Here is a 267,853-nt window from a genome sequence, read left to right on the forward strand (position 1 = left end):
AAAGACAAATTAAAAGAGCTGGTATAGCTTTGTTCCGTCAAAAACAATGGCCAACGAAGTTACAAGTATATGTATCTTGTCTTAAGGAAGTGTAAATCCTTCTTTGTACAATTTCACTCAGATTCAAACGAAAAAAATATCTAAAACTGATAACAGCAAAAGAGAGGCAAAAGATACCAGAGGAATAGTCAAACTCATTAATCGAAAATAAAAGGATAAACTTATGGCTAAAAATGAAAAACATAAACAGACAAATAATAGCACACAAGAAACAACATAGAATACTGAAGACTTGGCAACACGAACTCCACTAAACACTTGGGTTGATCTACGGTGCTCCGGAAGGTTAAGCAGATACTGCTCCCCATGTGACACCCGTCATATTGCTCAAGTTATTACAAACACGGTAAATAGTCTAATAGAGTAGGTCACATTCGTGAAAAGGGAGGTGGATTGTAGTTACGACATGAAAAACATATCCGATATCATCTGTGAAAAGTTATCAAAATAGTTGTATCGCCAAACATGTACAAAGTTGAAGAGCATTGAGGACCTATGAAACGGTCAAGCAACTTGTGATGGCGTCCGTAAAATTTTATAAGGGACGATTTCAACTTCACCATTTGGAACTCTTGGTTTTATACCTTCAAAATTCCTTGTAAGCAGCAACCCTCTATCAAGGTTATCATTATAGGAAAAACAAGCGCGGGAATATCGTATCAATTTGAAGATATATACTCCGTATGCAGGCGCTGCTGGAATGTTGCTACACAGATATGGAATGTTCACAATTGCATGAATTGGGAAGCCGACATCATCGTTTGTCGTACAGTTTCGTTTTCAACCGACCCTCACTGTCAATTTCAAGATGTAGTTCAAGATATGAGGCAGACTACATAAGGTATACGAATAAGGAGGTGGGGTAACATTGCCAATGAGACAACTATCCACAATAGTCCATGTGACGTGAATGCAAGAAAATGTAAACTTTAGCCATGTGTAAAACCCATACTATAAAACGCCCAGACATAGCAACGTGTAAAATAATTCAATCAAGAAAAACAAAACGGTCCCATTGTTGCAGAATCAATAAACGACTAACAAAAATGACATACACAAAACAACTACAACCACAATTAAATTGAAATACTGGCTCCTGCTTTTGAGCATTTATACAATGTGGCGGTATTTCACATGTTCGTGTCGAACTACTAGGTAAGTTGAGACAAATCTTTCATTTTCGTGAAATAAAACTCGAATAATTCCACTCTATTGCTCTAATATGTGGTAAAAGTGAAAAAAAAAACAAATGTCCGTTAACACTGTTGTTATATACGCATATAAGGTTACGGGAAGGACACATTTTTCTCGTGACTAAAATAGTATTTTCATTCCCATTGGATTCCAATGATACAATAATGTTTTTATTGGAAAGAATTCCTGAGTTTCTTTTGTCGAATCGTTTTTTCTGTTATGTGATATTACGTAGGACGCTTCACAAAAAAGACCGAATGCACGCATGCTTAGATGTCGAGAATATCAATGTAAAACAACACAAAGAGAAAACTGACGGCCTTATTTATATACAAAGATTGAACGAAAAACAAATATGTAACGCATAAACAAAAGCTTTCTACCTCAAGAACAGATTACCTTAGCTTTTACTGTATTTGGCAAAACTGTTAGGAATTTTGGTCCTCAATGCTTTTCAACTTCGTACTTTATTTGGCCTTTTTAACTTTTTGGATTCGAGCGTCACTGATGAGTCTTTTGTAGATAAAACACGCGTCTGGCGTAAATACAAAATGTAATCCTGGTATCTATGATGAGTTTATTGACGTTATTTTATGCATTGTATAAATTACGTTTCAGGTCATACAGAACTTAACGTAAAAACGCGTAAAATGGTTGAAAGAAATATAATTTTAATCAATATAAGTACCAATTTAGTATAGGATATCGGATTTGTATCCAGGCCGAGAGTCTTCTTGAAGGTCTTCAATTCAATTGTGATTTTTTTTGCTGCGCTTACATTTAAATCTCCTATAAGTAATAGTTTATTTTTTTTCGAAAAGGAGGACATACTCTTCTAGAGCTACAAATCATATCATATTGGCTTAGTGAAATAGTTGGGATATACACCGCACACACAAAAAACATCTTAGGAGAACCCAAAGAATAATCAATCGGTTAAGCCAAATGCATTTTTGGGGAATAGTTGGGTTTTTTTTAGTGTGCAATTCCCTTCAAAATTGTGAATGAAGATACCACTGCTATAGCGTTTTGCTTTTCTCTTCTTTTTTTCCTGGATTTGGAGATTTTATACTAAGGAATTTTTAATTCTGCAGTGTCGCCTTTCCATGTAGAATATTTAAATCATTATTTAATAAATCGACAATATTTTGTTATCAATCCCGAGACCACGAACATTCAACGATTATACAATTCCTTGGTATAATAATATAGCTGAAGTGATACCAAATATATAGTCTTGTATGTTTTTCAATTTTCAATTTTAGTTGTGTTTCGAAGTTTGATGTGACTTTCATTTTCATTTAACTAGTACAGATTTCGATTATGTGCCAGCTGTATACTGCCTACATGTGTAGACTTATGGATATGAGTTGAAGACCCATTGGTAGCCTTCACCTGTGTTCTGCTCTTTGACTGGTTTGTTGATTTTTCATACATTCCACATTTTCATTCTCAATAGTATGCTTATTAAGAAATCTTACTTTATTTAAAAGAGGAATTAAAACAATTCCGAGGAAACCAAATTGTCAACTGTATAGAAAAAGACGACGACAGGTCGATCAAATAAAAACCCCTCTTTTTACCTTTGTGGTTGGTTTCAACTTGGAGTAGTAGGACTGTACACAAATGGGCAATGGTTTTGGATGTATTTAAGACTGAATCATCGAATTCAATCTTCTAGACAAATAATGTGGTTCTAAAATTTTACATTTTAAAGTATTCAACAGAATCCAAATGTACGTCGTCGTGTTTAAAATAATGACACTTATGTTTTAAAACTATGTTGGAACGGTTTTTAAATCAAATTTAAACATTTGATAAATTATTGATGACAAAACATAAGTTACTTTTTATTCACATTTCTTTGAGGTAATTTTTCCTAATGCAACTTCCCATAACTTTATACATAAATAAATTGGAGGTATATACTGTTATTGTTGTCTGATTTTTTAGTGCCATACATCAACCATTTCGGAAATTTTTGTTATCTATTTGTTTTACTAAATTTTTATTTATGGCTCATTTTAAATAAATAAATATTATCTTTAAAACAGTGTAAAGTAAACGAAAGTTCAACCAAACGGTTTATGATGATAAATACTTGAAACTATATATATCACCTTTTGTTTCCGGTTATCGTCAATTCCGTATGCAAAGAGAGACAACTCCGCCGCACTATTCAATGAATGACCAGAATGGTGTACAGTGAGGATATTTAAAAAAAAAGTGGAAACACATACATATTCTACAAAAAGAAGAAATCTAAGTGTGTTGGTAATCAAAATTCAAAAAGAGTAAGATTGTTTTTGTTCTAAATGTTTGTTTGAATCGATTCTGATTTTGATTTTCATATAAAGAAAATTACGAACTAGATAATTTTATATCTTAGTGTAATAATACAATTTCTTGGTAACTTATATAGCTGAAATAAAATCAACGGTACCAAGTTTGTTGCACCAGATGCGCATTTCGACAATACATTTCTTTTCAGTGATGCTCGTGGCCAAAATATTTGAAATCAAAAGCTTATATAAAAGATGAAGAGCTATAATCCAAAAGGTCCAAAAAGTATAGCCAAATTCGTGAAAGGAATCAGAGCTTTGCATGAGGGAGATACATTCCTTAATTTATAATAATTTCTAGTATTTTGTAACAGCAAATTTTAATAACACAAAAAATCCGTATTTTCATGCCAGTACCGAAGTACTGGCTACTGAGCTGGTGATACCCTCGGGGACTAATAGTCCACAAGCAGAGGCATCGACCCAGTGGTAGTAATAAAATCAACGGTACCAAGTTTGTTGCACCAGATGCGCATTTCGACAATACATGTCTCTTCAGTGATGCTCGTGGCCACAATATTTGAAATCCAAAGCTTATATAAAAGATGAAGAGCTATAATCCAAAAGGTCCAAAAAGTACAGCCAAATTCGTGAAAGGAATCAGAGCTTTGCATGAGGGAGATACATTCCTTAATTTATAATAATTTCTAATATTTTGTAACAGCAAATTTTAATAACACAAAAAATCCGTATTTTCATGCCATTACCGAAGTACTGGCTACTGGGCTGGTGATACCCTCGGGGACTTATAGTCCACCAGCAGAGGCATCGACCCAGTGGTAGTAATAAAATCAACGGTACCAAGTTTGTTGCACCAGATGCGCATTTCGACAATACATGTCTCTTCAGTGATGCTCGTGGCCAAAATATTTGAAATCCAAAGCTTATATAAAAGATGAAGAGCTATAATCCAAAGGTCCAAAAAGTATAGCCAAATTCGTGAAAGGAATCAGAGCTTTGCATAAGGGAGATACATTCCTTAATTTATAATAATTTCTAATATTTTGTAACAGCAAATTTTAATAACACAAAAAATCCGTATTTTCATGCTAGTACCGAAGTACTGGCTACTGGGCTGGTGATACCCTCGGGGACTAATAATCCACCAGCAGAGGCATCGACCCAGTGGTAGTAATAAAATCAACGGTACCAAGTTTGTTGCACCAGATGCGCATTTCGACAATACATGTCTCTTCAGTGATGCTCGTGGCCACAATATTTGAAATCCAAAGCTTATATAAAAGATGAAGAGCTATAATCCAAAAGGTCCAAAAAGTATAGCCAAATTCGTGAAAGGAATCAGAGCTTTGCATGAGGGAGATGCATTCCTTAATTTATAATAATTTCTAATATTTTGTAACAGCAAATTTTAATAACACAAAAAGTCCGTATTTTCATGCCAGTACCAAAGTACTGGCTACTGGGCTGGTGATACCCTCGGGGACTAATAGTCCACAAGCAGAGGCATCGACCCAGTGGTAGTAATAAAATCAACGGTACCAAGTTTGTTGCACCAGATGCGCATTTCGACAATACATGTCTCTTCAGTGATGCTCGTGGCCATAATATTTGAAATCCAAAGCTTATATAAAAGATGAAGAGCTATAATCCAAAAGTTCCAAAAAGTATAGCCAAATTCGTGAAAGGAATCAGAGCTTTGCATGAGGGAGATACATTCCTTAATTTATGATAATTTCTAATATTTTGTAACAGCAAATTTTAATAACACAAAAAATCCGTATTTTCATGCCAGTACCGAAGTACTGGCTACTGAGCTGGTGATACCCTCGGGGACTAATAGTCCACCAGCAAAGGCATCGACCCAGTGGTAGTAATAAAATCAACGGTACCAAGTTTGTTGCACCAGATGCGCATTTCGACAATACATGTCTCTTCAGTGATGCTCGTGGCCAAAATATTTGAAATCAAAAGCTTATATAAAAGATGAAGAGCTATAATCCAAAAGGTCCAAAAAGTATAGCCAAATCCGTGAAAGGAATCAGAGCTTTGCATGAGGGAGATACATTCCTTAATTTATAATAATTTCTATCATTTTGTAACAATAAATTTTAATAACACAAAAAATAAAACATCAACAAACAACAATCATGGACTACAGTGAAATAGTTATTACAATATAAGCTTTTGTACTGAAATTGCCGCGTCTCAGCAAAGAAAACTTAAAATATCTCCAATACGTTGCAACTGCTTTGATATAAAAAAAAACAAAAACAAAAACAAAAACAAAAATAACGCTTAAACCAGAGACAAACATTGTTCATTCTATACATGTTTCTTCCCTAAATCCTTCCTGCTTTTCATGGCAGCGTTTTGTGGTAAAATGTCAGCGGACCGTATCATTTAAGAAAATGTGATGATATTTTATATAATTACAATGTGCCCTACCGCAGACCCCTTTTATTCTTTTGTATACATTGACATGGTTAATATAAACAATTATCATGGGACCTTTAAACTTCGTGGTGGCTTTAATGGCCGTTTACACCATTTTATTCTTTTAGAATTGAATCGGTAAGATGGTTTTACTTACAGTATATTAAACTTTACAAAATACTTGTGAAACAGTTAACAAAATGTGTTATTGCATATTTGAATTTCTATAAAAGTCTTCCACCGAGACATAGCTCTGAATTGGACAAGTTACTTCGTGTTAAATAAACTTACTTGTTTGTAACCAATTTAACTTTAAGAATCTATAATTACCTATTGAGATTGATTGATTGAGCATTGTACCTTCATAAACGTCATGTGGCAGTTATTACTACCACAGGCATAGATAACTTAAAACCTTCCGGATCTTTGGGATCTCGAAGTTCAACAACAAAAGGTGATAAAACAAAAATAAATCTAAACTTTCCTCTTTTTGCTAAAAAAAAAAAGGGAACATTAACATGAGTTTGCCTATCTACCTCATTTGAAAGTTGGACGAAGAATGCCTCCGAGCCTCCTGGTTTAAGTTAAAGGATCTTACCATCTACATTATATGGTTCTTTTTTCTTATTATTTTTTATTAGTAATATTCAGAAATGTCATACAATTCATGGTTCTGTTATATTGAATGGTTGACTGTAGCCAGTTGCAACGAATTCAACTCAAAATTATCAAAACAAAGTTGATTGTTTTCAGTCGAAAATAATAGATTCCTATTTTTTTTAACTGCTTAATTTATCAAACAAAAATCTCAAAAAGTATTTTTTGTATAGTTCTTTATCTTTTCATTTCGAAATATAACTTGACTTTGATCCTACTCCACAAGGTAAGAAAAAATCTAACCAGTTGAATGGTATGGTTTGATGAAACACATTGCAGTTCGATCAAAATTTGAATAAAGCAGCACAATCAGTAAAATAAGTACTGACTGGTTTTTGTACCCTTACAGAGTATTGTATTAAATGGTTGTAAACTACTTTGTTGGTTTAACATACTTGGGACATTTTCTCTGATATTTAAATTCTTAATTAATTTCAGTAATACATGGCACATGGCTACACCTGTAAGTGCTCCATGTGACGTTTGTGCTGGACAGTCCATATCAGAACAAGCTGTCAAATGGTGTCCCGAATGTGAAGAAGCCTATTGTTCGGAATGTTTAAAACATCATGGAATTGCAAAGGCAACGAAAGATCATCAAGTCATAGCTGTAGAAAATTATTTGAAATTACCGCCTTTTGTACTAGAAACCAAGCATCATTGTTCAAAACATGGATCACGTTTCCAAAATTACTGTCGAAGTCGACGAGATTCCTTGTTGCAAACGATGTGTCGACATAGATCATAAGAAATGTAACGATTTGCCACCACTTGGTGACATCATTCAGGATGCAAAATCATCAGTCGCGTTCGCTGATATTAAGGAACGTCTTCATAGCCTAAAGAAATTCTTTTCTGAAGTCATTTTAGAAAAAGAAGAAAATTTAAATGAACTGAAAGTTGAACGTCAGACGATAGAGAAACAAATCAGAAAGATGCGAAAAGATATCAATCAGCATCTTGATAACTTAGAAGGGCAAATTATGAACAAGCTTTCAAACCAAGAGGATAGTCAAAAAATATCAAAATATTATCAACGCAGTTAAAAGAACAATACACTCGAATAGAGAGCCTTCTTGAAACCACTATATCAATTAAGCTGAATGCATCGAATTTGCAGACTTTCTTAAGCACGAAAGAAGTGGACAGAGAGTTATATGAGAAAGAAAAAGAAGTTGAATTTTTGTGCGAAGGTGACAGTTTGAATAGACTTAGTATATCATTTGTAAAGAACGAAAAGCTGGGAAAATTCATTGAAGACTTTAGAACTTTTTGAGAAATATCAAGTACCTATAAACAGACGAAAATCATTTCTGAGAAATAAAAATTAAACAAGCACAAACAGTTAACGGTCCATCCAAACATGTCGAAAATATGCAACTGTTACTTGAAAAGAAGGTAGTGGTTCCTAGACCAAGTAAAAGTATATTTGGTTTAGTAACGGGATGCGTAGTATTCCGAAACAAACATTTCCTATTTTCCTATTGTGATACCTTGTATAGTAACAATAGTTTGCTTGACGAGAATGGCAGCAAAATATTTTATTTGAAACCTGACAGAATTGGAATTTCACCTTGTGATATTGCTGTTATCAATGAGACAACAGTAGCGATAACAACACCAAAGTCTTCCAAATCGATTGTTATATTCAATATTAAAATAAGAATGGTTCCAAAAGTGATAGACGCTCAATACGGTTGCTTTGGTATATCACTTTTCGAAAGTTCTCTGATCTACAGTTGTGGAGAAGGAGGTATCGAAATGAGATCATTCGACACAGGAAATGTTTATCCTTTGAAATTTGGCAGTTTTACTTCCAATAAGTATGTCACTGTATTCAAGAATATAATTAATAGTATAGATATCTCGAGTGACACGGAAACCTGTTATGATATGGAAGGAAAAGTTCATTGGAAATGGCAAAATTGTGACGAAATTAAGAAAATGCGCGGAGTTGCCGTTGATAATAACTGAAATGTTTATGTTGCAGGTGTCAACTCGGGTCACGTTGCGATTATTTCACCCGACGGCAAAGAATTTAAATCTTTTCAACCGGAAGGTATCAAAATGCCAAGAACATTGTTTTATGAAAAAAAGGACGAATAAACTGCTGATATGCGAACAGAATGGAGATGCAGGGATGTATTCCGTCTGCTAGAGTAACATCTATGCATTTATTTCTTCATTTTAATGAACATCATTTTTTAATGTTACTATGTATCATTGTGTGAATCTAAATCTAATAAATATTTGTCGCTTGCAACATGTTTCGTTTAAAACAAAAAACAGACAAGACAAGTACCAAAGTAGCTATGTTACAATAAAAACAAACGTAAAAGACAATGGGACACTGCAATCTTAATCTTTAAAAAAATCATTCCTGGCAAGTGAGCAACTCATCACATACATTACCGTATAGCGGGTTATTTTTGCGGGTGTAAATTTCGCGATTGTCAATGAATAAGGTAAACGAAATATTTTAGCGTTTATTTTTTTGGCGGAATCTAAATTTTTATCGATACTTTTCCATGTGTACTTTTGGCGTAATTAATTTTGGCGATTTTGTTCTTTCCGCGAAAATAACCCGGTTAACGGTATACAAACTTGTAAAGTGCATTGAATAATGAAAACTGAAAATGCTGGCACTACTTTATATGCATTTTAAACCCCATCTTATTTCCAATGAATTTCGGAGGGGGAGATGGTTAATCATATACTGCTCCTTTATTAAAGGAAGTATTTGTATCAGCAGTGCTACACTGAAACGAGAAATTCAATACTGAAATAATTGTTTCATGGTATCCTAATTTAAAGTCAACAATAATGGGTATTTCAGCGGGAGCAAAAATTCAAACCTCATGCAAACCTCTTGTCGTATTTCTCCCCAGATGTAGAATTTTATTTGGAAATTATGTATTATTTTAGATCATTGATTGGTTAACGGACCGTGTCCTGAACACACGATAGTTATTTGATCAAATCATGACAGGGAATTTAGAGAGAACGTCAATCAATTCGACACAAACCCGAAAACGAAAATGAACAAAAGACATTTCTAGGTTAACACATGTACAATCTCTATATTAAATACACAGTTATTCACTACACAAATCTCCGCGTTTTGATAATGCAAGATATATAGATAAACAATGGCCTGTAATCGTAGTCTATGCATGTATCCTGACAGATATTGTATTTTGTATACCGTTGTATGTCTTTACGCTTTTTTTTCTTCTTTTGCCATGCCTTTTTCGCTTTTTTTTTCGACTTCGAGTTTGTCCTTTGGTATTTTGGCCTCTCCTAATTATGGTGTTTGGTAGAAAACTGTAAAGTAAACGGCAATCAGTTAGACACAAACCCGAAAATGAAAATGACCAACAGACATTTGTCAACAAATAACCAGTCTCTATATTAAATAAACACAAGACTACATATTTTGAATCTCCAAAAAATCTTATATATAAAAAAACGATGACATGATCGTGACATATGCATTTATCTATTATGTAAACACATTCATATATATAATTATATTCGTATAAATTTTAATTGTTATTTTGCCAATAATTCACAGGCCAATTTTACATAATTATATTTATTTGTAATAAATAATTGTATTATCTTAATTTTTAAAACAACAAGTGGGGCAGACTAATATGTTGATATTTTAAATTAAATGGTTTGTACTTGCATAATCATAGCTGCTCCTACATGAGTAAACCTTCATTGTATTGATGATCTAAAAATACATTTCGTATGACAGTAATTTCAAATGTAGATTGATGCAAATTCTATCAATTTTAGAATTATCTAGCATAAACAAATATTTACAAATGGTTATAAGCAAATATATGAAAGTCTACAATTTGATGGTTCAAGATCCTTTTGTAGTTGTCATACCTGTAAAAAAAAAAGTAGCCACACTTCGAGAGAAAAAAAAACAGTGCTTTAGATATTGTTGTTTTATTAATCTAACGAATCGAGTTAACTGAATGTAATAGTTTTTTCTGATTAAGTAATATATTTTTATTTTATTTTTTGGCCTAATTAACAAGTGGCAGCATCCTTTTTCAGAAGTATGGTATTTCTCGAAAAAAACGTGTCATTACAGGATTCCAAAAATTGATTGACAATTGCATGCTGAAAGTTGATACATGTATAATTCAGTGTCTGTATGGCTTTCCGAAAGTTGAACTTAAGATAAAATAATTAGACAGGTGTTTTGTTTGAAAAGAAATTGTTGAAAACAAAGGAATTGTCTGACATCTTCCGAATAGTTAACCTTCCATTTCTATGTAGCAACGTTTACCAGGTTCACTCCACCATTTTCTACATTTGATTTTGACCATAACAAGTCAGGACTATGACAGTTGTTGTTCATTCGTTTGATGTGATTTTGATTTGATTTTGCCATTTGATTATGGACTTTAAGTTTTGAATTTTCCTCGGAGTTCAGTATTTTTGTGATTTTACTTTTTAGCAATCAGTGGCGGAATACATTTGTATTTTGTTGGTGGCATTACGGATTCGAAGATGAATTAACGTATCACCTTGTTTATTAACAAGCGAAAAAAAGCTGTCGTTTTAGAGGATTCGATACTTTTTCGCAAAAATAGTTTTACGAGTAAGTCATGAAGATTTCAGTATAAATTAAGATACATTTTTATCGTCAGACTTTTTGTGAATAGAGTCGCTGTATGATTGTATTTTTTAGTATTTGATGTTGGCTTTTAATTGACTTCCTTAAACACAAATTGTCAAAAATCTATGAGGGCTGAATATATAAAGTTTATTTTGCATATAGAAATTTTGAGGTTTCCCATATTTCCTCTATTTTGTCGCCTCTAAGATGGTTAATTGGTGAATGCTTTGTTTTATTAATTATTATTTTACCACAAACGTACAGGTGTTAACGTAACGTACATGTACGTAGATTTTATGAAGTCTAAGTGTTTCGTGGTTTATGACTGGATCAGGCTTATCATTCGATTGCCTTATAATCAGGCTCCTTACCTCCTGATTTCCAATGTTACATTTGTAATGCTTCTATACATATAAATTTGCTTATTCTAAATTAATGACTAATCTGCTTGAGTACTACGTGTCCACATGAAGGGCCCCATTTATCATAGTTAAATTAGTTTGTTGATATAAACCCTGGCCATTGGACCCTGCTAACTTCGTCGTAGTTATTGAATTTAGACACCCACAACTTTAAGTAAACCGGTCAGATTTTATAAACACTCATATATATTATGTATTCAATGCGATAGTGAACAAAGGAAAGCAATACAAATTCGTGGAAATTAAACAGATTTTACACAGCTATTTCCCTGACGTAAAAACTTATGTTCACAATAACAGTTTTTTGTTTGTCACCTTTTAGTTTTGATTAATTATGATATGTTCAATGTAGATGTTTGAGTGTATCATTGGAAATATCTTTCGTTGATCCAACCAGCATCTTTTAAAATTAGATATTGAGGAATGATCATGATGATATCGTGATAGATATATATGTTAAAAAAAATATTTTTAAGCATGGATACTGCTATTTATTGTATAGAAAGTTATTTGTTTACTTAATTCAAAAGATATTGCCATAACAAGTTCACGCTGTCAGAAGAAAACAACAAAACTTTATATTTACAATCTTCGTAAAGAGGAACAAAATTAGTCTCAAACTTCAAGGCGAATTGAGTTTAAATAAATTCAGATTGAAATATTATATAGACAGTAAACATGTCTTCTTATTTTCTTCCAAAAATGATTAAAAAATTTACAAATTGTGTATAGTTCGTCTTTTTAAGTACCGTATTAACTGCAATTCACAACAGTAAAAGACTACCGGTGTTACTTACCTGAGATGTTTTCCCTGCATGGTATTTGGAAAACCTTAAAGATGGCAACATCTTCTAATACTCTATGTGATGTATGTGCTGGACAGTCCATATCAAAACAAGCTATCAAATGGTGTCCTGAATGCGAAGAAGCCTATTGTTTAGAATGCACAAAACACCATTATATAGCCAAGGCAACAAAAGATCATCAAGTCATATTTGTAGAAAATTATTTGAAATTACCGCCTTTTGTACTAGAAACCAAACATCACTGTACAAAACATGGATCACGTTTCCAAAATTACTGTCGTAGTCATGAAACGCCTTGTGGCAAACGATGCATCGACACTAATCATAAGAAATGTTTCGATTTGCCACCTCTTGCTGATGTCATACAGGACGCAAAAACATCAGTCGCGTTCGCTGATATTGAGTAACGTCTGCATGGTCTAAAGAAATTCTTTTCTGAAGTCATTAAAGAAAAAAAAGAAAATTTAAATGATCTTGAACTTCAACGTGAGAAAATAGAGAAACAAATTCTGAAAATGCGGAAAGGTATCAATTAGCATTTTGATAACTTAGAGAGAGCAATAATGCACAAACTATCCAAACAAAAGAACCACAATCAAAGAAATATCGAGATAACATCAAAGTAGATGAAGATGCAGTCCTCTCGAATAGACAACCTACTTGAAAACATGGAACCAATAAAGCAATATGCTTCGAGTTTGCAGACCTTCTTGAGCATAAAGGAAATAGATAGGGAAATTTATGAAACTGAGAAGGAAGTTGAAGTCTTATGCGAAGATGGCAGTTTTAATAGATACGGCATATCAGTTATTAAAAACGAAAAGCTGGGAAATTTTGTTATAGACTTAAAGTCTTTTGGTCAAATAGCAAGTACCTATGAACAGCCGACAATCATCAGAAATCAGGATTATAATTTAGTACGCCAGACGCGCGTTTCGTCTACATAAGACTCATCAGTGACGCTCATATCAAAATGTTTATAAAGCCAAACAAGTACAAAGTTGAAGAGCATTGAGGATCCAAAATTCCAAAACGTTGTGCCAAATACGGCTCAGGTAATCTATGCCTGGGGTAAGAAAATCCTTAGTTTTCAAAAATTCAAAGTTTTGTAGACAGGAAATTTATAAAATTGATCACATTATTGATATTCATGTCAACACCGAAGTGTTGACTACTGGGCTGGTGATACCCTCGGGGACGAAACGTCCACCAGCAGTGGTGTAAATAGTTATGAAAGGTACCAGGATTATGATTTAGTACGTCAGACGCGCGTTTCGTCTACATAAGACTCATCAGTGACGCTCATATCAAAATATTTATAAAGCCAAACAAGTACAAAGTTGAAGAGCATTGAGGATCCAAACTTCCAAAAAGTTGTGCCAAATACGACTAAGGTAATCTATGCCTAAGGTAAGAAAATCCTTAGTTTTCGAAAAATTCAAAGTTTTGTTGACAGGAAATTTATAAAAATGACCACATTATTGATATTCATGTCAACACCGAAGTGTTAACTACTGGGCTGAAAATTGTTCATCAGAAATCAAAAGTAAAACAAGCATAAATAATTGCTGTACCAGGCAAATTTGTATTAAAACATCAATCTTGTACTCGAAAAGAAGATAGTGGTCCCTAGAGCAGTTAAACGTCATTTTGGTTTACCAGTAGTTAGTGCGTGTGTTGTATTACAAAAAAAACTTTTTATTTTCCATTATGAACTACATAACTAGTAGCAATAACTATTTACTTTTGCTTGACGAGAATGGCAGCGAACTAATTGTTTTGAAACGTGCCCAAATTGGAATTTCACCTGGTGACATTGCTGTAAGCAATGATACAACGGTAGCAATATTACCTGCAAATCCTTCCAAATCAATATCAATCTTCAATATTGAAACCAGAACAATTTCCCAATTAATAAAAACTAATCACCGACACATTAGTGGGATAGCATGTTTCGAAAATACTCTGATATACTGCTGTGGAAAAGAAGGTTTGGAAATGAGATCATTGGATACAGGAAATGTTTGTCCTTAGAAATTTGGTAATCATGCTTTAGAAGAGCATGTCACTCTATTCAAGAATAAAATTTATAGTACCGATTGCTCGAGTGACACAGTAACATGTTACGACATGGAAGGTGAAGTTCATTGGAGATGGCAAAATTATGACGAAATTAAGAAAATGCGCAGAGTTGCCGTTGATAACAACTCAAATGTTGCAGGTGTCAACTCAGGTCGCATTTCACACGACGGCAAAGTATTCAAATCTTTTAAACCGGAAGGTATAGACAAGCCAAGAGAAATTTATTATGACAAAAAGATGAATAAACTCCTGATTTGCGATGACTGTGGAGATGCAGGGTTATATTCTGTCTACTAAGATCTTATACAAGTTACGGCTTATTTTGTAAGAAAGTTTTCGTCTAGTTTAGTAATGATATCAATCAAACTTAATAAAGAGGTGACTCAGACTGATTCGCATACTCAAAATGTAACATAATTAAGACATCCTTGCCCGGATTTATATTTACTAGCTTTTTTATATTTGCTTTTTACAAGTTTTGGATTTTCAAATAAAGTGGCCTCGAGCATCACTTAAGACTTGAGACATTCGCTCATTGTCGAAATGCGCATCTGATGCAGAGTTCCATTAATATTACTGAAAATTGACAGTAACAAATGGTATACCAAGCAACTGTACTACAATGAAAACCAAAATGTTCAGAGAGAAAACAATAGGATAATAGTAATGTAATTTCAATTCAAAAAGGAAAGAAAACAATTATATCTGTACACAACTATATTAACAAATTAGGTATCAAAATGGACGTACAGATATAAGCTAATGAGATATGAACCCAGAGACACAACACTCTTAAATGTTATCTAACATGATTTTTAACATGTATGTCTAATATTCCCCGTTGATAAATTAAAAAATTATAAATCAATTAAGACTTCCAATTCCCTCATTCAAAGTTGACATTCGATACATTTGCTTTTTCTTTGAATGTTTTTGGTCATTTATATTGCTCCTTTATTTTCAAGATATTTAAAAATGCCTGATTTTCAAATGCTTTGGTAAGAGCTTTCCTTGAGAATGTAAATCAAAAAAGCATTTCGAACTTAGCGATTTGTAACATTTCTTTTTCTAAGAAAAACATATGCAGTCATCACACAGTTTCACTATTCAAATTGTAAACTTAAGTAAGCATATGAACATTTGACTTGTGTTATGTTGTCTGCGGGAGGGTAAAATTAAGTGTCGTGATGAAACAAAGACTCAAGCACATAAAAGGAAGGCAACATTCATTAAATTTGATACGAAAATACTGCAGTACATTTGTAGAAACAAAGAAGAAAACAATCAGAAATCATATGTCAAAGAGAAACCCACAACTCTATGATTAAACAAGAATAAACTCTGTCAAAAAACTAACAATTCTGAAAGATGAACTCTACAAGATACAAGATTGAATTATACTTGGGGACTCCTGAAGTAAAGCAGTTCCTGCAGTAATAATAACAGCCGTTGTGTTGGTCATACATGTAAGATATAGTAATGAGTCGCATTCGGAGATGGCATTAATGCGATATAGAAGACGGATGGTAGGCTGCTGAAATCTTTGACACAAACATTCCTTTAAGGTCAACCCAATTATGGTGATGTCCACAAAATTGTGGCCAAATTACTTTAAACTTTATATAAATAACCCTACATTCATTGGCTTCTTTGTAAGCAGCTATCTTCTATCAATAGATTCATGATAGGAAATACTAGTCCTAATATATCTACGGGGGTCTCTTTTTCCGACGTAGTCGGTATAGTTTCGGTTTGTGCCCTTTGAACTTAAGGACGCTTAACTATGGCAACAGAATACGCATGCTTGAAAATCCTTTCTGTGATTGGACAAAATGCTGTCATGTTGGGTGATTTGGTTGTGTTATATCGTGATGGAAAGCAAGTGAAAAACTATAAATATTTGAACTAGATCTTACAAAGATTTATATTTTTATTAAAATAATTGTTTCTCCAATAGCTCTTTGCATCCGTGACAGCTGTTTATTCGGGACAATTATATAATATTTAATGTAAACTTTGTTGTACGAACTTACATGACAATTTGGTAAAAAAAAATTACCCATTGATATCAATAAGTCTTTTTTATTTTTCAATCTGGAGTTAGTACAAACGCTATAGTTGATACGGTGTATTTGATTATTAAAAGTCAAACTTCGCCAGATATCCTCACAGACAAGCCTTATAATGCCAAAGGACAAACTTCAATTCTAAAAGTGTAAATTGATGACTTGGATTAAAGGTTGTCAAATTGACACAGATACGACATCTTATATGTATGTGTGTGTAGGGTACTATTGAAAAGGCTTTCAAACACCAACTTAAGCTACCGGTTAACCGGTTAATCGGTCGAACGATTGTCCAAGTAACCGTGTAGGCAAAACTGTACGATTTGACAACACTAGTAAAAATGTATACGTCAATGGTTCAAATATGTACAAACTCGTTTCAGTCGGGCTTTTGTACCATCATTTGTAGGTTGGGCATCCCCCTGCTCGAAATAGCGTTTTAATAGGGACATTTTTCAATATACAGGTGCTACAGAAATATGCCTACTTAAACAAATGAAAGCAACATATTGTATACAATATCTTTCATCAACATGTTTTCATTTTAAACAAAGAAATTACAAAATTATTTATTTATTTATTTATAGATGCCATAATAAATCCATTCCATTGCTCTTATTGGTGGTAAAAGTGTACAAAATATATGTCCGTCAGCATTATTGTTTTCCGTTATATACGCATGTGACGTGACATGAAGTACACGATTTTGCTTCGTGACTAAAATATTCTTTTCATTCCAACTGGATTCTGTTGGTATGATAATATCTTCATGGAAGAGAATTCCTGGATTTCTTTTGTCGAACCTTTTTCTAATTTTCTCTGCTGATCTGTTATATGCTATCACGTAGGACGCCTGGGAGAGAGAAAAAACATGAATTGATATAAGAAGGTGTGGTATGAGTGCCAATGAGACAACTCTCCATCCAAGTCACAATTTATAAAAGTAAACCATTATAGAACAAAGTACGTTCTTCAAAACAGAGCCTTGACCCACATCGAACAGCAAGTTTTTTAAATACTTCAGTGTCTACTTCAGTAAACTGAACTAGTTTATGTGAAAGATTTGAACTGATTTAGTCATTAAAGACGCTCAAATTCAAGCTTAAATATTCAAAATCTATCAAAAATGCCATAATATATCAAGTTTAGACGGAAACCGTCTAAAAATTAACTCAAATACTAAAAATTGTGAAGATTTCAGTAATTTATTATGACATATTAATGCTACATGTATGAAAAAAGGTCTTACTGAACCTACTCCTTTGCGTGTTTGAAAGTGATTTGCTTTTTGAACATCACCTGAGATTAGCATGTCTCCAGAAAGCAGCTTATTTCTTAAGCAATGGAATATTTTGAGGTTTTTGTTCCTTTAAAATATCATTTGTTTTTTTACTTAATTTGGAAAATTGTATGCATGAATTCAGAGCTGCATTCACACATACATGTATATATGGTGTCGGGCTTTATGTACAAAGCTATGCCACACCGTTTTGGAGTTCCTATTTTCATTTCCGTATACATGAAATTGTCGACCTGTTCGTGTCGCGTTCATGACTAACTACAGATACTATTATCATTGAATACCTTCCAAGGTACTCACTGATAGAACTTCATATAAGTTTTTCTTCGACTTAAATGTGAGGTTTGAATGTACCCTAAATGAGTTGGTATCTCTATATTCCTATCTCTTTCTGTGAGTTTTGAATGTACCCTAAATGAGTTGGTATCTCTATATTCCTATCTCTTTCATCTGATTTAAACATTTATAATTGTTCCTCGTAAATTGCATGGAGTGTTTGGTGGACATGTGGGATTTGAGGGATAGGGGTTTTGGTAACTTTTAATACATGCACGTATCTATGTGCAATCTAAAACGAAAATTGCCAGTTTTCACTTATGCCACGTGTGGAGCAAGATCTGCTTACCCTTCCGGAGAACCTGAGATTCCCCTAGGTTTTGTTAGGGTTCGTGTTGCTTCGTCTTTAGGTTTATGTGTTGTGCTGTGTGTGCTGTTAGTTGTCTGATTGTGTATTTCTTTTATAACCATGGTGTTGTCAGTTTATTTTCGATTTATGAGTTTGAATGTCCCTTTGGTATCTCTCGTCCTTCTTTCATGGGTACGTTGGAACAAAGACATATCATCATTATACATACTTACATAATTCAAGTCCTTGCATGTACGTTCTGGAGAATTGTCGGTTTGCGTTATTCCTAGCTTTTTCAAAATTGCATCTCTTCGGAACATCCTTGCATGTATCTGTAAAGGTATCTCATCAGAATCTATCTTTTCGACTGGCGTGTCCAGTTGTGAAAAAAGATATATCGTTACTTTTGAAATAGATTCGTTAAAGAGAGCCGGGTTAAATGCTGACTGATATGTGAAATAACTCTCTATCTGAAATAAATTTATAAAAATATCAAGAACTTTATAGGTTAAACAACAACATTTTAAATGGATCATGCATCCCTAGTAGGATATTGTTCATTCTACGAGAGCTATATATAACTTTCTCCGTGCAACAACATATATGTAATTGCATTGCAAAACAATATAAAAAAGAACAAAACACGAAAACAAACATGACAACATTTCAAGCGATATTGCACTGCATGCATGTTACATGCATACCGGCAAATATTGTATGTCAAGATTTAGTAACACTATCGGATCTTGCTGATTGTTGAAGGCCGTGTGGTGATCTGTAGTTATCAATTTCTATGTCATTTGATCTCTGATGAAGTGCTGTCTTATTGGCAATCATACCACATTTTTATTTATACAGGGAAAATGCCAATTCCCATCGTTGACCAGACTTATGTTGTACTGTTACATCACTGTCTCAGGTAGGAGGGAGGGTTGGGATCCTGCTAACATGTTTAATTTAGCCACATTCTATATATTTGTGCTTATCTTATATATGTTATACATATTATTGTAATACCTTCTCTGTAACTATGTTTTTGGTTAATGAGAGTAAATATCGTTCATTCATTCATCCCACTTGAAGTCCGGAGCCTGTATTTCAGTGATTGTCGTTTGTTTATGTGTTACATATTTGTTATTCGTTCATGTTTTGTAAATAGATTAAGCAGTTAGTTATCGCGTTTGAAATGTTTTACATTTTAATTTTGGGCCCATTTATAGCTGACTATGAGCTATGGGCTTTGCTCATTGTCACGGTTGAAGGTCGTACGGTGACCTATAGTTGTTAATTTTTCTGTCATTTAGTCTCTTGTGGAGAGTTGTCTCATTGGCAATACTACCACATCTTCTTTTTTATATTTGAATATCAAGTGAATGTATCTGCTGGTCTAAAAATTGTAGTACAAAAGAGTATCCTTGTTATTTTAACTTCAATCGTAGAAACATTTGAGAAAATGAAACACTCATAAAATACTTACATTAATCCGAGTTGAATCTGGACCAACAAGATCTGATAACCACATCTGTGATTGTTTAACCCAGTGAGACTTGTATTCTTTTGGGTCTATGGTTACCTGATGGGCTTTTAGTAACGGCTGAAATATACCATTTGGAATCTATTTAAGAATACCGTTTTCACTAATTCTACAGTGTGCATTAATACCTGTTCTTGACCGTTTGATAACATTTTATATAAAAAAAAACACACTGAAACGAATGTTCGTCAATTTCATCCAGAAGATTGTACTCGGCCTTTTCTATTGAATCATTACAGAAAAACATTCAACCACTCAACTCATTAGAAATATTTATCGACGCTCTATTGTTAGATTTTATCATCTATCTGCACCGAGTTGATAGATATCGGAATCAACTTGATGGCATGGTAGAGTTTTCATATATAATCACCGAGACAATATTGGTTACCGTATATATGTAACATAATGAACCAATCCAGTTTGTTTTCTACTTACCAATCCAGTTTGTTTTCTACTTACCAATCCAGTTTGTTTTCTACTTACCGAGTGAGTTGACGGTCTTACGAGTTTGAATAACCCTTTAGTATGTTTCGTCTCTCTTTTTGTATGTACTTTTCATTGATAGCATTTTCATTTTTTTATGATATGTTAAGCGAATTATGTCGTCCATCCTAGAGCTCCTCTTTTTCATCTACCAATACATATCAATTGCATTAGAATGACTGTGTAAATTACGATTCTTGAGATTTCTGTTTGTAGCCAGAATGACTTGTGTTTTATACCATATACCGGTATCAAGTTTGAGCGTTGTTTTATGAAAAAAAATGCATTCCGAAAACATTGATGATAATAAATTTTTAAATCATACCTCCAAAATTTTGCTTGTTTCAACAAAGTAATCATTCAATGAGTCTAGAACAACTCTACCATTCTCCCCTCCACAGTAGAGAAGGAATGTAGAAATTGGTTGCAGAATGTCTTGGAGTTGATTTTCATATTCTGTGTCTAATGTAATGTCCTGTAGAAGTAGATGGATAGGAAGTTGACCATTACTGAATATTCCATGATTTACACCATCTAAAACTACCATTGGATAACGGTATTTTAGACTCGGTTCAGCTTTTATTTCTTGTAGATACTTTCTGTGGGAAAAACAAATTTGACAAAACGACGATTATTATAATAGAGTAAACGGTACTGAAAGTTATTTTCAACTTTCCAAATTGCGAAAAATATGTTTTCCTATTTTCTTTTTTCTTTTTAAAATTAAATTCATTTGATATTTTTTTATCACTTTCAAATTGAGATGTGTAATCACAAAATTAATAGCGTGATAATAAAATTGAAAACAACATGTTTAATAATTTCATGCATCCGAAGCGATTTTCTGGATTTACCTCAATCAAAGACTCCGTCCAAAATATTTGAAAGCCGCATATTTATAAGTACCAATACAGATGAATAATAACAAATAAATAAAAAAAAATACGCGCAAAAAACACAAAAACAGTAAATGGCGTCCAATCGTGCTGATTGTCGCAGTCACAAACACCCGATTTGTCTTATAGAACTTAAAGCATTTCATGCGCGAAAACGAACTATTTATTAGGGTAACCTAAATATTTGGGATATTTAATTTCTGATTAATGTATTTCTCTTCCGCCGGTACTCTATTATATTATCATAAATATAAAGGAAAATTATTATGTAAATTCTATGGAATGTCTTTCGAAAAACAAAATAGAAAAGAAACACGTTTTTAATTAAATATTATGTAATTTTTTACACATACCACGTACGAATACAACATGAAATTTAACAAGAACACGCTTTCGAAAGCGATAAAATATTTTTGATATATTAGTTATGTATGATTTATCTATTTCCCCTTCGTTTCATCTCCAAGGAACTAACATCAGAGCTCAAAGACATGAAGACGACTTAAAAAGCATTTTAAAAATCTTGTGACTGTGCTTGCATACTTTGTTTTCCCAAAATGTTATAAATCATGTCGTATGATGTTTTTCTTACAAACATCGCGCTTAAAAATGCCGTTGGAAATAATATATTAAGTGTGCAATGTTGAATTAATCGCTCTCACAAAAAAGATTACAAGATATTGTATGTGATATTATTGGGTACTATATTCATGGTTCCAAAAACTCTTGTAAAACAATATATCAGAGGACAGTATCTCATTCATTCTTTGGATTGAATACGCGATAGACCAAAAATACATAAGAATATAGTAGTGCTTACCTTTAATCAGGTAAGGAATGGCATAGGTATTTTTCAACGTATTGTATTATCTATTATCGAAGTTTGAAATTCCCAACCTGAGATCACCCCCAAATTTTGGTGGGGTTCTTGTTGCTAAGTCTTTAGTTTTCTATGTTGTGTCATGTGTACTATTATTTGTCTGTTTGTCTTCTTCATATTAAGCCATGGCATTGTCAGTTTATTTTCGATCTATGAGTTTGATTGTCCCTCTGGTATCTTTCGCCCCTCTTTTGAAACAGATTTTGTAACTGTGTTAACGGAAAAAAATCCTGAGACCTACTTTAGCCACTTCAATTATCCTTTTACAGTTGGGTTATATTGGGTTTCTTGATTTACTCACTTGTAAACATTGGCTTGTGTTGTTATTTTTGTTAATCCGTCTAAATTCCCAATAACAGTCATCGTAGGTACATTCAGCTGCATAAATTTCTGGTCTGACATAACGTGGGTCCCAAGTAGTATAATTCCACTTACAACATCTGGGTATTCTGACACAAACTGCTGAATTAACGATCCTAAAGTGAGAGAAAAACAAGGTGTTGCAGTATGAAAACAGATAAAAACTTTAACGTGATTGAAACATAAGTTGACTGCACGAAGCAACATCTGATGGACGAAATATTAAAACCAGATCTACAACCAAAACTTGAATTGTCATTTACGACCACTAGAAGTGGCTAAAATATAGCTTTTGCGATCCGGGGGAAAAATATAAGTAAAATATATACACAAGGTATAAATGAACTTAAGCAAAGACCCATGAAAATGACATCTGATAAACAAATTTAATAATACTTTTAGATATTTGGATGATATTTTGGCTCTCAATAATGACGACTTCAGTATGTATATTAATGAAATTTATCCTGTTGAACTTACTTTAAATAAAGCTAATACTAACAATGACCACTGCCCTTTTCTCGATCTTGATATCTATATCACTAATGGAAAGCTGAATACTAAAATTTATGATAAAAGGGATGATTTTTCATTTCCTATCGTTAATTATCCGTTTTTAGATGGTGACGTTCCCTTGTCACCATCTTACGGTGTTTATATATCTCAACTTGTACGATTCGCTCGTGTATGTAACAATGTTTTAGATTTTAACGAGAGAATTTTATGTATTACTGAAAATTATTACACCAGGGTTTTCGATATCACAAACTAGTCAAAACATTTACTAAATTTTATCATCGGTATAAAGACATCATTCGTAAATATAGCTCAACATGCAGACTTCTAATACGTTCAGGTATTTCACATCCAATTTTTTATGGAAATATTCTTTATAAAACACAAAGGTGTCAGTATTCACCTCAGAAACTTACAAAACCTTTGAATAGACTTATTATAATAATAATACTTTATTCAGAAGCAATACAGCTTATAGAATATACAATTTTACAATATTTTGTATCAGTGAAATATAAATACAATAATTATACACAATACATGTATGGCGGAGAATGAAAATAAATTCATATGATAAATAATTAATACAACTACATATTACGAATTTTTTCAATATTAAACAAAAGTTTACCTAAATTATTAAGTTCTTTCACATTGTGAACTGATAACAACTGTATAAGTTTAAAAGTGGATGGATATTGCCAATAATATTTCTTAATGTATAGTTTTCTTACATCGCTATATCTATTACATTCTAGAACAACATGGTATTCATCTTCTACAATATTGTTATTGCACATAGTACATAATCTATTTTCTCTATCTACATTGTAATATCTGCCTGTTTCTATGTTGAGGCTATGGGCGGATATACGATATTTACATATAAAAGGTTTATATATTTGATTAACAGGTCTATCTAAATAAAATTGCAGTATATCTGTGTCATATATATATCTATAAAGTATACATTTTGATGAATTATTAAAAAAAGCATTAGCATCAGCAATAAAGGTATCTTTCATTCTTTGTTTTAACTCATGTATGAATATATTAAGAAGGGATATAATTACGATACTGTTGTCAAGTCATTAAAGATTGCATATTTTGGCGTTAATATTGAGTCACTGATAAGGTCTTTACATCGGAACTAAACACATTTATTCTAAAAACAGTTGTTGGCATGACACGGGTTATGTTCTTCTCATATATGTTATGATGGTATGATACTAAACCCCTAACGGGAAGGATTGTGCCTGATGTTCATATGATGAAATCATAATCTTTCAGTCAGTTTAATTGAAGTCTGGAGCTGGCATGTCAGTTAACTGCTAGTAGTCTGTTGTTATTTATGTATTATTGTCATTTTGTTTATTTTCTTTGGTTACATCTTCTGACATCAGACTCGAACTTCTCTTGAACTGAATTTTAATGTGCGTATTGTTATGCGTTTACTTTTCTACATTGGTTAGAGGTATAGGGGGAGGGTTGAGATCTCACAAACATGTTTAACCCCGCCGCATTTTTGCGCCTGTCCCAAGTCAGGAGCCTCTAGCCTTTGTTAGTCTTGTATTATTTTAATTTTAGTTTCTTGTGTACAATTTGGAAATAAGTATGGCGTTCATTATCACTGGACTAGTATATATTTGTTTAGGGGCCAGCTGAAGGACGCCTCCGGGTGCGGGAATTTCTCGCTACATTGAAGACCTGTTGGTGACCCTCTGCTGTTGTTTTTTATTTGGTCGGGTTGTTGTCTCTTTGACAAATTCCCCATTTCCATTCTCAATTATATCAAATACAAGCGTTGCTATGTTGATTTGTTTGAGCTTTTGATTTTGTCATTTGAAGAGGGACTGTCCGTTTTGAATTTTCCTCGGAGTTCAGTATCTTCGAAATGCTAGCAATTAATGACGTTTTGTTGGTTTAGTGATGTCATGACGAATTCAATTTCCTAATTGGGATTCTGTGATTGACCCTTGAATGCTGTTAGTTACATTACATAAGGATTTTGCCAAATACTCTTAAATTGCGAATTCAGTTATCAAAATGGTATATCGGTTATAATTTTTAACATACCAGACTGTCCATGTCCACCAAGAACTATTTGTAATTTTCCACTGGTCTTTTTTAAACGATACACCTCTGTGTTGATACTATCGACCAGGCGTAAAACGTCTGTAACCTCATAATGTGTTCCCCTTTTGTTTTCAATTATACCTATCCATAATTGTGATGGACAGAATGCCTGAAGAGCGGTGCCTACAAAGATATAACAAAAAGTATTGACCACAGATGCATGTTCGAACATCAAGTACAAATACCAAAACCACAGTAAAGGAGCTACCATTATATATCTATATACATGTATATATATGGTAGGATTTTGTTCTGCTTTTATTTAGTTATAATCTATGTCCTGCCTGTTTTCACTCTATTCTGCCTTCATTATTTAATAGTTTATCCTGACTTTTATTTTACATAAATTGTCTTCCTACCTTTTTTGCGAAGTATTTCATTCAGCCTACTTAATCCTAGCTTGAACCAATGTTTGTTATACCCCTGCTCCAAACAAGAAGAGTTGTGCTGTTTTTTCGCTGTTTGCCCAAATCACACATTTCTAGCGAAATTTGCCTAAGCATCTACCAATTATTTCTTCTTAATACTAATTAGTATAAGCTTAAGCTATTTCAGGTGACATTATGGTATTTGGGTTCTTCACTTGCATGTGATATTATTAGTAACATTGTGCTAGTGACCTAATATGATATACTAGTATAAGGAGCTAGTAAATTTTATATCGGACAAGAGCTCCTATGATATTATACTGGATTGTTTTAACATATTGTCACCAAATGGCTGCCATCTGAAATAATTTTGATGCTTTCAGTGGCAATAGGATAACGTTAATACTGATAAAATTAATAATGGAAATGGGGAATGTGCCAAAGAGACAACAACCCGACCATAGAAAAAAAACAACAGCAGAAGGTCACCAACAGGTCTTCAATGTAGCGAGAAATTCCCGCACCCGGAGGCGTCCTTCAACTGGCCCCTAAACAAATATATATATATACTAGTTCAGTGATAATGAACGCCATACTAAATGGTATTTAAACAGTATATAACAATGTGTTGTCATCTACATATATATATAACTACCATTGTACAAATTAATCAAATGTACAGATATAAATTAAATATACTCAAGACATATATATATATGAACCCAAAGAATATTTGTTCACAGGATATATGATTTCATATATACACCTTGTCCTGGTAACCAATCAAATTTCAGGATTAGCTTGGATATTTCATTCCAGTGTAATATCCATCATTTTTGCATTTCCTATTTGTCGCATTCTTTACATTGATGCATGAAAAAATAAACCGTTGGGTTTCCTGTTTAAATGGTTTCACACTAGTATTTGTTGTGGCCCTTTATAACTGGCTGTTCGGTGTGAGCCAAGGCTCCATGTTAAAGGCCGTACTTTGACCACTATAATGGTTTACTTTTATAAATTGCGACTTGTGAAATAGATGGAGAGTTGTCTCATTGGCACTCAAACCACAACTTCTAATAAATAATTTGCCCATTATTTTCTTCCAAAAATGTCTGTACCAAGTCAATGATAATACATTTTTTTTTCAATCCTTCCGTTGGTTGATTACGTTTGATTTTTCCAGCTTTTCTCCCTATATAAATTTGGTTATACCCTGGAGTTTGGTATTTATGGTATACTTTATTTTTTTTCTCCAATGGCAGATATTTGATCGGACTATTCATATTACGATTTGCTTATGATGGTTCCTTATCCCATAAGTTTTTTGTTTGTTTTGGTAATGTTATAATACCAGGAAGGGTTAGGCAATCTATAAAAATATAATATTTCTTTCATTATCAAATTTTATTACCAAATTAATGACACGCAATAACGTAATTAAACCCTTTAAACTACGTTTAGTTTTTCGGTATTCTGGCATTTGGAGTGTACTGCTTGTCAAGTTGTTTTTGTTGTTTAACAATGACCGCCATGTCTGCTGTTTGTTTGATTTTAGTTGTTCTAGTAATGGATTGCTATGGTCATAAGGCGGATTCTGCATCGTATACTCTAAAAATTGGTATGTATATATGTTATCGTGTTCTACACCCAGATATAGATAGGATTAAAAAATAGCTCAAGTTAATTTCGATATTAAAATGTTGACTCTGTGGCCGTTTTGCATTGGTTTTCCAGATGTGTTGATTCACGCGCCACTGACGAGTCTAATGCAACCGAAAATTATGCATTGGATACCAAATTTCAAGCGGTTTAATAGTTCAGTGATTTTTTTGGTTATAATTCAAAACAAACAACAGCAACAAAACATTTGCATTATAAACTTAATTATCTAATTATTTAAATGGAGCCGAGCGTAGAAAATTAATTGAAAATGAACGAATAACTTAACTAATACATAAGTCATTTTTTTATAAATTGTATAAGCGCGATAAAGATCATGAAGAGGGGCGAAAGATACCGAAGGGATGTTCAATTTCACCAAGTCGATACAAACTAACTATGCCATGGCAAGAATAAAAAAAATCACGAACCCCATCAAAAACCAGAGTGATCTAAAGTGCTTCGGAAGGATTGATCCTGCTTCACTTGTGACACCCGTTCTGTGTCTCATGCAAGTAAGTTCGCGGGGATAAGACTCATTTGGTAGGCCACATTCGGGGAAAGAGGACGGGATTGTGGTTACAGCAACTGTAACATATCCGTTATTTTCTGTGAAACAGATATTCAATAACGATCATTCAACCAATTTATGCATAATTGCGTCTGTAAATTTTCGAGCGAATTATTTCAACTTCAGCACTTAGCTTCCTTGTTTTAAGATACCATACCAAATTTTAGAATTGATTGATTGATAAAATTGATATCCATTATTTAGTTACCATGTTATTTCAATACTATATTCAGTTTCTTGTTTGATCTTTCATGTGTTTTTCGTTAAACAGAAAACGCCAGTTTTGAAAATCTTCATAGCATGTTCATGAAAATCAATGGAACAGAAAAAGGTAAAACTATCTACTTTATAATACTGAAGATATGTGTACTTGAAAATTTTATTATATTATACAACTTTTTAGATAGGGATAGGTACACATGCTTTATTCACAATTAAACCGTATGCGGCTGTGTTTTTCAATTTAATCTGTAAGTGCACATTACATCAAACTTTCAAAATTCAATAGAATACTTGTCTTCTTTCTGTAAATTTACATATGGATATATGATTCCATCGTCGGGGTTCGAAATCATTATGTTGGGATATCGAGACAACACCGCCTGCACTGTGTCCAGTGCTCTAGAACGGCAACCCAGACTGAATATATATATACAGGCATACCATGATACATGGACACATAATCCAATTGAATAATTTCATAATAATTTCCTACCTCCCTGAAACATAATTTTCCTAATGTCCGTTATTTTTAAACCTATGTCGTGTTTTTTTTATTCATTCATTACACAACTATGAATATGATGAAAACAAATAATTTCAAATCTTTTCTTATTTGACTTTCCAATCTTTTTTTTCTTTTTTACAGGTTTGAGAAAACATAACAAAGTATTTTCAGCCTTTGCAGCTTCTTTAACTGCGTCAAAGATTTTTGGAACTGGTGAAGTCGTAAAGTTTAACAAAGTTTGGACGAACGTCAATAATGATTATGATCCGAATACTGGAGTATACACAGCTCCAGAACCAGGGGTGTACCAATTCTCATGTTCCGTTATGGCACAAAACAATAAACAACTTCGAGTTTACCTGTGGAAAAATAACGAAAGGACAGTCGCTATTCATGCTGGTTATGCGAGTTATAATATGGGAACTCTAAATATGATATTAGATCTTGTGAAAGGTGACAAAGTATACATTAAACAACAAGTTGAGAGACAGACATATATCTACAGTGAACCTACAAGCAACTTCAACATGTTTTCTGGATATCTAATTCGTTGAATAGTATAAGAATAAAGGTTTAACAAAATTAAACAATATTTTCATTATTTTCTTTTAAAATTGTCAATTGGACAGATACTAATGGTTATAAGCGCTTAAATTGCAACATTTCGGAGGCATCATAGACTTCTTTATATTTTCAAAAGTGTTAATCTAGACGTTGCGATTGATTTATTACCAGTAGAACAATAAATATTCTGTATTATAAAACTGATTTTATGTTTTCATGACAAAAATCATGGTAATTGACTCCAAGGAACTATTGATTTTCATTTTCTACATTATGCAGTATGGTTTTTTTTTCTTCTCATTGCGGAAAGCCTTACGGTGACCTGTAATTACTTATATATATATATTTGTCATTTGGCCTAACCATTGGTGCATATGAACGGCGTTCTATGAATAAAAATAGTTGTGTTTTGAATAAAAAAAGTTGTGTTCAATGTAAAAGAGCATATATCCTAAATAGCTCACTCACGCCAAATAATAAACATTATAAGCTTTCTTATGATTTTCGGATATTTTACATTTAACTAAAAGGAAAACGGAGCCGCGTATTTTGGACGTTTAGTAAGCAATTATTAATCAATCGCACTTGAATAAGATATAAACTTTCAACTGTATTTTTAAACCCGACGTAAAAAGAAAGAAAAATAACATTGTAAACTATCTATATTGTTTTGTTTCATTACACTTTAATTTTATAAATTAGAAATATAAATCATATTTACCTAGGGGTTTGTAAGCTTCAGCTGGAACATCTTCCTCGGGAAATAAAATGAAAAGGACGGCGTCAGCTCCATGTTTCTTTGCTGTCAGAATTCTATGGCTGACGGCAAGAGGCAGAATTGTTCCAAACACTAAGAGTATGAATTGCATTTTTTATTTATTATATATAATATCACATTTTACTAATGCATTGTTTGCTGAAGAAATATATACGCTAATCTATTCCTTGTGTTATAGTTTACTTTAGCGCATGGTATGAAATATGCCAACGATTCTGTGTTGATTTACGAATAAATAGTAAATAATAGTGATGAATAATACTATTATATCTCAAATAACAATATCGTAGAATGAAGGATTATGAAATAATATTCCACTTGCTGTGTTTTTCCTCAATGAATCATGGTTGAATTGGGCTATCTGTAAACTTCACAAAATATCACAGCGGCCGTCGATTTCGAATGTGAACATGGTGAAATAAAACCGCCTTTTCAATCAGAAAATAATCCAAAGATGCATTACTCTTTTTAATTTGTATTTCATGTAAAAGAAATTAAAAAACACCTCACAAATTATCATTAGTATCGAATCAATGCGAAAAATATAAATAAAGAATTCTTAATCTCCCATGTTTTCATACAAGTACTCCGTTCCTGTATCAAAGATAATCTGAGCCCAATAGTCTCGTAAACGTCCGAGGGTTACCGAGGGCAAAGCATAATATCTACATCGTTATTTACCCTTAGAGTTGCATAACCAAACATTATGAGAAAAATATAGTATCATTGTCTGAAAGTAATGGTTATACTTTTAATCAGATGATAGTCTAAGTATACGAGAGGGAAATGTCAATTGTGATAAGGGCCATTAACTAATATTACACAGAATTATATCTGACATATCAGAAGTTGAAAACGTATATATATATCATAAAATAATTCAAATATACTATTATTAAAACTACAAACGAGACGCCCTTTCACTTGAGTGTCTTCCTCTAGGGTGTTCGGTTTAAACTTTGACAAATATCAATTAGAAGTGTCCATTTCCGTTAAAAGTTCATGATTTAAGATAAATATCTTTGTGTCTTCCAATGAAACGGATGTATAATTGAATACCCTTAACCACATGAACCGTGAATTTGTATGGGAAATGATAATAATAGGTGACAAAAGTCTCGATTGAAATTACTGTCTAAAAATTTTAATTTTGATACTTTCGCTACTCCAATGTGTCCGGTTCCATAATTTACAGACTCTCTTGCATTTTCAATTTCTAGATTATATCAATTAATCGTTTTACCCCTATAAACCAATCTGACTCTATATATATACTGCGAAGATATATAATTATATGATGTAATTTTCATTTAATAATAAAGAAAGACATCAAAACCTCGAGGGTATCTTCTTCATGTAAGCGTACTGATATTGTCAACCAAATTACTACTGTTGATAGAAAATACAATTTACGCGTCATTTAATGATGTCACGGTGGGTATGGTTGTCCTGCGAGAGAACGTACTGTGCTGGTGATTTGGTCCTGACGGGTGCTGGTGATCAATGAAAAAATGTAAACAAAGACGAAAATAATGATTTTTGACGTTTTCACTCATAAAAAATGGAAGAAAACGGTTGAGATTTTTCAATTTCGTTTCTTATGGGTTCATATGTAAACCATTAAAAAGTTGACCCTCTAAACTTTTTCAGTAAGCGTAACAAAGAAATGCTCATTTTCAGAAAATCTCAAACTGAAAAAATAAAACAAAAATGCTCATAGAGTCCGCTTTCTATACCGCAATCCACGCGACAAAACTATTTTGTGAAAAAACATTGCAATTTATTAACATTTAGCATTTTCTCAATTTATTCATGTCCTGATACTGTGCTGGTGGGTCCTGTCATTGTGCTGGTGGGTCCTGATACGGTGCTGGTGATTTTGGATAAGAAGTTGGTCATATTTGAAACAAATGTTACAAAATCAATAAAATTGGGCAGATATTTGTTGTCAATAGGATCTATGACTCCTATTTTAGCTCTTGTGCATCCATTTGGCTGTTTAATATGTGTTTTGAAATGATCGTAACTTGTATTAAATAATTACATAAAAGGGCAACATCTTTCGTCCAATATCAGATAACAATATATAGTATCTAAAATAAGAATAGTTTTATTAAGATATTTTAAATGCCCCTTACATTGATGCTTCAACAATGATCAAAGCCAATGCCGCACAGACATGTTTGTTAGCGCTCCGCATACCCCTCCCCACTTCCACCCAACCAACCCTCCTCATTTCCTCCTTCATTGTTACAGTGGTGTACCAACACAACAATTTATTACATAAAATAATAACACAAAGACACACATTATTGAATAACGAATGCTTGCAGGTACTGAAAGCTAGTTCAAAGCCGCATTTTCAACTAATAGATAAACCATGTTCTCATATACAAAAATCCCAATCGTGTAGATTAAAAAAGTCTCAAAACTTAAGTTCACATTTTAATGTTTGATGAAGCAGAACTTTAAAAGTGTGCAGTGAATCTTGTTCTCACAACAGTTATTGTCATAATTATGTTTACATAAGACTCATAAAGGAATTAAGAAGGTACCAAGCAATATTTTACAGTTCAATTTAATGATCATGAATGGAAGGAAATGGTACGTAAGTTTACATAGGACAAAAAGAAATTGATAGTATTTTTTGGCGAAAGACTTAAACGCTTCCTTGCATTATATAGTACAGCTCTTCTATAAAAGCATGCAAAAAAAAACTTTGATTGACTTGCTTGCTATGTTTGCTTGGATGTTTTCAAACAATAGGTAGGCGGAGTTTCAATACATACTGGGATTTGATTGGACAAATACAAACTGACAGGAATTGAAGTTAATGTTTATTTTCCCAATAAATTGTAGTATATAGTAAACAGACTACTTACCTGTCGTTTACAAACATCCAAACAATCATAGCAAGCAATTTAATCAAGGGTTTGCTTTGCATATATTTATAGAAGAGCTGTAAATTCTAAAAAAAAAGAAATTTTGTTGTCGTAGATGGTTAAATCCTCAACAAAATCACAATATCTTTGTTGGAACGAATAAAGGTTTTAAATCAAATTTTCGTGGACTTTTTAGCTTCCACCCTGACGAGACATGTTAGCTGTTCGTATGCTGTTGCACCTGACGCACGGAAACTTTCACATTTCCATCTTCTTTTCTGAAATATTTTACCCAGCTCATACTTGACAGGACTGTTATCCTAGTAAAAGGTGTAACCAATGAATTGAACACAAGTTAAAAATTCCATAATACTATATAATTCATTTTATGTGTCAATTTGTTCGAAAAAAGTCGAAAAGAAGAGAGTTTTTTTAATGCCATGATTATCTGCCGCTTTCTAGATCTATGCTTAGTATTTATTCCAGATGACATGGACTCCTCACCCTGGTGACCCTGCTGCCTTTCATAACTTTATCCGTATACATATATTAATAGATAAACAAAAGGCTGCAACTGGTATTTGATTCGTTGTAACGAGAATATTTGTGGTGAATGGAAACTGTGAGGGTCAAAATCTTAAATTGCTTATAAATGTTGCTGGACCCAGTTTCGTTATCTGATCTGAATTTTCTGAAATGTGCAAGGTGATAGACATTTTGATTTTTTTTACTCGGTAAGTTTTGCCCTAATTGCTTGAACATTTGCAATATTAAAGCCGATTTCAATGAGTGTGTAGACAAAGGGAATATCTTAGGTTATCTTGCTTGCTGAACAGAAAAGTCATTGTAAGGTTATGTAAACTACCCTACTTTAAGAGTATTTTTTTACGTTGATTGTTTAAGTCCTGAAAACGGATAGATAGAAACAAAAATGTTTGATTTATCTGGCTTTGATTCAGTTTTTTTAAATATAAATTAAGTCTACATTTTAATATAATAATACTAAGAATTCACAATATAAAAAAATGCAGAAAAAAAATGGAGATGTGAAATATCTTAATAAGGAGTCATTACTACAGAGATGGTGTGTTTGACACACAAAACTTAAAAGCTTAGTGATATTACCAATATTAAAATAAAAATGTATTTTAGTTTGATAGTTTTTCCATTTACTCATTTTCAATCATAATTAAGGCACATTTGATTTTTTATTCATAAAAATATTTAAATATAGAAAAGTAGGACACATTGTTCACTTCCTCCCCTGTAATTCTTTATCAAGAATATTTATTTATTTTGGAATTTTGAAATGAAAACGCTAAGAAATCTTAGTTTTGTTAATGTTCTCTAGGTTATCTCGTCTTCATTCTCTGACATATTCTCTGACATATTCTAGTCTGCCCTTTCATAAAATAGTGATTTATTTTAGTGTTCTATCGAACTTTCGAAAAAAATACCTGATAACCGTTCAGACAAAAAAAAATATTTTGAAAAAATCTTACAGATACAGCAAGTGATTCTTAATAGCTGTAAGATACATTTTTCTTTTAAAATACAACTTTTAAATCTTACGGGAAACTATTCCAAGCTTAACACTTTCACTGTAACCTCTCTCTAACTTATCCCCCATCCCCCCCAAAAAAAACCAAACAAACAAACCCGCAATACTATTGTCATTCTTATAGTCAGCACTCAACTTTTCACAAACAAATGTGTTTTAAGCTGCTAAAGACATATGATTCAAACGCTCAGAAAGTCCTTTCTTATATATTTTTGCTCTCCATTTTTATACAAAACCTTTTACATTTTTATTTTATGGGTTATTGTTGAAGGTCGTACAATGACGAATGGTTGTTAACACATACTTTCTTTGGTTTCTTATGGAAATTTGTCCATTGACAACAAACATACAACATCATCTACTTTATATAAGTATTGTATAAATTACAACGTATTTTGGCGATCTTGCAAAATGATCGTAATCCCGAAAATCGTAAACATATTTTCTTATCTTAAAAGGGGGCAAGAAGGGTTCCATTAACAGGCCAATAAATAAAATCACAGTTAATTATAAAAAGAATAAAACATAGGTGTTTTTTCTCTCATAATAACAGTAAACAGATTCATAACAATGTCAATTTCAAGAAAGCAGACAACAGTTAATTACTAGTAGTCAATAACAGTACAGCATCAATGATCTTGACTGAATATTTGCCACTTTTAACTAAAATATAAAGGCACAGAACCAGGACATAGGAGCACAGAACCAGGACCGTTTTTCTTATCACCAGCACATCGTCAGGACAAGTCCGTTTAACGAACTTGCACGACTTTTGCAATTTTATATTGTTGTAATATACTTTGCATGGTACTTATGACGCATCAGAGAAAAATTAAGCAACAAAACAGTCGTTTTATTGCCGTTCTGATACAATGTAAACAAACCCACCAGCACAGAATCAGGACCCACCAGCACCCGTCAGGACCAAATCACCAGCACAGTACGTTCTCTCGCAGGACAACCATACCCACCGTGGATGTGTTTATTAGAATATATAAAGACGGAAAGATAGATAGAACGATAGGTGAAGAAAAAGGGTTAGTACTTCATGTTACTCTGACAGCTCAAGAGCATGCATAATTGTATCATAAGCATTGTACGTCAGTTTTTACGATGTATGTTTAAAAAGGATGCAATCTTAGTATCTCATAATAAAGCCATAAGCGTCTAAACATATACTTTTGAGTGGAGGCTTTTTCAACCCTTTTTTTATACAATCAAGAAGTTGCACTGGTTTAAATGTATGAATTCATGACACTTTAAGTCCTACAAAGTTTCATATTGCCATGGCGCCTATGAATGAAGTGCAATGTGACACAAGTTGGTTTTCTACATGAGGAAATACCTGAATGTACCAAGTCAGGATTATGACAAATAATTTCCATTCGTTTGAAGTGTTTGAGCTTTGGATTTTGACCATTTGATACGTAACTTTCCGTTTCCAGTTACTTTTTCCTTCTAAAAAGGTGAATACGCCTGGCCATTGTCGTGTATTGGTGAAATTTGCTAAGCGTAAATAATTTTTAACAAGAAATCTTTTTACTAATAAAACGTTTTGAACTGCAAAAGTTCTGTCGGATTCTAGCTCCATCCACTTGTTCTGGAACCTAATTAAAATATATCAATTGTTTTAACTCTAACTACTTCTTCACGTCCAGAAACTTCAATATTTGATGAAGAACTGTAGGAAAAGGTATTTTAAATGACAGTAATTTTGCAATGGATGAAATCAATATAATAAATCAATCTAACTGTAGCCTGACAACTTTGACCCAGTCTAACGGAGCTACGGAAAACCCTAGAGGATATCACAAAGACAGCACTCATGAGCACCCAAGAAGGTAAAAGAAAGAGAGGAAAAACCAAAACTGACATGGAGGAAAACTGCTAAGGCAGAGGCTAGTAAACATCAATAAACATGGGGAACACTACAGAAAAATGCCAACAACCGACAAAAGGGGAAAATCTTTGTTACTGCCCAACACGTCTATTGCGTTTAAGGGCAGTAGGTAAGTAAGTAACAATAGAAACTCATTTTTTCATCAGAAAAATTAGATACGGGTATTGCGATACCACAGTTTCAGCTTGTCAGATCGATCTTATTTTATTCTTATAGGTAGTGATGTGAGAGACATGCTTCCTTTTTAATTAGATAATTGCATAGAAACCCAGATAAATTTTACGAATGTAGCACTTATTTTTCGTTTTATTATTCCAAAGACAAAAGAAGTGATTATATTTTCCCATTTTAAATTTCCGTTTGCATGTTGCCATATTTCAGTAGACGTACATGCAAGTGTGCCATCACTATTTTAAGGAGACGCAGATGGCCTTGGTCACTTTTTCATTCTTTCGAATTGAGTGAATTGAATTATTACCAAAAACAATAAAACAAATAATTCTCCCAACACAGTTTATAGTTTTATGTGTTATATCTGTGTATTACATGTATTATATGTGTATTTAAAAGTGTTTTTTAATTTGAGTAATAAACATCCATGAACTTAAGTTGATCATTTCAGGCTAATGTTCGGGTAATGATTAATTTAACTCGAATTTCAAATAAGCACTATAGTTTTATTATTATTCAAAAAAAGAATTATACACAAATAAACATCTTACATGTACATACACTAGCACTATAATGTTTATGAAAACAAAAGTTTAGAATAGGTAGTTCTGTTCACTAAACATTGCAAACTCTGTGAAACTGGTTGGCTGGGGACGAAACCTTTTCCTTGACTGATCTCTCTGTTCTTGAACCAGCTGTACATGTGGTGCATATTCCGGGAATTTTTCGAGGAAATAGTTCGGTACTTGACGCTTTCTATTATTTGCTCTGCTCCTCTTGTTGGCAAACCACGACTTGACCTGAGGTACTGTAATTCCTGTTGTTATGGCTAAAATTTCTTTTTCTTCCTCTGACGGGTATGGATTGGCGATATGTAGCTGGTACCATGCGTTCAATGCTTCTCTGGACTTACCGCAAAGTTGACTGTTCGTGTTGCCATTGTCTGTGTCTTTCCTCTTTCCGGTTAGCTTATGTTTGATGGGGTGTGTGTTTCCGGTGATGGACAGTGTATTAAAACAACGAACTCGTTTGTTTGCCATCCATTTCTTCACCTGTTTGGCAGATAGGTTTGTTATGTTTAGAAGTTCTTCTACTTCGTCATCGTTAGGGTAGGGGTACGTCACATGAGCGTCATACCATTCTGTCAGTATCTGTGTATCTTCTGGTTTAATCTGGCGAGGCCTTGACAAACATTTATCAGTTTTTGGTTTCTTTTGTTGTTGATCAGTTGTGAGGTGACTTTCTTCTTCAAGTTTCCGCTTTAGTGATAGTCCCCTTGGTGAATTAGTTCTCTGGTCAGTATTTGGTGATGATGCCTGCTTGCATTGCATGTAATCCTGTCGAGGTAAATCGAATGATCCCATTACATTTGAAATATGTACTGAAGTAGTTGCACCAAACTGCTGAAACAAGTCTGCACTTTCAGGGAGAACATCGGCAGCTTCCATGGCCAAACTGAGAACGTCTATGTCCTGAATCGGTGAACTCGTATCATTTGCTGAGAAACTGGTAGATGCTGATTCATCTGAAAAATTCAAGTTTATAGCTCTTTTTGCAGTTTGTTGGATTTGCTTTGGTTTAGTTTCTAGTAACAAGAGTTCGTCTAGATTACGATTTGTGTCTTCTATCAGCTGAAATCGGCAGTGGTCAAATCTGTCATGAATGAAATGAGAATTTTCTTTTGATGAGCTGACTTCTATATATCTGGCTACTTCCATTGTGCTCACCTCTTTGGAATATCTACATTCAATATCTCGAGCTTTTGTCACAACTTGACAGTTCTGTTGAGATCTGAATTGCAGGAATCTCTTCTGAAGATTTAGATGAGCAGTGTGTATATTTGAACTTCGACAAACAGTACTGGTCTTGGTATCCCACTTGACGTTCATTAAGTTTGTTGGTACCTGCATATGTAGGCATTATTCTGCTAACAATTTGGACAAGTCTTCAAACATTGGGTTTCGTTGCAAGTTCTGTAAATAATTTTCTTTATTATTATACAGAGGTTTCAGTTGCTGTTCACCAGTTATTAGTCGTCTGCGAGTCTGTTTGTTGTTGATGTTGTTTCCAGGTTGGGCAAAGTGATAATCTGGTTTCCTGTTGAAGATGGATATCCCTGTTACCGGTGACATGCTATTGGATTTGTTTTCAGATAACAACAGTAGAGACGGTGACAGAAACTGGAGAAAGTCTGGTGTGGCATTCTCTAATTGGTCGTGGTTACGATCATCTCCAAACTGGAACACGTGGTTCTTGTATGGGGTCTCCATATCAATGTTTCGTACTGTATATATATTTTGAGTTTTCTTTTTTTGATTGTATATTTCTATATTTTCAATGCTGAGATTATGATTATTAATGTAACCTTTAACACTATATATAGATTTTTATTCTTGTTGTTTTGTAAAATGACGCGAGTCTCATTCTCAAAATGACTGAGTATGTATACATGTAAGCAAGGTATACAATTATATATGTTATGATAGCAGAGTACATTGAGTTACACAAACTTAACACTTATAGTTACTGTTACTAACATCACATTAATCAAGTCCTATTGCAAGGTAACTTCAATTGTCTAAGTATTACGTAATGACTTGATAAACGGTGATTTTAAGTAATTACATTAAGTTGTCTTTAATTTATGTGTGCATGGAGTGATTCACTCTCGGCAAACATTAAGTGTGTAGATTACCAAAGTATTCATATTTCTCCTTGTTTGCATAAATTTAGAAGAAAATGTCATAATATATATACTTTTTACTTGTCATTTGTTCAAATTACCTTCCTGGAATGCCTACTTTTGAAAAGTATCGAATGTCAGCAGAATAACTTGAATAAATCATGTTTTAATGGGTAGGGATGTTCAGAACACAATTTATTAAGAAGTTAAAAAGTAATCAGTATAATCAATTCAGTATCATTAGACCTAAGAAAATAACTTTTTTCAATTAAATAAAAAATTAATTGATATGGAATGGATTAAAAGGAATATAGAATATAAAAAACTTAAAAGAAAAAAGAAACAATTAAATTTTGAGATATGCTTTGGTATTTTGATTCTTTATAATCGTCCCTTGCACTTAATTGCAACATGATCCCAAATTGATTCAATATTCAAGACTTTATATACGAATCTTGCTATCATTATACAAATCCTTGATTCAATTAATTGGGGGGGGGGGGGAAATATTTATCAAATTCACATCATATTGTTATAAGAAATATCAAAATTTGAATCCAATATGTTCAAACGTTTTCAGTATATGGACTTTTTTAATGACGCCAACACGGAATTTTTTTCATGGTTAGCGAATCCGACTTGTGGTTTACTTCTAAGACTTCCGGTTTGAGTTGTAAACAAAAGAAAGAATACAATATGTAAACACTTTGGTCGAAAAGTAAGCAAACGCATCATCATACTATTTTGTAAATCAGCGAAATGAATATATATACGATTTATGATTCACAATTTCGTTTTGTTCGAGCTGGCAGTTAGCCAATGATCTAAATTAACTGAGTATCCCTGTACCAGTCCACTACCAGTACTGGTGGTACCAGGGAAAGGAACCTCTTTCTAGCTTTAGTTATCATCTAAATAACTGGCTGTTTTACAGCCAATAAGGCTTTAACACACAATAATGACTTATCAGTTTGAACAAAACATAAACTAAAACCATGTTAATTACATTTGTAACTGAAGGGTCGGGTGGCCTTGCTACAAGTTGCGTCACAGTCCCCTTATGTTGATTAAACATGTCAGACATGTCTGTCTTGTTTACGTTTTGTCAAAGGTTTGTTTCACTGGGACTGAGTTCTGGTAAATAAGACCAAACACAGATTTTCAGATACTTTATCAAAACAAAATGTATACATGCATGATGCAGCCATAACATACAATGTAATTTAGGTAAATAAAATCATTTGATTAGTATTTTCATTTCACCAGTATATATGTCTATTCTTTTCACAAGTACATCTAATATATATAATTACATGTAGTTGGTATAATTCCTACATAAGAATGGCAAAGACTTGTACAAGAAGGGCAGAAGATACCAGAGGGACAATCAAACTCATACATCGAAAATAAACTGACAAAGCCATGGCTAAAAAAGAAAAAGACAAACAGACAAATAATAGTACAAACTATCCAGTAACATCTAAAAAATTGTCACAATATAATTTCATTTCAATATTCAATTCATTATTCCGCTCCTGCACTGTAATATTGTTCATTTTGCCTCATCCAATATTCTTGTTAAGCAATTTTCAGCATTTCCGTTAGAAGGTGATATCCATACATGTATGTTACTTTTTTATGCAGCAAATGTTGTACTGATCCCAACAGTATACATGTACATGTAGATCTTACTTTGCTGAACATTATTGCTGTTTACAGATTATCTCTATCTATAGTATTCTTCAAAATAATAACCAAAAAAGGTGTATATATATATACACATTTAATACCTTAAAAAAAGTTCTTAATTGAATTCTTAAATAAAATAATTGTATTATATATTATGATACATGTATCAAGGTTGTCATTTAGGAGAGTCCATGAGTCCTTGACTCATCCAAATCTTTCTGGACTCACCATTTTCAAAACTGGTTAGTCCAAAGATACATCAAGATTGAAATATTTTGTATAAACTAAATTTAATACACATATCATTTTATAGCAAAAGTTGAAAAGTATATTTGAATTCAATGTCATTTCATTGCTTTATTAGGTCATGTAGACTTAATTGAAATAAATTAATATTATTATATTATAAATTTATAAATTATAAATTATATTGCAATAAAATATCTTCTTTTAACTGTTGGACGCACTGACTATGGCCAACAATGATGTGTCCCTGGACTCTCCTTCAAAAATCCTAAGTGAGAACTAGGATGTATGATTTTACATTATTCAAAAGATATAAGAAGATGTGGTATAAGTGCCAATGAGACAACTCTCCATCCAAGTCTCAATTTTTAAAAGTAAACCATTACAGGTCAATTAGAACGGTCTTCAACGCGGAGCATTTGCTCACACCAAACAGCAAGCTATAAAGGGCCCCAAAAATGACAAGTGTATATTAAAAGCATGCATATTAATTAAAATGGCAATTTAAAAATGTAAATGTTTACAAGCCAAATTTTTTGTTTGTTTTTGAAATTGATCCCAGTAAAGTTAAAAATAATTTTGATTTTTCCTTGTTTATTTTTAGATCAAAGATGATCACATATCAGAAGGTGTACACAGATCATGTACACTCCAGTACATTGATGAGCCAGTTTACACAGCTCTGGAGAAATCGTTTAATGTGTGATGCAGATATTGTTACAGGAAATACTGTTATTAAGGTATCAGGAAATAAAAAGCAAAATGTCTGCCCCGTCAACTATTTTTGTTGTATGGAAAGATTGTAAGGTGTATATGTTTGTCTGGCAGGTATCATCTGACCTTGACCTCATTTTCTTGGATCATGTTGAGTTCATTTTATACTTACAGTACTGGTAAAGATTTATGTTTAGGACTATCACCATAAAATCAATAGTTAGTAAAGAAGGCAAGACATTTCAGCGTGTGCACTCTTGTTACATATTAAAGGCACTCCAGAGTACCATTTGGTTCATTTTTTAACAAATTTTGATTTTTATCTTTTTATGCCCCACCTACGATAGTAGAGGGGCATTATTTTTTCTGGTCTGTGCCTCCGTTCGTTTGTCTTACCGTCTGTGCGTCCGTTGGCTTCAGGTTAAAGTTTTTGGTCGAGGTAGTTTTTGATGAAGCTGAAGTCCAATCAACTTGAAACTTGATACACATGTTCCCCATGATATGATCTTTCTAATTTTAATGCCAAATTATAGTTTTGACCCCAATTTCATGGTTCACTGAACATAGAAAATGATAGTGCAAAGTTCAGGTTAAAGTTTTTGGTCAAGGTAGTTTTTGATGAAGTTAAAGTTACATCAACTTGAAACTTAGTACACATGTTCCCTATGATATGATCTTTCTAATTTTAATTCCAAATTAAAGTTTTGACCCCAATTTCATGGTCCACTGAACATAGAAAATGATAGTGCGAGTGGGGCATCCGTGTACTATGGACACATTCTTGTTCACTATCTTTTAATTGGCACCTCCTATTTGTGTGGTTTTTTTTGTTTTGTTTTGTTTTTTTTAAATCCTTTTTGGTTGAAAATGGTTGATTTAATAAGTAACTAAAAAACCAAGCACCAATATGAAAATTTAGACAAATTATGTCTCATGATACTTAACTTAATCATGTTTATTAGACATAAGAAGATGGGGTATGAGTACCAATGAGACAACTCTTTTAGCATATTTTCATTTTTTTGTTTGTTCATAATTTATGATTAAATTTTGAAAACTTTGCAGGCTCACAGATTGGTTCTTGTAGCATCATGTGCTATATTACAGTCACATGACAACGTAGCAACAGGAACTGTTCTAGAGGTCACATTACCTAGCGACATTCCACAAAAGGCAGTTTATATGTTTCTCGAATTCTTATACCAGGGTCACATGATATTATCGGAAGAGAATGTTGAGGCCATTGAGAAAATTGCCAGACTGTTACATGCGGGAGATGTTTTAAAGTGTTGTTATGATTTTGCCAAAACAATAAAGTCAGAAACTAACAGACAACAAGAAAAATTTAGTTTTCATGAATTAGTGAGTGTAAATCATATTAGATCAACAAGTTTTATTAAATCAGTATCCATAGATACAACTCAAGAAGACATCAGAGATGATCAGCATTCAGGTCAAAGGTCATCAAAAATGGAAACTGCATCGTCTCAACACTCTGAACATTCATCCCAAGGTAAAACTGCATCATCTGTCTCTTTTTCATCTTCGCCGTCTGCTGTCCAAAAACACAGATTAAATTTAAGTGATCATCAAACATCAAGTTCTTTGAGAACAAAAACAAATTCATCAACTTTGCCAGATTTCTCTGACAGCAGAGACAATTCTTCCTCACATCATGCACATGGCATTATTGATTTGTCTGACGACTCTCGTCTCAATTCACAGTCTGTTTCTTCTAACCAATCACAAGTGTCTTCTCATCGTAGAAACAGTGATCAGACAAGATCATACTCAAATGAACAACACATAGGGTCTAATGTTAGTTCAAAGAGACGACATAGTGATCAGAGCAGACCAAATTCAACAGAAACAACTCCGTCTGCTAATAATCAAATGGTGACTTGGGCTAGATCACATGATCAGTATTGTCGATCTTTGTCGGAGGAAAGTCTTAACCAAAACAACCTACCGAATGTTTCGATGGGAAGCTACCCAGCCCCGTTTGGTTTTGCCATGCCAGTTATTCCTTCAACCTTATGGAGTGATAAAGCCATGGTGCAGCATTTTGCGTCTCAACAAAATATCAGAAGTTCGTCCAGTAATAGCATTACTTCATCAACTAGTTCTAAAGCTAGTACCAATCATCAAGGAACCAGAGTTAGTGATTTTCCTGATCTTCCTATATGTATAGAACAAGATGATTCAGATGACAATAGGTATGAACAAAACATAAAATAGAAAAACAATGGGTATTGGGTCTCCATCCACGACACAAAATCACTACACTTACTGGTACATAAAAAGCAAAACAACTCACAAAAAGCAAAGGATATGGGTTATCCATTCATGACAGGAAATCAGTATATAAAAAGCATAAAAACGCACAAAAATCAAAGGATATGGGTTATCCATCCATTACAGGAAATCAGTATATAAAAAGCATAAAAACTCACAAAAAGCAAAGGACCAGTGCTTTTAATGCTGTTCTTCATCTCAAAGTCACAGTGAGACCTTCAAAGTTTGTTCTAAATGGGTTTAATCAGGGATATTGTGTATAACCACTTGAGAGATTTAACTTTTGAAAAATACAACATTTGGCAAGCAGTTTTAATATTGAAAATTAAACTTAAAAAATTATACAGTCTGCGCAATGCAATAGAAAAAAATCTTTATTTATCTGATATTTGTTTAGATTTTGTTTTGTTTGCTAGAAAACTAGATGATTTTTGCCCTAATGTTGTTCACAACAAATGACATAATTTAAATGTAGTTAAAAAGGCATAATAAAATATTTATATCTGTATTGCATTACAGTCTGACTCTGTCACAGTACTAGTGTATCAAAGCATATGATATATTTTTAGAAAAAAAATCAAATCATGCCAAAAACATGATCCTGTGAAAAGAAAGAATTCAAGATTAAAATATTAGAAATAGAAATAGAAAATACCGGTCATTGAAGCGGCACCATTGAATCTGTATCATATAGAGTACTGTAAATTCAGAAATTATTATTGGGATTTTAATTTTTTACGATATTCAGAAAAATCCTGTTTGATTCATATAAAAAAAAATAGAAAAGCGAGTTTTATTTATTGTGATTATAACCCCGTCCCATTTTTCCAATAATAAAAACATCACAATAATTTCTGAATTTAGAGAATATGGGATATGAAAGGGAAAATGTGGGTTATTGTTAATTTTTAAAAATATCCAAATGCATTTTAATTTATTTTTAAATTATGTCACATTTATATTTATAGGTTGGTTCTAGATGTGAGTGAAATAGATTTGTCGATGATTAAGACAGAAAGTATAGAAGAACCATTGGACCTACATGTAAAAGGGGCCTTTCAGCTAGAGGAAATTAACAGTATGTTTTAACTTTTATGATATAATGCAGGTGGCAATTAAGTCCCAAAATTGAAAAAAGGCAGACAACTCAATGACAATTTTTTTTTATTAATAATTCCTGCCAATTTTATGAAAGCTCCATGAGGTTTTTTATAAGCAAAAGAGGACCAAGTACATATAAATATGTACCAATGAAGATTCTTATCACATACATTCAATTATTTCAAAAAGATTTGTGAAGAAGGAACACCAAAGTTCATTCCAGTTTTGTTTAGTCTTTCTGTGTAGTATAAATGCAACATTGTTTTTGATTTACAGACTTGAGCCAATTTACCCCATTTGTATAAGGAATTTATACATTAGAGATCAGTGGCGTAGCTTGCATGTATGCTCAGATGCTCAAGCATCCACATCATTTTGATAAAAAAAAAAAAAAACAATTTAAAAAAAATGTGTTCGTAGGAGTTAAACTCGTATGTATCCAAATGTAACAAGGATGGAGATATGAGTATAATGTCCAGTCATTTATAAAGCAGTATGCACGGTCTTTTATGTATGATCAATTAGTTTATTTAAACAAGATGTATCAATCGCAGAAAAGTGTTCCGACTTTTGACTTTTTTCGTGAAAAGTCTATGTCGTCAGCTACGGCAAGCCCAGACAGAGGATGATGACAGGCAGACCCGCGGAGATGTCTCATCTGAAATTGGGCCAAGCGGAGAGATGGCTTCTACATCTGACGTAGCAACATTACTAACAACTAAACCACCATTTATATCCTGGTATCGTTTCCTCTGACATGAAAGAAGACGTGATAAAAAAGTGAATTTGAAATAGAGTGTGATCATTCATGGGCTTATATATACCCGTTTCCATCTAGATACAAATAATGATTTTTAAATTAAAAAAAAGAGCCAATGCCCCCCATTTTGCAATTTTTTTTATCTATCCAAGAAGCAAGATCAATAACTAAAAATAATATCTAAAGAGAAATAAAAGCTTCACAGCAATGCAATGGGATTTCCATTATAATTTTTATTTCAAAGGGGCATAACCGGTTAAAAATATATTTGATCAGGACTTATTTTTGATAGTGTAAAAGACATTGCTGATGATTTAAGTTTTTTAATAAAAATCTGGCAAGAATTATACACTTATACACATGAGAGTGCCAACAAGACCGAACAGACGGACGGACGGACGCCCAATATTTCCATGTCCCCTGCAACGCGTTAAGCGAAAGAATAATCACTTCGGTTCCTATATTTTACATCAAATATTTTACCAGGTTTATGAATTGAATGATGGTAATTTTGAGAAAACAATAAAATTATGTTGGAAATATATGAATGGGTGGGTATTTTGAAATTACATAAAAAATCTAACAAGTGTTGGATTCTGGGGGATTACATGTGCAAATAGGAAATGTCCGAAAAAATATTTAATTTTCTGCATAAAAAGATCTCTAAAAATTTTACGCCTCGCTACGCTCGGCGACAGTTTGGCATCCACATCATTTCAACCCTGGCTACGCCACTGGAGATGTTGAAATCATCAATATTTTACACTTCACAAATCTTTTTGAAACAAAATGAAACTCTTGAAATTACATTTGCTTTGAAACAAAAGCTCTGATAAATTGCGAAACATATTTTTACTTACTGTGGATTCATTTATTTTCGTGGATATCAATTTTCGTGGAATAAGGAAAATACACATGTTCCTGAATATTTGATTTTGTGGTTTTAATGAAGTCTGCTTACAAGCCTATAAACATTTTGTTATTTGTTGAACATTTAATTTCGTGGTTCACCTGTACCCATGAAATACACGAAAATTGGTATCCAACGAATAATAATGAATCCATAGTACTCTGGTTTTTTTCATATGATTCAAACAAGAAAAAAAGTTATCAAGTTTCTTATCCCACTTTATTCAAGATACATTCCAAGATCTAGATTGAAATAATTTTAAAAGTAAAACAAGTTCAACTTTCTCATCTATTTTAATCAAGCTAATGGGAGACAACTCTGTAGTCTTTTTGTTTATTTAAAATCATAAATATGCATTGCTAATTTTGTGAACAATTACAATAAATACAAACAAATGTATGTTTAATATTTAAGAAAAGTTTAGTATGCATGCCCCAAATCTGTATCTGAACAGAGTAAAGGTTTATTTAATAATAAAAGTTATGAATTCAAAGTTCTCAAACTGTTCAGTTCAAATTGAAGTTTTTCTTCATGCAGACTATTTTCTTCATTAATTACACAATTTTTCACAGATTAATTCTTATTCTAATTTATACTTATCAGGAAGGCCTATGGTATCTGAGTCTAGTATGGTTAAACCAGATGTCAGCAGCAAACCAGTTCAGGATAAGCCTTCAGAGAACCAAGCAAGACAATACCCTGGTACCATCCCATACAGTGCAGCCTACCAACCGACTGTTAATAATGATTATTCAAAACAGTGGTCTGCACAGCTGCAGTCAGCTGTTGTGAAAAAGAGACCAATGAGCATGTCATCAAATGTCAGAAAAATCATCCAAGACCTTAATTTAAATAGGCGAGCGCTGGCAAGTCCTGCTTCACTTAATTCTCTTGCTGTTGGAAATCACAAACCTATAAGAATGCCCGGAAAGAATAACTATAAAGTCTGTTCCTTGTGCTATAGAAACAAAATCAGAACCAAATCTGGGTATTATGTATACAGTTATTATAAATGTTCTGTTTGTGATGTGCCGCTGTGTATCGGTAGAAGGAAATGTTTCTTAGAATATCATAAAGAGGCAGAAGTAAATAAAGAAAAAGACTAAAATCATTACAAATCTTTATAAAAATGTTTGAATTCTTATACTAAAAGATGATTTCTTGTTAATTTGTCATCAGTTCATTTGTAAACCTCATATCATCAAATCTAAATAATTTTTGACATTGAGGCAGCTATTTAATTTTTTCTCTCTCAAATATTTGGTAAAGTTGTTATTGTTGTATCATTACTACTTACTGATGCAGTACTTTCTTGTCATTTGAGAATTTCTAAGTGGTACGAACTTAATAAAGTCATTGAAATGATTTTTAATATTTCATAATTTTTAATTTCTACATAATAAAAATAAACCAGCAGCTCGTTATGGTCACAAGTGATGATTAAAGAGAACCAACTGCAATTTCATGTTTTAAAAGTTTTTTAAATTTCACAATTTCTTCCTAATCAAAACAAATTCAGCAGCTTAATCATAGTAAGGAACAAATACAATCCATTTGATTAAAGGGAAACAACTGTAAATTAATTAATCTGATAGGGGAAATGCATTTGTTATTGCAATTACTGAGTGATTTTTAAATGAATTTGTTCTTAGAAATTTATTTGTGTGTTCTGTACCAAAATGTTTCTTTTGATTTTATTTTGCTTTAATGTACTTTTTAGAATCTTGTGCAGTTGGAATGGTACACATATTTTGTCAGAGGATATTTGTGTTCAGAATTATATTATATACAGAATAAAATATACATGTAGATCATAGATGAATGATACATATGAGCAAAGTGTTTTTGGTTGTGATATTTCAGGACACATTTAACAATCATATTAGTCATGTTTTTGTCTTTTGTATTGTTTTAGTTCATTATTGGTTTGAAATAAAAATTAGGCATCAAGATTTGATAGTTTTAATTGTACTCAATGTGCAAGACTGCATGAGAAAATAAAATGTCATATTTAGGGTTATATTCACAAATATTTTCTACTTAGGTAACCTTAATTAAAATCAAAACGAAAGAAAACAAAATTTTTAGGGGTAAAGTGGAAGGGGTTATGTTCTATATTTAAACATGTTATGAGTTCTATAAATAAACTAATAAACTGCTTTTTGGTTGCTTAAACTATACATTTGGAAGTTAATGCAAATTATGCAATGTTCAAACTGAAGTGAAAAATATAACAAGATAAATTGTAAAATTTCCTTTAGTTTTGAAAATTATTAATGTGCACCAGCAAAATGGAAAGAAATTTATATAAGTTGCAATAACTTGTTTCCCTATCCACTATAAATAAATGTGTTTAAACTAAAACTACACTTAGGTCCTTCCTTTTGACCTTTAGATCTTAATTCTAGTCACAAATATATTTTATCCACATAGTTTAAAGAGTAATCTATGTTTTAAAATGGGCATTTTTTACCAACATCACATCTTATTACTTTGTAAAGGTCACAAATCTCATTCATTCATTTTAATTCCAAGAACTTAAAAACTTCTCAATTACCTTTTAAAATTACACTAAAGTGCTATTATATAATATGCACTGAATGTGTACCTTAATGTGGGTCTCATTGGGGTCTAAGCATGACGCGGGATTGCTGATTTTTTGTAAGCGTGACACGTGAAAGTCAAATTATTGTGTCGTGAAAACGGGAAATGAGGTCCAGCGGGACCCATGAAATGACAAAATAATGAGAATTTCTTACGTACATAGTGTAAGCGGGATACGGGAATCTGACAAAACAGTAAGCAGGATCCAGGATCAGAACCCCCAATGTTTTCATAACATAATAAACCATATGTACAAAAATGTAATATACAATCAGTGATCATTTTTTTCAGCTTTATCATCAATTCAATAGCTATTACCAGTAGGAAAAATTGTTTATGATAAATGGTCAGAAAATTTTGTAGTAGATTATTTGAGGCATGGAATGTCAAAGAGAGTCTGTGACTCTTTTTACAAAAAAAATCTTATGATTAGATTGATCTTGAAACGTTTGTAATTTTTTTTTTATAAAATTTTAATCTCTGTTCGAAAGTTCTACATTTGTATATATGTACAATATTTTGTACAGATATCACAGTGTACAAGCGGACAGTGACACAAAACGGAAGTTGCTGATCTGTCCGACGGCGATCGGCTCGTTGTTTTTCAAAAAAATATAGAATATCAACACAAAGTGTCCCATAATGGATTGTTCAGCAGCTCAAGGTAAGTGAATAACTACAATGATGTATTTTTGACCATTTAAAGCTTATTTTATGCTTTTAGCATCAACCGTCTTTTTAAAATAACTCCTGATCATGAAGAGGGGTCAAAATTTTGCGATTTTTCGAGTCATAAATCTTAACAAAACTCCGAAAATTCAAACATTTTCAAGATTTTTAATCGATACATAGTTGAATAATCATATTCCGCATACACACACAAAAGTTTGGTTCATTTTTTTTTATTATATTGTCACAATTGAATCTTTTCTATTCAAAGTGTACTGTCCGCCTCGTTGCCACCGTATGTTTTCATACTGTCCGATTCGTTGGTCATATTCATGATCGATATCTTAAGCAAAAGTAAGATTGAAACATGCAATTTATCCACATTTAAACTTTATTCAACACAGATACTGTCTATGATTATATATGGAAAATATTTATAGATTATATATTCAGCTTGGATCTCGTGTCAATTAAAGGGGGACATTGGTCACTCTTCCAGAACCTTTACTCATGTCTGCTGCTCGTATTCATCGTTTGCGGACCTTGTTGTTAGATTCTAACTAGGGTTCCCAACCCCGGACCCCCGACCGCCTGGATCCGCAACTGCCTAAGCGATTACAAATACATGTATTAAGTAACGTGAATGTATTCATATTAATTTATTTAATCGATGATTTGTACATATAAGAATTGAATAATAACTCATACAGAATAAATGCAAGTTATGATAAAAAATTTAACAAGAAAGGCTTCACCGCATACTTCATGTTAAATGTGTGTATATAAGTATTCTTACCTCTACTAAGGCAATAGGAAAACAAACTCATGGACCATTCAAGTACACCGTAACTTTTCAATTGATTCTTTTTGACTTGAATTCCAAGCCATGAGATTTGTTTGATTATTGGTGAAATAAGACGCAAACTGGGTGTAAGAAACTATTGTTTTGATTTTCTGTGTCAAACGTTTATAAATATAAAAAAGAAGATTTGGTGTAATTGCCAATGAGACAACTCTAAACAAGAGAACAAATTAAATGACACAGAAATGAACAACTATAGGTCACCGTACGGCCTTCAACAATGAGCAAAGCCCATACCGCATAGTCAGCTATAAAAGGCCTAGAAATAACTTTTGTTGCATGGTTGTATTTTTCATGAAAAGTTATTACCCCTATTTATGTTTTTGAGTGATAAAAATAACAATGTTCCACATGAATGTATGAATAAATATACCATAAAAATCACCTACGTGCCCCATTTTCCTAAAACAAACTAGAGAAACGTATATTAAATTTTCATGTGCATGCATTAACAATGCTTTTTATATGTAATAATCAGTAACATTTTATAAATGTTGATATTTCCTAGGAAATCGGTCATGAATGTGGATAAATTGCATGTTTCAATCTTACTTTTGCTTAAGATATCGATCATGAATATGACCAACGAATCGGACAGTATGAAAACATACGGTGGCAACGAGGCGGACAGTACACTTTGAATAGAAAAGATTCAATTGTGACAATATAATAAAAAAAAATGAACCAAACTTTTGTGTGTGTATGCGGAATATGATTATTCAACTATGTATCGATTAAAAATCTTGAAAATGTTTGAATTTTCGGAGTTTTGTTAAGATTTATGACTCGAAAAATCGCAAAATTTTGACCCCTCTTCATGATCAGGAGTTATTTTAAAAAGACGGTTGATGCTAAAAGCATAAAATAAGCTTTAAATGGTCAAAAATACATCATTGTAGTTATTCACTTACCTTGAGCTGCTGAACAATCCATTATGGGACACTTTGTGTTGATATTCTATATTTTTTTGAAAAACAATGAGCCGATCGCCGTCGGACAGATCAGCAACTTCCGTTTTGTGTCACTGTCCGCTTGTACACTGTGGATATACATGTATATATTGTGTATTATAGTATATAAGGCAGCATTACATATTGTAAATATTGTTGTAGATTATTTTTGAGTCAGTATTTAATTTTTTGACATAAACATGCTTGTTTTATTTAATGAGGCCTACATATTTTAATAGACCGGTTTGGATGCAATTTACTTAATTCGAACTACTATCAGTGATTGAAAATTATTCTTATCAATCCCTTTCAAAGATTTTAGAATTAAACAAAACTTAAAAACTTGCCAACTGATTATCACAAAATGCAAATCAAATTTTAGTTTTCATATTTTTCATCTTGATGTTGGTGTAATGAAAAAGAATAGTTTTTTTTACCAAATAAAAGGGTTTCAATAGATTGAGAAATTGAAGATATTGAATCAATTCTTCTTTTAATATTGAAAACACAAGTAAGTTGCCTAATTCTACACCTCTATATTTGCCAAAATTGATCAACCAATTGCAAATTTTAGTAGTTTCGTCCAATATGGCAATCACCTCCTCAGCTTTTCAAAAAATCATTTGTCATAGTGTTGTTTCATGAAGTGTATTCAACCTGGTCGAAATAACTCCGATTAATGTGTTAATCTTTAGAGTTTGAACTTCACAAAAAATCATGGTTTCTTTTTATTGTATTAATCTTGAAAACCGCACAAAAACCAAAAAAGTGGTTACATCATACTTTTTACTGTTATAAGAAGCCTTATTTTTTGGTGGTTTTTTTTGTACTGAAGAAACTTTTCCTTATTTCACTGAATTGAAAAAAGTTGTCTTATAATGAGAAACACACAAAGAGAGACCTGGTATGCTGTTTATGGCAGTGTAGGAATTATATTCTTGTCAACAATGTAATTATATATAATAACCATTACGTCAGATTATGGGAAACAAGTAGTGGTAGGTCAATGATATTTGGTATGCATTTGTATAAGCATTGACACATCTCATTTTCATGAGTGATTTCTAGTGTAAACTCATGATGGTGATATTCACTGCAAATAATTGATTGCTTGAGCCTTGTTTGTGTTTTAACTTTTTGGTTAATTCGTGACAGTCAGTTTTTATTGGTGGAGGAAGCTGGAGTGCCCTGAGAAAACCACTGACCTTTGACATGAAAATAAGAATCCCAGACAATTAAGATTGGAGTCAAGTAGACCCGCACATTAGTGAAGTTCAAACTCACAACATGAGTGTTGCGTGGCTAGTGATTACAGTAGGGGAACTACTTAGAACACTTGGCCACCCAGGCCCCTCTGACTGCAAAGGCTGGTGATTACTGGTTTGTTTACTGTGACCTATCTCCTCCGTATATTAAATTCATGTGATATGATAGGGTTGTTTAATGATTTGTTTTCATTTTCTATCCAATTTATCACTGTGATTCAGCAAGCAGAAGTTTATCATATGAGATCATATAATGTGGTTGATTCTCTCAATAATAATAAAATCTTCCACAAAAAGTAGTACTTTGATTCTTTTTGCTGTTTATTAACTTTTAAAAAAAAATGATTTTGAGACTAACCTAAAGAAAAACCTTGACATCATTGAAAGAAACAGTATTACATTTATTGTATTAAAATATTTTTATTGTTTGTTGCTTAACAATATGTATAAATGAGGGTGAAATTGGGCTAATGTGTATTATCAGTTAATTGCCATATTAATATTTACATATCTCCGTTTAACTTGTTGTAATGACAGCATATAAGTGAAAGAAATAACCAGTTATTGAGCCATGATTTGAGAATGGGGGATGTGATGCCATTATCAATTTTACTAAGTCAGTTTACAAGATTTTTGTTATTTGCTTTTTGCCAAAATTTATATTCATGTGAATTTAATGTGCACACTCCCCTTCCTCCTTAATATGTCCCTTATTACATTGGTAATGTCATGTTCTATAATCTGCATGATAATTTGAAATTACTTATTTGACAATAATGTAAGGAAAAATGTTTTGAATTATTTTAAAGTTTTTTGTTTGAAACAAAATTATTATGGTTGTCTATTAACTATCATTTTCTTTGATAAATATCTTTTATATGGTTATTTAGCATTTGTTTGATTTTGTAAAAAAATGATTTTATGTATCTAAACATTACAAAACTATAAAAACAAGACAATTGTTCCTATATTATAATGATTAATATTTGTATTGAATCTATGATGTTAACAGATATTTTTATTTTTATTTTTACATCCCAAAATTATATACCTTTCTTTAGATAATTTATATCAATGAATACTGAATACATAGAGAATATTGACTTTGCTGAATATAGATACTGTAAAATTTGCAGGGGCGGATCCAGCCATTTTAAAAAAAAAGGGGGGGGGGGGGGGGGGTCCCAACCCAGAGTAAAGGGGGGTTCCAACTATATGTTCCAATTCAAATGCATTGATCGTCCAAAAAAAAGGGGTGTTCCAACCCCCTGACCCACCCCCTTGGATCCGCCACTGATTTGATATTGATACAATAAAATTGAGAATGGAATTGGGGAATGTGTCAAAGAGACAACAACCCGACCAAATAAAAAACAACAGCAGAGGGTCACCAACAGGTCTTCAATGTAGCGAGAAATTCCCGCACCCGGAGGTGTCCTTCAGCTGGCCCCTAAACAAATATATACTAGTCCAGTGATAATGAACGCCATACTAATTTCCAAATTGTACACAAGAAACTAAAATTAAAATAATACAAGACTAACAAATGTATATTGAAGTAAAAAATGCTGCAGTTGTAAAAACTCTAATTTTAATTTAGATATTCTTCTACATAGTATACCTATTGGTAGCCTTAGGTTGTATATTTAACTCACTGGCCGAGTTGTTGACTCTTTGACACATTCCCCATTTCCATTCTATATTTTACTTCACTTTTCCAAGAGTCACAAAAATAAATGCCAAATTAAATCGTCATATTGCAGAAAGTATTATCCTGGTCTATAATTGAGGGGGAGGACAGGGGTAAGGGAGACAAGGAGAAAGGGGGTAGGAGAAAGGAGAAAGGGGATGGGAGAAAGGAGAAAAGGGGTAGGAGAAAGGAGAAAAAGTTGGAGAAAGGAGAAAATTTTTAATTTATCTCAAAAGGAGATGTTTTATTCTAATGGGAGAAAGGAGAACGGGGGTAGGAGAAAGGAGAAGAGGGGTGGGAGAAGGGAGAAGGGTACCCCCTGTCCTCCCCCTCATAATTACTTTATCTGATGATTAATTCTGAATTTAGATTTGTACTTATTATTATTTTGTATCATACCTATTTTTAATTTACATGTCAAACATGTTTGTTGTTTGTTGTAATTTACAAAAATACAGAAATAAAAAAAAACTACCATATTTTTTTTCTTCAGATCACTTGATCAAGTGAGGGTGTGACATAATTCCATCACTCTGTGTTTGTGGTCTGTCTGTAAAATTTACCAAATCCTATCCCTTGAAACCACTTTCCATAGTTAAAACCAAACTTGACCATACTAAAAGATATGAGGAATTTCAATGAGACAGAATCCTTTCAACACAAAAGAAAAACAAGATATTTGTAGATTAACACAAAGCCATTAATAATATGAGTCTGACTCTGTATTAAATGCTCTATTTGCCCAAAGTCTTCAATAGTTGTGAATGAATTTAAGAAATTCTGTCAAATAATTACCATTTACACTGTGCCTACTGACCAATAAACATAACAATGTGCACTGTTGTTAGAAATACAACATATATGGGTAAATAGAGAGAATGGGTATTTTTTTCCTATCTCATGTAAAATATAAGACATGATTGTAAATCTTGCCGCAGGTTAACACTATTTGTATAAAGCTTTATATTTCAGAACTAGAAGTCCTGGATACTTAATAACTTATTTTCAGTTTCCATCTGAGTCAGTTGATCTGACATATGTCTTTTATCCTTGACCTCATTTTCATTGGTTAAGTATTGTGTAAAGATTGCCAATGAGACACCTATCCATTACATGTTAATGCACTCAGAAGGACATCAATAAGTTTTTAATAACTATAAGCAAATGGCCTGTTTTATTTACCAAACGGCAAACAAAAAGCAAACACAATAGACAGACCAACAATAACCACCGTATTGCAAGCTCAAAACTTGGACAATCACATAACATAAAGACTGTGGCAAGTTTCATGTCAGTGAAACCTCAACACTCGTCTTATCTGGGACTGTGGTGTATTAGATTGACATAAGATCAAACTTTATTGTAAAAAAAAAAAAGCAAACTTTAAAAATAAGGTAAACAAGGCTTGATTAGGATGGCCCACACAAAGCACTAAAATAAACAACTAACAAACAGACTTACCAGTTAGACACAAAGCACTGATTAGGATGGTCCACACTAAAATAAACAACTAACAAACAGACTTATCAGTAAGACACAAACCACTGATTAGGATGGTCCACACAAAGCACTAAAATAAACAACTAACAAACAGACTTATCAGTAAGACACCAAGCACTGATTAGGATGGTCTACACAAAGCACTAAAATAAACAACTAACAAACAGACTAATCAGTAAGACACAAAGCACTGATTAGGATGGTCCACAAAAAGCACTAAAATAAATAACGAACAAAGAGACTTACCAGTAAGACACAAAGCACTGATTAGGATGGTCCACACAAAGCACTAAAATAAACAACTAACAAACAGACTTTTCAGTAAGACACAAACCACTGATTAGGATGGTCCACACAAAGCACTAAAATAAACAACTAACAAACAGACTTATCAGTAAGACACAAACCACTGATTAGGATGGTCCACACTAAGCACTAAAATAAACAACTAACAAACAGACTTACCAGTAAGACACAAAGCACTGATTAGGATGGTCCACACAAAGCACTAAAATAAACAACTAACAAACAGACTTACCAGTAAGACACAAAGCACTGATTAGGATGGTCCACACTAAGCACTAAAATAAATAACTAACAAACTGACTTACCAGTAAAACACAAAGCACTGATTAGGATGGTCCACACAAAGCACTAAAATAAACAACTAACAAACAGACTTATCAGTAAGACACAAAGCACTGATTAGGATGGTCCACATAAAGCACTAAAATAAACAACTAACAAACAGACTTACCAGTAAGACACAAAGCACTGATTAGGATGGTCCACACAAAGCACTAAAATAAACAACTAACAAACAGACTTACCAGTAAGACACCAAGCACTGATTAGGATGGTCCACACTAAGCACTAAAATAAACAACTAACAAACAGACTTACCAGTAAGACACAAAGCACTGATTAGGATGGTCCACACAAAGCACTAAAATAAACAACTAACAAACAGACTTACCAGTAAGACACAAAGCACGGATTATGATGGTCCACACAAAGCACTAAAATAAACAACTAACAAACAGACTTACCAGTAAGACACAAAGCACTGATAAGGATGGTCCACACAAAGCACTAAAATAAACAACTAACAAACAGACTTACCAGTAAGACAAAGTACTGATTAGGATGGTCCACACTAAGCACTAACATAAACAACTAACAAAGAGACTTACCAGTAAGACACAAAGCACTGATTAGGATGGTCCACACTAAGCCCTAAAATAAACAACTAACAAACAGACTTACCAGTAAGACACAAAGCACTGATTAGGATGGTCCACACAAAGCACTAAAATAAACAACTAACAAACAGACTTATCAGTAAGACACAAACCACTGATTAGGATGGTCCACACAAAGCACTAAAATAAACAACTAACAAACAGACTTACCAGTAAGACACAAAGCACTGATTAGGATGGTCCTCACAAAGCACTAAAATAAACAACTAACAAACAGACTTACCAGTAAGACACAAAGCACTGATAAGGATGGTCCACACAAAGCACTAAAATAAACAACTAGCAAACAGACTTATCAGTAAGACACAAAGCACTGATTAGGATGGTCCACACTAAGCACTAAAATAAACAACTAACAAACAGACTTACCAGTTAGACACAAAGCACTGATTAGAATGGTCCACACTAAAATAAACAACTAACAAACAGACTTATCAGTAAGACACAAACCATTGATTAGGATGGTCCACACAAAGCACTAAAATAAACAACTAACAAACAGACTTATCAGTAAGACACCAAGCACTGATTAGGGTGGTCCACACAAAGCACTAAAATAAACAACTAACAAACAGACTAATCAGTAAGACACAAAGCACTGATTAGGATGGTCCACACAAAGCACTAAAATAAATAACTAACAAAGAGACTTACCAGTAAGACACAAACCACTGATTAGGATGGTCCACACAAAGCACTAAAATAAACAACTAACAAACAGACTTACCAGTTAGACACAAAGCACTGATTAGGATGGTCCACACAAAGCACTAAAATAAACAACTAACAAACAGACTTATCAGTAAGACACAAACCACTGATTAGGATGGTCCACACAAAGCACTAAAATAAACAACTAACAAACAGACTTATCAGTAAGACACAAACCACTGATTAGGATGGTCCACACAAAGCACTAAAATAAACAACTAACAAACAGACTTACCAGTAAGACACAAAGCACTGATTAGGATGGTCCACACTAAGCACTAAAATAAATAACTAACAAACAGACTTACCAGTAAGACACAAAGCACTGATTAGGATGGTCCACACAAAGCACTAATATAAACAACTAACAAACAGACTTACCAGTAAGACACAAAGTACGGATTATGATGGTCCACACAAAGCACTAAAATAAACAACTAACAAAGAGACTTACCAGTAAGACACCAAGCACTGATTAGGATGGTCCACACTAAGCACTAAAATAAACAACTAACAAACAGACTTACCAGTAAGACACAAAGTACTGATTAGGATCGTCCACACTAAGCACTAACATAAACAACTAACAAACAGACTTACCAGTAAGACACAAAGCACTGATTAGGATGGTCCACACTAAGCACTAAAATAAACAACTAACAAACAGACTTACCAGTAAGACACAAAGCACTGATAAGGATGGTCCACACAAAGCACTTAAATAAACAACTAGCAAACAGACTTATCAGTAAGACACAAAGCACTGATTAGGATGGTCCACACTAAGCACTTAAATAAACAACTAACAAACAGACTTATCAGTAAGACACAAACCACTGATTAGGATGGTCCTCACAAAGCACTAAAATAAACAACTAACAAACAGACTTATCAGTAAGACACAAAGCACTGATTAGGATGGTCCACACAAAGCACTAAAATAAACAACTAACAAACAGACTTATCAGTAAGACACAAAGCACTCAGATTAGGATGGTCCTCACAAAGCACTAAAATAAACAACTAACAAACAGACTTATCAGTAAGACACAAAGCACTGATTACAGAATACTCCTGATTCATTGGTCAGAATAAGTTTTATGGTAGTATATTTTTTTCAGATACTATAAACATCAGGTCAACTAAATTTAATGGAATGGTTGAAAGTTGTGAATGTGTGAATCAACCAGGGTTTCTCTTACCTTGATCTCATTTCCATGGGGTTAGTAACTGCTTTTACAACTAGGGTTTTTGTCAATTTATTTTTGTCGAATCTGCGAGATATATAATGATTCGGTGGCGGCGGCGTTAACTTACTTCTTAAAAGCTTTATATTATAGAAGGTGGAAGACCTGGATGCTTCATACTTCGTATATAGACGGCCTCTTGATATGAAATGTCTGGCTGTCATACACATCAATCCTACATTCCGTCGGCGGCGGCGCCGTCCACACATATTCATTTCAGTGTGGATAAAGTTTTTGAAATTTTTTCTTAAACTGTTCTGGAATTCTACTGAACTTTGACAGAAACTTTTTCATGATCATAAGATGGTATACAAAAGTAAATTTTGTAAAAAAAAATCCTTATTCGTATTTTGTTTAATATAAATGGATTTAGTTTTTTTGCCAATTAACATTACATTCATTCAGTAGTTAAAGTTTAACTTTCTTAAACTATCCTGGAATTTTACCGAACTAAGACAGAAGCTTGTTTATTGCCATAAGAAAGTATCCAGATTTTCATTATGTAAACAAAAAGTCCACATTTATCCGTATTTTATGTGTAAATGGACTTAGTTTTTTCTGCCAGTTAACATTTTCGTACGCTCTGTGGTTAAAATGTTTTAAGATTTTAATAACTTTCTCAAACTATTCAGGATGTGTTCCAAACTTGAATAGAAACGTGTTAATGATCAAAGGCAAGTATCAAGAAGGGAATTTCGTAAACATTTATTTCCTGTTTTTCTGTATACATAATACTTATAAACGGACTGTTTTCTTCCAGTTAACATTACTTAGACTGCAGTTAAAGTTTTTAAAACTCTTATTAGATTCATAAACCATCCTGGATATTTACCAAACTTAGACAGAAGCTTCTAACAATTAAAAGATAGAATCTCGAGGAAAAATTTTAATAATTGTTTCTCCATTTTTTGTTGAGCCTGCGATAAACTGATCTTCCTTTATTACAGATTATTTTACGGTTACGAATGAAAATCATGTCAAAACTTCACAACTGAGACCCATCAAAACACCACTGAGAGATAATTGTCAACAAAACAGAACCCTATACTGGCTCTATATTTATAAGATAATTTATAGGTTATATGTTTCGTTGAATTTACTGTTTTGCTTTTGTCGTTGGATTGATGTCTCAGTAAACCGTTTTTTTCATTTTTTTATATTAATATGCAAAATTACTGCAATTTCTCTTCTTGAATTTACTCTTCCTAAAATAAAAAATAAATGACGACACCTGTCCTTATTTTTGTATCTTGATATTATTACACACATGTTAATAGTCATATAAAGAGCATTGAAATAAAACAGGACAATTTTTCGTTTCCTGTAGATACTTTCCTTTCTTTAATGGTGATATGTTCCTTTATAGCTCTTTATTGTAATCCTTGACGTATACCTTATATCTCCTTTTATGCATATTTATACCATGCACAGTGTTGATATGTTTTGTTGGATTTACTGCTTGTGTTTTGTCGTTCTGTTGATAGCTCATTGGCGTATCAATACGGTAAACGGACAGAAAGTCACAGGACATAAAGTCACAAATTTGATAGGACAAAAAGTCACAGGACAAAAAGTCACAATTATTTTTTTTTTACTTTTGTTTGAATATCTACGAGAAAGATCTTAAAATATTTTCTTTTAATCACATCTATTCATTTTTAAGTATAGGACATTGCTCACAAGCTTTGTTAACTGAAAATTTATTAGTTTTATGCATGCAAAGGAGATATTTTTTGGCACCATGAATCCATTTTTAAAAGTACCAAGTCACTTTGACATTTTGTTTTCATAACAATTATTTGATCATTTTTGATATTTATTGAATAAATTGTAATTACAAAGTTGCCTTATATATAACAGTTCAAGAAAAATAAAAAAAATAAAAATTTTAAATTATTTTTTTCTTGTTTAAAAAAAAATGTTCTGAAAACTGAATTGTGACTTTTTGCCCTGTGACTTTTTGTCCGTGACTTTTTGTATGTAACTTTTTGTCCTGTGACTTTCTGTCCTACATTCATCAACATCTCTATGTATCTATGTTAGCAAGGATTTATATAGTGACATTATATATACCAATTCATGATGTTGATTATTTTTTGTAGAGATTTTACTGTATGAGAATGTCAGAATAAACGTTTTCTTAATTATTTTTTATTTTATTTTATAGGTTGGTTTTTCTCCTCGTTTAATGATTAGGAATGGTTAACACAAAGTCTTCATTCTTAATGTTTGAAATTTTCGAAAGATGTTTCGTTTTGCAAGTTGCAATGTCGGAATTAAGCCTGTGTCACCAGCTTTTATCTATTTTGAATACTTGAAATATAAATTTCGATTAAAAGTAAAAACATTCCTAGTGATTTTTTTTTTGCATTTATTTTTTCGACTTTCCTAAATAAAATAGTTGTTTAATTGCTTGTGACTTTTTGGTGAATACATGTAGGGCGTGTGCGTATACTTTTTTTGTTGGTCCCAACAGATACCCATGATACAAACACGAGATTCAAACTGCAGATCGATTTTCTTTCTCTATCCTCGTGATTTGTATCAAGGGATTCATCATTACTATCTGACGATGAAATGTTTTGACAAGATGAATTAATACTAGACATTTCAAGAAATTCAAAACAAACAAGTGCGAAAATTGTATTGTTCTTTGATGGTCTTGTTATGCAGATTATTAAAAAAAAATGATTGCGCTAAAATGTAAAGAATTGATGTAAATCAAGAATGATGATTATCTAACACTTGAAATATTGTTATGCCCTTGACCAATTTCTCAACGCAATTGCAGCTCCAGTATTATAAAAGATTGTGATTCAAGAGACGTAATTTTTTTCGACTTATTTTTTATCAACTTATAGCAAAACAAACAAAAGGTTTGTCGACTAGTATATTTTATTTATTTCAACCATAAAATTGTATATTGGTATGAGATATGAATTACTGATAACAGTACAGGGTTTTTGCCACATGTATATAAAAGAAGATGTGGTGTGATTGCCAATGAGACAATATTCTCTCCACAAGAGACCAAATGACACTGAAATTAACAACTATAGGTCACCTTCGATGAAAACAAAAAACTTTGATAATTAATAAATACACATCTAAAGTGCTATAATTAGTTTACTTACTTATTTACACAAACGATTGTTTTTAAAAATAATTAAAGACAATCAATTTAATGTAATTACTTTAATTGGTTTTAATCAAGTGTACTATTTTGTTATTAATAATTGATACGGGGTTCTTATTCGGAGAGCTCAGTTTGCTCTGCCTATCATAACACATAAGTAAACACTTTGCACCCGTGTACACATACTCAAATTGAGAACGAGTCTCCCATCACTTCACGAAAACACTATATATAGTATTAAATATTACAGTTTAGATCATAATCTCAACATTGCACTTTAAAAATATATTCTCTCGAAAAAAAAAACCAAAAAGATATACTGAAAGTAGCACTAATATGGAGACCCCATACAAGAACCACGTATTCCAGTTTGGAGACGATCGTAGCCACAGCCAATCAGAAATTACAACGCCAGATTTTCTCCAGTTTCTGTCACCGTCTCTGTTGTTGTTTTCTGACAAAAAATCGAATAGCATGTCACAGGTAACAGGAATATCAATCTTCAATAGGAAACAGGAGGATCCCCTAATCACATCTCAACCTTTACCCTGTTTCCATGGAAACAACATCAGTAGCAAGCAGACTCGCAGACGACTACTCGCTGATGGACAGCAACTGAAACCATTGTACAATAATAAAGACAATTATTTACAGAACTTGCAACAAAACCCAATGTTTGAAGACCTATCCAAGTTGTTGGCAGAAGAATGCTTACATATGCAGGTACCAACAAACTTAATGAACGTCAAATGGGATACCAAGAACAGTACTGCTGGTCGAGGCTCAAATATTCACACTGCTCATCTTAATCTTCAGAAGAGATTCTTGCAATTCAGATCGCAACAGAACCGTCAGGTTGTGACAAAAGCTCGAGACATTGAATGTAGATATTCAAAAGAGGTGAGCACAATGGAAGTAGCCAGATACTTGGAAGTCAGCTCCTCACAAGGTCAGACTCATTTCATTCATGACAGATTTGACCAATGCCGATTTCAGCTGATAGGAGACACCAATCGTAATCTAGACGAACTGTTGTTACGTGAAACAACACCAAAACAAATCCAACAAACTACGAAGAGAGCTATCAACTATAGTGCTTCAGATGAATCAGCATCCACCAGTTTCTCATCAAATGATACGAGTTCACCGATTCAGGACATAGACGTTCTCAGTTTGGCCATGCAATCTGCCGATGTTCTCCCTGAAAGTACAGAATTGTTTCAGCAGTTTGGTGCATCCACTTCAGCTCATATTTCAAATTTAATGGAAACATTTGATTTACCTCGACAGGATTACATGCATTACCAGCAGGTATCACCACCCACTGACCAGACAACCAATCTACCAAGACGACAATCACTAAAGCGGAAATTTGAAGAAGAAAGTAACCTTACAATTGACCAACAACATAAGAAACCGAAAACTGATAGATGTCTGCCAAAAACACGCCAGATTAAACCAGAAGCTACACAGATACTGACAGCATGGTATGACGCTCATGTGACGTATCCATACCCTAATGATGAAGAAGTAGAAGAACTAGCAAACACTGCAAAACTCTTAACCAAGCAGGTGAAGAAATGGATGGCAAACAAAAGAGTTCGTTGTTTTAATACACTATCCATCACTGGAAACACACATCCGATCAAACACAAGCTAACCGGGAAAAGGAAAGACACAGATAATGTTAGCACGAACAGTCATCTTGACGGTAAATCCAGGGAAGCCTTGAACGCATGGTACAAGCAACACATCGTAAATCCATACCCATCAGAGGAAGAAAAAGAAATGCTAGCCATTACAACTGGAATAACAGTACCTCAGGTCAAGTCGTGGTTTGCCAACAAAAGGAGCAGAGCAAACAATAGAAAGCGTCAAGTACCAAACTATTTCCTCGAAAAATTCCCTGAATATGCACCACATGTACAGCTGGTTCAAGAACAAAGAGACCAGTCAAGAAAAAGGTTTCGTCCCCAGCCAACCAATTTCACAGAGTTTGCAATGTTTAGCGAGCAGAACTATTTATTCTAAACTTGTGTTATCATTAACATTATAGTGCTAGCTTGTGTATGTACATATAATATGTTGATTTGTGTATACTTCTTTGGTTGAATAAGAATAAAAATATAGTGCTAATTTGAAATTGTAGTTTGAATATTCATTGCCCAAACGATAGTCTTTAAAGATAAACAGATTCCTGGAGGTTAACTGCTCAACACATTTTTTAAACTACAAAAATACAAAAATATCTCGTGAAAATATTAGCTAGGGTCGGAGAAGTTGTTTTTCATGATTGTTTAGTGTATAAAATATAAAAAAAAAGAAGATGTGGTATGATTGCAAATGAGAAAACTCTCCACAAGATACCAAAATGACGCAGAAATTAACAATTATAAGTCACCGTACGACCTTCAACAATGAGCAAAGCCAATACTGCATAGTCAGCTATAAAGGGCCCCGAAATGACAATGTAAAACAATTCAAACGAAAATAACTAATGGCCTTATTTATCATGTATAAAAAATGAACGAAAAACAAACACATGTAACACATAAAAAAACGACAACCACTGAATTACAGGCTCCTGACTCTAGTTCACTAAATTCCAAAGCCTGAAAAGGTGACCAAAAGTATCCCCCTTGGATATTGATGGCACATCTGCATGTTTGTCTGAGAAATTAACAAAATGAGAAAAAAAATTGCGTCATCAACGAATCACACTTTTAAAAGACACTTTGATGTCAGCAATATTCAGAAAGTTTGAAAAGAGAATCGGGTCGATTGGTCATGGTATGCGAAAAGAAATGCAGTTTCTTTTTCGAGTTAAAAAATCAGGTTACTCTGGCCTCCTTCATTGACAAGATATACATATTAATAAAATTGGAAATGGAAATGGGGAATGTGTCAAAGAGACAACTACCCGACTATAGAACAGAAACAGCAGAAGGTCACGAATAGGTCTTCAATGCAGCGAGAAACTCCTGCACTCGGAGGCGTCCTTCAGGTGGCCCCTAAACAAAAAGTCAAGACTTGTGAATAGCTATTTACGAATTCTAAACAGAAAGGCCATTTTTATGTTAACCTGAACGAAAGTTCCTTATGTATTATAGGGGATCAATCAAATTTATAATTATTCAGCTGCATGCTTAATTTCATTGGTGTTTAAGACTGCACCCAGCAAAAAGTGTCAATGAAGGATGGCATATGACAGCTTATATACTGTCCAATGTGCTAGCATCATAATATACCACCACATTGTCTCAGTTTGGTTCAAAGCAAATATTCACCTCATAATGTGCTTATTGCAAAGAAAATACTTGATATATTTGCCACAAGACAGCACCTTCAATCAATCGCATCTCCCATGTTTGTCACGGTTTGTGTTTTTAATAAACATTTGTTACTATTTGAAAATTGACTTATACTAAACAATGGGTTCCAATCGAGAAATCGAGATTTCATTATGAAACTAAGATGTGGTATGATTGTCAACGAGACAGCTATGTACACTAGAGACCAAAAGACGTTGTGATAAGAAACTTCACATTGTTCATTAAACAACACTTTATAATTATTCAAAGCTCAGTTTTCAATGCAGTTAATCCTCTGTCTCCCAGTACGTAGAATATATTTTGTTTTCAGTTATTAGCAAGCCGACTGTTTCTGATTTGTCTCTGTTGACATCAACGAACAGGCGTCCAGTATGGATATGTGATTGACTTTTCTGTAAATTATACTTTATTAACGTACATTACCTTTTAAAGGAACTCAATAAGTTTACCCGTAAATCTACTAAGTTTGTCGTGATGTTGTATGGGGGTTTGTTCATATGTATAAGCCTAAATGTTGTGATTTAAGATATACATATATATACTCTATACAGAAGCGAGTTTATGAGTAGGGAAGATATTGCCCGCTTTCCCTTATGCCGCTTTATATTTATCGTTAATGCAAAAGTACTTTCACATATATCACTGTAAACGTTACCTTGTTCAGAGCCCCCATGTCTTCTTTTCGGAATCCTGGATCCACATCTTCTATATTTCGTTGAGAAACAAATTGAAACATGTACAGTAGTAAAATGACGGCCTTTTGTATGTAGAAAAAATGTGTGACCAAAGGAACTAAATGATTTATATTATTTGTGTTTACAGGATATTTTTTAATCTTTATTCTGAAGTGTTGTTTCATTTCCCTCAAGCATAATTGAGTTAAAATTGATTTGGCTATACTTATAGGCTTCTCTTTTTTATATAGCTCTTCAGGGCCACGATTTTCGATATCTATTCGATATTCAAATGTTGCGAAACAGTTAGATCCAGAAAAGGGTTCCTGAATCGATGAACGAAATCATATAGTTTTATTTTCGCCAGACGATCTAGCAATTATTTAAAGGGAGTTCCCAAACCAGCATAAAAGGGGGGTTTTCAAACAAAATATCCCAATTCAAATGCATTGAACTTTAAAAAGGGGGAGATTCCAACACACGACTATGGCCAGCCGTTTTGCTATTTATTCTTACTTCAAGATATCTCATAAACTTTATAAGATATATCTTATATAGTTTATAAGATATCTTATATAAGATATCTTATATCGTTTATAATATATCTCATATAGTTTATAAGATATCTCATATAGTTTATAAGATATCTGATATAGTTTATAAGATATCTGATATAGTTTATAAGATATCTGATATAGTTTATAAGATATCTGATATAGTTTATAAGATATCTTATATAGTTTATCAGATGTCTTATGTAATTGTCTTTATAAGATATCTCATAAACTATATAAGATATCTTATAAACTATATAAGATATCTTATAAACTATATAAGATATCTTATAAATTATATAAGATATCTTATATAAAAATTGTTTATAAGATATCTTATAAAGTATATCAGATATCATATAAACTTAATGAGATATCTTATATAACATTAAAGATATCTTATATAACATTAAAGATATCTCATATAACATTAAAGATATCTTATATAATATATGAGATATCTTATAAAAATGAAATTATATAAGATATCTTATATATTAAAGGAGATATCTTATATTTTATATATAATATCTTATATATTATAGGAGATATCTTGAAATTCGAATAAATAGTAAAACGGCTTGCCAAACACGACCCCCTCTTTATGGATGTGCCACTGCATCTTGTTCCATGTTGGGTGTTTGGGTTAAATCTCTTTATATTTAGTATTGAAACAATAGCTTTAATCTATTGATAGTTGTTTGCTTAATGAAATGTCGTCCAGTGGCCAATTGCTAAAAGTCTGGAATATCCGTCTGTAATTTATATCAAGATGATCCTACCTTTCCAGAGCACCTCATATCCAACCTGATAAGAAGGTGTTATTGTTCAAACTTGAAAGATGTTTATTAAATAGTTTTTGGGTGTGACCAATGCAGAATTAGATATTTGCTGCTAAATCTTGTTTTACATTTTTCCTTTTAGAAACTTTTTGCATTTGGTGCCGGAATTGAAATCGTGCCCTTGATATTCATATGATCACAGGCACTTGTCGCAGGGCGCAGCTTTATATGACCGCAGAGGTTGAACCCTGAATGGTTGGGGCAAGTATGGACAGAACATTTAAGCTGGATTCAGCTCTAAATTTGAATTGTGATTGAATAGTTGACACAGCATAGGTTTCTGACACAGAATGAATGTGGTCTAATAAACTTAAAATTTGTTTTTTGCCTTTGAGCAATTCACTATGCTGTTGAATATTAATCCTCTCAAAACAATGATCAACCATGTTTGAAGAAATGTTCTTTTTATTTATGAAATCTGAAATGAGAAAAATCCCCTATTTTTTTTTTCACACCCCCCTTTCCCTTATTCCAAAACTGATCTCAATTCAAATTACTAATGGAGTTTGCAACAATAACTACTCATTTAAATACATCAAAAAATATTAAAATGTAAAAAAAGTGCTTGTTATCACTGAATGGTAAAGATTGTTTTAATTTATCAGTTGGTAGTAAAAGTGAATATACATTGTATATTGAAGTTGATTCAACTACTATTCGTGACAAAGAAAGATAACTCCAATTGAAAATTTATTGCTATTGCGCAATTAGATATTTCTTGCTATTGCGCAATACTGTGCAATTGAAAATACTTGCTATTGCACAATACTGTGCAATTGGAGATTTCTTGCTATTGCTGAATACTGTGCAATTGAAAATTTCTTGCTATTGCACAATACTTAATATAATAATTTTGGATCCTGATTTGGACCAACTTGAAAACTGGGCCCATAATCAAAAATCTAAGTACATGTTTAGATTCAGCATATCAAAGAAGCCCAAGAATTCAATTTTTGTTAAAATCAAACTTAGTTTAATTTTGGACCCTTTGGACATTAATGTAGACCAATTTGAACACGGGACCAAAAATTGAGAATCTACATAAACAGTTAGATTCGGCATATCAAAGAACCCTAATTATTCAATTTTTGATGAAATCAAACAAAGTTTAATTTTGGACCCATTGGGTCCCTTTTTCCTAAGCTGTTGGGACCAAAACTCCCAAAATCAATCCCAACCTTCCTTTTATGGTCATAAACCTTGTGTTTAAATTTCATAGATTTCTATTTACTTATACTAAAGTTCTGGTGCGAAAACCAAGAAAAATGCTTATTTGGGCCCCTTTTGGCCCCTAATTCCTGAGCTGTTGGGATCTCAACTCCCAAAATCAATCCCAACCTTCCTTTTGTGTTCATAAACCTTGTGTTTAATTTCATTGATTTCTATTTACTTAAACTAAAGTTATAGTGCGAAAACCAAGAAAATGCTTATATGGGCCCTTTTTGGCCCCTAATTCCTAATCTGTTGGGACCAAAACTTCCAAAATCAAGCCCAACCTTCCTTTTGTGGACGATGACCCAACGTCAATGTGATACCAATATAGGACCCAAAAAAATTCAATTTTTGCGGTCGTATAAAAATGCAAGTAGATGTTCATCTGCATACCAAATATCATTCACTGGGGTAAATAAAGCTGATGACCGTAACTGCATTCACGGTCGGATGAAAAATTAGGTCAGTTTCTGTATTGTCTGTTAAAGTGTTTCTATATCATTTTCTTTACAAATCATACATTGAAACGATGTAAATTTATAAAAGAATCACTCGAAAATCACTAATTACTTCCGAGAAATGTGCATGAAACGGGAAATTCGATTTGAAAAAATCGTTAAAATGACGGTAAATCATAATCAAAATACATGATTTTCAAGATGACCGTAACATAAAACAAGGATGACCGTGATTGGTAAAAAGATGACCGTAACTTGTAAATGATGACCGTAATTTGTAAAGACTGACTGTAATTTATATAGGACGGCCGTAACTTTTATAGGATGACCATCAATTCTAAGAAATATCCGTATTGTATTCAAAGCTTTTTTGTTGAGTTTGTCGATCTCAATAGGGGCTCGGTTAGCGGATATAAATATGTTTCATAAATTATTTTTTTTAAACTATTATATAATTGGCCATATTTAGGATTTATAACAATGATAGTAAATTGCATATTTCTCGTAAACAATGAAATATTTATTGATATCGACGTTAAAATTTTAACACAAATTTACAGCGATACGACGAAAATTTGAAGAAACATGAATGTGTCCCTAGTACACGGATGCCTCATCTACACTATCATTTTCTATGTTTAGTGGACTATGAAAATGGGATAAAACTGTACTTTGGCATTAGAATTAAAAAGATCATTCCATAGGGAAAATGTGTACTAAGTTTCAATTTTATTTAACTTGAAGCTGGACAAACGGACAAACAAACAGACGAACGGACGAACGTACGCAAAGACCAGAAAAAACATAATGCCAATAAATGGAGCATTAAAAACATTAATAGTACATACGAATATATGGTAATCGAGCCCATGTGTATGGGTCCAGAGGAAGCAGATTAAAATCTTAATTTGTCTTGATATATGCAGGCGGAAACACTTTTGAAATAGAACAAAAGAATCGAAGCTCTGTGTTTATCGAGAAAGTTAACTGTAATGTTTAATATAGTAACAAAATTTTAAAAAGTTAATAGAAACAAATAAAACGACAATTTTCTTATTTTAAAAACACCATTTGCATAAGTTTTCAATGTATCTATTACATAGTAATGCAAAACAATAAGATATCAAGTCGACGACATGGTTCTTATCGGGGCCTTTTATAGCTGACTATGCGGTATGGGCTTTGCTCATTGTTGAAGGCCTTACGGTTACCTACATGTAAAGTTGTTAATGTTTGTGTCATTTTGGTCTTTTCTGGATAGCTGTCTCATTGGCAATAATACCACATCTTCTTTTTTTATATATAGTATCTATAAGTTGGATGTAGAAAATGCATAACCTCCGATTTTTTTTTTTTATCACGGACGGAGAACATATCAATCTTTTAGTTCAGAAATTTTCGTGTCTGCCCTTCCATTATGTGAATCAAGAAAAAATTCCCCAAAACAGGTAACGATTGTATCGAAAAGAGAAAAATCGAGTGCACCTTTTTATGTTAGGGCATGTTTGGGGTGTTTATTTTGTCTTTAAAACGTACAAAGCAAGAGTATTTTATATAGCATCTCGCTTCAGATTCTATCATTATTATATATCAAAGCTACAGGTTGACTTTATAACGTAAAAAAATGACAGTACGAAAAGATAAAATATATGGGTCAATTGAGATACCTATCTAATGAATCACAAAAACAGAGTATAGGTGTGTTCGAATAGCTATTTTTTCTAAAAGTCCTTGACGACAGTCTTTTAATTTGGATGATGAAAATGTGTGTGTGATACCTAGGGTTTATAATCTTCAACCACTGAAAATGTGTAGTCTGCCCTTCCACGAAATATTTAATTAGAATTTTTTTAAATGCTTAAGAATTTTCAAAAATTCCATCTGACATCCAAACAGACAATATTTTTAAGTTGAATAAATGCAGACAAGATCATTAACTAATGCTCATTAGCTAGTAGATACATTTGTATTTTAAAATATAACTGACATATAACGATCGATCGTAATGGTGCTATGTGGATAAATTTATCAGTTTTCAAGAGCAAAATTGGCAGAGCGTCATCCCTACAATGGCTCCCCATTTCTACGACTGTGAGCATGAACTGGCGTAATGGGGAGATAATTTTGAAGAAGTAGAATCCTGACTGTATGAATAACATTTCTGTATATATACAAATTGACAACGTTCCGCCTTGTGATACGCTTTTCGTACAATACTATTTTAAGGATCTACTTTGCTCACCTTCACTAGTTTATTCGAATGATATTTTCAAAATATTTCTGTTATTTTATTTGCACGACAAAATGAAAGACGATATAATATCAATGGGGGCAAATTCATTTTAAAAATTGAACCCTCTACTGTAAAAAAGTTACATATGGTAATCTTTGCATTTGAAGCACGTCTTATTTTCTTCTACCTATAGGATAAAACATTCATATTAATATGTGTATACCAACACGATTAATCATTTGCTACAAAAAGATAGTTATATAAATACGGATATTTCTTAGAATTGAGGGTCATCCTTTAAAAGTTACGGTCATCATTTACAAATTACGGTCATCTTAAAAGCAGTTACGGTCAGCCTTGTTATGAATCGCTGATTCTGTTACGGTCATCTCGATTGTGATTTACGGTTATCTTGGCGATTTTTTCAAATCGAATTTCCCGTTTCATGCACATTTCTCAGAAGTAATTAGTGATTTCCGAGTGATTTCTTTTATAAATTTACATCGTTTCAATGTATGATTTGTAAAGAAAATGATATAGAAACACTTCAACAGACAATACAGAAACTCATCTAATTTTTCATCCGACATCTTGGGATGATCGTGAATGCAGTTACGGTCATCAGCTTTACCCCAGTGATCATTGACCTATCCTAAATGATGATTTATTTTTTCCTGAGCCATGTATAATAAGTACTATACTTGAAATGTCTTGCCTGCTTTACTTATACTGGTTGAATTATGTTGAAGGTCTGTAATAGGGAGTTTTTATTACAAGACTTAGTATCACATACTTATAACATTTACAATGATGCATGCATGTAAACACCTTATTCTAAATATTATTGACCTAATGCTTATTGTTTCTGTTAAAATGACAAAACCAACAAATTAAATATTGTGATGTCCAATGAACCATTAAAATAAGGTCAAGGTCAGATGAAACCTGCCTGTCAGACATACCTTACACCAAATATAGTAAACTTATTGCTTATAGTATCTGAGATACAGACTTGATACAGCTGTTGTTTTTTATTTGGTCGGGTTGTTGTCTCTTTGACACATTCCCCATTTCCATTCTCAATTTTATTGACCATAAAAATTAATCCTTGATCACTAACCTATGAAATAAGGTAAATGTCAAGTGAACCCTGTCTGTTGTTTGTTGCTGTAAATCATATTTCTTTTTTTGCTTATTGTTTTTTACAGACACAAGGCCATTAGTTTCCTATAAACTATGACATTTTGAGGCCTTTCATAGCTAACTAGGCAGTATGTGTTTCATTGATTGCTATAAACAACTGTACAGTGACCCACAACTGCTATCTTTCTACATTATTGTTTTTTTTGTGGAGAGCTGTCTCAATGGCAAACACACCATATCTTTTTACTTTTATAATGTAGATTTTGAAAGGATCTTATATATAAAATATAGTTATCCTGATAATCATAATCAGTGAGTATTCATATGAAAAAATGTGCAAAAGTACAACATATTGTTTAAGCAGTCACTGAACCACAAAAATGAAGACAAGAACAATAACTGATGGAAACTTTGTAACATAATGTATCTCAAAGTGTGAAGAATCCAGGTTTTCTTCCTCCTCAAACATATAGCTTTAAGGTGGTACCTAACACTACCGGGAGGTAACTCTGTAAAATCAGCTAAACGTTTTAATTACGTTGTGTTGTTAAGAGAATACCAAGCTTCTCCATGATCAAAGTAAGTGTTTGTGAAACTGCTATATAACCAGTGTAATTTTTCTGAAAAAACGGTTGGTTCAAAATTTTTAATTTTTTTTATATTTTTGTTAAAGGGTCAAAGTAAATATTTTGACAAAATTTTATGAGCCAAATTAATTTTAGTGAAAGTGTTGGGTACCACCTTAAACAAATAGTTTTGAGTCATCTGTCCCGTATTGTAATCCCTATATGTCTCATATCCTGCCACTTTTGTCGAAGGGATGACTAAAAGCTTCAATAATACTTAATTTTGACATTCTCGACAAGAGGTCTAGTGAATTAGCCAGCTGTTTATTGATAATGAGATTGGTAAAGTCTGAGTTAGCTAGAATGATTAAGTGGTGAGTTTTCAATGACCAGTCATCATAGAGAAATCAGAATATAGTGACTAAAATACTTGATCCTTGTAAGGAAGTGTACATACAGTTATGTTTTAATGCACGTTGTTTAACCAAACATAAAAGTATTTATGTGCTAAAATGCTCCATCTTTTTTGAACATATGTGTAAATAACTGAGCACATCCAATTATTTACAATTCAACATTAGCCTTTACTTTCTAAAATCAATAAAACAAACACAAGTTTGGATACTGAATGGCGCAGTGACCACTACCTATATATATATGACGTGCGCGTATGTGGTCACTACCCAGTCCTCGATAACTAAAAACCTGTGCAATTTACTTTTATACTGACCGCCAAATCGGTTAACGGCAATAGTATACAACTTATACAAAACCTCCCTTATAAAATTAATGCGCAATCTTTCAAATATCTTCCGCATACTGCAAATAAATTCATGAATTGTTGTCAGACTGTAGACCACAAACCACTACAAAAGTAGAAATATTTAAAAAACAATTGTTGTATGCTAACACTTTCATTGTGGAGATGATGATGGATGGCTGCTTAACTTCCAGCACAAATTAATATACATATTCAGGACGAGAACATGTTAATGTTAAATGAAATTTAGCCCTGCTTTGTACTAGACTGACAAGCTGAGTAAGATTTTTAACGTACTAGTTCACAAGGTTTGCAGGAAAATATGTCAACTTGGTCTGACACATTATTCTGACTCTGACCTTACCAGTCTTAATTCTTACTCCTTTGTGCTGCATGCTTGGGAGAAAAGCAGCAAATACCAATTTCATAGTCATTAGTTTGACCTGGGTGGTGTTCTAACATTCAGACTCCAGGGGAACAAAATACCCCAAGACCACCATTGTCAAAAAGATATAAAATAAAACAATTTACTTTGAAATAGTGATGTTTATTACAATTCTTGGTTTTTTGTGCTTGCATTTCAAACAGTTAATTCAATGCAATAACAAATGAAAAAAAAAGGTTTCTACAACTCCATAATATAAATAACAATTATATATATACACAAAGTAATGAGAGGTTTTTCCCTGAATGCATGTACAATGATAAAATTAGGAAAGATTTTAAAAACAGTATTTTAATCAGTCACAGGAGAGAATCACACAACAATTCAACCCTAAAATTGGAACATTTTTAATCTCTCAAAGATTTGGTAAAAATCAATTATTTTTTGCACTTTTAATGTATTAAATTCATATTAAAATTTGTTTGCACAAAACAGTACATTATTTATTATCAATAAATAAAAACCTTTTTCATTGAGAGGTATAAACATTTTAAACAAAACAATAACAAGATATTTTTCTCCAGTTTCCCAGAAATATAATTTGGTTTTAAAAACAGAATAATATCAACAATTGATTGAAATTTAAAATAATATCAGGTTTTGAGTATTATAAGAGTAGTCTACACTACATGGTTTAAAGAAATTATTTCATAACTACACTAGTGATATTTTAAGTAAGTATATAATTTTACTTTTCATAAGTAATTTGCAAAAAAGATTTTTTTTTTTAAATTCTAAAAACTTAAACAGTATATGAAGTCTAAGAATTGTTTGAATATATCTAAGATCATGCCCCTACTATTCTAACTCGTGGTATATCTGGCTAAAAATGCCACTTATACAGAATACACGACTGTGTTCAAGAAAATCTATGTTTATGTGTTATGTTTACAAAGACATAACCTTGTAAAAAACTACGAAAAATTGAAAATGTGCAAAACATTTAGAAATATGCAATTAAAATTAATTAAATGATATATGAAATGTGTTGAAAAGCATAATTTATATCATGACATTGAACCCATGATTGACTTTATCATAATTGACATTTTCTACGTTAGTTTATGTTATCTAACCCATATTTGAGGCCCATCTACTGAATATATTTTGAAAATCAGACAGCACAATCAAATAAATCAGATTTCTACAGAATTAACTTTGACAAACTGTGAAATTTATATTTCTTCAGCAGTTAAGAAATAAACCACAAGAGATTTTAATCGATTTTTATACTATTTCCCAAAACACAGAATTTACATGTTTACTCTTAGCATTGTCTGACAAGAGTTCAAATTAAATGTGTTAAGTTAAAAAAGATGAAATTCAAATTTAGGTTCCAAGGCTATTTGACAGCTAGGAAGGAAATTCTAAGATTTACAAAAAAAATACATAACCAAATTTGTATGGCAAATTATGAATTTTATTATTTATAACACAATAATTTTACTATGAATAATTTTGATATTTTACCTTTGACGAACCCTAAATAGGTTCTACAGTAGAAATGTATAATAGTAAGTAGTTTATAAAGGAGACATTAGAACTTAAAGAGTTATTTCCCTTAACTGTAAGATTTCGCAATATGATAAATCTAATTGATTGATTCATACAATAGAAGTATTCCCAGAATAAACTGGAATCTTTTAAGAGTTGATTATATGAGCATATCATATAATAATAACACTTTACATAGGGACTGATTAAAACAATACAAGATTTCAATTTAAAACAAAGTAAAACAAATCATAACTATGGATTTCATACATTATCAATGTTGTGAGGTCTTCTCATGAATATTCATTTACATCTGATGAATATTCATTTTCATACATACTCATGAATATTCATATTCTTACATCATATGGTATAAAATTCACAAATACATGATCTTCCCTTTCATACTATGTAGACAATAAAGCCTATTAAATGTGTCTCAAATGAATATGAAAAAGTTTTCTTTTCCCTCTAAATATTTTAATTAACAAGAATGACTGCAGTTGAATTATACACAGCTTCAATCTTAGAAAATAGTCAGAAAAAAATCTTATTTTGTGATAGAATAAATAATAAATAAATACCCTCCATATTGGTAAGTAAAACTTCACTGGAAGTATGAATTCTAGATAAGGTTAACCCCTTGCTTCAAACTTGAATGCGGATAAGCATTGTCATATTTTACATGAAATATAGCTATTGAAATTTTGCAATGTTAAAACGTTTCATAAAATTACCATTTTTGATTTTTTGCAGTGAATTACACATAATTGTTTTCTGTATTATCCAAGCTACTACTAGATGTAATCTCATATCATCAAATCTTCCGAAAAAATGATAAAAATGAATATCGTCAAATGTTAAATGCCAATTGACTGCCTTAAATGTTGTATTGTTATCATCCATAATTATAGTCTCATTACCAACAAAATTGACAATAATGAGTTACAATTTCAGTACAAAAAGGTCAAATTTAATATTTGTCCTTTGAAAAGATATTTAGATTTTTCTAATTGAGCCAACCTATTTAGCGAAATAAAAAAAAAGTATAATAGTATATAAGTTTCACAACAGTTGTCCCGCAAAATTAAAAAAATTAAACTTTATTACATTAAGTAAATTATCATAGATAATCTCCTTATTTGTAAAAAATGTTTAATCACTTTCCATTTTTCTGTCACTATTTATTTCACAAATGTTATGAATCCACAGTTATAGACCATCTATAATAAAAATATGTAGAAGTAAAATGTATACTTAAGTAGGTAACAGTAAAATTATATAAACTCTTAAATAAAATGTTTCTATGCAAAAGTAAAAACTAAAACGAAAGTTAAAATTATGAGTTTTGATATTTCTCAGTATAATTTCGGACACTTGAGCACAATGCATTTATAACTTGTCAGGAAAAAAAAAGCCCCTAACATTGTGTAGAAAAAAAAGCCTCAGAAATATTAAATGCGGTATTTGATAAATAATTCTCTTTAAAAAAAAAAACCCATTATATTTCAAGAGTCAAAGATTCTCATATAAAGAAATATTTTAATAAAAATTGTAGGTGATAATCACAAATTTTCAAGAATAAATTTAAAATGTAAAGTAAATTGTTCATTTAATCCTTATAATGTCGTTTTTCATGATTGGGCAAGTAATCTCATAAATTTTATAAATTTCATTTCACTAGTAAAATAAGCCAAAATTTGCTTCACATGAGAATGTTCTGCTAAACAGATATTTTAAAATCTAATAAGATGACATTTGTAAAACTAGTGAAGTAATTGAGACAATTGCTCAAATCTGTGCAAATCTAAGTCATCTGTGACATTGATGATGAATTTGATAATAAATCTCAAATATCAGAATAAAATAAAATGCAGAAGTGTACATGAAGTGTTTTATAACATGAATGAATTAAGAATTAAAATAAATAAGTTGATATATTTCCTAATTATTATGATACTGTAACTTTTTTTATATGAAATGTACATTTATAATTAAGATTGCATTGTGGGAACTATATCAATTGAGCTTAGTTCTGCATAGGTTTATTCTGATTTTTCCATTCATTCTTAAGTGCAGTTGAGAGTAAATCATGAAAGTGCTGATAAAATGAAACTTTGAAGTCTATTTACAATTGCTATCATTTATAACATGAGCAAAAATTTCCATTCATAACTAAAGGGTTTGCATTGAAGTAGTCAACCCTTTAAAATTTGTAATTTGTGCACCAAAAATTCATTCATATACAGTGAATATTTTCAACCCCATAACTTAAATTATTCCTCTATGTTATAACCATAGGAATTTAAGAAAATAGCTAGCCCCATGGAACTAGATTTTAATACTTTTTATGCAAAGCAGACCTTTGCCATGATATAACCCCCTTTAAAAGCCAATACAAGTCTCACAATTGAGTAAAACTTATAAAATTCTTGCTCATATGTATGTTGAAGTAAGTACACCATACACAAAAAGTGACAAAGATATAAAAATATTCAAAATGATAATAACGTGATCACAGTCTCTTTGCCTCATATACTCTGTAACATCATTTATAACAAAAACAGAATCACACATGGGTTTGTCCTTCATAAACTATTTACACTTTTATACAGTAACAAGGTTTAATAGAACCTCTCATGATGAATGTGGTGCTTCAAATGTTCATTCACCTTCCCCTTTCCCCTCCCCCCCCAAAAAAAAATAAATAATTAAATAATAAAATAAATTAAATTAATAAAAAATCTAAAACTGAAGGCTATTTATCATGTTCACTATTTTAATACAAGATTTTTTTAATAAAGTTTTCAAACAAAATCATAACAGGGTTTAAAAGAATAAGATATTATTTTTAATTATTGGGTTGCTTTCTCCTTTACCCAGAATCCCCTTTTCATCAAATTGTAATGGTTCATTTCCTAGAATATCTGGAATTATCACTTGCAATTCAGATAAAAATCATGATAATAATATTTGATATTTTTCTTGTTTCAATTGTTTTTACATTTGGTTCAAACACAAGTAAGGCCACATTTATCATGGAAGAGTCTATAACATAGATTGTACAAATTTAAGATTAAGTGAAGAAATATACATCAAGTAATACTAAGGAACAATGAATATCGAACTATGAACTATTTAGTCCATTACATTTTATGAAATGTATAATTTGTTTTCCAACCTCAACCCTTAATTTGATATGTATTTCCTTTCGTTGAAATACAACCCAGTTTCACACATCCTCTTTAACATTTAATTTGAGGAACACATGTCGTGCGTGAGATGAAACTCGATTGACTACAGATGATTTATATAACTGGGAGCTGGCCTAAAGCTTTTTAGAATATTCAATGAAAATGCATACATTTAACTACAAGATAAATATATAGCATATTACAATGGTAAAAATTCACTAAATAATAATTCTTTGAATCAATTTAGAGTTATCTCCCCTGGTATAAATAGCATGATAATCTATCATTCTAAATATTGCCCTTATTTTTGGTAATCATGATTTTATAGATTTAATCTTAATTTTTAATAACATGATTTTATCATAAATTGTGATATACAATTGTTTAACTTTGCAATTATCCATTGCTCATAATTTGCATTGTTTTGATGGATCTTATGATAAAACTGATAAAAAAAAATTTGAAAGTATCATTGTAAAACATTTACACTACAATCACACTTAAAACCCATCTGTTTTACTCTTACATTTGACAAGGGAACAGTACCTACAGCAGGGAACAGGTTCAAACTGCTTGGATACAACTGTACAATGTAACATTGGGAATGTTTCAATCTTAACACATCTATTTAAGGATAACACTGTTAAAAATTTCTCTCATCAAGTATCACTACAATTTTAAAGGGGAACTGATGTGGCTTGGCAATTATATCAGTCCCCTAAAAGGAATCGTAGGTTGCATGGTTAGAGGAATTTTAAACAAAGGATAAAAACAACAGCTGAACTATACTGAATAAAAAACAAACGTAATTTGGTTCAAGCTTCAATTGATAACCATCAGGATCTTATGCATCTTTGGTGGTGAAAAAACACCTTAATATAAATTTATCATCCTGCAATAATCCATAATAAAAATAGCACTTTTGGGAAAATAGTCAAGGCAAAATATGATTTTTTCTTTTTTAAAACTGTCATTATTGAACTTAATTACATAAATAAAAGTAAACTAATACAGCTATATACTAAACGAGACAACTTAATAAAAATATATAGTAAAAGACTAAACATACTACAGAATACTAAAAATAAAAACAATTTGGTAGCTGCGAAAAGAAAATGAGATTCAAAATGTACAGCATAACAATAAATTGGTAGCTGGGAAAAGAAAATGAGATTCAAAATGTACAGTATAACAATAAATTGGTAGCTGGGAAAAGAAAATGAGATTCAAAATGTTAAGAGTATTTGTTTTACAACTGTGTAAATCTTTCAGACAAATCATGACGTCTGTTCAAGCAATCTCAATTGAAAACCAAGTAATTTCAAACCCTAATCCAATCTCTTTGGCAATTCAATATTAACTTTGAAGTTTGGTTTGTAAAAGTTTAAAACAATTATCATTCCATTTTCATAGCGATTTTACACTTAATTCAAAGGTTAAATGGAATTCAATTTGCCAACCTAACAACTGAATATCTCTTCAATATTCTGACAAGTGCATCATGATTGTTAAACAGTAAAGTACAAACAAAAAACATTTGTAGAAACATTGAAAGTTTTGTTTTCAAGTGCTCTTTGGTTCCATGTAATTGTTTTCAAATGAGTATTTAAGCAGGTTAGACGTTTTGCAATGTCAAACTTGAAAAAAAGATAAATGATTTCTTCAACAGAGATTACCCCTCATGAAAAGTAGAATTCAGATTTTGAATGTCCATAATCACAGTTGATGCTCGCCCCTTCATTTTTTTGCAATGTCAAACTTGAAAAAAAGATAAATGATTTCACCAGAGATTACCCCCTCATAAAAAGTAGAATTCAGATTTTGAATGTCCATAACCATAGCCAATTCCCTCCCCTTCATTTTTAAATACAAATATGCATAAAAGAACAAATATCAAACAAAGACATTTTAGATGAGTTCCTTTCAATAATTGTATTAGTATTGTGTGAAATATTTAAGGAATGATTTCAAAGAGAGAAAAAAAACCAGAGTAAACCTTGATTTGAAAATAGAGCTCAAAGTCAAAAACTTTGTTCTATCCCTAAATTTGAAAATAGTGCATGCTCAGTTTGAAGGAATGAATTGTAGCATGAAATAATTGAGATTTGATATAGGATGCAGGATGCCTGTCCTTTTCAGAATATGTATATTGTTTTAGGAAAAATATCTAAACATGGGACCAGACCATTGTATTAAGAAAAGCTTAGGTCTGTTTACAACTTCAATAGTTCAGAAAAGGTCAGAATTTAAGTAGTGGTTTAAATCATGTTTTGAGGATAAAATTAAGACCTCAACAAAATTTACAATATAAAAAACATTACATATATACTAACGAAAACTATTTAGTTAATAAAACCGCAAATTTTACCCCCCAGGATTATAAATGTTTTAAAAGGAAACATCAATTATAATAACTTATTTTATTTTTAAACATTATTTCAATCTATAGTCAATTTCAAATTTCCAATATTAAATATTATTTTTTTGTCTGAAAAATTTTAAACATTATTTTCATTCATAGTCCATTTCCAAGTTCAATATCTAAAAGTCTTAAAATTTTCAAACAAAAACATATGCACCTGATTATGGGAATTGAAGAATAGCCAGAACAGATCAATATTAGGATTAGTTAAGTATGGTTCTGACAAGCAGATTAATTGGTAAGAGAGGACAAAATTGTATGTAATTTCTATCAATCAATAAAACAAAGTAATTGTAGCCAAAATATTAAGAGGGTGGTAAAGGGTTATTTTCGTGCAATTTTTTTTGCAAAATTTATTTCGCTTGCGGCCATGAAAAAGTTGCGTTATTCACCATGTTTTGTGAACTCAGTATGCAGGAAATTTTTAATTGCTCGCTCATCGTGAAACAGCAATTTTATTTCGCGTTTTTCCATGCAGATACCTCCCTTTACACCCCTCTATAGAGAATGCCTTAAACTTACACCATAAAAAACTTATCAGGAATGGCACTTGTTCTGTAATAGCCGTCTGGGGAACTTTTTTTACCATTTAATGATTGAATCATAGATGAAAAAGTGGGTTGTTTTTTTACAACAAAGAGCAAAAACTAGATTTTGGAAACTGTTTTGATCTTCATCCTTTAGTTCAGGAAATCGACTTGCTTCATCTATCATTTGTGAAATTGTTTGCAACATTTATGTCCAATGCCTTTTAGCAATTATTGAAAATCATCTTTCTAGACTAATGTTTTTGTAAAAATCGGAAAAAATGTCATCATTCAATCTTATCACAAAGCTTTTATCATACAAAAAAAATCATTTTTTTATTACTTCGAGATACAATTTTTACTTTCAGTATATTTACATTTAAAAAAGAACAATTCATAAACGACTAATCAACTAATCAACTATTATATGGAAAATTATTCTGTCAACTGTATGCGCAGTATTCTTAATAAATAATTTTCAAGAAAGTTTGCCTAGAGTGTTATCTTTCCTAAAATAGCGTTCATTTGCATAAAATGAATTTGCCAAGGGAATTGTCTGAAAATCAACTTTTTTTTCTCTCTCTAACTATCTTGTGAAATGAAGATGAAAGTTATCTTCTTAATTTGCAAACAATTGATCTATTACTACTAGCTGAAAACCTGCTGTCAGGCCTGTTATGAAATGACGTCAACTCGAACAATTCTATCTTTACGTTTTTCTAAACATTACGTCAAATGTTGGAAGAAAAAAGCAAAGTGATATATAGTCAGGAGAGATCTAAAAGGCACAGCATGAATTTATTACAAATTTTAAGCTTTTGATGCTGTTTCTAACAATCCTTATCAGATCATTGTGATAAAAATAGATAAGGGGATTTTTATAAACTTACATAAATTTATCATCATTTCTAAAAACAAAAGTTTTCTCTGTTTACATTTTACAGTGATGTTTTGTTATGTTTGAGTATGTGCTTTTGGTCAGTTTCTTCATTTAGAGTTAAGGTCAAGTAAGTCAACAGTAAGCTTAACTGATATTTTCTTGTCATTTTTTAATAAGTGGGAAAAATCTAGCATATTTCAGGATTTACATAGACCTGAACCCTGTACCACAAATTTAAGACAAAATCTCATGTAGAGGTCACTTATGCATGAAGATCAAAAGTTAAACTCCTTTCAGCATGATGATCAAGATTTTATAAGTAGATTAACATGATATTTAGTCTTGGAAAAGCTGGCATTTGGCAAAGAATTCCTAAACTTGGCAACTCCACAAAAAAAAATCTTAGTTCTGCTAAACTTATTTCTCTAGTCCTAGTAAAAAGACTCCTTTAAAATGAAAGTTAAAAGACATTTAAGGTAATATAATGCTTAAGTTTGCTATTTAAAAACTGTAGGTTTCAGTTTGCTGTATAATTCAGATTTTTGCCTTGTTACATATTGTTTATAAATGAAAAGCCATAATATGAAGTTACAGAAATACAGAAGTTATTGGAGATACACTGTTTTCACACCTCAAAAGTTTTACTCAACTTTAATTTTAATAATTTATTTATTTATTTTTGTCAATTTAGTTTTTTAAAGAATTTCAAAATTATATAAATGGTTCTAGTTTCAATATATGGGAAGTATGCTTGAACTTTGTACAAACTAAGAAAAGTAGGGCAGAGTTTTTAAAATGATTATTACATAAAGATGACAATATAAGGCAATTTATTATTTAAACACCCTGACGTACATTCTAAATAGTATATTTCATAGTTTTCATGGATTGGGTCCAATGTGTAATGAAATAATAAGTTTAAATACTTCACAAAAATAAGTAAATAAACCCTAACCCAAATTTTGGCACAAAATAATAATGAATTAAATGGCTAGTTGTATCAGTCTCAATGATTTAACACATATAAATCTGTCTCTTAAGTAAAATGAGTTGATTGTCAAATTAGCACTCAAACATATAGAAAAAAACACTGCTAGGTTTGAGCTCCAGGTATTATGTTTGTTTGTAAAATTGAGAATGTAAATGGGGAATGTGTCAAAGAGACAACAACCCGACCATAGAACAGACAACAGCAGAAGGTCACCAAAAGGTCTTCAATGCAGCCAGAAATTCCTGAACCAGGAGGCATCCTTCATCTGGCCCCTAAACAAATATATATACTAGTTCAGTGATAATGAAAAGCATACTAAAGTCCAAGCATGTAATGGAAAAGTGTAAACAATTATATGTATGAAAATGTTGTGCTTATGAATTGAATCCTCCACAATATTTATTATTCATTAAGTTTAGTAGCCTCAAAAGATATTTGATAATATTATTAGAAGAACTCAAAGCAATTATTTATTATTCAACTAACTGGTCAACATAAAAACCCTGCAAGTCTAAGCCAAGATTTATAGGAAAAATTTACTTACAAGTCAGAAAATCCTTCACAAACATGTTTTAATCTATATGGTTTATGATGCCTCTTGTTGGGGAAAAAGTTTACAAGCCTAAACCATTTTTACTAGCCTGTCTTAATTTAGAATCCAATCCATTTAAAAAATTTGTTTTGATTTGATTATTCTGTCGACAAATACACTTTGGTGAACTTTCTCCTTGTTTATAATTAATCTTACATAAAGTGTGGAGCCAAAATGTTACCATGTAGGCAGCTAAAGACTTATTTATACAGACATCCAGAGAAATAAATTTGTCAATTTCATTACAAAGTAATACATAAAAGGGGTAATCTAATGAATAAAATATTGTATCCAAAAGGTCACAACAATATAGATCAGTGTCTACTGGAATCAAAAATCATTACATCCCTAATAGTTTCTGTCATCTCTCCATCTACATGGATTTCACTTTAAGGGGACTAATTTTCTTGTTATCGGTTATAGTTATTGCAGATTTTTGTTTATCTCTTTAAAATTTTTGACTAAATCAATAATGACAGAATTCACTTAAAGGGGACTAAAAAGTTATTGCAGATTTTATTTTTATCTCTGTTTAAAGTTTTTGGCTATATCAATGATGACAAATTTCACTTTACAGACCAATTCTAATTTCTGTCATCAATTATTTGGTAATTTTCCAAATAATTAATACACAGATTTTGAATAACCAGTTAAATCTTATAGTTTTTTTTTGCATTGTTTTTTAACAAAACATCTTATTACTTTGAAAAAAGCTTGAATAAGTGTTACTTTTATAGACATGGATTTAATAATGACTTTTATGACAGTATTGACTTAATTCATGTTACATCCCTTTTTATCCTTATAAAGAAAATGTTGAAAAAAGACGAGAAAATAATGTCTAAACAGAAAATATCTCAACTATTCTAATATGCTAATTTTTGCACAATTCAAATTTTAAATACTTCAATTCAGACACTTAGAAGATTTTTGTTTGCTCTTTTCAAATTTTTAGCTATTTGACCTAAAAATATAAAATTACAATAACACCCTAGGCTTAAATTTTACACATTTAAAAACTTAAAAAAAAAAAAAAATAAAGCTACTTTAAAATGAATTATCATAACCTGACAGGTTTTAAGTTACATGTTCAAAAGGAAAGAGAATCTTAAACAAGAAAAAAACTTGTTGACAAACACGTTTAAACTGAACAAGAAATAGATATTAACTAGAAATAGAAATCAATCCAGTTTGCTGAAAATTCTAATTTTCAAATTGACATATTTATATGATAACCTTCTACAGAAAATGGGTTTTAAAACCGATTATCTTAGATTTGTTAAAACTCCTGCATAACAGTTCTTTTCAAAATGATTAGAAAACCCAATTAATGCATTTCATTTTGTGCAAATAATATTCAAATTGACACTGTGCCATTATAATGAAATTCAATAAGCGCTGTGAGATTTCTCTGGAACTCAAATGATGCAATTCAAGCTGATTTAATGTTTATAGCTGTCTATTCATAGCAAATTTAAGGTTATTTTAATTTAAGGAAGTTAAAATAAAATCCATTAGTAGTTGATTGGTAAACTTTTACACTTATCATTTTTAATGGTTTTCTTTCATGATTTTTACTCTAAAATAGTGGATCACTTAAGTAATTGGTTTACCTATTTACCGATTTTAAGGGCTTGGACTTTATTACAACTGACCTAAATCTTGTCAATTATGAAGCCTCTTGACCTAATTACATTTAACAAACAATTACTTTTTGAAGTCAAAGGCAAGTTTAAAACTAGTTTATTATTTCGTCAACAGTAAGATTAAAATTCTTTAACATGTAGCTTTGTAATTCTAAAATACCACCTATAAAATGGACAAACCAAAGTCTTTCTACAAAATTTAATCACAGATGCATTTGTAGGAAGTTTTAAAAGCAAGTAAGTTATTAAAAAGGGAATTGAGGACTTTCAGTTCTGACCTATATACAGCCTCATTATGTTAAAAAAAACAACCATGATATAAAAATAAGATGTGGGAATGATTGCCAATGTGACAACCATCCGCATAAAATCAAATGACAAAGATAAGTCTGAAATTTTAAACAAGAAAAACATAAAAAGTGGAGCCTGACTATCTGTCCTCACTTATTATTTTCAAATGACCTTGACATTTACCAAAAAGGTGAACTTGATCTATGATCAAGAAAACTTCTAACCAGCTACCAAATTCAATTACAAATGTTGGTTGAACATGGACCAATATATTGTATATATCCATTTAAAAAATCAAATGGAATTCAGCTAATGAAGTTAATGGCTCACATTAGTTTAATATTTAGTGGAAGACATTTTAGTATTTATTCTTTTTTCATCTTTAAAATATGTTTTACAAGCAAAAAATATAATTTCTTTCACTGTTCTAATTTGTGCTTATTTGGTGTAAAAAGTGTTAATTGTTTCTATCTCAAGTTATGTTAACAGATTTTTGTCATAAATTGTCACACCCCTCTTTTTGTCACCTATATAATAATCTAAGATAATAGCTTTCAGCTTTCATTAATGATCTGCTTAAAACATTGCTCAAAGCACAAACTATCTTGTATCTTTCAAAGAGGGCTAAGTAAATATCCAGATGTGGAATTTGTTATATATCATACTTTTGGTCCATCTTCAACCAAATTAAAAATGTACAAACTATGTCAGGAAAGACAGAAAAAATAGCAAATAAATGTATCATTGCCAAAATATCTACAACTAAAAAAACTTAATATAATATAATCTATACAAAGCTTAATTAAAAATAAGGCTGCATCTAATATGCTTTAAAATATTATATAAAGGTAATATTGTCACAAATGACCCTAATTTGTATTGAGCAGGACATGAGACTAAAATAAAAACATATAATAAACAATAATGACAAAAAAAATAAAATCTATACACATCTTTCATACATTAACATAGCCAGCATTTCTAGAAACAAGTTGGATCCATTTTTGGTATCGGCACATGGCATAGGGGGTCCACTAATGGGAGATTTCTACCCCTTCGTAATGTATCCACTCCCTATAATGAAGTTGTTATGACTTGCCAATAATAGAACACACATGCTATCAATTGATGCGATATGATAATTCCAATGAGTTATCTTCCCTTTGTTTAGCCAACAGGTGTTGTCAATATCGTAATCTTCGTTTCTGAAAATAGAAAAAGAAATGAAGCATGAGTTATCAAGGATTCCTAACCTTTAAATGAGATAAAAACAACGGCTAATCAATTAATGTGCATTGCTTTACACATTTGTAACAGAATTAATACATTTTTTGGATGAGAATGTTGTTACCTTCTTCTAACTGATGTCTGTTAACAAATCAATTTGACTCGGAGGATGATGGATTTCATTTTGTCTTTTTCTGTTTGTATTACCAGTTTTAATTAAGTATTCACAAATGTCAAAATAGTGTTCTTAAAACATGAAATCGGCTGTTTAAAACTAGCATTGCATTTTAATAATACTTCTGTAAGTTATGAAAATATGGCTCCAACATTTTGGTATCTAAGTTCATGAAATATATACCAAACCTATTGTAAACCAAACATTTCTGATGAGGAATCAAAGTGACATCTCTTTAAGGGCAATAGCATCAATTAAGTCAAGGATTTATGTAAATAAATATGTCAGTAATTGTCTGTAAATTCCTTTATCTCTCAATCATATTTGAAGACCCAAAGTTTTGCATGTTGTAAAGGCATACATGACCGTATGAGGGAATTAAGGCTTTCGCTTTAAAGAAAACTATAATTCAAACACCATGACATGATGACCTAGAATTGCCTATAAAGGGGCATGCGACTGTATAAGAGACATGAGAGAAGGGTTAAATAGTTGTACTGATACAAACAAAGTTTTGACAGTATATATGCACATTGTGACCTGGCCTTGAAGGCATAAAACTTTGCTCAGTGCTCGGAGCACAAAAATCATGCTCTAAAACATGAAATCCAGCAATTTGATTGGTTGATTTTCGAGTATGAGTCCAAAAAACTGACTCAAAAGTTTTATGACCGTAAGGCCTGGGCTTTTGCTTTAATTACTACTGCTTTAATAAAGAGATAAGGCCTACACATCCGTACAATATAAGGTCTATTACTGCAAATACTATTTGTCTTTTGTTATGATCATAGTTTTACAGAATACATGTTTGGAAACTATTGTTCTATTGAAAAATGAACTTAGTTTTGCAAGTAAAGGCGTACTACATGAGAGAAAATTATTGCTCTTATGATATGATACAATCTAGTTTTGTAAGTGAAGGCTTTCATAACTACATGAGAGAAAGCTATTGCTCTTATGATATGATACAACCCTAGTTTTGCAAGTGAAGGCGTTCATGACTATATGAGAGAAAGCTATTGCTCAAATAATACGATACAACCCTAGTTTTGCAAGTGAAGCCATTAATAACTAAATGAGAGAAAGCTATTGCTCTTATGATATGATACAACCTAAGTTTTGCAAGTGAAGGCGTTCATAGATAAAGGCAGATGTGGTGTGAGTGCCAATGAGACAACTCTCCATCCAAATAACAATTTAAAAAAGTAAACCATTATAGGTTAAAGTACGGCCTTCAACATGACTATATGAGAGAAAGCTATTGCTCAAATAATACGATACAACCTTAGTTTTGCATACGTGAGTAACGTGACTGTATGATAAAAAGCTATAACTTTTAAAACTATTGTTCTACATAAATCAATCATTCTTTCTCATCAATTAAAACTATCCAGGAAACATGAACTCCTATTAAGACAAATGACTTATAAGAAGATAAAATCATTCAATCAAATCATAATTACCGATTAGAAATATCAGATATGACATACAAAGACTATCTATCATTATTTTCTTGGCATAATATGTAAAATAGAAACATAAAGGTTGCTTTACTCTCAGGATGACATGCATTATCATGCAGAGTATCAAATCTATTTTTCATTTCCTTTTCAATCAAGAACATTAAGAGCTAAAATTAACAATCCTGTCTCATTATCAGGGTGCGATCAAGTATATTTATAGGTTTTCATTGAATCTGATTATATTATAGGCTTCCATTGAATCTATTCTGGTAGAACTTTCTGCTTTTAAACTTATTAACAATTAAATTTCAAACAGATAAACATGCCTTTTCCCTCAAAGAGCTTTTGAGTTCATAGCCACTGTACCAGTAGTCTTAATGTTTGTCAAACGGAGCTGAGGCAGAACATTACAAAATGTTTTATTGATAAATGTGACATTTAAAGATGCATGAATATGTTTTCTTTTCCTTGGTCGGTTTGTTGTCTCTTTGACTCATTCCATATTTCCATTCTCATTTTATTAATTGTAAGATAGCACTTTTCAGACATACAACTTTAAAATTGTATGGAAAGACAGCTTACTTATTCAATACATCATAAATAAAATAAGTGGAGAATGTGTTCATGGGACACAAATGTCCGATTAATGCCCCTTTTTGTGTATGTTATAATGTTATAAAGGGACATAACAAAAAACTGTAAAAGTCAGGCGCCACCAAAATCTGTGTTTTATGGTAATAAGTATTGTGAATAAATTTCATACCATTTGGTTCATGAAATATAGTTTGAGAATTGAAACCAATTATGGACATACAGACTGATAGACATACGGACAAAGGTAACACCTAATGTCCCCTTTGCCTAATGCCACGTTATAAAAAATAGATACATTACTTAAGTTAACCAAAAGATCATTAAGATCAATTAACCAATATATTCATTCATGGTTTCCACATGTTAATTTGTACACATTAAGTGACTTTAGTTCTGACCAGTGCTGAAAGTTGGCCAAGTATATTATTTGTCTTATACACCTGACCCTTCTAATGTAACCTAGCTAACCTATACATCATTTGGTCTCTGGGTGGAGAGTTGTCTCATCCACAGTCATACCACATACCGGGGTTTAGTTTTTTATAATACAGAAAAAAATATGACAGAAGCCATGGATGTCATGTAAATTGTGTTTGTTAATAAAATTCAATGGTTGAATACAGTGTTTATCTAATTACTGCATTATAAATTAATGTTTGTATCATGTTTCAAGGTCTAAATCCATGGTTTTAATGTAACCTAAACTCCTAAATGAGCTTATAACAATTGGTAAATTGACATCCCATTTAAATTGCAGGGATGATATTTTTTAGAGATTAAATAAACTAAACTAAAAGAACCCCCCCCTTTTAACAGCAAAATTTAAAACAGCTTTCACAATATATATATGCCAAGGAACTTTTGAAGAAAAAAAAGAGACAAATAACTAAAATAAGTTATATGATATAAATTGATTATTCTTTATTACAATTTTTTATCATTTTATCACAGTGTGTTTCAGATGATCTCAGTTTTCTATAGTCAATTTCAAACATGAGGTACCCCAAGGGTGACTGGGGTATAGAAATATGGTCACTTGGTCTTCTCCCGACCAGCAGTAAAACGCTTGCTGAAGTGGGGCGTCCGTTTGGCTGTGCTGGATGTATCAAGTTCGCAGTCACGTCCGGTCAGAAGGGGGACGTTAAATCCGATGCCTCGTGTAAAGAGAGTGCCACGCTCTTTGCACGTTAAGAACCCTTGCAACAACTCTTTGAGGGGTCCGTAGGTGGCCTGTTGCAAGGCAAAATTTATATCCAATATACCCTCATTTTCCAGTGGCAGTCCAAATTTTCCCGACAATCATCCTAGATGGCCTCTATTACAACAACCTACCTATTGTATTTATTGTGAACTTGTTCTCGTCCTGAATATGCATGAAATATTTGCCACTGGACGTTAAGCAACCAACAATCAATCAATCAATCAAACATGAGGTCAAATTATGTAGGTTTCTCTGATTTTATCTATAAGTATGATATGTCACAATGGACAACCTATTTTAATAGATCATTGTTAACTTACATTAACTTTGGCCTAAATATTTGTGAGGCAAATTCCACCAACACATCTGGTGGGATATGTTTTTTCCCACTATTAGAACAATTAGATTATAGATGTTTGAAATGTTATGAAAGTCTTGCATTTCAAATCTGAAAACAAAAAGTCTAAGTGGAGAAAATTTGTACTGTAAGGTGCAAGTCGTATTCCTAATAAAACTAATTAAGAATTAAATTTGGATATAAAAAATTAACCCTGAAGTAAGAATACATTTTCTGCTTTTTGAACAGGTTTTTGTCTCTTTGACACATTCCCTGTATCCATTCTCAATTTTATTCTCTAGACTTTTTTTAAAAATATTTTAAATACATTAAACAAGATGTGGTATAATTGCCAATGAGACAACGCTCCACCAGAGACCAAATGACGTCATAGAGGGTTAGCAACTATTGTATATATATTTGTATGCATGCAATATGATAAGTATTTTGAGTGCTAAATGCTTCTCCACAAGTACTATCAAAAGTTAATCTAATTTAAATTTGCTAATGCACAAATTAAGCAATATTGAATTTAAATGACCCATTGCCTTACAGCTAATTTGCAAGTCATTATCTTATAAGATGACAGACTGATATAAAATTGAGAATGGAACTGGAGAATATATATCAAAGAGACAACAACCAGACCAAAGAGCAGATAACAGCGGAAGGCCACCAATGGGTCTTCAAATTGCAGTGAGAAAATTCTGCACCATGTGCAGGTGGTGGGCCTCAGCTGGTTCATAAATATAAATGATATAATCTGCTATTCAAGTATTACACTTCTAATTTAAATAATTCTAACCAAAAAACCACTCTCATACAACTGCAATGTATTTTCTTACTAATTAAAGATACTGCATGGCAAGCTTCAGAGAAAACTATTATAACCTCTTCACTCAAGAAAGCAATATTTACCAATATTTTTCTTAGACCAGATGCCATACCTATATAACAGTAACTATTTGCCTATAAATTAGTATAAATATTTAATACAAAAATCAATAAGTATACCAACAACAGAGATCTCTAATTTCATATTTCCTTCTCTAATACAAAAAATAAATGAAGAATGTAAATGAATAAAATCATCTTCACAAGATTATTATATATTTTGTGTATTAAACATATGTTGCCATGATAACTGCAATCATAACAATACATTTTTCTAGTGGCATCTTTACAATACAGGTCAATATTTAGCACATTATATTAATTACAGACACACCTCTTTGAGTTATGGCTTCAATTCTCAGAGGTCATAAATATCTATAGCGTAAGACATTTGCGCCGATTTTTAATTTTTTTTATTTACAGGTAAGTTACAGGTAAGTTAATACTTTTACATGGGCTCAGCACAGAGTATAAAGACAAATCAAGCGACATTGGTAAATGGCTATCCCATTTTTTCAGGTTTCCATTCCTTCCCCCAAATGAAATCGATGACTGCTTCACGTTTGACAATATGTCTGACGCTCCTACTGATGACAAATGTCTTAAATTCTTAGCCTACGGACTAAGTACATATATAAATACTCAAACACTCTAAATCTTCCAAGACAATGCAACTTCAAATTTCAGGGGTTGGCAAGTAAAAAACCTTGAGATTTCTCCATACTATAACTCATCTGGGTATTTTTCTCTCTCTCTTAAATTATCATTATCAATCTGTTGCCCGCTTTCAATATTCCATAATAACAATATCAGAAGAAAATACACTTAAAATAGTTTGTCAAATTTCATTAATCATACTCTTGATGATTGTTCGTTTCAAAATTAACGATTATAGGATCTTTATCGCTGAAAGTTAAATATAGATTTTGATGATGATATAAATCTACAGGTTCTGATGCAAATTGGCAATGAATTGATAAACAATCAAATATTATAAAACCCACTGCACTAATTGCATACAAATAAATTTTAATCAATTCTGCTATGTTTTCACTCCTATTATACAATAGAACTGATAGGGCTGAACATTAGCTGAGCTTTCAATTTTTCGAGTACTATAAAGTCAAATGTATTTGTTTGTCCTGATCAATTATAAATGAAACGTTTAGGATAAAATGCAGCCAAGAGAATCAATCCATATACTTCTGCAAATTGCATCAGACAAAATGCATTTCCTTTTCACACAGACCATTTACCGTAATAAACATCAACAAGCAGTTTATTAAACAAAACTGAAAATCGTTTTTATCATGGAAATCATTTGACACTAGCATGTCTAGATTTTAAGGACTTTATAAAGAATCAATGGCAATGAAGAGCTTTTACATTTTATTTCTATGTCAAAATTACGGAAACAAATGACTTCAATGATGATACAGTATTGATGCATTATTTTCTGTTCTCTTTTTCTTTTACTAAAAATTAACTGTTTTTAAAAGATAACCAGCATATTAAAAGGCTGAAGCAATTATAAATTACATAGCTTATATTAACCTTCATACTTTATATCCAAATTGGGTCAAAAAATAACATTGTTGGTTATTTAGATCTGGATATTAATGCAGGATTAGATTTGTTTAATAAAATGTAGGTCACTATAACCTACTTAAAATTCTACACAAAATACTTTTACCTTTTTAAGATGGCCCGGCCGGGGTTAAAAATAAGTTCGGGCATTCAATATAGGTGAATGTGATCTAATGTTATCATTATAACTGTCAATTTCAGTCCTGCATTGAATATTCAACATTGGACAATTAATCAAAGAGTGAAATCTTCAAAAAGGGGTCAATTGATTTTTTGGTTTTTCTTTAATTTGGTTCTACTTACTTATATAATGATTAAAACTTTACATTCCAACAACAAATTACAATATGATTAAAATGAATATATGATTGACTGATGATTTTATGATGGCACATCTATGCAAAAGACTAAATAGGGCATAAAATATTATGTGCATGGGTTTACATTAGAGACATCAACCTAACTTCATTTAAAAAATGGCAAGAAAAAAAACCACATTTCACAAGGGCCTGGGGTTTCTAAATTCATGTCAGAATAGCCTAATTTATACTGTTGATACATATGAAAAAATGTCAATGGATAAAATTTCAAAAGAAAATTGATACTTAAATATCTGGATTGGTTAAAAAAAATCTACTTCAGAATTGACCTTTTAATGAATTAAAACAGAATCCATGCTATGGCCTTGGTCTATGGTTCTTATCATGAATTATATAAAAATGGGGAAAAAATCAAAAAAATCATAATTATAAATGTCAAATGTATATCAATTATTCATGTAATACACCTACAAAATTGTTCTTAATAATCTTTAGAAGCAGCTGTTTGGACCAGTTATTTCTGTAAAATCAGTAGTTTAAGGTAGCAAGGTACTTGTATACAGCAATGAAAATAGAAATTGCATACAATTAAAAATGTCATGTTAAAGTACATGTAACTATTATAATAGTGGTTATAAATTGTACTTTTTGACATCTTATTGAATTAATTGAAAAAAAATATGTAAAGAAACTTTCTTATACTTCTTAAGGAAGTACAAACTAAAAAAACAGCAGCTCTTTTTTTGTCCCATCTGTAAGGAAGATGAAATGTATGCAACACTGACATATTATTATGTAATTTTTTTAATTTTTTTCTGTGAAAATAATGTACTCTTACACTCACTGGGGGGAAACAGTAGAATCTTTCTTTTAAAATTGTTTCAAGAGTTCAAAACTCAATGTAGACAAATATATAGCCCCGTCAGAAAAGGGTCTCACCAACAAATAAGTCATCAGAATTTTAGACCTTAATGTCAGTTACATGTAAGTCATTTTCCAGTGAATTATTTAAAGTTTAAGCCAAATAAACTGAGCAATATTCTTAGAAACTGAATTTCCTTTTCTTAAGATTTTATCATTATTAAAAGTGTTTTAAGGGTGGTGGGTGAGGTTGTCATAGAGAGGGAAAATTCTGCAATTAAAAATTTCAAACTTAAGTAAAAGGTTCACGTTCAAATAAGTGAAAATATAAAAAGCTATTTCATTTACAGTAAAGGTCCATGTGTACTTCAAAGTACAATAAAAAAAGAAAGTAGAATGTACCGAGTATTTCATAATATTGTAACTGACGCAGCTGATATTTTACACTTATCGATATTAGAAAAGACCAGATACTGTTAATTCAGAAATGTTTGCGATGTTTTGGGACAGAACTGACGTTTCACAAAAGTGAAATCTCGCATTTTAAATTTCAATTTCATTTTTTTGTATGAAACTGAATATTCTTGCGTCGCAATAATCAATTTTGCATATTTTTTTGTTTGTTCAACATAAATTAGTGGCTTTAATGCATGCAAAAACTTCTGAATTTACTACAATAACACAAAGATTATATTTTGACCAGAATTGGATTAAACCAACAGATCTCTTCGTAGCATGTTTCCAGAAAGAATTATGAGAATACTCTTTGGAGTACTCACCAAGACTTAAATTAATAAATAAACACCAACAAATAGTTTATTGACTCAATTCTTTGAAAACTTTGAGACTAATTAACATCCAAACGTCATTTTTCAAAGTTAAATTTTGATTAAAATCAGAATTGAATACAGTTTAAATTAAACTCATTCTCCTGTGAATAATAAAATTGTTAAGTAAATATAAGCACTAGATATATATTTTTCTACCTCATTGAAAGTCATGATTATGTACTAATCAGATTGGGATATTTTTCTTAACAATCTATATTGATTGTTCATGCTGAGAAAAGAGTTCTTATTATCGATTTTAACCAGCTTGTTAGCTGATCCTTAGTATGTATAAAATATCCATTTGTTTCTATTATATTTTTTTCTTTGGAGAATAAAATTGTATGAAAATAAACCAGTGCATCAAGTTTCTGTTGAGATTAAATGCAAATGACGGATAAATCAGTTGAAAGAATAGCAGTAAAAAGTTGTTCCATTAATGAAATATTTTCCAGGTATAAAGTAAACTATTAAAAAATTACAATGCTATGTGCATGCTATTTTTAGCATACTTCCTCTAGCAATTCAAAGTATCTGAAAACCTGGACTTTAAAGGTGATTGAAAGATCCAAAAGGCACATGCATGTAGAGTTTCTGACAAAATATGTATTCATTCTTTTCAGTAGCTTTTAAGACAGTGCAATGAAAATATTTTTAGATGACGGACTGATAGACAAGGGGAAAAAAGTGGAAAAAACACAATGTCAAAATTCACGTCAGTTTAAAACAATCTTGGCACATTTTGGTACATCATGTAAAATTCTACACGAAACAAAAGCAGTCTTTGTGATGAAAACATGCATTGTTAATATGATACAAGTATGTTAGATTAAAATGATTTCACAAGTGCATGTTCTGCATACTTAACTTATTTTATTTGGTTAAACCATAAGTACATGTATAAAGTATGAAAGAAAAACAAAATTTTGTAACTATCTCAGTATCTGTACAAGTTTAATTATTTGACCCATAGGCTGAAATCATAAGTGTCAAACTCCCTGTTATTATATTACATAGATCCTCTATTTGGAAAGGAAACTCCCATCTTGAAACCAAACATGCATGCAATATTTGCCACTGGACATTAAGCAAACATTTAGTATGTCATTTGATATATTATGTTCTAGTCTACCTCTGTTTTAATAATATGTATGAGATATTTGCCACTGGCCATTCAGCAAACAATAATCAATCAATGAAAATACCCATGATATTTTTTTCCCGTAAAAATCAAAAAGGCATAAACAATCTATCAATCAATCCTTGTTAGATGGTTGTCTCCTCTTGTTGATAACTCGGTCTCTTCATAATCTTTAAAGCCATTAACGGTTCACCATAAACTAAAGCAATATCCGAAACACCATGAAAAAATATGCTAATTCCATACATTGTTAGAACCAAATCATTAATTGGACAGCACTGAATGTAATGAGTTCATTAAGACTGAGGAAATTACTGTCTACAAAAACAATGGTTAGCGTCTATATTGGCAACTTGTTTAAATGCAAAGAAAGTCTGAAATTCTCATTTCTTTTACTGGGTGATCAATTCTTAACACAGTTCTCTCTCAACTTCAGTGCTTAAGTCTTGTTTATTTGTTAGTTGAATCAGGTTGCATTACTCTTAAGTCTTTGTAACTAGGTAAAGGTCAACCAACTACTACACTGCATGGGAGTCAATATACTGTAATTTCGGTTTATTCATGGGGACTTTTCGTGGATTTTGTTGATATAATTGTGAGAACTATTAATCTAAATTTTCCTTTGTGTGAAAGAACTAATTTCACTGAAAATATATATAACAAGTTAGATAATATAAAAACTCATCATTGACACCAGGTTAAAACCAAATTAATAAAGAACGAAGTTGAAGAACATTGAGGACCCAAAATTATGAAAGTTTGCCAAATAAAGCTTTTTATCCTGCAATTGGGTGTCCTACTATACAGATATCGCTTTTATAGTGCCTAACAAGATTTTGTGAGGTAGACGAAATTGACTTTAAAACGATCGTATTGACTTTTGATGTGCAGAAATAGGCAGATCGGACATATTTTGACTTTAGTTACTTACTTCTTAAGTTTGGGATTAATTGTAATCAACATATTCCAATGAGACTGAAAAATGCTTTTTTTTATTATGATAAATAATAGTTTTACCTGCCGTAGTCGTGCGTAAAATATATTTCGGTATTTCTCTTACGAAAATGACTTGTTTAATGGAACGAAACGCATTATTTGTAAACTTTTTCTTTACTCTTCACAATAGGCTTTTAAAAAATAACCTTTCAACTGTATATTCCGAAAATTTTGTGAAAATCGAATAAGTGGCAATTCTTACCTTTCATACCTTAACTTTCATTGATAAAACATAATATTGACTCGTCCAGTGTCCAGTTTGAAGGTCATTTTAGGTGACGTACACATTCATGCACGTTCTAATTAATCAATAGTCATGTATGAAAAGCATAAACAAGTTTGAAAGTAAACTAATAACAACTTAATCCAATCAAAGTGCCTATGATTCAATAACAATGACCAGTCCACATCATAAAAATGTATAGGGGTAAACTGGGTAGGGAGAAAATGTCAGATATATTAAGTTCATTATTTTGCTATAACGAGTAAAAATTTGTTAACCAATAGATTTGTTATAATTTCATAAACATGTCGTTATGTATTGGTATAGTTTTTGGATCTTTCATTAGCGTATTTAAGGCTGTAGAAAGTTTGGCCTTCAAAAGTCAACATAATCATTGACTTTATAAAGAAAATTCGCCTTTTTAAAACATTGAATGTTTCACAAATAATACGTGACAACAAAGCAATATCATTTCTTAAAACACTGCAAAAAAAATAATTCTGATTGATGCAGTGGTATTGTCATAAATTGCACTGGAGTGAACAGTGGTACATCAAACGTCGAATTCCCTCACACAATGTTATCACACACTATAAGCTCCGCCCACTGCCGGACTGAGTATTGTTTGAACCTGTGTGACTTCAGAATGTGTATTCCAGTTGCATTCCAATGACGATGACAATTGTCGATTTCAAAACTTGAATGTATATGATTGTGTTACAAAATCAACCATGTCAATTTCAGCATGCATGTTTAGTGAATGTCAAGTCTGAAGCGTAGGACAACTCGTACACTTCTGTTTCAAATTTGACAATGTTTTGTTATTTGTTTTTACTGTTGAAATTAGTTGTTATGTTAAAATAGATAATTATTCACCTTGAGCGATGTATTATTGTTGACCATTCAAGATTCTTTTTTGCGAACCCGTCTTCAGCGTAATGTGTGATTTTGATATTACTATGCGGGCCTCAAGGGATTACAAATCGAAAATAAATGCTAATTATGTTAGTTTTTGTGTCTTTCAAAACACAAACAATATACAGAATTAATTGCAGGATAAAGACAATAACTGTGTTAATAAGTGTCTTTAAATATCAGCTGTATTTGTACTTGGCTTGAAACAGGTGTAGCTAAGCTCACTAAAAGCTCATATACACCTTGTTTCCTAGCCTCGTACAAATACAGCTGATATTTAAAGACACTAAACAGTCATTGTCTATACATCAATTTTTCTTACATTACAACTTACGAGTCCCTCCACAGTTGGGACCATATTTATTCTGTCTCTTTTAGTTCTACTCCCTGAATTAACTAGAACTAATTTTCTTATACTGTGGATTCATTTATCTTTGTTGGTACCAATTTTCGTGGATTAAGGAAAACTGACATGTTCATGGATATTTAATTTCGTGGTTTTGCCAAAGTCTGTATACAAGCCTATAGCAAATTTGTTATTCGTTGAACATTTAATTTCGTGGTTAACCTGTACTCACGAAATCCATGAAAATTGGTATCCCCAGAATATTAATGAATCCACAGTATCTTTTTTGCTGTCAGGTGTCAAATAGTACAGTTTACAACAACAAAATGTTACATGTTACAATTATTTGTTTCCAACATGACATTTTTATGGATTTGTAGCATGCTATTTTCATTGCTATATTCATGTACCTTGCTACCTTAGTTAAACTACTGATGTTATAGAAATAACTGGTTCAACCACCTGCTTCTAAAGATTATCAAGAACATTTTTGTAGGTGTATTACATGAATAATTAATATACATTTGACGATTATGATTTTTTATTTTCCTTTCAATTTGAAAAAAAAATCATAACTATGATAATAAAAACCACCCACCATAGAGTTTGACAAAACATAATTCAAGATTTTGAGGCTACTTGAATTTAACATGTTTAATGACACTGGAACTAAATAAACAACTAATTAAACATACATAATCAAATAACAAATGAAGATTTAAATTGATAATGTTATTTTCAAAGGACTTAAAAATGCAAAAATTAAACTAGAGTTTAACATGAAAATCTACAAATTCAGTCATTTTGAGTTGTTAGTACTGAGGTTGCTAAACTGCAGTACTTTTTTTTTTAAATAATTGTCATACATTTTTTTTTATGGTATTGGTATGTCATTTACAAGGCGAACAAATTTAAAGATGTTCTAGCGGAATATCTAATTGGCTCCACCTTAGGATATGGGCTGTTCTAAACCTTAGTAGTTAATGTCTAATCTAAACTAATATAAGCAAGGCTATTATATACAGCTTCACTATTACTCTGACAAAGTTTAATTTTAAATTGTTGTAACAGTGAAAACTTTTCAACTTGTATTTTTCAAAACATTTATAGCGATGAAATAATTTACTCTTTAAAACCATCAATAAATTCTTTAATCTTTTCTATATTAACTTTTTTACGTAGGTAGCCTATGACATTAATAATCTACTTTCACATGTTTTTTTGGAATTTTGACAGTTGCCATATGGGGGTTATAATAATTCTAAATTTCTTTTTGACCCTAGATTAAAAACATTGTCTTTGGAATTTTGCCACTCATAAAGATCCAAGTTCCCTGAGCTATGGATAATTAATGTTCTCCCAAACCTTTGTTATTTAATTACAAAAGTTGTTCTCTCTTCAGACTGTAATAGTATTCTCTAATTTGATTGGTCAGTTCGAAGTTAATGACCAAAGATACACTAGAGAGTGATTCACACCAAGCCAGACAAAAAAAAAAGAGGAAGAGAATACTACTTAGAGAATTCTAAACAATATTGCTGGCACTAAATATTAATTCAAACTGGCATGCAATATAAAGTATCATTTTTGAAGGATAGGAAAGTGTATGTTTTCAATTTTTTGGTCTAAATGATGAACTTAATCTCTACAGACCCGTAAATGACAAAAGCTCCATGATTTGTTTACATACTTTGGCTGATCATGGCACTGTTGTTTACCTTAGACTGTATATCATAAAATTCAATTGAAAAGTAAAACAAGAGTTCCCAGGAACAACAGACAATAAATTATTGATCACATAGAAAATTTACAGCAGTTATGATTAAATAAGTTAGTTTAATAAAGGTTTAACAACTGAAGATCTCTTTAAATATAGTCTTTCTTACAATGGCATTATATACCATTATTTCATATCGGTTGAGAATAAGATTCTTTTATTGGTTTAAAAGGGGTCATATGACATTCATTATTCTTCAGTAATAAATTCCATTGGTCATTAACAGAAAAAAACGGACCAGAAAACCGGTCGTTAACGAACTTTTACATGATAATGACCGGTGGCCCGGTGTGGTTTCCGTCTGATAATGACCGTTGGGGCGTGGTTTTCGTCTGAAAATGACCGTTGGGGCGTGGTTTCTCTGTTTAAAGAGATGTACCTTTTATAAAAAATGTTCCTGGTTTTAATATTATATTTAAGTTGTTGAATTGTTTATTATATGTTTTCGTTAATTATAAAGTTAATGATAACTTGATTAAGTATTTATATACTGAAAAATTGCACTAAAATAAATAGCAGTATTACTGCGACTGGTATTCACTCTTTGCCATAGAAACCGTACAACTATTCGAGTTCGGTGTAGGCATTTTGAATTTATGAGAATTTTCCAAAACATGGTTTCTCAATGAAATAAACATAATAGTTCTTGAAAAACTGGTCATTATCGTGATACATAGACTGCCCGTAAGACAGTGGTATTGACCAGTTTTTCAAGAACTATTATATAAATATTGCATATGGGGCAAGTTGAGGTTCAATAATAATTTGAGTAAAGCTGAATAAGACAGCAACTGACACAACAAAATAACAAAACATCAGGTTAATGCAACTAAAGAAAATAATGTCTAAGGCACAAAAACAATGGATCATTAGGGTCCAAGGAAAAGGGGCCTAATTGTCAAAAATGACTTAAATAGTGCTGAGAAAGAGGCAACATTTCTCTCAATGATTAAATCCAAAAAATTACATTTTTCCAATCAAATTATGTAACACCCTCTTACCCTTACCCCCTGCATGGGCCACTCCACAACACTTTTAACTTGCTAGTCAATAGATTTTTCAAATTGAAAGGCCTTCGTTTTTTTTTAGAGGCCAAATTAACAATATATGTTTATCCATTGACGTAGATGCATTATTTCCAAATGGATTTATGATTTCCTAACAAACAATGCTGGCAGTTCCCACTACTGTTTAATCAGCTGTATCAAAACAATATTTACCAAGACAATTCAAGGAGAAAACATAAGTATCTTGTAAAAAAACCTGATTTAATCTACCATGTTCATTTGTTTTGTGTTGATCTTGTGATCTTTTCTTCGTCGATCTAAGATCAATCATCATGCTAGATAAAACATCTTCTTTATCAAAATTGTATTCTTCGGCTAAAATTATTTTTATCGACAAATGTAGTTTTTCAATACAACATCATTTTTTTAGATTATTTTGTATCCAATTTTGTAGGACGATCGATATAATAGTGAGAAAAATTGATGATGATCTACTTTAATTATTAGTGAAATTACTAAAAATGATGAATGGGAATTGGATAATGATGAAAAGTCATAAAGGGTGGCGCAAGGTTGAACAAGGTCAAGGCTATATAGCAAACTGGGAGTTGGCTCCTAATTTTTGCATACAGAAAGAACTAGGTTAGATTTATAAAAAGCAAAAAAACCTTGACATCTCATTAGCTTAGAGAAGTTTGTTGGCTGATTGATTGATTATTTGTACCTTAACATCCAGTGGCAAATATTTCATGCATTTTAGCCACTAGATGTTAAGCAACCAGCAATCAATCAAAATTGTTACTGTTTTTGTTTAAATCTATTTTTTCAGTCATTTATTTTTAAACTGCACTTAAAATAACATTGCAAGATCAATATCAGATTAAGATAAAACAAAATAAACTCTCATTCTTGGTCAAATATTTACAATACAACAACATGTTATAAAAGAATGGAAAAACTATAAAGTCTTAATTAGTAACACTGTTAAGGGTTAGGAATTAATTATGTAAACCTAAACATAAAATAGAAATGGCTTTATATTAGCTTACATGTGTAATTCTGTGTTATTTTACTGATAAATTAAACTTCCTATTCAATATTTTAAGGGTGATACAACAATTTCACAAGTATACCTTAATTCCAAATCCAGAATTAAGAAATGAATGTCTAATTATATCATTATTTATAAATACACGTAAAATGTTCCTAACAAGTTAATACTCAGTCTTGAAATATTCACCTTAAGATTAAAAGCTTAGAGCTTTATAAACTTATGAAAATATAGATTTATTAAACAAATCATTTTAGGTTATTGCCAATGAAAAATATGTACAACTTGTGACTTGGATGGAGAGATGTCTCATTGGCACTCATACCACATCTTCTTATATCTATCTGGTGTTTTCTTCACTAAAAATCTAACAACTAAAGCATAAAATAAACCTTCCAAATTTTACCACCTAAGAAAATGTACACTTATTGATTTATCATGACCATCATCTAAGTGTTTCCATTATCATAAATGAGAACAATCTTCAATATTATGCCATACATGGTACATAATTCTATATCATAACAGCTCTATCAAATGTGAGCATATCCAAAAGTGTCAACAAAGCAAAGCGCCTTGGATTCGTGAAATAAAACATGTAAATAGACACACACACACAAAAATCCTACAAAACTGATTCTTCTGAGTCCTCAAAAGTTCATTGTAGACTTAGAAAAGCCTCCTTTTCGTACCTCAAAATATAAATGAACATTCTTGGGAATATATTTTATGAAAGACGTCAAGGAATGTCTGTAAGACCACTTCATGAAGACCTGTCAATATCAGACGAAGCTCCTTATCTCACAAAATTTCCCAAGGAAAATGGGTATTATTCAAACCACTTCTCAACCTATTATGATATTAACATCCATCGGGATAACTGTCAGTAGCTTGTGATATATATAAGAGTATTTCTACGATGCCCTTAGCTAATTCTAAAATAGATTTCTTCAGAATTCAGACATTAAAAAACTGACAAACTCAGGCCCAGCAATGTGTTAAATTCCCCCTTGACGCTGATAAGCTTAAAAATCTATAACTGCTAAAATATCCTACGTCAAATTGTACTAAGATTTAGAATTAAATGCAATTAGGTATTTGGATAATTATTAACCAAGCACACATCAAAGCTACTAATAACAGTGGTTCATTTTAACAAGATTTTCAGTGCATTAAACTTCAGGCTTTCTTTTTGAAGTTCTATGCAATTAAATTTTTACAAAAAACAAAATGTAAATGAATAACAGAATCGAATGTTAACAAAATGAACTGATGTAATATTTTATTGCAGGTGCAAGTCAGAGAAAAGACAGTAAAAACTCATTGAAGCACAGTTTAAATAGCTGTCACACAACTTCTGATGTAATATTTTATTGCAGGTGCAAGTCAGAGTAAAGACAGTAAAAACTCATTGAAGCACAGTTTAAATAGCTGTCACACAACTTCTGATGTAATATTTTATTGCAGGTGCAATTGAAGTCAGAGAAAAGACAGTAAAAACTCATTGAAGCACAGTTTAAATAGCTGTCACACAACTTCTGATGTAATATTTTATTGCAGGTGCAAGTCAGAGTAAAGACAGTAAAAACTCATTGAAGCACAGTTTAAATAGCTGTCACACAACTTCCAAAGGACAGGCATGTGGGAGCATGTATCTAGATTATCCCAAAACTTTCAAAAGTCAGAATTTGAAACTCAGATGAATAACTAAATGGGAGCTTTCTAACAAATGATGCTGAAAAAGAATAACCAGATATAATTTTTCAAATACATTTTTTTTTGGTGGAGGGGGGCATTTTGAGCTAATATATACATATATATGGTTAATTCAGACTTTATAAGCCCCACTCACTCCAAACATTGCTTTGTTATGGCCCCTTTTTCAAAATCCAGAATCTCTCAATGGTCAATTCTGCCTGATTAAATTACATCCTTTGATAATATTTCAGAATATTGCATATATCCAGTAGAGATGAAGTGTATGGTCATTATGGTAAGAAAAGTAACATAGTCACTGCAGAAGTTTGAATCTATGACTATTCTAACGGTTGATTTCACTGTAGACGCTTTCCCTACTCTCCTTTGGTATATATATTTACAAGAAAGCGGCAGATTAATTATATCATTTCAAACATGTCAAATGGAAGCAACCATCAATGAGTAAAATGTTTCATATTTTTCCTTTAAGTTGTAAGTCCATCAGCTAATCTAATATAAGGTCAAGATTCTGACCAAAGGAAAAGTTACCTTAAGCAAATGTGACCTTTGAATTGGATTATTGGAGCCCAAAAAGTATTATTACATCAGGACAAAAAAGGTATGACTGTATGACCTAACATTAGACAGGTTTTTACTTAAAAGAGGTGAACTTTAAAGTAGGTTTGACTGTACATGTACCTGATCAGTTCAGAGAATAATTATGAGCATATATACCAGTTGATAAGAAGCTTTTCTCAGGTGAAACAGCAACCTAATTCAGGTAACAAGTTTCACACCTTATAATTTCTGGTTTAAAACTCCAGAGTGACAATTTATCAATAGTTCTAGTACACTATTTTAAAGACTATTTGCAGGTTTACAAACAATGTTTTGTTTATTCTTTAGAAAAGACTATTTTTACATTTTGACCTCTGATTTAAAAAAATCTTTGACAGGTTACAGGTCTACTCTGTGTAGGACTTCCTAGTACTCTGGCAGGTAGAAGCAACAAAGAGAAGTATTATCAAACATATAATTGGTGCAATCTGGGGGGGGGGGGGGGGGAAAGTTTGCTGTTTTCCAAAGATTCTGTTTTGTATAGAAAATATACAACAATTAATATACCCATACATTGCACCAATCATATGCTTGATTTTAATTTTTTAGTTCGCTTTTGCTTGACTTAGTACCAGGATGTCCTACCAAAGAGAAGGTAACCTGTTGAAAAAAATATAAAACTCCAAAATGAAAAGTCTGTAATATGATTATGGTCTAATATCTAAATATATCTTTTGTAGCTCTTGAAGAACAGGAGTCTGTTTCACAAAAAAATTGTACAATCAATCTTAGTTGTTAGGTTTTTTTGTTAAACCGACTCCAGATGACCAGTCTAAAATAAATATATATGTTAATGGTTGAATGATGGATACTCTAATGGGAGAAAATATTCCAAGAAATTTGCCTCCTTTCTGTGCAAATGATGCAGTTGATAAAAAGATGGTATTGATTATTCTCTAAGCTGGGCTCTTGGGAGAACATATTTATGATACTTCAATAAATGAAGTCAAAGATGTTCAAAACATTTGCTATTGTAATAAATAACTGATATTTGAAAATCTGAAAGCAATAAAATATCTGCCAGGAAAAATTTTCATTTCAGGAAAGGAAAAACGGTTAATAAATGTTGACTGGCTTCTAGTAATAGCTTCATTATTTGGTTTATTGGAATTATTGATGTATAAATGTTTGCAATTTTATTCCATATTCATGAACTTCGGTTTGATTAAAAAATTCTCTGTAACTCAGAGAAGCCTATATTAACCAAAAATATTGTAATTTAGAAAAAATCTTGTATTATTAAAACAACTTGATAACCTAAATTCAATGAAAAAGACTAAAACATTGACATCCAAATTTACATGCATATAAGCACCTGTGCACATGCCTTAATTGACAATTCATAAACTTTTGGCATAAAATATAAGTTACTGATGGCAATTTTCTTTAAAAGCCAACATGAATTATAGGTTGCACCTCTTTTTCATAACAAAACAATCATTTATGTGAATACATGTATCTATAAATTTGTTAGGGACAAAAGACCAGTGTGGTAAAATGCACTATGCAGATTCTATATATGCAGAACTATACTTTTCACACCATGGGAGCATTCAAGAGGAAAGGGGCTCTAACCCCAACCCTAACCCCACTTTAATGATTAACATTTTGTGTTTTGTTTTAGTAGGACATTTTAATATTTTTTTCATTTACTGGGTCACTCAAGTCTGCCTTGTTTTAAATCTTGGGTCCATCACTTCATACTCAGCTTTATATGATATCTATAGCATTTCATCTGTGTAACTCAAAGTTTTGAACTCAAAATTATATTACATTTTTTTTGAGTGGTTTTCTCTCTTGTTCTAAATTCTTACTCCATTGTCCTTTCTGTTCTTATTACAACTTCCTTCAATGCTGAAGAAATTCAGTTGTCACCTACTGCATAAAGTACAAAACTATAATAAAGCAATTCAAAACTTCAAAGTTAACTTATGAATGAAATAAAATAAACCTGAATTTTAAAACCCATTATTCTCCTCATGACAAAAGTTTTTCTTTGATAATATTCCTATCAATGCAATATACTGTACAGTTAAAAGGTATAAGTGTGAAGTATTCCTGTCCTGAACAATAAATGAGAAGTATTTCTGTCCTGAACAATAAATTATGAACTGTATAATAGCGGAAGCCATATATAATAAATTAAAATTTCACAGGACAATGAGTCTGAATCATAGCGTAACAAATAAGTTGTTCTATTATATTCTGTTAGAAAAGACAGTATCATAAACATGATTAAAGTTGTATAATTTCTATATAAGTAGCACATTAGTAGTACATTTTTATAATGTCTACACCGTACCTTTATTAGATGTTACGGGAGTGAATTAAGCGTAGAAATGAGACAGAAAGTAGAAGCCCTCAAGAATACATTTTTCTTTAGGGGCCTGAGCTGATGCAGCCTTTGGGTGCAAGATTTTCTCACTGTGTTTAAGACCTATTGGTGACCTTCTCTTTTGGGGGATTGTTGTCTCTTTGGCACATTCCCTGTTTCTATTCTTAATTCTATGAATATCACCATTAAAATTATTGTGTCATTGTGACCTATTTCACAACTCAATGGAGCTAGTATGTATGATATCCCTACCGACTATTAAAGACGTTGAACTAATGCCGATACATTATATATATGCAAACATTCAAAATAAACAGGTCAGCAACTATTTTTTCTTTTGATCAAAATTCAAGTAATCAGTCTCTTTTGATCAATTGAAAGGTTAATCCATTTGCATAAGACTTGCTTCAAACTTAAACAACAAAATAAATGAAAAAAAAATCAATTCTGCGATTGTATCAAATGTTTGCTGTCCAGCACACAGCATCGATCTATAGCTTATATATATCTACACATGCTTGCATGTTTGTTATACACATGTAAAATTGCATATAAATCCTTTTTAAGTCTAGTAAAACACAATTTACATTCTAAGCAAGCTCAGCAATACAATTTCAGTTTTTTTTACATGACCTTTCAAGGCTTTAATTACCAAGCCTTAAAGTACTTGACTAGTAGTATTTGACTGGACACTTTTCAGATTTTTAACTGGACATATGGTCAAGATAAGGATTGAATTTATTCAAACAAATTAACAGTTCTACCTTTTGCTAATTTCAAGTGTACTCTCTAGTATTTCCAAATAGAACTGTACTCAGGCCATTTATTAAAAGACCTGTATAATTACTACTTTTCCCCTCCTATACTACTGATTAGTAAAAGCCTGAATTCACGAATTTTACTATAAGATTTTCTTGGAATATAATGAAAAGTACCACATACAAATAGGAATGTACCAGTCAACCTGAAAGATAATGAAACTCCTGCACACTTGAGGTTGAAAAAGGCACTGCATGTTTTCCCTAAAATAGTAGTCTGGGTTTATCCGGTATTTTTAATTGGGCTGCTCAATCATTACTTATTTTTGTAGCGTTTTTTTTTTTTTTTTTTTTTTTTTTTTTACTTTTGTTCATCTTCAACTTTTACTTTTCATTGTGTACCTTCATATGTTCTATAATTAAATGAGTTAAGCATTATGGAGAAAATATATAAGGTTCTGGGAATAAATTGTATTAATTATGTTATTGTAATAATCTGAAGATTTCAACAAAATACCAAAGCAATAGTAGAAACTCTTGTTAATTGTGTTTCACATGAAATCAAAGCCTTGTGTGTAATTATATAAGGGTTATAATGCAGTTCTATATATAATATGTGATGATCAACGAGAGGCAATAATTATGATGGTTAGAATCCCAATTGATTTCTCGTGTTCCAATTATCTTTTAGAATTAAATAAATGTACAAAATCTATGTTCGCTAAATACATTCCATACAATTAGACGGTCACTGATCTAGAAATGTAAATTTTTCTATGAAATGCACTGCTTGAAAATGCACAATTAGATTTATTTTGAAAAAGTTTTGTCTTTGTCTATTTAGTGTGTATACAATCTTTAAATTATTTTTTAATCTATTCTCGAAAATAAAGGAAGATTTCTGATAAACAAGTTGATTACTTAAGCATAATCCAGAACACATTACTAAATGTAATTTAAAATTGAAAAGACAATTTAAACTAAACACATTTTATAATCCATTTGTAATTCTAAAGCTATTCTTTCAGGACTGAAATCATTGGTATTCCTATAGAATAAAATAACATGCAAGCAATAAATGAGTTTGCATTGAAGGAAATTAATTTCACAAACAAACTTAATTTGCAAAGGAGAATAAAACTGAATGTTAATCAGTGTCAAACATTGACTAATAATTGTTTATGCTAAAATCATAAAAATAGAGACCTCAAAAGCAAGTGGATAAAAAGCATCAGTCAAACAACAGAAAATTTTTTACAGCTTCAGATATTCAAAATATAATAAAATAGCAATCATCCCAATAGCCAAAAAAAAAAAAAAATATAGGCACTAAAGAGCCTGTGTTGCTTATCTAGATCTATGTGCATCTTCAACAATGGACTTTTTCCAATATTTTACACTAGAATAGAATTCATGACAAAAATCTTATTTTTTGTTGACCTTGTTTTGCTGATTTTTTTTAATATGTCAGTTTCTCTCTATCTTCGTGAGGTTTTGCCCAATGCACAATTTTTAATGCATTCCTATTATTTGAACTTTTTAGTTTTACATGTAACTTTTTATATCTTATCTTTAAATCCACAGACCCATTTATGTTTGAATTTGAAGCCCCAGTCTTCTTGCTACATTATTTTGACAATAAATGAAAATCTGACAAATAGAAAGTCAGTGCTAAAACTGTAGCATTCCTTTTTTTCATTTTTCCAAGACTACTATTAAGTACAGCATTAATAAATTACATCAGTTTTGTAAAAACAATGAATTATAAATACAGATGGGTGTCATGTTATATTCAAAGGCAGTAAGAAAGTATCCCGAACGCCTATTTAAGAATGTAGAGCAATGTTCTATGACCCTCCGATGATTAATTACCATTCTTTTCTTTTATAGTTAATACCCAGTAAGGCAGTAAACAATACTAACATGGCCACCTAACTTACTTCTGGTAAAAAATTAAGTATTTGCTATGATCAATAAATCTATATTACTCCTGTTAAAGTCCATGCAAAATTTTAAGTGTCAGTCACTATCTCAACAAACCTGCAAAACTATTGCAGGAAGGGTGTCTTAAAAATTAAATGAATATAAAAGTTAAGTGGTCAATATGGGGTCTTTTGCTAGTTAAAAGGAAGGACTGTTTTGATATGCAAGTTTATAAACTGCAATTAATAAAATGTCAATTTTGTGTGCATCCACTATTCACAGCCCTTTGTTCATAGTAGAATATTTAGGACAAAACAGGACATGTTTACTAAGACATTTAATTTTCCCCAAAAATATAAAAAATCTGAATTTACAATAATACAGGGAATTATTGGTATCTTGAAGAATTCAAACATGGAAATATATAAGTTGAAAAATATTGATGGTTTGCATGCATAGCGACAAGGTGACTCTCACCAACTTAAATATAAATCCCCTTAGCCATGAAACCTCCTCTAAATATCATCATAATGTCTTATCAATATATCAGAATTTAAAATGATTCCAGATTCAAATAACTCCTTGTTTTAACCAATATGCACTGACATTGTAATACTTTGACAACAGTCTTGTTTAATTTTGATCTTTAATGTAAGAATGCCTATTTGTACCAAACTAATATGTTTTACAGATATTTACAGCATCATTAGCATATTGCATATTTTATTCTTATTTCAATCAAACATATGCGACTTAAAAAAACAAACATGTTACACACATCAATCATCAAACTGATGACTTATGATGCAGTTTAGGCTTTGCTCATTGGTGAAGACCTACAGTTGTTAATTTCTGTGTCATTTGGTCTCTTGTGAAGAGTTGTTTCATTTTGGCGATGTACTACATGTTCTTTATATAATCACTATTTTGTCCGTTTACCATTGAAAGGGGGGGGGGGACTTATAATTCATACTTCATTTTTATGATTAAAATATTGCATGGGTCCATTACATTTAGCTATATTTATTATAATATATTGGACTTTGTTCTTATAAACTCAATTAGAATTGGTTTTTTTGTTCTTTATCGAGTTCCTTAAAAAAGATCTTATGACGTTGTGTAAGTGTAGAAAGGTCAAATTAGTCTTTATTTTTATATAATTTAAACAATTGAAGTTAAACTTCCAGCTCTAATAGACAATCTTTCAATCAAATTATTATCTGATATGAATATGAAATGAACCCTGTTTTGTAACAGACTGACATGCTATATTAAATTATACCAAAAATTAATTTAGTATAGCTAACAATTTAACGTTACACTAAGAAGACACCTACAAAGAAAATTCATAATTTTTTGTTTTTCTAACATTGTATTATGAGACTACCCAAATCTGAAGAATTTCTTCAAGAGCATATATATACAATCTCTTCTACACATATATATATATCAATCAAAACCAATAGGGTCCCCCTTCTTTCAATTTCTTTCACATCTTTATACCAACTATTTTATTGCATTGGGTGTGACTTACAAACAAGTTCAAGGTTCCAACAACTGATTGTTATAGCGAAGAAGCTATGAATAGAATCATGGTTCACACATGTATTAATTAACAAGAGAAAGCATCTGTAATCAATTAGTAATATATTCTGTTCTGTTCATTGGTATTTACGATTTCTGCAGGTAGAAAGAGATATGGGGATCATCAGGGACTCACAGGTACAGAGATACCCAGAGTTAATTAAAGACTCACAGGTAGAAAGAGATAAATGGGGATCACTAGGGACTCACAGGTAGAAAGAGATAAATGAGGATCACTAGGGACTTACAGGTAGAATGAGATAACTGGGGGTCATCAGGGACTCACAGGTAGAAAAAGATAAATGGGGATCAGCAGACTCGTGAGTAGAAAGAGATTTATATTACTAGCAATTATCAGGGACTCACAGGTAGAAATACACATCTTGGGATCATCAGGGACTCACAGGTAGAAAGAGATAACTGGGGATCATAAAAGACTCACAGATATTAGGAGATAATTGGGATCATCAGTGGCTCACAGGTAGAAAGAGAAACAGGGGGTTAACAGGTACTCTCATTTTTACATCCAATGAGTGACCCAAAATTTTTGATATTATGATTGGACCCTTCTCAATTTTATACATATGAACATCAGCCTCAGGACCAGAGAAAACTAAACTTGTAAAGGTATTACTGCAGTATTAAGCAGGACAAATAGAGATATACCTGTATAGACAGGATTTCACTGTATAAAGGTGACCTTTAGATCAGGTTTGACTTGATGTCAATACCCCCTCATTGACCCAGTACAGTATAATCACCCATGAATCAGATCACTTTCATATAACTTTAATCCCCCTTTATCCTACATCAGTAAAACTGGTCTATTTTCCATTCTATAATACTGAAATCAACAGATCTATAGCAAATGTCAATAACATATATTTGGTGTAGACATAAAAATAAATTACATGTTCGTTCATCAATAAATAGATACAGATGCATTCCTCAAGCTTTGTCTGTTATTTTATGATATACATTCTCTTTTCTCATTGACTAATATGTCACATCCAATTCTGTGCATCCAATACAGTTAATACACACATGGCTATAGAATGAAGGATAAAAAATGGACAATAGAAATAATGTTATTTGGATTTTTTTACCAATGTTGATTTTTACTTTCTTGTTGAAGAAAATTTTTCTATTTGGAGAGAAGTGAACTTTGGTAATTTCAAGGTTTCGTCATTTGTTCTGATCAAAGTTACTTATATATAATTGTTCTTTTAACCAGTATCTAAATCAAACCTTACTTATAAAATTCATTCAGCACAGTATCCGACTAAAATGATTGAATCCTACACAACATTCACAATATTACCGTAGCTTAGCATTTTGAGTGAATTTTAAGATTATATTTAAAAAGTAAAATAGAAAAAAAATCCCACTGAAGGAAAATTCAAAATGGAAAGTTCTATATAAAATGTCAAAATCAAAATCTCAAACACATCAAACAAAAAGAAAACAACTGTCATATCCCTGACTTAGTACAGGCATTTACATACGTAGAAAATAGGGGATCAAGCTTGTTTTGTATTGACAACAATGTGTGAGCTATTTTAAGGCATTCAATTCAGCAAAGTAAAAACAACTGCACCAACAAAAATTGATTAAAAAAGTTGAAAAAAAAAGGATTACTTTTCACTGACGTTATTCAAACAGATTACATTTCCATGAACTGAAAAGAAACTGAATAACAGATTACATTTCCATGAACTGAAAAGAAACCGCTGCTTCTTAGTAAAAAAAAACAATAACACAAAACAAAACCTTTTCACTAAACAGACCTGATAATACCATTGTACAACTAAGATAACCTATAATATTAAAAAGATAAGTAATACTAAATCAAAGCCATTCAAGTTTAATGTAAACAGAATCTCAATGTTATCATCTATTTTTTGCTCATCCTTTTGCCCTACAAAACACTGGAATCCCAAAATAGAATCTAATACCAGCATGGTGTCCTTTGATTCTATGAGATTTTGTTTGAACTATTGGTAGATATCTAGATCTGCACTTCTTCTTAACAACAACAACATTTATAACCTGTGATATATATATATAGAGATTAGAATTTCATAGTTTATAGAACTTGTCTAGATTTATTAATTTTCTTATAAAATAGCTATTAAATTTACTTCTGAAACCAAAAGTTCTCAAGCGAAGAAACATCAATGTCTTGAATGCTCTATTAAAGTATTTTATGATTTCAATAGTATCTTACACTATTTATAAGCTTTTTTTTTACATTTGAATGAAAAGAAGAAAAATACTTTCAGCATACTTATTTTTTTACTGATTAGAATATTATTAGAGGCCAAAATGAACTGAAACAACTACACATAAAACTCAATGACCTACCGAATTAGACTATTTACTGGATTTATAATAACATTAGCAACACAATGGGTGCCACATGTCGAGCAGGATCTGCTTACCCTTCCGGAGCACCTGAGATCACCCCCAGTTTTTGGTTGGGTTTGTGTTGCTTATTCTTTAGTTTTCTATGTTGTGTCTGTTGTACTATTATTTGCCGTTTGTCTTTTTATTTTTTGATATGGTGTTGTCAGTTTATTTTCGATCTATGAGTTTGAAAGTCTCTCTGGTATCTTTTGTCCCTCTTTTGAATCTACACTGAGCCCTTTAGGTCATAAACATTTGGAGCATGATTAATGTACTCAGAGTCACAATCCAACCAAATAATGTACTCAGAGTCCCAATCCAACCAATTAATGTACTCAGAGTCCCAATCCAACCAATTAATGTACTCAGAGTCACAATCCAACCAATTAATGTACTCAGAGTCACAATCCAACCAATTAATGTACTCAATGTACTCAGAGTCCCAATCCAACCAATTAATGTACTCAGAGTCACAATCCAACCAATTAATTGTACTCAGAGTCACAATCCAACCAATTAATGTACTCAGAGTCACAATCCAACCAATTAATGTACTCAGAGTCACAATCCAACCAATTAATGTACTCAATGTACTCAGAGTCCCAATCCAACCAATTAATGTACTCAGACTCAGAGTCCCAATCCAACCAATTAATGTACTCAGAGTCCCAATCCAACCAATTAATGTACTCAGAGTCACAATCCAACCAATTAATGTACTCAGAGTCCCAATCCAACCAATTAATGTACCCAGAGTCACAATCCAACCAATCAGATGACTAGACTTGATGTTTCTAGAACAAATTTTGTACTCCTAGTAGTGAGTTAAGTTTTTTGACTCAGAGGGCCCTGATCACTGAATCTATAATGTAAGAATCCTTTAACTCTATCCTCAAAGAATAAAAGTTTAGCAAAATTAGAATTTGTTAGTTTACATATAAGTCATGTAAAAGGTAAATTTAGAAAGTTTTGTGTACATTTATTATCTGGTGTGATTTTTACACAAATGTGAGTTTAATAACTGCGACTTCAGGATCTGCTGCTTGCAAGCTATCAAAATTTAAAACGGAGTTTTTATTTCTGAAAAAGCATTGTAAAATTACTAAATTCAGTATTTTCAACTAACTGATCATAATTGGATGGTCGTTTTATTCCAGGAAGTTCAGAAAATCTTTTACAGATATACATGGACCAAAGCTGTAATCTGGATAAACTGTTATATATAATTAACATCGAGGCAGATGCTACAAAGCTTGTTTAAACATTTAAAAAAAGGAAGAAGAAAATATGGGAATACTATAGATGCTAGTCTTCACAACAACCCTCCTTTGATTATTGTTATAACAGGTTATTTAGAGATCTGTCTTAGCACCTGCAAATCTTAATCAAACACTCTAAACAAAAACAAATCTTTATCAAAACAAATTACAAAGCATGATACACTACTTGTGAATGATGGGAAAAATGGATCATTGTAAAACAGTAGATAGACATTCAATTATAAACCATGCATTTTCATTTATTTTCATGGGTACCAAATGCAATTTTTCTTGAATTGAGGAAAACTTGCATTTTCTGGGATATTTGATTTCATGGTTTGTCAAAGTCTGCATAGAATTTCTCGCTACATTGAAGACCTGTTGGTGACCCTCTGCTGTTGTTTTTAATTTGGTCGGGTTGTTGTCTGTTTGACACATTCCCCATTTCCATTCTCAATTTTATAGATCCCTATAGACACATTCAAATTTGTGGTTCTCCTTTACTACCTAAATCCATGAAAATTAATGAGTAATAAGGAATCCACAATAGGCTGAGAATGCCACAACACCACAGCAAAAGAACTTGCAAATTGATTGAATATATTTTTCCTTTCATATGATATTCCAAAGCATGACTCTAAAAAACTGAGAATAGAAATGGGGAATGTATCAAGTAGACAACAACCCAACCAAAGAGCAGAGAACAGTCGAAGACCACCAATGACTATGTATATGTACTAGTATAAACAAGAATGTGTCCAAAGTACATGGATGCCCCACTCGCACTATCATTTTCCATGTTCAATGGACCGTGAAATTGGGTAAAAATTCTAATATGGCATTAAAACTAGAAAGATCATACCATAGGGAACATGTGTACTAAGTTTCAAGTTGATTGGACTTCAACTTCATCAAAAACTACCTGAAACTCGCACTTTCATTTTCTATGTTCAGAAGACCGTGAAATTGGGGTCAAAAGTTTAATTTGGCTATAAAATTAGAAAGGATTCATATCATAAGGAACATGTGTACTAAGTTTCAAGTTGATTGGTCTTCAGCTTCATCAAAAACTACCTTGACCAAAAACTTTAACCTGAAACTCGCACTTTCATTTTCTATGTTCAGTGGACCATGAAATTGGGGTCAAAAGTCTAATTTGGCTATAAAATTAGAAAATTCATGTTTATTTCTGCAGATTACACTTCCAACAGGTCAGCTTCTAACTCATCACTAAGTTAAAGCAAGAGTGGCTAAAAAAAATATTCAGGTGCCTGACATATGGTTTAAACATGTACACCTGTCTATATTTTGCACTCTAGATGTGGTTATCTTTTAATGTTGGGTTGCAGTCTTATTAAAGCATAACCCACATCTCTCTAAATTACTGATTAAAACCACTGTGGTTATTTTCAATGTTGGGTTGAAGTATCATTGAAGCATTACCCACTCTCTAAATTACTGATTAAAACCACTGTGGTTTTTATTTTCAATGTTGGGTTGAAGTATCATTGAAGCATAACCCACTCTCTAAATTACTGATTAAAACCTCTTCTTTCTTAGTCCTACATACAGTAGTCAGTCTCACTGAAGCATAATCCACATCTCTCTTTATTCCTGATTATAAAACCACTTTCTTAGTACTACAGTAGTCAGTATACATACACTATATAAGTGTGATCTATTCTGTTGTTTACACCCATCATACTTGTCACTTGTAATTTTCTCAGCTCTTTGATAACTTAACTATGCTATCTATTTATTTTTGTATTTGACTTATAAAATCTATCTAAATACCAAGTAAATTACTACACCTGATTATCAAGATTATTACACAAAATATAATATTTTACACTATCAGTGGTGTATATTCAATACAAGAAATCATTCAGATCGTTTGATTTTTTTGGTGACAGGTTGTCTTTAATAGTTATGTAATGACCTCTACCCCATATAATATAACCAAATATTCTGAAATTTGAGAGTTTTGTAAACAATTGTGACTAATTTTATAACATATCAAATTATTAAAATAAACAGACTAATTAAATTCTAGCAAATTAAAATTTCAGTATAGGCTTTCAAAACCGCTATATAAGTCGTACTTAAAATCATCAAATTTCTTTTCTACATATTTTTCACATTCAAAACTTTAAAAGCCACTTTTTAAATTATTTAAAGTGCAATTCTAAAATAGAAATATGTGTATTGAATTTCAGCTAATACAAAATATTAAGCACCCCTCATTGTTGGTCTAAATTTCATTTCCAGATTAAATAAACAGTATTTAACTCTTGTTGTTTTAAATAAGCATGAAATATTTGCCACTGGACATTGAGCAAGCAACAATAAATTGATATGGTGTTCTGAGGAATGGAAACATTGAACAAGGAAAAAAATTGATCTAATAGTGTATCGTTAAGAAATAAGAACTTCACTTGCATGACGTGTGTGGGTCTACATGTACAATGATCACTTGCTCAGCTAATACTCATAGCTTAAGGCCAACATGATCAGTCAGACTGTCACCAAAAAGTGTCATAGAATATCAATTTTATTGTCATGACTGTGCATGTTTTTATTCAAGTTTATCATGTCTCTGCACACATGTGTTGTATAAACCTAGAAAAATGATAATTCCAATCAAATGCATATCTCCCACATCAAAATTGTGTTGCAAGTCCTATAATAAAATTGAGAATGGAAATAGGGATTATGTCAAAGAGACAACAACCCGACCAAAGAGCAGACAACAGCATAGGCCACCAATAGCTTATACATATGTAATAGTCAAGACACAATTTTTCAAGACTGCAGGCCTATAAAACCTCAGCCAGTGTCCTTATTTTAAACATCTACGGTCAAATGACCTTTAGTTTGACCTGATTGTTTTGAAGACTATAATTTCCCATAATGATGGTGATTATACAACTTCTTACATTATCATCCTTCAACAGAAGTAGGTTCAATTTGTAAATACTGAACATGTGATGTCTTATGCAATAAATATTTAAACAAGGCCAAAATATCCTATTTAAAGTATTTTAGTAATTTAAATGTTCTGGCAAATTTGATGTTCAATTTCAATTATTATTTGAAGACAAACAAACACTTCCAACAATTTGATTTTTCTATACTTACTTGGTTTGTTTTGAAATAACATGGTTTTAAAGGTCCTTACTCTTGATCAAGCTACATGTACCTTACTGTATAATTTCAATTAGCTACATGTAGTGTTAACATAGCCAATAATTTGAATAAATCTTACTTAGTGTGAAATTTCTAATAAATATAATGGTATGATCATTTTATAATTATTTTCCTCAAGGTCTTGCTGACCTCTCGAACATGGTATCAATATTATTCACAAGATTGAAAAGTTACCAAAAACCTTCAGTGTCTAAAGTTGTATTAGAAGTTAAAGAGGTAAGAACATGAAGAACTTGTAAAAATTCGATCAGATTGAATTTTCATTGTTTCAGCAGGGGGGGGGACTAAATGTTCAAGGGCAAAAAAATACATTCGTATTGAGGAGGACATCTCCAAATTTAATAAAGAGGCAAATGATACCATGATACGAGGAATAATTGGAAAATAAACTGAAAACACCATGGGTTAAACTTAAATTTTTATATAAATCTATCCAAATTCAAATATCTATTCAACTACCAAAGCTAAACTGCAACTTATATGTTTCATATCAGATGTTAATTAAAAGGTTTTTGTCATAATAAGACTGTTAATTATAGTCCTTTAAACATGCTGCAATGGTACATCATTAGACAAAAATCTAAAAATCTACAAATGACGAAATTGTTTGTAATTTTGGGAGTGTAAAAGTGTATTCTTTATAGAACAGCCCAGACTTTGTCTGGTACTAAGCCTTAGAACCATGCAATTAGCTGTTTATACAATATATGTACTGACAAAACCTCCCATTCTCACCAGTGTAAGGAGCATTCGTCTTCTAATTGTACCTAATGCCAGCAACCACCTTTGTATGAAGCTTTGTAATTTCATAATTTAAGGATTGCTTCACTATTACCTATATGATCAATCATTTTAAGTGCTTCAATCCCCCAAATTATCAAGTTATATCATTATTCCCCAAAATCCAGTTAATATATAAATAATAACCCCTGCTGATAAAGAGTAGAGTAGTGATAAAGAATTCATAGTGTATTAGCTTCAATTTTCTCTTCTATTCTACTTAATGATACATTTATAACTGATCAGAAATATATTGATACTTGTCAGAATTACATTCATGCCAAAAAAGAAATTTTAGGGCACACAAGTGTACATATTATCTAGATGCAGGCCTTTCCATTCCAAGTTTTAGGGAATAATAAATGTCTTTTATGTGTCCTTATTTATATAGAATGGAGTTTAACCATTGGCATTGGTAGCAAACATAGGCAGATTTAGGGGGCCAGGCCCCACCTTTTGTGGGAAAAATTTTCTTAATTATTTGGGGAATCACTGAAGCATGACTGGAGCAGAATCAGTTCAGGATCTGCCATTGGCAATATTCACCAATCTTGTTTTCTCTTTGTCAAAAATAATTTTTCATATTTGCATTGGAATTCTGTGACACATTTGAGAATATTTGCAGCAAAAGCATTCCCTCTGGTTTGGGCATACTATAAATAGTTGAGGAAAAACCTGCTTCACTGAGAAAAGAATCAGTTTAAATTCATATTTAATGACCATTGCATTGAATTGCACAGTTTTTACAATAGAAAGAAAGGGACCATAAACATGATAAACATTCCCAATCTTGCATGAAAAACTATTTGTTATTTGGAAAAGCCAGAATAATATTCAATATGTTCAAGAAAATGAGATTTATGCTGAATTGAATTTTAAATAAAATAAAAAACATTTCTAAGTCAACAATGGTCAATATGGTTTGTGACCCGTAAGTCAATATCATAGGTATGATTGGTAAGTCAATAGCATGTGTGACTTACATTTGTAACTGACCGTATATCAATAGGTTGTGACTTGGAAGTCTTATCATAATGATATATTGTGACCTGTAATTCAATATAGGTTGTAATAACTTTAAAGGTGCCAATTCTGATGCACATGATGCACATTTTGTCAATTAATGTCTCTTCAGTGATGATTGATCAATGGTGATGTTCAATGCCTACTATTGGAAAATTAAAAGACCTAATAAAATGTTTGCAAAGGTGAAAAAAAACCAAAAAGGACATGAAAAATATCCAAAAGTGGACAAGTGGACCTGCAAGTGTATATATAGGTCATGACCTGAAAGTCAATATAGGTTACAGTTATTGCTGTAAGACTTCTTAAACACTAAAAAAAATGGTATTTCCAAACTTGTAGCTACATGTACTTGTTCTACATATAAACAAGAAAGATGACATTAGCAAACAATGCTTGAACTATTATTCTTGTAGGTTTACATGTGTTCCAACAAAACATTATTTATGATAATCTCCAAGAAAAAAACATATAACACTTTGATCAAGTTTTATAGGATTAACATTTACATGTATTGTTAAATTTTGTGAAATTCCAGAGATTATTACAACTCGACAACTATAATTACAAGTAATTTATCTAGAAAGGGATTACTATTGACTAAAAAATATTAAAACCCTACCATAATCTAACCTAAGACCCAGCTTAGACCTATATAAACCCCTATGACATCATAGAAATTGACCACTAGCCAAACGAATTACTAGAGCAAACATAATCAATTTCTCCTTACAACAAAAGACTATTTATGAAGGTTCTCGCTCACAAAAAAGCATTATCTTACTGATCAATAACTCATAACAAATACAATCCTGTACTGGAGAAAAAAATTATAAAATATTAATTTAGATAAGTACAGACTATTTAGTATTTGTTTATTATTATTACCACTTACAATCTATATTAATCTCTTAAAGTCTATTTTCATTAAGATTGATGAATAAAAGTTATTATTTACTGTTTAGACTCAATACAGATAAATGTTTTTAATTTGGCTCAATTCAGTATTATTTGAAAGGAGATTTGATGTAATCAAATTGTTATTTTTCTTTTTGCTTATTTGACAAGCATAACAAGTGCTGACATGACCAAAACATCCCATTGATTGTTGATTGCTACAATTCTTGTATTACAGATCTTTGAAACAGAATAAAACAGAAATTCAATATAATTTTAAAATATAAAATCAATGATATATCTAATTTTACCCAGATCTGCTTTAAATTCCCTTTTTTTTTGGCGATTTAATATGCATGAAAAATAGCTCAATGTTGCAAAAGCGTAAAAAATATATTTTCAAGGACAAAAGATTCAATTGAAAAATTCAAAATAAAATAAACACATAAAGTTTTAAACATGTAAATATATTTATAAACTAACTATAGCTGGTTCCCTGCTTATATACATGTTATATGGTTTTATGATGTGATGCCTGCCTGGCAATACCATGAATACATTAAAAAATAATTTTGATGTTTTTCAACTCAAATAACACTTAATTTAAACTTTTTCTTATTATCGGTACTTAGAAATGCAATCTGCTTTTGTATCATTAGTGTAAAATCCCATCATACTATGACTTGTCCAAAAGTTCGGAACAGAAAGGTGTGGTGGGGGTTAAATACAGATTTCAAAACAACAATGATCTTCAATCTAATTTTGATGAAAATTGGTAAAATTAAGGATGAAACCTTACAAACTAACCTAATTTTCAATGTACATTTATGGCGCCCTTTTTAGCTTGCTTTTCGGTGTGAGCCAAGGCTCCCTGTTGAAGACCATACTTTGACCTATGATGTTTTACTTTTACAAATTGTGACTTGGAGTCACTCAAGTGTGAGCATTGGGTGGAGTAAGGAAATTTATCCTACTGTACTGTAATGTTCTCATAAAGGTTAAATTTTAAATGATAACTCTACATGAAGATTGCACTTTTAAAATAGCATCAGGAGGCTTAGAACAGCAAACAACAAAAATCAAAACATATAAATTTTACAATGAACAGATGGGCTTTTCAAATTCAATTTCGTTCATACTGTTCTAAATCATAGCATTACAAACTATATTGGAAATACATCAAGATGATGGTTAATTATTTGGCCTTAAAAAGTGTTTAATAAACATGATTAGCAGTTCATTTATGGAATTTGTATCAAGATTTATTCCATGGCTAACAGTATTAAAAGGTTTTAATTTAAAACTAGCTTGATTGAAATCCTTCAACCAAGACGAACACTAGTAAGTGTTTTCATTTGACATTTCATGCTTGCATTAATGCTGCTCGTTAACTCATGAAACTCTTTTGTATTGCAATTCAAGGTTAGAAATTATTTAGAAAATCATCATGATTATTTCTAGTGTCCATGAATTCTTTATGATTTTTATCACTTGACTGTTATTATTTGAACCAACAATAATGCTGCTTCAAAGATCATAGACTAAGACATAGTAGAAAATGGTCTAAACACAAACCACAATTAAATGCATATTTTATCATGCCTAAGGAATGAACTTCTTTTTCTTGTGCACTGATTAAGCAAGCGCATGAAAGTCTCGCAGCAGTTCTTCAGAATTCACAGGACAAATATCTTTTACTCCAGTTTCTTTCAAACATGTTGCTCTGAAACATTAATGCTAGAGTGACCCCAAAACAAACTTTTTGAGTCTTAAGTCTAGGGAGTCTAACTTTATGAGCTCCTACAGCATTTATATAATAGGTTAAAAAGATTTAACTTGGCTCTGTGCATGACCAGTTTTTTCTAATTTATTAAAGCTTTCACATATATCTCTGGAGATACATTTATGAATTAAACTTAACTTTCAATTCAAACTTTCATTGTCAATTTGAAATTAGTCAAGCTCTGATACTTGAATGACTTCTAATTAAAAGTAAATCTAACAATACAAGAACTATTAAATTTTTTCAATTTCACATATATATCATGTATATATATAAGTCACAAGAACTTAATGCATTTTTATTTGCAAATACAAGTAACAATTGAGTGTTTGACAAGGATTATAAAATCTGTTTCAAAATAAGTTTACTCAAACAGAGTATTTATTTATATTATAAAGGATCAGGCTTACAAACAATTTCAACCCACCAGTATATACATCAATACAGCTATTATAAAAGTATTGAATTCAAGTGTGACGCTATTAAGAAAGCATTTGAAATAGTTTAAATACAACTAAAGACTAGTTTAAATGTATAAATCAGCATATTTCAACAGTAAAAACGTTATATAAAACTGAATACAATGAAATCAAATGAAATAAATCAACAACTGAAATTGCCATTATATAAGCCGCAGTGACCAAATTGCTGCACATCACATGCTTATACTGACAAGATGGTGATAAATATATCAAGTTTCATGTTCCTCCATCAAGCATTATTAAACTTTGTTAGAGAGTAACTTTGCGAATCTATCATAGAAATTACCATTGTATTGTATTTAGTTTTATATTATATTCAGTTTTAATGTCAATTGTCATCAAATGTATCATGTATTTCAATAAAAAAAATGATATAAATTTACTTATTTAGTCGACATGCTACTAAATTTCTTCATTTGTATGGCCTTAACCTTATTAGTTTCTGATTGACCTTATATCATGTGTTTATATACTGGCTTCAGAAAAGGTCATGAAGGTACTGGAACTTGACTTTCAAAAATAAATCATGTATTAAATGATCACAGATAAGAAAATTTCACTGCAACACCCAAAATAATCTAACTTGCAGTAGAATTTGTTAAAAAAAAAAACTATCAGATTTTCAAGGACCATGGTAGATAGATAGTTTGCTAATACATATCAACCCCTGCACTAATAATGCACTAGGAGTTATTATTTATCATGTTTTATACAAATATACTGGCTTCAGGAAAAGTTCAGACAAATGAAATATATGATGGAACTGTACATTTTAACCAAAATTATCTCTAAGACATGTAAGATAACAAACAAAAAAAATTCACTGCAACACCCAAAATAATCTCTCATTTATTAGAGTTTTGTTTTTAAATGCCCAATTTTTTAGGACTTTGGTAGATATTTTGATATTATCAACCCCTACACTACGAACTACATGTATTATTATAACAGTATTGATTAATAGGTTCTCCCTGTTGTATGTGGGTTAATTAGTTTCTTCATTAGTGATAAATAACCACAATACACAGTCGACTTTAGTTCAGAGCCATAACTGCAGCACCTGTATGTACTGTATGTAATTGATGCACATTATATACATGTACAAATATTTTGTGATAATTATAAGCATATTCATGAAATATATGTAGTAATAATTCTATGTAATGATTCTGAACTACCTTACAGTAAAGTGTATAGATGTAGAAATAAATAAATAATATAACTATGATAACAGATTTAAAAGTGTTAAAGTGATGATCAAATTATATTGCTAATAGATTTTTGTTTTGTCGGCTCATAAATGAAAGTGGAATGTAAAAGTTTCTCAAAACTACACCAATAAAAAATCATAGGCAGTTTCATGGTCCTCTAATTTAAAGACAAAGCAGCAACTACAATGTATCTATGGTTACTCTGCAAGCGGTTCAAACATTTTGGCAATTCTGTTTTCTTCAAATATTACCCTTTTCATATATATATTCCTCCATTTTTTCTTCTGTTTGTGATTTTTTATTAATTGTCTAATAAAAGTATAATCATCTTACCTTTGTCAGCATTATGTCCACCAGTTTGAGCTTCAATCATTTCTGTCTGAGTCTCTTTCTTTGTTTCTGTCAGCCATTCCATCATCTTTCTCGACAACTTCCGTGTTTTGGTTCACTTCTAACAACCACTTATAATAGAATGAAAGTTAATTTGGAAATTCTTCATTAGTTAGCACAAATCTTCATTTATAATCACAGAAGTAGAATAAATCCATGACCATCTATAGAATAATCAGAATTGGAAATGTAAAGTTTTTTATCACTGAATTTTGTATCCTAGCCCTCACTATTTTTGAATATCTTCATATAAATAAACACTGATCCTTGTTACATGTATTTGATGTATACCTTTTCGTGTGTATTAACGCTATGATTTCTGGTTTTAGTTGTGTTATAATGGAAAGCTGTCATGAATCCATCTAGTATGAAAGGTGTTCATAATTCCAAAGATAAAAATACAAATTGCAGGTGCTTTAATGATTGGTGCAAAGATGAAAGACTTTTGGAGTTGAGAAATTCAAAATGAATCTTAATAAATATTATAGGATATAATATAATAAAATGCAAGGAAAGTGTTAACTTCAGTCAAAACACAGTTAAATTCCCAGTTACAAACAACTTGATGAGTAAAAAGTTCTAATGTTGTAACAGTTTTTGTCATACATCAGTCTCAATGCTTAAGTTATTCATACTAGAAGGGTTGTTTACCTTGTTTGTGTGGTTTTCTTTCGATCTGTCACTATTCACATTAATAAAACTACTGCCTTCCTCCATTTCCATAATATTTTCTGAACCGCTAGAAGCAATTGAACTTTTCTTGCTATTTGAGTAGTTTGGACAACTTTGTACATGATGGTAGTTCGTTTTATCATCATTCTCTGCCTCTCTATGATAAAAGTAGTTGAAGTTTGAAACAATCACAGGCACGGGTAATGCAATTGTTAGTACACCAGCGATGGCACATAATGAACCTACAAGCTTTCCCCAAACTCCTATCGGTCGCATGTCACCGTAGCCGACGGTTGTCATAGTTACAACCGCCCACCAGAAGGCATCAGGTATACTATGGAAATGCGTACTTTCTGCATCTGCCTCTGCAAAATACACTGCACTAGAAAACAATATAACTCCAATGAAGAGGAAGAAAATGAGCAATCCCAATTCTCGCATACTGGCTCTTAAAGTCTGTCCTAATATTTGTAGTCCCTTTGAATGTCTTGATAATTTAAATATCCTAAACACTCGTACTAATCTTATCACTCTAAGGATAGCAAGAGACATGGCCTGGTTGTTCGATTTACCTTCATCGGCAATTACGGTACCTAGAGTGATAAAATATGGAATGATTGCCACAATATCTATAAGATTCATTACATTTTTAAAGAATCCTAATTTTCCAGGACAGGAAGCATATCTAACTAAAAGCTCAAAAGTGAACCAAATAATGCAGCAGGTTTCTATAATGAAAAAAGGTTCATTAAACTGAGGAATATCATCTTCCTCAATCGATGGTGTTGTGGAATTGCCAGTTTCACTAGTTTTGTTCAAATATCGATACTTTTTGAATTCTGGTAATGTTTCTAAGCAAAAGATCACAATTGACATTAAAATAACAACCACTGAGAATATTGCAATTAGCCTGGCTGAAGTTGAACTTTCTGGATATTCAAACAACAGCCAAACTCGTCTCTGGAATATATTTGTAGGTAATGGTTTTTCTTCTTCCTTGATAAATCCTTCATCCTCCCTATACTTTTGAATAGCATCATCTCCTAGTTCATAAAATTTAATTTCCTCTGAGAAAACATCTAATGGAACATTAACTGGCCTTCTTAAACGCCCACCACTTTGGTAATAATATAACACTGCATCAAAACTTGGTCGGTTCCGATCAAAAAAGTATTCATTTCTTAGTGGATCATAGTATCTATTTCGTTTCTGTGGATTCCCTAGTAATGTCTCTGGGAATTGGTTTAAAGTCCGTAATTGTGTTTCAAATCGTAGACCACTTACATTGATTACCACTCGTTCACTGCACTCATAGTCACTACCTGCCATATCACTGGGCCCCATACCATCGACATCATCGGTTGGCTTTGGATAAGACCTGGAATTGGGAAGAACATGATTTTGACGCTGGTAATTACAATTAGGCCCACCATTACCTTGTTCTAAGCTCATCATAGCCACCTCCATTTTGCATATAAATGTAAGCCCTACTTACAACATTTAGTTTTGTTCATGTCATCTTTTCATGAATAAATATATTCCAGTTATTAAAATCACAAATTAATTTTCCTATTTGTAAGCTGTTTAATCATTTCCATTGTGTGCTATAGAACAGTTGTTAAAGCAATTTTTAATTTCTTGACTCAATGCCAAAGCCTATTTTGTACAGTTCTAAACTAGTCTAAGTTGTCAAAAAGAAAACTGTGTTAAGATTGTGATCACCTTTGCAAATGTTATAATCATAAAATTCACTTTGACTGTAAATCATTGGCACTGATGTCAAAGCATAATTTCTTAAACACACTTTCTTAAAAGTACATGTTCTTTCCAAACTAAGATTATCGTCTGCATAAAACAATCTCAAGTCAATGTCACTTTTTCACTGTCCATTTTGCACTTTTTTCATAGTTTGTTGCATGTAATTAAGCGTTGCTGTTTTATAAACATGATGAGTAGGGTTCAATAAATTAACAAACCATTTCTCATGCAAAAATTTCACCCTGAATCGCTACAATTTACTGTTGATCTTACGTTGACATGAACCCATTGAGTATATGATAGAGAGTTGAGACTTTGATCGATTAACCAATCAGAAACCCGTTTACAAACAACTTTGGTTATCGACTAACAGGTGCTTTATGCAGTGAATATTAAATTACCATTAACAGTTTATTCTTCCTATGGCACAAAGCATATAAAGTCAATCAGCTTTGACATTCTAGAATACTACATATTTCTTCTCTTGATAAGAAAACTTACGTTAAAATATTAATTCACTGCGAGGATAATACTTCACCTTATTCCCTGTGGTACGTCATTTATCGGCACAGTACAAAGCAACGAAGAACAGACGTCTCAATCGAGTTATTTAGGGACGTGGTAAATTGCATGTGTTGGTCAGAGAAGACAAATTGGCGTTTTACATTTACCGCTGTGTATTTGAATGAGGGTCGATAGAGGCTGTTGAACATTTTAAAGACAAGTTACTGAGAGATACTTGAACAAAATGACTGCTTTCTTACCTCCAAACTTGCTGGCTCTTTTTGCTGCCAGGGATCCTGTCCCATACTTACCACCGGCGGACAAATTGGGTTTCGAAAAGAAGAGGTTAAGTTATGGTGGAGTTGCACAGTTTCTTAATGAGTTTGAGGTAAAATCTAAATATAATTAAGTACAATAGATAATGTTTTAAATAGATAAACAAACTTACAATGTTTCCAAAATGGCTGACACTAAAGTTGCCATTGTTTACTAATTCTGCTTTAGAAAGTATAAGATATGTCCAGTTTTGGTTCGTAACCCCAGTCCATCGTTAGCTCTTTGATAATTGTGTGTATTAAGAAGTCAATTCTTGTAGTTTCAATCACGATTTCCCCCAAAAAGCACAGTAATGACAATTGCAGATGAAGGCATTGTTAAGAAAATCATTCTTAAATAATTCCTTTTGATACCAAATGTAAATAAACACACATGTGCATCTTAAAGCCTTTCCATTGAATCTGAATCAATTGGTGGAGCTTAGGCAGTTCATTATGAATAATTCACACATCAATGTGTTAACATAATTTAATCCATGACACACATACAAGCGTCAAAGACTTACAAATCAAGTTACACATATGAAGCCAGATTCTGAAATGCAATTAAGCCATTCATGTCACCAATGGCAACTGAATTTTTCATATAATTCCAAAAATAGATAATTTCCTTAAAGATAATCCAAGTTTACTTTACATTACACAAATTGGAAAAAATCCTTTCAATCAATGAATTGGCCTCCATAACTTAAATCGAGAATAAGCTACACTAGTGTCACAAAATAGATGGAAATTGATTTCTGAAAAGCAGGATGATTTTAGATGTGTAATCCAATACTAGCGTTTACCTGTACTAAAGCTAGGTGTAATAAGCTAAATAGTTACACAGTGTACAGAAATCATAGGAAAGTGGATTCTGCGATAGAAATCCAGCTCTTACTTGTTTAGATACTAGGAGCAAATTGTAAACAATGATCAGTGGATAAAACAGTGTATTGATTGGGAAAGTGTAGAGGGTGATGTACAAACATCAGTTGTTAATTATCTAGATACACAAAACCACCTCTAATATATGACATAAGTAAACAAAGTTATAATGGAAACAGGCACCTATCCATCATTGTCCATTAATATTATATTTTTGGCCAGAGAAAGAAATTAGTACATTCATCTCTAGGTCTCAACTTCATTTATAGGTCTCAATTTCTTCTTTCTTTTTTTTTTTTTATATCTATGTTTTTTTTAATTAATCCTGATTTTTTGTTTACAAAATATCATATTTGAAAATTATGTATTATTTTATTAATTTGAATTGACAAATGATTTGGATATATATGTGGCTACTTATTGATGTTACTGATGCCCTATCTCAAATAACAAGCAAAATGTGACAAATGTTGAATATTGATTATATATTGACAATTAACTTTCTAGAAAGATACAACATATTGTTGAATGAGATTAGACTTGTGTATTACAATTTACATATGGCATTATTTTTTATAAAAAAAAGATTGGACTTGTATATTATATGGTACATGTATTATTTGTTAAAAAAAAAAGGATCGGATTTGTGTATTGTACATGTTAATGTATATGACCATTATGGTATTATCCCTAACAATATACACACATTAAATATTTTGTAGTTGTATTTAGTAAAAATAGAATTGGGGTAACAAAAATTCAGTGCTGCAACCCAACAACAAAAATGAACTAAAATAGCCATATTTAAATGGAGAGATCTGCACACAAGTCAAGTTAAAAAATTTGAAAGACTGTTTTAAATTTTGTGTTTAAAACAGAATTGAGTTACAGCCACGAAATTTTTGAATTTAGTTGTTAAAGCAAAATACAAAGGCCTTGGAATGTTTAGGTTTTAATTATTAAAGAAAAGTACAGAGTAAATTTTTTACTAATCACAGGTAATCTTGGTAGTATGAGAATATGTTCCAATTATGATGCCTTCTCTCCCCCCCCCCCCAAAAAAAAATCAAAAATATATCGAGTGTTTTTAACAAATTGTTATCAGGTTTAATCTGTAAAAATATAACATAAACTATCATACTTAGTTTTACATTATGTAATTGTACATATATTAAACTACATGTATCATATATTGAATTTCCTGTGACACATTTCCTTAGGTATAAAGTTACAATGTTAAGTCTCAGATGTTTATATATACATGTAAATAGACTTACTTGTTATTTTGTATTTTTTCCAGTAAAGGAACTGTTGTCTCATCCTTTGTGTCTGACCATTCATCCTTGTGACATTTATTCACTGGAACATTTTCTAAGTTGTTACTTGCAGGATCGCAGTTAATATATTGTAATGAGTCTTGATATGGTGGAGGATTTGAATCGGGAGAAGATATCGGTGGTGTTGTTATTTGTTCCTGTTGATTGTTTTGGTCTTTGTATTTGTCACTGTTTTTTTGCTGCATCTTGAATATGTTTGGAAGACATGCTGACTTAGTTTCCTCGCCTGTACCCTGACCGCCTTTCGACGAATCTGACACAGAGCATGACCTGCCACTATTTGGTGCCGATTTGCTTCGCCTTATTCTTTTGGCAGCCTGTTGTCTTTCTATCCTTTGAGATTCTACAGCATCTAGATCTTTAGGCTAAAGAAGAAAAGAATAATTTTGTTGATAAAGAAAATGTTTCCTATCCTATCAAAAATGTTTGACTTGACTTTTATTCTTCGGTCGCAAGTGTTTTAAGTATGATAGAGTATGCCTTCATGCTTAGAATTGTGTGTGCAAAGTTATCAGAAGTTATTGATTATTAGGTATTCAATATCTTGTAAATTTATGGAAGAAATTGTTTTTTCTTAGCTGTTATCAAACAGAGAATTGCCAGGCCAATCAATTCATCATAAAGAATCCAAGAAACATTTTGTCAAATCTGTATTGACTTTTGTCAAGAATTAGATTCTGACGCTGACTCTGGGGATTGTTTCAGGTTTTGTGTTTGCATAGTTGAGTATTTTATTGTTTGTGTTTATTATTTACTACCACACGGTATCATATGCTGTGATTTTTTTTCAACTTTAAATAAAAGCCCAATACCATTGTTTACTGATTAAACATGCTTCAATTAAACCATTTTACACTGAGCCTTACAATGTATATATACAAGTTTGTATACACATGTTAAATTCTCATGTATAATGTATAGCTCATCAATATTTTTAAATATATAGTCCTCATTTTTAAATATGGTAAAAGTCAACAAGTCGCCTAGTAGTGTAGTGACTGAAAATAAATAAAGTCGATTATTTTATGAACTATAATCGAAATTTGTGCTAATTAGCATCCTTACCTTTCCTGCATTAAAATATTTAAAAGGTTTTTGTAAACATTATACTGAGGAATGTAAACAAACTCTTGTAATATTTCAACCCAATCGTTTTCCAGTTATATGTATTTAGATATAGGAAGATGTGGTGCGAGTGCCAATGATACAACTCTCCATCCAAATAACAATTTTAAAAAAGTAAACTATCATAGGTCAATATACAGCCTTCATATGCTAATTTGAACATGTTAATGCTCTGTAAAAATTTAAAGTTTCTTACCCTTTATTTAGCTTCAGATGTTTTCAGGTTTTTTTTGCTGTTAAATTTAAATCCATTAAAAACGTGATTACACTATGCTTGAATAATTTCAAAATTCTAATTCAAAAATTTTATGCCATTTAAATGTTTACAAGCGTTTACCTGGTAAGAGATTCATGACTTACTCAAGAAAGGTCCACATCAAAGAGTTTATAAACTGCATCAATCCCAGTTTAAGGTTAAGCTGGTACAACATTCATCTCAAAACATTAAATATTACTTCGGTATTGTTTAATTGCTTACATTATGATTTTTGTGCCTATTTTGTCTCAGTACGTTGGCAAAATAGCAAAAATTGTTTATACAGCTTGGGAAATTATTTATTTCTATTGTAATATTAATAGATTGTGTAAAAAATTGAATGTTTAGTTAATATGATATTTATCCTGAGGTCTTTCCTTGAATTTCAAAAGGTGTGCTGTGTATGAAGAATCGAGAGACTTGGCATCGATTCCAAATTATCATTTAAGTACTTAACCCAAGGGGACATTTTTTCACGCTAGTTCATGTGTACTTAATAAATTCAAGAAAAATTTCCATACAGAGGAGGCTTAAAGATCAACCTTCTCATAGATAATAGATCAGCAACTTGACAATTTTAACTAACATTTATAATGAAAATGTGAAAATTAACACACTGAAGGATCAAGTATTTACAAATGTAGGTACAGTGGCTAATTATGACGCTGCAGGATCAACGAAAAAAATATTTTGAAGGTGCTGCAGCATCATATCGGCCTGGGGAGAACAAATATTATTTACATGTATATAACTATTAAAAGCAATAAAAGAGATCATATGACTCTAAATATTAACATGGAGGCGATGTGGTATGATTACTAATGAGACCACTTTCCACCACAGTTTATATGACGTGGAAGTAATATACAGTTATAGCTAAACTACTCCCTTCAACAATGAGAAAAACCCATACCATATAGTCAGCTATTCTAACACAGACATGAAAAATATGAAATCATCAAAAATAACAGCTTTAAGTCACTATGTACAATGTATTACATTCAACCATGACAAATGTGCATTGGCTGAAGGACTCCTCCGGGTGCGAGAATTTCTCGCTACATTGAAGACCTGTTGGTGACCTTCTGCTGTTGTTTTTTATTTGGTCGGGTTGTTGTCTCTTTGACACATTCCCCATTTCCATTCTCAATTTTATTGAGCTATTAAAAACTCATACATTACTAATCACATAGCCATAGAACAACACATGTTATATATGCAACCAAAATTTATAGCTGTATTTATAACTGTATAGAGGTGACAAGACAGTAGTCATGAGTTGGCAGCAATGTATACTAATCATGCTTCTGACATCCCAAGTAGGAACAAAGCTTTTTATTGCTGTTCTCCATCTTTATTGTTACTCGAAGATCTTACAATGAGCCAAAATATCAGTCGAAAATACACAGTACTTGTGTTTCGGGTTGGCTTTCTCTACCACAATACTTTTTTGTATGCCTAAAAATGCCTTTGTTATAGTTTACTGTTATTTTGGTAAGTGAGTCAAGACAAAATTGAAAATTGTCCCCATTTATACTTTAAAAAGAAGTTTGAAATAATTCCACCTACCGTAGATACTCGAGTATAAGTCGATCCGCTTATAAGTCGGATGCCCTTTTCAGCTTTAAAATCTAAGGATTCAGTCTTGACCCGCCTATAAGTCGGTTTAAATTGAAACTTTTTTTTGCAGCAGAAAGTAACTGATCATCGGCAAAATCAAGAAATTTAAATTGAGTTTCATGTATTGAATGAATGTTACATAGAATTGATGTTCATCCTAATTATTTATTCTGTTGATAATAATAAAGATGTATTCATAACTTGTTTACTCTATTTTTGTAAATAAGAAAACCATAAACCTAAATACATTTTGTTTGGATTCACATCTGAAAGCATGATAAGAACACTTCTTTGGGCAACATAGAAAGCCATACATGACAGTCATGTAGATGAGTTTTCTGACTAGTTGAGAGAGGAACTGCCTAAATATTTAACACTCTAAGGGTAATACATGTTTCTCATTTAATATAAAGTCTATTTTTAGACAAAATATTAATGCACTGTATGGCCCTTTAAGAAAAGACACAAATTTGTTGCTTTAATGGTGTAGGAAATTTGTACAAGTATGTAACATTCAACATCTTGAACATACTTGTAACTGAAGTATTATTGATACAAGTGAAAGCATTTGCATGTGGAAATAGAAAAAGAGAGGAACAGTTCAGGGTTCTATTTTTAGACAACATGTACTGTTTTCTAATCTGTTTACATGAAGAAAAAGTGAAATAGTTTTGCACTTGCAAAAGTTATTAAGCTAATGGAATAATAAGCTTAAACGTAATGAAAATTCTAGCATTTCTCATCAGTTGTACTTGTAGAATAGATTTAGTTCTATCCTTTTCTTAGATCAAATGATAATGATAAACTACATTTGTAACATGTACATGTTTGTACATATACATGTATAAAAAATGGGAAAATAAAATTTTGACCTTATCTGCAGAAGTAATAAAAGAGAGTTTATGTATGCACATAAAATATGCAACTTTCACATTAAAAAGAAGCATTCATTAAAATTTTACATACCTTATAATGCATTGACATTGTGAAAGTTTGAATATAAATATGGTGTGATATTTACACATGTAAATTTTATAAGGTAAAAGGCATGTATTATATGTAACTTTACCATTTTAGTTGTGTGTGATGTTTAATATTATAACAGGATACATATAACCGGTCAGGATGTTATATTTTAGTGGGAGTACTCATGTAGGATTTGCATAGAACATGTAATTTAAGATTATTTTTAACAAATTATGAGATATGGTTGAAAAGTATAAATTTAGACTAAACATTAAATATCTGATGTAATTTTAAAAAAAATAATTTTGTTGAAATATTTAATTTCTTTATTTGAATAGGGTGCATATTCCTTCAGGTAAATCTGATGTAAAGAAATAATATTTGTATCCCATTTTTTTGTCACTTGATACCTTGTTTAAGGCCAGGTATTTTGTCCGTTTTTATTGGTTGAGGAAGCCGAATTGCCTTGAGAAAACCACTGACCTTTGATAGGAAAACTATTCAGTTGTTATACTATTTGTGGCTAATGTGTTAATAGCCTTTTTCTTTCTTTCAGGACCCTAAAGATACACCCCCTCCTACAAGAGTGGAAACAAAAGATGAAAGAAAAGAAAGAAAAGTAAATATTTTGTAGGAAAAGAAGGATCATATGAGATAACATTGCACTTCATGAAAGACCCAAAATATCAAAACAAACTCATATTTGCTGATCTTCATCTAAAAGATCATCAACCCTGAATTACAGAGCCAGAATATTTCTGTAGAATAATCTTTTTTAGTGAGAAGTTCTGACCAGAAATGTTTATGTATTGATGTCTTTAGGGCCTTCAAAACCATTGATCCTTTTCAAATTAAGGAGTTCAGTCAAAACACTTTGGTAAACTTTTTAACTATCGATGATATTTCAGTTTTCAATTATTGGTGTTTGGTATTCAGACCCAACCTCACATAAGATTGACAGATGAGGGTTGCTGACGCATGTAAATTTTTGTAAAAGGCTTGGTTAATGATATATTAGGCATAAAAACAAACAGAATAGACAAATTTGTTTATATATGATTAAAGTTTCCCCTGCCGAATTTGACATTTTGCCTATAGATAAGACCTGAACTGTTCATTAGGATAGCAGAAATAACTATCATGACTATTAGATTACTGCTGACTGTATCAATAAGAGTTATTGTATGGAATTATTGGATATGTAACTCGGTGGACGTATTGATTCATGGTCAAAAGAAAGATGGGAATATATCGAAGAAACAGCTCAATCGTACAATTATAGTTAATGTTGATATGACTCTGAATGGAAATTGATTTTCATTTTCTGTATACATTGATCTCAGTGTTTGTGTGAAATGAATAGCCTCTACTAATGGCAATGTTCCTAATATTATATACCGGTAGTTAATTTGCATAAATGGACGTATAAACTTCAAATTAAGCATTTGATAGGAGTTATATTTGTACTTTACTATTTCGATTGAATTAATCAGATCTAACCATTTGTATGCATTTTCATATTGCATAGATACATTGTATGCATAATTTAAAAGAATAGTGTTTAAAAGAGTTAAAGCCCCTGCCAATATGCATAATTTAAAAGAATTGTGTTTAAAAGAGTTAAAGCCCCTGCCAATATGCATAATTTAAAAGAATTGTGTTTAAAAGAGTTAAAACCCTGCCAAAATTGAAATATATTGATTGATTCTGTGATTCTTAGAATAGAAATATTGTTATAGCAAATGTTATCTGAAAAGTCTCAATGCAATTTGAAGAGAAAAAACAGCAATCTTTCACAATCATTTGAATTCAATTGTCAAAACAATGCAAAGAATTGACAAAATAGATGGTATAACTTTTTTGAAACTTTTTTAAATGATAAGTAAGAAATTAGACTTATTTTCTTTGTGTATTTTTCTAGAGAAAAGAAAGAGCAGAACAGATTGCCTACAAATTGGAACAAGACCTGGCTTTGTGTAAGTATGGCAGGTATAATAGGTATTCAAAAGAAAGCAGTTCTAAAATGAAATTGGTTAGACGATTAACTTTTTTGCAGGAAGAAAAAGAAACAAGAATTTCCAGAATTTACTGGATGACACAAGACCAATCAAAAAGAAAAACACACAAAATATAGCAAAAAACATAACAGAAAAAAATCAGAATAATACAACACAGAAAATGGGGAAAAGAATAGTACATTTCATTAATGCACTTACAAACAGCAGATACAATAATACATATAATATCAATTAATAGTAAGGAGGGATTGAAAAGTTGTGAAAAGAGCTACCGCAGTTGAAAAGTACCTTTTCTTTGGACAATCTTTCTTCATGATTCAACAAATGCACATAAGTTTTTTTAAATGGTTCTTGCACATATAAAAGATTTACTATAGTGCTGTTCCCAGATTTATCATTGGAGGGTGATGGGAGACACTTCAAATTAATATTGGGTGGTTGATTGCATTTTTCTTATACATTTGTGAATTATCAGTAACATGAAATGGATGGTTGGGGTCTTCAATAAGTACCTCTTATATCCCCCATTGGTTTAATTTTGAAACAACCATAAGTTAAATCTCAGAATTTTTTTGTGAAAAGAACAAATTCATATTTTAGTTTATAATTAATACAAAGGTTTTTGCCAACATTCGTGTTATTTTTTAGTACATATTATATTTTCAACAAATGCAGACTCCTAAAAGCATCATTAAATTTCAATTTTGTTTTCAAAAGCAGTTAACCCATTTTATTGCGAAGCATCTGTTTTACACCAGAAGTCATTCAGATATTGTCTGTTTCTGAGGCAGATTGTTCAAAAATATTTTTAACTTTCAACATTTAAATACTTATTTTCAATAGAATATTGGCAAGCAAACTATTGTATTAATTGAATTAAATGAAGAAAAATCAGCAATTAATTATAGATTGTAAAGCCAATCCTAGGATGTAGTTATACATTCTATTACAATAAAATCAATTCATCATTTCTATCTAATTCATCATTATAAAAAACGTCAGGTATCTTACCTGTGGTTCTACCTGTGCATTAGATATACCTCTCATCTCAATAACCTGTGTATAAGGTCCCCTGTCAAAGATATTCCCCGAAAACTCTCAATCATTATTACACATGGTGGACGTTGTCAATTTCCATGATTTTCCCACCTAACATTTAATGAAACATTTATCTTGAAAAGACGGATAAACTGCAAAGCTATTGATTAGGGTGAGGCTAAAGTTCTGCAGCTTTAATGTGCGTGATGTCTTCTTTTTACGTTTTTAATAGGATTCAAAATTCATCAAAAGTCCGCTATTCATTTTTATTAATGTCCATCAAATTCATTTTATGAATGAACTTCATTATTTTGTTTCGTTTCCCTGCTATTGCTGTAATGAAAATATGGAAGACTGCATTGGAATTTTCCTCATTGCATGATTTCTTTTGATGTAATAGATGCATTTCAGGGAAAAGGGAGATTGAATCTGATAGTTAAAAGTTTATGATTACGCTTTATAAATATTTTTGCCTCATTAGGATCAGTGCAACAATTGTTTGTGTTTTTCCCCTGAATTTCCTTTTGGTAGTTAAAATACTGGATTTCACAAATTTGTAGCAAGTCAAAAAGATATTCACGATAGAAAAAGTCATATATACTTCATTATAAAGGGCACTGTGAGAAAAGGGCTCCAACATTTGTGTACCCTAAAGACAAATATCCCCTGAAGTACAAGCCACATGATATTTCTTGATGAAGAGCACTGCAAGAAAAAAGGTTTCTCAATTTTAATCTAGGCCTGCTTTATAATCAAAAGAGACCCCAAGTACTGCAAGAAATTATTTGACAAACATTATTCATATTCATAATTGCGTTCTAGAAGTACGTAATATCAACCTTTATTAAATATTAAATAAAAAGAAAATATCACGAAGCTCCAGGTTTTGAAACATTCTCACATTTTGAAGGAAGAAAAAATTCAAGCAGTAAGAATATATCTGTTTCCACTTTAATACTGAATTTCTATAAATATATGGCTGTCTTAATATGATGACCCCAAAGCAAATATCCAGACTGTTTAAATAACAAAGTCTTTAACTAGAAACATACTACAGACGACAGGATCAGATTTAATTAACCATTAATTTGATGAGTTGTAATATTTTTTGGCAATACAAATTTTGGTTCAGATGAAACACAGTACCTATTTGTATTAATTGGACTAGAACGTTTTACCTCAGCCAATTATCATATCTTAAAAGAATGGTTTTGGTTATCAAGGCTTGGCTTTGACACATATTTAATTCATTGTCAATATAGTTAGGATGAACCCCAATTAGATAAGAGCAGCTCTTAAATACTATTTGTTGTCATGCCAGCTGTCAACGCAGGTAACGATTCTATTGTTTACCTGATTAAACTTAGATAATGTATTAATTAGTTACAAATTACAACATATAATCTTACTGTTAAATCACCTGGTATCAAAGGAGCCGTGAGGATATAAATCACTCTGGGTTTATATATTATCAAAAGCTTATGTAATGTTGCATTGGTTCTTTATAAGTTATGGCTCAATTATTTAAATGTTTTTATACCAAGATTAAGGAGAATATTGATGATGTAATCTTTTGATTTGTGAAGTATTCTTTCCACAAGTATATAACTTTATTTGGAAAGAAGAGAACAGAGGTTAAAGGGAAGAAACTTGTTGTATGTCCCTTGTTGGAAAAAGTGGCTCTTTGACAGACAAGCTTTTTTTTTTTTGAATTGTAATGCAAAATTTATTTCTCTTGTGAATAGGAAAAATGGTGACAGATAAGAGGGAATCAATTGAGAACCTTAAAAAAAGACCCCCAAAAACATCAAGTATATAAGATTTGGCTGTTACATTAAACATGACGTGTAATAACATTATAAATTTCGGCTTTTTGTATCATGCAAAAAGATTAATCATAACCTGTAGTTCATGATAATCATACCAGCACATAATCTACCAATTTGTCAAATATTGTTTATTTTATTTTCCAAATATAGAAAGTAGGACAAACAATTGATCATAATTTAGATCCGATTTCTAAATTATCTCTTCTGAAACAGAAATTAACACTTGGGGAGAGAATTGGTATTTTTATCTAGAGATTTATTTATTTTTAGCATTAAAAACTATTTAAGTAGTGAGGTATTTCTATAAGCTACTTATTTTTTTATATCATTATTATTTTTATTTTTGGATGGGAGAATTTGGATGGAATGAAAATATGAAATTAAAATTCTGTATTGTCTACATTATACTAAATTAATGTTATATTTAGTACCAGAAATTAAGAATATTATGTTGTTTTTAATTTGCAAAAGTACATTGCCGAAAGTTTATGGGAAAATTATTCTTCGAATCTGTCAAAGTAGATTTAAGCGAAACATAAACATTGTTTCAAAATTAAAAAAAAACATTTTTGAAATTTTGACCTTGAACTCCAAGTTTTGTGGGGGAGTAGATAGAGAGAATCCTTCAAAGTTAATTTAGATATAACGAAGACTAATTTTTATTGGAAATTTATGATTTATAGGTTTGTCAGAGCCATCAGTAGGTTAAGCGCTGGCAGTAGAGAATGCGGTATAAATCCATTGGAAAATTGTTCTACTGCCAAAATACATTGTACAAATAGACATAAAACACAATCCATCAGTACCTCGGATAATTACTGATCGAATAACTCAATTCTCCAATGATGTTATAATCACCGTGGAAACCATTATGTAAACTATAATGGGTTGGGGATGGTAAGGTCAGATAATCCCACTGTTGAGGTCGGTTACATCATTTTGCATCAAAAAATGAAATGATTGACGTTGCTAACTAAGCAGGAGTGATACGTGTTGGAAGCTAGGGGTATGAAATGTGTTTTCGCCCCTTAAAAAAAGGTCATTCCTTTACATGTCACTGGTTTGAACAGTTTTGGGTGGATTTGACACCTTAGTCATTCTAGGGATAAATATGTTTTATAAGGGAAGAGATCCCTTTCCTACTTCATCTATCTGAAATATATAGACTTAATATCAAAAGATAAATCAACACCATTTCCATATTTCAACCAAAATAAATCTGTTATTAGTTCAAGATATGAAAATATTATGAATAGTTAAAAATCCAATACGCCTCCTCCCCTCCCCTCACTTAAAAAGTAGAAATGTGAAGCAAGGTAATACACATTTTAAAAGAGACACCATTTGCACAGTCTCCGAACATCTACGCATGAAGAATTAGGAAATCAGACTTTTTTGTTCATTTCAAAAAGTCCTTTGAATGGCACCATCCATAGTATTTATTTCATTTACTACATTTTTCTGGATAGCTCCCATGAATATTGCTAATTAAGGTTTAGAAGTCTTTGACATTGTTTCATTGTATGACTTTTGTTGATTTAGTGGGAGGGGAGGTTTACATTAGATCAACAAAAGTTGGTCACACATGGTTAGTGAAAAGATTTGTGTTATTTCTGGATCTTCCATTGATATAATTAGAGAATTTTTGCCTAATTACCAAGATAGTGATGTTGTTTGTAGAGATGTAAATAGTAAAATTACAAAAATACTGAACTGCCAGGAAAATACAAAACGGAAAGTCCCTAGTCATATTGCAAAATCAAATGATAAAACACATCAAATGAATGGACAACAACTGTCATATTCCTGAGTTGGTTCAGGCATTTTCATCAATGGGCTGATTTAACAAAACTCCATGCCTTAAGCTTACCATGTCAAGAAAGATAACTATTGTTAAATAATTATAACCTATGTGACAAGTATCGTTAATTAGTCCTCATTTCTGATTATGAATTGAGTCTTTTATAAATGTATAAATATTCCATAATCTTTGCAAGAAATGGAAATGTGTTTAACTTATTGTATGTGCTAGGTACATATGTACTGGGACTGAATGGTTTGATGCACACATTCAATATTAAATTTACAATTACAGAAAAGAATCATAATAAAGTACTCTGGAAAAGGAGTCAATTTCATGTACACATTAATTATTCAGTATTTTTTATGTGTTCCAACATTTGTTAAGCTTAGCTGATTGTTTTATCTTAATGAATGATGCATCATATGGAAATAGGAATTGATGTGAACAATACTTGTATTTAAACTACAATGTTGGTTTAGCAATATTAAAGAGAGAACAATTTGGAGATAAAAAGGGGGGGGGGGGGGTAGATTGTTTCTACTGTCAAAGCATCATAGTTGATGCATACAAAATTTTACAACTGAAAAACACCTTATATCAAGTTTAATAGGAGTTTAGTTCCAAGTCGAATTCATTTAATAGATCCTTTCCATTTTTCATTCAAAGCTCAGCAAACAAATACAATTTATGATCGAGACATCCTTACATCAATTTTAAGAAAATGTTTTTCAAGAAAAATTGAAACAGATTAAACTTGTATATTTTAACCTAGTTTATGTATCACCGTACTTTTTAATGTATAGAAATATCTCAATCTTGTCCATTTTAACTTGAGTATACAACTGTTAATTAGAGACTTAGTTTAAACATATTTATTTATAGTGGATTGGGAAACAAGTTTTGCAACTTATATTAATCCCTTTCCACTTTGCGGGTGCGAGTGCTGCCTTGTAGCGGCATTAGCCTGCTTTTTTTCGAAATCTACAAGGACTTGATTAGAGACTTGATAAAATACATTTTTGCTTTCTTTCTCTTTTCAGGGGATCCTAACAACAATACAAATGGTACAAGAGATCCCTACAAGACATTATTTATAGCCAGAATAGTAAGTCTCTTTTATACATACATTTCAGCTTTATGCCATCATTATATGTGTACTATGTGAAAAACCCATACGAAAGAATTGTATATTTCTAGCCACAGATATGAGTTTGTTAGCTAGTCAACTGTAGTGTGATGAAATAAATCAAAAAAACATTCAGTTATGTCACCAATATTTAGCGCTTGATCAAGTTTATAGAAATTACTGATCAAAATGTTGTGAGACTAACCCCACAGAAATACATTACACAATTCTAGCTTTTGGGAAAATGAGCACATATAATTTACCCTATTGCAGTCTTAATGAAATGCTAGAAAACCAAAACAAATACATTGCACAGTTCTAGCTTCTATGAAATCAGTATATGACGTATTTAGCAATCTCTGATGAAATGACAAGAACAAAGAGTCACATTGATAATATCACATGGTTTTGTTTAAATCTGACAAAAATATAACCTACCATTAAGGCAATTGAAAAAAATCCAAGTATGCAACATTTTCTCAGACTGGTTTCCGTTGTCTCGAAACAAAATTAGCAAGATTTGTTCCTTTTGGAAATAGGATATCTACCTCTTAATTATTTAGAGCCTTTGTCGATATATTACATTTCAAAAGAAAGAAATGGGTTATGTTTCAAAGTATGAAAATATCCATTTAAAAGGAAAATTTATTATTTTCTTTCTGTCTAAAATAAATGAAAGCAGTAATCAGATGAATTATCTGCCCTTTGATCAAGTTTATTTTTTATTGGGAAATCATATTTCAAAAATGTATACATATACAAAAGGGAAGGTGAAATGTTTTAATAATGAAAGCAAAGAAAAAATGGTTAAAATATTACTATTAGCAGCAGTAGCAAGTAAGTTTTTAGAAATTTTATTTTCATGAAAATTGACTGAATTTGGATTTTACTGTTAATGCAATGCAAATATTAAAATATTATACCCAACAAAAATGCTTAATTTACTTATATAAAGATACCAAAAAACAACTTGATCACTTTTCTCATATATTATACACTTTTACAAAGATTACAAGGATAAAAAATTATTATACACAAAATCCTAGTTTACTTTTATTTGATATGGTAGGAATTTGAGTAGGATTTTGAGAAAGATTATTCTGACAAATTCAATCAATGTCAGTAATATTATAGAGAATGTCATAGATGCAATTGAATATATGTAGGTTTTTGAATTTTTTGTTAACTAGGTTGGAAAACAAAACCCCCCCAAAAAGAAAACAGATCTTAAAGTTAATAGTGTAAGGGGAGATAATTGTAGACATGTCAATTTGGTAAAGTGGAATTTAGTGATGTTGAGTGGCATTTCAACAAAAACAATTTTTCAACTGCATTTTTAAATTTGCAGCCACATAAATCAGATAATATATTAGCCTAATCTTTCATTCAACAAACATTATGTTTTTTTGGAGTTAACACCAAAAAAATTGAGAAATTTTCCAACTTTTCAAAAAAATATTTGGTGCTGACAAACTTTATAGGTGGTCCCTTTGAATATTAACCAGATACATGTATATATTAATACAGTTTCTGACAAGTCACCCATGCTCTATAGTTATATTTATTTAGGTTGGCTGCTGGTTGGCTGCTGGTTGGCTGCTTGCTTAAGAATTATATAATTAATGATAATGTTTCACATCTGGCATGCATGTAAACAAAGTTGAATGCAAAGTCTAAACCTGAATAAGTCCACTCTTATATTAGTAACTGGATTATTTTTGTTTGAATTAAAATGGATACTTTTAAAAGATGTCAATGTGACAAGAATATGATAAAAAAAAACCACACCCCCCAAAAAAATATAATTAAAAAAATAGTATTTTTGTAGACTGTAGTAGACTGTCAGGCAAGGTTGATTATTCTATGATAGGACATTCAACTGTAACAGACGTCATTATTTTGACCCTGAGCAAATTATTCTTTGCCCTGCTTTATGCAGTGTGTTCTGCTGAGGAGTAACACACATGAAATTATAAAGCTACACCTTAAAGATGTGCATGTTTGTCTAGAAATTGAAGTTGGAAATAAAGTCATTTGAACTCCACGAAAGTAAACCAATGTACAGTACATATGTACTTATAAGATAGAAATCAGTGTTCCTGAACTAAATATCAATGACAGAATTTTTTTATTCAGAATCAGTTTATATAAATACATCTGCTTGTTGATTTTTACTTAGTTCCCATTTTCAGTGCAAACAAGCAGAACTAAGCAAATCAAAACAAAACAATTAAAGGCAATTTTACGACATTGATGAACAATCGACTGGTGTTCAGCAACGGAGTGAAATGGAAATTTCATGTCTGAGACTCCCCATTAGCCGTATTTTATGGAATTATTAGGAGTAAAAGTCTGTCTCGCTGACTGTTAAAGATGTTAACGACATGTATACATGACGCCGAGCCATTACCATGTAGAAATCGGTGTTGTACTAGTCACCCGGTTTTGTTTTAATGGATTAAACTGGAAATTATTGGGTTTAATTTCTATTGAATTTATCTGGAAATAAGCTGTGATGAAACTAGGTCAGATACTTGACAATTCTATTTGTAAACAAATCTTTTTATGTTTCATGATCAATTGAAAAGTATTAAAAAATTAATAGCCCCAGAATTGTTTTCCTGTATGCTTGGTCCACACTAAAGTTAAAGATTAAAACCTTTAACAAAATCTTTCAAATGTCTACATGAACTGTTTCTGTGCTTTATATAATGGTTATTGGTGCAATCACTTAATTAGATTTCTGTTCTGTTTACCGAGGCCTCATCATTCTGAGCATTGATTGTTTGCTCACCAGTAATGATCAATTTACTCAGGTGCCCTGTTATTTTTTATCAATGTTGACATATGATATTTCAGGCGAGTTTGTTCAAATTGTCAGTAGCAAACGTGAATGGGGAACTCTAGGCTTCTGTGATGCCACAATGTAATTATAAAACATTCTCTGTCAGATCAATAATTGTATTTATGCTGGTGATAACTTCGATAATCTGTTTTCAAATGCTATTAAGTCTAAAATAACTTCATCAAACGATAACTGTCCTAATAAATCGGCAATCCTTCATCGTTTCACTGGTTAATTTAATAGTTGGAGAACAAATCAACAGACTGGTAAGGGACCTGTATTTATCTGTTACATTTTCCCTCTAGTCTTTGGCAAACGGGTAATTGATGACCAAGAAAACAAGTGATACATGCAGACATTATATTTGCCCATTTATATTTATTAATCACAAGTGCAATGCAAAAGTTCCTGATAAAACTGATTTCTTAATGATAAATACATGATATATATTGAAGGATCAGAGTTTTTTGTTGCAAGACATTGTTTTTTGGTTTCTTGAGGATAATTTCTCATACATTTGTCAATCATACCCAATCTCCTTATTTTTTGTAAATGAAACATTCAACTGTCTAAAAGTTTTTTGTTTTGCTGTCCCTCTGCATATAAAGGCCGGGTATATTTCTTATTTGAATTTTTCAATGTTTTTTCTGAAGGTTTTAGTCTGGCTTAGACTTTCCCGTTAAGGTATACGTAGAATAAAGAGTTTCATGAAAAGTGCACGACAAATGAACTATAGCTTGAAAAAAGCTACAAGTTCAAGTGACATAATGGTTGTTAAAGATTGACATCTGCAAACAATATAGATAGGCATAGTTAAACCTGTCTATCAGTATCTTATATTCAAATTTGATTGAATGTTATCCCAACTGCAATTGTACAATATACAAACATAACAAGCAAGCTAACCAAAGTCTGACTCTGCAAGCATTAGGAAATTAGCTCTAAAGTCTGCAAATTCCAGGAAAAAAGAGCCATGTTGGTCTAATTGTTTTGTGTTTTATTTAACAAGTTTCATTGTCAATTCTGTAACTCTATTGGACATAACTGAACTGTTTTAATTACTTTAGCACTGGAGTGTGAAGTTATTTGTAAGTGACAAAAAGAAGTGTCTCAGTCTGCAACAAAGTGGTTATTGATTATTTGTAGGCTAGTAAATTATGCAGTATATAATTGACAATATCAGGTGTATACCTGGTTAGGAGGAGACATAAATAGCAGCTGGATGTAAAACAAAACAAATATGTATTGATTCTACTTATAATTGACTAAACATATTAAATTTTTATTATCCTTATGAAAAGACATCAATAGCAGTCCCATGTAAAACAAAACAAATATCATTGATTGTCTTTATAATTAACGAAACTGTTTCAATTTTTTATTATCCTTAGGAAGAGACGTAACTTGCAGTCACATGTAAAACAAAACGAATATCATTGATTCTATTTATAATTGACTAAACTGTTTCAAATTTTTATTACCCATATGAAGAGACATAACTTGCAGTCACATGTAAAAAACACCAATATTATTGATTTTGCTTATAATTGACTAAACTGTGGTTCAAATTTTTATTATCCTTATGAAGAGATGTAAATTGCAGCCAGATGTACAACATTGACTAAACTGTATCAAATTTTCATTATCCTTAAATGAAGAGACATAAATATGAGTCAGGTGTAAAATGATACAAAAACTGTGGAATCATAAATATTTTCATTAGATACTAATTTTCATGGATTCCGTGGGTACAGGGGAATCACAAATATAAATGTTCAACGAAATACAAGTTTTCAAAAATGCAGACTTTGCCAAAACCACAAATTTAAATATCTACAAATATTCAAGTTTTTCTAACCCACCACAAAAAATTTGTACCCACCAAAAAATAAATGAATCTACAATATTATTGATTCTACTTATAATTGACTAAACTGTATCAAATGTTAATTATCGCTTGTGACTGGAATCACCTCCTCCTTGGTGGTGTTTTGGTTGTACTGGTAAATCAATTACAAACCAGACAATTGATAGGTCATTGATTCTATGTAATTTTCTAGTGACTTCAAAGCTCTATTTTGTCATACCCTGGCATTGTAATTGTATTTGTCTAATAGATTGAAATGGCTGTGTCTATCAATTTGACATTGAGACATTAGAAAGGTATTTTAGTTGGTACTGTTGTAAAACTGGTCATAGCCGATAATTTAAACCCTTGCAAGGTTGAAAGAAACAAAACTGGTAGTTTCCTTGAAGTAGACAACAAAATAAGATATCCTCCACAAAAGCAACTTCATTTTTTGTATCTCTACCTTTATATAAGCCAAATAAATTGAATCGGAACCTTAACTTTTATGCTTTCAGTATGGGAAATGTGAGTGTCAGCTCATTTAAATTGCTAGTCAATTTCAGACAAACAATGTTTTGTACTCTAACCAAATTCTACTATTATAGTTTCAATGAAAGTTGAGCTGCTGGTCACCTATTATGTGGCTGTCTCTAGCTAAAATATTGACACTCAGTCACATCTTTACAACTTGTAACTATGGACTGTAATTATGTCGGCATTGACTATACACATGTATTAAAGTTGGTGATCTTGTTGATTATATCTGTAGTTTGTAATCAACCGTTTTAGTTATTGCATTTTTTACTGCATGATTCCTCTCTAAGGGTCTTTTATTTCAACATTCACACGTGTTTGTACTACATTTGTCAAGACTTGTCTTCCTTGCTTGTGATCAAGATACTAAATAATTGATGAGACTTAGTGTAATTGTATAGGAATAGTAGGTCCTTTAAGAGACAATGTAATATGATTCAATCCTTTGGGATACATTTATTTAGGCATAGAAAAAATGCTCTGTTCACACAAGGTTTTGAATAGTAAGACTTATTTTAGTTATAGATCATTGATTTATGGTATTGAGTAAAAGAACATGTACTGAATAATTTAAATGAAAAGATTACTTTTTTTTCTTGGACTAAAATTTGAATTTAAAAAAAACAATTACGTCTTTATCATAGTGGTTGCATGTATAAACATTTTGAAAATATGAGAAATTTTGTGAATCTGGTAAAGAATATCTTGGGGTGTTTTTTGCTTATAAATGAATGAAAAATATTTATTGCAATTTGAACGATTTGGTAAAAAATGTAAATTAAAATTAAAAAAAATAATTCTAATCATACATAGGAGGTTTATGATAAAAGATTCAAAGTTTCCTCATTGTCAAAAAAGAAATATGTGTTTACCATACACTGACAATGACTGACCAATCCAAACTTTTTTTACTGAAAATAATTTAAAAAAATAAAATTCACAGGTACAATTCTTGTAAAACATACCGGTAATTAAACATTCCTGACTTACAAAAACATCAGCAGCAATTGGCTTCTAGGTAAATACCATACCAAATCTGTTTGGAACCAGATAAAACAATAACCCTGTTTGTCAATCAAGTTATGAAGAACTTAACCAACCCTATTTTTATCAGCAGTACAGGACCTTAAACACAAATAATTTGCTATTGGCCTTAGTGGTATAAAAATTCTAATGATGGGGTTATGTCAATAATGAATTGAAAAGATAGACCCTCATTTTCCTGTTGCAATTTTTCTGCTCCTCATCCTGTTAGAGCCCCTATTGCAGGATCCATCTACTGTGGATTCATTATTTTTTCGTGGTATATCAATTTTAGTGGAAACCATGGGTACAGGTAAATCACAAATTTTATTGTTCAACGATTAAAAAATTTGGTTTGGTTTGTATGCAGACTTCAGCAAAACCATGAAATTAAATATCCACGAAAATGCAAGATTTCCTCTATCCACGAAAATTGAAACCCACGTAAAATAAATGAATCCACAGTATTGTATTAATTGTTGTTCCTGTCCTGAACATGCATGAAATATTTGTTACTGGACATTAAACAAACAACAATCAATCCTCATTAAAAATGGTGTTGATTCTTTTTTGGGGTACTCAGGCTTCATCCACCAACAATAGATAGCTGTGCTTTTATAGCCAAGTGTATGAAAGTGACATTTAACACCAACAATCAACCAATCTTCAATCATACCAGAAACTTCAACTTAGATCTATGTGTTCTAATCTCTTGCAAACATATGACCCAATTCAATACTCTAATTTCATTTAAAAATAGATTGAACTGTATCAGTGTAACTGTTTAGTTTTGAGATCTTGTTAAGTAGAGGTCAAGTTTTGCCCTGAAGTTATGAATCCTTTAAAAATCCAGGTCATGACTCTACTCACTCTACTCACCCGTCCAGCGGAACCAGTGTAACGAAACATGTTGTTTTGCAATTTATATCCCAAAAATCTCTACAGATGTAAGTCAACTGTTTGTCACAAAGTCGAAATTACGCCATCACTTTCGTCTGAGAACTATATCATCCAATTATCACAAGTTATATCTAAGAATAATGATTAATGTCAAACTGTCGCCAAGAAACATGCATATCTATTTCCTTAAAAAGTCGCCAATCCATTTAACGTTGAAGATAACTTGATTTTTTTGTCAGTGGAAAAATGACTTTTGTCATTGAGAGTGGCATTAATGACATTCGAAAAATTTCTAACTAAACTCCTCAAAAATAAATGGACTACCAAAAATTAGTTATGTTTGATGTCTCGAGTGAAGTGTTTTCACTTCTTTTGTCACGTCTTGTTTGGTTCGCTTGTCTTGGTCCCAGAGGAGTTAACTTCTCTATTCTAGCATGCACTCCATTCTAATCCAAGCGGTATTTATGAATTATTTCCAATAATTGAAAATGATTCCATATATTGAAACCAGTCATTTGATGTAATCACAAAGGGACGAAGATTTTTCTATTTGTTTTATAGTGTATACTTTTACTCTGATAGGTTTAAATCGAGAGAATGTCATCATGAAAGCATGACTAGCCGTTACTTTTTCAGTAGTAATTGAAACGGCAAATTGGTAAAAATGACGCTCTACAATTATAAATCATGGGAGGCTTGCCATATATGTCAACAGCTGATTTTACGAGTTTTAGTAGAATTTTTAAGATGGAGACTAATTTGGGAAACTAATTATAACATTTTCCAAAATTATCTGGTCACCCAGCTATTTGCAATAAAACTTAACTACATCAGTGTTAATGTTGACAGTAGAAAATCTATATTTACATATATGATTTCAGGCAGTGTCCTTAAATTATGGTGATTGCTTATGACAAATCAATCTGTCTATTTATAGTTTAATTAAGAACATGTACTTAACATAGTTAGTGTATTGTCCTACTAAATTGGAGCAGAGTATAATGTATTTGTAAATGATAAAACTTGTTTGTTTTAGAATCAATGATGGATTATTAATTATTGATAGCAGTAATTAAACTTCACTATATTCAAATGCAATTCAGCCATTATTCAATACAATATTTTTCATGAAAAGCATATTTAAATGTGTTTTTTAATGGTTTCCATTTTGCAAGATGGTTGGCTTTACCAAACAAAAGGCAACAATCTACTGAAAAGAATACCAATGTTGAAATAGCTTAATATAGTAAACAGTAGTGTGTTTGTATAAACTTGTTACTCTCTGATCAAGTATGCTTTCCTAAATCCAAATAAAATGTATGGCAATGGTAGGTTTCATGAAGGCGTTCTTCCTTGGTTTTGAAGATTTTCCTATTTGTCATTCCTTAGTTATAAAACTTTTAATTGTCAAAAAGTTTGCCTTATCCTGGATTTGCCCGACCGGGTTTAGTTACTAAGGTATCCAGTAGGAATTTTACTATACATGTACTACAAAAAGTAAAAATTGTTTCCTACAATGTGTTTTAGGGGGAAAATACCTACACCTGCAGTATTTATTACTGATCAATACTGTGGAATCATTATTATTCTTTACACACCAATTTTTCGTGGATTTCATGGGTTCAAGGGAATCACGAAGTTCAATACCCAATGAATTGCAAATTTTCTATATGTTTGTATGCAGACTTTGGCAAAACCAAGAAATCCATTATACACAAAAATACTGTCATTCCTTAATCCACGAAAATTGGTACCCTCGAAAATAAATGAATCCACAGTTTAATTGTGTTTCCCAAAAATAACTGGTTGTTTTTCAACCCCAAGGAAACGATTTCTGAATTTCGGTTATCGTCTTCTAGGCCAATTACATTATCGTCAAATAATTATGACATAACAGAACAGGTATATATATTGCCAATATAATGGATTAGTAGATGGTCCCTTGGGAAAGTTTTATTGGGTAGATTTTATAGCACAATAAATATTTGATAACTACTAATCTAAATGACGTAGGGTAGAATGTCCCAGTAGATATATGCTGGAAGAGCATTGTTCTGTATGGCTAACTAATTAGCATACAAATATCCGTCTTTAATATAGTTCCGTTTTCAAAAATTGGTTAATAATTCAGCAAAGTTTTCTTTTGAATATTTAGCATGTTTAGCACTGAGTATAAGTCATTTACTGAAAATACTAGGCAAATTTTAATAATAATGAACTCACTTGAAGTTTGAATAGTGTCTTTGTCATCATTCCCCAATTAAGAACACTATAAAAGGGGATCATTGCTAAGGTAAAATGGTTAAACAAAATGAACTGTCATTATTGCTGAATAAGAAGTACAAGTCTTATTAATTACTCATGCTAAATAGTACTATGCACAATTTTCAGCTCATACTGACAGAATTCTCGATGAAACCTTAGGATTTAAATTTACACAAGATTTAATAGTACAGGGCATGCTGACAGTATTCTTTATAGAACAGTGGTTCAAACTAAGGTAGGAAGGACAATTAGGTCTCAAACCTTTAATTTACGAAGATGGACCTTCAAATTGATACCTGCCCATTCAAAACAACCAATGTTATCCCCAAAAACTTTTATTCTTAAAATCTTAAAGTTAAAGTACATTCGTTCTACACTTCATCTCAGAATTATGTAATATTAACTCTGAAATGATCTATTCTCATGGCATCTTAATAGATAATGATATTCATCTCCATATACCATCTATTCTTTTTGCTGTCATTTTTTGGTATTTATCTTTTTCATTGTTAATAGTTGCTGACGTAAATCAGAAGCTGTTTTACTGATAAAAAAGATACCCTTGTTAGATATGAAATATTGCTCCTCTGTAATAATGATTACAAATGACATGGGTCTTTATGTAGAAAATATTTCATATGCAACCTAGTTTTATTTCTGGAAAAAATACGGTTTTGATTTAAATCTTTTGTCTTGCAAAATTGTGATTTTTGCTAGTCATTTTTCCATTACACCATTATTTGATAGAATATAAATTCGTTATTTTATCAGATGTTGGAAACATAATTGGTATATCAATATGTTTTTAAGGATCAACCTTTATTATAAGATATCGGGTCCATTATTGAAGAAAAAAAATAATGAATCTATTTGAATATTGTTAGAAATATGTGGATTATACTATAGACAACTCAGTACAATTGCCTCTAGCAAACATAATGACATCCTAGGTCTAATAAAATATAGACTTTATTGTAACAGATCTTGCATTCAGTGTTTTCATCAATTGCTCATTGTAGTTGGATAAGCCTTATAAATGTATATCACCATTCTAGAACATATGTACTTATTTTTTCAAGCTGAACATGACTGATATATAGTCTAACATAGATATATGTATAGATATAACAAAGAGATTTGGCTCTGTTCATCTGGTGCTGAATCAAATACAACAGTTAGATTGTAGTTTTACTGATGTACTACAGGAGTTATGAGTAGTTATGTAACAAATAATTGTCTCTAGCAAACCTCTTCTTTAAAAATTCTATTGAACACTTGCTATCATAGGCAAAACAATATTTTGTCTGAATAGCAAAATTGTACTACATTGCACGGACTGCCTTTCCTACTAACAGCTAATTGAACAAGAAGATTTCTTCCTTTTATCTTTTTCATAATGAAATTATCACTAGTGAAAAGATAAAATAATTTGGTTTTATCTTTTAAATTTATTTAGAAGTGATACTGGGCCACAAGATTTGTTTGAACGTTTCCAGGATTGAGCTAATTTTAAGTCAATGAAGATGTAAAATTATCGTGAGTTCTTCACTAATCTTAAAACATACTTGTATGTTCTGTTGTAGAATAAGCTATGTTACAAATCTTCCAGCAAATAAGATTAAAGCATATATTGCTTGCTTTTGTTGTTTATCCTAATTGTTAATGTTTATTACAAATGGTGGTCTATTCAGAAAACCTCGAAATTCCTTAAGTAGTTCAAGTCCTCATAAGAAATATAATTGATATACTGAAGTTCCAAATAACCTGGACTTGAGTTGGGACTCATGTTCATTCTGTGCTCATGGTCAAGAATTATAAATCTCATCTTTTTATGCCCCTGCCGTAGTCGAGGGGGCATTATGTTCTACCCTTTTCTGTAACATCCCAAATTGGTTTCCAATCTCTAACTTTAGTTTGCCTCGACCAAATGTTAAGAAACCTATAAACAAAGCTTATTACCACAAACTCAGACTAAGTACAATTAAGGTAGCTTCACTTTTACAGTTCTTGAGTTGTGTCCGTTATAACTTTATATGCAAGTGGGGGCATCATCTGTTCCTCATTTTTATTTGTTTTTATGTTATTTGATTTTTGGTGTTTTAACGCCACTTTTAAGCACTGCATTAAGGCTATTTCTTGGCGACCAGTTTTGATAAATAGGACAAAGCAAAAATGATTTACCTAAATGAATTTGTCATTCTCTGGCGTACCTCATTAGGGGTGATTGATGTCACCAAGTCTAGAAGAATGAAATTTAATGATGATGATGGATAAAAAGCCTGAGCAAAATTAGATCGCAAAATATGATTTTCAAAGATACATCTACTTTCATTACCCCAGGGAAAGAATTATGACAATTCGATTTACCGAACTATTTTGGGCCATTAGCACAATTAGGTTTGATATAATTTTATTTTCGTGTGTAGACTTCATTGAACTATAGAATAATTGGAGCTAGTCAAGTAAATACCAATCCTCTCCAAGCATTTAAAAATCCAATGAATTTTAAATCTGAATCAGAAACAGGTTGGTCTTGAAATTTACTCAACAACTGCATACACTGAATTTTCTGTCAATAGTATTTCTTTGTTGTTCTGTCATTATTTTTAATAGTATTTCTTTGTTGATAATATGCATGTTCAAAATAGCCCCCCCCCCCCCCCCAAAAAAAACAAAACAAACTATTGCCATCATATACAATTAACAGGTTCATTTTGAAAGACCAGGGACCCTGTTTAAGTAACTGTAACAATGGCTGTAGGTTTTATAAGGGGTTGCTCGTCTCTGATTGAAATGTTAAATATAACCTAAGATGTTTCAGAGTTCTCAATTTTTTTTCCCTTAGTGGTCCTTAAGGGAAATATGCATTGTTACACAAATAATGTATTTCTAATGCAAAATACTGGAATTGTGTTGGCCTTTGCAAATTTTGGTGGTCAAAACCTTGACCACCACTTTTCCAAAACTCTGAATTGTTTTGCTGTTCTATGGAAAACTACAATTTTACTATTAGAAAACTTATGATCTTGTCACATCTTTGACTTCTCTTAAGTAATGAAGGCTAAGGCCGTTGACACAACAGGCCCTTTGTAGTTGTTGAAATCCTAGACATTGACATTAGAGAGAACTGTGACACAGACAAACGTCAGGTCAACATCTTCATCATTCTCTCAATTAATAAAAGAAGCATTTTCTTTGACTTTTAGTCAGAAGTATCGAATCCCAAGTCTTGTAACATTATTGAAGCAGATGAAAAATTTCATTAAGTATGGTTTCATTTAACACTATTTTCTCAGGAGAAATATTTAGATGATTGTATGAATAAGTAACAGCAGAACGTTTTGATGTTGAAATCTTGTAAATATTCATTATTTTCTCTTGTTATATATAATTCATATTCTTAATGTTTTTGAGCGAGAAGCTGCAGTACATGTAGCAGCGTGCTTTGATTTTCTTTTTACGAAGAGAAATGGAATTTATTCTTTTGTTTTAGTGTTTGTCGCAGACTTGTTTTATTGCTGTGTTCCATAAATTTTTATTTTGATACTATATTGTATATTGTATTGTAATGCTCTGTTTTGTATCGATTTGTATTTTGCTCAATTTTAATTTGTCGTTGTATTACATTGATTGCATCTATTAAATAGAATTAAATGCATGAAAAGAGCAAGAGATAAAAAATTCAAAGCTTCAATTGACTTCCTGTTTGAAGGAATTTCACTTTCAGCATTATTATGTTTAATTGAAGCTAGATCGGGGGAAAGTGCTGCGTAGTTGCGCCAAGGAATTGACATTAGGAGTAGGAACAGATATCAGGTTGGCAATAATCATAAACTCCCATTCATTTTAGTATCAGTAGTGATTTTCCTTCAAGTTTCATGATTTAGTTCTAGTTAGTTTAATTAAAGCTAGTAAGGAAAAGTGATGCTTAGTTGTGCCAAGCACTTGGTATTGGGCTAAGAGCACAAACCAGGTTGGCCAACATCATAAACTATTTATTGTAGTGATTTCCCTTCAAGTTTCATGATTCAGATTTCACAATTTTGTATTGGTCAACAATGGTCAAGGATAATGGCATCATCATTTTCTGAATTCACAGTATTTAAAACTGCAATATAAACATTTCATATAGATTAGACTGTTGGTTTTCCCGTTTGAATGGTTTTACACTAGTATTTTTGGGGCCCTTTATATCTTGTTGTTTGGTGTGAGCCAAGGCTCCGTGTTGAAGGTCGTACATTGACCTATAATGGTTTACTTTTTTAAATTGATATTTGGATGGAGAGTTGTCTCATTGGCACTCACACCACATCTTCCTATATCTATTTCAGTCCATGATTTGACTAATAAAATGACAACAAAAAATGAATGTTTCAATAGTAACTTTTTTTTACAGTAAATCATTGTTTGTTTTGAAAACTGGTATTAATCATTGATGAGGTTGTTTAACAGCAAAGATTGCTACAAGATTGCAGCTAACAAAGTCATGATTTAAACAATATGAGAGGTTTATAGAACCAGACTGAATTCAAGTATCTATAGACTGTTCCTTGCATTGTGTTTATACAGGGCAACTGTTCTCTATTAGATTGTGTTTATAACATTGCCCAGACCAGCTGTTAAGTGTACAAAATGTATACAATGAGGTAAATATACAATCTGACTAATCTTCGATGAAAAATCAAATGTTTCATCAGCCGTAAAAAAAAACATGGAATTAGGAGAGGATAAATTGTATGGGATCCTTGGTACAAGTTGTAATGATGGCTTCATGACTGGAATGTAGAATAACTAAATTAAATGCTCCAATAAAATAATAAGAAGAAGTGATCTCTGTACATGAGACAGTCATAGATACATGGGATAAACAATCTTGATGTACACCACATGAGGTATCTTCAAAATAAAAATAGGAATATGATTGCCAATGAGACAACTCTCCACAACAGACCAAATAACATGAAATTAACAACTATAGTTCACTGACTGTATGGCCTTTAACAATGAGTAAAGCCCATACTGCATTGTCCGCTATAAAAGGCCCCTGGTGGTCTGCATACATGCACAGTATGATAAAACCGCATAAAGTCAAATGTGAATAATTATTTAAATGAGGCCAAGATTTGTTGAAGGGAATTCAAATAATGAGGGTTAACTGTTGGAGTTCAATATTGTATATTAGATGTGTGTAGGTCATTCTCTTTAACCATGCATGTGTTTTTGACCCCCTGTTTACATAAATAGATTCAGTCATGTGTTTGAGTTCAGTCTACCTTTTCAATGACCCAATTTCTCCCATTAACGAAAAATTGTTGAGTAAACTCAATTCAATTTATATACTTTTCCAAAAGAAATTTGAAAAATATGGTAGCAAAAAACATACCCCTGTTCCTGTTGAAAAAGAAAACATCTCCACAACCATGTATCAACCTTAAATGTTAAATGTAAGTTTCCTATCCTTTTAATTGTCCGGTTTTAATTTCACTTATCGCCCAATAGAGGATTACAAATCTATTTCCATAGCAGCAAGTGGACCTGTCGATTGCTGCAGTTCGCCATTGACGACTTTTTTGTGAATCTATGTCATCTTTCTTGTCCCATATTGCTAGTATCCAATCTTAAATAAGAATCTGTTTCTATTCTATTTCTTGTAGATGGCACAGATTTTTAAAAATCCAATCCGTATAGAAAATTATGAAATTGATATTTTTGTCATCTATTTCCAATGAAGTAAATTTCACAATTGATTGAAGGCATAATCTCTTTCTCAATACGACATATGTGATTATGTTGTGAGAGTTTATAATAGCGATTAAAACAGTAACCTAATCATCTTATTACACCCTATAGGTCTGATTTTTTACTCTCGGTACTTGTTGTATTCTCCATAAAAAGAATCACCTATTACAAAGCTATTTATATTTAATTGTTAACCTATTGAATTGTGTATAAAAAAAATAACTCCATATAAACGGTCAGATTCAGATGATTTCTGTATAACTCATCAATAATCAATTTCTGTTAAATATACCAAAGGGTATCAAACCTGCGATACAAGGTATATTTGTTTAGGTTGAGTCGTGCGCTGAACACGCATGGAGGTTTACACGTATTCAATTGTTTATTCCTTTCAGAATGTAACTTCGCAGAAATTTATACTGACAAATGGTAATACTCATCATGTGACACAGAATTGTCAATTTACTGCACTTATTTAGTCGAATTACTCCTTCTGTGTGTGGTTTGAAGATTAAAATTCCGTAAGATTTATAGCCCTCATTGATTCTGTTAATCCATCAGAATGCATTGTTTTGAGGGCATCTAGATCATGAATAATGAAGTTGCATTTAATTTTTGACAATACAACTTGTCAATAATTTTAAATTTGATATTCCACTGTTACTTTTTATCTCACTTCCACATTATGTTTTGCTGCGGTTATATATTTTAGCATCAAATAGTGTCCTTTTTAATTGCTTGAGATTTTTTGTCACATTTTATTTCTGTTTCTTAAGATCTATATCTAATAGTTGCGAGAAAAAAAATCCTTGGATTAAAAGGTGATGATTCTAGTCTTATGTCATCATCGTAAAATACTATTCCAACGTGATTCAAATCCCTGGATTATTTGTTCCTTGAATTTCGAAGCAATTGCTATCCCTGTATCATTGCCATCAGGGATCTATGAATTTGTATTTTTCTAAGGTTTTGTTGTTCTTTGAATCACATTTTTCACTGTTATCTCGAAATTTTCACTAGTCCACAGAAGTTTTTTGAAGTACACACTAAGGAGTAGGTTTATAGTTATCAATTTGTTTCATATGTTTACTGGCATATGTTTAATTTTCACTTCTATAATCTTGTTAATTTGTGAGGGTGGTCATGGGAACTGTTTCACTTCTAATTAGTTCCGCTAAATTAATCGACTTGGACAAATGACCAATGTAAACAATTGTAATTATTGATTAATCAGTCCATAATTCTATGATCAGACAATCTGTTCTTATATTGTAATTATAGAGCAGTTACAGAAATAATAACATTAGTGTAATTGACAACAGGGTATCAGTTTACTGGTTTCCAGATCAAAGAGGAGTAGGAAATATAACTATATCCTGAAATTCTATTGGGGGAATGGGGCAAGAGAAACAAATACTAAAATATTAATGGCTTTTTATTGTTTTATAGTGGACAAACAGAAGCATTAAGATTGATTTTGACTAGGAAAATATTGGGTTAATTGTCAAGGTAGAATATAATAATTAAATTGGTGAAAACGTTTGTTGCCTCGTGTATTAGTTGAATATTTTGTTTAATGGTAAATATTGTAAAGTGATTTTTCTTTAAAAGTACATTTGTGCTTGTTTGATCAACCAGATTAATGGTTAAATGTGAAATAAAAGATCTTGCTACTGAATACTACAGACAAGCTTATTTTACTTCTTAATTATAGATTTACATAAGTATTTTGAAGAGGGTACGGTACATTTGTATAGGTACATGTAACATCCTGCAGCTATTAGTTGAATTATTGTCATTCCTTCATTCCTTTATTAAGTCCTCTGTCAATAGAGTAAGCATACAGCTGAGCCAAAAGTTATAAATGAGTGAAGTTACTTCTACTGTTATAAAGTTTTGAGTAAATTTATTTCTATTGTTAAACAGTTTTGCATCCAGTAGAAATGGGAAAGATTCTGGGGTACAACATCATCTACATCTATTAGCATGGTTTTTAAGAATGAACAGTCCTCAACTTCTAATGGAAAACTTCTTTATCTTGTTAGAAGTTAGAAATTTAAAAAAATGTTTTAAAACAGATGTTTGTGCAGGGTCTTGATAGGGTTTGCAGATTAGAAAAAAATGAAGAAGTAAGAATTAAAAGAATAGAGACATTGGGGAAAGTAAGCAAAAGAGAAAAGTTTTAGATCCCCTTATGTATGTAAACTGGTACCTTACATAACTGATGTTGGTGCATGTTACTGGCACCAGATATACCGGTAGTTGCGGATCAAGGGGGAGGTTCTGGGGGTTAAGGAACTTGGAACCCACCCTTTTTTTTTGGACGATCCCCCTTTTAAAAATGGCTGGATCTGCCCCTGTACCGCTGGTACCTGATATGAATGCATTATGTCACTGGAACCAGGTATAAAGATCTGATATGGGTGCATTGTCACTGGTACCAGATATAACTGATATGAGTGCATTATGTCACTGGTACCAGGTATAAAGATCTGATATGAGTGCATTATGTCACTGGTACCAGGTATAAAGATCTGATATGAGTGCATTATGTCACTGGTACCAGGTCTAAAGATCTGATATGGGTACATTATCACTGGTACCAGATATAACTGATATGAGTGCATTATGTCACTGGTACCAGGTATAAAGATCTGATATGGGTACATTGTCACTGGTACCAGATGTAACTGATATGAGTGCATTATGTCACTGGTACCAGGTATAAAGATCTGATATGGGTACATTATCACTGGTACCAGATATAACTGATATGAGTGCATTATGTCACTGGTACCAGGTATAAAGATCTGATATGGGTACATTATCACTGGTACCAGATATAACTGATATGAGTGCATTATGTCACTGGTACCAGGTATAAAGATCTGATTTGAGTGCATTATCACTGGTACCAGCTATAACTGATATTTGTGCATTATGTCACTGGTACCAGGTATAAAGATCTGATATGGGTACATTGTCACTGGTACCAGATATAACTGATATGAGTGCATTATGTCACTGGTACCAGGTATAAAGATCTGATTTGAGTGCATTATCACTGGTACCAGCTATAACTGATATTTGTGCACGTCACTGATACCAGATATAATTGACACTCAGACAGTTGTGCATATTACAATACATGGAGACAATATTCAATATTATGGATAGTATAGTATTCATTCCATGTTTAAATGTCAGCAACATTTCTAGAGAATTTTTACAAACCTACTGAGACTTGTTTTGATAGAGGAGATATCTGTAATATATCTAATGTGAAAATAAATTCCTTTGGGTTGGTATAATGTAGCTAATATACAGTTTATCTAAATGTATTGGTGCAGAAATATACTTTATGGAAACATTAGTAGAAGCTATTTGTTTGGGAAAAAAGTGATATAAATGCAAATGTTGAAACAAATTGAGTTCAATTAAATTTAGATAGTAAACAGTATTTGGAATATATAGTAGATTCAAGATAGGAGAAATTATTATGATTGATAGGAATTTATATGCTTACTAAAAGTCATATAATGAAGGGGTTACTGCATTAGTTTGATTACAAAAAGAAATAATTCAGTGAGGCTCCACAGTCCTGATGTACTGTAAATTCAGAAATGATTGCCATTTTTTAGAAATATACAAACATACGAGATTTATTATTGCAATTTAAGAAAAATCTGCAAACAGATATATGTTTCATATATCCAAAAATTCAGGTTCATAATATTGCGATACTCACCCATTCGCATTAATAAAAACCAGTGGCGGATCCAGAAATTTTCATAAGTGGGGGCCCACTGACTGACCTAAGAGGAGGCCCGCTCCAGTCACACTTCAGTGATTCCCTATATAAGCAACCAAATAATTTTTTCCCAAAAAGGGGGGACCTGGGCACCCCCTCTAAATCTGCCTCTGAAAACTTGCAATAATTTCTGAATTTACAATATTCATATGATTTTTCTATTGAATAAATAGCTACGCTAATATAAAGCTATGCCAGCATGACTCTTATACAGGCATGGGGTAATCGTAATCAGTAATCGTAATCAGCTGTAATCGATTACATTTTGAAGTGTAATCCTATGTAATCAGTAATCATGCCATTTCTGATTAAAAGTAATCGTAATGTAATTGATTACATGGCAAAAAACAGGTGTAATCATGATTACTTTTAGATTACTTTAAGATTACATTCATAAGATTACTTGATGATTACAAATCTTGTATGAATATGAAAATAGTTTTTGATAGACAAGATGAAAATAAGAAAATGTAAAGCTTGAATGAAAAATCATGAAACTAGTAATCACAATGATGGGACCTTGTTTAATGTGATCATCTATATAACAAATTTGTATAACCAAGTGTTTTATTTTGTTTTAACAGTTTACAAAAAGAAATTTACTGTCCAATATTTCTTTGTGAAATTGAGCTCTTATGATACAAGAATATGCCTTGAAAGCATTTGTTTTCCTTGATTGAAAACTTCTGATATTAACTCCAATTTCATATAAGTTTACCCAATATTTTTACATAAATACATTGAAATTCAAATGTAGAAAACATTTAGTTCCTATTTGACTTTGATGGTCGGCATAAATATATAAGCCCACTTAATTCAAAATGGAAGTTAAAACCAGGTTTAATTTATTGACAAAATTGAATGAATTTTATTTTCCATAAATTCGTGTATAATATGTGCTTTCTTATTTTTATTCTTTATTAACTTTATTAGCCTTAAGGCTCACCAGTATAAACAAGTACATTTTGTACATGTACAGTGTATACATATGGCATAAATATTGCAAACAATATGCATAGTAAACAATAGGTGACAACAGAAGTTTCATCAATACAATAAACTGTTGCTTAATATAAAGAGAAATGTATAATCTTTCCTAAGTTACAAAACAGTTTTGTGTTTTCACCCGACAATAATTCTATTAATTTCAATTAGATCAAGTATTAAAAATTTTCAAACAAATAATGACAATCAACCACTTTTAACTTTATTTATATCGTTATTAAGACAATAAAATTTTAATACCCTGAAGCCCACCCATTGTTTGTTTAAAAAAAATGGAAGTAGTGATTAACACCTGTAAAAAACATTAATGGATGTGTCAATTATGTCCCAACAGACAATAAAACTATACTTAATTAATTTTTCCTTATTTTTCATTTTTTTTGTTAATTAGGCAGTTGGTTACAATTTGTAGTTAAAAATAAAGTTACATCTTTTACATAGAGAAAGGACACTTGTCTATAGCTATTTTATCAAATTACACATGTTACACTGTAACTGTAACTGTCGTCTATAAATTCTTTTAATAAATTAAGGCTTTGAAAAAAAATCACAAAAATAAGCGGATAAAAAGTTATAAAAAAACTTTGATATGGCAATATACAATGTAATCATAAGTAATCTTAAGTAATCATGATTACAATAAAGAAAAGTAATCTAATGTAATCGATTACATATGAAATAGGGTGTAATTGTAATGTAATCGATTACATTTTATTAGCAAAGTAATTGTAATTTAATCGATTACATTTTAAAGTAATCGACCCCATCCCTGCTCTTATAGTAGACGTCACCTAATCACATGCTAATCTTCAATAATCCTTTTCCACAGTTCAGATTTTAGGTTCTACCGTAAATGAAAAAAAATATTGAGCCATTTTACCAGTTGTTATTGGAAACAATGGTAATTCTATTAGAAAAAAAGTTGTGAACGATCTTTGTTGTTTGAACAGTCTCGTTTAAATCTTAACCTTGACGAGACAATTATACGACACAACACGAGGGATTAGGTTTCCTATTGTTTTGAGTATGTTGAAGAATGTCACGTACATTTCTGTATTGTTATTAGAAAGTGAAATTGATACATTTTAGTCATCTATATCGGGGAAACTTATGTAAAAATGATAATTTTCAAGTCTTTTAGTTTTCCAATGAAATATGCATATTGCTTGGAGCTAGAAGCCATTACATTTTGTCTTGAGATTTTAGCTTTTGCTCTGTGTTGAAGGCCACACTGAAATTTTCTAAGAAATGTAGTTGAACTGCATTTAAAACTTTGAATCTCATTTGTGATCTTGAAAGAATAAAAACCTGCACCTGACTTATTTGATTTAATTGTTTTCTGTATCATGACCAGAATGCATACTTGGCAAATTTCTCAATTAAAGTCCTAACAGAGTTACAGTAAACTATTAGATAATATAAGAGTTGCCTGTTGAATGAAATTAGGCAATCCGTGAGATGATAGATCACTAAAGCTATCCCAGTATATTACCTTGCAGTTTCAGAACGCTTTTTTGTACAATCCACATGAAATTACTAATTTTGTCTTTGTATTTTTCAGAACTTTGACACCAGTGAATCTAAACTAAGAAGAGAATTTGAAGTATATGGACCTGTTAGAAAGGTAAGATCAATTTGTTATGTTGTTATGCCCCACCTACGATACCACCTACGATAGTAGAGGGGCATTATGTTTTCTGGTCTGTGCGTCCGTTCGTCCGTCCGTCCGTCTGTCTGTCTGTCCGTTCGTTCGTTCGTCCGTCTGTCCCACCTCAGGTTAAAGTTTTTGGTCAAGGTAGTTTTTGATGAAGTTGAAGTCCAATCAACTTGAAACTTAGTATACATGTGCCCTATGATATGATCTTACTAATTGTAATGCCAAATTAGAGTTTTGACCCCAAATTTATGGTTCAATGAACATAGAAAATGATAGTGCAAATTTCAGGTTAAAGTTTTTGGTCAAGGTAGTTTTTGATGAAGTAGAAGTCCAATCAACTTGAAACTTTGTATACATGTTCCCTTCGATAAGATCATTCTAATTGTAATGCCAAATAGAGAATTTATTCCAATTTCACGGTCCACTATACATAGAAAATGATAGTGCGAGTGGGGCATCCGTGTACTGTGGACACATTCTTGTTTTTTTCTTTCTTTCTTTCTTCGTAATTTGCTAAATAGTTAATGAGATGAGTTATAAAATTGAGAATGGAAATGGGGAATGTGTCAAAGAGACAACTATTAGACCAAAGAGCAAAAAACAACTGAAGGCTACCAATAGGTCTATGCAATTCTCAGGACATCAGAACTAGCCATTGTAAATAATGTGTCGAATTAGTGCTATATTGTCTTGAAGATTAACCAATATCAGATTGGGTTTTATCTAAGTATAAATCATTGCAATCACTTCTCGTGGGAGTCCTCATTGTAACATATCCATACAATTTGATCTTGGAAGTCAGGATTCAAGCTGCTCTATGTTTACCATACATTAAGAATAAATAGCAGATATTTCTTGCAATGATAACTTTAAATAATACCTTGAGGAAGCTTATGACATTGCAAATTAAATTTGTGGAGATTCATTGTAAAAGTTTCTAGGTCCCTGCTGGAAGCAATTGATTTCTGGTCTGATGTAGGATTGTTATGGTAAAGATCTATGTAATATAGTAAAAACAGTCTAAACTGGATATTTCATGCCTTCTGATTTTATTTGCATTAGACAGATGTTTTGTTTACCTGGGTAAAATACTTATAGATATTCCTTATAATTCTGTCTTGTTGCTTAGATTTCCATCAAGTTTAAGGTTTGCACAGGGTAGATTCATAATAGGTTTTAAAAATTTATTATATATGATGATTTCTATTATTGCTCAAGGTGGTTTGAGTATCCAGATGTCAATATTTTGGTTTCTTGACAAGATTTGTTTACGCCTTAATGAATCTTTTATAAAATTTGGGTTGATAATGCCTTCATGGAATGAAAAAAAAAGTTCTAGTGACCTAAAGATTACAAGGTCAAAGGTCATGGTTACAAATACATTTGACACAGAAATTGTGGCAACATTTGATTTTAAAAGGATGTCATTTGAACAAAATATGATATCTATCAATCATGGTTTGGTTTCAGACTCGTTTGTAATCCAATAAGAGAAGGAAGAAGACAGACCCCTATGGATTTTTGAATTATAAGGTCAAAGGTGAAGGTCACAGCAGTTATTGATAGATTGATTTTGGAACAATGATATACCTTGTATTTATTAAACCATATGTCCACCTTTCATGCATAATTTATGAATTCAAACAAATTCCTGTAAACAAGCAGTAAATATTTGTAGTAAGCACAACTTTCCTTTTGAGTTACATTTGAAATTTGGCAGTAAACAGATCCGTGTTTGCTGTAGAAGATTGATCCCTATGTTGATCTTTTAAACTATGTATCAATAAGCATGACTTACATCTGTCAGACAAGATCACATCAGTGCTAATCAATTTATTATTTAACCTATCCAGTTGCATACCAAAATATATCTATATTGTATCAGAACAGATGGGGGTTTTTGAACATGATTGTTATTTTGTGTATTGTATATCCATAGTATTATAGGTTGAATCCATATTTGACTTACTATAGCAATTCAAATGTTTAAAAAATAGCGACATCTGTTACAGATTGTTGAAGTTCAACAACAAAATTCTGAAATTGTCTGTTTTTCTTAATAATATCATCAACTTGTTCAACTTGTTTTGGTCAGACAACTAAAATGTACTAATTTTTGTCTCGCCTTGACAGAGTCAAAAAGCGAGACATAGGTATGCTGTTTCCGGCGACGGCGTCAACAATGTATTAGTTTGTGATTAGCACTAGTTTAATTATGGTAAACCACAAGGGGAAGGTCAATCATATTTGGTATGCAGTTGTATAAACATTGGCATATCTCATTTCCATGGAGATAATTTGGCCCCGCCCCCTTAGTCATGGTCTATTGACTTCGAAAATACAAACATTAACTTGTCATTGAAGCTCCAAAGTGTTCCTAATCAATAATTTATAAGTTAGAAATAAATTACGCAGATTCCATAAAACATGTAAAAGATCTGCTACTGACAACAAATTTAAAAGAAAAAGCATTCAGATATAAGACTACAACTGGCAAGGTATGTTCTATGTGTACAGTATGTGTTTCAATAGTCAACATGCGGTGTAATAAGGGCAATTGGCCCTGTGGTCAAGTGTAAATGATCTTCAGCCCTTGACAATAAAGCAATGTAACTGTTATACTCGTAAGATAATATCAAACGTCATAACTTCAATGTATGACGTATATGCTATGATGATTTTGGCGGAGAAAGTCAAAAGTCTGGGATGCATTACTATGGTAAAAATGGAATTAGTAACATAAATATACAAGGCATACTCTTTTCATTATTGTTGGAATTCAGGTGAGGGGCCTTGCTAAGGGTTTTCTGAGTTCATGTATCAATAAATCCTCTGGTTCAATTGAACCAATGATAATAAAGCATTTCTGTATTCTTAACATTTAAAGACAGAATTTTTATAAGAGGAAAATTAAAGAAAACTTTTGTATGTTTATTTTATTTTTGAGAAGCAAATTCAAAAATCCAATGGTAGGCACAAAAAGTCCTGTATGATCCTGCTTACATTACCGTCAAAATTATAAATAGAGAGACATGTATACATGCAAAGCATAAGATCAATAAAACAAGTGGCAGATTCTTACAAGTATGCAGTAATTAATTTTTAGTTCCTTTAGACTTTCCATGTGATTTACTTTGTTACATTATAGATCATAAGCAGATGTCATAAGTCAGTCTGAGAGAAGTCTTAATTATTTATATAAATGTGTGATCCTCTTAAAATCATGCAGCTAAAAATAGAAAATGTGAGACATAGTTGGAAAAAGAGCGGGAAAATTATTTATTTCAAACGACAGTGTTTTAATTCAGTTTTTGGTAGGTTTTAAGGTAGTTTTTAGGATAATCCTTATTAGTAAACTTATTTTAAAACTGAACTAGTATATATTTGTTTAGGGGCCAGTTGAAGGACGCCTCTGGGTGGGGGAATTTCTCGCTACATTGAAGACCTGTTGGTGACCTTCTGCTGTTGTTTTTTTCTATGGTCGGGTTGTTGTTTCTTTGGCACATTCCCCATTTCCATTCTCAATTTTATTTTTTACAAAATTGTATCTTTATTTGTTTTATTTTAAAAAAAATCAAAGTTATGTAATATTAATACAACAGTTGGTCCTTAGTTGATCATTATGTAAATTAATTATTGATATATGCAAATTGCTAAATATACATGCAATTTTTTTAAGAAATGTCAGCTTTTGTTTTTGACCTTAACTGACAAACATTGAATATGGTAACAGGTCCCTTCTTCAACAGTAGGTTTTTAAAAAGTGGATATTAGATTTCAAGGTTTTGCCACAAAGTCTGCACACCCTCCTATAGAAAATTTACGATTATTTTAACATTTAAACTTATGGTTTACCTGTACCTATGAAATCCACAAAAATTGGTATCCGACAAGTAAAACTAAGTCCCCGTACTTAAATAAAAGGTAAACAAGCTCTTACCTCATCACCACTGCTTCCCCAGAAGAAAATTCCACCGAGCCTATTGAACATCATAATAAATGTCACCAGGCACTGACAGGGAATCACAAGAATTTCCTATCTAATGCAACGCACATTTTGACAGCATCATTTGATCAACACTAGAAACAATTAGGGGAATCGTTGAATGATACATGTATGAAGCATCCTTAGGTTGTACAGTATTCACATTAAGCTGAAAAGTCATATGTCAAAAGTACATGCAATTGTACTTTTTTGTAAAAAAGATAAAAAAAGTTGAAAATTTATAGCTGTTGTTTGCTCATATGCAACAATGTTATACTTTGGCAAGTGAATAGCGCCAAGTTGTAGCGATCAGCTGTTAGATAATTTGTCAATGAGATGTACTTTAGGAGAATTAATTATGATTTATGCTGTAAGGTTAAGTCTAAACCATTTAAATATCACAAACTGACAAGGAATTATAGCCAATGAATTTCTCTTTGATCATATACTTTCCAACAAATAGTGAAAAAGCAGACGTCCAGTCAAATGGTATGACCTCGGTTCATTACACAACTACAGTGCACATTATGCACGAATAGTATGATACAGGTGCATGAAGCATATTCCATGTCATAAATTTCAAATGCATCAACACACCAGAGAACACAGATATTAAGATTGTGGCATTTTGACAACCAGATACTTCCTAAAACATCATAGTTTAGATATGGCACAAATACATGTAGATGCTTTAATTCATGAACAAGAGGTATTTGGACCAGAAGTGAACATTAGATGTAAAAAAAAAATACATAAAACAAGCAATGTGTGTTAACTATTTGGCAGAGAGAGTGAAAAAGTATATGAGTTACTCTACCAACTTATGAAAGAATATGATGTTTTTGATGTATAGGATTAGGCAAAGCTTAACTAATTTGTCGGTTATTATGACTGAAGAGCCATTATTCTTAAGCCAAGCTGACATAGTGTGGTCAGTTTTTCAAGATATTAGTCTTTAAGTCATTACTTAATTGTTGTTTAGTGTTATGAATCAAGTGTTGTGCTTTAGACCACAACCATTATTTTCAAAGTGGCTACAGTAAGCAGATTAAATTTATTGGGACTGGTAACAAAACCAGCAGTTTAGGTCTATGTTCAAAGTTAGACCATGCTTATTGTTATAGTGAAAGGTTGCTTGATTCAGGCTACATGTAATCAAGAACATTATCTATCATTTGCCTATTGGGCATCTATATTCTAAAATGTAAAACTAATTGCCACTGATTTATTTTTCACAGCAAGAAAAACAAATGTTTTTATCATGTATACAGTTTTGCTTTTAATCTCTTGTATTACTGTGTCAAAGGTATTGAAAAATTATTTAAAAAAGGCCAAGGGTGTAAAAAAAAGTTGTTATTTAATCAGTATGTAGACAGTATATGATGTATTAAGATCATCGGAGAGATGATGGTGTTTATTAATGATAATTGTTACCATATCTATGTTTTGTATACGTAGACAACACTGAGTGATATGTTTATTGATGGGTGATAAATACCAGTATTGGAGTGAAGCCATCTCCTTGTCAGTTTTACTGTTGTCTCACATATGCTACATCATTACCAGAGTGTTTCATACTTAGGCCACCTACTAAATGGCTATAATTTATAGTGTGGGTTTGGTTTGGTGTGGAGTCTTTAGGCCACCTACTAAATGGCTATAATTTATAGTGTGGGTTTGGTTTGGTGTGGAGTCTTTAGGCCACCTACTAAATGGCTATAATTTATAGTGTGGGTTTAGTTTGGTGTGGAGTCTTTAGGCCACCTACTAAATGGCTATAATTTATAGTGTGGGTTTGGTTTGGGGTAGAGTCTTTAGGCCACCTACTAAATGGCTATAATTTATAGTGTGGGTTTAGTTTGGGGTGGAGTCTTTAGGCCACCTACTAAATGGCTATAATTTATAGTGTGGGATTGGTTTGGGATGGAGTCTTTAGGCCACCTACTAAATGGCTATAATTTATAGTGTGTATTTGGTTTGGTGTGGAGTCTTTAGGCCACCTACTAAATGGCTATAATTTATAGTGTGGGTTTAGTTTGGGGTGGAGTCTTTAGGCCACCTACTAAATGGCTATAATTTATAGTGTTGGTTTGGTTTGGGATGGAGTCTTTAGGCCACCTACTAAACGGGTATAATTTATAGTGTGGGATTGGTTTGGGGTGGAGTCTTTAGGCCACCTACTAAACGGGTATAATTTATAGTGTGGGTTTGGTTTGGGATGGAGTCTTTAGGCCACCTACTAAATGGCTATAATTTATAGTGTGGGTTTGGTTTGGGGTGGAGTCTTTAGGCCACCTACTAAATGGCTATAATTTATAGTGTGGGTTTAGTTTGGGGTGGAGTCTTTAGGCCACCTACTAAATGGCTATAATTTATAGTGGGTTTGGTTTGGTGTGGAGTCTTTAGGCCACCTACTAAATGGCTATAATTTATAGTGTGGGTTTAGTTTGGGGTGGAGTCTTTAGGCCACCTACTAAATGGCTATAATTTATAGTGTGGGTTTGGTTTGGGGTAGAGTCTTTAGGCCACCTACTAAATGGCTATAATTTATAGTGTGGGTTTAGTTTGGGGTGGAGTCTTTAGGCCACCTACTAAATGGCTATAATTTATAGTGCGGGATTGGTTTGGGATGGAGTCTTTAGGCCACCTACTAAATGGCTATAATTTATAGTGTGGGTTTGGTTTGGGGTGGAGTCTTTAGGCCACCTACTAAACGGGTATAATTTATAGTGTGGGTTTGGTTTGGGATGGAGTCTTTAGGCCACCTACTAAATGGCTATAATTTATAGTGTGGGTTTGGTTTGGGGTGGAGTCTTTGGGCCACCTACTAAATGGCTATAATTTATAGTGTGGGTTTAGTTTGGGGTGGAGTCTTTAGGCCACCTACTAAATGGCTATAATTTATAGTGTTGGTTTGGTTTGGGATGGAGTCTTTAGGCCACCTACTAAACGGGTATAATTTATAGTGTGGGATTGGTTTGGGGTGGAGTCTTTAGGCCACCTACTAAACGGGTATAATTTATAGTGTGGGTTTGGTTTGGGATGGAGTCTTTAGGCCACCTACTAAATGGCTATAATTTATAGTGTGGGTTTGGTTTGGGGTGGAGTCTTTAGGCCACCTACTAAATGGCTATAATTTATAGTGTGGGTTTAGTTTGGGGTGGAGTCTTTAGGCCACCTACTAAATGGCTATAATTTATAGTGGGTTTGGTTTGGTGTGGAGTCTTTAGGCCACCTACTAAATGGCTATAATTTATAGTGTGGGTTTAGTTTGGGGTGGAGTCTTTAGGCCACCTACTAAATGGCTATAATTTATAGTGTGGGTTTGGTTTGGGGTAGAGTCTTTAGGCCACCTACTAAATGGCTATAATTTATAGTGTGGGTTTAGTTTGGGGTGGAGTCTTTAGGCCACCTACTAAATGGCTATAATTTATAGTGCGGGATTGGTTTGGGATGGAGTCTTTAGGCCACCTACTAAATGGCTATAATTTATAGTGTGTATTTGGTTTGGTGTGGAGTCTTTAGGCCACCTACTAAATGGCTATAATTTATAGTGTGGGTTTAGTTTGGGGTGGAGTCTTTAGGCCACCTACTAAATGGCTATAATTTATAGTGTGGGTTTGGTTTGGGGTAGAGTCTTTAGGCCACCTACTAAATGGCTATAATTTATAGTGTGGGTTTGGTTTGGGGTGGAGTCTTTAGGCCACCTACTAAATGGCTATAATTTATAGTTAGGGTTTGGTTTGGGGTGGAGTCTTTAGGCCACCTACTATATGGCTATAATTTATAGTGTGGGTTTAGTTTGGGGTGGAGTCTGTAGGCCACCAACTAAATGGCTATAATTTATAGTGTGTGTTTGGTTTGGGGTAGAGTCTTTAGGCTGCCTGCTAAATGGCTATAATTTATAGTGTGGGTTTGGTTTTGGGTGGAGTTTTTAGGCCACCTACTAAATGGGTATAATTTATAGTGTGGGTTTGGTTTTGGGTGGAGTCTTTAGGCCACCTACTAAATGGGTATAATTTATAGTGTGGGTTTGGTTTGGGATGGAGTCTTTTTGTCTTTCTATGAAGGTGTTAATTCAGAGTGTTTCCAACTTAGGCCACCTACTAGATGGCTATTATGAATTTATATTCAGGGTAGGTTTGGTTTTGGGTAGAGTCTTTTTAGGCCACCTACCTAAATGGGTATAATTTATGTTTTCCCATAAACAGCTCTCTTTATACATTTGTATATTCTGTCATTAGACATTTTGATGTAGGATCCTTTAGTATATTTATCTACAAAACTAATGGTGAACATAGATCTGAAAAGATGTGGTTATGAGTGCCAATTAGACAACTCTCCATCCATTAGTCACAATTTGTAAAAGTAAACCATTATAGGTCAAAGTATGGTCACACCAAACAGCAAGCTATTAAGGGCCCCAAAAATTAATAGTGTAAAAAGGTTCAAACAGGAAAACCAACGGCCTAATATATATAATATATGTATAACAAGTCTAAAAGGGTACAACATCACCAAAAACACAATAAAACGAACAATATGTTAGATATTTCTGATAACAGATATCCTTCCTTGGTAATTGCACGATATAAAAAAAAGAAGAAACACTTATAAACCACATCAACAAACAATAACCACTAAACATCAGGTTCCTGACTAAGTTCAACTAAGTAAGTAAGTAAATAAATTTTATTTAGAGTCTGCATATATATACATAATAACAGACAAAACATGATCTCTGTTGAGCTCTATAACCAACTTATCATTATACAGTCCCAATTAATCATACTCTGTTTAATAACATTTCAATAAACATCACATCTTCCCTTTGACAAAACTTTAGCTGTTACCGGGAGATGGTAATTATAATAGGATTAAACTCTCGGAGGTCAATATAATAATATCCTGGCTGCTTAGTACACATGTACTAATATATCTCCATGGTTACCAAAATACAAGCCAAACACCAGACTTTAAATCTGCAGTTCATGAACAAACATTTCTATTTAGGCAATACGTTGGCATTGTTGCTTTTATCCTGTACTTTCTTAAGCGTTATACTCCTTTCATGATAGAACAAATGTTTTACGGAGACAATGCAGAGAATTTAAAATCTGAAGTTCATTGGCAAACATTTCTATATAGGAAATACATTGTTGCTTTTATCCTGTACTTTCTGAAGTGTTATTCCTCTGTCATGATAAAACAAATGTTTTACGGAGACAATGAAGAGAAATTGATCATTTGATTTACGTGTGCATGCACTTTATAACATGTGTATCATAACACTAAAAGCAATATTCTTTCCAAGTACTCATGTTCTCTGTATGTTAAATGGCTATATTTATGTACTGTTATACAGCTAATGATACTTTTGTGGCTATTTATTATGGGTTGTAATGTACTTGAACTATAGATTCAGACAATAATCTTGTTAACAAGATTTGAAATTTAATGTTGTCCTATTTATTTTGACCTGGCCTTACGGTCATAAAACTTTCGAGCAAGATTTTTGTACTCAGACTCGAGAATCAACCAATCAAAATACAGGAATTGGTGTTTCAAGCATGATTTTTGTGCTCCGAGCACTGAGCAAAGTTTTATGCCTTCTAGGCCAGTAATGTAATAGTTGTTTTATTTCTTTGTGGTTCTTTTTAATTATTATCTTTAGAATTTGACTTGGTGCTCTCTCCTAGGCATATTTCAAAATAATTGTCGTGGTGTATCTGTTTTCTTGGAAAATTGTTGCATGTAATATCAACAAAGTCACAGTATTTCATAATTTATCCCAATCAGGCCACTAAACTAAGGCCTTAATTCATGCAAGGCTCCGTGTTGAAGGCCGTACATTGACCTATAATGGTTTACTTTTATAAATTGTAATTTGGATGGAGAGATGTCTCATTGGCACTCACACCATGATGATCTTTCTATATCTATGAAACATTTGCCACTGGACATCTTATTAGCTGCAGTGATCAGTCAATCATAATCAGGTCTTAAATATCTCTTTTAAATTGTTTCATGGTTATCAGCCTTTAAATTGCTGATTATTGCTTTAATACCAACCAGTATGACTTTTGCTCATCACCACATGTCTGCATATTTATAATATTGTTATTTCTACAGTAGAACTTCTTGGCTTTGTTTTGGTGAAGTTTTTTTTTTATTGGGGAGGAGATTTTGTTAAACTATACAGACTGATAGTTTTCATGTTTGAATTGGTTTACATTTGTTATTTCAGGGGCTTCTATATCCTGCTATACGGTATGAGTTTTGCTCATAGTTGAAGGGTTATGGTTTCCTATACATTGTAGTTGCTAAGCTTCCTATTCATTTGGTCTATGTTTATACTTATTGTGGAATCAGTTTAGGGATTGGAGAGAATGATTTTTAAAAAGACTTGTGTTATGTAATAGGTTTAAGGGCTGGCATCTTGACATTTTGTTTGGTAATGAAGATGTCATTCTGTGTTAAATCTAACATTAAGAAGTAGTATCTTTTCAACAGCTTTCAATCTTGTGGCGGAGAGACGTGGTAAAAGTACTAATCTACCCACTAATGCTTAATGTAATGAGTTTATACAGATTTCTAATAGATGACAAAATTTGTATCTTTGGCAGAAATCTTTATTGGGTATACCATGGCTTTTATAGTCTATTTTTAGTGCTCTTCTATTTGGAATTAGACTAAGAAATGGATGCAGTAGGTGTTTTATGCAATTCTGATGTTTCTCAATATCCATTCATTGGAAAATTTCAAATAGATTATGTACAAAAGAATACAGATAAGTCATGGAAAATCACCAGTGTGTCAAAGACACAGAGACTAGAATTGAAAAAGCTGTTTTATGTTCACTGGTACAGAAATTAATTAAGTTTTAATAGATTCTGCCCATACTAAAAACTTTTCTTTGTTTGAGTTTATTTGAACCTTAAATTGACAATGGTTTTGTAATACTGACAAAATATTTGTATGCCCCACCTACGATAGTAGAGGGGCATTATGTTTTCTGGTCTGTGCCTCCGTCCAGTTTTCAGGTTAAAGTTTTTGGTCAAGGTAGTTTTTGATGAAGCTGAAGTCCAATCAACTTGAAACTTAGTACACTTGTTGCTTATGATATGATCTTTCTAATTTTAATGCCAAATTTGATTTTTTACCCAATTTCACGGTCCATGAACATGGAAAATGATAGTGTGAGTGGGGCATCCATGTACTTAGGACACATTCTTGTTAAAAATTTATTTTCATTTCATGGATTAATGAATTATAGATTTTGAAGGCTAACTGTAATATAGTAAAGGGCAGTAAAAAGAGGGATGGTAGGTTACAGTAAAATTGTTTTGAGGGGGTATTTTTATATTTTACATACACTATAAAATAGGGAAATTTAAGGTATTTAAAAAGTGCTTAATCAAAAATGCATGAATTACATCAGTGCTTTACCCAAAATGCCCATAAAATCTTTAAAGGTAGGCAAGGGTTTCAATCCAGGAGAAGGGGGTGTTCCAAATATATATGTCCCCATTCAAATAATGCATTGATCGTCAAAAAAGGGGGATTCCAACTGAAACACAACCCCTCCCCCTAGATCTGCCACTGAACACATTGTGTGATAGAAATTTATACTGTTCAAAACCTTTATAGATAATATAGTCAGAAAGAGTAAATACAGCAACAGTTTTTTTAATAACACAATACTGGGACCTTGCTCTGAACTAGAGTATTTTCTAGCATTATTTAAAGTAAAAACTAATTGTTGAACTGTAACAAGGTTTAAAACAGAAGATTCAAAAGCAACTGCTGTGTTAATTTTATTTGAAAATCTAACCAGAAATAAACCACCAATTCCTAATTTAAAAATAATTTTGAAAATATCTAATTATTTTTTTCTCATCAAAAGTCAGGAAAGCTCAACCTGTAATAATGAAAAAGCAATTAAAACACCAGTTGGGACATAACGGATTGGTAATTTGTGATTAACTCTTTGTATGATTGGACATTATTACTCAGTTTTCATCAGTCCCGTCATGCCTCAGCATCACAAATACAAATATAGTTCAATTTCAAATTCAACAAAACAAATCCATCGATTTTTGTCCATAAATGGAAATAAGACAGGTCGGAGATAATGAGATGTCATTAAAATTTTAACGGATGGGAGACAAATCTGGTGAATAAATAATTTCCGTTGCGTAATTAGCGGAGCAATATTGTTAGTATTGTTTAATTGATCACTGTGACAGTTGTTATTGAATATTTTGTTATGCTACAAAGCTATTATATAGAATAATATACTGATGCATGTTGGGACTGTGTTTTCCATTTAAGTAGTTGTAATCGATGCCAAATAACAGTTTTGTTCATACATGCAGCTTGTGTATTGAATTTTATATCTATAGACAATTACATAATTTAAAGCATTGTCTGATCTGAGAAATTGGATATTTTTGTCAGTTTCATTTTTTTCTTCTTTTTTTTTTTTACGTTTACAGTGAAATCAGAAAATGCCAAGTTTGATATCGAGCTAGATGTAGTTTTGAAGGAGTGAGACATCAGATATTGAATCAGTCTATTATTGTTGAAGCAACAACAATCATCCCCCCTAAAACCACTGCCCCTTGTCTCGTATCATGGATAGAAAATGATTACTAAACTTCACTGAAGACTTCTTAATATTGAGCTACGTATCTTCATTAGGAGTAGGATTAGCATAGTTTTGAGTTTTGTTTTGTCCTGCACAAGCTTAGTAGAGGACCTTCCTGGTACCAGCAATGCTGTCTATCATTTGCAGTTAAAGTATGACTGTGCTGGCATTCATTAAAAAAAAAAGTTTATTTCTGAATACCACAAAGCAAAAGTGATTGCTGTAGATTTTTAAATTAACATAAAAAAGGTATGAAATGAAAGAAAAAAGTGTGCATACATTTTAGAATATCAGAAAGGTATATTCTGACAGTGCCATGAAAGTGCTCAATGTTTTGGTTTTTGCCAATACATATTGTCCCTGAAGTATTTATTCTTATCTTTGTATCCTTTCTCTTTTCAGATTTCCCTATTATTTGACAACGTATCAACGAAACCAAGAGGATATGCATTTATTGAGTATGAGCATGAAAGGGATATGCATGGTAAGTTTGGTAACTTCTCAATATGTCAGAATCAATCAGAGCAATTTATAGTAGTGAGATAAATGTGGTATTCAGTGATTTGTTTTGGAGACTTTGTAGCAAGTTCTATATTTCTTCAAAATAAACCATAGAACCATAAAGATATCTCAGACTAATATTATTAGGAGAGTTGCAACAAAATGCACAAAAAAGTGAAAAAAGAAATTTCCATTTATGATTTGTTTTGCTCTGATTACTGGCAGTTTTTAGTAAAGAGAAGATGAGTATCATTACTTTATGACTGGTTCAATGATCTTGACATTTTCTTAGTTGTTCAACTGTTTAATGATGAATGAAAATAGGCAAAAAAAAATGTACTCTAAAATTTGCCAAATAATGCTACTTCCATATATATTCATAAATATTTGTGTTTTCGGTAAACAAGTAAGCAAAAAAAAAAGTCATGAGAAGTTTATTTTATTTGAAGTCCCTTCTTTTGATCATTAAGATTATTCTGTATTTATGGATATATATGAAACACATTGAATGTATTGTTTTTCTAAATGATATTTTCTCTAATGAGGTACATTTTAATTTTTATACAACACATATATTTTTTTTGTTATTTATGCATAATTTCAGCTCGTTACAATGACAGTTAGCCGTATAATGACATTTAATACTAGTAATAAGATATCATGTTTATAGAAAAAAAATGACATTCTGTACTATGAGAATTAGAGAGTAATGTTGTCGATAGATGCTTCATAGTTGAACCTCCTGTTGAAAAAATATGATTATATACATTTGTACTTGGTTGACTTAATAATAAATTACCAACTGAGAAAATTATATAATAATTAGCCTTTTGATGTTGATATGTTTTTAGGTTAATTTTATTCTAACTTCAGGACTTTTGAGGATAATATTTTATAATACCCTTGTGGTGAAAATTATAATAACATAAAAAGTTTTGATAAAATTAAGTCATTTCTTCATACAAAAAAAGGCATCTTTTCACTCAGTGTGAGAAAGATAGGGTATTATTTTTTTCTTTTAATAGTTATGATGCAAATTTTTTTAAAGCTACCATTAATTTGATTTGTGTGATAATTAATCATAAAAAAAAATTAATAAATTTATAAAATTCATAAATATTTTTTACAGTAAAAAGTTGAAGTTATAAGCATGTTTTTTTTTCATCTTCTAATACAGATAATTTAAACTTACGTTAGGTAAGATACTGATTGCCTTACATTTAAGATCGATGTGATATTTACCTAAAAAATAGTATAATATAAAACTTTGTTTTTTTTTCCACTGCGACTTTTTTTGTCATTTATACAGTGAAATTTACTACAATTACGAATAGCTTACCTAAAAAAAAAGAATTGCCATAGAAAACTTCCAATAACTGATAAATTGCATGAAATGTTATTTAAAAATTGTTTGGTAAGTAAAATTGGTATTTGTGTTTTTTGGTAAGTACAAAAATTGGGGGGAGTGGAAATTTGTTTGGCATTCTAACACATCTTTTCTTATTTCTTCCTTCAGATCAATGAGAACAAAATGGCTGATCTGCCATCTTTGTTCACAGTCGTGTGAATGTTTGAAATTATTGCTGGCCATAATAGGTTTGTATGGAAGTGGTAAGACAATGATTTGTCCCCATTCCATTCAAAGAAAAATCTTTTTAGGGTCCACTTACTTGTAGTTTTTAAAATAAATATTGTATACAATTTGGTAATTTTAGAATAAATATTGTATACAATTTGGATTTTTTGTTAGCTCCAAAGTTGGCTCAATATAGAAGAACATACAATTCTTGGGAAGAAAATTGTCCTTTTTTAAATTTTAGAAATTATTTTGAAACCCTGTCCCTCTTCCCACGGTTTTTTGTTTGTTATTATTTTTTCCAAAAAAATTTATTAAAATTCAGGTAAGAATTTTTTAATTGGGTTTAAATTCAGGTAAGAAATTCAATTAAAAAAAAATATACAAAAATATTAAATTCAGGTAAGAAAAAAATTATTTTAAAATTCAGGTAAGGAATTAAAAAAAAATTAAAGGTTTACCCGGGTAAGTTCAAAAATAAAGAGAAAATGACATGAAGAAATGTCGGAGACCAATTGGCTCCAGATTTGAAGACCCTGCTGTGTCAGTGATGGCACCTTCCTTGGTTTGGAAATTTCAACATTGGGTTTGTTTTCCTTGTAAGTTTACTGTCAGTATTGTTTTGTAAATTTGTGATTTGGATTTTTTTCAACGTGAATAAGATTTTGCCAATTTTGGGCTTTTGATAAATAAAAAAAAAAAATTGATTCCCCTTGTGGTAGGTATGTGAACCCCTAAAAAAAATTTGGTCAGATTTTTTTCAAAAATATGAATTATTGAATTATTAATAATATGATTTACTTTCCAGGTAAGTTGCAGATGAAGAATTGAACTAATATAACAGATTAAATGTAGAATGAATTCTGATTGATTTTAATGCCCCATTTATGGGCATTACTGTTTTCTGGTCTGTGCGTCTGTCCCTCCCTTCGTCCTGCTTCAGGTTAAAGTTTTGGTTCCAGTTTTTGGTTTAGGTAGTTTTTGATGAATTTGAAGTCCAATCAACTTGATACTTAGTACACATGTTTCCTATGATATGATCTTTCTAATTTTACTGCCAAATTAGAGATTTTCTCCCATTTTCAGGGTCCACTGAACATAGAAAATGGTAGTGCGGATGGGCCATCTGTGTACTGTGGACACATTCTTGTTTTGTAAAAGATTGATATTAGCCTGGTCTTTTAGAAGTGATTTGAGATAGTTGAAATGGTCCATATATGTATATAAAACTATTTAGAGATCAGGGTTAACATCAGTGGGACAGCAACCTAGTAGTCATGTCTTTAGAATTTAAGAAAAAAGAAAAATCAAAATCAAAAAGGGTTTATGTTACATTTGCAATGCGTGGGGAAAAACTCTCAAAAACCGACAAGTATTCTATGATTAGGGAAAAGTGTTCATTGAGAATAGAAAAAAAGATATTAAAATTTATTAGCATTAGGACCTTAGGTGTATTTTCACTGTTGTGCTAAATCCCTCCTATTGTCTCATCCCGTTCACACACAAAAAATAGTTCTGAATCAGTTATTGAAACCTAAAGATAAGACAGAATTCATTCTGCAATTAGTCTGCAATAATTTTCTTTCAGATGTAAAAAAATAACTCTTGAGCACTTCATAAGTTAAGCTAATCTCAGTTAATCAATTTTAGAGCGTTTCAGATCTAGCAATAACGGTGCAGAACTGTAAAAATTACTGTTTGATTAGCAACGTTTACAACCTAAATTACATGGAAATAAGTCTAAATTGATGGAATTTATTGCTATATTTGGATTATTAAACTGTAATGATATTGATTTGCAAATAAAACGTGTAAAAGAGGGTTTGGTTTGCTTTCAAACAGTTATTTATGTGAAATGGAATTGCAAATATGTTAAAAATGACTACTTAACTTATGAAATGGTCACTATGCACAGTAAAAATGCTCCAAACATACAAGAGGGCATTTTGCATTATGCATTTCTATAGATTTGGCACATAGGACATATAATCATGTATAAACACCAGTTTAGTTATATTCAAGTATCTTGTCTCTGCTAAGATAGAAACAAGAAACCAGCCAGATCTTACTGGTTCCTTGATTATATGAAGCTTTCTACAGGGAAGCATACAGAGAGCAGATGTAGTCATAATGCAAGAAGTCCTTTTGTAAAACAGTTTGTCAGTTCTTTTCCTGCTATTAAAAGTTCTGTTTTTGTCTTCGCTGAAAAGTTTTCAGTACATAGACTTATAGAAGTCATCAAGTTCAATTATTTGACCTGTATCAATTATTGTAATCACGTGGAATTTATGGCTAATTAAAATATCTAGACTTAACATGGGAAGAACTGACAGATTGTTAAAATGGTTGGAACAGTTTTGCTACAAAATTGTAAATTAACATCAAGATTTCAATGTACTCATTTTCTACTTTTTTCTTTTTTTTGTGTATCTAGCTGCCTACAAGCATGCTGATGGTAAAAAGATTGATGGTAGACGTGTTTTGGTTGATGTTGAGCGTGGGCGTACTGTAAAAGGCTGGCGGCCCAGACGACTTGGTAAGAGTTCATTTGATCAAACATGCTTTAACTGGATTTAATTGTTTTATATGCTTCTGGCAAGACGGTTCTTTATACATCAAATAATTGTTTCAAAATAATCAATAACACAGGTTTAGTTCAGTAGAAGATAGTCAACTGATTTGTGAAAGTATGTTTGAAAGTTCCAAATGATATAATATACAAGAAACATCTGTATATACCCCCACCCTCCTATATACCTTGCACTTCTTTATGGTTTATATACTAGTGATTTATGACAAACAACCAACAGCAGATGAGAAGATGTGTCAATGATAATTTGTCCTGAATTTTATCTAATAATTTCCACTATAACAATGCTACCTTTGTGCAATTTTAGTGATAAATCCCATAGGCTCTACCTGCAGTTTGAGATTGCTAATAGCACTATTCAAAACAGGCCATTGGGAATCAGAATAATCTTGGACTAGCCTACTAGTATCATTTCGTTAACAAATGTCCCCTAATTTTCCAAAGGTGCTAATTCACATTAAGAATTCTTGGATTCATGTTTGCTAAAAAAAAAATCTGCTGACAATAAATCAAGAGAATTCCTTTCAAAATTAACCTTCATGTACTAAGAATAGGAAAATAAAAGTACATATGTTTTGTAAATGGTAATAGACATATATATACGTAGTCTGTCATTAACCAAATTAATTCTGTGTCTTTTCAATAGTCAATAACACGGAACTTTTTTCGGTAATTGCATGTTTTCATTGCAAAGTAGTAGAGGCATAATTACGTATATCTCTAAAGTGAGGTATGACGAGGGAGGATTGTAGTCCAATATAGGTTTAATTGTAGGCGGGGGAGTTCAGACTGTTTAATCTCATGATGGTTCTGAACTTTAAAGTCTGATTCTAATTGTTACATAACCGTAGCTCATCAAGTTTTAATGAAGAATTATTCATTGTTTCTTCTCAGGAGTCCAAATTGCATGATTACAGAAGCATAAATTAACTTATTTTAGAGTAATCTTCTTTATTTTAAAGGCAAAAGTCAATTTTTGTTATTCTCTATACACTGACCATCTGCAGTCTTACTACCCTCTAAACATTGACCGTCTGTTCACATGATGACCTCTAAACATTGACTATCTGTTCACATGATAACCTCTAAACATTGTGCAGTTATTTTATCCTCTAAACATTGACCATCTGCAGTCATACTACTCTCTAAACATTGACCGTCTGATCACATGATAACCTCTAAGCATCGACCATCTGTTCACATGAAAACTTCTAAACATAGTGCAGTTATACTAGTAACTACCCTCTAAACATTGACTGTCTGTTCACATGATAACCTCTAAACATTGACCGTCTGATCACATGATAACCTCTAAACATTGACCATCTGTTTATATGATAACTTCTAAACATTGTGCAGTTATATTATTCTCTAAACATTGACCACTTGCTCACATGATAACCTCTGAGCATTGTGCAGTCTTACTATCCTCTAAACATTGACCATCTGTTCACATGATAACCTCTAAATATTGACTGTCTGTTCACATGATAACCTCTAAACATTGTGGTGTTATACTACCGTATACTCTAAAAATTGACCGTCTGCACATGTGATAACCTCTAAACATTTTGCAGTGATACTGTCCTCTAAATGAGGTTTACAGAATAGAAAATAATGGGCTATAAAGTGCAGTAAAGAGGGAAAAACAATTTAAAAAAACAGCAAATGGAAAAATAAAAAAGAAGAGAGAAGGATTTGATGCTTAAATATGATAATAGAGAAAAATGGAAAAATTAAATAAAGAAAGAAAACATGTCATCCCATAAGTTTTGCTCCTTTAGAATTTTTTAAGTACTGCTAGACTTTGCTTTAATTTAAGTGTTTTAGCCCTACCCATAAATATTACTAAAAAAGTACAGTCTGAGTGAAATGAGTGACAGGATGGAGTATGGATTTATTATGTAATAATCTGAAGAGATGGGGGAGTAAATTTACAGATAATTGTCCTCCAGAAAAATCTCTTTTAAAGCGCTGTCACTGTTTTGATGGAAGACATGTTCTATTCTTGTTACATAATTGACTGGTTTTACCAATGTTTCAAACTGAAGGCTAATTTGAACACAATTGAATTTCCTCTAAAGAAATAGTGATGCAATTCATTAATATTTACAACTTCCACCTTTCTTTTATGGACTACAAATAGGACATGCTTTCAACGAGAAATAAGTCAAACAAATTTAACCTATCCTGACAAAAATTTCAATCCTGGATGTTGGGACCTTAAGCCTTTAGAACATCATATAGGCCACTGTCATATTTCATCCCATCTTTAGGTCATTCTAAGTATTTTGGGTTAGGTCTTTTTCTCAGTAACTTAAAGAATGATTGTTCAAAAACATTTGGGGACTGGATTTTTGTGTAAGGAGAGTATATACTTGTTTTGATTACCTGATATGACAGATGTCAATTGACTTTGTCTCAACCTAAATTATTTTACTCCGATAGTCAAGTAAATATTTCTTTGAGAACATGTTTTTCAGAAAGTACACTTTTTAGTTATTTTAATTTGGTATGTATTTAGTATGATAGGTCAATATTTGGTATAAGAATTAACTATGAAAAGTGCTTATGCAGTAGAAAGTTTGTTTGAAATATACTTTTATAGTTTTTTAGTATAATTGATGGAATCCATTTCATTTGGACTTCATTTTTTTTTTAAATCTTGGCAATTCATACCACATTACCATATTTTACATTATGTCTTGTATATCATACTTATTGACTCATATGTTATGTTGACCCAATTTTTGTCGAGCCTGCAACTTTTGTTGCAGAAAGCTCGACATAGGGATAGTGATCCGGCGGCGACTACGGCGGCGGCGGCGTTAGCTAACTTTTTAAAAGCTTTATATTTTAGAGGGTGGAAGACCTGGATGCTTCATACTTTGTATATAGATGCCTCATGTTACGAAGTTTCCGTCAGTCACATGTCAAATGTCCTTGACCTCATTTTCATGGTTCAGTGACCACTTGAAAAAAAAGTTCAGATTTTTTGTAATGTTGAATTCTCTCTTATTATAAGTAATAGGATAATTATATTTGGTATGTGCGTACCTTGCAAGGTCCTCATGCCCGTCAGACAGTTTTCACTTGACCTCGACCTCATTTCATGGATCAGTGAACAAGGTTAAGTTTTGGTGGTCAAGTCCATATCTCAGATACTATAAGCAATAGGTCTAGTATATTCGGTGTATGGAAGGACTGTAAGGTGTACATGTCCAACTGGCAGGTGTCATCTGACCTTGACCTCATTTTCATGGTTCAGTGGTTATAGTTCAAGTTTTTGTTTTTTGGTCTGTTTTTCTCATACTTTATGCAATAGATCTACTATATTTGTTGTATGGAATGATTGTAAGATGTACATGTCTAGCGGGCAGATGTCATCTGACCTTGACCTCATTTTCATGGTTGAGTGGTCAAAGTTAAGTTTTTGAGTTTTGGTCTTTTTATCTAATACTATATGCCATAGGTCAACTATATTTGGTGTATGGAAATATTTTATGATCTATATGTCAGTCCCGCAGGTTTTATTTGACCTCGACCTCATTTTCACGGTTCATTGCTCAGTGTTAAGTTTTTGTGTTTTGGTCTATTTTTCTTAAACTATTAAGCAATAGGTCAACTATATTTGTTGTATGGAAGAATTGTTAGCTGTACATGTCTGCCTGGTATTGTTCATCTGACCTTGACCTCATTTTCATGGTTCATTGGTCAATTTTTAGTTATTTTGGTTAATATTTATGTGAGTTGTAATAAAGCTTTATATTTAGGACTATCAGCATAATATCAATGATTAGTATAGAAGGCGAGACATTTCAGAGTGTGCACTCTTGTTATGCTTTTGTATTTATTTTATCAATCTGAAATTCTAAATAAACAAAATATATTTTTTGTTAAATATAAGAAAACCTTGGGAGACTTGTAAGTTTTTAGAACAGATGGTGAATGGATGTTCATGAATATTTGACCTAGAGCAAATATTTAGATGATGATAATTTGAAACCAAAGACTATTGTATTGTGTCACTTTTTCCTTAAGAAAACAGATTCCCAGATTGCTGGTTTACTGGGGAGCAAACCAATTGTTTTGATTGTTCTATTTGTGTCTTGACATGCATTCTTTGGGTAATTGGAGAATCTGTTTGTAAATTTTGTATTTAAAGCTGTCTATTGATATAGTTTAGCCTCATTACCTGGATAGAAAATGAGCATAAACAATGATGGAAACGTCATATTTAATTGGCTGTAAACAGTTGAAAAGGGAATTTTGATTGGAGGAGAATTTTTGTAACAATCATTCTGATTTGGAACCTCATTCAGTATTCAGTTTATTTTATAAACAGAAAAAAAGTTTGAGTGAAGAAAATGTTATTTTGCAACAAAGAAAGGGTAAACACATATTTGCCATGATAATTCCACTTATTACTTTCTTAATGGAAAAAATTTGGTTGCTTATATAGGGAATCACTGAAGCGTGACTGGAGCCCCCCCCCCCCCCCCTTAGGCCCCCACTTATGAAAATTTCTAGATCTGCCAGTGAAAGTTGTTTTGATCACATATAACCCTGAAATAGATAAGTGTTGGTTGGAATATTTTTTAAGTTGCAGATTTTTTTTGCCTGCAACATAACAGTAAGGTTTTACAGTGATACATAAGGGTTGAATACATATTGTGCTTAGCTGGAGAACAGTTGTGCTAATTTCTGCATATTTTCTCTGATGATTCAGTTTTGTGGTCTGTTGATCTCTATACTTTTTGAAGTTTTTCATAATCCAGATTAATTGGACTAATTTTACCAAAAATGTGGGTAATTTCCACATCAATACTAAATTTGAATATCTGAATAATGAAGATAAATTAATGATGAAGTTCATGGTCATAGACTGAGGGGTCTCTAGTTTTATCATTATGGTAAATATTTGATACAGTCAGTGGGAAGAATGTTTTGATGCGCACAAAGAGAAAAAAATACTTGACCAAACAAAATTCAATTTTGTTGCCCAATTTTAGTCAAAAGAACACTGTAAATTGATAATTTACATCATGCAATGTTGCAAGCTATAAAAGTTCAAAAGCATTGTGGCTAAAAAAATTGTATAACTTACCGTCCGACACATCAGCATAGTTTATTAAACATCCCTAAAGAAGAGAAGTCCCATCACAAAATTCAGATTCCAAATTTTCTTTGACCAGAGAATTATATTGGCTTTCAGATTATGTCACAGAAAAAGTTTGCAAATATATATATATAAAGAATTGTTATGATGTCCACCTTTTATATATGACCATATATCTATCTTCGTCAGAAAAGATATTAATTTGGATTTTCGGCTTCAGAATTTTGATTTGAATTCATGAAGGTTGTATGTAATATGACGGTATTGGTATATCAGACTGCTTTTCTGACATATTTAGATTTTCTGGTCTGATTTCTCTTCAAAAGAATCCGGCAATTTATTGAGTACTTTCATCTAAGATTAAAAAACTAACATTCCTTGTTTTTTATTTTAAATTACTTTGCAGAATTGTGCATCCGATTTGAATGGAACATTACACAATTTTTACAGTCATTGATAAATTGTATAAAACTTCCAGTCGATCAGTCTTATTTCATCAGTTGATTCACTTCACTGACTTTGGTCTGGAGTCAAAACTTGATAGAAAGTCTTCTACTGAGTATACAGATTCCTTGAATAAATTGAATAAAAACTTTTGTAAAACCCAAGAGTATTGTCTTGCTTTTTTCACATATATCTTAACAACGGTCGAGTGTAAATGTGGAACACAATTGATCTTTTGCCCTTATTAAAACAGCATTATATTTCACATTCGGTTTAAATTTTCCTTTAAAAACAGTGATTTTAGATGACATTTCTACAGCTGTTTCTTTTCTTGTTTCAAAATAGTCCAATTTTTTTTGAAGAATTGAAAATAAGCATAGTCCAATAATAGTACAAATGTCAAAGCACAATTTACTTTCATGTCACGGTGCAAAAAATTTAAAGAAACTGTTTAAGCAATTTACTTTTAACATTCAAACATATATAAAAAAAAGGTTAATGACGCTTTTCAAACTATTTTTGGAACTTAAACCTGTGTAAAAGCAAGTTTGACAAGCCTCTTACTATTGTTTGCAATTAAATTGGCAAATTATAACTTTTGCCAAGAAGGTTTCGTCATATCACAGTAACTATTTACATAAGTTTTGAATTATATTTGACATGCTTTTGATTTGCAGAAAATAATTTACATGTATTAACTGTAAAATTGTAAATGAGTTTGAACTGATAAATTATATTTTCATAGTTTTCTGAAAGTTACCGGTTTTGTAGTATGCACTTTTAAAACACTTCAAATGTTTTAAATGTACAGGATAGGCTATTTGTTTTTGTGAGGATATACTGCTGTTGAAGATATATTTCTTTGTGTTATGTCCAAAAAGTATTTTTTTCGTCTCTGCTGCCTTTCTAAAAGTACAAAAGTCTAACATCCCTTTGGCATTTTCAAAAGTCCTGACACATTCAATTTGGTTATCTTTATCTCTTATAAGACTGGCCCTTTTGTGAAAATGTAGGTCTTCTTCTTCATTTGGCGTTTGTACATAAAAACATTGAAGTAATTTTTTGCATGATTTTCGATTTTGAATTGCCTACAATTGAAAAAAAGAAATTATATTCTTTGAGTAGTTGTTGCTTGGTTAAAGGTCCAGTGGCAAATAGTTCATGCATATGCAGGATAATAAATGTTCTTTGTTGCAGTCTATACTTAGTTGATTTACATTTATATCAAATGTCTGATTTCAAACGAATAGGATCGGTTAGAATCATTTGTAAGCGAACATCATGTCATTATGCAAATTTCAATTTAGATTGGGTTTCATTCTTTGGCGAGCTGTCAAATAGGTTATGTCATGACAAAAACAAGACGATGAAATGAGTTTGTTCCAAAGTACAAGACATTGTCTGTTTGCCTGTATTTAGACGTAATGTCTTATTGACTTACAAATATCAAGTCAACAGTAAACAATTTGTCAACAAATATCGGGGAGAATTACGTTAATTTACTCTGGGGAAATTGATCAGGCGAATATTATGACGAATTTAGAATACATAAGTTTACACCAGAGTGCTTAGTGTGAAAAAGTGAACTTATACCTTAGGAATACAGTGAAATGAGTTTTCTAAAGTACAAAACCGTGTACTTTTCTTTAAAATTAAGTAAACAAAAGATGGGATGGCCAAATTTGTTGTTTACTTCCCACATATTTTGACCATAAATAGAATATAATGACATTAGAGACAAAACGCCGTAAATTACCGCAAATAATTTGTTTATTATGGTCTACATACTCCCCCAACAAGTGAAGAAGAAACTACTGATTCAATTGTAAGCATGCAAATTTTAAATGTCATTTTCTAAACATACATTTTATTTTATTTTAATAAAATAATTGGAACAACTAACTACTTCTTTTCAAAATACATTTTTGTAATGTAATTCAAAAAGTAAAAATGGGTACACATTTAAAACATAAAACAAAACCAAAAAAAACCCACTAATTTTGAATTTGTACCCTTTAAGTATATTCTAAATGTGTTGGTTGATCAGTAATTTACTATAGTCACATGAAGAGAGTGGCTTATAATCTTTATATTGTAAATATACTATTATTCATGATGCCATAGTAATTTTCATGGATTTGGGGTTTATAGCTCAACCACAAATTTAATTATTTTAACATACATGTGATAATTTCCTGTAAGTTTGTCTGTTAAATAAATATCAAAACCATATCAAGTATCCAAGAAAATATAATTTTCCTTAATTCTTGAAAAACAAGTACCCATTAAAATAACTGAATACACAATAATTGGCAACCCTGAGGCAAGAGTGTTGAATAGAATAGCTTTATAGTAATTACGTTAAACAGGTTCTTCTATTGTTTGTCTACTGATTATATAATGTCATTGGTACCACAATACTCTTGGCTGTGCTCTGCATTATTGATTTAAGCAGTTGGTAATTTGGCCAAAGTTAAGCTTAGATATTGTTTCATAAACGTTTTTGTTTTAAAGGTTTCATTTTTAAGAGTTCCTTTGAAGACTTTACTTTGTTAAGTAAAAGCTGTCATAATTATGTTAACCTAGTTTCTGAAATTAGTTGACTATCCCAAAAAAGTAAAATCACAAAAATACTGAACACTGAGGAAAATTCAAAACGGAAAGTCCCTTATCAAATGGCAAAATCAAATTCTCAAGCAAATCAACCGAATGGATAACAATTGTCATATTCCTGACTTTGTACAGCCATTTTCTTGTGTAGAAATTGATGGATTAAACCTGGTTTTACAGCTAGTGTAAACCTCTCTTTTGTATGACAGTCACATAAAATTCCATTATATTGAAAACAAAATCAACCCATATATACATGAAAGATAAGCAAAAGGAACCAAATGGTCATTCAAACTTATAAGTAAAAAATAAACTGACAAGGCCATGGCAAAATTAAATACATGAAAGGGTCACGCTGTTTAAAAGTGATGCTTGCAGCGGTTTTTGTTTTTTTGGTCTATAAATACCATTTACTTATTCTTGTCACAAGTTGCAAAATGTACAATGGTTACGGTATACAAATAATAGGGTGAGGTATGTTTGTCGATGAGACAACTAACCACCAGAAACCAAAGGACCAGAATGTTAAAAATTGCAGGCCACTTTGTGGCCTTTAACAATGACCAAAACTCCTAAGTTAGTAAGCTTTAAAGGGTCCCTGCATGCCAAAACCTAGTCAATTCAATATTCAAAAGTCCTAGTCGAATTCATTATTCAAAAGTATACATCTGTTAGTATCAGCTTTTAAGAACAAAGCAACTTAAATGATAGTTGTATACCCTCATTTTGTTTTGCTGAAGCTATGTATGTTAGATGTTTTATAGTATTCTTCATATTACATTTGTGTGAAACAAGGGAAACAAGTCATATGAAATTTTGAGCAATAATGATTGAAAACTTATACTTATCCAGAATCATGATTAAAAGTGACTTATCAATTGTTATGTAATTTGGTGTCTGTAAAAAAAAACTTGAATTTTTGACATAAGCCATTCCAATAGAGCCATGTTATTGAAATGATATATATCAAAATGCATCAATTTACCTGTTAGTAATATATCTGGTTGAACAACATTAACACATTACTTATCCAGTGGAAAAGACAATCCATGTGTATGAAATTTACTGTAAGATCACAGTATATTTACTTGATCTTGTCTCATGAAAATTTGTCATAGAACTAAAGCTTGTTATATTTGAAGCTTTCAGTTATGTTTTTCTTTAAAAGATTTTTTTCAATTTTTTTTTATTTTTTTCTCATTGACAGTTGGTGAAGTTCATCAAAGTAAATCAAAGCTCTACAATGCATATAAATCTTGATATTTTTTAATTACAGGTGGTGGCTTAGGAGGCACAAGGAAGGGTGGACCAGATGAGAATACCAGGTTTTCTGGAAGGGATGACTTCAGGTATTTATCATATATACTGAAGAATAAATTTTCATTTTGATAAAAATGTTGCATTTTTTTTATGGAATTTCTAAACTGACTTGGAACATTTCTAAATTAACTTGCAACATTCTGTCAGAAAGACTTGACCATGTAACAATAAGAAGATGTGGTATGATTGCCAATGAGGTAACTACTAGTACCAACCAAGTTCAAATGAAGTGGATGTAAGCAATTAAAAAAAAAGTACTTCCTTCAGCATGAGAAAACCCTATATCTTAAAGTGGGCTCTAAAATCAAATAAAAAAGGCTCTGACCTGAAAAATGTGGAACAATTCAAATAAAAAAATTTTTTTTTTAAAAGCTTAATGAGAATGATATTGAAACACAAAAATGTTAAATTGAATCACAACTTTTCCATCTTCGCTAGCCAAGGGTTACGATCCACTCCCACTCTCTCCACCCTTGTTTGTAAATACTGGGCGCAGCCATTTTTGTTATTAACCAAACTAAATATATTACAAGTGCTCTTATTGGTCAAAAATGATGTAATAGAAGTGGATGTGTCATCTATTTATCGCTAGATGGCGTAGCATGTTTTAACAAAATCTGGCTCAATCCGCCAAGGGTGGAGAGAGCGGGAGTGGATCGTAACCCTTGGCTAGCGAAGATGAAACTTTTTAAGCTTGAAGGGTTTTAGTGTGCATATCAATCATTTAGGGTCATATGGTGAAGTTCTTTTGTCTGTTTATAAAGAATTTGCATGATTATCTTTCTGTTTGACTAATGTTTCTCCCCTATCACGTTCTGATTCATATCCATCTAAACTGAACTGGAATTAAAAACAACAATATTTGTCAATAAAAAGTATATTTAAAAGATTGAAGCCTATGTATAAGTTTCTGCTTATGAAAAAATATATCATGGTCTACAGCATGTTAACTTTATTTATTTTAGGTCCGACAGGGAAGGAGGAAGAAGAGATGAATCTCCACGTAGAGAAGGAGAGAGAGAGAGAGGTACAGTTCCTGAACGAGGTGGTGGAGAGAGAACTATAGAGAGAGACAGAGGTGGTGATAGAGGTGGTGGTGGTGACAGGAGACGTAGAAGTAGGAGTAGGGATAGGAAGAGGAGTAGAAGCAGGGAAAGACCAAGGAGTAGAAGTAAAGAAAGAGGAGGAGACAGGGGTAAGGATTGCGTCAACATCAAGTATAAAAATACCATTGAAACTTCACTTACTAAGGATTGAGTCAACATCAAGTATAAAAATACCATTGAAACTTCACTTACTGATTTTAGATCAGTATAGATTCATTTTTCTGTCCAAAAAATATTTCCACAACATTTTATTACCAAAACACTGCTGTCTTGTTTTGTTATTATCACTTTAGTTTTATCAAAAAAATTGAACAAACAAGAAAATCTGGTCACCTTTTCAGTTGACAATAAATACTGTAGGCATATCTGAACAAAAAAAAGGTCTCAATTCAATAGTTATAGCCACTGAAAATTCATAAATTTTTGGTGCATTTACTATTGTGATTTTCTAAAACTGTAAGATTAGTTACTGCAATTTCAGAAATTTCTCCTATACAAATAATGTTATCAAAATTGAAGTTGATGTGGGTTTTTGTTTTGCTATACCTAACGGCTCTCACTTTTCCAAATGATAAAAGCCATCACAAAAGTTTCTGAAGTTACATGACTCTGATAACCAAATTTGTATTTGCAGATGAGGACAGGAAGAGAGGTAGAAGAAGCAGATCTAGAGAAAGAGGAGGAGGAGAATCTAGAGATAGAGGAGGTGACAGAGGAGGCGACCGAGCAGGAGATAGAGATCGTAAGAGGAGTAGATCAAGAGAACGTAAAAGGACCAGGAGAAGTAGGTCAAGAGATCGTAGCAGGAGGTCAAGGTCAAGAGAAAGGAAGACAGAAGAGGGAGAGGAAGCACCACAGGAAGATTATGAGGATGTTCAGGTCAAACAGGAGAAGTTTGATCCCGGCTATGATCAGTTTGCTAATGAACAAAATGGTGGAGGATTCCAAGGAAATATTGAAGACTATTAGATTACTAACCATTCATTTGAAAATGTCTGTTAGAAAAATTGGATTTGAAATTGGTCACTAAGTGGTCATTTTTACTTTTAACAATATTGTGATATCTAGTAGTCACTTCTGTCACTTAAACAAAATTATCAAATTGACAAATTTTGTAATGGTATTGATTTAAAAAAAAAGAATTCTATAAATAAACTTGGAAGTTGTTTATTAAAACTGTAATTACTTGAAGTTTATAGTGTATATTTAACATGTTTAAGAAGATAGTTGAATACAAAATGTTTTTAAAAAATGGAGAATTTCCATATTGATACTTTCACAAAATTTCGATATTTTTTCCGTAGTCATAGATGTTGTAAGTTTGTGTCACACCAAATTTATAATTTAAAGTGCTTCATCATATTTTTTGTTCATTTGATTGAATACACAGTTGTATCATGAAAGTTTACATTGTTCCCTCATATCGTAACATCTTTTTGTCATTTGTCTTTTGATGGGTTGGCCATTTCACATGCATTCCTAGCATAAGAAAGATCTGGACAATTCTCAAATGTAAAATTATCATTTATATATGAATTAAATTCTTGGCTTTTAAAATTATACCATTTTCAGATGAAAATTGAAATATTTAATGCTTCATTTTTAATATTTCAAGATTCTGTTAGTTGGCTAACCTTTAATTTTAGAATTAAAAAAAATGTATTTTGATGTCATAGATTGAAGAAAAATGATATTTTGGCCTATGATGTGTATATTGGTATGTAGATTAAGTTTATCAAGTGACATCAGTATATATGTACCGTAATGTATTTTATGATTTTAGAACTGTACAGTTTTATTTTATACATTTGAAGGTTTTCTTGTCTAAGTCAATCAGAGTTACTTCCCTTCATTAATCATCTGTTTTGTCATCATGCTGCACTTTTTGTGTTCGATTTAATTCCTCAGAATTATGTTGATTGTCATACAGTGAGGATTTGTTGTCAATAAACTAATTAAATCATTGTTTATCTTTATTGTTTATTGTGATGTATATATGATATTATATAAAAGCAACACTCATATATTAACTGTTGGGTATGAATGATAAAATGTAAAATTGAAACCAATAATTCTTGATGTTATTCGGTGATCCTTATACATGTAACATTATTAAAGTAAGAAGATGTGGTATAATTGCCATTGAGACACCTATTCACAGAAGATCAACAATTACAGGTTACTGTATAACCTTTGACAATGAGCAAAACCCATACTGCAAAATCATTATTATTATTTTATTATTATTATTATACAATATTTATATAGCGCATTATATAATTTGAAAAATTACCCTAAGCGCTTAACATGAATAAACAAAAAATAAGATACATAAGGTAAAAGCAAAATATACAATCACATAAATACAATTTCTGAGCAGTGGCGTGTAAAATGAAAACATTGATTGTCGGTTAAATAGAATAATATAAAAGAATGTACAACTCACACAAAAAATATCAAAAATTTAAAATTAATCAAAATGAAAGAAAAGTAAAAAGTTTCAAAAAAATAAAAATGAGTTAAGAAAAATTTAAAATTTCCTCTGTATAAATTTAAAATAATGATTATCATTAAACCACAGTGACTCAAGTATTAAAAATTATTAAGTAAAAGTTCACAATACAATCAACTGGTAAAACAAATTGTTCATAAATTTCAAAATTTACAAAAAATCAATGAAAGCACTTCGGAAAAAATATGTCTTAAGATTCTTTTTAAAAACGTCAAGAGATTGTTCATTTCGTAAGGATGAAGGTAAGCTGTTCCAAAGAGTTGGTGCGGCAATATCGAACCGTCGTTCACCATAGCGTTTTGTCCTAACATCGTTTGGTAGTCGTAACAGCATGCTTTTCTCCGATCGCAAGGCTCTACCAGGTTTGTAATGTTCAACTAATTCCTGTAGGTATGATGGTGCTTTGCCATGAATTGCTTTAAAAATGTACAGCAGGAGTTTGTACTGACAACGAAAATGAACCGGTAACCAGTGCAATGAAATGAGAACAGGTGTTATTGAATCGTATTTTCTCTTGCGCGTTATTAGCCGTGCTGCTGTATTTTGCACACGCTGTAGTTTTGTTTAATCTTTAATAGCCTTAGTTTGCCAATTGGTCTTCAATTTGTATTCTTCTTCCTTCTTTGGTTTAAAGATGATTTATGTCAGATATTTTATTTGTAGCAAGTTGTTAAAGGTAACAGAAATTCATGTAATACTGTAGATTCTGTTATTTTCGTGGATATGGGATTTCGTGATTCCAAAGTCTGTATACAACTCTATAGAATTTTGTATTTTGTTGAACATTTAAAATTCGTGGTTCACTTGTACCTACGAAACCCCTGAACATTGGTCCCAAAGAATTATAATGAATCCACAATAGGCAAAAATATTGCTATTCAATTGAAGGGATAACTTCTGCATCCTTACATTTTCTAAACCTTGAGCACATTGAGTAATAGGTAAGTGCATTCAATCCCTAATTAATCACCTATATGTAATTACTTCATGAGTGGGAGGGCACAGAATTTATCAACATTTTGGACTTTAAAATGTTTGATATTTGCTTCTTTACCATGCATGATCCATTTAGGTTAAAATAAAAAGGCTGATCAGTTGAAAACAAAAATATATATCTTCGTAGGGTTGCATATTACAAAAAAAAAATTAATTACTGGTGTTGTATGCCACTTTCAGCAGTTCTAGTAAATAGATATAGGAAGATGTGGTATGAGTGCCAATGAGACAAATCCCCATCCAAGTCACAATTTATAAAAGTAAACCTTTATAGTTCAAGGTACGGTCTTCAACAAGACAAGTAAAGGCTATATAGTGGCAGCCAGGTTTTTTTGGTGGAGGAAACCAGAGAGAACATAAATTAAGAAAAAGAAATTTGGTAGGATTGCCAATGAGACAATTTCAACAGAGACCAAATAAAGGTCATCATGAAGCCTTCAACTATGAGCAAATCCAATACTGCAAAACAAACTATTGGAATGAGAAAAAGATAATCATCAGCATATGGCATTAAAGAAGAAGAGCATGTGACTTTCTTCATTTGAATTTGATTACCAGTACTATAGTGCCGAAGGACATCATGCACAATATTTTTGAAGGAGCAGTAGTAAACAAAACTTTTACTTTTTTGATGATGGCCTTTGTTCTATTAAACAGTTAAAATATATAGTTAAAACATCCCATATGGATATAAACAAGTTGCATACCAGAATAACTGAAACAGTCATCTTCAAGTATGATTGTATTCTTCAATTTATTAACAATATTTCAGTTGGTGACTTTTAAAATAAAATGGGATGATGAAAATGTACATTTTTGACAGCTTTTTAAAATGGTTCAAATAGTTATGGTACCTGTTATTAGTGTGGAGACAATTCAAATATTTGTTTCCAGGCCAAAATAATATGGCAATACAGCATTACATGGGACATCTCACATACATTATTTCAAAATATGGCCCACTAGATGGTGTATGGTGTGAACATTTTTTTATAGCAAGTACCAGTTTTTGAAGGAAAGAATGAAATACAAAGAACTTGCATATATAATCTTGAAAGGTGTCTGTCAGAAAATTCAGCTGTGTATTAATGTGTCAGAACATTCAGCTGTGTATTAATGTGTCCGAGCATTCAGCTGTGTATTAATGTGTCCGAGCATTCAGCTGTGTATTAATGTGTCAGAGCATTCAGCTGTGTATTAATGTGTCCGAGCATTCAGCTGTGTATTAATGTGTCAGAGCATTCAGCTGTGTATTAATGTGTCAGAGTATTCAGCTGTGTATTAATGTGTCCGAGCATTCAGCTGTGTATTAATGTGTTCTTAATCTAAGTGATGTTTAACATTTGAAGATTGCTTTCACAGTTGAGATGTAGCAGAAGTAAAGAACAAAACTAAATACACATGAACAAAAGTTGTATGAGTAACAATGAGACAACTCTCCATCCAAGTCACAATTTGTAAGAAGTAAATCATTATAGGATGGATGGTTTTGTATCATATATTGTATAAATTGGTCTCTGTATTTGAAGGAATGTATATTTCTTAATTTGGAAGCATACATTTTGTTACTGGTACTCATTTGGTTATAATTTTCTCTCTTATCATATAGCAAATTCCAGTGAAAATGAAAACATACAAATGCAGCTATTATTAAGCAACAGAAAGTTCTTATGAAACAACTCCTCATGTCGAACAAATTGAACACGCTTTCAGACAAACGACTCAATAGAATAGAATAACGATATATATTTATATACCGGTAATATTAATTTTTTTATACGAATGCAAAAATTGAAAATGTTTTGGTCGTATCAGAGACGTCTCTGGTCGTATATTGGTATCACGTTGGCGTCGTCGTCTGCGTAGTCGTCATCGTCGTCCGAATACTTTTAGTTTTCGCACTCTAACTTTAGTAAAAGTGAATAGAAATCTATGAAATTTAACATAAGGTTTATGACCACAAAAGGAAGGTTGGGATTGATTTTGGAAGTTTTGGTTCCAACAGTTTAGGAATTAGGGGCCAAAAAAGGGCCTAAATAAGCATTGTTCTTGGTTTTCGCACAATAATTTTAGTATAAGTGAATAGAAATCAATGAAATTTAAACAAAAGGTTTATGACCACAAAAGGAAGGTTGGGAGTTTAGGTCCCAACAGATTAGGAATTAGGGGCCAAAAAGGGGCCCAAATAAGCATTATTCTTGGTTTTCGCACCATAACTTTAGTATAAGTAAATAGAAATCTATGAAATTTAAACACAAGGTTTATGACCATGAAAGAAAGGTTGTGTTTGATTTTGGGAGTTTTGGTCCCAATAGTTTAGGAATAAGGGGCCCAATGGGTCCAAAATTGAACTTTGTTTTTTTTTTTATCAAAAATTGAATAATTGGGGGGTTCTTTGATATGCCGAATCTAACTGTGTATGTAGATTCTTAATTTTTGGTCCTGTTTTCAAATTGGTCTACATTAAGGTCCAAAGGGTCCAAAATTAAACTTAGTTTGATTTTAACAGAAATTGAATCCTTGGGGTTCTTTGATATGCTGAATCTAAAAATGTACTTAGATTTTTGATTATTGGCCCAGTTTTCAAGTTGGTTCAAATCGGGGTCCAAAATTAAACTTTGTTTGATTTCATCAAAAATTGAATAATTGGGGTTCTTTGATATGCCAAATCTAACTGTGTATGTAGATTCATAATTTTTGGTTCTGTTTTCAAATTGGTCTACATTAAAGTCTAAAGGGTCCAAAATTAAACTTAGTTTGATTTTAACAAAAATTGAATTCTTGGGCTTTTTTGATATGCTGAATTTAAACATGTACTTAGATTTTTGATTATTGGCCCAGTTTTCAAGTTGGTTCAAATCGGGGTCCAAAATTAAACTTTGTTTGATTTCATCAAAAATTGAATAATTGGGGTTCTTTGATATGCCAAATCTAACTGTGTATGTAGATTCATAATTTTTGGTTCTGTTTTCAAATTGGTCTACATTAAAGTCTAAAGGGTCCAAAATTAAACTTAGTTTGATTTTAACAAAAATTGAATTCTTGGGCTTTTTTGATATGCTGAATCTAAACATGTACTTAGATTTTTGATTATGGGCCCAGTTTTCAAGTTGGTTCAAATCAGGATAAAAAATTATTATATTAAGTATTGTGCAATTGCAAGAAATTTTCAATTGCACAGTATTCAGCAATAGCAAGAACTCTTCAATTGCACAGCATTGTGCAATAGCAAGAAATTTTCAATTGCACAGTATTGTGCAATAGCAAGAAATTTTCAATTGCACGGTATTGCACAATAGCAAGAAATCTTCACAATTGCACAGTATTGTGCAATAGCAAATATTTTCAATTGCACAGTATTGCACAATAGCAAGAAATATCTAATTGCACAATATTGTGTAATAGCAAGAAATTTTCAATTGGAGTTATCTTTCTTTGCCAAGAATAGTAGTTGAATCAACTTAAATCATTGTTTTATACAATATACAATGTATATTCACTTTTACTACCAACTGATAAATTAAAACAATCTTTACCATTCAGTGATAACAAGCACTTTATTTTACATTTTAATATTTTATGATGTATTTAAATGAGTAGTTATTGTTGCAAACTCCATTAGAAATTTGAATTGAGATTAGTTTTGGAAAAAGGGAAAGGGGGATGTGAAAAAAAAAATGGGGGGGGGGGGTAAATTTTTCTCATGACAGATTTCTTAAATAAAAAGAAAATTTCCTCAAACATTTTTTTGAGAGGATTAATATTCAACAGCATAGTGAATTGCTCAAAGGCAAAAAAAATATTTCATAAATAAGTTAATTAGACCACATTCATTCTGTGTCAGAAACCTATGCTGTGTCAACTATTTAATCACAATCCAAATTTAGAATTTTGTGTCCATACTTGCCCCAACCGTTCAGGATTCAACCTCTGCGGTCGTATAAAGCTGCGCCCTGCGGAGCATCTGGTTTTAAAGTGCAACAGGTTTGAGAGTGAAATTTTGAAATCTGGTGTGACATGTGTTTAAACATATTTTTTAACGTTTTTCTCCATTTCATTGAATTTTAAAAGGTGTGCCAATGTGCATCATGGTAAAGATTACAATATTTATTTTACAAAATTTAGCAAATCTGTATTTCGTATGGTATTTGGACTTTTTTACTGTCATTTCAATTCGGAAACACTATGAGCACTGCATTGAAGTTCACCTCTTGTTTTATCACGATAGTGACAACTTAATAATTAGAATACAGGGACCAGTTTTTCAAAGTTAAATTCAACGACTTTAACTTAACGACTGCTATAGCTTTACAACACTTTTGAACTTCTGGGCCCAGAACATTAAGTATTTTACGTATGATTTTCCCTTGTTATATAACTGATTCGGAATTGATTTGATTTATACAAATTACTTTCATAATAGATTAAGTATTTGTCGCCACTTTGTTGGTATTTTGTATAACAAACAGAATGCTAATCTCAGTAACAATACAATAAATGTTTAGAACTTAGTTAAAGTTCATGGAAATCTCGTTTGTTCTGTTTGTAATACCATTTGTTCTCGCCTGGCTGTGTATAGGTTAATTTCGGATCAGTGGTAACCTTTCGGATTCCATTTATTTCCATGGAAAATTGATCATTTATACAGCTGTCACGACTAGAGTAATTATTAAGGGGTAAACGTGATATGTTAGGATCCTTTGCACTTTAATATCTGTTTTCTTGCTTGTATTAATCAATCTGTAATATATTTTGTACTTTTCACGCCAACTGCAAACAAAACATATATCGCGAGTACTCAATAAGATGTTCATTTCTCAAATTCGAGCTACGACATATTTTACAGAGGCGAGACATAACGACCCCTAGGCTATTCGGCGTCGAAGTCAGAGGTGCCAATATAAAGTTCAGTCTGTGGTTTTATTTTAAAACATTAATAACTTTGTCAAGCTTACGGGGAATTTTATGAAACTTGCAGAGGCGGATTTAGGGGGCCCGGGCCCCCCTTTTTGGGAAAAAATTGGTTGCTTATATAGGGAATCATAAAGCGTGACTGGAGCGGGCCCCCTCTTAGGTCAGTCAGTGGGCCGCCACTGACTTGAACAAGTGAAAGTTAGATTTTTTTTAGAATAGCTGGTATGAAACCTTCAAAATTTTATAAAACTTTGATCAAGTTTTTTTTATGATCAAAAGGAACGCAGATTAAAATGTTCCTTGTTTTACTAATAAAATGGACTTCAGATTTTTTGTTGCACTTGACTTAAAGATAGAGTTGCAGTAGACATTAAGAAGCAGCCTAATGTTAAGAGTTTTTCAAACTTCAATAACTGCATGCATATGTTAAAGCCTTCTTTGTATTTTATAAAATTTTGAAAGAAGTTTTTATAAAGATGATCAAAAAAAAGTATCATCAGCAAATGTTGTTTTCGTATTTCTACATCTGCATTTTCCTAATTAATGGACTTAATTTTTAACAATCAACAGTACACGTTTGCCATCTGACAGCAATCGCAGGCGAGACACGTGGTTCTACGGAATCATTATAAGATTTCGTCTATGTGATTGTTTGCGATTTTACTTTGCTTTGATGTTTGTCAGATTTTTACTTATTCTAATGCAACTGTTGTCCTCTACAATGACCTTATGCAACTGTTGTTCTTTACAATGACCTTATGCAACTGAACTGTCCTCTACAATAACCTTGTGCAACTGTTGTCCTCTACAATGACCTTGTACAACTGTTGTCCTCTACAATGACCTTGTGCAACTATTGTTCCCTATATAATAACCTTGTGCAACAGTGTCCTCTACAGTGACCTTATGCAACTGAACTGTCCTCTACAATGACCTTGTACAACTGTTGTCCTCTACAATGCCCTTGTGCAACTTTCGTCCTCTATAATGACCTTGTGCAACTGTTGTCCTCTACAATGACCTTGTGCAACTATTGTTCCCTATATAAAAACCTTGTGGAACTGTTGTCCTCTACAGTGACCTTATACAACTGTAGCCCTCTACAATATGAACGTGTGCAACTATTGTTTTCTACAATGACCTTGTGCAACGGAAAATGTCCGCGGCCAGTGTTGACATAATTTCTTTTCGTGTCACCAATCAACATGGCAATCAACAATGCCATATTGTTTGTATGCAAACAACGTCGATTACAATGACCAAAGTACATTCAATAAGAAACCCACAATAGTATTATCAGATAATGAAAGCGGCGAAATTAGTTACCCTTATGAAAATTAAAATGTTGCTGCAGCATTGCCGCAGCGTTGCGGCTTTAAAGCTGCAACCTAATCAGGTTGCCAGAGGATTGTTGCCGGAGTAGTGCCGGATGATGCTGCTAGCGGCATTGTTCTGGCATCATTGCGACACTAATTCCTTTCAAAATTAATGAGCACCACAATATAGCCAGAAAATTTGATGATGTCATTTCCTGCGTTTTTAGCTATTCCCTGTACTTGTGTGTTAGAAATCCACCATGTTGCTTGTGATTATAATTGTATTGAAGAATTTGGTATTCTTGCTGTTTTTTTTGGAAGATTTGAAGACTTGTAAGTAAACTCATATCAAGTAATTGCATGTATAGAAAAGATCAATCTTGCATTGTGTATTTCAATAACATGGCCTCATCTGAGTTCACTATACATGGTTCGGTGAAGTTTGTGTTGTTGTTTTTTTTTGCAGCAGTTTAATTGCATACTTGTAGTTTGGTAAATAACACAATATTATTTGCTAAACTTAGGGCACATTAAAAATTTTCATTTTTTTTATGCAGATACATTTATTTTATGTGCATGTGCATACAAATTTATAATGCATGAATGCATGTCATATATATGCATTGACAACTTGTTTTTGATCGCACAATACATTTTATACAAAACACGGCCTATTCGCATGTTTTGTCACTAAAATGATGCAAGAATATAGCCGTATTAGCGCCGCAACAGCGCCACAATCATAATGCCAGAAAACTAATTTGCATACGAATTACGCTATAGCCGCATCAGTGCCGCAACATGATGCCAGAATATTGCCGCAACGGTGCCAGAATATAGCCGCAATTATGGTGCCAGAAAACTAATTTGCATACGAAATATGCTATCGCTGCATCGAAGCCGCAACAGTTTGCAGCAACAAAGCCGCAGCATAGCCATACTGCTGCCGCAACTATGTGCCAGAGGGCTTATATTTTCATAAGGGTAGCGATTGGTTGTCACAATAATAACAATGATGTCCAGAAATCGCTTATTGCAAGTGACTGAATTGTAAAATCAAACATATAAACACCACAGAATATTGCTTTAAGAAGCAATTCACGACACCAAACTCATGCACAAAAGATGAAAACTGTTTGTTTATATGTTGGTCCAGGATCCTTCATTTCTGTTTTCATTAATTTTAAAGGTATTTTTTTCTCGATTTTTAATATGTTTTTCCAATTATTCTCTATTCTTTATATTTTAGCACCCCACTATTCCCAATTCTTTATTTTTCACCTTATTTTTATTTATTCTTTATATTTAGGTGTGGTTTTCTGTACATTTCGCCCATTATTCTCTATTCTGTAAACCCAATCCAGACCCTCATATATGAAGCAATAGTGCAATTCAAAAGCAGTCATTCTGAATAATTTGCTCATTACTCGTTGATTTCAGTATGACCCGAGAAGAAACAAATACGGTTTGATAAATTTTTTCTCCTTATTTGCATGGTTCTTATTTGTTTCCATTTTTTTCAGGTTCCCATTGTATTATAGAATGGTCAACAGTTTAAACACACATGTACACAGTATTTTCCTATTAATGAGCACCATTTTGGAAATACAGACTATAAGCCTTTAAAACTTTCTATTCGGTAAAGGATTTACTCATTGTTGAAGGTAGCACAGTGACCTATATTAGCTAACATCTACGTCAGCATCTATTGTTTAAATAACAGAAATGAACTCGCGTTTTCTGCATCTTTTGATATGGGAGTTCTTTGCAACCCGAGATAAAAGTATTTAGAATACAAATTGTATAATCAATGTGGTTGAGAGTGAATAACTAAACAGTAATTATACATAGCACTATATTTATTAGGAAATGTCACGCCATAATACAATGGACATTGAATAAAAAATACTTGAGCACATGTAGCACTAATAAGTATACGTGTAATACAAAAATGTTCACCAGTAACTGTTTTCATTGATGATCATGGCATGTTCTGGAAGGAATGTAACAGGTTGCAGTTGACACTTTCTTCTTGATTGGTCTCTTTGTTCTTGGACCAACTGCACATGAGGTGCATATTCAGGAAACTTTTCAAGGAAGTAGTTTGGTACTTGGCGCTTTCTGTTATTTGCTCTGCTTCTTTTATTAGCAAACCACGACTTGACCTGCGCTATGGTGATTCTTGCTTCTAGTGCCAGTATTTTCTTTTCTTGCTCCGATGGATAAGGTTTTTCAATGTGGTGATGATACCAATTATTCAGAACTTCTCTTGATTTTTCATTAAGCTGCTTGGTTATATCGATGTTCTTCTTTTTCCCTGCTAGCTTTGCTTTAATGGGATGGGTGTTACCAGTTATTGACAAGGTATTGAAACAACGAACTCTTTTGTTTGCCATCCATTTCTTTACTTGTTGTGTTGATAGGCTGGTCAGGATCATCAGAGTCTCTACTTCTTCGTCTGTTGGGTAGGGATAGCTTAAATGATTCTCGTACCATTTAGTCAAAACTGTTGTTGCTTCTGTAGTTATTTGACGTCTTCGAGCAAAACTTTCAGGCTTGGATTTCTTTTGCTGTCGGTAATCGAAAAATGATTGCTCATCTTCAAACTTCCGTTTCAACGAAGGCGTCGGTCTGTGGGTGTGATGTGGTGATTGCACGTTGATTGGAGGTGAAACATCTACCTGGCTTTGAATAAAATCATGACGTGGCAAATCGAAAGTTTCCAGAAGACTTGGAATATGCTTTGATCTCATGGTATTAAGATGTTGTTTAACGTTTATATGAGACGGAGGAACGTCTGCAGCAGCCATTGCAAGGCCAAGGACATCAATATCTGAATGCTGAGAGGAACTTGAATAATCAGTGTTGTAGCTGCTATCGTTTGATGTAAAACTTAATTCATGGTGATGTTCCTTTGTTTGTTGTTCGAGGGTATCCATACTTCTGTTTGTGTCTGATATAAGCTGGAGGCGACAATAGTCGAACCGGTCATGGACGGCTAATGTTTGTTCCGAAGAATTATAACTAGAACTTATTTCTAAGTATCTGGCAACCTCCATCGTGTTGACTTCTTTGCTGTATCTGCATTCAATTTCACGCACCTTCGTTGGAAGTCTATCGTCTGATCTGAACTGAAGGAACCTTTTCTGAAGCTTTAGGTGACCAATATGGACATTCGAAGTAGTAGTTATTTTATGATCCCATGTGATATTCATCAAGTTGGTCGGCACTTGCATGTGGTGGCATTCTTCTGCGAGTAGCTTTGTTAAATCATTGAACATTGGATTGTGTTGAAGTTTTGTCAAGGGATCTTCACTGTATCTTGGCTTGTGTGGTGAAGGTGTTTGACCTGCACCAAGACGAAGTCGTCTGCGAGTCTGTTTATGGATGCCATGGTTAGGAGTTGTCTGACTCTTCTCGGGTGTTGTATCTTCGAGTATGGTATTTGCAAGGGAATTCTCAAGTGCTGGTGACGTCAACGTATTTTTGCTGTCTGCAAACACCACCAGAAAAGAAGGCGATAACAACTGCATAATGTCGGGCATAGCTGGACTACTTTGGTGAGGAGGATTACACTTTGGCGTAAGGCCAAATTGAAACACTTGGTTCTTGTATGGGGTCTCCATATTCAAGCAACAAAATTTCTTTTGTATGACTTCTCTTAATCTTGAATTTTATACTGATGAATTATTAGTTGTAATGGAACTTGTGCTTTTCTGTGACAAAGAAGTGTCTTTTTATTTAAAGTTGTTTGTACACAAATGACACTCATCTAATTCTCATTCTCACATTTGAGATTGAATTCAAAAAAGAAGCATGCAGACTTTATTAATTTGAATGTTTTTATAAATTAGTTTCTTAAAATAATTTGTATTGATATTAAGTATCTTAATTAGTAGACAGATCTCTGATTAATAGCATCAAAGGCAATTGTATCGAAAAATGATTGGTTATCAATTAAAAGGCTTTCTCAATTTTTGTATTGTATTGTATTGTGTTTATAAATTTGCAATTGCTTGCAGCTGGTTTAATTTTTGTGTGCATCAGTTTAAATATACATGCGTCAGTAGCTATAATTCAAATTGATTAGTCAATGAAAGATGCATACTGGAATAATCACAAATATATTTAAAAATTTCAAATTCAGATTCTTATAATTCTTTAAATTCCATACAAGAGATTGAAAACTTTTCTTTTTTAATCTGATATTCAAATACTCTTTCAATGACATAGAAAACTTAAAAACAAACTTTTTTTAATCTGATATTCAAATACTAATAATAATTCCAATTGAGAATAATTATTTGAATAAAAAATTTATAAACTTAAAGTCATTTCATATATATATTGAAAAACAAATATAACAACTTCATCTTTTAATTTTTTTATCCGTACACTTTATGTTAAAAATTGTATATGGCGCATTGTGTGATTCCTATCCTTAGTTACATGGCATATGACTCTCCTTTTCTATGGTGTATATGGTCGATGGTTGGGGTTTTGGGTTTTTTTGTTGTCCTCGTACCGATATATTGAGTCAAGTCAACTGCAGCTGATTTTTACAGTTTGTTCTTATGTTGTGCCAGGTATAGGGAAGTTGAGCGCTAACAAACATGTTTTACCCTGCAGTGAAAAATATATCAGGCATTTTAGGACGAGACAAAAATATACGATTAATCAATAAAATACCGGTATAAGTTCATTAGGTTGGATTTAAAACCATATTTGCCAGGGGTCACGAATGGTGCTTTTGGAGCCTCTACATGAGTTATTGCAAGGGTTCCATCCAGTGATATCAGATTCAACGTCACCAATCTGACCAAACATACACATGCGGTGCAACCTTAATATGGATCATACTGTCGGACGACAGAAATAAGAAAAAAATACTTCAATGTTGAATCACCCTTTATATATAACTTTTAATAAGGATTTCTATATTCTTCCAAGGAAGCAGCAATTTTATTCATTAAGGTTCGGACCCTTTGATCAAGCAACTTTACCCTAAGTAATACAGACATGTGGTTTGATTGCAAATGAAACCACTATCAATTCATGGTCATAAGCAGACCCTTTAAAATGTACTATTGATCCGTATTATATATGATAAAGTTAGAAATCTATTAATTCATATTTTTTACATAAATAAGGCTGCGAGTTTTCTCGTAATTATAATTAGTTTACATTTGTCATTTCTGGACCTTGTATAGCTGACTTTGCGGTGTGGGCTTTGCTTCTTGTTGAAAGTCGGTTGGTGACCTATAGTTGCTAATTTCTGTATCATTTGGTCTTTTGTGAAGAGTTGTCTCAATGGCAATCATAACATATCTTCTTTTTCTATATCATTCGACCTATGTTATTATGTTTTAAAGTTTAACAAATTATTCAATACTGACAAAAACGAAAGTCTTTGTTTTGAATAATTGTGTATTTTTTTATTTTATTTTCATTCATTTTGATGTTTTAAATCACTGACAGCCAGCATTGATTGGTTGGTTGATTACTGGTTGCTTAACTTCCAGTGACAAATATTTCAAACATGTTTAGGAGGAATACAAAAAATTCAATAAACACAATAGGTAGGGCTTGTAATAGAGGACGATGGTGACAAAGGCATGCGAACTTTGAACTTCCAATGGAAAATAAGATTATATTGGATAAGGACAGAAATTTTGCTTCGCAGCAGCCAACCAATATAGCTACGGAACCCCTCAAAGTGTTGGTGCAAGGGTTTTCAACTTGTAGAGAGCGTGGCATTCTCTCTAAACGAGGCTTTGGATTTAACATGAACATGTCTATAAACTTGTACATCCCACACAGAAAAATGGTAGTCCCACGTTTGGCAAGGATTTTACTGTCGGTCGCGGAAGAAGACCAAGTATGAGAACATTTCAATTCCAAGTTACCCATGGGATCAGTATTCGTTAACCGTTCCGAAGTACATGTATAAGTTTTGATTTTTTTTTCAGCGTTCGTTAACGCCCAAAGAATTAAAATAAAATTGAATATATCACTGATCCTTGTATACTTATATATGCTAAAACGATTTTCAAAGTGTGTTTTTATTGAAGTAAAATCCTTAAATCAAATTGTATTTATTGGCTTTCCGACATAATATTTTTATCTTGGTGCGGTTGTGTTGTGTGGGAGGAAAACTGAATGATAACTTTAATTAAATTTTTTATTTCAACGGTCATTTTGAATATAACTACAGAAATTTTGTTTCTTGTTTTTTGTTTTTTTTCTTTTCTGTTTAACATAGTTTTGCATCTGATCGATACATTTTAACCCATTCATTAAGGGCTAATTAACAAATGAATAATAATAATGGTAATTAACTCATAAATTGACCAATCAAAATGATACTACCTTAATCTTCTTAATTGTTTGTTACTAATTACTAAACGAGTTGTTTACACTAAACAACTCAAGCAACATACACAATTTTGCAATATCAAAACAAACATGTTGTTGTTTGTGCGTTTCTCCAAATTGCATGTTTTGAAACCAAATATTAAAGACTAAACTCAAAACTCAATATGAGAATGCGACACCTCGAGTAAGAACAAAAATGATATAAAAACGACCAAATAAAAAACTAATTCATCAAATAGTTTTCAATACAAAGATATACCAAACAAAAATTCCATACTAAAAGAAAGAACTACGATAATTTTTACTTTATCATGGAAACACCACACAAAGAGAACGTGGTTTTCCGATTCGGATCACCGTCAAATAACATTTCTAAAGTTCACCCAGAGACACCCGATATCATGAAGTTCATAACGCCATCATTAATCACTATGTCCTGTACAAAAGAGTCTGTCATGTCTCCAGTAGTTGGTGCATCTATATTTGACATCAGATCGGAAGAGATCGGAAGTATCTCCAGTACTCCTGATAAAACAGACTTCACAAGTTCAAGGCCAAACACTCGCAGACGACTTTTGAGTGATCATGACCAGATCATCCAACCACAGAAGAGTGACCATGGTTTCATGGAGGTCTACCTACAGCGGCTACAAAGCAACCCGATGTTTGAAGAACTGTCAAAAATCCTGGCAGACGAATGCTTACACATGCAGACACCAACTAATCTGATGAATGTTACATGGGAGCCGACTGCAAATCAAGGAAAATCCCGTAACATTCACAAATCACATCTCAACTTACAGAAAAAGTTTCTTCAGTTCCGATCCCAGGAACGATTGCAAGTAGCAGCACTGAAAATTGAGAGCAGTTACAGCAAGGAAGTCAGTAAAATGGAGATTGACAGATACGTTGAGCTCAGTCTCGCTATGTCACCACAGCACTCCAAATCAGTCCACGAGAACTTTGATTGCATGAGGCTTCGACTTATTAGCGAAGTAAACAATGATCTGGATGCATTGTTATCAAATCAGAACGCACAGAATAAACGCAAGTCACATGAATCAGCTTCACCCCTTTCGGACCACCAATCAGATTCTGGTTTATCATCAGCAGACGACAATTCCAACACTGATCTCCAGACAAAATTCGACCAGTCACCTATTGATGTTCTCGGTCTTGCTATGGCTGCCGCTGAAGTTATGCCCGATATAGCTGATCTGAAAAATCACAACTTCGACAGCGGATTTAGAGAAATGCCCAGTCTTCTAGAAACATTTCCGGTACCAAGACAGGACATTGTACACTGCCAGCAGACTACACAATTTCCAGTGGAACAGTTTGAAACTCAACCTTCACGACAATCTTTGAAACGCAAACTGGAAACCAGTCACGACCAGATCTCTCCTGGGCTGACCATACCGAAGAAAGCCAAAGCGGAACAAATTAAATCAAAATCACGTCAGATTACACCGGAAACAACAAGAATTCTTACAGAATGGTATGACAAACATGTCCAATACCCATATCCAACGGAAGAAGACGTCGAGTACCTGATAGAACTGACCAATATCTCTGCTCCTCAAGTGAAAAAGTGGATGGCAAATAAAAGAGTGCGTTGTTTCAATACCTTGTCCATAACCGGTAACAAACACCCAATCAAGACCAAGCTAGGTGGAAAACGCAAAAACCCCGAAAGCAGCAACAACTACAAGCAACTAACCGACCAATCAAGACAGATTTTAAGTGACTGGTACGATTTTCATATTTACAATCCATACCCAACGGAAACAGAAAAAGAACAACTTGCTTCAATAGCCGGGATCACTGTTGCACAAGTAAAGTCGTGGTTCGCCAACCGACGAAGCCGTGCTTCAAATAGAAAACGCCAAGTTCCGAACTACTTTTTGGAGAAGTTTCCAGAATATAGCTCACATGTTCAGATGATTCAGGTTCATAGAGACCAGACGAGAAGACGACAAAGACCAGAACCTGCCATTGCTATGCAACAGAACTACCATTATTAAATATGTATGAACTTTAAATGATCACACAAAGTGCCAAAATTATGTTCCATAGTAGTATATTGCTTTTTTAAATATAATTGTATATATTTATCACATTAATTTATTAAAATAATTTATACTGAATTGCATTCATAGTTTTTATTTTTAGTTTCGTATTCACTTCCTAAGTTTATAAACTGACAATGACATTGTAAAAACAATAACGAAAAAGACGAAAAGACAAAGAACTACACAAAACACAACATAGAAAACTTATGTCTTATCGCCATGATCAACACTCACAACATAGAAAACTTATGTCTTATCGCCATGATCAACACACAAAACATAGAAAACTTATGTCTTATCACCATGATCAACACACAAAACATAGAAAACTTATGTCTTATCACCGTGATCAACACACACAACATAGAAAACTTATGTCTTATCACCATGATCAACACACACAACATAGAAAACTTATGTCTTATCGCCATGATCAACACACACAACATAGAAAACTTATGTCTTATCACCATGATCAACACACAAAACATAGAAAACTTATGTCTTATCGGCATGATCAACACACACAACATAGAAAACTTATGTCTTATCACCATGATCAACACACACAACATAGATAACTTATGTCTTTTCACCATGATCAACACACAAAACATAGAATTATGTCTTATCACCATGACCATTACACACAACATAGAAAACTGATGTATTATCACCATGACCAACACACACAACATAGAAAACTTATGTACTATCACCATGATCAACACACACAACATAGACAACTTATGTCTTATCACCATGATCAACACACACAACATAGAAAACTTATGTCTTATCACCATGATCAACACACACAACATAGAAAACTTATGTCTTATCACCATGATCAACACACACAACATAGAAAACTTATGTCTTATCACCATGATCAACACACACAACATAGAAAACTTATGTATTATCGTCATGATCAACACACACAACATAGAAAACTTATGTATTATCGTCATAATCAACACACACAACATAGAAAACTTATGTATTATCGTCATGATCAACACTCACAACATAGAAAACTTATGTCTTATCGCCATGATCAACACACACAACATAGGAGAGTAGCAGATTCACACGAGGATTGCCGATTGTATATTTTGTGTCTTTGTCGTGTGTTATTATGAGAGTGGTTGTCAGTGTCAGATCTTTCGATGCCTATGTTAAAATTATCTACATTTTTGATTTATAGAATCAAGCTTTTTGACTACAGATTGAAATAGTCTACAGACAACTGCGATCGGCGAATATTGTTTATTGACCTCAAGATGGATTTTTATTGGGTTTTTTTTCGTTTGGGTTGATGTCTCATTGAGGCCGACCTCACATAGTTTTTTTCATTCATTCAAACAGTGTCATTTCAGAGGTTTTTCAGTGGACTGATTTAAATACAAATGTTATTAAATGCCACCTCCATACCATATAGATATATCATGCCTTTGTAAGACAATAGTCTTTGTATTTTGACCTAGATCACACCGAGTTCAATATTGTTCCTTGATCTTTCAAGTCTTTTATCTCCATTTTTTATCTGAATTGTGAATATGTCTGCAAGTGACATTGTTACTGTGGATACTGTATTGAAAGCAATACAATAATTGTGGTAGAACTTTGTCATTATCGAGTATTTTATTCATTACAGTCGTAACTAATAGAAGGATATCTAGTTATATATGAAACCTTCGACACTAGTAATTTACTGTTCTAATGAAAGCAATATTTTTCTTGGCAATTTAAAAGTGATTTCGTCTCTGAGTTTTCCAACGTTCAAAAACATACAATTACTAGACGTATTCTGTCGTATAACACTCACACAATAAATGTATATACATCTATAGTCAAACACTAGGTTGTAAATTAACAAGGGTTTATGTATATCAAGTTCTTCGCACAACTTCAGTATTCTAGTTTTTTGTTGTTGTCTTTTTTAAATGTTGAAAATAACATTAATCACGAGCTTTGATATACTATGAAACACTTTCGTGGGTTTTCACTACGTGTATTGTACCATTACGTATCCCGATTGTTCATTTTTTGCAAGTATTTGTATAGATTTGTTATAAAAAAAAGTCCATGCTTATTTTCAGAACTTAACTTGCCCTTAGTGTTTGTTAAAAATAAAACACATTCTAGAATATGTCCAAGGTTAATTTATTAGCTGTTAACAAAAACTTAATATAAAAGTTGTTATTCTAAAGAAAATCATTAAATTTGTTAAATTACAAACAACCATTTATTAGCTCCGTAAATAACAGCTAATTGAATTACTTATAGTGTAAATCTCGTTAGATATCGTGTAAATCTCGTTAGATATGACAATTTAGTCTTTCTTTCGAGCACGCTTTACCAATAGTATACGTAGAAAAAGAACCTAATAGACTGTAAAAAATGTCTTGAAATACCAATGGCAAGATATTTTGTGTTTAGAAAACCTGATAAAAGTTTGTTTTCTGATACAATTGTGTTTGTTTTACCAAGGATTTGTATAGTAAGATCTTACTATACAAATCCTTGGTTTTACATACAGCCATTTATTCGCTCCGCAGATTACAGTGAATGGAATTGCCTAGTGTGAATCTCATTAGATACGTCAATTTTGTCCCCATTTCTATTATGCTAGAGCTATAGTATTCTACTGAGAAGTACCCTTAACTCAGGATCAAATAAACAACCGTAATTGCGTTTTACTCTTATGGCAAACATATCAATATTAAGACAAAATCACGACTAACATCAAATACTAATAAAAAAAAAAGCAGGAAATATCATAATTTTTTTTATGAAGTTAGTTTTTTATATGAAACTGATCTTTTCTTCAGAATTATACTGGAAAATAAGAAATTATGCAATAGAATAGGCTGATGTCAAAGCATGTGGTTTGGTAAACATCAGCCACTCATAAAAGACGTTTAGTACAGAGTTATAAAAAACCAAACATTTCTCAGTGTAAAACAACTCGAAATGAATTAAACACGAAGTCTCGTGTTAACATATGAATGAAGTCATAATCCCAAAGGCATTTGACATATTGGATTTAGAACTTGAAGACGCTTATCATTATTCATACAACATTATCACAGTATAACAATAGTCCGTGGCGTGATTGTTTTTGACTTTGTTCGACAGGTCCTATTTGTATCATAGATAAACGATATGTTGAAGGAGTTTGCATTGACAACAGTACTATAAAGTCAACACTTTACAGTGATCGATGGTTCCGAACAAGATTTCCGTCTGTTATCAGACTTTGTATATGCTTTGGGGGTATGGATGAGGAACGTTCATTTCTGTATCCTTTAAAAAAAATCACATTTTTGAAGATTTTTCTTTAACTGATTGAAAATAACACGTATTCTGTAAAATTCCCATAAAAATTACTTTACTTTTTGTCTGTATTATCAATGTCACCATGTCATTGATTTCTTTAATCTAAACATGATACTTTTCTGTATAATACTCCTCGAGGTATGATCAGTATTATTATGTATTTGAACCCGATTATATTTTACTATTTTTTTCCCCCTAACTTTGCTCCATTGATTATTTTTTGCCATTATTTTTGGAGGAATGACTAATAGTTTTTTATATGTCTATCTGCGTACACAGCTACTTTTTTATTGGTACCATTTTTGTATCAAACATATGTAGTACTGGAAATCTACTTTGAATATTCAGTACTATATTTTTATTTTAAAATTATTGTAATATTTAGGTACCTGTATTTCACAGTATTTGATTTGTACTTGAAATTTAAGTGCTACACATTTTTGCTTATACAGTTACATTTTCTGCATTTTGAAAGTTTGTCTATTTCAAATCTCTTAAAGTTATTATTTTCAAACATGGAATGTTGTTGGTATTATTTATATACCAAAACTTTAGGTACAAATCAAGTACTGTAAAATACAGGTACCTAAAAATTACAATAATTTTAAAGTAAAGAAATAGTACAAAATGTTAAAAGTAAATTTCCAGTACTACACATTTTTAGTAAAGAAACAGTACCTATGCAAAAGTAGCTGTGTAGTGGGTTGTTGAAAATTATGAACCATATTTTGGTGTTTGTTTCGAATAGACAGAAGAAGAAAATATTACAGTTATTCCTTACTATTTTATTCTTAATTCCAATTTTAAGGAGTAAACCATGACAAAAGCGTTGACCACAACCTAACGAAAGCACGGTCACATGAAAGTAATACCGTCTGAGCTGATGGATAATTACTTTCAACCAATCCAAAGACGTGTTACACCACAGTTAAATTCTTGAATTCTCAAATCTTTTAATAAAAAAAATCGTCAATATCCTCCGCTATAATCTAAAACACATTAATCGCTTGTTAGAAAAAATATACAGAATCTAGCAAACCGGGAATTCATATTGGAATAACTGTCTGTCTAATCAAACAAAAGTTAAAAAATATATTTTTTTCTGAATAAATTTTACTATAATTCAACTAGAGAATTGTTTTAAACACTTTACAATTTAACATCGTCAACTATATATACTATTATTATTTATTAATTTCGCCCATCCGAACCAATTTTATTGGGTTACTTAATCTTTCATCAGAAACGCATAAAAGCCAATTATTTGAAAGCCTGGGCAGTTTTATACACATGTAGAGCAATATGACGAAGAAAGAAGATGTGGTATTAGTGCCAATGAGACAATCTCTCATCCAAGTTACAATTTGTCAAAGTAAACCATTAAAGGTCAATTGAGAAATTGAGAAAGGAAATGGGTAATGTGTCAAAGCGACAACAACCCGACCATAGAGCAGACAACAAAGAACGGTCTTCAACACGGAACCTTGGCTCACATCGTACAGCAAGGGACCCAAAAAATGACGTGTAAAACCATCCAAATCAAAGGAAAATACATCTTATAGAAAAATATGAGGACCTGGGTAGGGTTTGCAGGAGGGAATTATGGTCTAAACAATGAAAAAAAAAAAGAAAAAATGTAAAAATAGAGAATTATTGGTTGCAAAAGTTAAACTGTAGAAACTACAAGAATTTTGTAACACAATACAGTAACTAATAATAGAAATGAACCAATGACAGAATTCAAAATCACAATAATGAAGTATTTGTAAAATCATGTTCATTTGACGAAATTGAACACTGGTCGATCATTGTAGATTTAAATGGGTCGGATCGTAACCCTTGGCTAGTGAAGATGAAGTTCTAGTGGCCTAATGACATTTTCACATCAAGACCCGTAATGCAACAATGTATTCCACATCTTTTTTATATTCCAATAATGGTGTAAATAAACTTGCTACTTATAAAATCCATATGACAGTTAAAAGATCTCTTGCTGTGGAGTTAATCAAATTTATAGTTTGTTGTTGTATAGAGATTCAGTAAATAAGTTATGGTTTTGTCCTTGTTAATAGCCGCATCAAACAATATTCAATAATTTTCTTCCTTTTGTGAACAACAGACAACGGCTCTTACATAATAGATAATGTTGCTGACTTATTGACCGGTCCATCTTATTAAAACACGCAAACGTTTATTCTATTGCCAACATGCAGTGTATGGTGCATGTACTATGACCCCACGTCCCTCTTATTTATTGTGTAACATAATGTTCCATGATCATTCACAGAACCAAAAACTGTCAATAACTAGCCAAAACACAAGTGCATTTATTAATACTATTGAAAATTTACTATCCGAGTAGATTCTATTCTTTGTCTCTCGTTATTATGAACGCTTTTCTGTTTTCTACGGAAGCGTATTAGAGCCATCCTTTTTATTATTTTTTTCAATTGTCGACATTAATTTTGTTGATAATTCCAAGATTTAAGATGAAAACTCCAATATTAAAGTTCATAAGTCCAAGATTAAAGTCAATTACCATGAACATTCATATGGACAAGAAGAATGGGCGCTTAGAACCAGACAACAGTATTTACACCAAGATATTATTGTCAATGCAGAATGGTAGTATTTAGTAATCTAAGAGGTAGTCTTCAGTGGCGGGTCCAGGGAAGGGAGTACCGGGGGTAGGAACCCTCTCTTTTTTACTTGAACGATCAATGCATTTAAATGGGGACATATAGTTGGAGCCCCCCCCTTTTATCTGGGTTGGGAACCCCCTTTTAAAAATGGCTTGATCCGCCCTTGGTCTTCCAGCAATTTGATCATATGTTAGTGAAAAGTAAGATAAATGGAACGTATCATATTTTATTTAACGATCTTGGTGTAAATATGGTTAATGTTGTATTGACATGACAAGCATATTTCCTTGGACTGGTCGTAAGTTATTGTAATATCATTTGGTCGTATTGTGAGTCAAGAGACTCTAGAAACAAATCATTATAAACAGAAATTTTATACATGTTTATTTCTAATAAGACCATCATTGGAAAGACAATTAATTTAACGTTGACATAATTATAAAAACAAAAATCCATTTGAAACAGATATTGTTAATATGTTCTGTTGCCATATATATAAGAAGAAAAAAACAGAGATATAAGAGAAAACATGGAATATCGGATTTTTGTCAATTATTTGTAAGAATATTAAAAAAACATGTTTTAAAAGGAAGATATCGTTATCTACAATTAGACCATCATTGGAAAGACAATTAATTTTACTATGAAATAGTATGTAAAAATAATTTTGACGCATATATACTTTTATGTTTTCTTATCCTAATAGAACAAAAAGAGAAAACATATAAAATATCGGATTATTTCCTTACTCCATTTTTACAAATTTAGACATGAATGTTCAGCACTCTATTATTCTCTGGTCTTTCCTGTTAAGTATTATTTTACTCTTCAACCGCACTATTTGCCAATAATTGTCATTCTGAAAAACCCAGATCAGACCTTCATTAATGGGAACGTATAACGGCAGTTTTCAGAATAATTCAGACACAAGTAAAAGGTCCGTCACCTTTTATGTTAAAGACATTAACGTTGTATTGAATTGCACTGTTTGCTTTCGCAATCTGTGTATTTTTAATGATTCTGGGTTTATGGGGACATAAAAACTACCATTTTGGGAAATATTTCATTAATATCTATTATGGAAATACAGTATATCTGTCTAGAATCTTAAAAATGTTTAGATCTAATTGTCTAGCATTTGTTAATTTACTGTCTCAGAAGTCATAGTCATAGATTGTAATTTGTTACTGCGTAGTAATGGTAAATAAAAAATAATAAGCAACATCAATGTATACTTTTCACTACAGCAGTGACCAAAAAAATAAGTAAATTTGCTGTAAATGACACATGACAACTATTTGATGCATATTCATGGTTAGTCATGTACAGTGTCGATGATCAGAGGCGGATTTAGGGGGGGGTACCAGGGGGCCCGGGTCCCCCTTTTTTCAGAAAAAAATTGGTTGGTTATATAGGGAATCACTGAAGCGTGACGGAATCGGCCCCCCCCCCCCCCCCCCCTTAGGCAGTCAGTTGGCCCCTCTTATGAAAATGTCTAGATCCGCCACTGATGATGAAGAAAAATGATGTTTTAAATTGTATATTGAGTATTTATGGATTAAAAGAGAGATTTATTAAAATAAAAGTCTCAAATTCATGTTAATCTTCGAAAAGAGATAATAACCATAATATAAGACTTTTTGTAATTCTCGCTGTATTTGTATAAATGGGTTATTTTTATCCTGCAAAATAACATTTACGCTTAAAATTTAGTTTTCCTTTAATTTCAAAGTGATATAGATATATCAATCAAAGTTCCAACCCAATATAGAGTCTATTTGGGTGTTGTAATGAAATCAGCCCGACTAAAACGCGGACCACGACGAGGACCCCAAAAAATTGAACCATACTTCGAAAACAGTAATTTGAATACAAGATTTAGCTCATAACAGAAGCCAAACGTTATCTGTATAGTAAAAAGGTCGATCGCATCTAACAAAACATTGTACATATCACGCAGTTGGGAAGTCCACTATCCTTAATGACCATGATTTTTATAAATGCATATATGGCATGGCGGATATGAAGACATAAAACCGATTTATCATAGTCATTCATATCAACTTTATTTGAATAATATATACATTTTTATCATATACTTAGACTAAATAACATACAATTTTTACTGTATGATAATAGCATTAAATTTACGTAAATTCCATATTTTTCGAATTGGTGCTTAGCGGGCTGATATGAAAGTTTTTCACTTACTTCGATTGTTATCACATGCCTTTCCGTAATTATCGCATGGCATTCCGGTGATACTCGGCATATTCCGGAAAATATACCTCAATGCTACGTTTTCAGTGAAAAACATTACAAAGTAGTGTATAAAACAATTATTTGGATACTGAAAAGTATATTGTATAAAGTATTAATAAAAAAAAACAAATAAAAAACAAACAAATTATTAAATAGATGCATTTTTTTAAAGTTTCAAACACAATTTAGAAAGTTACTTTGAAAAAGTTGACTCTTCCTAACAGTGTTCATTATTGATTTTTTTTTGTCAATTCGTCCATATTTAAATGTTTTTCTTCTCTGTTGAGGCATATGGTAGAAAGATTACATGTCGAATGTACTAAATTTGGGGTCCGACGTCCGTGAACTTCTCACTTTTTGAACTTCTGTTTGGGAACCACGTGAAAGGATTAATATATGAATCTGTTATTTTTCTCCATTGTTGAAGCATATGATAAAAAGATTATGTCATTTTTCATATCGCATGAAAAAGATTATCGTAATAATCTGATAATATTACCCGCTGAGCATTTAAAGCATTGCACTTTGTTATTTATCAAGTTTGCCATCTACATATGTATTTACCGATTACGAAATTATTTTGTCCAACGTACTGAACGTGCATGTGGTTGGTCAAACAATTTTTTATATGTATCCTTTTGTAATTCTCCAACGGCTTCACTGCAAGAATCATGCACAAATTACACTGACAAAAGTGCATATTATTGTGATTGATTGTACTGTCATTTAGTGTTGCAGTTAATTGATATTTACAGTTGCATTGGTCCAGGCAATGAGAGGTCTGCACGAAACGAAACCTTGGAATATAAATTGTTTCAGATAAATAATATATAATCCATCAGTCGTTTATTATTAATGTGGCTTTTCAATTTCAACAGATTTCATGGGTTACTGCAACTTGTTGATTTTCAAAGTTTGAGAGCATGCGAGTACCATACCAAACCTGCTGGATGGATGAATGGATAGATTGATTATTGACGTCCAGTAACATATATTACATGCATTTTAAGAACGATAACTTGTATGATAATGTCGTATGCCATTTGACCCTTGTTTATATAAACCGATCGATACACTGATCCAAAATTTAAAGCTTTTAAAAGTCACAGGGTTTTTAAGGTTTCATGACCCCTTCTGTAGCCATTTTTGTACAAATTTTTCAAACATCAAATGTATCAAAACCACAGATATAATAACTAATTGAAACAGGCCGTTTTGTACATATACTAGAGAGAAACTTGATGCAACGCATTATTATTTACTGTTTCACTGCATTTAATAGAAAAAGAGTACTTTGTGTCAAATAAACCAAGATTTTTATAGAAAATCCACAGCTGAACCTTTAATACAGAGATTTTTGTTCAAAAATTTGAAACATATATTACTCACTTGCTTTTCTGTGATGTTCTAGTGTTTATTTTTTACAAAAAGTTCTTACCAACCTGTAAATTCTAAAATACCTCGTGCAGTCTCTAAACTCGAGCGCACCCTAAATGGTGTACTTGATTTGGTCCATATTTTTCTTTGTTTTAACCAATAGCTACATTAATAAACTTGTTTTAAGGAAATCAATGCTAGCACTGCATGCAAAAATCCTATATTTACCAGTCATCAAATTGCCAAATATGATAGCACAAGGATAAAGGCAGTGGATTTTCTATAAAATTTTCATATGTTTAGCATTGAATCAACAGAAGGGTACATAATCTTAACCCTTAACTAACACTAATACACCATTTTGACTCTGATTCTAGTCACTGATGTCAGTATATGCTGTGCTGAGGGGAGAAGCAGCAAATACCGAAGTTCAAGTCATTTATCTACCTCAACCAAGGTCCAATTCCGTGATATCTCGTACTCAGGATTGTAGTCCGAGATTACTCTGACGTCCAACGGCTGTTTTGCCAGACAAGCTGGGGCCCAGTCCCATATCAAAAAGGGGATATTTACCCACCCAAAATAGATGCGCTGCTTCGTAGCTTCTGGTGCCAACTAACGGCCTTGGAATTATATGAATAGGGTACCAATTTGTTCATTTTTCATTTATCTCTTCATTTATGTAAGCTTCACCTACCTGCCTCCCTTTATTTTTTCATATGTTGGATTGTTATTAAGACAAACATGACAATCATCACAAACATTTAATATCTATAAATTTAAACAACATTCATATTCTAAAAGACTATATTTAAATGTTTTGGAGGAGGTGATACCTTTGCAAATTTGAAGGTACAAGTACAAATTAACATTTATATTAATGCAATTGTTTTAAAATATTTATCATTACAAATACTGTTAGAAAAATATAAAATAGTCATATTTTTTTTTACATCCACTAGTTTTTCTTATCAGCTAGGCTTTTTCTTAATACATATAAATCAATAACTCCCTTGACAATCATTTTAGTTACGTCATACTCATAAAAAGTAAACATAAATACGAATTTTTCCTCATCAGACATTTTGGTGAAATCTGGAACTATATTCTCTACTTCTTGAAAAAGATTTTGCCTACATTTTTCTAAAATTTAACATTTTAAAGCAAAATGATATTCATCTTCTACTTCCTTTTTATAGAGTGGACATAATCTTTTTTCCAAAGGTAATCGAACACCTCGTTTATTTACGATGTATGTAATCTTTATGTCCGAGAGCTTCCGATTGTTATCGTGGTTGGCATTAAACAGTCGAAACCCGGTTGAAATAGAACAAAAGAATCGAAGCTCTTTGTTAGAGAAGGCGATAAATGCTTACTGTAATGTTTACTATAGTAACAAAAAAATTAAAAGTTAATAGAAACAAATATAATGATAGTTTTCTTCTCAATTACAAGTGCTTTATTTTAAAAACACCATTTGCATACGTTTTCAATTCATTTATTACATAGTTAATCAGAACAATTAGATATCAAGTCGACGACATGGGTATCAAGTTGGATGACAAAAATGCATAACCTCCGAGTTTTAATTTTTTTTTACCAAGGACGGAAAACATATCAATCTATAAGTTCAGTAATTTTCGTGTCTGCCCTTCCATTATGTGACTCAAGAAAAAAATCCCAAAAATTTGATAACAATTGTCTCGAAAAGAGAAAATCGAGTGAACCTTTTTATGTTAGGGCGTGTTTGAGTTGAATATTTTGTCTTGAAATCGTACGAAGCAGGTAAAAAGATACATCATCTCGCTTCAGATTCTATCATTTTTATATATCAAAGCTATAGATGAAACTTTATAACATAGAAAACTCGCAGTACTAAAAGATAAAATATATGGGTCAAGTGAAATACCTATCTAATGAATCACAAAAACAGAGTAGGTGTGTTCGAATAGCTAGGTTTTTTTTACTAAAAGTACTTGACGACAGTCTTTCAAGTTGGATGATGAAAATGCATATCTTCGAAAAAAAAATTAAAAATTGTGTGTGATAACAATGGTTTATAGTCTTCAACCACTAACAAAAATTCTAGTCTGCCCTTCCACGAAATAGTTAATTAGAATTTTTTCTTAAATGTTTATGACTTTTTGAAAATTCCACCTGACAACCGATCAGACAATAGTTTTAAGTTGAATCAATGCAGACAAGATCATTAACTGGTGCTCATTAGCTAGTATATACATTTGTCTTTTAAAATACAACTGACATAAAAGGATCGTAATGGTGATATGTGGATAAATTTATCGGTTTTCAAGAGCAAAATTGGAGGCGCGTCATTCCTACAATTGGCTTCCATTTCTACGATTGTGAAAATGAACTGGCGTAATGGGGAGATAATTTTGACGAAGTAAAATCCTGACTGTAAATGCTGAATTCCGATCTCCTGTAAAGGAGGTGAAAATCGTGGTTAGCTACTAAATGTTAAATATCGATCTCCTATAATAAAGGAGGTAAAAAAGTATAAATATTTGCATATTTGAGTCTCTAGAACGCAAAATCTCTCGTAACTTGACGTCCGTTTGGAACGAAAAGTGAAAATGTCTGAATAGATGGGTCACTGTGAAAACTGTTTAATAAATATGGAAAAATAAAGGGAGGCAGTTAGATGAAGCTTACATAAATGAAGAGATAAATGAAAAATGAACAAATTGGAATCCGATTTATATAATTCCAAGTCCGTTAGTTGGCACCAGAACTCTGAAGCGACGAAGCAGCGCATCTATTATGGTGGGTAAATATCCACTTTTTGATATGGGACAAGCTCTGACGTCCCACGGCCCCAAACAGACGTTGGACGTCAGAGTAATCTCGGACTATCAGGATTGATGCCGCACTTTGGGGGTAATTTTTAAGGTTTATGACCCCTTCTGTAGCCATTTTTGTACGAAAACTTCAATTGTATCAAAACTACAGATATAATGAATAATAGATATAGGCCATTTTGTACATAAATCGAGGGGAAACTTGATGCAAAGCATAACTATTTACTGTTTCATTGCATCTAGTAGAAAAGGAGTACTTTGTGGCAAATAAACCAAGATCTTTATAGATAATCCACAGCCTTTATTACAGAGATTTTTGTTATAAAATTTTAAACAGATTACTTACTTGATTTTCTATGATGTGCTAGTGTTTTCTTTTAAAATAAAGTTCTAACCAACCTGTAAATTACAAAATACCTCGTGCCGATTCACTAAAGTCGAGCGCACCCTAAAAGGTGTACTTGATTTGGTCTATATTCTTCTTTGTTTTAACCAATATACTACAATAATAAACTTGTTTTAAGGAAATCAATGCTAGAACTGCATGCAATAATCATATATCTATCAGTCGTCAAATCGCCAAATATGAGAGTACAAGGATAAAGGCTGTGGATTTTCTATAAAATTTCCATATGTTTAGCATTGAATCAACACAAGGGTACATAATCCTTAACTTAAACTAAATACACATAAATTAAAACTGGTGACTTTATGGATAAATGAACCCCTTACAAATATACAAGTCATTTGTTTTCTAAAAATGTAAAAGAGATGTTGACAACAACCAAACAATCTGATTTGAAACGAAATATATTGTTCAAATGAATATTTAAAATCTCAAAATTTAAATCGTCCAATATCAACAAAAGTTGAAAATTAATTCAACAGAATTTTTCAATGATCTGCAATCAATACATACAACATTTCTTTTATTCTTAGTTTTAAATCGTGACTCTTTCGTTCATTCTGTTTTAAGTTAATCTAGAATGGCGAATGGATGTTCCTTTTCTGCGATGAATCCACCTTCAACTGAGTAACTATCAATTTCCATGAAATCATAACAAAAAAAGGAACAATCATTATCAAAAGGATAAATTATCAATGGTATGTTTAGACTGACTGTAAACCAACTCTTTTGTGAATGAAGCAACTGATACAATCTCAATAATCAACCAGTCGTTGACTCTAGAACTTAAGAATAAGGAAACAATGGCAGATCTATTCGTCGCCTAATTTATAAAAAAAAACCAAAAGCAATTGTAAAGTTTATCTATGGCAGGGTTGTCGTGATTTGGATTTGATTAAGTTGTGCAGTTAATTAGCAATACAAACAACAATCATGATGGCATGATGCTACATATCTTATCAGATACCGATCTCTTTACCTCAGTTTGTCCTAGAATAGCCTGAATGATCTATATTTATATTTTGGAAAAGCAGTTATTTGCTTAATTATACGTCTGCTATAGATTATTATTGATTCATTTTTTTTTTTTCATTAACGATCTATTGTTTTCAAAGATTTGATTTATCTCGTAAGCAATCAGCTATTTCAGTATGTCATTTACTACTGCTAGTAATAGATGCTATGACTATAGCTATTAAAATAAAACTAGACTTATAATATATATTGGTCCCTTATGGAGCTACCATTTGATTTTTATGGGGGGGCTAGGATGAAAAATTTTGTCCTGCTTTTTTTTTAAGTTGTAATCTCTATCCTGCCTTTTTATTTTTCACTCTATTCGGTCCTGCCTTTTTTTTATTAGTTTGTCCTGACTTTTTTTCATAAATTGTCATCCTGCCTTTTTTTTTTTTTTTTGCAAAGTGTCTCATCCTGCCTATTTTTTTCAAATTTCATCCTAGCCCCCCCCCCCCCTAAAAATCAAATGGTAGCTCCCTTATACTATACAAACATCTACTCCTTTCATTGTAGAAAACTATAAAGTATCCGAAAATCCATTCTTGTCATCGAAGGAAACAAAAATATACGAATATCCTAAAATACAGATTTCGTTTCGTTTGTTGTATTATGTTTCGTTTCTCATTTTACAGGGACCCGAATATCTACTCCTTTCATTAGAGAAATCAATAAGATTAAACAGGAACTCCCTTCCTTTCAGAAACACCGTCATTTCAATTGCCTCTTTCGTATACTTTTCTAAAAACAAAATCGTGCGAAATAGAAATTGGTCTGTCTAGTTTTGTTCCATTCTAATAGAATGTGCATCAACAACTCCGAAAGAAAAAAAAGAGACAAAATATTCATGCTATACTCTGGAATACAACACATTGAACAACAAAATGAGTCTTGATTCAAATATTGACTAAAGGAGAGTTAGTCTTTTAAAAGGTTTCATTCTATTTCTAATGGATGTAATTCAAGGACTTTGACAATCTTAGCCTACATCAGTACAAGTAAACAGTAATCTATTCTGCGCCATCAAACGTGTGTAACAGACAGGCGGACAGGAAATCAAACTAGGTTAAAAAAAAAAAAACATTCGGCAATCCTCGATTGAATCCGCTACTCTCTTGATGGTACGGAATCGGCCGAGTTGAGACGAATGTTTGTTTACTTTTCTCCGTGGCCGTTCATTCCAACTTTCTCGTTAAAGTTATTATACTGCTATTGTGTCTTTCCTAAGTTAGAATTGCCCCAATGTCACAGAAGCACGAGTTGCAATCTATAGGACAAAAAATTGCAACAGAAAACTGGGTAAAATTGCAGAAATAATAAATTAGGGCCTTCGCCATTATAACCCTAGGTTCTATCCGAATGTCTGTCGTAAAGTTGTCACATATTAGATCATATTAGATTGCATATATATCAATAGTATTACCAACACTTAATGTAGTATATAAAATTTTGAAGTGCATTGAAGTAAATCAAATTTGAAAATAGAAATGTTTCATGTCTTGCACCAGTGGTAAACCCACGCCCGTATACGACTCCTTCCATTCATGTTAGCATAAAAACATTGAGAATGAATATAAAAATATAAACATATCCTATAATTAATTAAAGCTTTCCTGACACAAAACCAATACAGTCAAATAAATACCAACACGCGATAATACGGACAAGTTAAATCAAATACACATTATGCATATTTGATTATCAATTTCATTTTAAAAACAGGAAATCCGAAAGCATTCTTTAAAGAACTTTTGATATCCGTCCAAAAATGGACTACTTCCATGTCGTGTTGACTATAAATAATAGTTTTCCTTTTTTGAGTGATGAATTGTAGCACGTTTCTTTATAATACAATTCAAAACAGTTTTTATGTAATAGAATTCGCCACGAATTTGTTTTATGATATAATACTGTTGTTAATCAAATTTGTCACGATCATATATTGATTCGACATTATTGTTAAAATTCCAGAAAGGTGTATAAGCTAAGATGAGACCAAATCATTGTGTCAATGCATTTTAAATACTCCGTAGTAGGTGTTGTCAATTTATTATTCTTTTTTTTTCGGGGGGGGGGGAGATTCTTTGTCCCCTCCCAAAAAACAAGTTATTTCTAAAACAAATTTCATTCCACTGAAACCTGGTTAAAAAAAGATACAAAATCTTTAATCTACAAAAACATGTATCTGTCGTCAAAGTATAAACCTGTAAGGCCAATTCCCACTGACTCATTTGCCAATTAAACATTTGTCAACTTGAATAAAGCATTTCCTATCCAGTAACTTTTAAATGGTCCAAGCATTTAATGCATTTTGCATTGTATTATGGACTTTTTTTTTGGTTATCTAAATAATCTTCATTAAAATTATAAAATAAAATTTATTAAATATTTATATCAATGTCAATTCATCAACTATCGTGTATTGTATTAAATTTGGTGCATATTACGTTTCAGAATGAAATATGCGGTTTAGTGCACTTATTTTACTGAAATACCAACAAGATACCATACGATTTTGATTGTTAAAGTTAATCAACGCAAAGTCTCGTGAGATTTCAGTTTTGTACATTTGAATCTATGACGGCAGCTTCAATACTATTTCCATAAAATATACATTATATGTAATATCGTTAGTAACCCGGAGTTTAGAGCATCATAAAATGACACTTTTGTTTGCATTTGTCTATTAATTTTATTGAATAACTCCCAAGCGACATATATGACTTTTAGTCTTGACAGCAAACAGCATAAGTTTGTTTCCCTCTCATACTGCATGCACACATTCAGACTAACTTTTTAACTATACGTTTTGCTGTGTGTTTGTTTTTTCTACATTGGCTATATGTATTAGGGGGGGGGTGATATCTCCACAAACATATTTAATCCCGCCACATTATTGCGTCTGCCTCAATTCAGGAGGCTCTGGTCTTGTTAAGTTTTGGAGCCTCTTGTCTTTGTTAGACCTGAATGATTTTTATGTTCAGTTCATGTATATGTTGAGGAGTTTAGAATGGTTTCCTTTATCACTGAACTATTATACATTTTTGTTTAGGGGCCAGCTGAAGCACGCCTTCGGTGCAAGATTTTCTCACTGTATTGACGAACCATATACTAGGTGGCCTTCGCTCTTTGGTCGGGTTGCCAAGTTGTCTCTTTGGCACATCTCCCAATTCCATTCTCAATTTTACTTGTATACAAACTTATATTTGAATATTTTACTTAGATGAATACATATTCAAGAAAGATATGGGTCTGTTGCTATGAGACCAGAAATTTCAACTTACTTTCGGAGACTTGCACCTGACAATTTAAAGTAGTTCTTAAACTCATGACATATGACTTTACATTCTATGTTGATATTGGGGAATTTGTGCTGATAGTTGATAGTAAAACAGCAAATAGAAAGTTAAGAAAATAACAAATAGCAAAATACGAGAAAGAAATTATCAGAACACAAACAGAGGAAGAAAATGGTCGCCGTACGTACTCTTCATGTACCGATATATCATAGTATTGCCCGCAGTACATGCATATACCTGATTTCACATTCAGTTATATTTATCACAAATCACAATGAGTCATTGGTAACATTCAAATATAGAAGATTCACAATAACTGCTTGTTGAACAATTTGTGTAACGCTTGGTGTTTACAGCTTTGTTTTCAAATATTAATCTCACAAGATATTATTAGAAAAAGCTTAAAATATCACATTCGTTACAGAATGACATTCGGATTGCAGATAACACACGATATGATATTACTACGGTTTCCAATAAAATTATAGGTTTCATGCAAAATATATCAATGGATATTCGGTCAGTATTTTATTGCAGAGAACAGTTATTGGAATATAAACCCCGTTTGTTTCGTCAGTTAATTCATACCCAGCGAACTATTATAAACTACTATAAACAAGATTTAATATTGCATAGTTTATGATATAAGGTGTAAGATCGCATAACAAAATGCCATAAAACAATGGTTAATTCTAATATGAGTAGAACGAATGAGGACAAATCGCATTTATAAGATTGTCATAAAATATGTTTAATGGAAAATTTTGCGGTCAACCAATATAGGTCATTTAGCTTCTAATTTCATTTTTTAATTGGAACTATATGTCTAGTAATAAATCATTTGCGATCGTGATCTTGAATAATTTACCGTGAGAACATTTAATCCATTCAGTTTTGCACACTGCGAATATTTACGGGATTTCTGGATTTTAATATAATGTGGTATGATTACCTATATATATCTTTATTCTCAATAAACCATTTACATAGGTATAGAGAAGAGAAGACAATTATGTACAATATTTACAACAAGACAGAACAAACAAAATAGTTGCTAAGACAATATATGAAGTCCATTTTAGCCAGGAGCACATACACCTGTGTTAATAATCTTTATGAATTTACAAAGTTTAATCAAAAATTCTGATTTGTTTTTTTGAAGACATAATCGGATTGTATTTGACAATATTTGCATTTTTGAATAATAATGTGACAGACAATGTTTCCTACGGAAGCGTATTAGCGCCACACATTTTTTTTTATTTTTCTTCCTATGTTTGCGTTATAACGCAAACCTTTGCGATTTAACGTAAACCTTTGCGTTTAACGCAAACCTTTGCGATATATAACGCAAACATTTGTTTTATCTTATTTCTTAGGAAACAGTAGTTATTAATGGAGGAGGCTGTATATAATAAAATTTATAACCTTTGTAGTAATTGCAAAGTAAACTGCTTGAATAATTAGATTTTATCAATGACTAATAATGAGCAGAATAATATAAGAAGATGTGGTATGAGTGCCAATAAGAAAACTCTTTATCTAAGTCACTATTCGTAAAAGTAAACCATCATAGGCCGAATTACGGTCTTCAACACGGAGCATTGGCTCACACTAAAAAACAGACTATAAAGGTCCTCAAAAACGATATCCAAGTTACTACTAGTATATATATTACAAAGAAAATTGAGTAAATTGAGGTTATACCTAAGAAAAAAATCAACCCTGCTAATATAGCTATAACCGAATATAAATATACTTCCAAAGTAAGCTCTCGTTTGAGAACTGTGTAAAGTAGGTTACATTCAAACAAGCTACCCTTTGGCAATAAATGTATAGAATGAAGATGTTTTATTAATAAAATTATGTTCTCTCTATTCAAATTGCTACCCAAGCATCTTAAAAATACTTCATTATATTGAAATGAAAATTCAATGACTTTCTATCAAAGAATCTTGATCATATTCTGCATGAGATTTAAAAAAAATGTTTCCTTATTAATAATTCATTTTAAAGCAGAAAGATCATTTTGTCTATTTGACTTGGAGGTTTCACAATTGTATGACATTATTTTTGATCTTTCAATTTTAATATGACTATATACTAAACTATATCTATTTTCTTGTTAAATTATATACTTTTCTGCTTAATTTATGTATAATTGCACTTCAATTATTCCATTATTCCTATGCATATTTATTATAATGATTTGGCCTTGTATGTATGTTTCTTTTTTTATCTACTAGTAAATCACATCCGAAATGAATGACAGACGGACATATATACAAAACTTAATGAATAATTGAAATAAAGATGTTTGCGTTATAACGCAAAAGGTTTGCGTTATAACGCAAAGGTTTGCGTTATATCGCAAATGTTTGCGTTGTAACGCAAATGTTTGCGTTATAACGCAAAGGTTTGCGTTACAACGCAAAGGTTTGCGTTATATCGCAAAGGTTTGCGTTATAACGTTTGCGTTATCACGCAAACATGGGAAGAAAAATAAAAAAAAAAATGTGTGGCGCTAATACGCTTCCGTAGTTTCCTGTTTTCTTCAAAGTATTTACATTCTAATATATTAATGCAATTCATCACCAATATCATTTTTATTACATAGAATACAAATTCTATTGTTTCTAACTATATTGTTCCATCTACCCTGTTCAATAGGTAGCTTGTGATTTGTGGTCCGAAATCTACACAATCAATAGAAAGTTTGTTCCCAAGAATTTCAAAATAACCTTCTTTTCCAAAAAAATCTTTAAAAAGTTTGTAATTTAGTGCTTTTGGCGAGTTTTCAAGTTGAAAGAATGCCAGACTTGTACATACTGATCTTTAAGTCTAAGTTTGATGAATGAAACTAACCACTTGCAATTTATAAAAGATTGCGTTTGCCATACATTTGGGATACCACATTCGTTCAGAATAGTCTTTATTCTGTTTAACCATGAAAAATTCACATTGTCATTTTTAGACATGTGATAACACAATTTATATAAAATATATGATAGTTTTGTCTCTTTACCAGAGTTTAATTTCCCCCAAAATGAAATCAATCTAGTTTTTATGTCCAAGTCTATAGGATATCTCCCAAGCTCCCCATAAATCATATAAGAGGGTGTAGATGTTTTCAGACTTAATAACAATTTACAAAATTTTAGATGTACCCTTTCAATCATGTCGTTATTGCCAATACCCCATACTTCACAACCGTACAGTAGTATTAGCTTTACCATTTTATCAAATAAATCCAGCTGACTACATATTGAAAGATTATGTAGTCGGCCTAGTCTTAACACTTCGTACAGAGCCTTGGTATAGCTTTTTCTACATTAAACTGTTTTGTTTTGTTAAAATTGCCTGTTCTTGTTAGAACTATTCCTAAGTAGTTAAATTCATCGACAATATCCAGTTTTTTGCCATTAAATAAAAATTGAAAATTACATGATGGTCGTCTCCTTGAAAAAACCACGACCTTTGTTTTATCAACATTAACCTTTAGCTTCCATACATCTGTGTAATCTTGGAAACAATCTAAAAGCTTTTGGAGTTCTGTTTCCGATTCGGCCATCAAAACAGTATCATCAGCGTACAGAATGATAAAAAGTTTTGAAAAAAAGTCAAGTTTTTCTTCAAGCTCTTTTGACACTGATTTTAGGCCCTCTAGGTTACAGTTTTGCAAAAAAGAATCAAGATCATTTAAAAATAAAGAAAAAAGAAAAGGCGATAAATTTTCACCTTGTCTAACCCCTTTACTACATGGGAAGAAATCAGATAAGGCATTGTTATATGAAATACATGACTTTGTACCTTGATACATATTTACAATTACATTATACATACATCCATTCATATGATTTAAAAGCATTTTGTACCACAGTGCATCTCGCCATATCGTGTCAAAAGCCTTTTCGAAATCGACGAATGCACAAAAAAGTTTTTTCTTTTTTAACTTTAAAATTTCAAACAATGTATGAATCACAAATAAATTATCGGTTGTTGAATAACCCTTTCTAAAACCACATTGGTTTTCGTGTAAAATCATGAATTCTTCAATGAGACAACTGTCCACAAGAGACCAAAATGACACAGACATTAACAACTATAGGTTACCGTACATTTATTGCTTTGCTAAATTATAGAAAATTATCAAAGGATAGCAAGGATAACAAAACAAAAACAAAAGTTGTCATATGTTTAAAAACCAAGAATTCTTTTTTTTTTATTATTATTCCACATGATCATTCCATTGTAACTAGAACACACCCGACCCGCGAAATCGCGGGCATATACAGCTTGTAGACTGTTGTAGGATGATTTTTTGTAAAAGATATTATGTATGGAGAATTTCATAAAAGGTATCAAAACCCCTCTCCCTTTTTCCAAAGTCCGATATTTGTTTCCTTTCTGTTAAATTCAATTCAGTATTTTCGTGTGTCTGGCCTCAGACCACAATTATTCTCCTTTGCTACAATGCTTCTTTTGGTAAAAGGCAAATCAAATTAAAAATTTGCACCGTTTCAAACATGAAATAAATGTAACTGCTTATATATAGACCATTATTAGTCTAATAAAATATACTTCTAGGACAATCCATCAGTGTTTTCTTTTTCTTTTGAGAGCCTTATTAACATGCCAATGGTAGGATATGAATCATGTATAAATGACTAAGGCTAATTTGAGGGGTGGTCGGACGGGTCCTGATCCCGAAATCCCGGGCTTAAAACTATGAAATCCCGAGATGCAGAATTTAAAGAAATGCATATCCCGAAATCCCGAAATCGAAAAATATATTCCCGGATCCCGTAAGGATCAATCCCCAAATCCCGAGCTTAAAAACACCCGATCCCGACGCCCCGAAAAAGGTCCTGCCCACTTCTAATCTCTACCTTACTTTCATTTTTGCCAAATCACTATTTTCCCTTAATTTCAACAATAAATTATTATGCCCCATTTATGGGCATTATGTTTTCTAGTCTGTACATCCGTTCGTTCGTTCGTCCGTCCGTGTCTGTCCCGCTTCAGGTGAAAGTTTTTGGTCGAGGTAGTTTTAGATGAAGTTGAGCATGTTTTACTTATTTTAATATATATGCAAGTGGTATGCACCCTTAAATAGTAAAAATTTCAAAGAAAACAGTAGACAGAATCAGGGCCGACTTTCTATACTAACATACTAACATACTAACATAGAAAGTCCCTGACAGAATACAGACAGTCTCTATATATTAAAGTAGTATAATCGTAGTTTACATGTAGATATATAAACGCGAAAAATAAATGTCTTCTCTAAGGAGGTATAATAGTTGTGGTTCTTGCGATCTAAACACCATGATATGAAACGCGAAAAATAATTGTCCTCTCTAAGGAGAAATAATAGTTGTGATTCTTGCGATCTTTTTAAAACACCATGATATTGAGAACGCTCTGAATGGCTTATTTTTTTCCATTTTTGTTATCCATCATACGATTGGTTGTCAAGTGACATGTGTCAAATGTTTTACTTATTTTAATATATATACAGCTGGTGTGACCCCTTAAATAGTAAACATTTTAAAGAAAACAGTAGACAGAATACAGAGAAGCTCTATATATCAAAGTAGTATAATTGTAGTTTACATGTAGATAAACGCGAAAAATAATTGTCCTTTATAAGGAGGTATAATAGTTGTGGTTCTTGCGATCTAAACACTATGATATGGAGAACGCTCTGATTGGCTTATTTATTTTTCATTTTTGTTATCTATCATACGATTGGTTGTATTTGTGCATCTTTAAAACCGGAAGTCTTATCTATGACTAAAAGTCAGTCCGATGACGGAATCATATCCGGACTCCTGTTTCGTCGTTTTTCTCCCAAAATAACTCAATCTGATTAATCATAAGAATGGATGACAAATGCGACTATGCATGTTACCTATAGGACACAGAGGCATGATGATTGATTTATTGTGGAAGGAAGAGAAGCGACACCCAAAATGAGGTCTTCTCGTTTAATAGTATAGATTCCAATCAAATACTACATGGCATAATAATCCTTTGGTAGTTTGCATACCAAATGTAGGCTTCAGACCTCATTTTTTTCAAAATTAAAATGCGCATTATTTCCTTACGCGCATAACTTGAAATTTCTGAAACATTTTATCTATATATATATATATTCATTTAACATCAGAATCTGACTGACGAAGGATATCTGTTATCCGAAATATTTATAAATAATTACATTTATAGTTCCTTTTTGTGTTATTGGTGTTGTTATGTACACTTTTTAGGCGTTTATATAATTTATTTTATTGTGTACATGTATCGTTACTTGTAACGATCCAGCGCCCTCGTGGGAAAAATCGTTGACTATTATTCAGACGTTTTATATATATATATATACATATATATGGTTTAACAAGGCCAAATCATTTTACATTTTAAAGATATCATAGCGAATTTCGACTCTGTCTTCTATTTGTGCTGACCTGGTTGCATGAACTATGGCAAGCCGTTCTCGTCAAAACTATGTTTAAACCATTTTTCGAAAAATTTACACACTGAGAATTACAACTAAGCACACTGAGTTTTAAAAACTTCAAAACACACACTGAGAATTAAAAATTACACACTGAGATTTCATAAAGACGCACTGAGATTACAAAAATGAAAAACACACACTGAGAATTGAAAATTACACACTGAGATTTCAAAAAGACACACTTAGAATAAATAAACTGAAAAAAAAACACACACTGAGAATTTGAAATTACACACTGAGAATTTAAAATTACACACTGAGATTTGTGCGCACTTTTTATGCGCACATATCTAATTATCTAATTAGTATACTTAATCTGAATTTATATTACAAGCTTAAAACAACCAGGGGACATAACTCGTTAGTCCTTCGATTTGGTTCCAAATTATTTATAAAAAAAACTTTAGAAATACAGGAACTAGAAAATGTCATACCCGTAGCCAGGGGGGTCGGCGGGTTCGAACGAACCCCCCCCCCCCCCCTTGAAAACAAATAATGACTGTTAAAGTCTACGTTCTGTTCGAATTATGACTGTTAAAGTCGAGTTTTTAGGCCAAATAACCCCCCTCTGGAAATTCCTGGCTACGGGCCTGAATGATACCCACTTACTCTTATAACAAAATATAACCAAATGGTGAAAAACTTTACTAAAATTATAAGAAAACATTGGAATAATTTGCAACAAAAACAAAGAATGTAGTGAAATTTTTACTCAAGTGTCTATTATAGCATATAAACGTAACAAAAATATAAAAGATTACCTTGCGAAATCAGGGTAACAGTTGGAAGACTTTTGAAAAGGGACCTATGCTTAAACGGTTTTAAGTTAAAAAAAAAAACACAAAAAAAACCGATACACTGGTAGTAATGATCTGAATTATAGGCAACAAACTTATGAATATGAGCGATGTTAAGTCTTGAAATTTATTACGAATGTTGGTTGAAGGAATCGCATTTCATTATAATGACAAGAGTTCTTGAGATCAAGATATTAATCGTTGAATTATTCATCTCATGAATATTCATTAGTAATTTGCATATTAATCTCAGTGTGTAATTAACAATTCTCAGTGTGTGTTTTTCAATTTATTTCATCTCAGAGTCTTTTTAAAATCTCAGTGTGTAATTTTGAATTCTCAGTGTGTGTTTTTTATTTTGTTAAATCTCAGTGTGTAATTTAGATTTCTCAGTATGTTATTTTAGGTTTTTAAATCTCAGTGTGTATTTTTTTTCGAAAAAAGAGTTTAAACATAGTTTTGACGTGAACGGCTTGCCATAATGAACACAGCGACTATAAATTGTATTCGTTCCCAATCCTTTCTAAATCAAAAGGCACCTATTTATCTTTCAATCCTGGCTTAAACAATTACACAATACAGCTTTGATGCCACACATTATGTGCATTTAAATGTTTTGATTCATGATCTAAACAAATGCAGCCGGTAAAATTTTATATGGGGTATGTAATGGACTAGATGAAGTTGTTCCACATTCTTACATATTCACATTAGGGCATCAAATTGTGACTCTTATTAGTCGACTGTAATGCTACAAACGTGCCATGCACGAATTACGAAGCTCCTGTCTCAGATTTATTTTTGTAATTAACAATATCAGTACACGGAGCATAACTGCTTGACTCTTTTGAAATAACATTTGTAGTTATTTATTGTGCCAAATAGTAAGCAAGTAACACATATATAGGTCAATAAACCAGATCACTAGTTTTTGAAACCTCAAGTTTCCCCTTTGAAGATTGAATCAATGATTGTATTACAATACTCTATATAAAATGTAGCTTTTTGATAATGTATATAAACTTACAGGATCATTTGCCACTTTGGTTTAAGAGAGCTATCATTTGATTATATGGGGAGGGTCGGGATGGGGCTAGGTTGAAAACTTTGTCCTGCATTTTTTAAGTTGTAATCTCTGTTTTTATTTTTCACTCTATTCGGTACTTGTCTTTTTTATTAGTTTATCCTAACATATATAGGGAAAACGGTACTATTTATTCTGCCATAGGCGACAATACTAACATTTTCTAAATTAACCAGTTTTTATAATAAAAACCTGGATAAAACAGTTATGTGTGGTGTTAGTACTTTATTACTGTATTCTAAAAATTGAAGCCAAATAGTATCATGACCAATTTCCAACGGAGCTTGTTTATGTTATCCATGCCCACCGTCATTTTGCACCAAATTTATGAAATTTTGGAAGCCTTTTCGAATAATTCTCTAGAAAATATTTCAATAGGTTTTAAAATTTATATTGTAAATTTACAAACTGCAGTTATTCATAGATAAATAAAAAAATATATTGTACCCTTACATCCAATCACAGCGCTCCTAAGTTGACTTCCTTCACCTGTCTTGGGTACACAAAAGGCCAACCTAATGCTGGGTAAATGTAATACTACCGTTTTCCCTTTATACAAATTGACATCCTGTCTGTTTGCCTATAATAGCTCATCCTGCCTTTTTCAAACCCCCCTCCCATAAAATCAAATGGTATATCCCTAAGAGGCTTCATTAAGACGACACAAACGTCTTACTATTTTTCTACAATATAGATCTAATCAAAATTTCGTGCCGTAAGTAAGAAAGTTTTCAGTTATATTTTCGTTTATAATGCAAGCATTGCGGAAAGCTTAAAAGTTAAAACATATTTGACTGGTCTTATAAGCCTAGTGCTAAATTATGGTGCTTTTTGGTTTACTAGTTGGTGCAACAGTCAGTAATTAAAGTAGATTTTTTTTAGTACCTCTATGTCATATACCCCGTGATCTTAATCGTATAAAATATACTAGTATGATGTTTTGTCCGAACGCCTGTAACTAGTTTTCTAAAACCGATACAATTGGTAGCCCGGTAACCAGGTTCTGTGACTTTATCCTGTCATTGTAGACTGTTACCACGTAGGAACCAATCGTCTCTGCAAGAACTTACAGATCTGTTGTCAGACGGCAGCTAATTTGAAAGCAAAAAATCAAAGCAGCATTGGAAACAATATAAAAGTTATAACAGTTGATAAATAATTATGTGTTTAATTTTGTAGACATCCCCCCTGGGTACGAGGATTCAGAAATATTTGACTCGTACTTACGCCTTCAAATAAACTTCCACGTTGTAAATCTACGGATATATCGGCACACGTATATCTCCGAATATCTCCGTATGTACATCGTCTGCCACGACCACCGCCGGACCCGGCAATCATCGCAGAAATTGTCTGTTTCAAGTATTCCAAGAAATTCACAATTTTAATATAAGACGAATCATACATCAGATTCACAGAATTCACATTTCAAGGCCACTCATTCTAAGATATATCCCAAAATAAATGAATACATGTATGTATTTTATTTAATTCCACAAAAGTGAATGACTTTTCTCGGTATTTAATTCAATCAATCATTGCTAATCAAATGCTAATAGACAATATTTTAGCTGTTAATTAACAAAGACGATAAACAAAGATGGAATAATGTAAACTCCCAGAATAACACGATTTTTATATTAAATACCACAGACAATAAGAGAAACTTTTCTTCGATATTCAGATAACAAATTCCTTTATATATACGACCGTAATTTTATTCTAGGAATAAAATGACACCGTTTAGATCGGTTCTGAATAGCAAGCACCATTACTGAACATCATAGAACTCTGATCACTCCAGTGACAAGCTAAACTGATTGATTTTTTTTCTCAGCTGTCATTTTTTACAAGTAGTCGTTAAAAATACAAAAGGCGATGAACCGAACATATTCAGAAAATCAAAAATACTAATTTTAATACAATTGTAACTCTGACAGAAATAATCTAAAATTGATAAAAATACAATTTGAAATAGATTCTCGATTGATATTGACATGCAAGGATTTTCTTTCCAATAACATGTAAGCTTACATTATTAATTGATTTGTAATTATAAAGAAAGAGTTAACTTAAGTGCGTACATTTGTATACTTTTAGCTTGTTGCACAATTAAGTAATCAAATTGAGAATTTGCATCAGCTACAGCATAACTCTTAACTGTGAATTGAGTTTCTAAAGTTCATGCATTTATTTTTCGATAGATTGTCATTCTTGCATATAAAATTCAACGGAGTTTTAAAGTAACGGGATTTCTTTCAGAGAGATGACATTCTACATCAAAGAACATTTTAATTTAATGTTCAGTAACTGAATCGTATATATTTCCTGAAATAGAGTGCATATAACGGTTCTATATAAAAATAGTTTAAAAGGAAGCATTTATAGGTGTGATTTTTAACACAGCATCTAAACGGAGCTTTAAAATAAGAAAATGTGTTGTGTTATGTTTTGTTTTGTTTTATTTTGCTTTTTGTTTTTGTTTTGTTTTGTTTTGTTTTGTTGTTTTGTTTTGTTTTGTTTTGTTTTGTTTTGTTTTGTTTTTGTTTTGTTTTGTTTTGTTTTGTTTTGTTTTTGTTTTTGTTTTTGTTTTTGTTTTTGTTTTGTTTTGTTTTGTTTTGTTGTTTTTTTTGTATTGCAGTGTAATATTATGTTGTGTTCTGCTGTGTCGTGTCGTGTCGTGTCGTGTCGTATCATGTCGTGTTGTGTTGTGTTGTGCTTGGGAGAAGGGGTATTATGGTATTATGACAAGCACAACCATGTGTTCCGGAAAATTTGACGGAACAAAATATATTACATTTTAAAAGGCAAAACAACAATCAACTTAATTCATAACAATTGTACTAATACCGATATCTTAACTAAAAGTATGGTGTATGGTGCGAACAATTGGTTTTAATAGATTTCTTTCACGAAATAGTACAATTCATCTTCCATTTCCTCGTTGTCACATAGAATTAATTTTATGACTTACGTCATCATGACTTCATTAATCATCATTCACTCAGCATAACTTTAATATTGATAATGGAAATGGGGAATGTGCCAAGGAGACAACAACCCGTCCAAAGAGCAGAAAACAACCGAAGGCCACTATATTTTTACAAAAGTAATTATAAACATTGCCCTGAGATCCTTGCTACGTCAATCTTGGTAACTTACCCAATATAAGTCTTTACATACGTTTAAAAAAATAAAATGTATTCTCATGTGACCGAAATTACAATGGGAACTAACTGTGCTTCTATCGACTAAGATTTGTTTTCTGTTTCTGGTATATATATAAATCAATAAATTTGAGAATGGAAAAGGGGGAGACGGACTTCCAGTTGGCCCCTTAACAAAAATGTACTGGTTGAAGTGGAAATCGACGTCCTATGCACTAAACTTCAATGTATGGTAAAGTTAACGACTTGATGATCGATTAACCTATATTCAAAATACAAAATCCCTCCAAACAATCACTTTCTTGTTATTTTGGGTTATTTTTATGCCCCACCTACGATAGTAGCGGGGCATTATGTTTTCTGGTCTGTGCGTCCGTTCGTCCGTCCGTCTGTCTGTCTGTTCGTCCGTCTGTCCCGCTTCAGGTTAAAGTTTTTGGTCGAGGTAGTTTTTGATGAAGTTGAAGTCCAATCGACTTCAAACTTGGTACACATGTTCCCTACGATATGATCTTTTTAATTTTAATGCCAAATTAGTGATTTTACCCCAATTTTACGGTCCACTGAACATAGAAAATGATAGTGCGAGTGGGGCATTCGTGTACTGAGGACACATTCTTGTTTTACAAGTAACAATCTAACGTTTACTAAAGTCAATGGTTTAAGCACTCCATGAAAAAGTGTTTATCAATTGAACACTTGTGTTTAATGTCTCAACACATTTCCTAGTAAGCACATTAAACGTGTCTTAAATGTGTGAGTTTTGGAATTAAAGTGTTTAGGAATAAAACACTCATGCTTAAGCTAAACACGATCGATCCTTAACAAGTTATCAACCTATAAAACATGTTTAGAACCGAAACACAATTTATACAGTGCGATAGAGTCATTTTGGGCTCACACTGTTTGTTGTTGAGGGCTTCGGTTGGTCAAAGTTGTCCCATATTTTGACGTTGAGACCAAATCTTCTGATATCTCTCTGGTTTGTCTGTTTCCGCCGAGTGGCCCGGTGGTTTTCTCCGAGTACTTCGGCGTCCTCCACCATAATAACAGACCTCCCAGTGTCCTAGCACTCCCTATGTGTTGGGTGGGGATTGACTAATATACGTTTGTGACACATCCCCATTAATCCCGATAGGGAGTGTACATGGATGCCACTGTACCCTCGCAGCTTTTGAGGGGTTCTTCGAATAACGGAGACATTAACCAGTACATATAAACTATGTTAATTGACACACTACATACTGTAATTACACAAGTCACTATAATGAATAATCTACTTACCAACTTACTTACTTACTAACTTACATACATACATCATGATTTTTTAACGATTTTTTAACTGATTCATACCAAATCTTGTGAAACACAGGGTCATTTTTCTTTCCTTTTGTTGTTTTTTTCTTTTCTTTTCTTGTTGTTGATGTTCCTTGTCTTGTCTCTCGGTTGTTCTGCTATGCGCATGGTTGAAGTGAGGATATGAAAAAAAACGTTAACAACAAGAAGAGAGATGTTTTACATCGGTCAGTGCAAAATGATGTCCTCTTTTTTGGTTACAGCTAATTTCCTTATGCTTGTGAAGTAAGACTTTGGTTAGCTTGCTTGCTTTGTTTGTATAAACGTTTACCTAAGCTTTATAATTAAGATTGACATCTTCAAACAATATATTTAGGCATAGTTAACCCTGCATACATTATATTTAAATCTAATTGGAAATTATTCCAATTACTATTGTACAATACACAAACAAAGCAAGCAAGCTAACCAAAGTCTTACGCCTTACTCTATATGCATTAGGATAGTTGCTGAAAAGCTGGTCTAAGTTAACAAGTTAGGTACTTGTCCTTAAAATATGTCTATTTTACTGTATAAAAGTTTTTCTTTCATAAATAAAATAAATAAGATTTTACTAGTTTCTCATTTTTTGTTTCTTTTGGCATTGCAGTTTGGCAAAACGTTGATGGTAACTTATTTATAAGGCTTAAACATTTTAAGAATTTGAACTATATATTGAACTACAAATATCTATTGTATCATTCCTCTCATCACTGTTATTTTAAAATCTTTTCTCTTTGAATATTATCTCAACCCGTTAATATTTTCACATAAAAACAACATTCTTGTGTTATACTAGAAAATCCAATGTCACGCGAATTAAATGTCAACAAATCTGTGACGTTATGGCGCAACGTGTGGGGTATGATACTGACGTAATAGCTTTGAATGAAAAAGCAACAAACAATCATTTATTTGATAAAATTATCGTAACTTTGTATAATTAAATTGTCTTTTTTCCATCAGTACTTTATTTGAGCTATTAAAAGACGTATTCGTTTCAAAAATAACAAAATTTCGATCTGCAGTCATCTAAAGTGAATCAAATCTCAAGGCATGGAATAATTAATAGCGAACAGTAATGAAATTAAATGTCTTAAATCGTGCAATCTGCGCTCAAACATGTAAAAGTGGATAAAGCAGACAATTTTGATATTGGTTTATGCATCATTTAACCCAATGATTTAAATTCCAAAAATAAAAAGTAAATATAAATTGATGAAATATAAGATTTTCGATAATGTTAATACGACCATTCGACTTTTATTTACGATCAAATGTCTTACTCGTGCTATTTTAGAAACTTTAAATTGATATTACTTACAGTGGAATTAGTATTTTATGAGTAAGTTCTAGCAAACATATAAAAAAGAAGACGTCGTATGATTGCCAATGAGAAAACATTTATAACTATAGGTCACCGTACGACTTTCAACAATGAACAATGCCCATACCGCATAGTCAGCTATGAAAGGCCCCGAAATTACAAATGTGAAAATCAAGTCAAACGAGAACACTAACGGCCTAATTTATGTACAAAATAATGAATGAAAAACAAGTATTAAGACATAAAGGTCTGGTTTAGGGGGTTCGGGACAAATTAAATGTTTTGGCCTACCTTTCTCAATTTTTTATTTTTGTCCATTCTTCTGTAGTATTGGTTCGTTATTCTCTATTCTTTTAACTCTTTTCCAGGCACACAACCTGTCAATGGAGAGAGGAGAGAGAGGACGAATGGCTAAAGTGTTTTATAAACGTCCAATGGCGGATATTACACGCCTAAAAAAAGACGTTACTGTGATATGTATATAGATCCTGATTGCATGTTAGACCGACATTTCAAGTCTGATTTTTTAGCGTGCTAGTTCACAAGGAAACAAGAAAATGTGTCACAATATCTAGTAAAATTGAGGATGGAAATGGGGAATTTTTCAAAGCCTGAGACAACAACCTACCAAAAAGCAGACAACAGCCGAACGCCAACAGTGGGTCATTAACGCAGTGAGAAAATCCTGAACCCTGAGGTGGTCCTCATCTGACCCCTAAATAAAACTGTGTACAAGTTCAGAGAAAATGGGCGTCACACTAAACTCCAAACCATATAAATGAACCAAAATTAAAAAAGCATATAAAACTAACAAAGGCTAGAGGCTCCTGACGGGATAGACGCAAAAATGCGGCGGGGTTAAACATATTTTGTGAGATCTCAACCCTCCCCTATACCTCTAACCATAGAATAAAGAAATACATAACAATTAGCTCAGTCAAACTCAGTTTAAAGAAGTCCGAGTCCGATTCCAGAATAGGTAACAAAAGAAATTAAGCAAATTTACGCAAATCCGAGCCGATTAGTCTATATATACGCTCTTACTTTTAAAGGTTGCATGCTTAGCGGAGAAGCAGCAGATACAAACTTTATAGTCTTTGATTTACTCGTCCGAATCTAGGGATGAAACCCAGCAGCTATCCCTCATATTCGTTTAAAGAATTTTTTTAACCATCAGGTGGTCTCAATGAATGCACATTTTGTATGCTCTTCACGATGTACAAGCATTTAAAATGTAATACTCCGTCCGAAAAACATCCTGAATTTTCGTAAGTAACGTAACCGAAAACCATAATAACCGTATGCCATTCGATCATAAAAGTATATTATCTTCCAGATCGTTTTCTTGAGAGTTTATAATCAATACTGTCCTTGAAAAATCGTATCGAACAAAAACGAAAAATGTTTAAGTTGAACCCATTGGCAAAACAGACCAGAAGGGACAAAAAGACAGTACTCCTGGTACATCGATGTCAATTTGTTCAAAACCTAATACTGAAATAGCTGATAACGAAACAATACAATATGTATGTGTGTCGATAGTATCTTGCATCGGAAAACTAGCCCCACAGTATAACTTAGTCATGAATCTGAATCACTGCACCTCTTAATGGTTTACTTTTGGATAGAGAGTTGTCTCATTGGCACTCACACCACATCTTCCTATATCTATGTCATATGTATCATGAAAGCTAGTTAATCTACTCTAATTTGAAAAGGGGACATTATTATGTTGTAATATTACTTTGCTATTAATCTTTTATTTTATAGACAATCCGGTACATATTTAATTATTTATAATTAAACCTCATGTTTCACCATTGTTGTGACAGAAGTGTTGCTATTGTTTTCTGTATATCATTGTATTCACAAAGGTTATCGGAATAAAAATTGTCTTGTCTTTTAGAAAAGGAGACATTTTTCGTCAACAGGTTTCCCGTTGATTATAGTAATATCAACTGATGTATTAATTCACACTTTCATAAGCTCCCGGATATGCAATTATAATTGAAGTATTCTAAAGGATTGAAGGATGCATGCTACACAGTATGTGCTCCATATTTCATTGAAAATAAATGTTATTTGTATCGATTTGATGGAAAATATTTGTTAATAATAAATGGATTTCTCAGTTCACGAGAAAAGACGATAAAGTATATAATTTTATCTGTTTGGTTCCATTGATAATAACAGTAAAATCAAATCTACTGGTTTACAAACTGGGTTAATGTAATCAACTATACAGACAGATGTAAAACAATACTTTTCAGTAAACCTCAATTTTGCTTTAATTTCATTACTACTGGATAATATTCGTGCTGTACATCTGTAAATATTGGCAACCGATGTAAAAATCTCATAAAGTGCTTAAGAAAACAAATCAAGGTCACAAAGACATGCTGAGGTAATTGCATGAACCCTTAACTAGCCTTTCCTCCTGCTGCAAATACGTTACCCAAAACATCGCTTTTAGTTCACAAAAGGCCTATGCCACTTAGTGCACAAATGGAACCTTCCTTTTAAGTCCATAAACTTCCCTATTCATTTAAGTACATAAAAGGCACTATCCATATAAGTCCACAAAAAACTTTATTCTTGTAAGTTCCAAAAGGTCCCTTCCATCTAAGGCCACAAAAGGCACTATCCGTCAGAGACCGTATAAGGCTTCATTACTCTAAGTCCGCAAAAGGCCACATTCATCTAAGTCCATAAAAGGCACTTTCCGTCAGAGACCATATATAAGTTATCCCCCTTAGCCCACAAAATGTCCATCCCTCCACAAAAGGCCGAATCTTTACTAGTCCACAAAAAGGTCTGAGACCACAATTGTCGTCCCTTGATTTTCGTTGTTTCAAATATAGTCCCTTGTGTTGACAGTGGGTTACTTCTATATTACTAAAATAACGAGGTCTAATTTGTCAGCCGTCATCGGGTAAAAACGACAAATCAAAGAATTCAACTTTATATTTAAACTTATATATGACAATGGTGTAGATTAAAAGTTACACCACTCCAGACTCTTTTGTTTTCCACATAATTAATATTGCTAATAATTAACATGTTCCGGGTCGATTCCGATACCGATACCAATAGTATATTCACCTATTACCTATTACCTTATCTGTACGTTGCGCATCTGACAGGCGCACCACCAAACGGTGTATTAAGGTTTTTGCTATATACACGGGTCATAATCACAGGGTTGACACTACTAAATAAACTCATCATAGATACCAGGACTAAATTTTATATATACGCCAGACGCGCGTTTCGTCTACAAAAGACTCATCAGTGACGCTCGAATCCAAAAAAAGTTGAGAAAAGCCAAATAAAATACGAAGTTGAAGATCATTGAGATCCAAAATTCCAAAAAGTTTGGCCAAATAGAGCTAAGGTAATCTATGCCTGAGGTAGAAAAGCCTTTTTCTTTTTTTTAAAAATTCAAAATTTTGTAAACAGTTAATTTATAAATATAACAATATCAATGATAATTCATGTCAGCACTAAAAGTGCTGACTACTGGGTACTAAATTCAATCATTTTCATATTGTTCCCCATTGTAGTATTTTAATCAATAAGACTTTCTAAGATAACAATACGAATACTAAAAATCTGAACTTAAAATAAGGCGTATATAGGTACAGTTTTCAATTTGTTTGCGGGCAAGACGTAAAACAGCGAATAAAAGAATTAAACTCCATTCAAGGACATTTTGTTTTCCAAATAATTAATATTACCAATAATTGATAAGTTCCAGGTCGACGGGTTCAAACAGAAAGATTTTGAAATCAGAGAAAACTGTGTATCTTATAATCGCCATGACTTTATCATGTTTATCAGATGACAATACCAATACTCAAATAAGGCTTACACATAGTTATATACATGTACTTTAAGTCAGTCACGGCCCCGCGATATCACGGGTGTGTTCTATTGCCATTGATTTTTATACCCCTTCCAAATTTATTTCTCCATGTTTATTGCCTCAAATTACAAGTAGGGGGTGGAATTACACTGAAAAAAAATTGGGTCCAGAATTTTAAAGGAAAGTAGTGATTTGGTCCAGCTGAAAAAGGTTAAAAATTAGCACTTCGGAAGCTGTCTAAATATTTTAAGACGCCCTGAACATAAAATTGTCCATATTTTGAGTTAGAGCCGATGAAGTTTTCTATAATTTTGATATAATTTGTCCCAAAAGTAGTACAACACACTGTAAAAGTTTCTTTGAGAAAGCGCAGGTGGGATCTTTTTTTTCATTTATGTTCTAAAAGAAATGCACTATGAAATAATTGTGGTCTCGGACCAATTAAAAGGACCAATCCCTGTTTGCTCAAATGATTCCAAATCCCTTTAAGCCCAAAAAGGGAGGGAAAAGAAATCAGAAAAAAATACCAGTCCTCGAGGGATCAATCCATCCAGTAGCCGTTACATTTTAACTAAATTTAAAGAAGACCTAAGTGGAAACACACACAAAGAGTCAATAATCTACGAACACTTTCAAGATGATCTCAAAATGTTACTTGGACGTTGACCTTTTTTTTAATATGGTAATAGTCAGTTCCATGTAGAAGAATCTTGACTTATTCCGGAAACAGTGGTAATGATTTTAGTAAGATCTAATCGACTAATGTCAGACATCGCGGAATCTATCAAATTAATCCTGTAAAACTGTTTGAAATGCACAGGGAAAAGAATCATTAAACGATTCTCTATAAAGGAGTTTTAATTTGTTTTTGGCACTAGCACGTTAAAGTGTCATAATGTCTATAAATAGATGACTTGAATATAGCTTGCGAAGGTCGATCGTATCTGGGAATAGTATATCTATAGTTAATATTATATGTTCCTGATCGTATATATTAAAAAAGAGAGCTTCATTTTGTAGTAGCAAAACTACTAAACGAATACTATGAAAAAAATATCCCCTCAAAATTGCGTGTGACAAAAGATTTTATTCATTTTTTTGAAAATAAAAATAAATGAGGTCCTCGGGTATAAGGTTTAACAAAAAAAAATATATTAAAAAAAAAAGATGTGATCTGATTGCCAATGAGACAACTCTCTCCATAATAAGAGACCAAATAAAACAGAAATTAACAACTAAAAGTCTTTGTACGGCCTCCAACAATGAACAATGTCCATACCGCATAGTCAGTTATAAAAGGCCTTATAAAATATTTGTTCATAATTAACTCCTTCCAAACAAAACCTGAGAAAAATGAAATGCCACTCTGGTCCCTTTTGGAAAAGAACCTTATATTTATGGTTCTGCTATTCTGTTATTATAAATAGACCCTATACTGTTTAATTTTGACATTCTTGGGTATTGTCTTTGCTTTTCAAAGAAGCTGACATTGGATGATGGCCGCGGAGATGGTACAAGGTAAACTGTGACACACACCACATAAATAAAACCCGTTGATAACTAAGCACAATGTAGGAATACATTTAGCAATATTACAAGGGGGAATCTACGTCATCACGCAGGGTGTCGGCGATTGAAATTGGACCACCATCTTGTCGCTTCAAGGTAAGAATTCACTTATCATGCCAGTTATATGATGGTTATGATTATACAAAATAGTCCACCAAAGGCTATATAAAGTAGGAAAATAAATGAGCCATCACTCAATTTTATTAGTTATCTCAATTTTGCAAACACTTCGATACCAGTTTTAGAAATTAGGTCAAACATGCAGGATATCGGCAATTTTTTTCATAACAACATCTTGAATATCAAGAACCGCCTACTTTATCAACAAATGAATATGTCCGAATTCTTTATTGTACTCGGGAAAATACTTGTTACTCACAAATATCCGTCATTTTGGTCGAAAAACGTCAAATTAAAAAAAAAAAAAACGGAAAAAGGATGTCGGCAACACATCGAATATCGAAGGATGTCGGGGACACACTAATATATTAACAATCACAATGTTAATTGTCCTTTTATTTTATCAACCATTATAAAGATACGGAAAAAAAACAGGCTTAGTGTTCCTTGCTTCTTTCCATTTCATGCACTCAATTTCAGGATTCAATTTTTGTAAATATTCGAAAAAAAAATAGTTTTAGAAGGTGAAAATTAGATTTCGTTTCAATTAAGCCAGGGGTTCGACAGGGGTCAATTATTGGACCAAGTCTTTTTGATACTATATATATATATATATATATACATGACATTTCTTCTGGCCCTACATCTACCGGGTGTTTAATAAAGGCAACAGTAGTATACCGCTGTTCGAAATTCATAAATCGAGAAATAAAAACAAATCGGTTTACAAACTAAAACTGAGGGAAACGTATCAAATATAAGAGGAAAACTACGACACAACAGAAATACATCAACACAGAAACGAACTATTATATAACAATGGCAATTTTCCTGACTTGGTACAGGACATTTAAAAAAAAATGGTGGATTGAACCTGGGTTTGTGACATGCCAAACCTTCCGCTTTAAATGGCAATGACAAATTTAACATTAAAATGACAACATTACCTGACAGGATTACAATACAAAAAAATGGGAGAAGATAAAGGACAGAGAAATACACTAATAATAGCTAACAAAAAGTATCAGGGTTAAACTTTTATACGCCAGACGTGCGTTTCGTTACATTTTTACTTGCAGATGATACCATAGTTATTTTGGCTTTTTTTTTCGAACTTTCATGTCTCTACAGTACAAAAAGATCTTATGGGAAACTATGCTGGTAAAGGCATTCCACCCAGACAATTAAGCAATGTCATCCCAGACACCAGATTAAAAAAACAATCTTATTTAACTACACGTTGTTCAACTACACATTAGAATCCGTTACATCAACTAAACTATTAATAATTTGATATGAACGTTTATGTAACTTTTATAATTGAATCGAAATCCTTGTCATGATCATTAGTTTTATCTGAAAAAATATGAAATTAGATCTAGTGGCATGTTGAATAACATATGTGTTAAAAATAGGATATGATGTGTCCCCGACATCCTTCGATATTCGATGTGTTGCCGACATCCTTTTTCCATTTAAAAAAAATAAGACGTTGTTCGACCATTATGACAGATATTTGTGAGTAACAACTATTTTGTATAATCATAACCCTCATATAACTGGCATAATAAGTGAAATTCTTACCTTGAAGCGACAAGATGGTGGTCCAATTTCAATCGTCAACACACTGCGTGATGACGTAGATTCCCCCTTCCCCTTGTATTACTTATATATGTATATTAAATCGTCAATATTAGTCGAAAAAAATATTATCAAAAGGACTGAAATGTCTGAACATATATATGCATTACAGTTAAATTCCTAATAAAATCACCTTTTTATAACATGCACTTTAACTTAAAAAATCATTTTAAGATTAAATTTTAAGATACTTTTTTATAAATATTTGATTGACTTATCCCACTAAAAAGATTCGATGTACCTATTGACAAGGGTACAAGGCCAAGTTGTGATTTTTTTCTCAAAAAGGCTCAAAAATCATAAGTTAACAATAATATTTCATAAGTTTTGTTTTCTTCAATTATTACATACGTAATTATTAAAAAAGGTTACATTCTTGCATTTCAAATTCCAAAATTACAATATAAATTGAAAAAGACGAAAACAATTACATAGTCTACCATATGCGAAATCCTGTTGCACCAAGAAGAATATTTATTATTATTTTTTAATCTTGATGAATTTATTTGAAGTTAAATTGATGTTACTAATCAACAGCACTTAGCTTGGGCGAAGACTTGTTTAGAAAGGTGTCAGCTTGGCATTGTCAAAGCAATCACATGTATGATACAGGTATTACATATAATTTATCGTATTAATTACATTAACACATAATAATAAGCACTGGCTTCGGCAATCAATGTTGCTCAAATTGGTAAATTGATAAACAAATTGGTTATTATGGCTTATTATTGAACTGTATCTTTAAACAATAAAAGCTAAGATTGTTTTGATAAGTAATTTGTTAAAGCGATGAGTGCTCCTAACATCAGGTATATATACTGCCATTGACACTGTTCGCTCATTCTCAGTTTTTCTCTCAACAATTCACATTTGACAATATTCTCTCAACATGAGTCTTGTGACAGTACAGAAACCAGTTAAGATGCCTTTCAGTATTGACGAGCTAGCAAAGAGTAGTAGGGTTTCCAGTTTAGAGCAGGCTAAACATGTCGGCAGCATATACGCTAAATTCCAGAGAATTGTCAATTTTCAGCAAGAGAATACGCCAGTGAAGTTACAAGCCACTGTCCAACCAATGACCAGTACTCCTATTTCGCTACCGCTCGCAAATTCAAGCATAGAGCGACAACTCAAAAGAAAAAGGGAAAACGACTCAATTTATTCAGCCGATAGCAGCCTTGAATCATCTGGAACCAAATCAACAAACAGTCTTTCGTCAATCTCAGACGACACGACTGAGATACAAGACAAACCAAGTAAAAAGGCAAGATGTATGTTTACGTCAAAACAGATTACAGAATTGGAACAATGTTTCTTAACCAACAGATTTCTGCCTATTGAAGACAGACCAATGCTGGCTAAAAGACTGAAGCTTAGTCAACAACAAGTTAAAACATGGTTCCAGAATCGTAGAATGAAAGAAAAACGCCTTCAAAAACTTGGAACAACAACAGAATGGCAGAAGATGGCACAAGGAACACAGTTCGTTTCTAAGACGGCACAGTTTCCACATGAGGCCGGGTGTCAGCCACTTACACTCCCGGGATTCTTGAACTTCCAACATCAGTACCCAGGATCACCATCAACACAGATTTATGATCCGATGTCACTTATGTATGGGTATGGTCTGATGTCACCCGTTTTGTATCCAGAGTACAGTCGACCAGTTTACAATGGATTATCTCCTCAGCCATTAGATCAACACAGAATGTGAAGAAACAATTAGAAAAGATGATATGTGATATATATGTGACTTAAATGACTGTTGATGTGTAAAATGCTTGTTTTTATTTATTCTTGTTATGAATATTGTTGAAATGTTATTGTTATGATAATAAATATGGAAATACTGCAATGAATTTGTATTGGTTTTTTTTAAAGAGGATTTTACAAGAAGGCACCATAAAATGCTGTACTTTATTACTTTTACTCTTCACAAAAATTAGCACAGTCATATCATATTAAAATACAACAGGAACATTTCCAAACGTTTGAAGACCCATAATCTTTCAAACGCGATAGCCTTTCTATTTAATAGCATAGTTCATGGGCTTCATCAGGTTTCACTTATGGTATTTGTCAGTTAATCTTTCTATGAGATATTTTTTAAATAGCTTAAGTGTATTTTGGTTATGGCAAGGAATGATGATATCAGATAAACCGACACCATTACATGTCCCAAGTCAATCTTCAAACGTACACCACTAGCATACAATTCAAATACCAAATTCAACTGGTGAACCCGTAACGATTGTTATTTGGAATATAAACCGAGGGAAGAGCGTGGTATGCCGTATTGAAAGCTGTGAACAAAAGCTGAGCAATGACACGTGGGGTATACGTCAATACATTAATAAACAGAATGAGATGTGGAGTATACGTCAATGAGTTAATAAAAAAAAAATGAGATGTGGGGTATACGTCAATACCTTTCATAAACAAAATGAGATGTGGACTATATGTCAATCCAGTTTATAAACAAAAGGAAATGTGAGGTATACGTACACGACCATTGCAGTAAAATAAACAAAAGTAGATGTGGGACATACGTCAATACAGTTAATAAACAAAATGAGATGAGGGGTCAACGTCAAAGCAGTTTATAAACAAAATGAGATGAGGGGTCAACGTCAATACAGCCAGGTGACAAACAGAATGAGATGTGGAGAATACGTCAATACAGTTAATAAACAAAATGAGATGTGGAGAATACGTCAATACAGTTAAAAAACAAAAGGAGATGTGGGGTATACGTTAATACGGTTAATAAACAAAAGGAGATGTAGGGTATACGTCAATACGACCAATAAACAAAATGAGACGTGGGGTATACGTCAATACGGTTAATAAACAAAAGGAGATGTAGGGTATACGTCAATACGGCCAATAAACAAAATGAGACGTGGGGTATACGTCAATACGGTTAATAAACAAAAGGAGATGTGGGGTATACGTCAATACAGTTAATAAACAAAAGGAGATGTAGGGTATACGTCAATACGGCCAATAAACAAAATGAGACGTGGGGTATACGTCAATACGGTTAATAAACAAAAGGAGATGTAGGGTATACGTCAATACGGCCAATAAACAAAATGAGACGTGGGGTATACGTCAATACGGTTAATAAACAAAAAGAGATGTAGGGTATACGTCAATACGGCCAATAAACAAAATGAGACGTGGGGTATACGTCAATACGGTTAATAAACAAAAGGAGATGTGGGGTATACGTCAATATGGTTAATAAACAAAAGGAGATGTGGTATATACGTCAATACGGTTATTAACCAAAATAAGATGAGGGGTATACGTCAATACGGTTATTAACCAAAATAAGATGAGGGGTATACGTCAATACGGCTATTAACCAAAATAAGATGAGGGGTATACGTCAATACGGTTATTAACCAAAATAAGATGAGAGGTATACGTCAATACGGTTATTAACCAAAATAAGATGAGGGGTATACGTCAATACAGTTAATAAACAATTAAGTCTCGGTCACACCTTACCGGATAGCACGAATGGACGCCTAACGGATGAAAATAAAAGTTGTTCGTTGACAAAACTGTTATCCGTTGGGAGTCCGTTGATGTAGTGACCAAATAAAACGGACGCGTAACGAATGCATAACGGACACACAACGGATATGCAACGTACGAGAAACGGAAACGTACCGGACAGAACGGACGTCGAACGTGCATCCAACGGACGAGTACCGCATAAAACGGACACCTAACGGAAGCGTACCGGATTAAACGGATGAACAAGATTTACGGAAAAATTAAATGCGACAAAAATAATACATGTAAATCGCATAAATATTCCAAATGTTTCTGTGTAACTGGTTTTGATTTATTCTTCAAAATACCGCCAAAGAGCAGTGTCTGGCCTAAATAAGAGCTGCTTGATTTTGAAGACGTGCCCTTACTCTAATATCGATTATGAATAACAAGAATATACGAACCTTAAGAAATCTAATTGGCATTTCTGACGCGAAATTTTCAATTGGCATTGATCCGTTTCAGATCCGTTCATCGTCCGTTTCAGATCCGTTCGGATGTATAACGGACACGTAACGGATACAAAACGGAAACGAAACGGACGAGTACCGTAAAAACAGACTCCTACCGGACACTCAACGGACATTTCATCCGTTGGAAGTCCGTTGAAAGTTTTGAACATGCTCAATAATTTTCACCGGACAGAACGGACGTCGACGGATAAAACGTACACTAAACGGACATGCAACAGATATGACGAACGTCAAGCGGATAAGAACGGACGTCTAACGGATAAGAACGGACGTCTTACGGGCATGAACGGATTGAAAAAAAGTTATCCGTTAGGCGTCCGTTCGTGCTATCCCGTAAGTGTGACTGAGGCTTAATGATATGTGGAGTATACGTCAATGAGGATTTTGAAGAGAAAAAAAATGTTGGGTATATACATCAATAAGGTATATGATCAAAAAAGATTTTTAGGTATACGTCAATGAGGATTATGGACAAAAAGAGATGTGGAGTATACGTCAATGCGGTTTTTTTATAAAAAAAAAAGAAATGTTCAATAAATGTCAATAAGATTAGTGAACAAAAAGAGATATTGGGTATATAACGCTTACGACGAAAACGAGATGTGATGTTTACGTCAATAAGTTAATAAACAGTAAAAGATATGGGATATACGTCAATACAGGTAATAAACAGAATGAGATCTGGGGCATTATTAGTTATCTTGGTGTAATTGGCTGCGCCTCAGGGTGTATGAATTTTCAACAACGGTGTAAAATTCTGTACACCCCTAATTACACCAAGAAAACGAATTTATTTCCTCATGAACAATTCCGTTACTTATTTTTACACCAGGATTTAAAAATTGAAAAAATGGTAATGAAAAAATTTCCAGTTTAACATTTTTCAATGGCGAAGTTGCTGCGCATCGTCAAATACTATTTTCTTAATATTAAGGAAAATTCAGAAATTTTTTGTGTTCTTTTAAAAAAAAAATTTTGGCAAAATTTTATTTTTTTCAACTTTTTGGCATTATTTTAAATATCCCGGGACAAACAAGGGTGGGGTGTTATTTGTGGTAATTAACCAATCAGATTGCAGTAAATCTGCTGCATAAGAAATAAACGTCACTACAGGTGATAAACATTATGATTGATTGATTGATTGTTGGTTGCTTTACGCCGCATTAGCACAATAAACATTATGAGATGTGGGGTATACGTCAATAAGGTTCATAAACAAAATGATATGTGGAGTATACGTTAATACAGTTTATAAACAGTATGAGATGTGGGGTATACGTCAATGAGTACTTTGAAAAGAAAAAAAAGAAATGTTGGGTATACATCAATTAAGTATTTGATTAAAATGAGATTTGTGGTATACATCAACGAGGATTATGGACAAAAAGAGATATGGTGTATACGTCAACAAGCTCTATGAACAAAAAGAGTTGTGGGGGTTCAAGTACATCAACGAGGATTATGATCAAAAAGATATTACAGGTATACGTCAATGAGGATTATGAATAAAAAGAGATATGGAGTATGCGTCAATAAGATTTTTAATAAAAAAAAGAAATGTAAAGTAAAAGTCAATAAGGTTTATGAACAAAAAGAGATGTGGAATGAACAAAAGGAGATATGGGGTATATAACGTTTACGACGAAAACGAGATGTGGTGTATACGTCAACACTATGAACAAAAAGAGATGTGGTGTATACGTCAACAAGCTCTATGAACAAAAAGAGTTGTGGGGTTTACATCAACGAGGATTATGATCAAAAAGATATTACAGGTATACGTCAATGAGGATTATGAATAAAAAGAGATGTGGAGTATACGTCAATAAGATTTTTTAAATAAAAAAAAAGAAATGTAAAGTAAAAGTCAATAAGGTTTATGAACAATAAGAGATGTGGAATGAACAAAAGGAGATATGGGGTATATAACGTTTACGACGAAAACGAGATTTGGTGTTTACGTCAATAAAATTTATGAACAATAGGTATGGGGCATACGTCAGTTATATTTATAATATCAAAGAATTTAGGGTATACGTCAATGGCGTAGTGGTCAAACGGTGTGGGTCACCCGTCAGTATGGTTTATGAACAAAAGAAGTTGTGGTGTATACGTCAATGAGGTTTATGATCAAAGGGAGGTGTGGGATATACGACAATACGGTTATTAAGCAAAATTAGATTTAGGGTATACGTCAAAAAAGTTAATAAACAAAATGAGATGTAGGGTATATGTCGATACGGTTAATAATCAAAATGAGATGTTGGGTATACGTCAGTACAGTTAATAAACATAATTAGATGTTTGGGTATACGTCAATACGGTTAATAAACAAATGAGATATAAGGTATACGTCAATAAAATTAATAAACAAAATTGGACGTTTGGTCTACGTCAATACGGTTAATTAACAAAATGAGCTGTAGGGTAAACGTCAATACGGTTAATAAACAAAACGAGACGTGGGGTATACGTCAATACGGTTATTAAACAGAATTAGATGTGGGGTATACGTCAAAACGGTTAATAAACAAAATGAAATGTGGTGTATACGTCAATACAGTTATTAAACAGAATTATATGTGGGGTATAAGTCAATACGGTTAATAAACAAAATGAGATGTGAGGTAAACGTCAATACAGTTAATAAACAAAAGGAGATGTGGGGTATACGTCAATACGGTTAATAAACAAAATGAGATGTGGTATATACGTCAATACAGTTATTAAACAGAATTAGATGTGGGGTATACGTCAATACAGTTAATAAACAAATGAGATGGTAGGTAAACGTCAATACAGTTAATTAACAAAATGAAATCTAGGGTATACGTCAATACGGTTAATAAACAAAAGGAGATGTAGGGTATACGTCAATAGGTTAATAAACAAAATGAGACGTGGGGTTTACGTCAATACGGTTAATGGGGTTTACGTCAATACGGTTCATGGGGTTTACATCAATACGAATAATAAAAAAAGGAGATATGGGGTATACGTCAATATGCTTAATAAACAAATGAGATGGTAGGTAAACGTCAATACAGTTAATTAACAAAATGAAATCTGGGATATACGTCAATACGGTTAATAAACAAAAGGAGATGTTGAGTATACGACAATACGGTTAATAAACAAAAGGAGATGTGGGGTATACGTCAATAAGGTTTATGAACAAAAGGTGATGTTGGGTATACGTCTATAAGGTTTATTTACAATAGGAGAAGTGGAGTATACGTCTTTAATGTTTATGAACAAAAGGAGATGTGGGGTATACGTCTATAAGGTTTAAAAACAAAAGGAGATGTAGGGTATACGTCAATAAAGTTTATTAACAATAGGACAAGTGAAGTATACGTCTATAATGTGTATGAACAGAAAGAGATGTGGGATATACGTCAATAAGGTTTATGGACAAAAGGTGATGTTGGGTATACGTCTATAAGGTTTATTTACAATAGGAGAAGTGGAGTATACGTCTTTAATGTTTATGAACAAAAGGAGATGTGGAGTATACGTCAACAACGTTAATGGACAAAAGGAGATATGGAGTATACGTCAATAAGGTTTTTGATCAAAAGGAGGTGTGGGGGTATACGTTTATTGTGTTTTTGATCAAAAGGAGGCGTGGGGTATACGTTAATATGGTTTTTGATCAAAAGGAGGTGTGGGGTATACGTCACTTTGGTAAATGAACGAAAGGAGATGTGAGGTATACGTCACTTTGGTTAATGAACCAAATGAGATGTGGGGTATACGTCACTTTGGTTAATGAACAAAAGGAGATGTGGGTCATACGTGACTTTGGTTAAAGAACAAAAGGAGATGTGGGGTATACGTCACTTTGGTTATTGAACAAAAGGAGATGTGGGATATACGTCACCTTGGTTAATGAACAAAAGGAGATGTGGGGTATACGTCACTTTGGTTATTGAACAAAAGGAGATGTGGGTATACGTTAATAAGGTTTTTGATCAAAAGGAGGTGTGGGGTATACGTCACTTTGGTTAATGAACAAAAGGAGATGTGGGGTATACGTCACTTTGGTTATTGAACAAAAGGAGATGTGGGTATACGTCAATAAGGTTTTTGATCAAAAGGAGGTGTGGGGTATACGTCACTTTGGTAAATGAACAAAAGGAGATGTGGGGTTTACGTCAGTTTGGTTAAAGAACAAAAGGAGATGTGGAGTATACGTCACTTTGGTTTATGAACAAAAAGAGATGTGGGGTATACGTCACTTTGGTTTATGAGGAAAAGGAGGTGTTGGGTACAGGGTTGGCAAAAAACCGGGTTTTATGAGTATTGCCCAGCCCAGTGGGAAATACTAGGAAAACCCGGGTTTTACTGGGTTTAAGTGGGTAATACTGGACAATACTGGGTAATATAAAATACTGATCTGAATTTTATATAGGATTCAGTGATCAAACATCATTGTTATACATTTAAGATATAAATAACCTTTTATGTTTGTCTTGATTGGTAAAACTGTAAATATAAAGCAAAATTTATTTTTTAAATGAATATAACTAACAATTACATGTAAGAAAAATTACATTTTAATAATGTTTATGTGTACTGTAACTAATTAGTAAGTAGTTATTCAGATTAGAATGCAGATTTGTTTATGTAACAATAATCAGCCCTTTCAATTCTATAAGTGTTTATGGCATGACCCCTTGGTGTGTTTATTTAGCAATATGAATGTATAACACTTGAAATTAACAATTCACTTCAACATTGCAATACGTTTTTTTTTCTTCAAAGTATGGATTATTGAAACAATGCTTGGTAATTAACAAGGTTTCCTTAAATGTGCAAATCTTGTATTCTGCCTACATAGAAGGGAATGAAATTGAATTTTTCATTCTTTTAGAAATGACTGTCAATGGTTATCTTTATAAAAAGTATATATTTAGCTGTAATACTACTGAGAAACGACACAAAGACTTTACTACTTTGTGTTAAAATAAACTTAAAAAATCATACTGCCCAGTAATGCCCAGTATTCCTAATGTCTGGTAGTATTGCCTAGCCCGGGAAAACCCGTGTTTTTCCCTCGGGAAATCCCAGGCGGGTAATACTTTGCCAACCCTGGTTGGGTATGCGTCAAAAAGGTTTAAGAACAAAAGAAGATGTGGAGTATACGTCAATAAGGTTGTGAGTTTTTGTGATATTGAACAGATATATCGTAGTGAGTTATCAATATAGTTTACGGGTGCGGGAATTCTCGCTACATTGAAGACCCATTAGCATCTGAAGAAAAAGTTTTTTTCTTTTTCTTTTTTTTCTTATCATAAAAATGATTTTTTTAAATTTATTTGTCAAAGTTACATCATTATAACGGGAGAGATCCGTTTACGCCAAAACTGCGCCCTTATGCGCCACAACTTTTTTTCTCTACGTTTGCGCCACCTGTTTTAAAATTACATGGTATCAATAGCGCCAGAAATAAAACATACGATTGCGCAAATTAGAAGAAAAATGACTTCCCTCCACCTTTATTCGGACTTGGAACCGGCAGTTTACACGGCAAATTATTGTTTCCTTTTCTGAAACAATCTTTCTTCTTACTTCTGTTGCATGGGTACTTCCTAGTTTAATGTATATAACGCGAGTGTACCCAAATTGCACCTATTTTGACAGATTTTTCACCTACGTTTTTTTTATGATCAAGACAAAAATTTCCATTCTGTGTTTATTTTGTAGCCATATCCTTCTTTATTATATAGGTACACCTATTTGATTTTTAATCCATAATGATTCATAGAAAAATGGGTTTGAATCGACCTCCAAACTATCCATGATTCCGTAATGAGGAGTACCAAAATCATCCATGCTTAAATTCACATCATTAAAAATCGAATAACAGATGTTTTGTTTTATTTTTTCAAATATTTAGAGCAATTTGACATTCGAACATGCTCACCATTCATTTTTTAAGAAATGGATGCCTGTAACATACTTTTTTTGTTCATGTTAAATGATGACTTTTTTGAACGTCGCATGGCGGCGTGTTCGTACATTTTTCTTTTCCATTGAAAGCTTCATCTGTTGATATATACTGTGAACGTTTAGTGTATATTTGAATATATTCACCTATTTTGTAAGACGTGTATAATGTCAAAAAATCAAAATACAAGTTGTTTAGTCTCAAAGAAAACACTTTTAAGAATTGCTCAGCTGTTTATGTTGAATAGGTGCAATTTGGGTACTCGGTGCAATGTAGCTTGTAACTTCACTTTATTGTCCAAAAAGACAAACATTGAAGGATGAAATGTATAAAACAGTTCACAATAATTCCCCGTGGAATGCTTCTGCTCAATTACTAGTACATCTTGCGGTAGATAGAGTTTCAGCCCATACGTTGGTGGGAGCAAAGCACTGTGTCATGATCAACGTATGTGGGTAAAACATAATCAACAAAAGCTTATATTTTCTTCTCTTTTGGCATATCGTGTATTAAATATTCAGCAAAGCAATAAGTTTTCTTCTCTCTCTGTACATGGACTGTCTACTACATTTCACGTCATTTCTCTGCAGATGCTCATCTTCATGGGGAAATATCTCCGATCATATGATACTTTTTAAGCCAAACATATTATAAGAATACATTTTAATCATTAATTTTTATGATAGAAATGTGTACAGATAAATTGGGGCAAATGGTACATTTTGAAAACAAAATTTGGCGCAAATGATACCCCTGAAAAACAGTAATTGGCGCAAAAGGACTGCTGCCATTATAACATAGCGACATTTTAAAACAGCACTTTCAGTTCGTTATAATATATACAAGTTTGAAATATATATATAAAAAAACAAATTCATACGTTGTAAGAATATATTCCGTCAGATACTTATAATATTTTCGAATTAAAAAATTACCCCAAAAGGGTGTTTTCGTTGCATTTTTATTATAAAGTTATAAACCATATATTATATTCTTTTTAGTAATGTTTGTTTAAATCTCTATTGTCTTTTATTTACGTTATTTCACTATGATCTTAATGCTCATGTATTTCAATATTGAGTGTAGTAGATAATTTATATATTGTTGTTAATTTTCATACCTTTTCGATCAGTTTGTTATCGCCGATGTTTTAATCAAATTGCAATCTTCATTAATGAATTTCATTAGTTTAGTTTTAATTGGTGTTTCTAATTACAGCACTTAGCTTGGGTGACGACATGTTTAAAAAGGTGCCATCTAAGTATTGTCAAAGCGATTATAACAATTACGTAGCAATAAAGATACTAATTAATCATGTTAATTACATTAAAACATTATACTTAGCAATGGCTTCGGCAATCATGGTTGCTCAAATTGGTAGATTGAGAAACAAATAGGTTTTCATTGCTAATTATCAAACTGTATCTTTAAACAGTAGAAGCTTAGATTGTTTTGATAAGTAATTTGTTAACGCGATGAGTGCTCTTAACATCAGGTATATATACTGCCCATGACACTGTTCGCTCATTCTCAAGTTTTCTATCAACAATTCACATTTGACAACAATCCCTCAACATGAGTCTTGTCACAGTACAGAAACCTGTTAAGATGTCTTTCAGCATCGACGAGCTTGCTAAGAGTAGCAGAGGTACCAGTTCGGACCAGTCCAAACATGTCGGCAGCATATACGCTAAATTCCAGAGAATCGTCAATTTTCAACAAGAGAATACGCCAGTGAAGTTACAAGCCACTGTCCAACCAATGACCAGTACTCCTATTTCGCTACCGCTCGCCAACCCAAACTTAGAGCGACAATTTAAAAGAAAAAGAGAAGACGATTCAATATTCTCAGCCGATAGCAGCCTGGAATCATCTGAAACCAAATCAACAGACAGTCTTTCGTCAATCTCTGACGACACTACTGAGATACAAGACAAACCAAGTAAAAAGGCGAGATGTATGTTTACGGCAAAACAGATTACAGAATTAGAACAATGTTTCTTAACGAACAGATTTCTACCGATAGAAGACAGACCGATTCTGGCTAAAAGACTGAAGCTTAGTCAACAACAAGTTAAAACATGGTTCCAGAATCGTAGAATGAAAGAAAAACGCCTACAGAAACTTGGAACAACAGAATTGCAGAAGATATCACATGGTACACACGTTTCAGTGACGACAGCACAAGTTCCACCTACACTTCCTGGATACTTTAGCTACCAACATCAGTATCCAGGATCACCTTCAACACAGTTTTATGATCCGATGTCACTTATGTATGGATACGGTACGATGTCGCCCGTTATGTATCCAGAATACAGCCGACCAGTTTATACTGGACTTTCTCCTCCGCTAGCAGAACAACACAGAGTATGATACAACAATAACTATGACTTAAATGATATTTGTCTGTAGACATGTTATATGCTTGTTTTTATTTATTATTGTTATGGATATTGTTAAAATGTTATTGTGTAATGATAAACATGAAAATACTTTACCGAACTTATATTGTTTTTATAAATCAAACATCCAAATACTATCCACACTGATCTGTGTCCACACTTGTTTTATAAAAAAAAAATCAAACACACAAAAGAAACGATAGTCTATTCTATGATATTCCTTTCTTTTCAGAAAAAAACCCCACACATTTGAAAAAGACTTTCAAAGACATCATATTGTGTCTGCGTATACCGTGTATATATTTATAGTAGATGTTCTATATGGTTCATCTAGTTTGGTTAATCTTATTAATAAGATTGACCTCGGACCCCTTACAATATTAGGTTTTTCTTTTTAAGGAGTTCTTTGGCTCTCTGTTTCTCTATCATATCAATATTCATAGACAGAATATATATAAGGTATTAACTTCTAACGTTCGACCAAATGTTCAGAACAGCAACCAAACTTCGTAAATTGTAGTTTCAATGACAAACATATTGAGTGATACAAGAAAATCCTTTAAAAAATAACCATAAATTTATATAAAACCAACCAGTCAGTCTGTACATATACCATAGACACACGTGGTTGTGCTTTTCGTTATTCGTCACATAATAAGTGAGAAGATTTTATATGATCCCTTCTGTACACTGCTGTATTTTCTATTGCACGTAGTTTAAAGGTTTGGTTGGCTTCCTTGGTTTGATTATAGAACGGTTAGCTCAAGCATTTACCATACAGCTCCTTCTGTTAATAGTTGAAATGATTTGAAACATCACATTTGTCTCAAATGGTGCATGAACAAAAGCATTTGTTGAATTGACAAAATTTGAAGTAAAAGAAAGATAGAATCAAAATCTTTACGGCTGATCTGGATGAATATACTATATTAATGTGTGCATGAACAAATTTACGATCAAAATCATTGAGCAACCAGTATATCAAATTTTATGCCACTTAAATATGTCCAAAGTTGTGACTTGAATTTACTGTAACACATTGAGAGTGAAAGATGCACATTTTGTACTCATAGGAATGAGCTAATATCTCATTTTTTTTTATTTCTACAAATTATATTGCAAGATTTTAACCATAAAATCATATGATGGTTAAGTAGTTGTAACCGTTCCCTTTACAATCAATGGCACGATGTTTCTGCATGGTCCTAGAAAATTGGATCCCTTTTAAATCTTTGACAGTTTTACTTATTTATAAATCATACACAGATTGGTTTCCAGTCACCCTTTTCGCCTGCATCTCCCTCCCATTGTCTTACGGAATAATAACAGACAATATTGACGATCTAACCAACAAATTACTTATTACAAACAGACATTTCTTGTTTATTTGTCCCTCAGAACAACTTAGTAGAAGGTTATCCTACTGTCAAATTAGATATTCGCTTTGAATGTCAAACATAATAAACACGAGACATAGATTGTCGTCTGCTGTGGAAGATCACATGGTAATTTGGTATGGAAATCAGATTCCAATACCAACTCAATCAACAACAATAAAATCTTTGATTTATATCACCTCTTAATGTCTACTAAACTGTAATCGATTTTCCAAAATAAACGAAATAGTTTAATCCCATACAGAGCAAAAAAAAAATAACATCCCTTCACAAAAATGAAATAAGCAATCCAAACAAATCAAAATTATAACCCAAAACAACCCGAATGATACGTGCAGATTAATGGTAATGTTCCATTTGCACTGTGCAAGTGTTACACTTTCTGGGATAGAAAACATTAAATACGCTAGTAAGAGCAAAACAGAAAAAAATGAGAAAAAAAAACCGACGAAAAACAAAGAGATAAATCAGGATTAATCTTTACCAGAACTTTTGAAAGCAAAGAATGCATATGATAAAACAAAATCACGAAAAGAAAACACATTCTAATGCAACAACGTTTGTAACGTTCATTTTGATTGGATAACATCACTTTCTTACATGGCATCAATTGACAATTGACAATTGATGCTATGGGACGTACGCGCAAGCGCAGACGGCATATGACAGATTTTAAATGCATGATTTAACGTTGTTTTCTGTCAGTTTCATTAGAATGGAGAAAACTGTATTGTATTTAAGCTCCGACGGCATCAATTTGGGATTTGTTGGTCGCAAATACCCGTTTACTGTCTCCTCTAACGCGTCGCCAGTAAACTTAATTTGCGACCATCAAATCCCCCAATTGATGCCGTCGGAGCTTAAAATACAATACAGTTATCTCCTAATTTGATAGCATGTAAACCAAAAGGGCCTAAAGAAAACTGACAATTTTGATCTGAGTGATGTTCAACCTTACTTTCAGCAAAAATGCTCAAACTATTTGCATATAATTTCAGTTGTCAACAGTGAGCATTGATATTTCAACACATCTTATTATTAGATAATTCAGTCTGAATTGCTTATCTGAGGGCATTGTCGGTTCGTGGAGTTGTGAGTTGGTTTTCTCAAAACTATTGTCAAAAGACGACTTAAAAAAATACTAAAAATGTCACCAATCTTCGTAAAGGGTAGCCTGGTTTTAAACTTGAATGATACAGTTCTTCCGCGCCTACTATGTGTACACGATGTTCTTTGTTCAAGGCATGTGAGTACAAATAAAACTGCAAGGAGAATCATTATTGTTTTATTTGTATCCGTTTTTTACTTGTAGATATTAAAAAGAAAATGTGGCATGATTGCCAATGAGACAACTCTTTACTAGAGATCAAATGACACAGAAATTATAACAAATATAGGTCACCGTACGGCCTTCAACAATGAACAAAGATCATACCGCACAGTTAGCTATAAAAGGCCCCGAAATGATAAATGTATAACAATTTAGACGAGAAAACGAACGGCATATAGTCTATGTAAAAAATGATGATGAAAAACATGTAACACATAGCAACAAACGACAACCGCTGATTTACAGGCTTCTAACTAGGGACATGCACATACAGAATGTGGCGGGATTAATTAATTGGTCTGTAATTTATATCTACCGGGTTTATAGTATCTGTGTCCCCAAACCTTTTTATAAAAATATATAAATGACAAAAGAAGCCATAATACTTTCACATTATTTTGCAAATAAGGTCACTGTCCTCTCTCTCCGCTACTTCTGTAAACTCAAAAGATCAATTATAGTATATAGAATAGATATATCAGCATCGATAAGACAATTAATTCACTCAACTGTGATTTGCTCCACTGCAACATAGCTCTGCAATACAATTATGATTAATGACTTATGTAGAGAAACGGAATACAAAAAGGTCCTTAGATTGGTATTTTGTTTAGAATATAAAATAGCAATTACACTCAAAATACAAGTTTATGTGTCTGAGTGTTAGGATATACAAAATAATGGCAATTTACAACCGACAGAACATTCAGAATGAGACTGTTACTCCAATTTGGTTGACATTTTTATTTGCTAGATGACGATTGTGTCGCTTGTATACGTATACTATTGATTATTTATAATTTCATGTTTTATTTCTAAATGGTTATCGATCATCGAAGTTGTAAATAAGGAACCCTGTATGTATACCTATGAAGTAGTTGTGTGTTGTTGCTTTCTTTAAAAGGTGTGTAGGTGAAATATTTGCCACTGTGCGTTAAGCAACTAACAATTACCCCAGATATTTTGCACAACATTGTATGAATCTATTGAGGCAGTCTATAAACTTCAGTCTTAACCTAACTGGATAAAAGAATGATTAAAATCAACTGACAAATGGGTAAAACATGATACCAATGACCTGAACATTGATGATATATGAAATTAACCCCTGCTTTGTATGATTTAAAAATAACTAGTGTTTTTTCACAATGTGCCAATGAAAGCATTTGTCAAACAGAAGGCCCTTTTACACTCATATTGTCTCTTTGTCAACTAATCTTTGCTCTCACATTTAATAGCATTGTAATTCTTGTCACCCTTTTTTGTAGTGTGCATTAGCAGTGAACCAAGTACATATAATATCCTTAACTATATAGCTTTGCATCACAGAGATGCAGCAACACCTTAAATAGGAGTCTGAAATTTTGACAGAGTACAGAGAAGTAGCCAGTACCATTTTAATAGCCAATTATTTTGCATATCAGAGAAGAAGAAAATACTAATTTAATAGCCAACTCTTTGGATATCAGAGTAAAAGAAAATACCGATTAATAGCCAATAATTTTGCATATATGAGAAGAAGCTTATACCAATTTTATAGCCAAAAATTTTGCATATTAGAGAAGAAGCAAATACCAATTTAATAGCCAATAATTTTGCATATTATGAAAGAAGAATATACCAATTTAATAGCCAATGCTTTGCATATCAGAGAAGAAGAAAATACCAATTTAATAGCCAATAATTTTGCATATTAGAGAGGCAAATACCAATTTTAATAGCCAATTATTTTACATATCAGAGAAGAAGAAAATACCAATTTAATATTCAACCCTTTGCATATCAGAGAAGAAGAAAATACCAATTTAATAGCCAATAATTTTGCATATATGAGAAGAAGCAAATACCAATTTAATAGCCAAAAATTTTGCATATTAGAGAAGAAGCAAATACCAATTTAATAGCCGATAATTTTGCATATTATAAAAGAGGCAAATACCAATTTAATAGTCAATAATTTTGCATATCAGAGAAGAAGCAAATACCAATTTTAAGTCTATTAACAGAGGAATAGCAAATACCAATTAAATAGCCAATTATTTTGCTTATATTTTAACAGAATATAGCTTTGCATACTTGAGAAGTAGCAATTTTAGACTTCTATATCTAACAGTTGCATTTACCAATTTAAATATTCTTACAGTTGTAGGAAAATTGAGAAGCAGCAGACTGATTCAGTAGTTTTTTTAAAAGTCTGTAGCCTTGATGAGTAGATAAGCAGCAATTAATTATGAAATAATTATACAAGTATTCTATGGTTTTGTATCTATCAGAAAAGCAGTATTAAATACTAACTAGAACACACCCGTGATATCGCGGGTCCGTGACTGAATTAAAGTATATAACTATGCGCAAGCCTTATTTTAGTATTAGTACTGTCATCTGATAAAGTCATGCCGATTATAAGATACACAATTTTCTCTGCTTTCAAATCTTTCTGTTTGAACCCGTCGAAATTGAAACTTATCAATTATTGGTAATATTAATTATTTGGAAAACAAAAGGTCCTGGAATGGAGTATTTTTTTAATCAACAGCATTGTCCTATATTAGTTATAAATAAAGTTGAATTCTTTGATTCGCTGTTTTACTTCATGCCCGCTAACAAATTGAAACTTATTTTTAGTCCAGATTTTTAGTATTCGTATTGTTATCTTAGAAAGTATTACGGATTAAAATACTACAATAGGTAACAATTTGACAATTTAGTAGTGTCAACCCTGTGATTATGACCCGTGTATAT

At 32.0% G+C, this 267,853-nt stretch overlaps 7 protein-coding genes and 1 pseudogene across 7 annotated transcripts; 5 read left to right on the forward strand and 3 right to left on the reverse strand.

Annotated features, from left to right (window-relative positions):
- Positions 1–17,225: 17,225 nt before the first annotated feature.
- Positions 17,226–30,837, reverse strand: LOC139481741 (uncharacterized). The gene is made up of 7 exons (XM_071265233.1): positions 30,009–30,837; positions 25,339–25,521; positions 22,688–22,862; positions 20,936–21,209; positions 20,068–20,184; positions 18,824–19,060; positions 17,226–17,518 (listed from the first exon to the last, which is right to left on the reverse strand). The coding sequence occupies exons 1-7, from the start codon at positions 30,154–30,156 to the stop codon at positions 17,243–17,245; spliced, it is 1,410 nt and encodes a 469-aa protein (XP_071121334.1). The 5' UTR covers positions 30,157–30,837; the 3' UTR covers positions 17,226–17,242.
- On the forward strand, positions 27,172–29,540 carry LOC139481742 (complement C1q tumor necrosis factor-related protein 6-like). The gene is made up of 3 exons (XM_071265234.1): positions 27,172–27,384; positions 28,268–28,327; positions 28,865–29,540. The coding sequence occupies exons 1-3, from the start codon at positions 27,288–27,290 to the stop codon at positions 29,275–29,277; spliced, it is 570 nt and encodes a 189-aa protein (XP_071121335.1). The 5' UTR covers positions 27,172–27,287; the 3' UTR covers positions 29,278–29,540.
- A 6,247-nt stretch (positions 30,838–37,084) lies between the features above and the next one.
- Positions 37,085–38,850, reverse strand: LOC139482513 (uncharacterized; annotated as a pseudogene).
- Positions 38,851–39,910: 1,060 nt separating this feature from the next.
- On the forward strand, positions 39,911–48,816 carry LOC139481743 (zinc finger and BTB domain-containing protein 18.3-like). Its single transcript, XM_071265235.1, has 5 exons — positions 39,911–39,980; positions 41,802–41,937; positions 42,977–44,127; positions 45,175–45,284; positions 47,581–48,816. Exons 2-5 carry the CDS (start codon positions 41,809–41,811, stop codon positions 48,081–48,083), a joined length of 1,893 nt encoding a protein of 630 aa, XP_071121336.1. The 5' UTR covers positions 39,911–39,980; positions 41,802–41,808; the 3' UTR covers positions 48,084–48,816.
- A 38,104-nt stretch (positions 48,817–86,920) lies between these two features.
- On the reverse strand, positions 86,921–169,479 carry LOC139481760 (potassium voltage-gated channel subfamily A member 1-like). The gene is made up of 5 exons (XM_071265250.1): positions 169,249–169,479; positions 131,839–132,263; positions 127,077–128,475; positions 126,369–126,496; positions 86,921–88,334 (listed from the first exon to the last, which is right to left on the reverse strand). The coding sequence occupies exons 1-4, from the start codon at positions 169,300–169,302 to the stop codon at positions 126,401–126,403; spliced, it is 1,974 nt and encodes a 657-aa protein (XP_071121351.1). The 5' UTR covers positions 169,303–169,479; the 3' UTR covers positions 86,921–88,334; positions 126,369–126,400.
- LOC139481762 (U1 small nuclear ribonucleoprotein 70 kDa-like) lies at positions 129,197–195,173 on the forward strand. The gene is made up of 10 exons (XM_071265253.1): positions 129,197–129,747; positions 136,422–136,484; positions 137,787–137,841; positions 143,595–143,659; positions 165,213–165,275; positions 178,346–178,427; positions 182,455–182,556; positions 192,060–192,132; positions 193,069–193,298; positions 193,844–195,173. The coding sequence occupies exons 1-10, from the start codon at positions 129,604–129,606 to the stop codon at positions 194,176–194,178; spliced, it is 1,212 nt and encodes a 403-aa protein (XP_071121354.1). The 5' UTR covers positions 129,197–129,603; the 3' UTR covers positions 194,179–195,173.
- A 55,693-nt stretch (positions 195,174–250,866) lies between these two features.
- Positions 250,867–251,740, forward strand: LOC139482910 (homeobox protein vent1-like). Its single transcript, XM_071266934.1, has one exon. It carries the CDS (start codon positions 250,876–250,878, stop codon positions 251,698–251,700), a length of 825 nt encoding a protein of 274 aa, XP_071123035.1. The 5' UTR covers positions 250,867–250,875; the 3' UTR covers positions 251,701–251,740.
- Positions 251,741–261,531: 9,791 nt separating this feature from the next.
- Positions 261,532–262,363, forward strand: LOC139482911 (homeobox protein vent1-like). Its single transcript, XM_071266935.1, has one exon. It carries the CDS (start codon positions 261,555–261,557, stop codon positions 262,353–262,355), a length of 801 nt encoding a protein of 266 aa, XP_071123036.1. The 5' UTR covers positions 261,532–261,554; the 3' UTR covers positions 262,356–262,363.
- Positions 262,364–267,853: the final 5,490 nt, after the last annotated feature.

This window comes from Mytilus edulis, chromosome 7 (genome assembly GCF_963676685.1).
Source record: "Mytilus edulis chromosome 7, xbMytEdul2.2, whole genome shotgun sequence".
In the NCBI taxonomy this organism is placed as follows: domain Eukaryota; kingdom Metazoa; phylum Mollusca; class Bivalvia; order Mytilida; family Mytilidae; genus Mytilus; species Mytilus edulis.

What these genes read in the sequence shown, in the direction of transcription:
- LOC139481742 (XM_071265234.1), top strand. Translation starts at nt 27,288, where the DNA reads ATGACCGCCATGTCTGCTGTTTGTTTGATTTTAGTTGTTCTAGTAATG. An exon ending in ATCGTATACTCTAAAAATTG is followed by an intron (nt 27,385 to 28,267) that starts GTATGTATATAT and finishes TTCGTTAAACAG; the next exon opens with AAAACGCCAGTTTTGAAAAT. An exon ending in AATCAATGGAACAGAAAAAG is followed by an intron (nt 28,328 to 28,864) that starts GTAAAACTATCT and finishes TCTTTTTTACAG; the next exon opens with GTTTGAGAAAACATAACAAA.
- LOC139481741 (XM_071265233.1), bottom strand. Translation starts at nt 30,156, where the DNA reads ATGCAATTCATACTCTTAGTGTTTGGAACAATTCTGCCTCTTGCCGTC. An exon ending in ACACAAGCCAATGTTTACAA is followed by an intron (nt 21,210 to 22,687) that starts GTGAGTAAATCA and finishes TTTTTCCCACAG; the next exon opens with AAAGTATCTACAAGAAATAA. An exon ending in AAACAAGCAAAATTTTGGAG is followed by an intron (nt 20,185 to 20,935) that starts GTATGATTTAAA and finishes GGTATATTTCAG; the next exon opens with CCGTTACTAAAAGCCCATCA.
- LOC139481743 (XM_071265235.1), top strand. Translation starts at nt 41,809, where the DNA reads ATGATCACATATCAGAAGGTGTACACAGATCATGTACACTCCAGTACA. An exon ending in GATGATTCAGATGACAATAG is followed by an intron (nt 44,128 to 45,174) that starts GTATGAACAAAA and finishes TTATATTTATAG; the next exon opens with GTTGGTTCTAGATGTGAGTG. An exon ending in TCAGCTAGAGGAAATTAACA is followed by an intron (nt 45,285 to 47,580) that starts GTATGTTTTAAC and finishes TATACTTATCAG; the next exon opens with GAAGGCCTATGGTATCTGAG.
- LOC139481762 (XM_071265253.1), top strand. Translation starts at nt 129,604, where the DNA reads ATGACTGCTTTCTTACCTCCAAACTTGCTGGCTCTTTTTGCTGCCAGG. An exon ending in GCATGAAAGGGATATGCATG is followed by an intron (nt 178,428 to 182,454) that starts GTAAGTTTGGTA and finishes TTGTGTATCTAG; the next exon opens with CTGCCTACAAGCATGCTGAT. An exon ending in TCTGGAAGGGATGACTTCAG is followed by an intron (nt 192,133 to 193,068) that starts GTATTTATCATA and finishes TATTTATTTTAG; the next exon opens with GTCCGACAGGGAAGGAGGAA.
- LOC139481760 (XM_071265250.1), bottom strand. Translation starts at nt 169,302, where the DNA reads ATGATGTTCAATAGGCTCGGTGGAATTTTCTTCTGGGGAAGCAGTGGT. An exon ending in GAAAAAATACAAAATAACAA is followed by an intron (nt 128,476 to 131,838) that starts GTAAGTCTATTT and finishes TCCCAATTCCAG; the next exon opens with GTCTTATCCAAAGCCAACCG. An exon ending in AAGAAAACCACACAAACAAG is followed by an intron (nt 126,497 to 127,076) that starts GTAAACAACCCT and finishes TTCTATTATAAG; the next exon opens with TGGTTGTTAGAAGTGAACCA.
- LOC139482910 (XM_071266934.1), top strand. Translation starts at nt 250,876, where the DNA reads ATGAGTCTTGTGACAGTACAGAAACCAGTTAAGATGCCTTTCAGTATT.
- LOC139482911 (XM_071266935.1), top strand. Translation starts at nt 261,555, where the DNA reads ATGAGTCTTGTCACAGTACAGAAACCTGTTAAGATGTCTTTCAGCATC.